Below are 288,358 nucleotides of genomic sequence, written 5' to 3' on the forward strand. Positions count from 1 at the left end.
AATTACATAAAATATCTTGCATAAAAACATAAAAAAAACTCCAGATCTCACATGCTAACACACAAACAATGTGACTGTCTTGGCTGCCATCTTGGAAAGTGTCCACTTATCATGGACACTTCACCAACTGGGGTAGCGGCCAATCTGTGATGGCTTGAACTTTCCCCTGGTCCACCTGGATCCCTTCAGGGCTGATGACACAGCTGAGGAACTGCACGGTGGAACGGTGGAACACGCACTTTTCTAACTTCAGGAAGAGGTGGTGCTTTTTGAGTAGTCCAAGGACCTGTGTCACGTGGTAGCGATATTCAGTCAGGTTCCGGGAGAATATCAGAATATCATCTACATAGATGATGATGTAGTGATGGAGAAACTCCCGGAACACCTCATTCATGAAACCTTGGAAAACTGACAGTGAGTTTGCTAGCCCATACGGCTTGACCCGGGACTCGTAGTGGCCAGATGGATATTGCATTGGAAGAGCACTATACTTCACCCGCCCATGCCCTAGCAGTCTTCCCTGTGTGGTCTTGACTCAGAGCTCTCGAGTTTGGCATCTACGGAGCAGATTAAGGCAATTTAGGAGAGCTTGGGAGATGAAATTTCCTGAGGAGCCAGAGTTGATGAGTGTGGACACTGAAACAGAACGATCTGCGATCAGAGGTTGCATTGGTAACAGTGACAGAATAGAAATATCAGGGTCTAATGGAATGGTACTCACCACAGGAGATGGGGGTTGAACAGGGCACACCTTGATGTATAACACAATACAGGCAAAGTCCAGCCGCAAGGCAGCGAGCCGTTCCTTGCGTGCAAAAACTACAAAGTCTACCACATCCAGTTCTCAAATGTCTTGTGAACAAATGTTCTTTATGTGTTTTATGGGCTTAGTTCGGTGACTTAAAATTTTGTAGTTTTTCACTAATGTTATTTTCTCAAATATACAAACATGTACATTTATGTTTCTTTCATATTATTGAAGCCCAGTTTGTGCTGATTAGTGTAATCAGATTGTAACCCCAGAGGGATAATAGTGAGATTGGGACCCTAAAATAAAGTGTGACTACACTTAAATATTAAATATGCAGTGACAACTGCAAGTAAACAATTTGTAGTGTAAAAACTGTCTCTGTTCTGTCTCATTTTTTAATTGCTTTTTGGTGACCCTGTGGTAGTGAAATTAAATGCTTCACCTTGGATCCTTGTTTCACCCACATTGCTTATTGTATTAGCCAACTCTGGGACATTGATTATTATATTAGTATATTGATTAATATATTACTTCTTTATCTTGTGTTTATTGTGCTTGTTTGACCCTGTCACTCCCAGCATGCTAAAGGAGATATTTATCACAGCTGAGTGACTTGAATCACAAAGTTGTTATGTGGTTATGTGGTCCTCAATGGTGCAGAACTTAGTCTGGACAACGTGCGATAGTTGATTATTCTGGCATTTTACAGCACGCTTTGTGTGTGCATGTGTTTGTGTGGATGGATGGGTGATTGAGAGTGTGTTTGTGTGTACCGAGTGTGTATTTTTCTTGGCTGTTTTCCCCACCTTTGTGATAAAGCAAGTAACCTCTTCCTCCCACTTTGTTACATGTTTTTGGTCTTTTAAGCGCCATTGCCAAAACGGCTGAATAAATATTATTATACTTTTATAAGTTTTATGTTTTGTCTTTTGTGTTTCTTCTCTAGTGTGGCATCTCTCAATGTGTCTGGAAATAATCTGTTCTGCTTGCATTTGTAGGTTTTTGTGGTTTTACAGTACATGGCAAAAGTGGAATTTTTACTTTGGAACATACCAATTCGTTTTATTTGTGAAAACTTGTGAAAAATAAGTTTGCTAAATTGTATTGGAATAAAAGCCCTCTGAAGTTTACTAAGAGAAGTCTTTGACTATTTCTTAACACATTTAAGTGCACTTTATAATAATGTCAGATTAAAAGGTTTACTTTTAAGTTTTGTTTTAATACAAATTGTTTTAAAAATATTTTATTGTGTTTCAAAAGACTTATGTTGATGTGTTGACTAACATACTGTAATGTAATGTAATTCATTATAATTTGACCTAAGTTTAATTTAAAGGACATTTTAGGTACCATATGCTTGTCATTACATTCAGCAGTACAAAAGACAATAAAAAAGTGATACTGAAATTGCATGTAAGTCCTACTTAAAGTGCGTAAAAAAGCACTCCTGGGTTTCATGTCAAGTCAAGTTGAGCTATATTGTCATTCTGCTACATGTGTGGACATACAGTGGAACTCACAGGACCATGGTGCTACATAAATACAGGCATACAACAATTAAGTCAAACAGTATAAACCTATACACAACTAAATTATTGACAGATTTTGACTATTCATCTACTATATATAAATGCTTTCCTATGCATAAAAAAACTCTCTCAAAATACGAATGCTTCACAAGTTGTTGTCATGATACAGAGCCCCTCCCCTCGATATCTATGGAAGCATATGGGTAGCATTATTCAATTTGGAATGTAATATGCAAAATGACAATGCAATATGTAAAATGACAATGCATTTCTGTATTTACATTTACATTTTCCAATACATTTGTGGAACGTTTGGTGCAAAATGACAATGAAAATTAAATAACATAATTTTCATTTGCCATTTCATACACCATTTTTAATATGTAAAATGAATACTAATTTAAACGCTTTATAAGTTGCAAAATTAAAATGAAAATGTATTACAGAAATGATTAGATATGTCTAACAAGTTCAAGCAAAAACTGTGGCAAAATGATCATTTAAATGCTATTTTTCTTAAATGCATTAACACTCACAGTCAAGACACTTACGATTGCATTTTCATTCAATGTCCCGCAATGAATGTAGCAAAATTCAATGTGCACATTGAAAATGCATTCCGAGCTGATCACGTGTCCGCCCCCTCCCGACACGTCAATCACTGCGTGAACAAGGCGGGGCTTGCAGAAGGTCACAGACTCAAATCTCAAGAAGAGGATTCAAGCGAGAGAACATGGACAAGACAGTTGGTCCGTGTACATTTTGATAATTTCGGTTTATGACTTCAATATTTCATTCGCACTTGTGGGCGGAGCAGAAACGCTGCTTTCATCTGATTGGTCGAATCGCTCAACCTTCAGCTCGGTCTTTTCATTCTTTCAGGCAGAATAAGAGTCAGTGTGAGTGAAGCACTGTAATGTCTTAAACTACACTCACTGTTAATTAGCATAATATTCTAATCAGATGTAGCTGGGCACATAATTCGTGCTGCTGAGACCTGCAAGAGACCCCGTTAAATTATTTCTAGGTTGTATACTGTATTGTATAAATATTGTCCCACTGATAAAAACAGTGCAAATAGTTCTGTCTCCTTGGATAACAGTGAAGTAGAAATAAATATAGTTACATTTATGAAATAAAATTAAATAGGATTTTTTGGGAAGGTAAGTCTGGCCAGTTATACAGCAACATGAGTCAGACGAGTCTGAAGATCTGAGCTGAATTTGGTGAAACATTAAAGTTCTAGTCTGTGTCAATTACTCTCATAATTAATAATAATAATAATGTTACCCGTATTTTTCGGTATAAGTTGCATCAGTCCAAAAATACGTCATGACGAGGAAAAAAAACATATATAAGTCGCATTTATTCAGAACCAAGAGAAAACATTACCGTCTACAGCCGCGAGAGGGCGCCCTGGGGTAGGCTACAGGAGCACTGAGCAGCACAGAGCTAATTTTACTATTTTTATTTAGAAATGTAACTATATTAATTTTACAATTATTTATTAATGTCACACACACATACCTAGTGCCTTATGACTTAAAATATGAGAGTGGTAAATGTTACAGACATGGAACTGTTCAGTCTATTATTGATTTTTATTTCCACTTCACTTTTATCCAAAGAGAGAGAACTATTTGCACTGTATTTATCAGTGGGACAATATTCATGCAATACAACCTAGAAATAATTTGCAGGTCTCAGCAGCACGAATTATGTGCCCAGCTACATCTGATTCAAATATTATGCTAATTAACAGTGAGCGGTGGTTTCAGACATTACAGTGCTTCACTCGCACTGACTCTTATTCTGCCAGAAAGAATGAAAAGACCGAGCTGAAGGTTGAGTGATTCGACCAATCAGATGAAAGCAGCGTTTCAGCTCCGCCCACAAGTGCGAATGAAATATTGAAGCCATTAAACCGAAATGATCAAAACGTACACGGACCAACTGTCTTGTCCATGTTCTCTCACTTGAATCCTCTTCTTGAGATTTGAGTCTGTGACCTTCTGCAAGCCCCGCCTTGTTGACGCAGTGATTGACGTGTCGGGAGGGTGCGGAGACGTGATCGGCTCGGAATGCATTTTCAATGTGCACATTGAATTTTGCTACATTCATTGCGGGACATTGAATGAAAATGCAATCGTAAGTGTCTTGACTGTGAGTGTTAATGCATTTAAGAAAAATAGCATTTAAATGATCATTTTGCCACAATTTTTAGCTTGAACATGTTATACATATCTAATAATTTCTGTAATACATTTTAATTTTAATTTTGCAACTTATAAAGCATTACAATTAGCATTCATTTTACATATTAAAACTGGTGTATGGAATGGCAAATGAAAATTATGTTATTTAATTTTCATTTTCATTTTGCACCAAACATTGCACAAATGTATTGGAAAATGTAAATGTAAATACAGAAATGCATTGTCATTTTACATATTGCATTGTCATTTTGAATATTACATCCCAAATTGAATAATGCTACTCATATGCTTCCATAGATATCACTGTATCTCGCGGGATCCTCACCCTCTCCGCCATGTTGGCAGGAGTCCGACGGCAGAACGTGTTTGTTTACGTGTGTTGTTAGCTCGGTAGTAGAGGAGGTTGTCGCACTTCCGCACTGTTTTACCATGCCTGGAAGTCACTGCTGCGTTAACAACTGCTCCAGTACTTCACACGATAGATATGGAAAACATAGGAACAACGGAATACAGTTTTTTAGGTTACCGAAATGGACACAGCATCAGGGAAAGCAAGTCTCTGACCTGACCAGGAGACGCCGGATTGCTTGGTTGGCTGCAATAAGAAGAAAGGACTTTACTTTCGATTTCACCCCCCAGTCGATGAGAGTGTGTTCTCTGCATTTTCACTCGGGTACGTTCTCTAAAGTCTTTATGTTGTTGTCTCTTAAAGCTACGAAGTGTAGGTTACCTAATGTTGTTGCAAACCCTGGAGTGCACCTGAAGTTGCCGCCTAACTAACTATCTAACAAACTGTTGCCTCTTCGTAAATGCTCAATGGCCAACCATGAATGTTAACTACAAAAAAAAAAAAAAAAAAAAAAATTGTGATTCTGCTCATGACGTTATGCTACCTTGGTAGAATATGGTCGCTGTAGTGCGTTTGTCTCTGTCCTTGTGTTCACTACACTAGTGGTTCCCAACCTTTTTTGTCTTGTGTACCCCCTGAGCCCTTTTGTCATACCATGAGTAGCGTTACACTCTCAGGCTTTATCTTTATTTTGCATGTGTTCTGCGATGGATTTGCCAGTGTAAAGCATTGATTACATAGATTTTTTTTAATAATAAATTTTTTTAATAATAAATTATTCTGTTTAATTTTTATTCTGTTGTAGGTAAACCATTATATGAGATGACAAAAAAATAGTTGAGATTCTGTTCATGACACTATGCTACCTTGTTGCCAGTTTAAAACAATGATTACATAGATTTTTCATAATCTAATTATTCTGTTGTAGGTAAACCATCATATCAGATGTTGGAGAACCACCCTGACTGGACACCATCCCTGCGGTTAGGCCACAATGACGTTAAAGAAACAGATGTAGCGAGATATCAGCGGCAAGTAAAGCGCAGGACCCAGCATCTGGAGCGGCCGCCACCGCCTGCCCAGGACCAGCAGTCACCACCGCCAGTCCAGGACCACAAGCAGTCGCTACCGCAGGCTCATTACCACCAGCAGTCGCTACCGCCAGCCCATTACCAGCGGTCACCACCGCCAGCCCAGGACCACCAGCAGTTGCCATCGCCAGCCCAGTACCAGCGGTCGCCATCGCCAGCCCAGTACCAGCAGCAGCCACCACTCCCAGCCCAGTACCAGCAGCAGCCACCACTCCCAGCCCAGGACCAGCAGCCACCACCGCCAGCTCGGGACATGGAATGTGGACTCTGCATATGTAGAAGAGATGTTATTAACAATCTTTTGGAAGAAAACAGAGCGCTGAAGCAGGAGCTTGATGAGTACCGGATAAATGAGAACCTTCTGAGTGGTAATGATAACACAGTGAAGTATTACACGGGGCTTCCAAACTTTGCATTGTTCCAGACACTTCTACTCAACCTCACTCCATATCTGTCTCAAGGTGGGATGAAGGCGCTCTCACCCTTCCAGCTTGTCCTATTGACTTTAATGCGCCTCAGACTAGACCTTCCAATACAGCACCTCAGCTATCTGTTTAGAGTACATAAGACAACAGTCGCCGATGCCTTTCACCATACCCTTGGAGTGATGTACGCACAGCTGTGTCCATTGGTGCACTGGCCAAGCAGGGAATGCTTATTGACCAGTATGCCACACCAGTTTGTGGAGTCATTTGGGAAAAATGTGGCTGCCATTGTGGACTGCTTCGAGGTGTTCATAGAGAAACCCTCAAATGTATTGGCCAGGGCACAGACTTTCTCTCAACACAAACAAGCATACACCATGAAATACCTAATTGTGATCATGCCCCAGGGAGTCATTTCCTTCATAACGAAAGGGTGGGGTGGGCGCACAAGTGACAAGCATATAACGGAGCAAAGTGGTTTCCTGAACAAACTGTTACCAGGTGACATTGTGCTGGCAAATAGGGGCTTTAATATAAGAGAAAGTGTGGGCATGATGTGTGCTGAAGTGAAAATACCTACAGTCTCAAATGGTCATGCAGAGCTGGAGGTGAAAGATGTGGAGGAGCCAAGGGCCATAGCACATCTCAGAATTCACGTTGAGAGGGTGATTGCTGTTGTGCACAACAAATTCAAATTTTTACACTCAACTGTACCTGTACACATGCTTGTCAAATGTGAGGGTGAAAACCTAACGTCTTTAGATAAGATTGTCACTGTTTGCTGTGCCTTAATGAACATGTGCAAAAGTGTTGTTTGAGGGCCTTGTTCATTACTTTTTAATTTCTTTGAAATAAATGCTTGAAACAACTTGTTACAGCTTAACAATATTTATTGAGAACTGAATAAATATATATATATATATATGAACATAAACATATATTTGTGGGGGGGGTGGGGGGGGGGGGTGTAATCTCTTGTAAGTGTTAACAGTCCAAAAGAACGTGTGTATTTAAAGTATAAATATTTCCAGCATGTAAACATGGACAACATAAGTAATAATAATAATAAAATAATAATACTGTTATTAGTGCAAAAGAACAAAAAACATACAAAAAAGAAAACACTATTCAGCACAAAGGGCAAAACCGTGGCGTGTCAGCGGAGGGTCTGTAGATAGCCAAGAAGATGGCCAAGTCCTGCACCCAGACACAGCAGAAAGCCTCGTAACTTTCCAAAGACTTGTGGCTTTTAAACTCCTGCATTCTGTAGTAACTTACACCAAAAACAAGATAATTCACAATGTCCATATATGTGCGTGGAGGTAAATGGTCCAGGTCTCTGTGCCATTCCGCTACATTCAATTCAAAGTTTATTTATATTTGTAATACTCTTTTTAGTATGCTAAATTCCCAATCTTTTTCACCACGATTGTCTCACTTATATAGTTACAAATGTATTTTACCAAAAAAAAAAAAAAAAACGTTTTGACCGTCTGACCTCTAAAAAAATAAAATACATAACACATTTTTACCATGGGAAAAGATTTATATTGCTTTCTCTAGCATAGATTTATTAAGTGTTTTAATACTGCTTTGTGGCAAATGTGTCCCTTGAGGCTCAGCGTATTAAGATGTACTACAGTATGTGTTTAGCTTCCTGTATTTGACCCTTCTTGTCATTTCTGTTTCCTCTCAGTTTGAGACTTTGAACATATAGTAAGCCCTTGCGACTGTAGTTTACCTCACAGTCTGAATATGTTGAGCTTTTTCTGTCATAACACAAGTCATTATTCTCTCTCTAAACACTCTTCCCATGGATCACATTTACTCTAAATGAAGAAAAACTACATTAATTCAGCTTCCCGTTGCAGCTGAAACTCTCAGCACTGTGGTCGATGAGTGTTATACCAAGGTCCACTAAAATACAGTGCATTTTATATCTGAACAATCAAGCTATGATTACCAGATATTTTCTGAAAAGTCACATTTCTTGTCAGGGTCAGAGTAAGGAACAGCTTCTTCATCGATATCTCTGCTTTTTATTTCAGGCAGTGATGTATGAAAATGAAGTATGACAGGTTTTTTTTCAGATTTACCTGACATCATGAGTGGGACTTCTGAATTCCACTGACTCTTCACATTTGACTCCAGCCATTTTACAATGGCTTCCTACAGTGCCCGTTCAGTCTGTCTGTATATGTGTGTGTGTGTAAGTCAGGAGGGCTACTTCTTTGCTGATTAGAGCTGTTCATACAGAACCCCTCACATCCTGTTAGCAAATGCACACACAACAGGACACACCAAATACTTGCCATCGATTACTGAAAGTCTCACTCACTCTTTTTTGAGCATAGATTTTAATCAGTATTACAGAATCTATTTTGAAATGGTGTCTTGAGTTAGACTAGGTTTTAAAAGTTTTTATAGATTCATATATTAAACAGCACTAACAGCTACATAAATGGAGCCGTGTTTTTTTTTTCAAGTTTGCAATGACAGAATTTATTATTTAATATTAACTTATTTCATTTAGTTCAATAATAACAAATTATAGGAACAGTTTAAAATAATAGATACATTTACACTCAATTTAAACAAAAAGAATATCTATACATTTTTCCAAGACATTGTTAGATGCCAGTGTTTCTTATATCTATGCAAAGATTTGATTAAAATTAAATTATCATCTTAATTTAAGCGATGAAGGATTTGAAAGTCTGACTGTAATCAGTCTTGAGTACTACCCTATGGATAACCCTGATTGCTTTAAATGTTTGAAAAATAATTAACAGTTAAAATATTAGAAAAGTAATCATATGTAATCAGTTACATTATACTTTAATAAAGTAATTGAAATAGTTACACTTCTTATTACATTTAAAATTTGGTAACATTTCCAAAGTCACCCAACACTGGTTACTTTGGAGAAAGGGAATCATTCAGTATGAGCCACTTCACTAGAAAGATTCCAGATTATAATTATCTATCTTTTCCAGTTTCTGTTGTTGTTTAGTACATGATTATTATGACTAACTAACTCACACTTTTTCTTGTTTTGTTTTGATGGGTTTCCATAGAGTAATCAAGCCTTATACAAGTTCTCAGTATTGTAATGCATAAAATATGATTTGAGTCGCTGCCAGACAATTGCAAATGCAATTGCCAAATCAGCGCTTATTTGCTGAGAATCCTGCGCAAGTGAAGGACTTTTGGAGGCTTCTTGCAGTGCTATTGTCATAATTAGTGTCAATCCACTTGTGGTCAGGCTTCAGATGTTGTTTTGTATGCCTTAACCGCATTCAGAGAGCACTGAATTAAGGACTGCTGTGGAAAATAACCTCATTAAGCTCCAATGAAATAAGCAAAATCCAGTTATGCCTGTAGGTCAGAGGCTCTGGTGGACAGGAATGGAAATCCCCTTTTTGAGTGAACAGCCAAGTATAGAAAAGTTGTCAATCATCTAGACATTTAGTTGTTGTACCTCTGGGACTAAGTGTTCAGTGGCTACAGAATCTGTTTATCTAATGTTTTTGAAGGAATAGATGACTCTTAAGTCCCAGTGTGGTAGTTTGGATTAGGGTGTGTGTTGGAAAGGTTAAAAAGACTCTCCTACACACAAAGGCAAGCCAAGAGGAACTTTAGGGGGTCTGGGACACTGGAGCTGCACAATACTAACCCGTCACGGCTCATTTGTCTTCTCAGTTTAATCATATTAATGACATCCTGCACCAAATATGACAACCTGCAGCTTTTATTAGGGTTACGAGTGAGGTCTTGATATCTTCATGCCCATATTAACAAAGAAGTGCAAATATCCTAGCGTGACTTGCACATAAAACAAATCCTTATCCCACGGTGCATTTGAGCAGATAGATGTGGTTTATTTGTGCATCATTGATGGAGTACTGGTGTTGGCTTAAAATTCTGCTGTGCAAGACTTTGGCTCATGATGAAGTGTCTTGTGGGTTAATTCACATGCGAATCCTCCACACATTAAAGCTGAACCTCCGCCCTGTTCCTCCAACAATATACTATACCTCTCCTGAGTGCATCCACACACCCTGTCATGTCAGTCAATCATCACCACACCCAGACCTCCCAAATGCAATAATGACCTCATTAAAACATTTGATCTGGGTTTCCTCTTTCCTGCTTAGACAGAATGAATGGGACCTCAGACCTGGAAGAGCAGAAATCTGCATGCGATTTGCGCATAAACACCCACTGATTTGCTTACAGGAATAAGTGTTATAAATGGATTTAAGCATTTGACTTTACAGTTACTAGGGGTTTCTAAATGGTGTGCACTTTTTCAGCTGTTTTTGTCCATATACTGAAAGTCAGTAGGGTTTAAAACAAGACTGGAACCCATAGATCTTCATTGTAGATAAAAGACTTTTCTCTAAACATTTTCTTTTGTGTTCCACAGAAGAAAGGAAGTCATATTGGACTGGAATTTGATGGTGAGTAAATAAGGATAGAATTAGAACTATCAGTTTATTTCTTGTTTTGATTAATAGTATAGTTTAAAAGAAGTGCGCTTAAATGTGCACATGTAGTGTACTTCAGAAAAGTGTATTCTTAAAGATCTGTAATTGCAAAGAATGGTCACTTAAGTGTACACTTTCACATGAATGTGTTTTAAAGTATTCTTAATGAATTAATAGTTTTGCTTTAAAGTACATATAAAATCAATAAGAAACAGAGAATAACACAATATAAGTAATTATGGAGTTACATATAAACAATTATTAAGTCCTACTTGAGTGGTCAAAAAAGCAGTAAAGCACATATAATATAATTTGAAACTATAATGTTTTTATTTTTTTTATTGCAATTAACATGCTGTTATGTTCTGAAAATACTACATTTAGTTCACACCTAAGCATATTATTTTAAGTGTATACAAGGGTAAAACTGCTAATAAAAACATTAAATATACTCTACACTATGACCTAGTTTTTCCCCACTATGTAAAACGTGTCTTCAATCATATATTGCAAAAAAAAAAAAAAAGCCAGGGGAGTTGTGTCAGGTGACAATGATTTATTGTTGCTTAACCATTTATGGTTGCTTACTGTATTGTATTACACACAGTAAATTACAGAATGTAAAACATTGCATTTGGCATTAGCAAATCCTTATACAGCAATTGATTTAAGAGTAAGTTTATTGGAATAATTTTACACAAATGTTGATATTTTACACATAAATGCAACATACAAAACATTGTAACTCATCCAGGAGTAATCCTAAGTAACCATGACTATAATATTAAATATCTGAGGATTTTTTTTTATATATTTTTTTACGTTTTATAATAGGAATATTGTAACAACTTATTCTTGGAATTATTTACAATGAGAATGAAATACTTTACAAAATGAATAGCTAAAATAATGAAATGAAATAATGTACATTAAGAGATAGCCTAATATTTAGCAGGTTTTGTAAGAATAAACATTACTACATAACACTGTGCAAAATCATTTAGGATACAATTTATGTTTGTTCAAGATCCTTAACTGTACCATTGTTTTTTTTTTTTTTTTTTTTTTACTGTGCTAAACATTGGGGCCTGATTATGAGCTACATAAAAATGAGACATGCATTGCCTTAAAGTCCTCAAACTGCTGAGGGTAAAAATATATTCTCAAATCATGTGGACTCGTTTTTAGGGAAGCTTATTTCTGTCATGCAATAAAAATATAAAAGATAAATGCGACCTTTCATTTTTTATTTATTTATTTTTGCAGTACTGTCTTTACTCAGAATTCTGAGTTTATATCTTGTGCTTATGACTTCTTTCTTGGAATTCCATGTTTCTTTCTAGCAAACTTTGAGTTTAACTTGGAATTCTGAGTTTATATCTTACAATTCTGTCTTTTTTCCATAGTATTCTAGACTTTTTTTTAAGATGCCTGACCACACGCACATGCACAGTTTTGAGAAAAAAGTAAATCGTGTGATGTAAACTCAAACTGAGTAAATGATCACATTAAACTTTTTAATATTTTTTTTCTGCTTCCATAGTTTAACACTTCATGTTAAATCACCATACCAATAAAGAAAGCAATGTGCTCCCATAAATGGTGTATTTCCCTATGCAATCAGATTTTAGACAGAACTTCACTGGCCCACAAAGTGAATATTGTAGGTCAGCTGATGCCCATTGTCCCAGGCATACAGCACCTTATCTTTGGGACTGTAGTCCACTTGGGTCACAAAAGCATACTCGTTAGTGAACGGCAAACGTGGAGCGGCCTCTGTGTTTGTGTGCGTATCGTAGGCATACGAAATCTCACCCTCTTTCTGGTTGTAGACGTCAACGGCGTACAGCACTCCACACACGATGAAGCAGTTTCCGTACGAGTTGCGCTTCAGCCCAGTCCTCCATGTCGTCTCCTTCTTCATGGACAGGTCGCTTGGGTCCAGCTTGCTGATGACGATGACTTCGTGTTGCGAGTAGTCATAATCCAACGCTGGGTAGATCACCCAGAGACCGCTCTCGTCTACGGCAAAATCGATGTCTGAATGTCCTCGCCATTTCCAGGGTGTGTTGTCCTCATAGACAGCGTCATGAAGCTGAGTCCAAGCTGCCACGAAGCGCATGCGCAAGTCATATTTGATGATGTTTTTGGTGAAGGCTCTGTTGTAATAGAAGGCACCATTGTAGACCACATGGCCGGTTCCTATCCAGTTGTAGGGAAGCTTGTAGAGGTTACTCCAGCGACCTTTCATTGAGGAAGATGTTCAAAAGATCTTGATTATGATTCAGTGTGTACTGATACATTATGCATGTATAATTTATATTAGCTAATAGCTACACAGTCCATCCTGGCCATGCAGCAATATTCTCAACTCCATAGTGGGAGGAACTGACCAAAAATGAATTGTGTTCACTGATAGCATTTTTTGTTGGCTATCTGCAACACCTGATTCACGAAAGAAATTATGCAAATTATTAATAAAATATTCTCTGAATGCCATTTTTGCAGTGCAATTCTCCATCTTGCAGGTTAATTTCGAATGCTGGGTTTGATTATAGCACTTTTACATTAGCAGTATAGCATTAATTTAAATCAAAAACATTAAATATTTTAACTACTCATGGTACAGCCTTGAAGTGGTTGGTGCATGGTTAGTAAACAAGAACCATAAAAGTGGCAGAAATCTTTAGTAAATTTGGCCCTCTTTGTTTTGCTCTTTTTACCTTGTTTGAAATTCTCCAGGTTGCGGAACTCCACCAGGTTATTGCCGTAGTAATAGTTTGTAACGTAGATCTTGTTGTCTTTGGCCACTGGGTCCTTCATCCAGGCTCCTTCATTCCGTCCATAGCTGTGATGCTTCTCTGGCATCTCCACTGACGCCAATGTGCCCTCACAGTCTAAAGATTTACCTATTCAAAGAAATAAATATGGGCACACATATACCACGAATAAAATATGGAAATAAAAAATAAACTGTTTGAATAGATAAATACATATATAAAAAATACCTTTTAAATGTTTGGGTCAGTAAGACGTTTTAATGTTTTTGAAAGAAGACTCTAATGTTCACCAAGGCTACATTTATTTACCGTAATCATACATACAGCAAAAAAGTAATACTGTGAAATCTTTATTACAATTTAAAATAACTGTTTTCTATTTTAATATATTGTAATTTATTTCTCTGATGCTAAGCTGATTTTGTTTATTTATTTATTTTTTTCCAGTAAAGGACTGACAAAGCATCACAAAGGAGGAAACCCAGTCTCTGGTGAATCCATGAGTTCTAGACTTAAGGCAGTCATTGCCTGCAAAGGATTCTCTCAAAATATACATAAAAAATACATATTTATTTGTCCAAATACATTTGAACCCCTTAAAATTGGGGGACTGTTTATAAAAATGTTTGTAATTCCTAAGCATTTGATATTTTTGTTCAACCCCTTGAATTAAAGCTTAAAGTCTGCACTTCAATTTCATTGATTGTTTTATTTTTATCATTTTGTTCTGGTGGCATACAGAGCCGAAATGATAAAAAATTTGTCAGTGTCCAAATATATATGGACCTGACTGCACACACACATATATAAAATAAATAAATAAATCATACCCGCTTTGTGCAAGTGTGTATTTCCTCCACTGCCTACTGGTTTCTCTGGTGCTGCTGTGGACAAGGTTGAATTCATGATGGGCACTTCACTGGTGGTTGCTAGTGTGGTGCTTGTTGTTGTCACAGAGACAAGCGTAGTGGTTGTTATTGGCAGTATAGTTGATGTTATTTCAGACTCTTCCAAAACTAGCTTGGAGCCTCTTTTGTCCTCGGTTAGGTGGCCAGTGTGGGTTTTGGCAGAGTTCTCTGAAAAGAGCATAAGGAGAAAGCCAGGGAGGGTTTGAAAGGCAGATTACAATTCTTGGCCTGAAGTTTCACCCCGAGCATTTCAGATTCCTCACATCAAAAGAATTAATAATGAGATGTTTCACTCGAAGAAACTTCCTGCATTGTAACCCAGTCTCTGCCTGCAACGCTTGGAATCGACATTCCTACACTGAGCCCATTTCATCTCATGCCATATACAACAGATCTCCGTAAAACAATGTCAGCGGAGAGACCCTAATCTGAGCCTTCTCTTCCTGCACTGTGGGAGCGTCTGGAACATTAAACCTGGACATGAGCACAGGACATAAGTATATCAGATATTCCTACACACTCCATCACTGCTATCTGTCATTGAAGGACACAGGGCCAGTACTGTAATAGTTTTGGACACCTCAGCAAACTTATGATTATTTTCTCTTCCCTGCATGTCACTGTTTTATATTTGGTTCTGGAAAGCAATGGGAATGATTTCATCCCAGAGGAAAGCTCTTGCTGATATTGTTGATGAAATAAGAAATACAGAGCAGCATTTTGCTAAAATAACTCAAGTTATTGCCTCTCAGGAGATGCATTTATTACCCAAGAAGAAATTATGGGTCCACTATACTGTAGATTTCAGGTCCAGATTCATGAGAAGGGAACCACCTTTTCCTAACCACGGGTTATTCTGGTGTTTACAATTAAGGATTTTAATGAGAAATAAAATATAAGAGGGAAAGGATTGCAGAGGAATTTTATTGTCGGATATGTTGGAGATCCAGTCGAGAGGCTCTTGAAATATAAACTATAAAACGCTTCTCTTGACTTTCTGCTCTTGTACCTCCTGTACCTCATAAGGGGCACTGGAACATTTTAAAGCCTGAGCTTTTTAACAAATTTTAACAATTTTTGACAAATTTTAAACTATTATTTGGTGATGGTGATTTCCAAAAAATGCTGCCACAATAACGCATGTTGCTAAATTCTGGAATACACTACATGACTTTTGCCCAGATTTGTGCCCCGATTTACAGGCTACTGTAGACAAGTTGACGACCTGAGTTCAATTCCTGTCTCAAGGTCCTTTGCGGATTCCACTCCCCTCTCTCCATCCAGTGCTTTCCTGTCTGTGCTCTACCGTCCTGTCCATTAATGGCATAAAAAGCCTAAATTCAACTTTAAAGAAATCTGGTCAGATTTGAAAAGTTGTGTAGTGTATTCCAGCTTTAAGGTATTTTGCTAAAGTATTCTTGGTGGTTGCTTGGGTATTCTGGGGCCAGTTGTGTAAACTTTGTGTAACTTAATTTACTATGTTAAGACAGTGAATGAAGTACGAGTCTAATCAACTAGCAGTTCGCCAAGGGCTAATCAGTCTTATGCTTTAGATTCTACTTGGACTCATAATCATACCATCATACACTACGTGATTTGCTATATGTATTCTGTCAAATCAATCTATAGATTGGCTCTGACTTTCAGCAACTAGTGTCGACTTCTCCAGAATGTCAGTTGGAACAAAAACTGGGCAAAAGTTTGTTAATGTGTTCTGAATAGTTGCCTCAAGTCTCTATGATGTTCAAGAATATAGAAGTGTTTCACCCATTTTATCACCCAGAATAAATGCAATTGCTTTTGGCCCTACACGGAGGTGGTTTTCAGAAAGCATTAATTGAACACAGATGTGATGTGCACGGTCTCCATACCTCTCTCTCCTCTCCCTGCTGAATGTGACTCAGAGTCATCTGTCTTGGATGCTTTGTAGTATGTGATCCCCCTGATGACTCCTGTCTGGTGCACTAAGGGCTTGGTTTTGCTGGTAGGGTCTGGCCTCACAGGTTTTGATGCTTTGGCAGGAGCCTCTTTCTTGGGCTTGACGGGTTTCTCTTTTGGCTGTTTGGGTGGAGGTTTGACAGCTGCGGGTTTCTTGTTGGGTGGTTTTATGACCTCCTTGGACTTTTTACTCTCCGTGCCCTGGGATCATACAGTTTTAATTTACAAGGCTGGTTTTGTACATTTGTGTGTGTGCCATTGTGGCAGAGAGAGTGTGTGTTACCTGTGCTTTACTGTCAGAGGTTGCATCTTTTTGCAGCAGCTGTAGTCCCAGGCTGGAGATCTCTTTCTTGATGCTCACCATGATGTCAGAGTAGTTCTCGTAGCGCTTCAACTGATTGGACAGATTTACTACGCTGTCCCTCACAAACTCATTCTCCCTGGTAAGGTTTGTCTTTATGGTCTATGAAGAGATTGTCAGAATAGTATCATACTTCTGTCAGCTGAAGCTTAACTGATGTTTCACATTCAAATCTGATCAGTCAGATGGTTACCTCTTCTAGTGTGTTCATCTGAGTCACAACCTTGTTCATGTAGGCATGGACTTTCATCAGATCCATACTGTACAATGTTCCTTCCAGCAGATCCACCATGGAATGGAGCTGGACACAAACACAGAAAAATAAAGAATGATTCTTTGAGCCAGTGTGATATTTGATATGAAAACACACTGCATTTATGCTTCAAGGAATATTAATTGGGATGGCTTTTGGATATTGCACCTGAATTTCACTTTGGATAAAAGGATTGGAGTGTTTTCTTGCCATCAGAGTGTATAGGATGAACACTAGATATTCTTTGATACTCTATCTTTAGCTGACGTGTGTATGTTTCGGGTTAGGCTCAGTGGACAGCATCTAATGCATGCAGCTGATTACCACAGAAAATAAGTTTGACCTTTTGGGTTTGGAAAAATAAACAAAAAAATTGTGTCAGAGTTTTTTAGCTCTTGTTGGGCAAAATGATTTTCTGTTGTAATCGACCGCATCTGTTCCATGCTTTCCATTATGATAAAATCATTTTTATTCTCAGTAGATTCTCAAGTTTGGCAACTTTTGATAAACACTGTAGAAATTCAGGCCTGAACATCCAAAAAATTTCAAAGTACAATCTAAACATCTTTAAAAATGCCAAATTAAGAAAAAAACTTTTCATTCAACTCTGAGCATCTTAAAAGTGGCAAATTAAAACATTAACATCTTTAAAAAATAATAATAATAATCCAGACCATATTAATATCTCAACATGTCAAAGTATGGCCTAAGCATCTCATAAAATGACAAATTAAATCCTTAAAGTATTAAAAAGTAAGTCACGGAAATGTCAAAAGTCTGAAGCCTGGAAAAATTCCATAAAAGGGATAATTCACGCAAAAATTAAAACTAACCCATGATTTACTCACCCTCAAGCCAGGAGTATATGACTTTCAGATTAACACAGAGTTATATAAAAAAAAATGTCCTGGCTTTATAATGGCAGTGAATGGCTGTTGATATTCAGTAGTCCAATAAAACTCCAATAAAGTGCATCCATCCATCATTAAAAAAAGTGCTCCACAGGTAAAAGTAAAATGGTTCTAGTGAGACTATTTCCTACGTCATCCGCTGGAACGCCACTCTCTCGTGAACATGCATACGTCAGTCAGTGGAAGCTACAGATTAAGTTTTATAAAGTTTTAAACATTTATATTTTTCTTACACAAATACATCAAGCCCTTATGATGGATAGATACACTTTATTGGACTTCTCTTGGACTATTGAATATACACTGCCATTATAAAGCTTGGAGGAGCCACAACATTTTTAAAATATCTTAAATGAGATTGTATTCATCTGAAAGAAGAAAGTCATATAGACCTAAGATAGCTTGAAGGTGAGTAAATCATTTTGAGGGGAACTATCCCTTTAAATATGCCAAATTCAGGTCTGAATGAATATTTTGTAAAATTTTAAAGTAAGTACAACCTAAGGCCTGAACCTCTTATAAATTTGTGTTACACCACAACAGCTTGAGACTGTGTATAGTAACATGTCAAAGTGAATTTTCCAAATCCACTTGTACTGTTGTTGGAAGTAGCTTTTTCAATAAAGTAGTTTTGTTAAATAAAATTAAAATTCATGAAATGGTGATGGCCAACCTCAAAATGTAAACTAAATAAGGACTGCTTTATGTTAAATTTATTTAAATAATTTAGCAATTTTTGTAATGGTTTTACTAATGTGTGTCTAAATACTTTTTAAATAAATACTTTTTGGTCTACTACAATAACTACAACTAGCTGTAGTTATACATTTTACAGATTTGTTGATGTGCCAGTATCCAAAATCCCTATTTTAGTGCTTTTATAAAAAGTTCAGGACCTCGATTTATATTCTATTGGTGTCACTAAAGCATGAAAAAAATGCTTTAGTGAAAATGCTCAAAATCCCAGGATCCTGACCTGGGAAAAATGTTGATTTTTACCTTAAGTAGTTCAGGAGCTTGTTTCCTGAGTTTTTCCGTTCTCCATTCATTCTCACATGGGTTGAGTGAGGAGGGAGGAGCCGTGCAGGAACATTTACAGTCGGAGCCTGAGCTGACCGTCTCCACCGTGTAAAAATCATCCACTCGCAAGCTTCCGTCACGGAGCCTGGTGCAAGCCTCAATGCTCAAGGGCCGCATCACACACTTACAGCGGCAGTCTGAACCCTCAGATATCATCCTGACTGGCTCCGGCTCACCGAAAATCTGACAGAGAATTATTGAAATAAGTTTCTTATGTTCACCAAGGTATTGATTTAATAAGAAACTAAAACAGTAAAAAACAGTAGTGTTGTAAAATATTATTACAATTTAAAATAACTGTTTTCCTATTGTAACACTTAAAAAAAATTCAATTTATTCCTGTGATGACAAAATTGATCCCCCCACCCCCCAGAATTTTCACATTTAGGATTTAATGATGAATAAAAATATCAAAAGAACAACATTTATTTGATGTTTTGAAATCTTTTGTAACTATGTAAGAGACTTTTTACTGTCACCTTTGATTAATATATAAATATTTCATTTGTATTATATATATGAATTATATTATACTATTATACTAGTTATATGAAGTATAATATACTATATGGATTAATTCTTATCATAACCAGTCTGTACATCAAGATCAAACTAAATCCTTCAAGTGCCAGTGGAATGACATGTGGTGCAATTGGGAACAAAACAAGAGTTTAATCCTTTCATGTCCCTCTTAAATCATCGGTTTAAAGCTTTTCTGCACTTTAGTATATGATCAAGCGAAAAGCTGCTAATTTACGTGGAAGAGTGTAACTGTCTTTGCCTGTCGGCTTGAGCCATGATGCTCTGGAAGTGATCAGCCGTTACACTGTGGCCCATGAGGAACCCACTGCAGTGAAACTTTACCAGGTCCTGTAACATCTGTCCACAATTTGAACTCCCTACCTTTACACACATACTTTTACTTGATGGATCTATGCCATTTTACATCCATTTCAAATCTTATCTCTAGTTCCAAGTTACACAACACACATAAAAATCTATCTAGTATCTGCATTTTATGAATCAAGACCACTACCTTTGGAGAAGACACAGAAAAATACTTTTTTTGTTTTCTCTCTCTCTCTCTCTCTCTCTCACGCACGCATCTGTTGTCAGTTAGCGCTAACTTTTACCATGGCACTGGCTTTGAAGACAGCCTGGGGCTTGAGATTCCCATAAATTCAGCCCAGTGATGGGACCTGAGTGGATTTGCGCCTTCTCTCATAAACAACTTGTTTTTAAACCACATCCTGCAGCACCTCGCAGTTTGACTGAACATCTCTCATTTCTCAATAAGAGCCTCACATGACATCAGTGGGTTACATGTGAATATCATTTATAGAACATGTACTTGCGCCATAAAGCTATAATTGGACAGATATGAGGCTTCATAAAAGCCAGGTGTTGTTGAATATGGAGGATGACCATATATGGTGCCGCGCTCTCCAAGAAGTCAGCCACATGTTCTTCAAAAAGCTGCTTTCGTAATACCTACCTGACACTGACTAATAAATCCAGCTTCATGAACAGTAGCAGTAAAAGCGAAAAGACTATGTGGAGCCACAGGGGCAGAACACACAGAACGGACGATACGCAATGATGTCATACAATTGAAAAAGTAGTAGTAAATGATGCACAGATGTGCTGTTTTTTTCTCGTACTGCCAAAACAATTTACTGCTGTCGAGTATGTAGTGAAGACAGAAGCGTAGGAACAATCTGAAAAGTTACAAGACATTATTTGCTTGGCTCATGAATATGAATTAGCTCTATTGACAGAAGCTTTTTTTTTTTTTAAGACACAGTACACCCCAATATTATTAATTCTGTCATTATTTATTCACACTCCTGTTGTTGTAAAACTTTATGACTTTCTTTAGTCTGTGGAACAAAATTAGATATTCTCAATGTTTCATCAGTTTTTGAAAGTCAATTGGGACCGAAATTGGTTTGGAATGACATGAGGCAGAGTAAACCACTACAATCTCAAGGATGGCTTCGGTGTATTTACTTTCCTTTCTGATAAGCATTAATACAATAAAGACAGTATGACCCTGCATACAAGTTGAAACACTATGTCCTACTGTATTTGATTGACATGTGGCTCTGCCTCCATCTAACAGTGGCCCTTTTGCTCTCTGACTGTTTGCCCAAAGAGCTCAGGCCTGTCATCTGTCTGTACTGAGATTTAGAGGTCTCTATTAATGCCCAGCCACGGCACATGTGGAACTGTTTATAACTTCATTATAAGATCCGCTCCGTCTTTGAGACATCCATTTGTCTGATCTCGAAACTGCCACATGGTTGGGTACAGTGAGTCTAAAGGCTCCCCAGGGTAAAGGGACCTTTTGGGTTTTTTCCACTCTCTAAACACTAAACAGCAAATAAAGACACTACAGTGCTTTCCTAAACATCTGTTTGTTGTTATGTGCTGCAAGATTGTCCTGAACCATAAGGTCATCATGAGTAAAGGTTGCTAATGAGGTGATTTGATGTTTTTTTTTATTTTTTATGTTGTCTCATAAGAATCCCTGGAAGAAATTCTAACATACATTTCAAAATCTTGTACATTAAATATGTACTTTATTAGTAATTATCAAATTAATGAAAAGATATCTGGAGTAAAATGGTAAATTATGCTTGTTAAAGGACCCCCCACGCCCCAGATAAAAATGGCATCCAAAAAAAAAAAAAAAGAACCAAAACACCACCAAAAACACTGAAAGGAGGAATAATAAAGAATACCCACTAAAAGGTAAGTAAATTAAAAGTAAAAAAGGTGGTAAATCATTTGCTGATATTGTTATTCTGTGCGTAATACAATAAAATAGAATTGCATTTAATTTTTAATTTATTTATAATTGAATAAAATAATAAATGCTATATTAACAGCATAAGATGACAGATTTTCAATTCTCACATGAAACCATATATATATATATATATATATATATATATATATATATATATATATATATATACCGGTATATGTGTTTAGAGTTAACAGAAACGTAATTAAGTAGCTGTAAGTAGCTTATAAACTGAAACCATCTGCCAAATGAATAAATGTAGTTCTCAATCTCAACTTTACACTCAATCCAGTTAAAATGCAAAGGCAAACCAGTTAATTAACTGACTGTTCAGATTGAAAATCTTAATAACATGGCTTAAAGTCCAAGTCCTTCTGAAGAATTTAATCATAGTTCCATGACAACCACACAATAACTCACACGGGGTGCCACACAAAACCTGAGTGACAGTCAGCTTGAAGAGGAAGGATTTAATAAAGCTCTGCTGTTCTTTTGTGTAAGCTCAGACTGATAGGGGGCATTAAAAAGATTTAGTCTGACAGTAATTTGCCCAAATTCTCAAAAACACATTTCATCCTCTGTTGAAATTACCCCAGAGTGGCTTCCATTTTTCAAGCGAGTTAATTTGGTGAAAAGTCCTGTAACACTTATTCAAACATATTCACAAACACACTCAGCGTCTAAAGCATAGTGGCTTTGACAATAAGGGCCCTTGTTAACCATAATGAAAGAGTTTGTTATGGTCATTTTGGTGTGTGTGCATCAAGCATCAAGGCATATTCCGTTCTTTGTATGCTCTCTATAAGATATATAATATAAGCTATAAAGTCCTAAATACTCTCTAATATGTATTATATCTATATATTGGCACCATTCATTGAGAGAGAGTCTTTAGTAAAGTTCATCTCAATGCAAAATGGACCACAAGATTAACTGGGCTGAATGAAGGATGTCATATAGATTTGGATATAACTCTATAAATGGCGTTCCAACAGTTGCAGGTCATGCAAACAAACATCTGTTATCTAAACCTGCTACTTGAACATTTGGTCTGAATGTAGTGTACCTCACAACTGACCAAACAGGGAATGGGCTGCTATATCCTGAGATAAGATCGATGTTTTTCCAAAAATACTTGACAGGAACAGTTGTCAACATTGGCTGCTTTCCCGAAAAGCCTCCTAGCCCAATACCTCATGTCTGCTGAAGCAGTTCAGGTTATGAGTCTGATCTCTCTTTCAGTGAGGTGTTGTCAATGGCTGGCTCATCCTCTTCCTTTAATCTAAGGCTTTGAAACAACACTAAAGCAAGTTTATGGCTAGTATTCAAGATGATCCCACACTAAAAGAAACATGTGAAACTGTCTAGAGCATTCTGAGATTGCAAAGATCCATCTCTTTGATGTGCACCAGAGTCACGGTTCATATCAAGTGTGCCTTCATTATTCCGCTAAACATGAATTTTTTTTTTTTTTAAATCCAGGGTCAGTTTTTGGTCCATAGGCTACTCAAGGAGGTCTGTGGATTGGTGTATAAAATTTCAAACTATGGATCAATCAATCAATCTGTAAAAAAATTATAAAATAATATTTCAAATAACTGCTTTCTGTTTGAATATATTTTAAAATGTAATTTATTCCTGTTAATTACTATTATTATTACTAGTATTATTACTCCAGACTTCATGTCATCCTTCAGAAATCATTCTTTATACTGATTTGTTGCTCAATAATTTTTATTATCAATGTTCAAAACCATTTTCCCGGTTAAATTATTTTATTTTTTTGGAAACTGTGATATGTTTCCCCCCAAAAGTTTTTTTTTTTTTTTTTTGCATTATGACTTTACTACAATGGAATGCATGATTTCTTTGATTTTTCATACACATTATATCTATATATTTGCACCATTCAGTGAGGGAGAGTCTTTAGTAAAGTTCAGTCTTAATGCAAAATGGACCACAAATACATAGAATTGTTTGGGGTTATTCCCAGGGTCAGAAAAGACTGACAGAGACAAAATAACAGATCTAGATCTGAAGACACAGTTAGACTCTCCAGCAGGACACACACAGACAGACACATGTCATTAGGACAGACGTGTCAATTAGGCCCAAACTAGCTTAGTGAGCACTTGTTGATTTTGGGGACACACAGCTACATTCCAGCTGAGCCTGTTTATGTGTCAGAGCTCTCTCAACCCAGCTAAGAGATGTGAGACGTTCTGGCTGAAGAAGTCAAACAGATGGTTCACGTTCAACAGAATCAAACAAGCTTTATTTACATCACACTGATAATAATGATAGAAGTCTTTAAGAAATGTTTAAAACTTTAGCATGTTTATATTCTCTTGTGAAAAGGAAGTACACTTTAAAGCATTCTTTTAAAGAGATGCGTACAATGGAAATAATACTTAAAAGAATATGTATATGCAATTTAAGACTTGAGTAAACTTGAGTGCTTTTTGATCAACTTAAGTAGGACTTAAGTACATTTAATATGCAATTAATATAATTATATTATCTTTGAAATACAGTTAAAATGTATAGTTGACTAAGCATTTATGGTACACTAAAATATAATATATAACATATAAAACAATTTCTAGGGAAAATTGTATGTCCTATATATTTGCAAATGCACATTTGTAAAGTTACAGTGTAGTACATTTAAAATATATTAACTTTAAATGTAATATCAAATAACACACTACAGTTCAAATTATAATCAAGTATTTACATGTGTTTTAATCTTTTAGTCAATGCATCAAAATAAGTCTACTTCTTTACAACTCGAGAAAAGATTATTAAAACACATTATTACAGTGGACAGGTGCACTGACTAACTGGAGAACGATTGAGACACACCCATAGTTCATAAATCTAACTGGATGCTATTTATAGTTGCCAGACAGCTTGTGACACTAATATAGATTGTATAATGGCTTTGGACATGGCTTGCTCAATCAGAATTTAGCATCAAAACTCATTCTATAGCTAAAAAGGAGTTAAAAATGTAAAGAAATTAAACTAATTTGATGATTTAACATTATAATTTATTTGAAAATGAATGCCGAGAAGCCAAATGTTTAACGCAAAGCTGCTTCAAATAGTTCATGCTGGCAAATAAACATTAACCAAACATCATCTGTTGTGGCAGGCCACGAGTTATTATAGTGCTTGATGGACAGTAGCTGCCAAAAGAAGGGCCATTAAAAGTCCAGATTTTGCTCACCACACACCCAGTGTATTTCCTGTTCATTCAAAGATCAGGTCTTATGTAAAGGTCTATATAAAAGAAGACTGGCATTGTTGCAGCATTCTGCGGTTCACTGTCTGGTCTGGATTAAAATATGACAGCCCTTCAGCTGTGATGGCCATCATTACCGTGATTAAATGGGACGCAGATGTTCCCGGTTACTCCTGGTTTAAATCTTGTGGTAGAAGTGTTACGACACTTTTATAAACGGGAACTGCCTCAATCTTTGATTGGCATTGTGTGAGGTTATGTCCCATGAACTAAAACCAATAGTGTTTGTAATGAACAAAACACAGCGGCTGACTTTTCTATGCTACTATTCCCTTTAAGCATCAACCCTATCATTCCATCATATATATATAATATCTTTAAATATCTATAATCATTAATATTTTGTGATATTTGGTGAATATCATAAATGTGTTTTTATTTGTAAATATTTCTATCTATCTATCTATCTATCTATGTATATATAGGCATTTATTTATATATATTAATATATTTAAATATATCATTAAATTATTCAGTTATTATTAATTTTTTATTAAAATAATGATTAAGATTTGTATACTCTGCTGTTTTAGTATATTTTCATATACAGTTATAGTTTTTCTAAATATTATTTCATTTTATTTCAGACAGTATTAATTTTAATTTTAGCAATTTCATTATCTGCTTTTGTCACTTTTATTGGATTTTTTTTAAAATATTTTGATTTAGCTTGAATTTCAGTTTTAGTAATTTTTGCACTTCTATTAAAATTGGTTTTTAAGTTTTGGCTTTTCATCAAATTTATATTTATATAATAATAATATAAATATATAAAATATAAAAATATAACCAAATCAAGTCAACATCTAACACATACCACACATGATTTTAATGCACCAAATGCTGATTTTAATGCACTTCACCTTCTTTTAATGCACCACCTTAGTTAAGGCATACATACTAATAGTAACTGTACAGTGAATGAGAAGAAAGGGAAAGAAAAGGGCAAAAAAAGAAAGAGAAAAGAAAAAGGAAAAAAGAAAAAAGAGGGGAAAAGAAAAAAAAAAAAATTGCACACTGACACAGAAACTAGGAGAGGTGTGGTATGTGGTGGGTGTGTGTCACACGTGTGTGTATTGTTATTGTTGTTATTATTATTATTATTATTATTATTATCATTATTACTACAATAATTATTATTGATATCACTGTCGCCGTCAACGCAAAGTGTTATAAACGCAAAGTGTTATTATCGTTAGCATTACTATTATATATATATATATATATATATATATATATATATATATATATATATATATATATATATTTTTTTTTTTTTTTTATTATTTATTATTACTATTGTTGTTATTATTATTATTACTATTACTGTTGTTGTTGTTGTTATTATATTATCATTGATATAACTATTGCAATTGTACTTTCAATACAAAATATTAGCATCATCGCCATATTTAGTATTACTATTATTACTGTTATTACTGTTGCTATTATTATTGATATAAATGTTATTATTATTATTATTATTGTTATTATTGATTTTATCAATATCAACATCATCACTTTTTTTTTTGTTAGTATGAGTACCAATACTGTTATTTTATTATCACTATTATCAATGTTATATATTATTATTATTATTGATATTACTATTGCCGTCAACACAACTTATCACCATCCGTAGTATCATTAATTTATTATTACTGTCATTGTTATTACTGATATTACTGTTACCGTCACCACTAAATAGTATTATCATTATTATACATGCTATTACTAGTTAAATACTATTTAATACTTCTACATATTACTATTATTTGTCGTTGCTGTTTTTTTTTCCATTGTTGTTATTATTACTGCTGTTTTATTGTTGTTTTTGTGTTCTGTTGTTGTGTTATGTGTTTACCTTATGTATAATAAAAAAATACAAATAATTATATTTATATATTAATTTTAACTTATATTATTATTATTATTAATTTCATATTTTATGTTTAATTTTATCTTTGAATTTTTTTTTATAGTTTATTTTTTATTTATTGTAAGTTAACAATAACACTGTATACACATGTATTCAAGTGTAAAAAAAAAAAATATGCGTTTTACTTCGATTTTTACATCCTGTCAGGTATTATATCAAAAACATTATAATAATAATAAAAACAACTCTACTAGATGGCAAATGAGCGCCTAAATAACAAATAAATTTGTCACACTGGTTTGTGATTTTTAAGGTTTCACTCAGTTTTCAGTTAATTATCCCACATTAATAACAGGTTTTGTTATCACAGCCCTGTCTGTGCGGTTTTAACCTCCTGACCTCTTCACACATTTAACCAACAACAAAGACATTAAAAAATATTCACAACATTATACCATTAGTTAGGGTTACTGAGTAGGTGACTATCATTTACAGAGTCAAGACCTCTCTCTCTCTCTCTCTCTCTCACACGCACACACACACACACACACACACACACACACATAAGAGGGTAGGGCATGTTTCTGTGGGACTGACAGGGCTGCTCTTAAGTGCTACAGCTGTGTAAGCAGACATATATTGTTTTTAACCCCAGCAGAACTCGACTCCAATTACCATACTAGGCATTGTGCCCAAAACACACTGACACACCCAATCAGGGTCAGTTTAGAAACAAATGTCTTGGTTTTCTGAGGAAATGACGGTGGTTCTGTCTGTCCAAAAACTTTATTGAAGGACATCTGTCTCTGGTTGTATCAGCTGCACTGTTAACACAGCTGAGGTTTTGATAAACTCAATCATCTGAGTCCAAAACAAGGTCAGACAGAACAAAATCAACAGTGTGTTCGGGCTACTTCACAATTCAGGTGTTTTATGGTGTCTTGTAGGGCTGCAACTAACGATTATTTTGATAATCGATTAATCTGTCGATTATTTTTACGATTAATCGATTAATCGGTTTATGTACTTATATTTTAGTTTTTTCCATTTTTTCCCCAAGTAAATTATAATAAATGGTCTTTATCATTCAGCATAGATTTAAGAGATTGTAACCATTTTGCACTGTCATATCCTCATCAAAAATATACCTGGAGTTGTTTTATTGTGTTAGTAATCCTTTGTCGAACTCTTCTGCAATCAGAACACTGACCCATACTCTAGCAAATTTCACAAGGAGATTTCAAATAATGTTTTCACCATGGCAGTCCTTAGAGCTCCTAAAGTAGTTTAACATCCCGAACGAAGCTTATTAAGGAATCTTTCCGAACATATTTTCACGAAAAATAAGGATAAAAAAGAATAAAATTGCAGTGCATTGTATTTTATTATTTACTGGGAAACAGCTTTATAGCTTTTGCTGTGAAATTGTAAACAATCCTTCAAAAAAAGTGCCAATGGCATGAAACCTGAATGGAACTCACAATTTAAAGTAAAATCCATCAGAAGGTTGTCCAGAAAAAAAATAGGACACACACAAAAAACCTGCTGTGTGAAAAAGAGCAGTGAATACTTAGAAAATAAGTGCATTTCAAATATCTACATTTACCTCTCTCATTCAGTCATAATTAGGCTGCACGACTGAATTTTGAACTGGTAAACGACAAACTGATCACAGAACATGTTTGTAAAGCTTTAAATGTTAACTGTTAAAAAGCAATGTTATCAGCTTTTACGACTAAACATTTGCAAACAACATTGTACTGGAGAATCTGCACAAATGAAAGTCTTAGGGGCCGTTCACAAATCGCGCCTAAAAACGCTAGGCGCGCCACTTTCTCCTCCTTTCCAAAGCGCTCGGGCAGAAGCGCCCCTGAGGCGTCTGCCTTTGCTAAGCAACCATGACGTGCTCTCTCCTTGAAGAAGCGGAAATTTCAGCAAAGGATAAATGGATTTGCAGCTCAAAAAATCGCTTGCAGTAGCTCTGCTACTAAATTTATTTCAAAATGGAAATCCATATACAACTATGATCAGCTGTTCCTTTCATCTTGACTGAGCTTTTAACGTTGTTACGGGAAAGGATGAAGCTGATTGGTTAGTTCTTGTCACATGACCCGCGGTGCGGTTGCGGCATTCGGAAAAGTTTAAATGTTTTTAACTCGATGCGGTGCGGTGTTGGAAATAACGAACTTGAGAGCGCAAAAGACGCGATATGTGAACGTCCCCTTAAACAGTGCAGTAGTGCAGAGTTTACAGGTTACTCTACTTTTTTAAAGGCTCAATGTAAAGTACTCCCACATCACGCTGAATGACATGGCTGCAGAGACGCTGTTCGGGAAGCACGTGACATAAAACAAGGCCAGCTATTGGCTATTCGCTACTTCTCCTGTTGTACTGGCTGAGTAAAACCTCCGGTGGCTCATTACTGCCACACTTTGGTCACCGCAGATTTGAAATATGCACGAAATGAGCCGCTTACGGCAAATAAAAGTTATTTAGCAACGAATCGATGACTAAATTAGTTGACAACTATTTTAATAATCGATTTTAATCGATTAAATCGATTCGTTGTTTCAGCTCTAGTGTCTTGTGCATGTAAACTATTAAAACATGCTGCTTAGCATTGTGGCCAGTTATCACAGTGTTAGCCCAAAAAGCAGGACTGGAATTACAGTAAGGTCAGGGGTCTAAAATGCCAATTAAATTTTATTGCCATGCCACCACAAGGATTAAAGATTGGAATGTTCTGGTAGTGCCAAGAGTCATTTAGGCCAGCACATATGTGCCAAAATATGTATATAACTGATTTGTTAAGTGTTGTTTGACTTATTCTAATTGTGTTGTTTGACTTATTCTGATTGATCTGTCTGTGAAACCAAGTGTGAAAACCCCCATTCTCCCCTATGAGCTTTTCTGTCCAGTTGCACACCTCTCATACTCTGTTCTGGAATGCTATGAACATGTACAAGTCTGCTGTTGGACTAAATATCAGCACTCATGAAAAGGAATTTGACCAATCAAATTCAAGGACCATAATAAACTGTTGTATTGTCACTATGTAATGTCTATAAGTTGTTTTGTTGTATTTTATTTATATCTTGGTTTTATCACCAAGGTTGCTTTTATTTGATCAAAAAACAGTACGTGACATTGTTTATTTAAAACTACTTTTTTTGGTTTCTATGTTTACAATTTTTTTTTTAATGTAATTCCTGAAACAGGCAGAGCTCAGTGTCAGATCAATCCTGAAAACATATGTTTTCTGTTTGTTTTATCAGGATACTTTGATAGAGGTCAGTCACTGCATTTATTTAAAATAGATGTTTGTAACATTATAAATATATTTACTGTCATTTATTCATCGGTTTAATGCGTACTTGCCTAAGAAATGTGTAAAAAAAAAAAAATAATAATAAATAAATAAATCAAACATTTTGAACGGAAGTGTACAATGATTTAATACAAGTTTCGTGTTCCCAGATCCTTTATTAAAACAGATTAATATTATACATTTGACCTCGTGGAATTTCACGTGTCATTGACGCTGATTACAGGATACGTCATTTCACAATCCCCAGATGAACTTCATTTTAAAATCTCACGAATTCTGCAAATACAGACACTCCCATTCATTGCTATTACAAAATCAAGAAAATGCTGTCTGCTCTTAACTATTTGGCCGCGGATTTAAGTCCAGTCTTCAACTCTGCCAAAAACACCATGCGCAACACATGGCAAGCCAATGCTAAAGATAAATGAATATAGTTCAGATGATAAATGCACTTGTCATTTAGGTTATTGCAACGAGATCGAACCAAACCGAATGAAATTATACACTAATGATAATGTGTTGGTAGTCTATTGCAAAACTGCATTTAGCATTCCAAGCTGTGCGTAAAATGTGGAGAGTTGTTCAAATTAAAAGGAAATACACATGAAACGAGTCTTACCTTGCTCATAGCTCTTGCATCTCTTGCCAAAAGCAGCACATAAGTTATAATACTTGCGTAGATCCACATTTTTCATGAATTAACCCAAGTCACTTTTATTTGCACAGCTTCCACCTGATGATATGATTCGGCGTATCTGAAAGCACCTGTATCCTCAGCCTGGAATTATGAGTCTAGGTCCACAAGAACACAGGTTTACGGCTTCATGATTACAGGTCGGTGCCATGCAGAGTTGTGTATGTTGTGACGCGCAGCTCCAGCTTTCCTCGGCGCAGATCTGTGATGAACACGCGCACGCACGCACACACACACCCACCAGCACATCTCCGACACTCTCCGTCTGCGCCAATACGAGGCGGGGAGCCGCTGGCCTGGCTGCACTTCTGTGCCACAACGACATTTATATATATTATGCGTCTGTGCAACGCTCCAAGAACATTTAAAAGTGACCGCTGACCAGTAATTATATTTCTATATTAAAAAGTTATGCGTAAGCTATTTCGTGGTAAACAGCCTAGATAACATCAAAAGGAGATCAAAAGTTATTATTATTACTAATGATCGTATTGGTGGTATTAATGTTAGAAATATTAGTGTATAACATATTAACTCTATGGTTTATATGTTCAGTGACAAATAATGGGCAACCTTCAGGTAAAGGTTTCGCTGTTGTATAGCGCCCTCTTTCGGTTTCAGGCTCATGATTATACAGCTGTGACCGAGAAGCCTCTCGCTGCAACCTGGAGAGACCGGAATGGTCCTGTGTTTTATGGGAATAAATTAAATTAATGGGATAGTTCAGCCAAAAATGAAAATGTGTTTTTTTTTTTAATAGAAGACAAAAACTCATACAGAGTTGGAACAATTTGTAAATAATGCTAATAATGATTTTTTTTCTTCTTTTTTGATTGTATAGCTTGTATTGTAAAGAAATGTTTCAACTAGGGGGAAAAAGTACACACACATTTTCAAGTAATTAATGGCTAATGTCTTGAAAAAATAAACGTGTTGAATTGCAATAACTGTAAAAAGTACATTGCACTAACAGTGCTAATAAAATGTTTAAAATGTGATGGTATATACAATATGGGTAAGAAAAAAAATCTGAACTACATTTATACAAAAATTTTATATATCTTTTTTAGCAAAATAATTATTCCTAAATTAATTATACATTTCTGCAGGTTTTTAATTAATTATTTACATGTTAAATTTAATAAAACAAGAAAATTTAAACCAGAATAAATAGGATGTCTAATAACAAATACTGTTAGTGCTGTAAATAACTCACTGATCTATTATATAAAATAACTAACAACATTTTAAAAACAATAGTCCTTGAAACCTTCCCTTTCACACAACGCTCAATATTCTTCTGTTTCTATTGTAGTGGTGTTCAGAAGAACGATTTTGCCACTGTGAATATAGTGGTACTGGTTAAAATGTGTTATTAAAGTAATTAAACAAATACATTAGTGATTTTTTATGCAAGCTGTTACCCCGCCCCCTTTGGCCACGAAGACTATTATTGGCCAAAAGAAACCCGGAAGTAAAGCATAGTGTTTTCAAAGCTAGTAATGCACGTGTTGGAAATATGGTCCGATTCAAGTCGAGGTAATGATGGAAAAGAGTTATTTTGCGCTTTTTAAAACTTATAAACAGTTCTAACCTCTCGTTATTCTGTGACCTGTCCAGGTATTTGCTGTGTGAGGTTTGCGTCCCTGATCGGAGCAATCTTCAGCTGTTGGAGGACAGAACCATCTACAACACACTCCGAGCAGCCGTGAACCGAGCGCACGGCGACTACGGATCAGCGCTCTTCAACATAGGGGTGATAGGTGAACACTGTGCTTGTTATTATTTTCTGCCTATTAAGATCTCAACCAGATAAGAAATAATCAGACTGCTGCTCGCTTTACGTTACCGTTGTTTTGATGCGGTGCAAACTACGTTTATAGAGCTCACTTCAATGCTTCATTACAGAAAGATACAATCTTGTCAAATCTCTTGTAGTGAAATACCTGAATGCTCACACTGGAGTGGTCCTGATACGCAGCAGGAAAAAACACTATCGACTCATCTGGTCTGCCCTTTCTTTCATCACCTGCCTCGAGAACAGAGGCCAGAAGGTGCAGTGCTTTCTCAACTGCTTACATGTCGGAGGTAAGAGAGCTTCTGTCTAGTTCAGCATCCATCTGACACCAAACTCCACACCATGTGCTCTTACAGCAGTCCATGATCTCTTCCACAGGTACGATTCGAACATGTCAGAAGTTCCTTGTTAAATATAACAGACAACAGCTCCACAGAATGCTGCCAGACTGCAAGACGGATGGTAAGTTAAGTTCTTTCTGTTATATTACAGTCTATCCTTAATTATATACGGAAACTCTTAAAGGTCATGCATTACTATTATTATTTTTCTTTCTGATCTTGACCAAAAAATAAAAATCTTATTACATATGATGTTTTCAGCAAAATAGATTTTTTTTTTCTCACACTGCCAGCTTTTGCCAGGGAGTCAAACCCAATTCCTGGAGGGCAACAGCCCTGCAGAGTTTAGCTCCAATCCTAATTAAACACACCTGATTCAGATAATCTGGTCCTTCGGTTTTATTTGAAAAATACATGGTTTGTGTGTTGGAGTAGTGTTGGAACTATAGACTTTATGAAAACATGGACTGAGTGTCCATGATGTCACCCGTAGTTTTTTCAGAAAGAGCCTTTTTGAAGCTCATAGTGGGCGGGGCCAGCTGTCACTATCTTGGTAACATGGCACTCCTGGGGTCTGTACCATGAAGCTTGATTAGCTGGCCATCCAGGTAAATTTCAGGTTAGTTTGCACCAATCTTGGGTTTTAGGTACCACGTAAGTGGCTTGGCTATTAGGGGCATTCATTGCCATAGTAACTTACACTCCACGGCTAACCTGCTCTGGGGCAGGTTATGTTCTGGGTTAGAGATCTCAAACTGAAGTTGGACTAATCAGATGCGAGAGAAGTGACACATGTCTGACACAAAGTCACTCCAGTTTATCCTGCTCCAAATTAAAGGTCAGTAATGCTAAAAAAAAAGTTATTTTATGATTTATGTAATTATTGTGATTCATATTATTATTATTATTATTATTATTTCTCTTCTACACACAAGCAATTTTAGTTTAACAGATATTATAAATTGTTTATTTTACATTAATATTAATGTATACAGATCATGTAATATAAATAAGCTGTAGTATCAATAGATTGCACTATTTAAAAAAAAAAAAAAATCTGACCTTATGTTCGAGTCTCTATCACTATATATTTTCAAATGTATATATTTATCACTATATATTTTTCAAACTAACTTAAGTTTGTCACTGCACTGATAGAGCAAGATCATTTATTTTATTTGTCCTCCTTCATTTTTCATATGACGTTTAAATTTGTCATATTCTTTAATCTCTTAACCTTTAGCGAAACCTTTAACCTTAAGTTTTGAATCTCGCTGGGTCTCTCGCGAGAAGTAAATCAAACTTGCTTTGTGTTGCAAGGCTCGTGATTGGCTGTTCGCAAGTGATGTCACACATTCACGTGAACGCGCTCCACAAACTGAGGATCAAAGCCTGAGTTGACAAAGAAAGTTGATGAACATCATCATGGTACCAATAAAGCAGGATTGGAGTGGTTTGGTTTTATCTACTCAAAACTTATCCTGTAACTCTGAAGTTGTTCAGCTACCATCATGGTACAGGCCCCTGGATAATTGAAAATGGACAAAAAAGCAGGAGCTGGTTGCTGAAACCAGGCCCACCTAGCTTGACAGTGGTGACAACAGCGGTAATCCACCTGTCACTCAAGTGGCCACGCCCTTAACTATGCAGAACTTTAAGGCTTAATATAATTTCAACTAACGACTTGTATAAAAAAAATCACCTCCCCCCCCCCAAAAAAATAAGCTACATAGACCAAAACCACTTTTTGATTCTTCCTATTCTTAAGTCATGCAGTGTAACCTCCCGTCGCCAGCCAATCCATCGGGCAATATGAACACAGCAGCAACTGAATGCTACCTCAGATAGTTGTGCAGTGTGAAAACAACAGTGATCCGACAACTTTCACAAATCGTGCAGTGTGAACTTGGCATAAGATTCAGAACTCTGAAACAGAAGAAAAATAACTGTTTTTGCTCAGATAAAAAAATAATCCATGTATATATCTATCTATCTGCAATAAGTATTATTATACATTTTAGTTTTTTTTGTTTATTATATTATAATTCATTTTAATTGTAGTCATGAGAAAACCATTATTTTATGTTGACATCACAAGAAAAACTTTAAGTCTAGAGATCATGAGAAAATTAAGCACCGATCATGGAAAAACAATTTATGTCGAGATTGCAAGAAAATTAAGGTTGAGAACACAAAAAAAGACTTGAGATCACAAGAATAAAACTATTTTGTTGTAGGCCATGAGAAAACGGCTTTCTATGTTAAGATATGAGAAAGTTAGGTCGAGATCACAGTAAACAACTATTTTGTTATGTTGAAGTGAAGAGGAAAACTTTGTTGCGATCACAAGAAAATAACAAATAAAGAAAAAATATATAATGCATGGTCTTTAAGGGCTTCCATAATTTTAAGCACAATTCACCAATAAATCTATTTATTTTGAAAAAGAGCGTCCCCAGTTGGCAAGCCATGCATATCTGGAAATGCAATACTATAAACATGTACAGGTTTCTTTCTTCTGCTGAATAAATTCAGGTTTGGAATAATTTGAGGCTGAGTAAATCATAACAGAATGTTCATTTTGAACTATTCTTTTAATCCACCAATCTGACAACCACTGATGTAGATGTTTCCCATACTGTATACACACTTTCTCTTTGTTTCCTGTCCACAACACAGCCGAGAAACAAGAGGTTAGGAGAGCGATCCTGAGCTGTTCCCTGAGTAATGTCAGAGAGGAGGAAGCTGGTGAAGATGGGAGCGATGATGATGATGGTGATAAAGAGACATAAATCCCCTCAAAGAAAATACTTTAGACGAGTAGTTTAACCATGCAGTAATCTGGGAGATACTGATATTTAATGTACTGATATTAAAGGGTTCATGTGGAGCCTTAAAATTTTTTATATCACAAGACACATTTGTGTATTTTGTTTTGTGCAGTATATCATTCACATTACTGATATTACTGTATCAACTCTGGCCATGTGCTGAGTACGTCACGTGTATATGCATTTTCTCCTGTATTCATTAAAATATTTACTTCTGCTTCTGTTTATGTCTGTAGACGTCTCTTTCGAATAAACCAAATATGAACAACAATAAACGCGGCGATGGCAGAAACATACTTTTTATCTGTCAATAAAAAGTATGAGAGTGTGAGATTACACATACATTACACCACATCTTGCAGTCAACTGCACCAATCAGAATGGCTGAATCCGCGCATGCGCACAACGTCAACCTGCGATACTTATAACCCTCATCCGGGTGTTTACGGTTCCCGATTGGCGACCCGTCGCCATATATCTGACGTTGTTTAGCTGAACTAAAATTTGGGTTAAAACCCATTTATTCATTCATCCGTTTTCCTCTTTTGGAGAGCGGTTAACGCCTTGTGGGGCGCAACACTTCCCACGCCAAGGAAAAACGACGCTTTTCAAGGGGCGAGGCCCCGCATTTTGGGCACTCGTTTTTTTGTGTTAGCTGTGTTTTTACTGAGACATTTGGATTGTGTCTCTGTTTTTCTCTTGGTTTGTTTGTAGTCAAGATGTCGCCGTAATGGGGTCTCCGTGTTTGACAGAAATGATTAAGGGCCTTCGTCGCCTGACCCGCATTCTCAACGACCCGTTGTTCTCCCCGTTTACCCCGTTTAATGCTAGAGAGCTCGGAGGCTCTCTCTCCGCGGTTCGGCCTCAATATGGAGAAAAACCCAAACGCCAACAACAGCAGCAGTACGAAGATCCCGCCCCGCTCCAGCTCTACAGGCCCGACTCCTGCAGACTCTAAAGCCAAAACAGGTAGAGAACCGGCGTCCAATACACTCTTATCGTAGTCAACTTTGCGGGGAAAGTGTGTGTTTGGGGCTCACGGCATGCTGTTGTTTGTCTGCCGAGATGACGTAGCCATGGCCAGCGATTGGCTCGTTTCCTGAATAAACAAGAGAGGAAACCTCAATAAACAGCATCAGTCAAGATTGACCGTGCCAGAAATGAACTTCTGTTAAGAGGCGGTATTTTCTCTGAAATGTTTTTTTAGGGGTGTCTTATTTTTTTTTTCTTATTAAACAAATCAAACCAATAATAAACTAAACGACCTGTAAAATAATATATAAATAAGTTTATTAATTATAAATAAATGTATTGAATTACATGCATATAAATTAAGGAGATACAATTAAGTTTGTTTTAAGGAAATGTAATATTAGTACTTTAAGGATTTTAGTTTATGATATTTATTTTTATACATTTAAACAGAGTGACACACACGTACACTGGCTATGTTATCAGAAAATTTGTTATGACACCGATGAACACCAGAATAAATATGCAAAAAACATACAGTCTGAAAGCTGTAAATTCTTGGAAGAAAGGCAGAACCGTTTTCATTGATATTAAATCATCTAATGAGTATTATTAAATGTAATTTAATACCAGGATCACAAATGATAAGTAACTGGAATCGAATGACATTCTTAATTTCTTCATGATAAAATGTGCATGCAAAGTGAATAAAAAAAACATTTTAAATGTAAGCATTTAATATTCATTAAACTTGTAGCCTTTCATGGGTTTTTGCACGTTTTGTAACTGTGTGTTTGTTATTAAATGGCATTCAAAAATACTAATTATGGAATTTAATGTATTTTTAAACCAGCTTGTTCTGACTGGGTTTAGACATCAGCCTATGTTTATGTAATTTATTCTGGTGTCAGTCTAAGCTCTAAGTGCATATGTCCTCCCAATGTAAACTAAACATGGGTGGTGTGTGTGTGTGTCACCCTCTTATAATCAAAACTGAATTCCCATAAACTAACCTAACAAACTAATAGAATTCCTCTGAATTTCCTGCTCTACCCAAGGGGCAAACTTATATTTGGGTTTAATGTCCCCTCCTCTTAGTAGCAGATCAGATGCATGAGAATCATAGTCAGGATCTATTCTTGTCTGCCATGTGACCACAAGAAAAGCTTCAGTGGTGTATTGCCCTTTAGCTTATAGCTTATTAAAAGCCTCCAGCATATCACAATGAAATCACTGTGGATAAGAACTAAAACGGTGTCATATAGGTTTTATAGGTTTTTGATGTGGGCTTTGGAACTGTATGGGATGGCGGTCTCTGCTGACGGATGATAAGCTTTGTGTGTTTACACCCCTCTGCTATTAACACGTGGTCTTCTCTGAAACAAAAAGAGCAGCAGGTGACTGGGTTGATTAGTTAAGACCGTGAATGTTGTCAAAAATAATGAAAAATCACATCGAGTTTCATTCTACAATAACTCCGCTCACTGAGGGCAAATGCACTTAAAGTTTACATTTAGCCATTTAGCAGACACTTTAATCCAAAGCAATTTACAAATGAGGACAATGGAAGCAATAAAAAAAAAGTTCTCAATATTGCATTCAAGAAAATGTAAAAAGTTTCTGAAGTTGCTGGGACAGCCCCTTGTCTAATAAATGTTATGCTAAAAGTAATATATTGATGTTTTTTGACATTTCTAACAACATCCCCCTGTTCTTTCAGATGGTAAGAATAATGGTGGCTCAAAGCGCTATAGTCGCAAGCGTGAGCCCACTTTTGCCAAGGCTGAGAGCTTTCCCGGCCCACGCCGCTCCCAGCCAATTAAAAGCAAGAATTTTGACAAGAGACCCCCTCAGAGAGGTGGCAGAGGGGGGCAACAGTATGGACTCGCTGGTGGTGGGAGAAGAGAAGAGGTGCGTTTAAATAAAACTTTGGATTATGATTCACTTTCATGAACGGCTGTTTTTATGCTTCCTTATTATTAATTAACTACTATAATGCCTGTAATGCAAAGTAAACAAACAAACCTGTTCTTATATGGGTTAACCAGGGTTAACTGTTGGATTCTGTCATTAGGTAGCAGAGAACCGCCGGGCAGAGTTTAGCCCGGCTCAGTTTGCTGGACCCAAAAAGATAAGTTTGAACCACCTGCTCAACTTCACGTTTGAGCCACGAGGAGGCCATTTTGGCTCTGGAGCTGATGGCCACTATTGCTGGGGTCGCCGCAACAAGTGGGGTCACAAACACAAGCCCTTCAACAAGGAGCTTTTCCTGCAGGCTAAGTGAGTACAGTAGAATATGTTGCATACATTTATATGAATTGATATAAAATCATGTGCAACAATACTCTGTGTACTGTAGTGTTATCATAAGCTGATAAAATGAGAAAAATGCTAAGCGGATGAGTGCATTGTCCCTTTCTCCACCAGTTGCCAGTTTGTGGTAATTGATTATCAAGACTATCAAGCCCACTTCACTGATCCGGACACTTTGGTGGACTGGGACTGTGTGCAGCAAGTGGTCAGACGTCACACTTCCTTGTACATCCTGTTAGTGCCTTTTCTACAAATCTCAGCATGTCCATCATGCCGTATTTTTTTTTTTTTTTTTTACTCTGTCCACACAGCGCATCTACAGTCACGAGGTGCCGTCTTGTCCGATCTGCCTGTATCCCCCTGTGGCTGCCCACATCACGCGCTGCGGCCACATCTACTGTTGGCCATGCATGCTGCACTACCTCTCTCTGAGCGAGAAGAGTTGGTCCAAGTGCCCCATTTGCTATGAGGCCGTGCACAGCGCTGATCTCAAGAGGTTCGTACAGAAAACACAGGTTTATAATACTTGATTAGTTTTTTTTTTTTAAATCGGTGTTAATGTCATGATGCAGAAATCTGTTATTTTATTTAAATCAACCCCTGGTATATAGAAGTGACATAATTCAGTCAAGACATTGCCGTTTGTTCACCGTTGTCACTGAAGCCTGTCTTGTCATCTTTTAGTGTGGTTGCAATGGAGACGCGTCAGTACGTGACTGGTAACGTCATCACAATGCGTCTGATGCGAAGAGAGAAAGGATCGCTGGTGGCTCTTCCAAGCTGTCAGTGGGTGAAGGTGGAAGAGCCCATTCATTTTGGAGGTGAGACATTTTGCTGTTCGTGTGAGCCTTTATGGTGTTTGTTTGACTGGGTCTTATTTGACACTTTCCTTCATGTGTTGCAGATGGGCATTTGTGTGCATACTCTAAGCTGCTGTTGGCGTCTCAGGAGCAGGTTTTGGGTTTGCTGGCTGAAGAGAGGGTGGCTCTCCAAACCCAGCTCAGCCAAGAGAAAGACGACCCACAGGCCTGTTTCATACAGAGCGCCCTGCTGCAGCTGCAGGTACACATGCATTCACACTGGCATATGAATGTTGGGTTGGAAAAGCTGCCTTGACTCTAGTTACAAACCACTTAAACTTGAAACAAGCTAAACAAGTTATGCTGCTGTTTAGAAAAAGTGGTTTGTATAGGTTGCTTATAGTTTGGACATTGACAATGAGGTGGAAAAAAAAAAACCACTGAATTTTGTAACTCATTATTCATTGTATACCGGTAATTTGTTACAGGAAAACACTGAGCACCAAACTTCATCATTTAGATGCAACTGGCTTCTGTTTCGTGAACGGTTTTATGAAACAAAACAAACAATGACAGTGACATTAAAAATAGCTGAAAAAATTACCGTAAAACCTATGTGACTTTGGATTGCATTGCATAACTTTCTGAGATTACTTTGGTTACCTTAAAACTACACAAAAGTAAATGAAAACATAGTTGTATAAGTTACTTAAAAAGCTTAAACTACATTTAAAGCTATTTCAATAACTTTTGCATCTCGTACCTCGTCAATGAATAATCTATAACGTATAAATGATGAGAATTTAGGTTGACAGCTTGAACTACTGACTTTAATGTTTTATAAACATTGTCTGCTTTGTAAACTATTTTATAAATCTGAAAATATATAACGTTACATACGTTAATAAAGGCTGAGTTTTTTTCTGGAAGTGCTACATGACACGGAAAAAGCATTGAGCTATGTTACACTTAAGTTTTTTTTTGTGTGTGTGGTTTTTTTTCCCTAACACTGCACACAAACACATAACCCTCACATTGTATCTCTGACTCTGAACGAACAGGAGCGTGAGGAGCGTCTTTTGAAGGAAGGCTGTAAAAATGCTGGTTCTGTTGATTGGGCAGACATGAGAAAACTGTCTCTATCTGAGCACTCCTCTCCAGAGGTGACCGTGGTCAAGAACCTCACAAACTCAAAGGTTGGTGGAGGCAGTGCTCCTTTCTTTTAGCATAATACTAAGATTTAATCCAGTGCTGTGTTGCAAGTTTATAGATTTCAATTTTATGAGTGACACAAATGGTGTGTGAGCTTGTGATCAGGTCACCTGATTGAGTGAACAAGATGTAGTGAATTATTCCACTGCAGTACACGTCATTTATCTCCAGAAAATTTTTTTTTTTTTTTTTCTTGTAGAGACTCTTTAAAGTGTTGTATTTTAAACCTTCTCTTTTCTTCACCTCCGATTCAAATTATTTACTTTACTATGGGAATGTTTGCAATGTAGAGAAACGGCATGGACCAGATACTTTTACTTTATTTATCTGCAAAATGAATGAAAACTAACTTTTATGTAAATGTTAATAAATTTCAGTAAATCACTGTACATTTCTGGTAACAAAAGCTCAATGTATGACTTATGTCTTCTAACACAGCCCGTCCTGCAGTATGCTTCGGCGTTTGATGATGAGCTTCAGAAGTCTCATGAGGAGCCTGTGGAAGAGATGGCCGCTCCGAGTGCTCCTGAGGTGGCCGAAGAGATGCCTGAAAGAGCTGTGGAGGACAAACTGCTAGAAGCGACCCCTCAGACAAGTCAGGCCGCTCATCATGGCCCATATTACTACTTCTATCAAGGTGTGTGTGTTTGTTAGTCTATTTGTAATGATGGTTAAGGTTAATTTTCTGGCTATATTTTACAAAGTATAAGCAGTTGAAATGGATACTAAATATGACACTTATTTCTCTCTTTTGTATCTGTAGCTGAGGATGGTCAGCAGATGTTTCTGCACCCAGTGAACGTGCGCTGTCTGCTGAGAGAGTACGGGAGCCTGGAGAACAGCCCTCAGTCTATCACCGCTACTGTGGTGGAGATTGATGGACAGACTGTCACCGAGGTACACGCTCGTCTCCTAATTCTCACATTCATGTCACAGAATTGCAGTAGCTGTTGTCAGGATACAGGATGGAATACTAGTTAACTGCTTACTGAATACTTTATACTGGAGTGTGAAAGAGCAGTGTGGTATGATGCTGTAATGCCTAGTGTCTGAAGCCACAGCACCACTGAAGCATTACAGATAAATGCACTTTTTGCTGGTGTGCATTTATAACCGTCTCACTGGATCGGGTTTTGAACTGCTTCTGTAATGCTTAGTGCCTACTGTGAAACTAATTGACAAATTTAATTGGCAGGATATTCGCCGTCGACATCGTTACCTCTCTCACCTGCCACTCACCTGTGAGTTCAGTCTGTGTGAGCTCAAACTTGAGCCACCCATTCTCTCAAAAGAGACCATGGACAGCTTTGCAGGTACATGAACATAAACGATGCACTATTCCACTCCATAATGAAACCCACAGAGATGAACAAAAGACAGGGGTTGAAAAGGTCATCTGCAGAAAGATTTTCCATATTTCAGTGTTTTTGAAAAGTTGCTTATGTTTACAAAGGCTGTATTTAATTGATCAAAAAGACAATAAAAGCTGTGATATTGTAAAATGTTATTATGTGCACATGACAATATAAATGTTAATATAAATGATTAATATAAATGTTATTAATATTAGACTTCAACATCCACCTAGATAAACCTCAGGCTGCAGACTTCCACACTCTGCTTGCCTCTTTTGATCTCGAGAGTGTTAACTACAGCTACTCACAAATCAGGCAACTAACTGGACCTTATTTACACACGACACCGCTCCTCTGATCATGTGCTGGTTACTCCACTGCACACCTCGAATCACTTCCTCCTCACTCTTAACCTCAACATGGTTCCTAAAACACATACCCCTCCACATGTCATCTTTTAACATGACTTACTCTCACTCTCACCCTCCTGGCTATCTGCTATGGTTTCATCTTCGCTTCCTCCCTCTAAATGGTTATCATCTATTGATGCTAACAGTGCTACTGATACTTTCTGTACTTTCTTGTTTGGACACTGTTTGCCCCTTGTCTTCCAGGCCAGCCCGTAACACCCCTTCTGCCCCTTGACTGTCTGATGTTCTCTACGAACATTGTTCTAAGCTCAGGGCTGCTGAAAGGGTATAGCGCAAATCAAAAACCCCTACTGACCTTGATGAGTATCAGTAACTCCTCTCTTGAATTCGGTGACACTGACTCGTCATCTCCGCAGTAGTGATGTATGTTTCATATGGAATGCATAATCTGACAATATTTGTTTTTAATTCAAGGCATTGATGTTTGCCTATAAAAATCCCCCACTGGATCTGCACCCCTTTATCTAAATTCATTACTTCAGACTTCTGTGCCCTCTAGAAGCTTGCAAGTGAACATGGCTTTATTGTGCCATCCCAAATAGGCACAAATCACTTTTAAATTAAATGTTCCCTCGTGAGTGCTTAGCAGTTTTCAAGAATCAGCTAAAAACACATCTCTTCCATCTTTATTTGACACTCTAACTCTAGCACTTTCTATTCTAATTCTGTTCTAACAATTGTTTATCTTATCTTTTTTGTATTCTATCTGGTTTTTATTTATTTTATTATACAATTAACAAAAGCAAAAAAGCTTTCTTGAAGTATATATGAATCAAGTATGTTTGATGTTTGCGGTTTTATTACTTTAACTTTGAGACAAAAAATGGAAAAAATTTATTGGTAAATGATTGTATTAGTTCACACACTTTTTTTATTATATTTGTCACTTTCTGACAGATGACTTGGAGAAACGGAAGCGCCTGAGACAGAAGAAAGCAAGGGATGAAAAGAGGAGGGAGAAGAGGATTGAAATTGAGGAAAACAGGAAACATGGGAAATGTGAGAATTTAATTCCAGTTTTTCTGGGAATAAAGGGCATACACTTTCATGAAAGTAGACCAAATGTCTGATTGTAGAACATTTCTCTTTATTCAGGGCGGTGTAATTGATTTGCCTGGGTGTGATTTATTGAGTTTATCTTTGTGTCTTCAGATCCAGAGGTGCACATTGGGCTGGAGAACCTCCAGCATTTTCCTGCCTTTGGATCTCCGCCTCAGAGCGGCTCACAGGTGCAGCTCCCAGAGTTCCTGCTGGGACCTCCGTCTCCTCTGAGCGGCAGCCCTTCAGCAGGTAACACTCACCCTCTCTTGCCCTGGCCTTCAGTGGTTAGTCTCCTGTGCTTAATGCCTGTTTTTATTCCAGATGATGTGATGTTTCCTAATCTGAGTGAGCACAGTCCGTCTCTGAGCGTAGCCAGTGTGGAAGAGGACTCTCACTGCATGTCCTTCGCTCAGGTTTACTCCGACTGCCTAAAGCACTTGGTTTCATGGTTATAACAACAAAATAGTCAACTTTGTAGCCATAGAAACGGAAACAAATTTTAAATAGAATAATTAAAACAAAGGCATATTAAGGGTTAAATGTACCATATTAATGTTGTCCAGATGCTGAAAGATGGGAAAGCCCGTGTGGATGCCGGGCCTAAAACAACCCCAAATAAAGGTAAGCATCCTGTCATCAGTTGGCTTAACTGTTGGCTCACTGGCTACACTGATTCCTAATATTGTTATTTAGGAGTGATTTTTAGTGATTTGTATTTTTTTTTCCCTCCACAGCTGACATGTTCCTGGCCCCTCCTCAGGCAGACAGTGATGGAGAGAGTGACGGATCTGATCGGGTCCCAGTACCCAGTTTCCAAAACTCCTTCAGTCAGGCCTTTGAACAGGCTTTATCACAGCTGGACCAGGGAAGTCAAACTCCAGCCAAGGCTTTACCCATCCCTGGTGAGAGAAAGATTCATATAATCATTGATCATTCACCCAAAAATTAAGAGTTAAATTAAAAATTGAGTCTTTTACTCACAAAACCTGTATGCATTTCTTTCTTCTGTTGAACACTAAACATATATTGAAGAATTTAGGGAACAAAACACTTAATGGTCCCCATTTACCCCCCCCCCCCTTCCCCCCCATATGGTGGGATCCATCAGCTTATTATTTTTTATTATAAAATTAACACTGAAACAGGGTATAAATAAAAGCTGATTATTTTTTTATCACTTTTTTTTTGTTTCCCATGATGTTTGTTACCCATGTGACCGTTCTTCTCTCTATTTTATAGATGAGAAAGGGGGTAAGAAGAAGAAGAAAAAGCAGAAGCTTTTGTTCAGCACCTCTATGGTTCACACCAAGTAAACGCTGAAGCCCACCCTTCACTCCTGTTTCTGCCTTATTCCTCCCATATGCTTCGGTATCATTTGGTCCCTCAAAAGCAGTTTCCCTCCTTTTTCCTTGCCCCTGTTGAATGAGACCCTCTCCAGATGTTGACTAACTCGCAGGAAGTGCAGCAGCTCAGTGATTGTACAAACCATAGACTCCGTATTATATTGTCCAGTGTTTCTTACAGAAGGGAAATGTGCTGAAATGAAAGCGCTCTACATCAGGTACATTTGACATGGCACTCTAGTTAAGAGCTGATGCTCCATTATTATCCAAAAACAGGGTGGAAAAAAAGACATGGTTCTTGGTTATAGGTTGCAGTTATATATTTTGGGGGGTCCTGTGATAGCAGTCAGCCAGCTGCAGAGATGCCTCTCCATCATATCTAACACATTTGTACTTCAACCAGGGTGCTTAAAAATAAATAAACTAACATTTAGTATTGCTAACAGCAGACAAAATGCACAAAGTGAAGAACTTGTGGTGCGGATTATATGCATTTGAGTTCTTCTTCCTGTCAGGCACGTAGATGCAGAACTATACTGATTGTAACACATTCTTGCTTGTTTGTTTAAATGCCACCAAAGGTTTTTTTTCAGTCTGTATTCAACTTTTATCAGCTGTTATCATCTGTCCTACCTAAGAACTGCCTTCCACAATCAGACACATTAATAATGCGTAAAAAGAAATCCTTGTTCTGCTGGAAGAATTAAGTGGATCTTTTAAGCACTTGACTCTGTTAGAAGCTCCAACTCTTAGACAGGATTCAGAGCTGCTCATGTTCAATAGTGTTCAGATGTTAGAGGCGTCAGAGACCAGCGACTCCACTGCTTGCTACATTTTCAGTGAAGAAAATATGTAAAGACAGAAAGGCTATATAAAACGTAGAGGGTTTAATTTTTCTCTTTATTTTGTTTTTTGTTCTGATAAAACCTGTGATACAGAACCTGCATATAGACTAAATTGAATGAATAAAGGATTATTATGCACTGGCATTCTGTTGGTCTTATTTAGAACCAATTTTATTGAATATTGTAAAGACCATTCACATTTTTGTGAACTTTTACATAGAAATATATAATATTTTGATTTTCTGATTGTAATCTCACAGATTGCTTTGCAATAAAATGTTAAGTACAGGTTGATCTTGATTTGGGTGTTTTCATAGTTTGGATGATCCCTGTGTTTGCAATTGTTTTGTGGTGTTTGAGCAAAATGTTTTATAGGACAATAATTTATAGTTGCTTAATGCTGATTTTGCACATGTACATACAACATAAAAATAAAAAAGCTATTGTAGGTTTTCCATGGCTAATCAGCCTAAATAATTGTAAAATAATTATGTAATTGGCCGCCCATTTACAAGAAATTGCATTTAAAGACATATGGTCATTCTCATTCATCTCAGTGGCTCAATCTAAAAAATTCTCATCCCTGCCAAAAATTTAAAATATTAAATTATGAATTCTTCAATCCAGATTTGTTTTTGTACTCTTCAGTTCATCCTCGGTTTAAGTGCTATACAAAACCTAACTCAAACATTTAAAATGTACAGACGTTTGAAACTGATTCATGTTTTAAAATTGAGTTAAAATGGTAAATCAATACATTTTATTGAAATGTATTGAATTTTATAACTTACATTTGATTATCTAAAATGTATTATAAAAAATAAAGCATTTTAGATCAACATTTTGAAAGTAATTTTCAATAAATACTTTTTTTTTTCTGTCCTTTTGTCAATGAAAAATTATGGCATTTCATAAACATTCACGCATTCTATTCAGTATTTACAGAGAAATTTTTCTTAGGGTCAATGATCAGCTGGTCTTCCAGTTGATAAAGAAAACATTGTTTTTTTGCCAAAATGCTTTTATTCATTTTTCATTACGCTTTTCTACAAAATGGGCAGTTATACAATATGTTGTATTCTCACAGTTGCAATTCAATATCAATCACTGGCTCAACTTCCCCAGCTCCTCTTTCATGTCTGATCGACTGAGAAACTGTAAGGTTACTTTGGTTTGGTTAATTCACTATATTAAATTCACTCATTAAATGCTAATCGGAAACGGAAAACCTGCACAGTACTAAAAAAAATGGGAATTGATGGTTTTGCAATTTGAATAAGAGGAGCGTAGAGGTTTTTAAGGACGTGAAGAAATGCATTTATGTAAATATGGAGCAGCAACAAAATTATAAAATGGACAGTTAATCATGGAAGGATGAAAGGAGCAAAGGTCATGATTTATCCCAGTTTTACATGAACACATACAGTGTCAGATGGAGCAGATATGAAAGCCATTAACAGATAAATGGCACAAGACGGAAATAACTGAAATAATGAAACATCAGAAAAATCCTTGGACGTGTATTTAAAGCTCCAGGTACTTGGTCGCCATGGCAAGAATTGGGGTGCCTGTTGGGACACCAGGGAAAGGGCCGCTGGATCCAGCAATGTCGATGTGGGAGTAAGGCAGAGGTTTGTCCGAGTCCATTCCATGCTGTGGGACAAACATGAAGATGGTAAATATGTATGTATTTTTTACAAAAAAAATTATTCTTAAACTAATAATACACCCAGTTTGTGTTTGTCTACCTTATCCAGTCCAGAAGCCATGATGAGGAAGGCAGCGGGTGTCTGGTGTCCACGTGGTGTGGCGGATGAGGGCAGGTTATTGGACTGCAGGATTTCCTCATACTCAGACTTCCCTTTGTGGAACTCGTAATCCTCCCGACGAATGGTGGACACCTCGAACAGATCTCCCAGCACCTCTCCCGCTGCCACACAAACAGATTTCACACAAATTAAGCTACGTTTATGGAAGCAAAAACAAATGCTTCTTAGCTCTTCTTACCTTTCTGCCACTGCAGAGCGTTTCCTGAGTGGTGAGCAGCACCGTTATCCATTATGATCTACAGGGACAGATAATAATTATACGTTTAATTTATGCAGCGCCTTTCCTAAGCTCAAGGACGCCTCACAATGACAATAGCACATAAACAATAATTTTGTACATAATCACTTAGGTGGACAACTGACCAAGTCCAAGACACGTGCGATTGCAGTTTCGTATCATAATAGTAGTGGAAAAAATCACATACTAACAGAGAACCATAACAGTTTAAGAAGAAACACATTATGACCTGTAGTATTGGTTTTACGCATACTTTAGTTTAGATTAAAATTCATGCAGTACGGTTATTGTCTTAAGAGACAGGGGCAATGAGTTCCAAAGTTTAGGCGCTGTAACAGAAAGATCTGCCCCCCATATGTGGTATGCGAAATCTCGGTATACAAAGTAGTTCACCTCCAGATGATCGAAGGGGTCGAGAGGGAATGTAAGGAGAAAGTAAATTAGAGAGATAAGAAGGAACAAGAACATAAAACTTAAAGGTAAGCAGAAGAATATTATAAATAATATGAGAGGACACAGGTAGCCAGTGGAGGTTATATAGAATAGGAGTGATATGAGCAGACCGAGGCGAGATGTGATAAATGCATGTACTAATGATTCAGCATCTTTTGGGCTGATGAAGGAATGGAGTTTGGCAATATGGCAAAGTTGAAAAAATGCAGCTTAAGAGAGTCTACTAATTTTAGCACCTACAGTAGGTTTAATGAAGAGTCGAGAATGATACCAAAGTTTATAGCCAGGTCTTTTACTCATTGATGCATGATGCTAAAGATGTAGTCTGGTGAATAGATTCAAGTCAGCAAACTGTATATCTGAATATCGTCGGCATAGAAATGGTACTGAAAACCATGGCAGGGAATAATTTGTCCGAGGGGCATAATGTAAATAAAAAAAATAACGGCCCGATAACTGAGCCCTGTTGAACACCCTGTTTGAGTAAGACAGTGGGAGATTTATATCTTTATATTTTATCTGTCAAATAGGAGGGAAACCAGAATAATGTAGCTCCTGAGATGCAAATCCCTGAGAGGCGCATGAGTAATAACTTATGACAGTCTCAAAAGCTGAGCTGAGATTGAGTAATAAGAGAAAGGAAAGATTGCCTGAATAACCAGAAAGTAGGAGGCCATTAATAACTCTTACTAAAACTGTTGCAGTACTGTTAAACCTGACTGAAATATATCAAAGTGATCATTGATATGAAGATGGAGATGGTCATATCTGAAATGTTTAAAGTACCACCGAAGTGTAACAGTGTCTCAGAAGATATGCAGGAGTATGTTGTTGAAGTACTCACAGAGTAATGTGGTCCCATGGCTCTGACAGCATGTCCTGTCAGAGTGGCTATAGTGAAGAGATGAGGAGACACTTCCTCCAATGCCTAGAGAAACACACATGAGCTCTAGATCACCAAAAAGGATAATGTTATATTTAAACTAATAACTTGTTTTTCATTCCTGTAGCAGATCTAGACAGGTGGAGCTGGGGGAGGTAGAGGGTTTTAGAGGAACTCTGATAGCACACTACAGGGCCAGGGCAAGCAGACTATTTAAAGGTTGAGCAAGCAATCTCACTAGTCTGAAGATAGCAGGTTGCGTGTAATGGACCTAATAGCCAGCATTATCTGAAATTTCATGACTGAAATGAATAATATATAAATCAACTAAAATTGCAAAAAAAAATTAATTAATTGAAACAAAGATCAAATTAAATATACATGTTCGATAAAGCAACACAAATTAATAACTGAAAAATAACAGATAAAAATAAAAGCAAATCAAATCAAGTTGATTATTATCAATCCTATTATTAACATATCGACTGTTTATTAGTACTTATAATGCATTTATTCTACATCCCTAATCCTACCCAATATCTAAACTTAACAACTACCTTACTAACTATTATTAAGCAGCAAATTAGAGTTTGAGGCAAAAGTCACAGTTAATGGTTTGTTAATAGTGAGAATTGGACTTTAAAATAAAGTGTGACCATATATATGAAGATGTGCTGTTAGGTCCAACATAACAAGCATCTATGCAAAGCCAACATTATATTTCTACTCATACTTACTTTACTTAAGTATTGAAATGTGCTGCTCAAACTCAGAAGGTCTTTTAAAATGATATGCTGAGGTGCTACACACAAACAAACGAAATATTCCTTCATTTCAATATTTTGGCATCTTAGTTTCTTTTTTGGGGGGGGGGGGGGGGGGGCGACCAGCACGAGACACTACTAACTCGTCCGCTACATAGCAATCTGCCCCCAAAAACATAAAAATTAAAAAGTGACCCATATTTAGCAACAGACACCCAAACTGGTCACCATCTGCACACAAAACTGCTTACCAGATCCGACACTGTTTCGCACCATTGCCATTGCACCCACAACCTTCAGGTGTTTGGGCTTCAGCTTGGCTAAGATCTAAAAAAAATATATACAAATACACACATTGACATTAGACTCTTATATTCTCATCAGTAAAAAAAAAGCAGGTGCAAATGCGATCAGTACCTGGAAGAAGCCAGCAACCGCCGCAGATCCACATTTATCCCTGTGCATTCCAGCCATGATTCCTCCGGCCTTGATGTCAGCTCCACCGGTGTCATACGTGATGCCCTGCCACAACATACAATGTTCATATGTACTGGAAACTCTTCAATCCCTGGTGTCCAAGTATAGGTAACCTGAAACCCACCTTGCCAACAACCATCACGGTCTGTTGAATTGGTCCTTCTCCGCAGTAGAGCAGCTTGATCACTCGGGCCTGGTGGCGCGGCACAGCTAAGGCACAAACATAATGGATTAGCTATTTTATTTGCAATATATATTATTCATTTCTGTTTTAGGAAAAGTGACAGGACTGAAAATAAGTTTAGTGTTTGAAATAAAATGTCTTACTGTTAGCACAGCGGTTGACCGCAGCCAAACAGGGATACTCCTTCTCCAGAGTATTCAAATGACTCACTACCGTCACCTAGCAAAGACATGGAGATGAATGAAGCATCTCAATACTTAGTGTGATGAGGTACAGCTTTAAATGCTCACGTAGAGACTCACCGTTACAGGAGTATCCTTGAAAACTGCTTGCACATACTCAGCTACCCGAGGGGCAGCCATCCGCTCCGGGTCAGAGCCACCGATGTCACGATAGACAAACCTGCAGCATTCACAAATGATCCCTTTAACGGTTATTTGTACACAATGGATCATAGCAGACACCTGGTTAATCCAAAATCTTTGACCACATGAAATTGCAGACAGACTCATACCTGCCGCTCTCCAGAGCAGTGGCCAGCTCAGTAATGGCTTCTCCCTGCGTCCGATTCTTCGCCCAGACGCCCAGCACAGCCACCTTATGAGGGGACAACTTGTGCTCCCTCACCTCTAAAGGCTGATGACACAGAAAAATAACTAGGTTACGTGTGTGTGTGTGTGTTAATAAAAAAAAAAAAAAATATATATATATATATATATATATATATATATATATATATATATTCTTAATTTAATTCTTGGTTTAAAATAACACCACCTTGAAATCTTTTTTTGTTTTGTTTTTAAATGGAATGAAGTATATATTTGTGCAGGTCAATGATTAATCACATCTAAAACGAAAAAAAAAAAAAATAGTGTACATAATATATGTGTGTGTATGTAACAATGTGTTTTAGGTAACAATAACAGCTATATATAGAGATAGATAGATAGATAGATAGATAGATAGATAGATAGATATGGATTTTTTACAGAAACCGAACTGATAATATGTAATCATTTGGATGAATAAAAGTGAAAATAAAAAATGTACATTACAAAATAAAATATAAAACATTTCTCACTGAGTAGAGAACATGCAGGGCTCCTAGAACAGCCACCAAGGTGCTCTTTGCATAGCTACTGTGTGGAGGACAAACCAGCAGAGGGCGCTTCATGCCAGCTTTCAGAGCCCTATAACAAAAAACAATTATACAAATATTCAGATCAACATAATAAAACCTCTAAATGAGGAAAAAGTCATCTTTAAAGACTGAAATGTGTCCTAGAAGAACGTGAAGAAAAGAAAAGATAATGTTGTTTTGCCAGGATGCACATTAATCTTTATATATCACACACATCATGTTTGCAGAAGCACCTCTTAATGCCATTAGTAGCAGCATCACTGAAGCGCCGGACATCATCATAGTCCCGATTCACCGGACCGGTGCAGGCAAACACCAGTCTGTTTCCAGAGAGACCAGGAACCTTGACCACCACGACCTCTTCACCAGCACAACAGTCCACCTGAATGTGAACGAAGACAGGTGTGTGAAAGAAATCCATATCAGCAGCCGGGCTGGTCAGGTGTGTGTGGTGCTGAACTCACTGCCGGGCTGGTCAGGTGTGTGTGGTGCTGAACTCACTGCACTGTAGTCCTGTAATGGTGCTTTCAAACACTCCAGCTCGTCAGGAAGCTGCTCATAACTTTGGCATATCAAGATTATGCCATCAAAACTGTAGAAGAGAAGGTCAAACTAAATAACAATATACACTTTTGCTCTAATATACAAACTGCAGAAAAGCCGCAGTAAATCCAAACAGTACTGTAGTGCTTAAAAAAAACAAAAACTATTCACATAATACACATATAAGTACATATATGTACACACAGTACATAATACTAAAATAACACATCCACGGGCAGTTTTTTTATTTTATGCAAATAATTAATTAAATGTATTTATGCTTAAAACAGGAAGAATTTGTATAAATGTATGTAAACTGTAAGCAAACTTATGTAATTTTACTGGAATATTGGAACAAAAATTCAGATCTAATTGTGTAGTTCAGTTTACACGAGGCCACGCTTGAGAAATAAACTATACTTTGACACATAATTTATCAGAAAGCAGACTAAAGTCTAAAGTCTATGTGTTGTTGATTGTAAAGCAGGTCATTCAGGTAACAGAAGAGATGACTGGTTCATTAATAGTCCCTGTTCCTGTGATGATAACATAACATGCTTGAGAGCAGCCATGCACGAGTGAAGCACACAGAGTTCAGAGTTTGAGACGGAGATCTACTAACTTCTGGTCCTTGCAGTCAGTGGTGCACTGGAGAGGCTGGACAATGCAATGAAGCAAAGACAGAGAGGAGATTATTATTATAATTCCACAACATGTGGTACCCAATGAAACATCTAGAAATACAGTTTCTTGTTGCTGACATGGCAAACTGAAATCCTTCTCATATTTAAAATATTTATTTGTCGTTGTCATATCAGCAAAGAGGAACTGTTTTGCTGAAACTGTTATTTAATTGTGCTTCATGAACTAAGTACTCTGGAATGGGGTAGTATTGATAATAATAATAATAATAATAATAATAATAATAATAATAATAATAATAAAGCAATTTAACTTTGAGGTTTCATTCTGCTTTCTAAACAACGATAAGAAATCACGAGAATTCTCACATACGATTTGTATAACGTTAATCGTAGGAAGAAACAGATTAAAAAACACATTTTCAAAGGACAACATTATCGATTTAATTATCTTACTACTTGGCCACTACTGCATAATCTAGCTTTTAGCAATTATTACTTAAAATTAATGCAGTCAAACACAGACTTAATGCCGTGAGCGCAGAAAATTCAATATAATCACATAAAACAGCACTAATAATAATAAAACATATTTGAAACTTCGCAAATTCCGAATAATCCTCCTACCTTATAGACATCCTCACGTTACCTTCTGTCGTCTTGCAGCAGCAGAACTGAAGCCTTGATGTCAGCTGACAGAGTTCAAAGACACATCACATGACGACAGGAGTCACGTGATTAACGAAACTTTAGTTTTTTTCTTTTCTTTTCGATCTATTTCAAATGAGCAATTTTTTAAACGTATTTCAATATTTTAACTCACGCGTGTATTTCCTCCACGTCTTTGTCAACAAACATCCCTTAAACTACAAAATAAATCCGGAAGTCACAGAGATGAAAAGTCCGAATCATTTCTGCGAATCGGTTCTTTTGAACAGTCATTACAAACCGGCTCAAAAAAACAATTTCTTTTGTCGCCCCACCAGGCACTTATACCACACACAAGACTGTTTATTACGTTTATATTAGGTTTTATAAATGTAAAAAAAAAAAAACGAACCTATGTGTATATTTTCTTTTTATTTCTTGATAATACAATTAATTTACATCACCCAGCTTTAAAGCTATGCATTGTAACTAAATTTGTTTTGTATGCCATTTAATTAAAGGTCGTAAATTACAATTTTTTTATTGTTTTAATTAAACAATATTTCTGAACACTTCATCACAAATTATCACAGCATAGATAGTAAAAGTTAAATCCTCATGAATCCGTGAACAGGTTCAACTGCAAATAAAAAGATCCGATTCAAAAGAAGAAACTACGTCAGGTCACATGACAGCGACGACGGAGTGCGCGAGCTGTCTCGTATCGAAGTACAAAGATTGTGTCATTTTACTCGGAAAACAGTGAGATGTTGAAACGTGTAACACGTTAAACCTCAGACAGATCATTTTTGTAATCTTTATTTGATTTTATTGTACTGTGCATTATCAAACCTGCTGTTTTTTGCATCAAGATCAGGTAAGTTAGGACTGTCACATGAGAAACTGAAAGGAGGGGAAGTAACCTCTTATCTTCACTGCCTTGCATGAGATCTTATTTCTAGCGATAAACATGTCGTCTTAATCCATCAATAATTAGATTTTTCCTTAAATTAAGTTAAATAATTAAAAAAAAAAAAACCCTGGTGAATCTGGGTTTGGCCTGCTTTGAAGCCTTAATCTAAAATAATGCTGTCTTCAGGTGCAATCATGTCAGAAACACACGGAAAGAGCCCAGCTTAAGAAATAAAATCAAGACAATTATTAATATCTGTCACAGGGTTTGTGTCACAGAAAACAAACAATGAATGTCCAGTGATTACCAATAGTTTTTTAATGCAAAACATAGAGGTAGAGATTTGTGTAAAAATATTTTAATTATAGTCAAATTGAATTAGCTTTTACATATTTCATCGTTTATTATTTTAATAATAATTCTTTTTTGTTTCAATTATTTATTTTTTGGCTTAGATTTATTGTGTTTAACAATGATAATGCCTGTGTGTTGTTTAAAGAGGTTTAAGTTTAAAAGTTAAAAACTATGAGGGACCAAAACTCGGAAATTAATAAAATAAATAAATGCAATAATAGGGAAATGATAAAAGGAATAAAAAACTTGATACATCAAATCTAGTTTATTGTTAATAAAATTGAATCTAGAATGTATTCATTAGCATTTTTCCTTTATTATTTTCTATTACTTTCTAGTTTTTATTTTTACATTTATTTAAAAAAATATATATTTTTATTTTATTTACCCATTCAATCAATTATTTAATTATATATATATATATATATATATATATGCAGGTTTGGTCCTCCATTAAAAATAAAGTTGTCTATAAGGTGTATTGTACATCACACCTTTCAAAATACAGTATGCAATTTCAATACAGCAAAATTAAAATAACTTAAACAATCATTCGATATAATTCACTACAGACTTGCTAATTTCTATATAGAGATTGTTGATGTATTATATTATTAATATTATAGATGAGAGTTTCCACAAGATTTTCAAATCAACACCCCCTTCCAGTGTCACGATTCAGCAACACATGTATCATCTCTCTGATTTTCTCTTTTAAATATGACTTCACTCTGTGCTTGGAATTTGCAAAAATGATATTTCCGACTCTTCTTGAAGGGCATGTCATTTCACTATCGGCTTGCACCTATTGGTCTGTTTGTCCATTTCTGTCTTTCACTGCTGCATGTCTTTTCTTCTGTCTTTCTGTCTGTCCGTCTCTCTTTTCCTGTTTTGTAATAGATGAGATTTCTGGGTATCTCTCAGCTCAATGGCGTATTCTCTGCAGGCACCACAAGCTCCGCTACTATGAGACTCGTCCAGTTCTGCCACAGAGGAGGCGAGGGGGGCGTCAGAGTCGGGGTGGAGCAGGCAGAAGGTCAGGGGGTCATTGATCTGAAAGCCTTCGACCCCTCCATGCCTTCCACTATGAGACAGTTCCTAGAAATGGGGCAAAAGGGAATGGACTGTGCTAAGAGGTGTTAAGAGTGCACACTGTAACACAAACTTATCAAAGAGAGCACACTGGCATTATAAAGATTCAAGGCCGACATACATATTATTAGTTAATTATTTAGGCATTCAAGAGTTGATGTCAAAGATACATTATGGGTAGAATGTGTTATGTTGTTAAAAACAGCATTTATTCATCTTTCTCAGGGCTTTGTCTAGCGGTCAGCATGTGCTGGAGCGGTCAGATATCAGGCTGCTGTCACCAGTGACCGGCCCAGAGAAGGTGGTGTGTGTTGGTATGAATTATAAAGACCACTGCCTAGAGCAAAATGCCCCCATTCCTGAAGAGCCCATCATATTCAGCAAGTTCCCCTCCACCATCACAGGCCCTTCAGATGATATCCTTCTACCAGAAGAGAGTCAGGTGAGTTTCTAACTGACAGCTGGTCATCCAGCAATGACTCTCCATAATACAGAATAACTACCCTATGAGACCCACTCTCCTAGTGCCTGCTGGAATATTGAAAATGGAATAAATGAACTCCATATCTTAACATTGGTTTGGCTACAGGAAGTGGATTGGGAGGTGGAACTTGCCTTTGTGATTGGACGGAAAGGGAAGCACATTAAGGTAGTAAAAGAGTAATTTATATATCCATCTGTTGAAAATCAAAATATTCTCTTAATTGATTGATAAGATTTACCATATTATTAGACATTACGTGTGTAATATCTGCAGCAAAAGCAGGACGATCATATTTAATCATGTGAATGAGATTAGACTCAAAATATGCAACACATTTAACCCTATAAAGCCTGCTCTACAATTTATACACACATTTCTAAGGCCTCTAAATTATTAACATGATCAAAACTTGAAAATCTATTGCCGTGGTCGTGGTCAAAAGTTTTGAGAATTACATAAATATTGGAAATTGGAAAAGTTGCTGCTTAAGTTTTTATAATAGCAATTTGCATATACTCCAGAATGTTATGAAGAGTGATCAGATGAATTGCATAGTCCTTCTTTGCCATGAAAATTAACTTAATCCCAAAAAAACCTTTCCACTGCATTTCATTGCTGTCATTAAAGGACCTGCTGAGATCATTTCAGTAATCGTCTTGTTAACTCAGGTGAGAATGTTGACGAGAACAAGGCCGGAGATTATTATGTCAGGCTGATTGGGTTAGAATGGCAGACTCGACATGTTAAAAGGAGGGTGATGCTTGAAATCATTGTTCTTCCATTGTTAACCATGGTGACCTGCAAAGAAATGCTTGCAGCCATCATTGCGTTGCATAAAAATGGCTTCACAGGCAAGGATATTGTGCTTACTAAGATTGCACCTAAATCAACAATTTATAGGATCATCAAGAACTTCAAGGAAAGAGGTTCAATTCTTGTAAAGAAGGCTTCAGGGCGTCCAAGAAAGTCCAGCAAGAGCCAGGATCGTCTCCTAAAGAGGAGCTGTGGGATCGGAGTGCCACCAGTGCAGAGCTTGCTCAGGAATGGCAGCAGGCAGGTGTGAGCGCATCTGCACGCACAGTGAGGCCAATACTTTTGGAAGATGGCCTGGTGTCAAGAAGGGCAGCAAAGAAGCCACTTCTCTCCAAAAAAAACATCAGGGACAGATTGATCTTCTGCAGAAAGTATAGTGAATGGACTGCTGAGGACTGGGGCAAAGTCATATTCTCCGATGAAGCCCCTTTCCGATTGTTTGGGGCATTGGGTCCGGAGAAGAAAAGGCGAGCGCTGCCATCAGTCCTGTGTCATGCCAACAGTAAAGCATCCTGACACCATTCATGTGTGGGGTTGCTTCTCATCCAAGGGAGTGGGCTCACTCACAATTCTGCCCAAAAACACAGCCATGAATAAAGAATGGTACCAAAACACCCTCCAACAGCAACTTCTTCCAACAATCCAACAACAGTTTGGAGAAGAACAATGCATTTTCCAGCACGATGGAGCACCGTGCCATAAGGCAAAAGTGATAACTAAGTGGCTCGGGGACCAGAATGTTGAAATTTTGGGTCCATGTCCTGGAAACTCCCCAGATCTTAATCCCATTGAGAACTTGTGGTCAATCCTCAAGAGGCGGGTGGACAAACAAAAACCCACTAATTCTGACAAACTCCAAGAAGTGATTATGAAAGAATGTGTTTCTATCAGTCAGGATTTGGCCCAGAAGTTGATTGAGAGCATGCCTAGTCGAGTTGCAGAGGTCCTGAAAAAGAAGGGCCAACACTGCAAATACGGACTCTTTGCATAAATGTCATGTAATTGTCGATAAAAGCCTTTGAAACGTATAAAGTGCTTGTAATTATATTTCAGTACATCACAGAAACAACTGAAACAAAGATCTAAAAGCAGTTTAGCCGCAAACTTTTTGAAAACTAATATTTATGTAATTCTCAAAACTTTTGGCCACGACTGTATATATGCATTTATGAAATGCAATATAAATATAGGCATCTGCACCAAATTGCATATTGTTGCTCAGTTTGGGCCTCTAAATAAAACGTGTGGTGGTATTTGAGCTCCATATTCTCCTTTATCATATTATATGAGCCATAAAGGCCTAAAATCAACCTTTTTTGATTGTTGTTTGAAGGTTCAGTAAGCTGCTCCATTTCAAACGATTTTTCTGACTGTAACTTCATATGCCAGTTTGAGTCAACAAAGACTTGCATATAATTCAGAGTCCCCTTGCATATAATCCCCAGAGAGCCATTTCCACACAACCCTGAACCTGATTTATGTCAACTACATTTTTCTGTTTGTCTTAGGAAGACGAGGCCCTTTCCTATGTTGCAGGTTTCACTGTAGCAAATGACGTGAGTGCTCGTGATTGGCAGATGAAGCGCAATGGAAAGCAGTGGCTGCTGGGAAAAACATTTGACACATTTTGTCCACTCGGGCCAGCACTGGTTACCACTGCAGCACTCAAGGGTAACGTGGACAATACAAAAAGATGAAAAAATAAGACAGATGTTGTATTTGATAATTAATATTTCTAATATTCAAACAGATGTTCATAACCTGGGAATCCACTGTCTGGTGAATGGGGCCACAGTTCAGGACAGTAACACCAATCAAATGATCTTTCGAACCGAGAAGCTGGTCGCCTGGGTTTCACAGTAAGCAAACTCACTGGTTTTATTTAGAAAATAATTATGCTCTTCAAGACTGCATTGATTTGAGTACAGCAAAAGTACAGTAGAAATTTTTTTAATATTTTACTATCTAAAATAGTTCTCTATTTGTATATATTTAAAATGTAATTTATTCCTGTGATTTTTAAAGCTGAATTTTCAGCATCATTACTCCAGTCACACGATCCCTGCAGGAATCATTCTGATGTGCTGATTTGTTGCTGAAAAAACATTTATTATTATTATTTGTCAAAAACAGCAGAGTATAATTTTTCCAGGTTTTTTTTTTTTTTCTTTTTTGATGAATAGAAAGCTCAGGAGAACATTTATCTGAAATTGATTTTTAATTTTTTTTGGTAACATTATAAATGTCTTTATCATCAAATGATATTTTTGATGATACATTTTTGCTAAATGAAAGTAATAATTTCTAGAATTCTTTCTATTCATCAGAGAATCCTCAAATAAAGTACTCAACTGTTTTAAATATTTATAATAATAATAATGTTTCTTAAGCAGCAATTCAAGCATATCAGAATGATTTCTGAAGGATCACTGAGGACTGGAGTAATGATGCTGAAAATACAGCTTTGAAATCACAGGAATAAATTACATTTTAAAATATATTCAAATAGAAAGCAGGTATTTTAAATATAAAAAAATATTCCACAATATTACTTTATTTATTTCAATTATTGCTGTATTTTGGATCAAATAAATGCAGGCTTGGTGAGCAGAAGAAACGTCTTTAAAAAACATTAAAAAATCTTACCATTTAAAAACTTGTAATGCATGTAATATGTATTAAATTTGATACATTTGTTTCTCAAATTGGGGTTTTTGTGCAGGTTTGTGACTCTTTGTCCTGGTGATGTGTTTTTGACTGGGACGCCTCCAGGTGTGGGGGTGTTCAGAAATCCACCTGTGTATTTAAAGGTGAGCTCTTCTATAGGAAAATCAATGTAGATTTCAACATGGCTGGGTTAGCGTGACAACCCACAATCACTGCACCTAGCAGACTGTTAACACCCGCTTAAAGCCTTTCCTCAAACCTGTGTTTTGATCAGCAGATGAAGTCTGGCTGATTCCCTTCTGTTCAAACAGTCAGAACAGTGTCACTGACAGAACAACTGAAACACAGAACAACACATGACCAGCTAGAATGCTCTTACTGACGCCGTTGTGATGTCAGTTTTCACACGAAACTGAAGTTTCAAAAGAAAAGAGGCTCATTTAACAGCCCCTGGCTTCAATATTTAAGCTTTCTAACTGGCATCAACAGGACTGACAGCAATTCATGCTGATTTACAGATGGAATCACAGGGCCGAACAAATCAGTGCAAAGATGCATGTGTGTGTATAAAAACATAATTCTTCATTCAGTCAGACAGCAATCTTCATTCAGCAGCTGCAACACCACGTCATTTACACCAAATATGAGCTTGTTAGATAATAACTGACATGAATCCTGGGTGATTATAAATGCAATTTACAAACAATAAAAGTGTTAGTTCCTTGGATTTTGACACTTATGAGTGGCTAAAAATATGTACTATCACATTTAAATTGATCTAGTCTGCCGAGATTTTCACACAAACATGTAAGCATGACTTTAAAATGTTTGAGGATCCGTTAACAGAAACTCCACTTCCTCAAATATGATATTAATGTATAACATGTATATTAAAACGGTGTCCCAGTAGATGTTATTGGTTAATGAAGGTCAGTGTATTGTTTTAATGTGTTTCAGAGGGGAGATGTTGTGGAGTGTCAGATTGACGAGATCGGGTCGATACGGAACACAGTCGTGTAACACGAAGATCCTACATTGATTGAAGTGCCACTACTGCATTTATAATTATTTCATATCGACATCATAAAACATGGATTGTTTTTTAACTGAAGAAAATAAAAGAAACATTATGCTCTGGGCCAATTTGAAAAGAAAAAGCTGCCTTTTATTCTCATTACTGTTTTTTACCATTTGGTTTCAAACTGGGGTTTTCATGCCCAGGGTTCCAGTAGAGGGCATTACTGACCTGTTTATGGTAGCTTTCGTTATTTCTTGTCCTTTTTATCTATTCTCAGCTTCAGATAAATAGGTTTGGTTCCCAGGAACGAATGTATTTTTGTGCTAAATTACATTGTCATTCAAAATAAGGCGACTATTCAATAAGCAGGATTCGGATTCTTGCATTTGGAAAAATTCAAATTAATAAAAATTAAAAAACTTTTTTTATTTAAGTTGGTCAAAAGGTATGAGCAGAAATTTTAGCATTTTTTCAAAGTATCTTAAAGTTTTGATGAAAACAACTAGCAACTGATGTTTTCTAGCATACTGTGACATGTATACGTATGTGACGGATCCATTGGAAAACTAACGGAAGCTAAACTTTCAGTCAAATGCGAGAAAAGTGCAGGGTGTAAGCAGACTAAATGATTGGAGAAATCTGGCGTATATAAAAGAAAAGATGGATGAATTGGTCACAACAAGATCTTTAAGATGCGTTCACAAAATAGATAGGGCGAATTTCCATGTCATGTCAAACTTAAAACGAAGTGATTTTTAAAGGAAAGTGTTAAGTGAAACCTTGAGTGCAGCGGCCAACTGTTATTTCTCAGCACATCTTGTTTCTTGTTAATCACCCCATTCTTTTCCCATCTCCAGCTTTCACGCTCATCTAGCCTGTGTGTCGATTGTCTGGGTGTCTCTAGAGAGCTTATTCAGCACTTTTCTGCTACAAGCAGCAGCCGTCCGTTACGCTTTGTGTTTCAGATGAACACACAAGGCCACTCACTCAAGAATGATGGTTGTGTGTAAATGCACATTTACTCAGGAACTCTTCTCATGTTGCATGATTGGGTGTTTATATATGGGACTGTCAAGAGATGGGTATATATAGAGCTTGAGTCATTTCCAGGGAGTGATAGTGCAGTGCCTGTCTCTAGCATCAGTCATGATTATTACCCATCATTACTCCATTTAGAGAAATCCTCCAGAAACTCAGCTGGACCACTGATTCTTGAGACAGAGGAACTGTTTTGGATTGAGGTTATCATTTAAATTTTGGGTTAACATTTTTCTTTTATTTTCCTGGATATGTTGAATGACTAAATGTCAACATATAATTTTTTTTTTTTTTAAACTAAGGACAAGGCCAAAAGCAAGGCCTCCTTTGTTCCATGTCTTAAGGATCAGTTGAATGGTACTTTGGTGTTCAGTGTTTGTGCTAATGGAAGCAGAATATGCAAAGTAAGGAAATGTATGTGATAATTCATCTTAATGTTTTAGGTCACTGGTTCTCAACCGGTGGGGCACGCTGGATAGGAGGGAAAAAAAAAAACTTTTTTTTACAGTCTATGCAGTAGACTGAAGGAACTCTTTAGCTCCTGCCCTCTTTCGTCATTCTGAGGCACTCTTTCGGATGATTTGAGGCTATGTTTATCAAACATTGAGCCAAGAATTGAGGATCTTTGCAAGGCAAAGCAGGCTCAGATCTCACATAAACATCACCTACCTGCAAGCTTCTGTAAAAAATGCAGATGATGCCTACTACTAGGCCTAGTAATAATAATAATAAAGCATAAATTAATATCAGAGGTCTGGTGCAGTTCCCAATTATAGCAATAGCCTAGTAATGATAATAGGCCTGTTGATAATAATAATAATAATAATAACAACAATAAAGCATGTAACCTCATATAATTATATAGCAATAGCTTAGTAATGATGATAGGCCTACAACTACTCATAATAATAATGCCTTCTATGATCTATCTGGTGTGTGTGTGGAGGGGGGGGGGGGTAACTGCAATGAACCAGCTTTGGGGGGACCCAGCTTCCAAAGAACCCCTGTTTTAGGTAATGCAGAATGTTTGCATTCATATGCTGTGCAGTGTAGCTAAACTATAAATCAAATCATGACAGAAACACTGCAACTGGGTCAGTTATCAGAAACTTGTGTACTGAACCAAGTCCATTACATTTTCATTACAGTTAAACAAAAGAATAATAAACAAAACAATCAAAAAAAAAAAAAAACCTTTTAGCAGCAATTTATCTGCTCTTTATAAACAGAGTACATTATCTAACCATCTGAATAGTCATCATCCAACCAATAACCAAACCAATTCTGGGCTCTCAACAACAAAACCTAACAAAAAAAGCAACCTCTGCATCACATAGATTACAAAAAGCAAGTGCTCTCAGCAAAACAGATGTATAAACACAGAAAAGCATTCATAATTAATGATTTACACAACACTGAAGAACTGAAGAGGAATTTCAGAAGTGCTTACGGTTATCATTCCCAGCTGAGACTGACTTCTCTTCAAAACATGTAATTTTCTCTTTCAGTTACACATGAACTGTTTGAAAAGCTGCAAGAGTTTCTCTTTGTGAGCACACTGAGAGAAGAGAAAACCGATATACACATCTTCTCTCCGCCCGTCCTCAATCAACACCTAAAAGCACAGGAACAGAGAAATGTTGTTTAGTCTCCAGAGGCCAAATTATTTATACTTTATTACAACACCTGCTACATATTGTTACACTTTACTGTCCTCCCTTTATCTGGCCTTGCACTTTTATTTACAGCTTCTATATATAATAATAAAACAGGATGTACAGAATCACTTACCCCAAGATCAATGAAGGTACGAAGCACCATTCTCAACAAGTCGATAGATGAGCTCTCTACAGAAGATTCACAGAAACACATCAAATATACATTTACATTTAGTCATTTAGCAGACACTTTTATCCAAAGCGACTTACAAAAGAGGACAAAGAAGCAATATACAAGGCTTCTGTACTGAAGTATTATTTAATAATGCTGGAACACAATTTGGTGTGCAGCAACTCTCTTATAAAAAAATCAATGCTCTAGTCTTCAGCAGAGTAAGATTACTCAGTAACACAGATATTGTAATAATACAATAAATACAATAATAAATTAATGATAAAGCATCAGCAGCTGAAGTGAGACTGTCAGCATCTATGTTGGCCGTTTAATGGTTAAAACGACTTCATGTTTGCTCAAAACCTTAACGTTGCCATCCGATTCACATATTCATGAACATATGTGAGTATACACTGTCAGTGTTTAATGGAATCTGTTTAATGAAGACATGAAAGATTATAATTGTTTTTGAGTTGTTAGCTAAAGCACATCGTGTTTGTCTATATTTGTGGTTTAGAAGAACCTCAGATGGCATTTCATGGCCAATTAATGGAGATTAACTTTCTAATTCTTAAGGTTTCAAATATTTTTCTTACCCCTGTATGTCAAAATAATATTTTTAAAGAAATTTGTAATTATTTAGTTGCTTTCCAATAGGTTTATTCAATTCAATGTTCCCAGTCAATTGGATTTACATACTCATTACCATAAACCTTTACAATCAGGACGTATTCAGTGAATGCTATGTCTGCGTGCTATGCGTGTCCTCATCTTATCCTACCACCTCCCCAGCACCACCTGTCTATATCTGCTACGGGGATCTTCCTCTCTCTAGATGTAAATCTGCCAATCTATCGAGACAAAACCTATGCACATTCTATTTACATTAATGAATGCTTTACAATCTATCCTAAGAGTTGTCATGGCTGAAATAAATATATGCGCATTCGTACAATGTAAAGAATATGTAAGCATAAGCATTAGGGCAATAATTTTTTAATCCAACTGAGAAAATTCAAGCATTAACATGGTTAAATATTTCCTGTTGACTGTGGTCTACATGCCATCCCTTTCAACCTGGTCAAAGTTTTATTCAAATGGAGCTCAATAAGATCAATAACTTCAGTCCGACTGAGCCGTTAATCCAGTTACTAGATTATCTGTATACATATAAAAGTAGCTACTGGGGATCTGTTTAGTGATCCGATCACAAGGTGGTAACATGTCTCAAATGCATTTTCTGTGACCATTTCTGAAAGGATTTCTAGGTAGGGATGGAAATAAAAAAAACAAGCAAAAAAAAAACATTCAATTATTTCTGTTACTACATATTCATTGCATAATCTGTTATTTCCATTTAAGGAAAAGCATATTTTGATTATGCACTGGTGAATTGTGACACAATGACATAAAACGTGAAACCCTTACAGTGAAAGCTGACTCTGTTGATGAAATAGTTTTTGCATAGAAAACAAAACAGCATCTGCTTCAATGGTGTATAACAACCACTTCCCTTAAAGAGTGCCAACTAGCAAAAGCAAAGAGAAAAACATCTTTACTTGATTCAGTTTTAAGGTCAAGAGGCATTCTTGGGGGACTGGATGTACTCATCTGCCAACTGCCTGTCAGGTTTTTGTCTGATCTGTTTTTATTGCCTATGCTGACCACTTGTGATTGGATCAGTCAAGATGGATGTTCTCCGTTTAAAACGGATCTCAATGTGGATCTAAGATGTAAACTCTTGGAAAATCCTTCAGCCTTAAGGTGGTGAGCGGATAATGAAAAATGTGTTTTTATGTCCTACCGTAATGTGTTTTATCCAGTTGAGCTCGGTTCTTCAAATGTGCATGTAGTTGGCTCAAACAGTCTCTCTCTAGCATAAACAATTTTTTAGGTTATAAACACTTAGTTGTTCACACCCGGTGTGAATAGTGACAGCAATGCTGCCAAAGCACACTTACTCATCACACATGGCAACAGCATTGTTTGGCCAGAGGTCAGAGTTTGTGTGTGTGTGCTAACCTCTGATAGGTGAGGGGAGGTAATGGAGGCTTTCTAGAGCCCAGCACAGAGCTCTCAGCCGGACACTCGGTAAACTACAGAGAAAGAACAGCAGCTCCGGGCACTGAGACGGCTGACTCAACTAGAAAGTAGAGAGAGAGAAAAAAGACAGCGGAAGGTTAGAGGACAGTGGGAAAGTGCAAAGGTTATTATTAGTAAGGTAACAGATGTTGTTTGGGCATATTCACAGACTTCAATTATTCTATTCAATCAGCAAATGTTCCTCAAAAATAACATTTAACATTTTTCTAAGAAACATTTTGTTGGTTTGATTGCTTCAGTTGTCATCATTTGTAAAATACTAAGCAGCATAACTGTTTTCAACAGTGATAATATAATTGTGTCTAGAGCAGAAAAGAGCAGCATATCAGAATTATTTCTGAAGGATCATGTGACTGGAGTAATGATGCTGAAAATTCAGCTTTGCATTACAGGAATACATTTTAATTATACTAAAATATAAAACATTTATTGTACATTTTAATATTTTACAACATTCTGATTTTGATCAAATGAATGCAGGCTTGGTGAGCATAAACACTGACCAAAAACATAAAATAATCTTACCGACCCCAATGTTTGGAATGGTATACATTTAGTCATTATGCTACAGCACTGATTGGCTGTTGAACGTTCAGAGGTGTGCAATTATTTTCAGGGAATCACACAGTGAAATGCAGATCTCTACTGCATTACATGTCTATATCATTTCGCCAAACAATTTCAGTTAAGTTCTTACAGCCTTATGGCAGCAAATACCAGAACCCACAACAACACTGACCAAGCAAATAAATACAGCAAACAACCAGATAAAAATAGTTAATAATTTCCATTTTTATGCCACAAAATTACATTTTATTACTCTTTCTTATGCTCACTCTCCAATACAAATGCACACACACAACAGTAAGGACACACAGAAACATACACGTGTTGTCAGCGCTGCTCTGACCATTTTATCAGTGAAATAGTTTACCAACTTCAAAGCTACATATTACATGATTCTCTGTTCTTAATATGTATTATTTTCAGGTTTCTATAACATCTATTATTTGTTTAATTTATAATTATTTATATTTTACATACATATAATACAAATATAAAATGTATACATCAACAAATAAATTAATTGTAATAAAGTGTTCAAACCTAAAGAAAAAAAAGCCATTCTACGTGTTTGCTTGAGGTTCTGATGCCAGGGAAGACAATCCACAGCAGCTTCTCTTCTGCAAACTCACACCATTGACATTCCCTTCCTGTTCTCTTTGTGCTGAATTCATCTCACAGATACTGAAATACTGCGCAACATGCAGACAGACACCAGAATTCAAGTGCAGCATCTCTGAACTGTCTGTCTTAATTTTAAGCCTTTTTTTCTGTCAGTGTCTGAGGTTTACATGTTAGTGTTTGTGTGCGTTTCTCCAAAGTGTACAAAAAGATTTCAAGTGCTCTTAATATATGATTATAAAATCCAAAATAATCTGAATGTATAAACAAAAGTTTCTGAATGATAACTTTCTATATTTTATTAAAGCTGTCTGTGGGTTTGTGTACCTTATAAGAGCGTGCGTCTGGTTCCTCACAGTCTGAATCGCTGCTCTGGTCAGGATTGTCTGAAACAGCTCATGATAACACACCATGCCTCTAGATGAAGTCACAAACTGGTATATCCTTCTGAACCTATGTACACACACAGACAACAAGTTCACATCACTAAAGGCGCATACAAATAAGCTGCAAAGTGATCAGTTTAGGGTTGAAATGACCTTGTTTAACCACAGACAAACAAAAATCGCTTTCACGTCTGCGGGTGTTTGTGAATCAGTCATCTGAAAACTGTGGTGGCACTTGAAAATAAATGGGCACAGACCAAACGGTCAGCATGTCACAGATTAGATTGAGTCAGAGAGTTTGCTAGATGTCTGGCGAGTGGAGTGAAAACTATTTTTGGCCATGTCTCTGTGAATTCTTGACATTGAAAACTTAAGAAAATCTACATTTGTGAGGGTGTGATACTGTATATTGTCCAGGCTAAAAAAAAGTGTCTCTGCGTTTATATACCTATCTCGAGTTTTTATTCATATCTCTATTTTATGATTACTGGTATCATATGATAAGTGTGCTGCTTTGGCCGAGTGGCACAGAAGTTGTAGTTTCCCTTGTGTCTGTGCCAAAAAACTACCAACAGTCTTATCAATGAGGCTAAAAATAATCATTGTCTGACATTTTATGTCATGCTCTATTTCAGTTTGTAATCATATAAAACCCGGTCCTTTAAATTATTTTTCTTTTTTTTTCACCCATTTTTTCACTTTTATTAATTTCTAATACCATATTTTAAAGACTGAGTATAAAAAAAATAAAAAAATAATTTAAAAATAAATATAAAATATACTTCTTGATGTTGTATTTTTAGTTTTATGAAATGTCCTATATAGGTTTTTACCATATTTAGTCATCTAGTTCCTCTTCAGGAACTCGAGCTGCGTCGAGAACGTTTGGGGAACGCGTCCAGCGTGATGTCTCTGAATAATGTGTATAATCAGTCCAAAGGAAGGGCGAGATGTCATAGGCGGGTGACGTCAGAGACCAGGAAGCATAAAAGCATGAGCGGCGAAGCCGGAAATCAGCCTTGTGTCTTCAGCAAGCGCTCTGTGTGTGTGTGTCAGTCGCTATCTGTTTGTGAGTCTTATTTAGTGTCGTTTGTCCACTGATAAACTCCATTGTCAAAGCTTCAATCAAGAGAAGTTTTGGGCGAGAGCAGGCAGCGTTCAGGCTGTGTGTTTTCCCTGCCAAAAAAAAAAAAAAGGTAGGGACACACGCAGCTCGTGTGTTGTCTGCTTGAGAGTGAAGCGAGCAGTGTCAGCTCTCGAGGGAGTTGACGGCTGCGATGCGAGCCTTTGCTTTACTCTCAGAAGGCTCTCTTTGAGGAGAGAGCTTTCACTGGCATTTCTCGCGGTGCCAGCCCCGCTTCTGTCGAGGAAAAAACGGAGCGGTGGTTGTGCTCGCGGGATTCGCTTTCGGATCTGCTGGAAGGAATGTAAGACGGGCAGCAAGTCCCTATCTTCTTTCTTAGCCACCAGATTGTGGTCACGCTGGGGCACGGCGGCGACCGCGTTCGCAGGAATCGCACATGATCTGGCGAACGGGTTGGAGACGGCTCGTCCTATCTCCACCCGTGTTCACTAGATCTAGAGCTCGGTCTCGAGGCTTGAAAACCCTTGCTGTGGTTTCTTCGTCCTCGGAGGCAGAGCTCGCTGCAGCATTCATCTTTCTCTGAAGAGATTGATGTTGTCTTTGTGACTGAGTAGCATATATATATATATAAAAAATAGACATGCACGCTGCGAGGCAATGCGTGTACTACATTGTACTACATCCTTATGTGAGTTTTTTTTCTACACCAGACCGTGTTGACTCGTCTGGTTGTTGACTACTATATATTAATATTTATCTGACTATGTGAAGTTAGATGTGCAGGGGCTCTAGGGATGTAATTTCTTATGTGAGAACACGTGTGTACCGCTCTTCCTCTGAGGAGGTTGAGGCGGTCAGGGGCTGCTGGGCGGAGCAGTCCCAACCATGTTCCAGCCCCTCGTGCCGGGGGTGTCACTTTTGTACTCCACAGACGCTAGAGTCAGAGTGGCGCTCCCAGGCCGAAGGCTTCTAGTGGAAAGCAGTTATACGGACCGTTGTTTTCGCTGGATAGCCTTCATCATAACATCCTGACGCGTAAGGCCTAGGACGTTTAGAGGGCCAGCTTCCTCTGGGGAAGAGTGGTGTACACCGCATTACATGGTGCCCGTGTCTCCTCAGTGCCCTCAGGAGATCGATCTGCCAACCCTGCCGGTGTTCCAGGGCGCAGCGGTCTCCAGCGAGCGCTTCTCTCAGTTACCGCCCGGAAACGTAGCGGTGCTGAGAAGCTCGCTACCTCTACGGAGGTCTCTAGAGCAGCTAGTATGGTCGTCCCCTGCCGGTCCGCCGCTTCAGGGCACCCAGCTAGTGACTCTAGGCACACCAGAGGCCAGTCTCGTGAGACTGGTTCCCTTAGGAGGTCACATGGCGGTGTGGGAGCCCCTGCCAAGTGTACTTCACGGGGTCCTGCCCCGAGCAGGCTCTGGTCTAGTCTTCCTAGCAGACGATGTGGGCCTGAGGACCGTCGTTTTTAGGAGACTTCAGCTACGAGAGTCCTGATGCTGCGGCTCAGGACCTCGGAGGGCAGGCCCCTCTGGGGAAGAGCGGCATACACCGCATTACACGGTGCACGTCTCTCCTCAGTGCCCTCAGGAGATCGATCTGCCAACCCTGCCGGTGTTCCAGGGCACAGCGGTCTCCAGCTAGCGCTTCTCTCAGTTACTGCCCGGAAACGTAGCGGTGCTAAGAGGCTCGCGACCTCCTGGGAGGTTTCCAGAGCAGCTAGTTTGGCTGTCTCAGTGGGTCCTGCACACTGTAGTGAGAGGCCACAGAATCCAGTTCTTGTGGGCCCCAAGCAGGCTCTGGTAATGGAACAGAAGTAGACTCTCTCTGAGGATGGAGACCATCGATGTGGTCCCTCCTTGGGTTGCAGAGTCCGGGTTCTACAGCCGGTACTTCACTGTTCCAAGGAAGGATGAGGTGCTGTGTCCTTTTCTAGATCTGTGCTTTTTGAACCTCTCAGTCAGGGGACTGAAGTTTAGCACGCCTGCACAGGCCAAGTCCGAGGACTGGTGTGTCACGATCTATCAAAAGATGCACTTATCTCCATCCTTCTTCATCGGAAGTTCCTGAGGTTTGCTTTTGGGGGCAAAAGCCTACCTATACGGATCTTCCACTGGCCTTGCACTCTCACCCCACACTTTCACGACTCATTGACGATTGGTTGATATCAGCTCAATCTGAGCAGATGACGGTTCTGCACCGAGATGTCGTTCTCGCTCAAATGAAAGAGCTGGGGTTAAGACTTAACGCCAAGAAAAGTATGCTTTCTTCAGTTCAGAGAACCACTTATCTGGGCATGGTGTGGGATTCGACCACGATGCAGGCACGTATGTCACCTGCTCGGATCGAGTCGATCCTCACTGCAGTCGCGAGAGTGAGAGAAGGCCGGTCACTCACTGTCAAGCAGTCACGGAGATTGCTGGGTCTGATGGCAGCTGCGTCCAACATGAATAGTATTGGCCTGCTGTACATGAGACCCCTACAGAGGTGGCTCAAGACCAAGGGGTTCTCCCTGAGGGGAAACCCACTTCGCATGCTAAAGGTCACGCGGCGCTGCCTACGTGCCTTGGATATGTGGAGGAAGCCTTGGTTCTTGTCTCAGGGCCCGGTGCTGGGAGCTCCTTGTCGCCGCGGGATGCTAGCGACAGACGCATCCCTCACCGGCTGGGGTGCAGTCATGAGTGGCCACCCTGCCCGCGGTCTGTGGAGTGGTCGCCATCTGACATGGCACATCAACTGCCTGGAGATGCTGGCGGTGCTTCGTGCACTTCGTTATTTTCTCCCAGACCTAAGAGGTCGCCATGAGTTGGTGCGCACCGACAACACAGCAGTGGTCTCTTACATCAACCACCAAGGAGGTCTGCACTCACGCTGTTTATACAACTAGCGTACCAGATCCTTGTGTGGGCCCAGGACGAATTCCTCTCGCTCAGAGCAGTTCACATTCCTGGGCATCTTAATATGGGAGCAGATATCCTGTTGAGGCAGGGGCCAAGGCCCGGGGAATGGCGGTTTCACACCGAGGTGATGAAGCAGACTTGGAGAGTTTGGCCAGACTCGGGTGGATCTGTTTGCGACTCGAGACACATCGCACTGTCCCCTCTGGCTTCCTCTGACTCATCCAGCTCCACTTGGGCTGGACGCCATGGTACAGACGTGGCCGAGGCTTCATCTGTAAATTTTTTCCCCTGATTGCTCTGCTCTCTGAAGTTCTGGAGAGAGTGCGCCGGGACGGAGTCCGGCTGCTGTTAGTAGCCCTGTTCTGGCCGGGCCGGGAATGGTTCCTGGGCCTGATTTCTCTTTTTGACGGCACTCCATGGGAGGTTCCCGTCAGGAGAGATCTCCTCTCACAGGCGGAGGGTGCGCCCCCACATGGAGCTTAGAGGCTGTAGGTGTGGTCTCTGAGGAGGCACAACTCTTAGCTTCCTGTCTCTCAACCGATGTTGTAAGACCGTTCTCCAATCCAGAGCTCCCTCAATGAGGAAACTTTATGCCTTGAAGTGGAAGCTTTTCACTTCTTGGTGCGGAGACCGCCAGCTCGACCCAGTTAACTGCCCGGATGGTACAGTGCTAGAGTTCCTGCAGGCTCTCCGCAGGGTTGACCCACTCCACCCTGAAGGTCTACGTGGCGGCCATGGTGGCCTACCGCACCCCTCTCAGTGGCCAGTCAGTGAGCAGAAACCCTTTATTATGTTATATGTTTCCTCCATGGTGCGCTGAGGCTGAGGCCTCTGGCCAGAAGAAGCTTGTGCTAAGCGGTGATCAGGATGCTATCCTAAGCCTCGAGTCCTCTGATCTCCCCTCTCCTGGGGGTCAAGATTCACTCCTTCTGAAGTTTGGCCATTGGACGGGTTGTCCCCGATTTCTGTCAGGCTCCTTCTCCTTGTCTTGCTTTAGCTGTGCTCTTCCTCACTAGGCATAGATTTGCCGCTCATGCTTTTATGCTTCCTGGTCTCTGACGTCACCCGCCTATGACGTCTCGCCCTTCCTTTGGACTGATTATACACATTATTCAGAGACGTCATGCTGGACGTGTTCCCCAAACGTTCTCGACGCAGTGTCTCGTTCCTTCGAGGAACCAGGGTTACATACGTAACCTTAGACGTTTTTTGTTGAGTAAAATTTTAGTAGACTAAAAGTCTGTGGATTTCATTCTATTAAAACAGTCACATTTTAGTCCTGTGATGAATGTCCTTTTTAGGTTTTATCACATTTAGTCATCTTATCCTGTTTCATCTTATCAAGTTTTAGTTGACTAAAAGTCTCTGAATTTCAGTCTATATTTAGTCTATAAAAACTAGTGTTGTCAAACAATTAATCACATCCAAAATAAACGTTTTTGTTTATATATGTGTTGAGACCAGAGGCGTCATGCCCATTCGAAGTGAGGGGGCACGTGCCCCCTCAGATTTCTGAGCCAAGTGGATTTTAAATGCAGCTTCCAAACGACAACAACAAAAAAAGAATTGCAGAATATAATTTTTTTATATATTTGATACAATCACAGCGGTGAGATTAGATCGTTCAGTGCACAGCATCAGCTGCTAAATTCAAATCTGCATTCGCTGGCTGGCGCTGAGCCAGAGACAGACGCGTTCGTACAACGCTTCATGATAACCAATCAGAAACTATTCTGTTGCGCTTATGGATGCAATGGCCAATCAGAGACGTCCAGAAGAGTAATCACTGAAATGCAGTGTTTTGTTTACTTGCTTGCTGACTGAATTATTTAGCGAATTCTCTCATCAGAAACAACAAAAAGTGCAGATGTGCGTACGTACGAATGTAAGTAAGATATTCGTTTCATAATGTAAAGTGCTTCAGTGATTTTAATGGGAGTTTAAAGTGCCTGAAAAATTTACATTAATTTTTTTTTAATGTTTTGTGGCATTATATGGCACTTAAGTAAAAAGTCGGGTTTTTATGTGTAGTTAATAGATTACACTACATTTCCATATATTGATCAAATAACAATCTATAAAGGTGCAAAACGCGTTTACCTACACATATTTGAGAAACGAGATATTTCCTGATATATTAAGCATGTTTGGAATTGTTTTGAATAAAAGGGGGGGGGGGGGGGAACATAAGCCTATATCAGTTATACAGTGCTTTCGTAGAATGACTTATACAATGCCCTCCCCCAAATGTGCCCCCTCAAAAATCATGAATGCATGACGCCCCTGGTTGAGACAAATATATTATGTTTATATATTAAATATATTTATATGTAATATAAAATATAAGACTATGAATATATAAATGTATAAACTTAAATATTTTTAAAGGGGGCATAACACACATACTTTCATCCAATCTCAGGTTAATCTTGAGTACCTATCGAGTAGTATTCCATCCTTCAAATCTCCAAAAAGTCTTTAGTTTTATTATATTTATAAAAGAAAGATAAAGCTTTACGATTCTCTCCAGAAAAAGCAGAGCTCCTGGAGGGGTGCCGTGGGCAGAGCTAAAGAGTGATGAGCACAGACATTTGATGCCATTTAGTAATACATTTATTTTAAATACCCTGTAGTATATGATAACTACTCTATTTTCTAGAATATTAGGATCAGCCACTTAAAAAACAGTGATTTTGAAAATGCTACATTTGTGAGGACGCATGTGTTTATTTGTTTGTTAACACAGGTGTCTTACCTCCTCCGTAACAAGAACCCCGCAGCGCAACATGCTGTCCACCACATCAAGAGCAAAGCCATGAGCGGTTTGACACGACTAAGAGAAAGAGACAGACATATGGACCGACAGACAGATATGAGCAGGTAGACAGGAGAGATAATTAATTGTGTAGTGTTTTTGTTCTTCTTGTTGACATTTCATAGGCTTTACAAGTGTTTATGCAAGTGTAAAATGTGCCAGCAATAATTACACATGCTATTCCCAGCAATGTAGAACCCTTGAACGGGAAACTAGACATCATGAGAGAATAATAAAGGGAACAGATGGGCAGCAACTGATCGATTGGAAGCATGAGAGAGAAATTGGAGAAAGTATGAAAAATAAATGAGTTTTTTACTGACTGACGGACAAACAAGCAATTGTATGAATCACTACTAGCATCATCGTGATTATAGACGTCATAAGTAAGATTTCCTTGTGTGTGTTTGAGTGAGACTCACTGGCATGAAGCAGGGTGACAGTAGATGTGTGAGTCGGAGGCTTTTCTCCGTCAGCTCCTCCTTGGCCCAGAACAACATCAAACTCCATGTCTCCACCACCTCCACAGCCTACAACCTCACTCAGCATGGCTGAGACAACACACACACACACACACACACACACACACACACACACACACACACACACACACACACACACCTTCAGGATTAGCAGGGTGCAAACATGACTCAACCAAAACACATCAACACCCTGAAGTGCAGGCCCATTCAAGGCAGGCACATGCCCCCTCAGATTATTGAGCCAAGTGCAGTGTTTGATTAAAAAAAAAGTTACTTTTATCTTGTATCATTAAAGGAAAAGTTCCACAATTATTGTTGTTAAAATAAGTGTTTAGAACAATCGCTTATTGATGTAAATTTGGTTGAGTCAAATCAATCCTAATCTTCTGCAGATCTTTAAACTGAAAATTTGTCAAATTTTATTAGAAAAGGTATTACGATTGACTGGCTACTATTAATTAATTAATTTAATTAATTTATTATTTAATTAATTTATGAATTATTTATTAATTATTATTTTGGAAAGAAATCAATTTTAACACGAAAGAAACATCTATCTATCTTTTAAAAAAAAAAATTAAAATATGGTTTCCGCAAAAAAATATTAAGCAGCACAATGTTTTCATCTGTGAAAATTGTAAGAAATGTTTCTTGAGCAGAAAATCTGCATATTAGAATGATTTCTAATTATGTGATGCTGAAGACTAGAGTAATGATGCTGAAAATTCAGCTTGCATCACAGGAATAATTTACAGTTCATTGTAATTGCAATAATATTTAAGAAAAGTTATTATATATTATACAAAAAAATTGATGTAAAAAGTATTATTTTTACTGTTTTTGTTACTATATTACTGTATTTTAATGAAATAAATGCAGCCTTGGTGAGCATGAAAGACTTTCAAAAATATTCAAACATCTTTCTTACTCTAAACTTTTCAAAAGAAGTACACCGTGTATATACAAATTCATTTTTATTTTCTCAATACCCAGGTCCTTTAAAACTCTTTTGACACACAGGTCTCCTAACCAAATTTCAGCTTGGCACAGCAGTTAATTTTACATTCAAAATGCACTAAAACTAGCAGAAAATTTCATACATGTCTCGAATCAACTCGTTCTTCCATAACACTAGCAAAGACTTTCAAACTAATTTTGTCACTCATAAAACACTTACCTAAAACAACTACAACAGGTAGCATTATGTAATGTTTGCTTTTGTAAAATTTCTTTACAAAACAAGATCAACACTATTGCTTATAATTCACTGGAGTATGTTACATAGTTCATGTTTGCATTACAGTGCAAAATTATTCCTACTTTAAGTTTCCCCTTCTGTATAGATGGTAATGAATTCGAAAAACGAACATGTGTAGGTTTTCAACTATATCAAATTGCTTTGTTTTTAAATTCAGAATATATTTCAATATGGTATTACTGAAGAAATTAGTATTTGTATTATTCTTATTGTTGACTTTATTCAACAATTTCTTCTCTTTTGTGTCAGTCTTTGGCCAGATTCACGAGAATATCATGATGCACAATATTTTTATTTGTGTTCTGAAGATGAACAAAGGTCTTGCAGGTTTGAAACGACATGAGGGTGAGTAATTAATGACAGAATTTTTATTTTTGGGTGAACTATCCCTTTAATATTAGGTCACGATTTTACCCTGCTTGTAAACCAAAAATGCAGCAATAGACTAACATGCCTTAAACATAATAAAATGAACTACCAAGTTTTCTTTTTCTTTAGTCATCATGTCTCAGTTTGCCAGTGTATACCAAATGAGCCAGAACTCCCACTGATGCCCCCTCAAAAAAGACTGGTGCATGACGCCTGCCAACAGCAAGTTTCCTTGCTTCACCCAATCTTCAACACACTCTGCCCACCTCCTACAGGCTCATGTATGAAGACATGAGTGAGCAAATCACAGTGGTGGCTCAGTATGAGCAGAGAATCTGGATCGGGCCGGGGTGCGATGATGGGTTCTCCTGTGGGCGGAGCTGCAGCCAGGAGCAGATACGGGTGGAGCGTGATTGCGTGATGCACCAGCCCGAACAGAGAGCCACCGTAACCAACGTCCGTGTTTCTAAACAACACCTCCTCCAACAGCCAACAGATGTCCCTGTCATCCCAATCATTAGCAACGTCATTAAAGCATAACCATGTTTGATGCTAGTATGAATCATCTACAACCAGTGGAGGATTAATAAACCAATTCATGTTCTATTACAAAAGAGGTGGTGGTGGATGAGGAGATACCCCCTGACAATGTAAGCGCTTTGAGTGCCTAGAAAAGCGCTATATAAATGTAATGAATTATTATTATTATTAGATCCAGTCATTTTTATTGGTCAATAGATTAAATTATTTTAATTTTAACATAGTGGTCAATATACAGTTTATTTAGGCTTTTATTAATACACAGTGTAGAATTACTTTAATCCAACATTGTTTAATACATAAAGCACATGAACATTTGGGTTGAAATAAGTTTTAAAGCTGCAGTGCATAAATTTTGCCTTTGCACCATCTCTGTTTGAAACCTGCGATTTAGGGTATTTAGGGAATTATTTTCGTCACAGATTCTAGACTACATCTTGGGAATATGACACAAGTCCTTTCAGGCAAGTCATGCCACTCGGCCGCCATCTTGGCAACGCCTCGGGGAAGCTATTTCAGAATAACAAGACCAGGCTCCTATCTAAATGATTGGGCAGAGAGTCAGAACTGCACTTTCACTGGTCACCGGGACATAAAAACTGCATGTATAGAGCAGTAAAATATGATAAAAGTCGCTGAAAAAGTTTGATGACTTTGCCCCAAAATAAGGTTTAAATCGCCTTTTCCCCCACAGGTTATACTTTTACTACGCATGCGCAAGGGTTCACGACACCAACTTCATTTACATCTCTATCCAGAATGCCAGTGTCTTTTACTTAGAATGGTAACATATTTGTGGTCGATAGAAAATGCTTTAACTGGTAGTGCGCTGCCTTCGCGTTGTTATCACCCTCTTCTATGTGGATTCCATCTGATCTTGCACACACCACAACTCGCTGTCGCCAAATCGTCTCCACTGTCGCAAAACCTCAACTGTGCGCATGCGTCAATGGAACCAGACGATAGGCTTAAATGTTTCCCGGCTTGACTTTTAAAAGCAGATGATTGGCTTTTCAGTGGGAGGGGTGGGACATGTGCATACAACAGCCATTTTTGCTGTTACGGGTTTTCCTTATATAATTTTATTGAGGATTAAGGAAGTGGCATGTCTCTTATAAATTGTCTCTGATATGACCCAAATAAGAATTTTCACCGGATATTGTCATCTTAACAAGAAAGTAACAAGTCTGCTATTTTTCCCCTTACCATACTGTGATGTCATGTGTCCTGGCGTGACAAAACAAAAACAATAAAACACATTATAAAGGAGTCAATTGTTGCATCCAGTGGGTACATTATTACTGACTATAATGACTTACACTGTCTTTTTACGCATTAAAACCATGTCTGCATATGTGATCGGAGAAACAACAAACAACTGCTACACTACACTGCTCAAAACTAGCGTTTGAATAATCAGTGGCAAATTCTTTAAATATGTAAATGTACTTACAGACTGTGAGTCAGAAGCACCAGACTGTCCTTGCAAAGTTGGAACTGCCACACTTTATAGAAACATACACCAACATTGTAGGCTACTCTCAAAGGAAACAGTCCTCATCCTCCATAAATTGCGTGGCACACATCTGAATATCTGAGTTGAACAGTTCTGGAACAGTGTTGTAAATACAACTTAACCACTGATTTCTAGTTATTTCCTCTTTTGGAAGGCCAAACAAAGTAGTTTCGCTTTCACAACGAAACACACAGCTACTCCACAACATGGAGCCGGCGGCATCAGCGAGAATTAAAGTGATGCCTTATTTCTTTGAATGAACATTTAGGCAGCGTTATGCAAATCTTCCCACATCATGATGTAGACATGTGGGGGCATGTTAGAATGAGCCATTTAGGTAGGAGTGGTTGACTCTAAACTTTTATAAAGAATCTCTCTCTGGATTTGAGATTTTAGTAAGGGTGTGACGAGATCTCGTGGCACAATTCGTCTCGCGAAAATGTGACGATATCCTTGCCCAGACCTTTCAAATATATTTGCATGACACTGGCCTTTTCACCAGTGGTGGTAAGATATTTTATATTCTCATCAGGCAAGTGGACGCATGATAAGCAGGAAAATTACGTAGTGTAGTCTTTATCCAGTCATAAAAACATAATTCACAGTTTAATGCAGAATGTCATGGAATTTGTCAAACTTTGAATTAATCAGGAGTAGGTCATTACACTTAAATAAAATCACGATATGTACATAATCTGCCACAAAGGTCTATTTAAAATATGAATCCTGCATATTCTGCTTGTCTCTGTTAATGAATGTTAATTAATTTTAATAGTAAATCCCCTTTATTTGCCAATAAATAAAGTTTTCTTAATTTTTAATAATTAAAAGACAAATGAAATGTTTTATCCCTTCATTTGATAACCACACAACCTTAAATACCCAACACAGAGTCAAAAAGAATAATAAAAATAATTCAACCTACTTTAAGAAAAAATGAAATTGATAAATGACATTGTTTATACATTCAAATAATTAGACATGCTAAAAGAAATGTAAAAAAAATAAAATAAAATGGATTTCATAGAGCCCTTACTATCCCTCAGCCTTGCTCTAAAAATCTTTTTTCGTCCTCGTGAACCCAGTCTCGTGGGATAAGTGTCTCGTCACACCCCTAGACCTTAGTCTTTGCACTTTACAGATCTTCTGTATGCACCAACAGCTTGTTACACTCCAAAGAGAAAGGAAAATTTTAATCGCATCATATGACCCCTTTAATTTGTGTTCCGAAGATGAACAAAGCATTTTACAGGTTTGGAACGACATTGGGGGTAAGTGATTAATGACAAAATTTTAATTTTTATGGTGGAAGTAACCCTTTAAGTCTAACGATTGCTTAGCTCATATCACATCAAATCATGCAAATTATTATTATTGCTATGCTTTGTTCTCAAAATGTCAATGTTAACAACATTAGCATTGTGTGACAGTGTATGTAGTGTGTATTACATGTACATTTCGGTTTCTGTACAGTCTAATTTCTAATCGTCATACTATTCGACACATGAAAACACTTGTAATTTGCAAAAATGCACCTAAAGGACCCTCAGACTGTGAGAAACAATATTCTCTGGTCTGATGATCCTTTATTCCAAGCATTGTGTTTGAAGGAAACCAGCTCTGCTTATCACTTGCAGAGTAATATGTGAAAAGTAAAGTGTGCTGGCAGCAGCCTCATGCTGTGGTGATAAGCACATGTGTTTTTCAGCGGTAGGGTCTGAGTGAGGGACTCGTCAGAGTAGAAGAAAAGCTCAATGCACCAAAATATTTAGACAGCCTTAATGAACACCCAGTCCAGGCCATTCAGAAGCTCAGACTGGGCAGAAAGTTAACCTTCCAGCAGGACAATGACCCTAAACACACAGCAAGAGTGGCTTATAGACAACTCTATGAATGTCATTGAGTGGCCCAGACCCAGCCTGGACTTGACCCAATCAAATATTTCTGGTGAAACCTGTATGCAATTTTTTTATTTTTAATATTGTGACATCTGTTTTATATTAATATGTGATTTAAAGCCCAAAAGGAGCTAAAAAATAAACAAACCTTGCAATGCTTGTGTAGCAGCAAACAGGACACCAGACTGGTAGACATGATGGTCATACTTGTAGTTGAAGCTAAAATGAAACACATGTTCCTGGGACAACATCTTTGTTGACCCTGGAACAACATTGTGATTAACCAATCAGATTTGAAGAACAAGTTTATAGATTTTGTGAAGTTTACACTTAAATTAACTGTTAGGTGCTTGTACATCAGTGTAATTCATCTATCATTTCCTCTGATTTTAAGGATCACTCATGGTTAAGGTTAGGTTTAGGTGTAGGGATATGGTCAAGACTAAATTTTTTGAGTAAAATGTTGTTCCAGGGTCAACAAAATATTTTGACCTAGGAACACATCTAACTCAGCAATATCAGGACGTGCCCTCACACACACACAAAGCTTAGCCTTATATATAAAGTAACGATTTTTCAAGGGGTCATATGATGTTATTTCAAGTTTTTCTTTCTCTTTGGAGAGTTAAAAGCTGTTTGTGAATAGACAAGATTCATAAAGTTGCAAAGACTAAAGTCTCAAACCCAAAGAGATATTCTTTATAAAATTTAAGACTTGTCCACGCCCTCCTAAAATGCCTCGTTCTAACAGGCCCCCACATAATTTTTTAATTTACAGAGGTACAGGTGCATCAAATTAGAATGTCGTGAAAGTTCATTTATTTCAGTAAAGTTTATTTGTGTTACTAAAATTCAAATTGTGAAACTTATATTGTATTAAATAAATGCACACATACTGTAGTAGTTTAAGTCTTTGGTTCTTTTAATTGTGATGATTTTGACTCACATTTAACAAAAACCCACCAATTCACTATCTCAACAAATTAGAATACTTCATAAAACCAATAAAAAAAACATATTTAGTGAATTGCTGGCCTTCTGAAAAGTATGTTAATTTACTGTACATGTACTCAATACTTAGTAGGGGCTCATTTTGCTTTAATTACTGCCTCAATTCAGCGTGGCATGGAGTGGATCAGTTTGTGGCACTGCTGAGGTGGTATGAAAGCCCAGGTTTCTTTGACAGTGGCCTTCAGCTCATCTGCATTTTTTGTTCTTTTGTTTCTTTGGTCTTTTGTTTTCCTCTTGACAATACCCCATAGATTCTGTATGGGGTTCAGGTCTGGTGAGTTTGCTGGCCAGTCAAGCAAACAAACACCATTGTCATTTAACCAACTTTTGGTGCTTTTGGCAGTGTGTGCCGATACCAAATCGTGCTGGAAAATGAAATCTAGCATCTTCAAAAAGCTGGTCAGCAGAAGGAAGCATGAAGTGCTCCAATTGTTTTTGGTAAACGGGTGCAGTGACTTTCAAAAAACACAGTGGACCAACACCAGCAGATGACATTGCACCCCAAATCATCACAGACTGTGTAAACTTAACACTGGACTTCAAGCAACTTGGGCTATGAGCTTCTCCACGCTTCCTCCAGACTCTAGGACCTTGGTTTCCAAATTAAATACAAAACTTGCTCTCATCTGAAAAGAGGACTTTGGACCACTGGGCAACAGTCCAGTTCTTCTTCTCCTTAGCCCAGGTAAGACGCCTCTGATGTTGTCTGTGATTCAGCAAATTCCTTAACACGTATGTTTGTGGTGGCTCTTGATGCCTTGACCCCAGCCTCAGTCCATTCCTTGTGAAGTTCACTCAAATTCTTGAATCAATTTTGCTTGACAATCGTAATAAAGGCTGCGGTTCTCTTGGTTGGTTGTGCATCTTTTTCTTCCACACTTTTTCCTTCCACTCAACCTTCTGTTAACATGCTTAGATACAGCACTCTGTGTGTTGATTAGCTAATTGGCATGTCACCATATTCTAATTTGTTGAGAATTGGTGGGTTTTTGTTAAATGTAAGCCAAAATCATCACAATTAAAAGTACTAAAGACTTAAACTACTTCTAGTAGGGTACTAATTGATTCAATACACAAGTTCTCACAACTTTTTTCATGTCATTCTGTACGTTCTGTACATGATGTCATACTTCTTTGTGTGTGAAGACGCTGTGAATAAATGTTCTGAAGTGAGGTAAACTTCAACATATTTCCCCTGCTCAGGGAGTAGGGAGCAATGAACACTATGTAGGGACTATGTCAATGGGAACACAGTTCATGCACGCAGCTCACTTCTAACGATCTGATTATCTTAATTAGGTGTGTTAAAAAAGAGAGACGTTCAAAATATACAGAGCTGGGGGAAGCGAGGACTGGAATTGAGAAACGCTAGTTTAGAGTAGAGCTTGTTGTTTGTCATTTCTCTAATCACAAATTCAGACATGGTTTTATGTTTACATGGCGCGATGCAACGCAATGCATAAAAACACAGTATAAGTCATTATAATCCGTAATTATGTCCCCACTGTATGCAACAAATGGCTCATTTGTAATGGGTTTTTATGTTTTTGTCTTGGCTTGCCAGTGCTCTGACAGGGACACACATCACAGTATGGTGAGGGCTGTAACATTCTGTCACACGCTTGAGGTATTCGTCCAATCACAAAGCACTGGATAGCTGGCCAATCAGAGCACACCTTGCATTTCTGACCAATGAGCTTTGTAAAAAACTATGTGTTTCAGAAAGGCGGGGCATAGAGGAGAAACAATAATGTACAGTATGTGGAAAATAATGTTCCCTTTCGAGGGAACTTCGAACTGCGTCCTCTAGGGGCCGCTTTGGGGAACACCTCATCGTGACCCGTGTCTGAAGCATACATTGAAAAAACACCAACTTGTTGGCCGGCGACAGGCGTGGAACAGAATGAGCTCGTGAGAATACAGGTGGATCTGTCTGAATGGTTTAAAGAGGGACTTTCCCTTTCGCACTCATAAAAAAAAAAGAAAAGAAAGAAGGGCAGCGGACGAGAGAGAGCCTCGGGAGGATGATGTTATATCTTTAACACTTTCCGATACTGAGGTTAGTGCTCTGCTGGGTTTTTTACCCAGGAAAAGCAGGAGATATTTGAGGATGGTGAAAAAGCTGAGGCTGAGCCTTGTCATTTCTCCTGCCCTGCGTATGTAGAGCTGTTGGAGGTTATTGAGCGAAAATTACCTTTTGACCATAACCCTAAAGCTCAGGTGAGCCTTTTATTTCTGCATGATCTCCATACAGAGATTAAAAAGAAATGAAAGATGCCGTTTTCTTCTCAAATCAATCGGTTTCGCCATGAAAGTAATCTGCTGACATTGAGGTGATGCGCGAAAGAGCAAAAATTGTTATAAATAATTTATAAATAATTTTTATCTGTGAAAATTTTTTTTGTCTGCAGGGGAAACATTCTCTCTTAATCTCCCTCCTTGCCATTTAGGCCCCTTCAGAAAATCATCTGGCAAGGCATGCGCAGTAGCAGGAGATCTGCTAAGAGACCTGGATAGAGGCAGGGGCCTTTTTCTGATCAGGTAGCTGAGCTGAGCTGAGCTGCGCCGCACCACTGATCTCTCTCCGTGCTACCAAGCAGGCCACCTCTGCCATGGGCAGGACTATGGCGGCCATGGTGGCAGTGGAGAGACATCTGTGGATGAACCTGGCAGACATCGGGAGGAAAGAAAATGCTTTCTTCTCGATGCTCAGGTTTAGACTTCTGAGCTTTTCTGTATTTCCGTTGAGACGGCGATTTGAGAAGTTCAGGTAGACGAAGGCGCACTCTGCTGCTTTCAGATCCTTCGTTCCACGAAGGTCCAGGTCTGAGCCCGAACAACATAGGGGTCCTGGCCTGTCCCGATCTGAGGATCAAAGACAGGCACAGAAGGCTAGTGTCGCAACTCGCGCTCCTCCCCCACCTGCGGGCAGGGGTTAGAGGAATCGTAGGTCAAGAGGAGGTAAGCAGAACCTAAGGGGTATGATCTAGACGAGGCAACGTTCTCGTCCAAATCAGAGTGATACCGAGGTATCTACTCGTTCCCTTTGGGGATTTTTAACCCTCTGGAGTCTAAGAGGTTATCAGGAAAAAATAGCCTCATAACGCGTATATGCGTTAATCGACTTCAGAGGCTTAACTTCTGCTTTTATCCTCCCCTTCCTAATTCCCCTGTAACCACCAGCTCTCCACCTGATTGAGGTTAGGTGGAAACCTCTCGCATAACAGTCTCCTATGCTGGACCTATAATGTTTTTATGGTTCTATGTTCATAGCAACCACCTGACTGATGGTCCAGACTAAAAGGAGGCGCTCCTTGAGCGAGGCTCCAGCGCAGGAGGGTGGGTGAGTAAATGTAACCCTCTCTGTATATACTTATGTGTATTTAATTGCTGGTGGTTACGTGTCTACTAATAAACTCTGTGAGTTTCCTTTTGCAGTGCTCAGTTACAGTGTTTACTAAACACTCGCCAGCACCAGCCATCCGGCTTCATGTTTCGGTATTAGGTGGCGGAGATCACAGGTTTCTGAGGGAGCCTCCTTGATCATCAGGCCTGGCACAGCACTGCAGGGAATTTCATGGATGTCCGGCCAGGTCACCCCGAGGGGTCTCCTGGCCGCTTAGGGGTGCTGTCGCATCTAGCGGGAAGTGGAGGTGGCAGTTACAGAAGTCTTCTTGTATATGCTGCCTCAGGTGATGCTCCCCTCGCCCGAGGTTTGTAAATTTGAGCTTGCCTCTCCCGTGAGATTCAGCACCTCTGCGATGCTTAGGAACCTTTTAGTACACATGCTAAGCTTTGTGTACTTTCTCAAAACCACATGGTGGTCAGTGTGCACGTGAACACTTTGCGCACTTTCTAAAAATCCACAAGTGGTAAGTTTGCACTCAAGACTCTGCAAACTTTCTGAAATCTTGTACGATAAGGGTTACGCGCTCCGCTTCGTTCCCTTTCTTGAGATGATTAGACCTTGGTTTCTTGGGCTCCATTCAGCCAGTGTGTATTTGTTTATACACCTCAAGCATCGCTTCCCTCACCATGAGGGGCTATTTGGGTGATTCTCGTGGTAACTTAGCAGCGCTCCGCTTTTTCCAAAAAAAAAAAAGGGTCGCCTATGAGCGCTCTACTCGGAGCTCGGAGTTCTCCTCTCATATGAGACTGAGTTCTCTGTTTTTTCCCCAGAGCGGTCCAGTATTGTTTCCATAGATCGAGTTGATGACTCTCAATCATACTGTTTTGAGATGCAACATTCCATCTATGAGCTGCTCTATCAGAGTGCCACTAGAGCCCCTCCTTAGAACAGTATTTGAAAATCCATGCTATGGTAAGTGTGCACATAAAGTCTTTGCACACTTTCTGAAATCCACACTGTGGTAAGTTCGCACGCTAGTATTCTGCGTTCTTTCTAAAATCCTATATGGTGAGGGCTTTGCGCGGTTGCTTCGTGCCCTTTCCTGAGTTGGTAAAAGCCCTGTTAGTCTTGGGGCCACTCCACCTATGTATCCTCGGATACCTATCTAAACAGGGTGTTGCTACTAGAGAACTGTCGAGACAGCTCTTTCAGCAAGCTTATGCGTAAGCTAGCGGTAGCCCCTGTGTGACAGGCAAGACTTGGTAGAAATACTAGGTTCTTAGCCGTATCCCTTTAAAGGAATATTTCCTGATTCCAAGCCTTCAGCTCTACCCTGGGCCGAGGCCCTAACAATTAAGTTGGGTATGTAGCTTAGGCCTTTTGGCCGTAAGGGGTACTGTCACAGACAGCCATCTAACGTCCCAGGGGCAACTCCCATGGAAATGGTAGAGTTGGTACTTAGTGCTTGCCATGATTCTGGCCTGCACTCCCCTCAGCATGGCGGCGTGGGTATACTGTTCCCCAAAGCGGCCCCTAGAGGACGTAGTTCGAAGTTCCCTCGAAAGGGAACTGTCTCAGGTTACGTATGTAACCATAGTTCCCTGAGTAGGGAACGAGACACTGCATCCTCTAGCTCCCTGCCATGCTTCGGACGCAAGCTTCAGATGAAGAAAATAGTGACGTGCTCTCCCGGTGCTTATTTATAGTCGCGCCGGTAGTGACGTCGGAGGCTGTCGCCGGCCAACAAGTTGGTGTTTTTGCAAGTTATGCTTCAGACACGGGTCACGATGAGGTGTTCCCCAAAGCGGCCCCTAGAGGACGCAGTGTCTCGTTCCCTACTTAGGGAACTATGTTTACATACGTAATCTGAGACATTTTTTTTTGAAGGAACATTAAACCACAAACACATTTCATTACACCAAATACACAAAATAATGTTCTTTTTAGCAACATCATATGACCCCTTTAAAGTGCAAGAGTTTGATCTTTGGGAGCTAGCGTGTGTCGAACTGACTCACAGTACATCAAATGAAGAGTCAATGCGATAGTCTGCTGTCTATCAGCAGGAGACAGTTCATGCATGACAGCAGGAGGAAGGAGCCAGGAAACATCCTTCTGGCTGAAGATAGAATCTATCCTCAATAAAAGAAAATTACATTTCATTTTATTACAATATATTTTGTCCTATATATATATATATATACACACATACATATATATATATATATATATATATATATATACACACACACACACACATATAGGGGTTTCATTCCCTGAAACAGCCCCACTGCTTTGATCTCAGCATTAAATTTACATTACAGTCCTCTGCAAACCTTCTGTGACCGTGTAACCTGACAGTTCATTGTTCTCGCTCCCTAACGTGTACAACAAAAGGCTTCACAACAATACATTATTACCAGCTGTCAAAATGCAAATGCCGAGCCCGCAGGGCTGAATCTTCATGATAAGACCTCCCACTGTGGATTTGCCACTCTAAAACATATAAACCCCCCTAGGCTCTCGGAAGAGTCTGAACAGCGGATGAGAAGCTCTTGGTAGATTTTCCTGGATATTCCAGCTTATTATGAGTCAGAGTTGGAATAACTGACTACTCCCGAGAGCCTGAGTTGCTTAAAATGAGTGCACTGCAGAAACGTTTTATGCATGTGGGTCTGGAAGTCTGATTCAGCAGACTGGAGTCTCAGTTAGACAGGAAGTTGAACAGGCTGAAGTGGACTGAAAGGCATCATCCATCATTCTCAAACAGCATCCTTCAGTAACTGTTTATTCTTCCGGTTGTTTTTCTTGTTTTTTAGTCTTTGCTTAATTTGGCATGTCAGAAAAAAACCCAAAGGTGAAGAAGAATTGGAGGTCCAAACCTCCAGGGACCTTTATGACTGACAAGAAAATCTGCAATCAAGGGTGCAGGAAGAATTAATGGTTTGAAGCGAAATGTGTGAACTCTTTCGTCTTTGATCAAATGGGACAAAGATGCTATGAGGGCAAATAAGAAGAGATGGATGGAGAGTGGAATGCTGCAGATAAGATACATGACCAGAGGGATTGAAGAGACCTGTCGTGCAGTATGGCGGTCAACAGCAGGTCCTGTAGGAGGCGCCCTCCATCCACACGACACTTTCCACTCTCGCACATTTCCTGAGAGAGAGAGAGAAAGAGAGAGTGTAAAACTTTTTAACAGTGCTCATACATAAGCTTAAAAAAACAGAGATGTTGCATTATGGAGGTGGTTCTCCGCTGGTTTTGATTCAAGACTTTTGGACTAAAATTGAAGATTTTGGACATCAAATGGCAGTAGATTTATTTACTAGTCAACTAATTTACACTTAAAAATTTCACATGAAATTGACTAATATTACCACAAAAAAGATAGATTGGTTTTCTCAACAAAGAATTAGATAGTTAAGTAACAGAATTTTGAATCTGTGGTTTAGGCCTTGCAGTGTTAGTAGCTGTCATTTACATTGTAATTCAGTATCAAACAAACTATTATAGAAAGCAGAATGTCTCACTTGGATGGATGGATAACTTTAGTATCTTTAATAAACCATCAATAAAGAGAAAAGCCATGATTCTACAGCATTAAATCAGTATAATATCTAGGGAACTGACTATGCCAGTAATAAGTTTTCTTTTACATATTGTTTGCATATTTATTCTATTGCTTGTAATTTTTTTCCTGATTCTTTATTTCATCACTTCCTGTTCACTTGTTTTAAACAGATACTTGAGAAAATGAAGAAATGTTTACTTGCATTACCATTCAGAAGTTCAGGGTCTGTAAATTTTTTTAGTGTTACTGAAATAAGTCTTTTATTCTCAGCAAGGCTCAATTTATTTGATCAAAATACAGTAATATTGTAAGCTATTAATACAATGAAAACATTTTTTTTCCTATCAGTATATTTTAAAATGTAATTTATTCCTGTAATGCAAAGCTGAATTGTCAGCATCATTACTACATTGTTTCATGTAGTTTATTAATAATTATATTGATTTTTGACTTTTTAAAGTAACAGCATATATATATATATATATATATATATATATATATATATATATATATATATATATATATATATATATAATTTTTTTTTTAAGAAATTCAAGGTATTGATATCAACTACTCAAACTTTGGTTTTGCAAAAACCCAAATATTACCAAACACTGGATCAATCTGGAAGTTGATGAATTATTCTACTCCTTTTAATGTTTATTAGCCAATTGGTTTCACTATACTTACTCTATGCATAACTACATTGCATGATGCATTGTATTATTTGCATTTATTATTCCCCTGCTATCTGTGACCCTATCAGAACAGTCCGGCTGCCCAACTGCTGAGAACTGCTGTGTTAAGGGTCTGCATTTGTATAGAACTATATATTTTTTTTGTGTGTGTGTATGGATGAGCGAGTGTGTGAGTCATACCTTCAGAGAGAAAGCCTGAGCAAAATAGATCCTAAAACTTCCTCTGTGATCACCCTTCAACAGGGAGATGGCAAACCGCAGAGCAGACATCAGGCCGGCCTCCAAACCACACAAACAAATGAAAAAACACTCACTTAAACGCTGCCACTCACACAAGCCGATCAAATGACTTGGATCTAATTCGAGAGATCTAATGGTGAAGAGCCATTAGAAGAGAAATTAGTGGCTGTAACCACTATAATAACTGGCGCCTATTTGAGATGGAGCACGCAATAATATAGATTTCCCTTTATCTCTCTCCGAGTCGACACATTCTAGTCTGTACATATTATTATACAAGCTGCATATTAAAAATCATCAAATCACAATGAAAAAACACACCATCTGATTTTAATGATCTGAATATTGCTGCTTATTACCAACTCAGGAATTATAAATACAAAACTACACAAGTGCAATTCCTATGTAAGGCTTCTGAGTGGTTTATTGCACACTGCTGTATGGTTGCTAGGGTGTTCTAGGCTGTTGCTATGGTGTTCCTTAATGACCTTCACATGGCTGGACACCCACACACTGTTCTTTACCCGACTCAAAAGCTTGCTTTGGGTGGCTGCCAGGTGTTGCCATGCTGTTGCTAGGGTGTTCTGGGTGGTTTCTATGGTTGGTGGATTCTAAGACAATGCTAGGTGGTTGCTAAGAAACTGGTCTTCGGTTGGTTGCTGTGGTGTTCTGTGAGGTTGCCAGGACAATGCTGGGTATTTGGTAGGACATTGCTAGGCGGTGGTCGCTAGGGTGATGGCTAAAGTGTTCTGTGAGAATGCTAGGATTTCTAGGATGTTACTAGGACACTGATAGGTGGTTGCTGTGGTGTTCTGTGTGGTTGTTAGGACAATGCTGGATGTTTGGGAGAGGACACTGTTAGGTGGACGCTAGATGGTTGCTGTGAGGTTGCTAGGATAATTTTGCTTTTTAGGATGTTGCTAAGTGGTTGCTAGAGTATTTTGGCTGTTTGCTAAAAAGTTCTGGGTGGTTGTTTGCAACGTGGTCACTAGGCTGTTCTGGGCAGTTGCTAGGATAATGTTGCTTTCTAGAACATTGCTAGGTGGTCGCTAGGGTATTCTGTGTGGTTGTTAGGATAATGTTGCTTTCTAGAACATTGCTAGGTGGTCACTAGGGTGTTATGTGTGGTTGCTAATGTGTTCTGGGTGATTGCTGGGGTGTTGTGTGTGGTTGCTAAAATAACGTTGTGTTGTTCGCTAGGATGTTGCTAGGTGGTCAATAGGGTGGATCACTTTTGGATGGGTGACAAGATAATGCTAGGTAGTCGTTACAGTGCTCTGGGTGGTTACTAGGATAATGCAAGGTTGTTGCTAACAGATTAATAGCCACATGCGCTAATGGTGATGGTCTGATAGAGGTTCATTATGGAATGGAGTGTGTTGTTAATACTAAGGTTGATACCTGTGGATGTGTAAAATAGCATGGCAGGCAATCGTAGGAAATGCCCACTGGCACGACGCTAACATCAGGCACTAGACCGTCACTGATGGCCTGATGTACACGTGCTAGCCACTGCCCGCTGTGACCTCCGGACGCACAGATGCCCACACTGACTGCGGCCCCCTCTTGTAACAGCTCGCCAATAAACTGTGGAGTGGAACAAAAGAGGAGAAATTATGGATAAAAAAGTTTGTTAGAGAACTGAGAGGCTGGACAATTTAAGATGAGGTAGAGATTAACTGCAATATCTGCAAAATCAGTCCAATAAAAATCTAACTGAAAGCCTGTATGTTCAAAGCAAGCATCTGTGTGTGAGAAGAGAGAAATAAAATGTACTATATTAAGACGAAGAAGTGGCAAGCTAAGACATCTATAGAATCAAATGAGATTTTCTCATGCTTGAACAAAGCATTATGACTAGTGTTGTCAAAAGACTCGGTACTTCGGTACCAAGTCGGTACTAAAAAATAAAAATGTCAGGGTACCAGGTTTCTTTAAGTACCGGTGGTACCGAGTACCTTCTACCGAGTGCCTCAGACCACATCACTGTCATGCTAATGCCTGCATACAGACAGCTCATTAAAGCCGCCAAACCAGTTCAAAAACAGATTCAAGTGTGGCCGGAAGGATCGTCAGGGGCTCTTCAAGACTGCTTTGACACAATTTACTGGAATATTTTTAAGCAGGCTTCCACATACAATAACACCACTGACCTCCAGGAGTACTCAGAGACTGTCACTGCCTACATCAACAAGTGTATTGATGATGTAACGGTCACAAAAACTATCACTGTCCGGGCCAACCAGAAGCCGTGGATGACAGGGGAGGTCTACAGACTCCTGAAGATGCGAAACGCTGCCTTCAGAACTGGAGATGAGGTGGGCCTGAGAACAGCCAGGGCCAACCTGTCCCGCGGCATCAGAGAGGCTAAGAGACAGCTCTCCAGGAGGATAGTCCATCAATTCAGTGACAGCAGAGACACTCAGAGCCTGTGGCAGGGGATACAGACCATTATGGACTACAAGCCCCCACCACGGACCTGTGACAGCAACATCTCTCTGCTGAACGAGCTGAACACCTTCTTCACTCGCTTTGAGCAACAAAACAGCACCACTGCACAGAAGACTCCACCTCCTTCCCGACGACCATGTGATGACACTGACCCCAGACAGCGTGGATCAATGCACGCAAAGCTCCGGGTCCTGGCAACATCAAACTACCACCATCATTCCAGTCCCGAAGAAGCCATCTCCATCCTGCTTCAATGACTACCGTCCTGTTGCACTTACTCCCATCCTCATGAAGTGCTTTGAACGGCTAGTCATGCACAACATCAAGTCACCCCCCCCCCCCCCCTTCCTGGACCCCTTCCAGTTTGCATATCGGTCCAACCGGTCGACCGATGATGCCATTGCCACTGCCGTCCACTCAGCACTCACACATCTGGACAAAAACGACTCATACGTCAGAATGCTGTTCATAGACTTCAGTTCAGCATTCAACACAATCATCCCTCAACAGCTCATTTACAAACTGATCCAGCTGGGGCTCAACACTTCGCTGTGCAACTGGCTGTTGGACTTTCTGACTGGAAGACCTCAGGCAGTACGGGTCGGCAGCAACACATCCAGCACCATCACACTGAACACTGGGGCCCCCCAAGGATGTGTGCTGAGTGTTATGTGTGCAAGGATCAGACTGAACTGAAAGTCATTATTAAAACATGCTTGTGTGTTTTCAAACCATTTTATTTTAATATTATTTATATAATATAAAATTATTAATTTTTAATTAGCTTTTATTTTTATATTTTTCACTTTAATTACAGTGTGGTATTGTGGTATTAGATATTAGTTTGTGTTTGTCATGATTAGTTTTCGATTCTTTATTTATTGCAAATTTTGCAATTTAGTAACAGCTTCATTTCAATTAATGAACAGGATGCTGGTCCTTGTGTGCTTCGAATCTGTATTAAGTGAAACACCATACGAGTGTGAGGGAAAGAGTCCATGATGAATTTTTGGTCATACTCTTGTTCAGCTATTATTCATTTATACTAAATAGTTAGCTTTTTTGTTGTTTTTGTTGTCTCTGTAATAATAAATAAATTGACTGAATTGACAGCCAATAGACTATTAAAAGGATAGTTCAACAAAAAAATTTAATTTTGTCATTATTTACTCATCTTCACATTGATAACCTTTAATACACACATGAAAATATTTTTAATGAAAGCAAAATCTGATGTCCAAATGTGCTTAACGCACAAGAAACAATGAGATGGGAAGTACAGCTGAGCTTCTGTTTTCCATATTCGATGTGCTCTATGTATGTGCGTTGATAAATGTATACATGTAAATAAAAGCCTAAATTAAGCAATCAGAATTCTTAATCGGATTAAACTGTTTAAATCATATGGATTACTTTTACAATAAACTTATGACCTTTTAGAAGTATCAAAGTTGTGGTTTAAAAGACTTTGAATGGCGAGTTTTTTTGAATATCTCTCATTTAAATTCTTAAAGTCTTGGAACGAGATGAGGGTGAGTAATTAAAGGGGTGGTTCGGGATTTTTGACATCGGACCTCATTTTTAGGTCAGCCTGGTTGTTATTCATCAGTGGAGACATTTTTTTTTTAAATTATCCAGTCCTTATATTTGGATAGTTGGCCGATGCTAGGCTAGCGCGAGTCAATGGGTATATGTTAGCCAGCCATTAAAAACCGTTTTACCCACTCCACAGTGCACCAAACGCAAATCAATTATAACACTAGACTATCGATGCAAATGTCCGTTGAGAGAATAATGTTAGAAATCAAACTTACCTTTCATCTCAATGATCCTAAAGGAACTAGTTTCTCAGCCGCTGCGGAATTTTACTTTGCTCCGGTTAGTAATGCGGCAAAAAGTAAACACAGAACAGAAGCGCACTACAGTCGTTACATACATCCAGCTAACCTTAGCTAGCATTCCTCAGCGATATCAAAGTCCTAGTCCTTTTAAACTGTCTCTGGCGATATTCAAACAAATTAGATGCAAAATGGTGATTACGTGTTCCTTTAGAAATTGTAAAAATAAACCCAAAAAATGGTCAACAAGAAGTTTCCACAGATTTCCAATAACAGATCGAGAAAGAAACCAACTCTGGCTTCTTGCAGCTGGCTTGGACTACGAGACACCGGCAGAGACGATAAAAAAGATGCTCATTTGCAGCGATCATTTTGGTCAAGAAGATTTCGTAAAACAAACAAGAAAAACTGGTAAAACGTTTCTGACAAGTAATGCTGTTCCAACCGTATTTCCAGAGGCACCAACAACAACTACAAATGAACAGGTAATAACTTTTTTAGGCTACTATAACTATCTAATGAAGCTAGTCCTTTTCGAATCTGACAGAATTAAAACAACAAAATTATTTCAGATAACGTTAGCTGCTACATTTCAATGAATTGTGGAGATTGACAGTTTCAATAACGGTATATGTATAGTTATGAGGTAATTTAATTCATTTATTCAGCTTACAATCTAATTGATTATCCTTACCAATGTGGACATTATCGCATTGTCTTTTTCCACTATAAATAAACATGGTTACATAATTATCTATAATTTACTGTGAAGCTGCTTTGTGGCAATCTGTATTGTGAAAAGCACTATAACGTTATAAATAAACGTGACTTGACTAACGTTAGTTATATATGTACAGTTATTGTAAAAAATGAATCAGCAGTCTGTAAAACGTTATGTAAGCAACTTGTCTTTACAAGCTAATATAGTTATTTATTTGTTTTTATGTTGTGTATACCAATACAATATATTTATATATGCTATTGTTTTTGTTATTTGCCAAGGAAATACATGATTTGTACACTGTACCTCAGTCCACCCCTAAAAAGGACTCCTCTAGACCAGGATCATCCAAGGAGTCAACTGAGTGTTCTGGTGCAGTGAAGTTGTTCATCAGTACTCCAAAACAGGCAGCGCCACGGCCTCGGAAACCGCGTTCTTCATCAGGGTTCTATTCTGCCTTCCGTCCTCTCCGAAATTTGAGCCAAATTGAGGTATTTGTGTGAATTTATAGGAGTGTGTCATTCATATTTTAATCTTTGTTAATAAAATTTTTATAATAACATTTATTTATATTGTATAGAATAACCAATAGTGCAGGATCAGCACAAGTAAGAGATTGAACTTGAGTTGAGAGTTGTATGACATGTATGACATGACATGTATGTCTTCCATTAAATATCTTTACATACTTGGATTACACTGATGATAACAAGGATTATACGCTATTATAAAAGGACAGTGCATTTACTTTCAATATGGTATTTAACATTTAGTTTTCAGAACAGTGTTAGAAAAATAATAATTTTCACTTAGTTTCAATACAGTCTCTATGCTCTCAGGTTGACCAGCAATAGACATTTGTTGTCCACTGCCATATTGAAACAGTTGATATGCTTGCATAATTATTATTTTTTTGTTTGTTTATAAAGGAAAACACAGCTAAATCTGAAAATGACAACTCACTGGACCTGAGTGTGAGCTCAGTTGAAGCCCCATCATTTCACCCAATTGACAGCTCCTTTGTTCCACTGAGCAGCTCCACTAGCTCCTCCAAGTCCGACAGATCCTCCGCGGCAGGAGCCAAAAACTGGTCAGAAAAAAAATGGATTGTCAACGAGTCAAGGCTAATGCAGCTCTTCACAACATGCCACCAGTGTGGTGTTTTAATTGAAGAGGAAGACAAGAAAGTGACCACTGCTGGGACGCGCATACACATCAAGTGGAGCTGTTTGAAAGGACATTCAGGGGAATGGGAGTCATGTCCTCAACTGTGTGGAATGCCAGAAAACAACCTGCTGGTGGCCTCATCCATCCTGTTCACAGGCTCAACTTACACAGAAATCTTTGATTGGGCTGAGCTACTGAATCTCCAAATTCCTAAGAAGACAACATTTTACTCCCTGCAGTCCACCTACCTCATACCAGTGATTGAGTATGCATACCAAGACCATCACAAAGAGTTAATGAGGAATCTACAACTACAGACAATTGGTGGTGGTATTTCAATTTGCGGTGATGGTCATTCAGATTCGCCAGGATTTAGTGCCAAGTACACTACATACAGTTTCATGAGTGATGAAACAAAGGAAATCATCATGGTTGAGTTAGTTCAGGTAAATACCCTTCAATGTATACAATGCTTGTACTCTAATACTGTTGTATCCATTTATACTTATTGTCATTATAAAGGTAACAGAGGCAACCAGTTCACCAGCCATGGAGACACTGGGGTTTCGGAGGTGTCTGGAGCGTTTGCTTCAGGCAGGAGTTGTTGTGGATACCATCACCACAGACCGCTCTCCTTCTATCAGGAAGCTTATGAAGGAGACCTACTCTGACATCCAGCATCAATTTGATCCATGGCATGTAGCAAAAGGTAAGCTTTTTACTAATTTCAATCAGACTATGTAGAAGCACCCACCCACTCCTCTATTATTTCTTCCCTCATTGAACTTTTTATTTATTAGGACTGAAGAAGAAGTTGACTGTGGCTGCTAAAAATAAGAAAAACAATGAGCTGCTGCCTTGGATAAAGGCAATTAATAATCATTTTTTGTGGTGTTGCCAGTCATGTGGTGGTGATGCCGAGGTAAGTTGATGAGATGTGTTTCTTGATTTTTGTACTAAGCAAATAATGTTTTTTGTTGTTGTCCTGAAACGCATCATTTGGTTCAGGATTTGAAACGCCGCTGGACATCCCTTCTGCATCACATTTGTGGCATCCATCGGTGGGAGGAAGACGGACAGGAGAGGACTTGCTACCACCAAGACCTCACTGAAGAGCAGCAGAGAAGAAAGAAATGGCTGCAAAAAGACTCTGCTGCATTCAAGACACTGTCAGACCACGTCCTGAACAAGAACCTTTTGAAAGACCTCAAACACATGACTCCATTCAAACATACAGGTACCGTACGTATGCTGCTACCATGTAGTCGATCGTTTACACTCCTTGTATATTGCACTAAAATATATATATTTTTTATGAATTTAACAAAAAATAACATGCTGCCATCAGTGCTGTAGATATTTTGAGAACATTCACAAGGTACTAACAATATAATAAAAACGGCAGGAGACCTGGAAGTTTACCACAGTGCAATGCTGAAGTACACTCAGAAGAGGCTACACTTCAGCTACAACTCTATGAAGGCACGTACCCTACTCTCTGTGATGGACCACAACGAGAATGTTGGCCGTCAGCAAGCAATAACCTCTGATGGTAATCCTATACATAATGCATAACTGCACAAATCTAATCCATCAGTAATTGATTATGTAACAAATAGTTTGTAAATTTGGTATGTTAATATTTAGGCCTGTCACAATAGCTATTTGTTGATGTGCGATATATGATATCCCTGAAAAATTTTTGGATAAATAATATTATTGCCATTTTGATAACATTTTATGCTGCATAATAATCATCATGCAAACTTAATGTGCTATTTATTGCGTCATCAATAATTATTGAAGTCATTTACATATATTGTTGTGTGATAATACTATATATTGATGATTGCGACAGTCCTATTTATATTACTGTTTGTTTTTACAATTACTCCTTCAAGGAACTCCAAGTTACGATTTGGTATTTCCAAAACAAACAAAAAGATGGATAGCCAGGAAGAGATATGAGACAACCAGGCAGACATTCAGGAAGGATCTTGTGGAGCGGGTCCTGGAAAGGCATCTTGATCCTACTGTGAAGTTTGCAGATCCTAATTCTTCTATAAAGCAACCAGCTACTATATCAAAAAACATAGCCGACACTCCAAGACCGGACAAAGATGAGATTATTTCACAGCATGTCTCCCGATTTTCAAATACAATCAGTAAATAAAGGCCTAACTGTTACGTTAGTGTGGTGCAAAATACTGTTCAATCATTTGTAAAAAGTCAAAAGTTAATCATCAAATGTTTTTATTAAACCATTGTTGTTATTATAATTATATTACTAGCAACATTACAACACTTTATCTATATCCACTTTTATGTGTAATTTTTTCAATTACAAATTACAATTAGAGAAAGTAACATAAAAAAGTATTGTTTCATCTGTAACAAAAATAGTGTATGCATGTGTTAATTGTGTTTGAAATAAAATATTTGAATTATTGCAAAGATGTGGTGCAGTGGAAAATGTTTTCAAGATTCTACAGTGTTTAGAACAATCGCAGAGCATCTTGTGCTTCCCTAAATCCTATATATTGCCCGGTTTCTGAAGGGTATTTGTTTCTGATGCTTGTCACTATACAGGATGGAAGAACACGACGGTTTCCTCTTCCCAGCTGTGTTCCTTTCAACCCCCACTCCAGAACAATTCTGTAAGCCACCAATCTGTACTGCCTAATTTAATAAGTTAGAAAAAAATCAGGGGTTAGTGTGTTTTGAGTTTTTACACATATAAAAATGTACAATAATTAAGAAGTAGACAAGTAATTATATTGTTTGGACTGAATACATTTCATTTACATCATTGACAAGTGGCCGTTGAGTCCAGCCGGTCCGGATGTTTTTTTCCAATTTATTTTATCAAATGAAAAAAACGTTTCCAGTACTCCTCGAGTCAGAAGGGGTGGGAAGTCAGGGTGCTCTGTTATACAGATTGGTCTGTCTCGGGCGGCGCTTTGACCAGACACATCTAAGTTTTGAAAACTAGTAACCAGCTCAAGTTCTGTTAACTGTGGGATAACTAAGTCCCACTCCCTGCAGCAGAAACACTCGTCTTCTGTCGGCATTAGCATACACTTTCTGCACTGGCACCACCAGTCTCCTGATGTTCGATCACGGTTCCCCATCGAGGGAGAGACGATGCGTCGATAACGCTTTGGGAACGCATTCTGCGTGAGTGCGTCTGAAGCATCCATGTCAACTAGTCCAGTGCTTCTCAATCTTTTTTCAATAACGTACCCCCTATCAAATTTTTTCTCAGCCAAGTGCCCCCTGACCGGCCCCAATTATTTGAGATGAAAAAAAAAGCTATGACTACGATGTAGTGATGTGCCATCATTATGAGATTTATTAAACAATGTAAATAATAAAACATTTGCAATAAACATTTGCAATAATTAACAATGTATATTTACTGATAACGCAGTTATCCCCCTTGACTGGCCCCAAACATGTTTGATAAAAGAAACCTATATAAATAATATATATATATATATACACACTGTATATATATATATATATATATATATATATATATATATATGTGTGTGTGTGTGTGTGTGTGTGTATGTATATATGATGTGTTTAACATTTTAGCTCAAAAACACTTGTAACAATAAACAACAAACTAAGTTGTACTTTTAATTTTCTTTACTGTTAACGCAGTTTAAGTATACCCCTTGACTGGCCCCAAACATGTTTGATAAAAGAAACCTATATAAATAATATATATACACTGTGTGTATATATATATATATATATATATATATATATATATACGTGTGTGTGTGTGTGTGTGTGTATGTATATATGATGTGTATAACATTTTAGCTCAAAAACACTTGTAACAATAAACAACAAACTAAGTTACACTTATAATTTAGTGCGAAACATGTGCTTGTGCTTCACTGAGGATCTTGTTCATTCTCGGTGGTAGGGAGGAAACAGCAGTGATCAGACTCTTTTCCAGGCCCAGTCTGTTTCTCTGCTTTGTTTTGATCACGGTCATTGCAGAAAATGAGGCCTCACACAAATATGTGGATCCAAAGGGCAGTAGCTGCTGCAAAGCTTTTTCTCCCAGCTCAGGGTACTCCTTTTTTACACACACCCAAAACTGTGTTACAGTGGAGTTTTCATATTTCATCCGTAGGCCATAGTCAGATGACACATCCAAGAGTTTTTCCTGGTGACAGAGAGGGAGCTTGTTTCGGCTTTCTTCTGACAAAAGAAATGGGTTTCTCACCCAACTGAGCTGTGCAGATTTCTCCTCCATATCAGGAAAGTATGAGTTAAAACTCACAATCAGGTTGGCCAAATGTTCCTCTATGATGGACTTCACTGGTGCTCTCTCCACATCTTCCCTGGAGAGGAAAGCATCCACCTGAGAAAAGCAGGTGAGATCCCCCTGTACACATGCCCGTTTCCACAACTCTGCTTTCTTCAGAAAACCACCCACCTTATCATACAGGTTCAGAACGTGGGTGTCCTTGCCCTGAAGACACACATTCAGCTCATTCAATTTACTGAATATATCTGCCAGATAGCACAGCTTTGCAAGCCAATCTTTATCTTCAAACAGGGTGGCATATGGAGATCTTTGCTCTGACAAAAAGGTGTGCACCTCCACCCGTAGTTCCAGCAGCCTGCTCAGTATTCTCCCTCGAGATAGCCAGCGCACTTCTGTGTGTAGCAGCAGTTGCGTGTGTTCTGCTCCCATGTCCTCACAAAGGCGGTGAAACAGTCGTGCATTGAGTGGCCTTGACTTAATAAAGTTAATCACTTTAATGCTGTCATTCAAAACGTCATGCAAAACAGGACTTATATTTTTGGATGCCAGTGCTTCCCTGTGTATGATACAGTGATTCCACTGCACTTCTGGATGTTTACTTCTAATACGCGTCATGAGCCCTTTAACACGGCCTGTGATTGACGCGGCTCCGTCAGTGCATACACTCTTGCAGTTTCTCCAGTCCAGCTCGTTTTCAATGAAGAAATTATCCACAACATTAAAAAGGTCCTCTCCCGTTGTTTTCCCCTCTAAGCTCTTGCAGAAAAGTACATTTTCATAAATGTTGTCAATATCCACATACCTCACAAACGCAATGAGCTGTGCCTTGCCACTGACATCGGTCGACTCATCAAGCTGGAGTGAAAATGCTTCGCCAAGTTTTCCCACAACTTGTTCAACAATATCCGCTCCCATTCTATCTATTCTGCGGGAAACGGTGTCATTAGACAAAGGCACCGTTTTTAATTTAGCCGCGGCATTTTTGTCCAGCATTGTCTCAGTTAATACAACGGCGGCTGGGAGTAACAGGTCCTCAGCGATCGTGAACGGCTTTTTTGCTTTAGCCACGAGCAGTGACACCGCATATGACGCCTGAAGTGCTTTGGCTGATGTTGTGGAGATTTTTCGCATTGTTTCCTGCGATGATCTAAACTCAGCAAGTTTTCTCTTGAAAAAATCAGGTGGCTTTCCAACATGACACTGATGTTTGGTGTTGAGATGTCTCTGCAGGTGCGCCGGTTTCATCGAGCTGTTTGCTAGTTTCTCCCCACAGAAAAAACACAATGCTTGGGGAGGGTTGCCGTTTGTTGCCGTGAATCCCATCAAAACATACCCCTCCTGATATTGACGGTATTTTGTTGGCTCCAATTTGGCTTTCTTTTTTTCTTCATCCTCCCTGTTCTCCGCTGTAGTAGTGCTACGTTTTAACCAGGATTTCATTTATGTCTGTTTATTTAGCAGCTAAGCAACTGATTTCCCGCTCGGCGTGATTAAAAAATTCTTCTTCTCTGATTTAATGTTAGGTATTTACAATCACATTTAAAATAGAAATATTTTATTTAAAGATGTGGTTAACATTTTATTAAACTTATTTTCGTAATCATGGATGATTTTGTATCTTTTAAATTAATTTATTAAAATTTATTAATTTAATTTTTTATTTTATTTTTTATAAATCTCACGTACCCCCTACAGTACCGCAACGTACCCCTGGGGGTACGCGTACCCCCATTTGAGAATCACTGAACTAGTCCAATGGCGAGAGTGAGCGTCAGGAGTGACGTCACGACCAGGAATTGATAAAAACCCCAACCGGAGAAACCGGTGTTAGCTTTCTGTGCCTCAGCAAGCGATCTGTGTCAAACCTGTCTGTCATATTTACTGTTGTCTTGTTCAAAGTTTATATATCATGGCGAAGCAACTATTCAAACCGTGTGCTTCTCCCTGCCCGCGTTATTTAACGGGTGGGGATACACACAAGCTTTGTGTAGTTTGTTTTGGAGTGGAGCATGCGGTATCAGCCTTCGAGGAGACTGATTGCCCGCATTGTGAGAAGCTTTCGCTTCGCATGCTCCGCTCCCGCTTGTCACTCTTTGATTAGAAGAGCGGCGAGCCTCGCGCTCCTCAGGGTGCAGGACCCGCTTCTGCCGAGGCAGAACGGAGAATGCATTCCTGGGGTTCGCAAATGGATCTCTCAGCGGGGTTGGAGACGGGTCCGAGGGATCTTTCTCCTCCCTTACCTGGGAGATCCATAGCTCAAACTCCGGTGTCGGAAGCCCGCCCCGCGGCTTCTTCCGCCCGGGGGGAGAGCTCAATGCTTCGTTGCTCTAGCTCCGAGGAGTTAGATGTAACGGGCAGTGAAGGTGATAGTGATGGGAAGTTCGGATCATTTTACCGACTCGGACTTTTGAGTCTCGTTCAGCAAAATGAACGAATCTTTTTTTCGAGTCATTTCGTTCATTTCGTTCATTTTAGCAAAATGTAATGAAAATGTTATGTGTTACTTCCCCAACACATCTAATACTTACGCAAACGTTGATCCCACTAAAAACAATACAAAACTAAAATGCTATAAGATACAGAAAAAAATTCCTTCTTTACCTGGGTCTTCAGTCTGTGATTAGCTCACCTGACCTCTTATCTGACAAGAGTCCTCGGGTTTAAGTCATTCCTTAGTCACGTGACAGCCACATACGCAAAACTAACGCAGTCTTGAGCCGGAAAGAGAATTGATTAGTTCATCTCATGAGTCTTTCGGGTCTCGGGTCGAGTTTGACTCGTTCCTTAATCACGTGACAGCCCCATACGCATAACTAACGCAGTCTTGAGCCGGAAAGAGAATTGATTAGTTCATCTCATGAGTCTTTCGGGTCTCGGGTCGAGTTTGACTCGTTCCTTAATCACGTGACAGACCCATACGCTATTTCTGACATTTCTGTCACTGTGTTTTTGTTACTGTTTGTTGAGGATCTGTGGTTTGTTATTATTTTATAAATAAATAAAACCCTGTTATAAATAAAATATTGATTAATTTGTCTTTTTGACTGTCTATCGGTAAATAAACACTAGGCTATATAATAATATAATAATTCAAGCTTACAATAAAAAGTAATTATACTAGTTTGTTCATTTTTACTCCAATTTTGAGTTTGCTAGTATAATAATTGCTTTTCCTAGGCAGACTTGACATATTGGTGTAATATATGTATAAGAAGATTGCTCAAAAAAGGACATAATGACATATACATTAAAAGCAAATAAAATTTTGAATTTGAATTATTAATGTTAGTTTAAAACATTAAGGTTATGATAACTTCAGCTTTAACAGTTTTAACCCAGCTCAGAGTGAGGAGGATACTTCAGATCCTGGTGCTACTGCCAGTGCAGGGGCCATGTTTTGGGAAGACTTTGACGAGAGGGTAGCAAGCTTGAGGCCTTCTGCTACCTCTTCTAAGACCTCAGATGCTATAAAGGTGCAGGCCTACCTTGCAGAGCCACTCTTACCCCGCACATCAGACCCTCTGGCCTGGTGGAGGAGATGTTCACCAGTATACAAAAGCCTTTCTGAAGTCACAAAGACAAGACTTTGCATTGTGGCCACATCTGTGCCATCTGAAAGAATTTTTTCCAAAACTGGGCAGATTATCTCAGATAGAAGAAACAGACTCAGCCCATCCAAGGTCAGGGAGCTTGTTTTTTTTAATGCAAACATGCCTTAAAGCAAGTCCTAAAAATATAGCCACAGTGTGTTATTTATTTTAAAGCTTATTTATTTTTATTTATTTAGAAAAAGACTAGCTTGTTGTGCAATATTTTTGTTGTTGTTGTGATTTTAAAGGTAATTTGTTATTGTTATAAGGCTCCGTAGCTTTAGTATCTCTTCATTTTCATTTATTTTTATTTAAATGGTTTAAAATTATTTGGGGAATAGTTATACTCTTTGATATAAAGTTTTTATTTTGGCACAAAAGTGTTATTTATTTTAAAATGTATTCATTTTAAATTATTATATAAAAAAAGCAAAGCTTGTTGTGCAAGTGGGAAGTCGTGGCCTGGTGGTTAGAGAATCGGACTCCCAATCGAAAGGTTGTGAGTTTGAGTCCTGGGCCGGCAGGAATTGTGGATGGGGGGAGTGCATGTACAGTTCTCTCTCCACCCTCAATACCACGACTTAGGTGCCCTTGAGCAAGGCACTGTTCCCTGGGCGCCGCAGCATAAATGGCTGCCCACTGCTCTGGGTGTGTGTTCACAGTGTGTGTGTGTGTTCACTGCTCTGTGTGTGTGCACTTCGGATGGGTTAAATGCAGAGCACAAATTCTGAGTATGGGTCACCATACTTGGCCGAATGTCACTTCACTTTCGCAATATTTCGTTTTTTTCTTTTTTTATATTGTACTTTTAAAGTTCATTTGTTAAGGTTATTAGACCCTGTGGCTTTATTATCTTTTAATTTTATCTTTATTATACTTTTTTATTATTTTGATTTATTTTGGAATAGTTGTCCTCTTTGTTACAAAGCTTTAATGGCACAAAAATAAACAATAAACAACAATTCAAAAGTATGTACACAGTGTTTTTTAATGTTTATAAAGTGTCATATGTTACAAAAGTATGGTTTATACAGACAATCTGATTTAATAATTACTCTAGCCAATGTTGTCACATCACGGGACAAAAGAACGAACAACCCGAAGAACCGAAAGATTAACTAATCAATTCTCTCTCCGACTCAATACTTGCATTCTTTTACTGTCTATGGTTTTAGCGTATGGGGCTGTCACGTGATTAAGGAATGACTCGACCCGACCCGAAGACTCATGAGATGAACTAATCAATTCTCTTTCCGGCTCATATTGCATTGGTTTTAGCGTATGTGGCTGTCACGTGATTAAGGAACGAGTCAAAAACCCGAAAGACCCGAACTATGAACTAATCAATTCTCTTTCCGGCTCAGACTGCATTGGGTTAGCGTATGGGGCTGTCACGTGATTAAGGAACGAGTCAAAAACCCGATAGACCCGAACTATGAACTAATCAATTCTCTTTCCGGCTCAAGACTCCATTGACTGACAGGTGAATCACTACTACTAGAACAGAACCTATAGAATAATGCGCATGCGCGACTGAACGAATCACTCCCCGAGACGACTCGTTCTTCCCGAGTCACATTAAAGATTCGTTCAAAATGAACGAATCGTTCAAGAACGACACATCACTAGAAGGTGACACAATCAGGGGGGAAGAGGATTCGCCATCTCTTTCCCCAGCATATGAGGAGTTGGTTGATGTATTAACACGAGCTGTAGATAAGTTACATATATCTTGGCCATCTGATAAACAGAGCGCTCGTCCTAAAAGCAAATTAGACGAGCGTTTTCTGTCTTCTAAAACATCTCCTACATCACGGGGTCTCCCTTTTTTCCCTGATCTTCACAGTGAGCTGTCTAGATCGTGGAATAAGCCATATTCATCACGTCTTTTCAGCCCTCAAGTGCGCATTTATTCTGATATAAGAGGGCTGAAAGAAAATGGTTATGAAGCGATGCCCCGGGCGGAACAGACGCTCGCGAGCTATCTTTCCCCTGGTTCAGCGTCATCTATTAAGAACCCGACTTTGCCCACAAAGCCTTTAAAGATCACGTCTAATTTAGTGAGTAAAGCTTACACAGCAGCAGGTCAGGCTGGAGCTTGCCTTCACTCGATGGCTTTGCTTCAGGCTTATCAGGCTGAGCTGTTGGGGGAGTTAAATAACAGTGAGGGAGTCAGTCGTGACGAAATTCGCGAACTTCGTCGGGCTACGGATTTATCTCTCAGGGCGACTAAAGAAACAGCACGTGCTATTGGTAGATCTATGGCTGCTTTGGTTTCTACAGAAAGACACCTTTGGCTGCTTTGGTTTCTACAGAAAGACACCTTTGGCTTAATCTTTCAGATATTAAAGATAAAGATAGATCTTTTCTTTTAGACGCTCCCATTTCTCATGAAGGTCTGTTTGGTGATGCTGTGAATGAAGTGGTTGAAAGATTTCAAGAAAATAAAAAGCAATCTGAAGCTTTTAAAAGTTTTCTCCCTCGCCGATCTAATCCTGATGCTGCTGGGCGTGCAAGGCAGCCCCACCCTTCATGCTCCTCATATCGTGTTTTTCAAAAAGAGAGTGTTGCGTCTCGTGCTCCTCCTAAAAAATCACGGGGACCGAGCCAGCACTCACAGCCAAAGCAATCTAAGCAGAAGCCGGATCTGAGGACCGTTCTTCTCGCTAAGAAATCTTCGGCTCAGAAGAAAAGGTCCTGACGCCAAATGGGTCAGACCTGTGAGGGCAGCCCCAACCGAGACGGTGCGGTGTACACCTCAGTATACGGTGCCCGTCCGGTCTCGGTACTCTCACAGGGCCGTCCTGCCAACCCCGCCACCCTTGGTGCCTCGGGGCGCAGCGGTCTCCAGCGGGTCTCTGGCGCTGTGTCTCTCAGACGCTGCGTCGGGCTCGCTCCCTCTGAGGGGGGTTCAAGAGCAGTTAGCTCCGGTGGTTCCTGCGTTTCGGCTTCAGGTCCCCGCACTAGCTGTTCAAATTACACCAGAGGCCAGCCTCGAGAGGCTGGTTCCCTTAGTAGAATGTCTGACAGAATGGAGAAGTCTGCCGAATATATCTCAATGGGTCCTGCAGATAGTAGAGAAGGGTTACAGAATCCAGTTCGGTTCTCGTCCCCCTCGCTACAACGGGGTGTTGCTCACAGTAGTGCATCCCGAGCAGGCTCTGGTCATGGAGCAAGAAGTGAAATCTCTTTTAGCGAAAAATGCTATAGAGCAGGTGTATCCTCCCGACAGGGCATCGGGTTTTTACAGCCGTTATTTCATTGTTCCAAAAAAGGATGGAGGGCTGCGTCCCATTTTAGATCTTCGTCTGTTGAATCGTACAGTTCAGAAATTAAAATTCAAGATGCTGACACTCAAACAGATCGTGACTCAAATCAGATCCGAGGACTGGTTCGTCACGATAGACCTAAAAGATGCGTACTTCCATATCTCCATCCTCCCTCAGCACAGGAAGTTCCTAAGGTTTTCTTTCGGGGGCGAAGAATACCAGTATCGGGTACTTCCCTTCGGTCTAGCTCTCTCACCCCGCACATTCACGAAATGCGTAGATGCAGCTCTGGCCCCGCTCAGGCTGCAGGGCATACGTATTCTGAATTACTTGGACGACTGGTTGATTTTAGCGGAATCAGAACAGTTGGCGGTTTGGCATCGAGATGTCGTCCTCGCTCATATGCAGAAGTTGGGTTTGAGGCTCAATACCAAGAAGAGTGTGCTATCTCCATTACAGAGGACCACTTTTCTTGGGGTGGTATGGGATTCGGTCACGATGCGAGCCGCTCTTTCGCCCGCTCGTGTAGCCAACATCCTCACAGCCACATCAGAGCTAAAGCTAGGCCAGTCACGCACTGTAAAACAGTTCGAGAGATTGTTGGGTCTCATGGCAGCAGCGTCCAATGTGATCCCCTTTGGCCTGCTGGGCATGAGACCTTTACAGTGGTGGCTAAGGACCAGAGGGTTCTCGCCGAGGGGAAACCCACTTCGTACGATCAAGATCACGCGGCGGTGTCTCTGCGCCTTGGTCATATGGAGAGAACACTGGTTCCTGTCTCAGGGTCCGGTATTGGGAGCTCTTTGTCATTGGGTTGCCATCTCGACAGATGCTTCCCTTACCGGCTGGGGAGCGGTAATGGAAGGCCGCTCAGCTCAGGGTCTGTGGGAGAGCTATCATCACTCTTGGCACATCAACTGCCTGGAGATGATGGCGGTCTTCAAAGCTTTGAGGCACTTCCTGCCAGACCTGAGGGACCATCATGTGCTGGTCCGCACAGACAATACATCGGTGGTCTCTTACATCAACCGTCAGGGGGGTCTGCGCTCGCGCCCACTCTGCAAATTAGCGCACCAGATCCTCCTGTGGTCCCTGGGGAAATTACGCTCTCTGAGGGCAATGTATATACCAGGGACTCAGAATATTGGAGCAGACACCCTGTCGAGGCAGGTGCTGAGGTCAGGGGAATGGAGGCTTCACCCCGAGGTGGTGGAGCTCATATGGGAATCTTATGACCAAGCAGAAGTGGATCTGTTTGCGTCTCAGTACACGACGCACTGTCCACTATGGTTCTCCCTTACTCATCCAGCCCCCCTGGGGTTGGACGCTATGGTACAGACGTGGCCGAGGCTACGTCTGTACGCCTTTCCCCCTGTTGCTCTGCTCCCAGGAGTTCTGGAGAGAGTCCGCCAGGACGGAGTAAGTCTACTTCTCGTAGCTCCACACTGGCCGAGCCGAATCTGGTTTGCGGACCTGATTCATCTCCTCGACGGTCCTCCCTTGGAGATCCCAATCAGGAAAGACCTTCTATCTCAGGCCGGGGGCACTATATTTCATCCCCAGCCAGAGATTTGGAAGCTTTGGGTGTGGCCTCTGAGGGGGCGCAACTCATAGAGAGTGGTCTCTCAACTGAGGTTGTGGAGACCATTCTTAGCTCCAGAGCTCCAGCTACGAGGAAACTTTATAGACTCAAATGGAATGTTTTTTCTTCTTGGTGTTACCAACATCAGTGTGACCCCGTCCACTGCTCTGTTGGCTCAGTTCTTGAGTTTTTACAGGACCGCTTCACTTCTGGTCTATGTCCATCCACCTTAAAAGTTTACGTGGCGGCCATTTCGGCTTTCCACGCCCCAGTGGGTGGTGCATCTCTGGGTCGTGACCCTCTTATCTCTCGTTTCCTTCGTGGCACCTTGAGGCTGAGACCTGCAACTCGTACTAGAGTGCCGGCCTGGGACCTGGCTATAGTTTTAGAAGGCCTTTCTAGGGCTCCTTTTGAACCCCTAGATTCTGTCTCTGAGAAGTTTCCTTCGTTTAAGACTACCTTTCTCCTTGCTATTTCGTCCCTAAAAAGAGTCGGAGACCTTCAGGCTCTCTCGGTTTCTCCCACCTGCCTTGAATTTGCACCTGGGATGGTCAAAGCATTTCTCTACCCTAAGCAGGGATACGTCCCTAAGGTACCGACCATTGTTCCGAGACCTATTGTTCTGCAGGCTTTCCCTCCCCCGTTTGCATCATCGGACCAGGAAAAGTCTAACCTCTTGTGCCCGGTGCGAGCATTGGACACTTATGTTCATCGGACTTCTTCTTTTCGGAAATCCGATCAGCTGTTTGTTTGTTTCGGGTCACCTAAGATAGGTCTTCCTGCCACTAAACAGACACTTAGTAAGTGGATAGTTGGGGCTATCCTTCTTGCCTATGAGTCTTCTGACCTACCGTGCCCTTTGGGGGTCAGAGCTCATTCTACTAGGAGTATGGCGGCCTCTAGAGCCTTATTATCTGGGGCCTCTCTTCAGGATGTTTGCGATGTGGCAGGCTGGTCCTCGCCACTCACATTTGTCAGGTTTTATAGCCTAGACCTGGACGCTACTCCCGGGTCTCAGGTTTTTCATTCTTGAGCCGTTGGTTTTTTCTGGCTGACACTCAGGCACTTGTTATATGGCGGTTTGGGTATTCTCGTTCCCAAAGCGTTATCAACACATCGTCTCTCCCTCGATGGGGAACGTCTCGGTTACGTCTGTAACCTCGGTTCCCCGAGAAGGGAACGAGACGATGCGTCTCCCTGCCATACTTCTTTCATTCCTGTGATCGACTTGCTTCGGCACTGTTGAAGCTAACACCGGTTGCTCCGGTTGGGGTTTTTATCAATTCCTGGTCGTGACGTCACTCCTGACGCTCACTCTCGCCATTGGACTAGTTGACATGGATGCTTCAGACGCACTCACGCAGAATGCGTTCCCAAAGCGTTATCGACGCATCGTCTCGTTCCCTTCTCGGGGAACCGAGGTTACAGACGTAACCGAGACGTTTTCTATGGCTGCACTAGTGGCTACTGCCTGTACAGACATCGTTTCTCTTTCTGCCCTTTTATTATCCATCTCAATTAATTCCTCGTCTGTGTATTCCGGCTCAAACCTGTAACGTTGAATACACATTCATCGTCTTCATCCTCTTCAAAGTCTGACACTTTGTCATCATGGCTTTCAGACGTCGCCATAGTCTTTATAGATAACGTTACTCTGCTTATGTGATGTTAGTGATAATCAGTGTGCCAGCGGCAGGTAAATACATTTGCGTCATGTGTGGACCGGCTCACTCGGTTGCCTAGGTAATCAATATCACTCCGCTGCTGCTGTCAACAAGGCTTATGATTACAGGGAACAAATTATAACTAATGCAATGTGATGAAAGGTAAGTTTGATTTCTAACATTATTCTATCAACGGACATTTGCATCGATAGTCTAGTGTTATAATTGATTTGCGTTTGGTGCACTGTGGAGCGGGTAAAACGGTTTTTAATGACTGGCTAACATATACCCATTGACTCGCGCTAGCCTAGCATCGGCTATCTATCCAAATATAAAGACTGGATAATTAAAAAAAAAAAAAATGTCTCCACTGATGAATAACAACCAGGCTGACTTAAAAATGAGGTCCGATGTCAAAAATCCCGAACCACCCCTTTAATGACTTTTGATGAATTATTATTTTTGGGTGAACTATCCCTTTAACAGTCCCTGCTCAACGGTCTGTTTCAAATATGAAAAAGAACAGCATCAATGCTCTGCAAAAACTTCTCCTTTTGTCATTCATGCAAGAAAGTATGTCATATGAGTTTTATTATATAAGAGTGCATAAATTACAAACTTGTAATTTTGATTGAACTATCTCTTTAAACGCTCTCTCTCTGTGACACGCACACTGAGCCAGATCTTTCCCAAATCCATCTTGAGAAGCCTGATAAGCTAATATGCTATTCCAGGCATGACAGATTATTTCCTCTGTTCATTTACTCTAGTCAGAAGCCGTACATATGCACATATCTAATCAAAGCCCTTCATATTAATACTAATATCAGCTCTTCTTGCAATCAAGATCCTAATGCCGATTATGCCAAATCCTCTGACAGTCACAACGTCCAAATTCTTGTAAATATTTCTTGTAAATGGCTAATAAAACATTCCTTCAAGAAACTCAGATAACAGTGTGATTCTGACAGTAAATCTGGAGGCTGAGGAGATTTATTATCCACCTCCAGGCATCAGTGAGGCAGAGAAATGGGTTCAGCGACACATGCAACCTCCCAATGAAACATCTGCAGTCCGCAGGTGCCCCATCGTCATGGGAACTGCTGCGCCCATCAAGGGCAGGTTACTAATGCAGCCTCACCTGCCCCGAAAACGCGGGTGACTGTCTGTCTCGAGACTAAATCTGGTATCAATGTGATTCAAAAGCAGTGTGTCTGCACAAATGTCTTAAGTATGGTCCAGCAGCTCAGCGCCTGAAGCGACAGTCTGTTTCACTAGTCTTATCATATGCTGAATCTTGGCAATTCAAGCAGAACAGCACACTCAGCCTTTGTGGGGGCTTACAGAGGTCATGACTGGAGAATAGAGGCTGTCCATCTCAGTGTCTCGCTCTGAGCCACTGCCTTCTGGGAGCAAGACGACACCCAGCCTCTGAAGGATGGACCTGAGAATACAAAACGCCCTCAATTAACAGTGACTAATGGGACATTCCTTTAGGTTATACATCCAACAAATAACAACATAGAGGAGACTTAAATGGGCCATATACTGCACTATAGCACTTTTATTTCTTCCCTGATGTCTATTTAGAGACAAGGTCAGAATTTTACAGGGTGTGTCTCAATCTGTCCCTTAGTTCAGTAGTAAGTGCACTGCCCAGGGATTCAGCCATTTCTGGTACAATTTACTATCAAAATAAGTCCAGAACTGTTTTTTTTTCTTGCAGAGAAATTATCAGAGTGGACTTTAAAAAAACCTGCAAGGCTACTGACTATATTCACTTTCTGGAAGTGTCATCATCATAAAGTATTTTAAGTCACAGGACGAGCAAGCCTTTTATGTTTCTAATTACACTATCGTTCAAACCTTTGCGGTCAACATGGAGTAAAAACTGTAATATTGTGAAATATTAATGTAATTTGAAATAACTGTTTTCTATTTGAATATATTTTAAAATGTAATAGTCCTGTCATGCCAAGCTTGAATTTTCAGCTTTGTTATTCCAGTCTTTAATGTCACATGATACAGTACTTCAGAAATCATTCTAATATGCTGATTTGCTGCTCAGGAAATGTTGAAATTAGTGATGATGCTTAACTTTTTTTTTTTTTTGATAAATTGAAAGTTAAAAAGAATAGGAGGAATAAGTGACATTATTAATGTCTTTATTGCCAACTTTTTTGTATATTACATCCATAATAAAGAAAAATATTAATTTCTTTCTTTCATACTTCCGAAATATATTTTTCATCTATGTTAGGGAATTAATCCTGCAACATAAAATATTTGTTAAAATCCTGATGGAACAGTTTAAACACCCCCCACCAACATTATTTATTAGTTAATTTATGTATGTTATGCAATATTGCACTGACATACTAATGTTTATCTTTTTGTTTAATGCCTGATTTCCATTATGCATGTATATTTTTTGCTTTGTTTAATATAAAAAAGGCAAGGCAAACACATAATTCATAATGGCACTTTATGAGATACTTTCTAACAGCTACAACGAAAGTGTCATACAGCGGTGTTGATAAATACCAGCTACGTTTTAATGCACAACCCTCATAAATGTGTCGCCGGCTGATCGCGGGTAATTGAGTCTGCTGTTTAGTGGATAATGCCTTTTTGCTAGTGCCTGAAATTGTATTTACAATGCACTGATTCATCTACATAGCAGGACCATTTATCACTATTCTGCTCCTGTATGGTTTAGACTTACTCCAGCATAATTCACACTGTCAAAAGGTGGGTAAGTAAGTTGACCCTGTGAAAAGTTCAAATTAATATTTCTGGTTCCTTAATTTCATTAGCGACTATTTTAATACTTTGAAAAAGTGATTAGATTAGAGTAAAATAAATAAATACATATTAATAATAATATATTTATCTCTTCTTTGAAAAGTAAACTCTTATTTTGTCTAGTGTATTCATGGTACAATTGAAAATTGGGCAAAAACACTGCTAATTTGGTTTCAGAAAATTAAGGAACTTTGAATTAAGCTAATGTACACTATAAATTTTGTATTCATATGTGCACCATATCCAGTGACAAATTAATGAAGCATTGCACTATAAGTTTGATGCATATCATAAATACATTAACAATTACTGACAGTATCTGTATAAACAGCTATTAAGTAATTATTGATGTAGTCTTGTAAACAAAGCAAAAACCTCCCTGCGGCCTGGAGTCTAAGTCTTCCGTTACCTGCAGGAGGAAACTATTTACCCCCACCAATCCCTCGCTGCAGTCGACTGCCGTTTCCAGCAAACCGTGTCATGATTCTTGAAGAATTGTACATTTCATTACTTACCAAACCATTATGCCCTGTTAAATGTATACAGGTGCTTCTGTTGGCTGGAAAAGTTGACACTTTAGAAACTGCTGTGTTAGCACCAAACTAGTATAAAACTAATGAACAAGACCTTTCTTTTTTAGCAAAACCAATTCTACTGAAACAAACAGAGCTGTGATGTTAATTTACACTGATAGAGGACAGGAAATGATGTGAACTATGGGGTTATGTACTAAGAAGGTTTCTAAACAAACTAGACTTCTGTGGGCGCTACATAGTGAATGTGTGTGTGTGTGTATATATATATATATATATATACCTTAGCCAGGTTTGTCAGACATGGGCTGGGTAAATGCTGTAGGGAACTCTCAAGTGCTGGCAGAAAAGTGTCAGACAAATGAGAGCTTGATCAATGCTGCTCTGCTGAACACACACATAAACCAGTAGATATTTCTGCAATACAGACAAAATGAGAGGATACTTCAGCACAGTCAGAAATATAGTTCTGTGGTAAGTGCATACTTGAAAATGAATGTTGAAAAGTGTTGGTCACCTAACAGTTGCTGGTAGCCATTGACATGGAAGTCTGTTTGGAACAACTGGGGGTGAGTAAATGATGATAGAATTTTCATTTTTGGGTGAAATATCAGTGACAGCAGGAGGTGGTGTCTATATTGCCTACCATTTCTATGGTTTAAAGGGGTCATGGACTTCCTTTATTTTTCATTTTATACTGTTTTAAGGTCCACTTATAATATAACCAAGACTTTTACATAAAACAAACTCACAGCTATTTTCTTTCCTGTGTTAACCCTCTCATCAGAATGCTCCGTTTGAATAGGTGTGGCAGATTGTAGACTCGGAAGTAAGTTCTCACTAATATGACTGTTTAGTTGTGTAGGTGTGTTTGACAGCCTGCATCCTTCAAGGATGGATGCTGCTGTGATTTAGGTTAAAAACGCATAAATACTTGATACATATTAAATGATCTGTCAAAACAAAGCAATAGTGACCACATACTAAAAACAGTTACTGGTGCAACATTGGATCCAATATAGTCACACAGCATCGTATTTTAGTTTCAATCGTTCAGAAAATTCCATGTCAAATTTGGTCTTGTTTGGAAACGAATCTGCAGTAAAATGAAATAAACAATTGCCAAGTTCTTAATGATGCGGTCTGGAACCTCATTAAAAATAAAGTTTATCATTTGGTTTCTGTGAAAACCTGCATTTTCCTCTCTTGTTGCAGTGATGTAGAAGCAGCCATTTATCTCCTGAGGAGGCTGTGTTTAGCCACATTATTATATCACAGTGGTACATTCCACAAACTGTAATTTTGGCAGATTGGCCTCAATATAACCCGTTTTAAGGCTAACTAGAAAGAATGACAGATTTCTAAAACTTATAGAATGTTTTTGTATTACAATGACCTCTTATATAGATCGAGGTAATTTTGGTTTCTCAGTTCATGACCTCTTTAAAGTGAGCAAAAAGTCAGAGCTGTACACAACAAGTGCTCAGGGACGTTTATGGTATTTCGGCACTATATATTTTTTACTATAGCCAAACATGATTCATTATTTTACTCTGGGTACATTGTTTCTTTCCCCTGATAAATTGGGGAATATGTGGCCTAATGGTTAGAGCTTCGGACTTGTACTTCAAAGGTTACGAATTCAAGTCTCGGCAGGGATTATAGGTGAGGGGGTGAGGGGGGGGTGAATGTACAGCGCTCTCTCCACCCTCAATACCATGACTGAGGTGCCCTTGTGCACCGAACCCCCAACAGCTCCCCGGGCACCGCAGCAAGAAATGCCTGCCCACTGCTGTGTGTGTGTGTTTCCTGTTGTTTGTGTGCACTTTGGATTTGGATTAAGTACAGAGCACCAATTCTGAGATTGAGTCACTGTACTTGGCTGTATGTCATGAATACATGTCATGTATAAATGTACTGTAGAGCTCTTGCTGTAGAAATATATTATTTTTGTCTATAAAAGTAACCATCTACACTTATGAGATCAGCCCAAAAACATCTTTAAATTTAAGTAAATAGCAATGATACTTTATTATTTTTTTACTGGAAAACAAGTAACCAATGTTGATAAACATTTAGTCATAAAACTCTAGATGGCACAGGCTGATGGTTGTTAATGTAACTGATGCTATTCAGAGAGTTAAATGACTTGGCACAAGCTGATTGGTTCATGCTGCATATACAACCAATGAGCTTACTGCCTTGCATTTATATAGCTGGCTAGCATTCACTAGAGATTCCTGGAGCACACTTTTCAACCCTTCTCCTTCCCCAGCTCCACATGTATAGATCTGCTACAGGTTATTTTATATGCTATTTATTCAGCAGCAGTATGTCTTAAATACAAACAGCACTGTATCACTGAATGCATTGGCAGTAGCAAGTTCCTTTACTTGCTTGCAGCAGTAGCAATAATCTGCAACTACAGCAATAACCAACAGCAGCAGCAACGTATCAGATTTATTAATATCCATCACCATGCTAAAAACTTACGAGAGCTGTCATGATTGAAATAGGATTTTTGCATTATGCATTCTGAATTCTTTCAAATTGTTAGACTGAGTTGTGCAAAAATATTTCTGTGCCACTCAAGTGGGCGGTGAGTATCTGATCTGCTGGTGAGCTCAGTATTTTTAGGAGTGACGCACATGGACTGAGGCCAAAGAGATGATTTCTGGTGGTGTTGCAGGATGGATGTTTAATTGGTTATAAAATCAGACAGCAGATGATGTCTAATCGGTTCTGTGATGTTTTGTTTCATATTGCACTTGCACCAATTGGATGGTACAAAAAAAGCTTTTCAAGGTGTGCTTTTACATGCATATAAAGAGTTATGTGTGACCAAAAGCCTGAGGTGGACAACTGTACTGCAATAAAAATAAATGTGTAAACAGGATAAATGGAACAATAGGTTGAGAGAAGGAGAAAGAAAGTCACACACAAAAAAATAAAAATACATAAAAAAACTGATATAGAGAGCAGCCTTAAGCTTCAAATATTTAAATAATAATATCATGTAGCAAAATCAAGAATAACTGAGTTTGGTTCAGAAAAGGTGTGTGTTTGTGTGTGTGGGGGGGGGGGGGGGGGGGTGGGAGGGGGGGTGCGATGGTGGGGTGGGCTTAAATAAATAAACAAAAAAATGTGAAACTTGAAGAAAATTTGTGGTGAAAGAAGAAAAGCAGTAAAGGCTAATGAGTTTTAGGAAGAATGAAAGCATGCAATGGATGAATCACAGGATGCCTACAGCGAGGAAAACAGGTTACATAAGAGAATGGGGTGAAAGTATAGAGCCTGGATGTGTGGTTACCAGTTGTGTGGTGCAATGTAAAGCTGCCATCTGGTTGAGGTTGACCTGTACACTGCAAAAGATCAAGCTGAAAAACCTAAGCAGCATCCCGCTCACCAGCCTGAAAGAGAGTTCAGTGAGAAATCAGTTGAAAAAGTTAAAATATCTATATGCAGATGCACAGCTGACATGATGTGGCAAGCTGCACTGATTTTCTGCCCTTCATAAGCGCTCTGTAATTATCTAGTGCACTTATGCAGCTTTCGTGACCTCATATGAACTTAACCTCAAACAAACTGCAAAAAAGAAGTTAAATGGTGACAAACTCTTGTGGCACTGACCATCTGCACTCGTTTGTACACGCTTTCTTATTTGATTAGTGAGCAAGAAATGCATGAGGTGAAATATTTATTCATTTGACATTTCAATGAACTTCAATTTCAGGTTTAAATTGGATTTTAAATCTCAGAATTTCAATGTGGGTTATTTTTTAGACCTAAAGAAGTGTGACTATTTAAAACTTCTGTTACACTTGGAATGCTGAACATTCTATTATTAAAGTTTACAAAAATCCACCTCAAACATTTTAGAATGAACAGGGGATTTGCTTTCAGAATAAGAATTGTGTTCAGACCCGAGTAGCCAGATGAAGATGAAGGTCTGTGTTATGGTCAAAAGTCTGCCTAAATGACTTCTGACTTCAGGCATCACCTGCTCCATCGCCTTGGTCTCATCTGGGGAACATGCCGTCATCAAAGCCTGCCTCACTCTGGGTAAAAACCCACAGAGTAACAGGAAAATAGACCACAAAGGGGATACTGTGTGATGAATCACATAAACACCATGCAAACACACCAAAACCGCTTATGCCTCCAGATTGAAAAACACACCAATGCTGTTTAGGACTATAAAAGTAAATCTTAATTGTTAGGGCCCAGATTGAGTTAGATGAATGGACGGAGGGTGTTGGAACAGGGTTGAACCAAGGTGAAAAGCAAAGAGAAAAGCATAATGTGGCATACAGAACTTGATGGCTAAATTAAAATGAATGTCATTCCAGTAGTGGTGGGTCACAATTGGCTAACAGTGCTCTGCTGACCTGTTTTTGAATGCAATAACGTTGCAAAATAATGTTTGTGAAATCCTAACAAGAAAAGTAGGCTAATGTTGTGTTTAAATGAGTTGCAGCTTGTTTCAGCAACTTATAAAAACCTAGCATTCAAATGCATGAGTAATACGTTGTTTATATTTGAATTTAAATATGTCTATATTGTGATGAAAGAGTATCACAATACAGAAAAAGCTTTTTGAATTTTTTTTTTTTTTTACATGATTTGATATCAAAATAATGGACATATGTTGTGTTTTGTGGCTTAAACAGCCGCGGATCAGTAGCGGACTGCAAACGCGTCCTGTGTGAAAGCACAATGAGTCCGTGCTGCTTCAGCACCACATACGTAACGCACACAGACTGCATACGCACTACAGACGATTATATGTGAAAAAGGCGTGACGTGGCACTGGCGCGCTGCTGAGGCCACGGCCACCCCTGTATAAACTTTGGCCACCCCTGTGGCCACCCCTAGGATTATTTGCAGTGGGTACTATTAATTTAAATGCAGAATGTAAATTCACAATAGTTTAGGAAGTGAAAAAAAGTACAGCAGCTGCTGCAGCCACAGTTTTGCTTCTCTGAGCAACATTAAAGTGTTTCGTTCCTGAATGAATCAACCGTTTAAATGATTCGGTTCAATCGCAATGACTCACTTATTAACAGTGACTCGCTGCCACCTACTGGCGGTTTTAATTTAACATTTTATGGAACCTTTTCATTTTTTAAATAATTTCAAACATCAGTTTTCAATGTTTTATCTTTAAAATATCAAAACAGTATTTATTCATTTGTAACTGCAAGTTAAAGTATTCCATGTTCCACGGAGCTGCATTAAACAGTGTGTAAAAACATCTGAATGGCACTTCAGATGCAGCTTCTGTTTTATCTGCATTGCAAAGATCAATTTTGTTGATACTGATTGCATTTGCTTAGTAACAGCCCAAATGCAAGTATTTGACCTAAAATATGGTGCACACTTTTAGAAACAATGTTGTAAAGGTAAAAAAAAAAAAAAAAATCAGGTGTCAGCACAATTAAAAATAAAATATCAGCACAATAACACTCAGCAAAATAGTGTAATTATCGTTATCGATAAAATCCTAGAACTCACAGATATAACTTTTTGTCTATATTGCAAACCCTTATTTTTTTTTTTCTTTATTTTAATGTGCCACCCCAAAATTTACTGTGGCCTCATTTGGCCACCCCTGTTAACATTTTCTGGGGGCGCCACTGGCTGCTGCTACTGTAGGTGACATAGAGGGAGACCGCCGACAGACCAGGATCTTGTCTTCACGACAACAATATCTATACTTCATGTTGAGCATAAATATAAAGCCTACTGATAAAGGACACCGTCAACAGTATTGACGGCAAAATAGACTATGTTTGACAGGTGCAATATGCCAGTGTGTCACCGGCCTAAGGTTTTCAAAAGGCATCACTCGAGTGTGAACATCACTACAACTAGGAAAAAACAATTGTAATTCAAACGCAGCTCCCGTCTGCATTTAAACAGACCTTTGCTCTTAACTCCGATCGGTCCAACGCAATAACGAAATCTGAGCAGGTCTAAAAACTGAAACTGTTGATGCTGCACTTTACACTTTGGAAAAGTTATATATATTTTTTTGAATATGAGCAGGCATACAAGCTGGGATTGGTAATGCTGCACTGTAATCATAGTTATTTATTTATATTTTTAATTATATTTTATTATATGATATTGGTTTGAGACAGAGTATTTTATTTAGTGGAGAATTTTGCAGCAGTATTTTATTTCTTATTCTTTTTTTATTTTATTGTAAATTATATATTATTATTTATTTTATTTAAAAAAAGTAATTTAAAAAATTGTAAACAAATTGTTAAAAAAAGTTTATAGTAATAAACAATCTGCAGTTTAATGTTTTCACTTCTTTCCCTTACTGTACTGAAAATGAACCGAACTGTGACTTTAAAACCGAGTCACGTACCGAACCGTGATTTTTGCGTACCGTTACACCCTTAATATATATATATATATATATATATATATATATATATATATATATATATATATATATATATATATAAACCGTGTTCTGGTCAGAATTGAAAAAAAATTAGGTTTGCACATCTCTGCATGCAACCTAATGTAATGTCAGATTAAGTGGCTCCCAATCTTTTATATTAACAGAGAAGAGAGGAATCTGAATTTAATCTCAATGGGAGCCTCAGGAGTGTGCCTTTCAATCCTCAAATGGATCTCTCTCTGCTCTCACGTGGCATGTCAACTAATCAGTGAAGAGTGCTCAAGCGAACTGCACCTCTCACTGCTGTGGACTCTGTGCCATCTGTCTCCAGCAGGGCTGGGGTGAACTTCACAACCCCATACAAACAGCAAACAGCACACCCTCCTTACTAACCAGCCACGGTACCTGAAAACACACACACACACACACACACACACACACACACACACACACACACACACACAGACACACACACACACACACACACACACACACACACACACAATACACTTATGTACGCCTACTACTCTCTTTTACCCAATTAGCAAAATAAAAAGGAGCCCTTGTGTAAATAGATATTGTCTCACTCACCTTGGGACAATGAAAACAATCGCTGACCAATCAGCAATAGGTGAATACATCATATTCTCAGCATAATCAGGCTCCAAAATGTTAATTAGCTCAGCCAACGAAAGAGCAGGCTCTGATCTGGGACTATTAATTCAAGCCGAATTAAACGCTTCTGCAGGATTTGCAGCGCTTGGCTTCTGACACTTTCTAAAGTGGAAGGTGATTGAAAAGATAAACCGGGTGCTCACAGGGTCTGGTTCTCTGTGTTTTGATGCAGGAGAGACAAATCCCATTTATTTGCTTTAACAAAGTGTTTTCTTGGAAGTAAGAAACTTTTCTTTATGAGAGCCCTGCTTATTTTCAAAGAAACAAGGACTGCATCACCACACATCAGAATCTATCAGCGGCAGCCAGAAGAGTGCCTGTAAATTATTATTCTGTTAGTGTCTAGTCAGAATTACAGAAGTCAATCCTAAACTCAAAATGGATGGCAATAATCACAATAACATTTTGCATAGAAACATGAATAAATTGGATTCACATTTAGAGAAAACCAAAATTAAACCAAAACAAATTAACCGAAATTTTATGAAAAAAGGGGCAGCACATGCAAAGAATGCAATGACTGTGGCAACTTCAATATATGAAAGGATACTATAGCAAAGTTACTGCTTTCCTTATTTAAAGAGATTTTTTTCATGAATATATGGTTGGCCTGAAGAATGAAAGCTGTACCATACACTTGAAAAAAATTATGAGCAATATCACCGCTTATCGACACCAGGGATGTGACAATATACTTAGCTCACGAGATGAGACACTTGGTTCACTAGAACGAGACAATACTTTAATACTATTTTTAATTATTTGTCTTTTAATTACAAAAAGTAAAACATTTTATTTTAAATATTTATTTTAAAATATATGTACTAATCTAAGGCTGTAACTAATGATTATTTTGGTAATCAAGTAATCTACTGATTATTTTGTGGAAACCAGGCTTTTTATATGTGACTATTTATATATAAACTAATGATGAAGCAATAATAATTGGCTCAAAAAAAATTCAAAATAAAACAAAAGTTTTTACATGGTTTTATTGAAAAACACTGTTAAAATAAACAATGTAATATGCCTACACATAATATGAACATAACCAATTTAAGTACATTATGTATTACAACAAATTATAACGCCATTGACGCCCTCTGCATATATAAAGATATAGAAGAAACAGTCAAGCAACAGAGAAGGACAGCAGCTTGTGAGTGTTTTGTGTCGTTTTCTCATTAGACTACTGTGTGATCGTCATTGCTAGGAAAGTTTTTGGTTTAAATTGTTTGTGTCTTACCCTGGTAAATACGTGCTGAAAGTGGTGCTTGGTTTTGCGTTTGCCTATCGCGGGACTGCCCAGTTTCGATCTGCTAAATAGTGAGGCGTGGCCAGCTGACTTCAATCACAGGTAATAAGTCAAATACAAAAGCGTTAGGTTTCACCGCGGCAGCCCTCATGTGATCCCTCCTCGTGTGAAGACGGATGAGTGTAAAGACAATCGACTCTACCTGCGTGACTCCACCGAGCAAGGACACCGACAGGGCACTTGAGTATTGCTTTTCTCCTCTTTCTTTACTTTTTGTATACCTTGTATACTTGTATACCAGTTAACAAAGCAGACTTCATTTCTTCTATTGCAACTCATTCCGGTCTCAACATCATGGCACTGACTGAGACTTGGATCAAACCTGAAGATACTGCCACCCCTGCAGCCCTCTCCATTAATTTCACTTGTTCCCACACTCCTCGTACCACTGGGAGGGGTGGAGGTAAGGGTCTCCTTATATCAAAAGAATGGAAATTTGATCTTCAGCCATCACCTACAGGTACTGGTTCATTTGAATCACATGCCATTACAGTAACCCACCCTGTTAAAATCCACTTTGTGGTCATTTATCGTCCCCCAGGTCAATTGGGAAACTTCTTGGAGAAGTTGGATGTGCTACTATCAAACTTTGCTGAAGATGGTACTCCTCTGGTACTGCTTGGTGACTTCAACATCCACCTAGATAAGCCCCAGGCTGCTGACTTCAAAACTCTGCTCACCTCATTTGATCTCAAGCTAGTGTCTACTACAGCGACTCACAAATCAGGCAACCAACTGGACCTCATCTACACGCGCTGTTGCTCTGTGGACAACTCTTCAGTTGCTCCACTGCACACCTCATACCACTTCCTAATTACTGCTAACCTAGCACTTACTCCTGAAGTGCCTCACACTTCAACGCAGGTCACCTTTCGACGGAACCTACGCTCACTCTCTCAATCTCGCCCATCTTCTGTGGTTTCATCCTCACTTCCTGCACTCTCTCAGTTTTCAGCTCTGGACACGAACAGCGCTACGGACACTCTTTGCTCCACTTTAACATCTTGCTTGGACAACTTTTGCCCACTATTGTCTAGACCAGCACGCACCGCCCCATCTGCCCCCTGGCTGTCCAAGGTTCTCCGTGAACATCGCTCTAAACTCAGGGCTGCAGAGAGGAAATGGCAGAAATCAAGAAACTCTACCGACCTCAGTGTGTATCAGTCTCTCCTCTGTTCCTTCTCTGCAAATGTCTTCACGGCTAAAACATCCTACTACCACAACAAAATTAACCACTGTTGTGACGCTCGAACACTCTTCAAGACTTTCTCTTCTCTTCTTAATCCGCCGCCACCACCTCCTCCATCGACTCTTACAGCGGACGACTTTGCAGCTTTCTTCACAAATAAGACAAGATCCATCAGTGACCAATTCTCCACACCGCAGACTGAGGACAACTTCACAATGACCGACGCACACTCTTTCTCCTCCTTCTCCCCACTCTCAGAGATGGACGTCTCCAAACTTCTCCTGTCCAATCATCCTACTACTTGTCCACTTGATCCGATCCCCACTCACCTCCTTCAAGCGATCTCTTCTTCAGTCATACCTTCGCTTACTCACATTATCAACTCCTCTCTTCACTCTGGAACATTTCCCTCAGCATTCAAGCAGGCTCGGGTAAGCCCACTGCTTAAATCCAACCATCTCTAAATCCAGCGCTTCTTGAAAACTATAGACCGGTATCCCTTCTTCCATTCATTGCAAAGACACTTGAGCGAGCTGTGTTCAACCAGCTTTCTATGTTCCTTGTACAGAACAACCTCCTGGACAGCAACCAATCTGGCTTCAAAAGTGGCCACTCAACTGAGACTGCTCTGCTCTCGGTTACTGAAGCCCTGCGACTAGCAAGAGCAGCTTCAAAATCCTCGGTACTCATCTTACTGGACCTGTCTGCTGTTTTGGCACTGTTAATCACCAGATTTTCCTGTCCACCCTCAGAAAGATGGGCATCACTGGAACTGCACTCCTGGGGGTTAAGTCCTACCTCTCTGATAGATCCTTCAGTGTGTCTTGGAAGGGGTGATGTTTCAAAGTCACACCACCTTGCTACTGGGGTTCCTCAAGGCTCAGTACTTGGACCACTTCTCTTCTCCATCTACATAACATCATTAGGATCTGTCATTCAGAAGCATGGCTTTTCTTATCACTGCTACGCTGATGACACCCAACTCTACTTCTCATTCCAGCCAGATGACCCGACGGTAGCTGCTCGCATTTCAGCCTGTCTGAGTGACATTTCTAGCTGGATGAATGACCATCACCTTCAGCTTAACCTTACGAAGACAGAACTCCTGGTGATTCCAGCTAACCCATTGCTTCATCACAACTTCTCTATACAGCTGGGCTCATCAACCATTACTCCTTCGAGGACAGCCAGAAACCTAGGAGTTGTGATGGATCATCAGTTAAGCTTCACAGACCACATTGCTACAATGACCCGGTACTGCAGGTTTGCCTTATACAACATAATGCAGCAGCGAGGGTTGTCTTCAATGAGCCAAAAAAAGCTCACGTTACAAGACGACCACTGGCACGGCACCAACTTACCTAAACACACTGGTTAAATCTTATGTGCCCTCCAGAAGTTTGCGCTCTGCAAGTGAACGACGCCTTGTGGTGCCATCCCAAAGAAGTTAAAAATCACTCTCACAGACCTTTTCCTGGACTGTGCCCAGCTGGTGGAATGACCTCCCAATCTCAATTCGTACAGCTGAGTCTTTACTCATTTTCAAGAAACATCTAAAGACTCATCTTTTTCGCCTGCACTTAACCAACTAACACTAGCACTTTTCCTTTTTTTGTCTTTTCATTTATAAAAAAAATAAAATAAAAAATAAATAAAAACCTGGCTATGCGTTCTATACTAGACTAATTGAGAGTTGTCATGGCACTTGTATACTGTAGTTGTTCTCTTGTTGACCTGACTGCTTCTATTGTTCTCATTTGTAAGTTGCTTTGCATAAAAGCGTCTGCTAAATGATTAAATGTAAATGTATATATATTAACTTTTTCAATGTTTGACTTTACAGCGCGATTAAACATTTAAATCCATTCGATTTTTATTAGGGATGCACCGGTTGACCGGCCATAAATTGGAACCGGATGGTTTTTGCTTAAAATATGCGATCGGCAATCGGCAGGTTTTTGGTCTTTTTTCAGCCGATTTTTCTGGAAGTGCGCCCACGTGCACAGACTACATTGTTATCATTTGCTATGCCATTTGTGTGGAAGTATTTCGAAATCTGTGCGCAGGACATGGGTAGCCGATCAGTACTGGAAGTGCAAAGCTTCATGTCTGAGGCACAGATAGCAGGAAGCGAACAGCCTGGTGTACTGGCGTACAAAATAAGAGTCCCTTTCCTGCGCGAGCGTACTGTCCCTGTCCACGCCCTGCACAAGTGGAGACAGTGAAGCGATGTTCAGCTCAACTTCTCACTGTCACGAACCGGTGATACAAGGATTCATGGAGAGAGAACCAATTGAGAGTACATCTTTATTTGAGGGGTAATCCAAAAAGCATAAACAGTCCAGGCAGGGGTCAATACCAAACACAATCAAAACATGAAAACAAGGCAAGGCCAAGACTGATTGACGGACATGAATTCACACAAGGACTCCGTGACACATACTGAGACAGACCAGGTTAAATACACAAGGAGAGACAAACGCTAATGGGAAACTGACAGAGTGTGATGATTGGTAATTAGTGACAGCTGGGTGCAATAATTAAGCAGGGACGTGAGGAATGTGATTAATGAAGTTACAGACACCGTGGGAAAGGAGGACATCTAGTGGAAACCCAGGGAACACAACCCAGACACTGTGACACTCACGTGTTGGATGAGAAATGAAACAGACTAATTTGTGACAAAACTGAAAGTTTTTTTTTTTTTTTGGTAAAGTAGAACTTGCATAAACGTTTGAAAAGCCAGAAGTAAACATCAATTCTGTATAGGATGATTATTTTTATTTTACCTTAAAATTAAATCGACTGAATTTGATTTTAAAATCACCTGCTGTAGCACACTGAAAAAAAGTTTCATTCATCCAATTAAAAAAATTTAGGGTAATGATTCACATTTATATTTTTTAACTTGAGACAACAGTTATTTATTTTTCATTGTCTCAAGTAAAAAATATAGATGTGAATCATTACCTTAATTATTATTATTTTTTAATTGGATGAGTGAAACTTTGCATCTATGTTTTTTTCGCATCAACATTATTTGATTTTAACATTTTGGAAAAATGTATTTATATAGCATACTTTTATCTAGTCTCACTGGTAAAGACCTTGTTTTAAATTTAAAACCAAATTTAAAAACTAAAATACAGGCTACTTACTGTGCAGTTATACTCCCGTTGATTTCAGATGGTTACGGTTATTGTTTTCAATTGCCAAAAGCCAGTTTTGAGCAACATCTATTTCAGACTCTCCAAGATCGCGCAAATACGTTTACAAGCATTACCCTTTCCATGTATAATATTGTATGCTAAATTAATAATTAATTTAACCGCTGTTTAAATCATACCTGCTTCGAAATTAATGCTGTTAATGAAATCATTGACACATTTGCACTTAGCGCTGAATAACGAATGGAAACACTATAAGAAAAATATATAAAAAATGAATAACTGTACAAGACAAATAAACGTATACAAAGCATACATCTGTCTTCAGATTTCAGAACAAGCACTTTGTTATTTGTTATATATGTGTTGAGGTCGTGTCCGTCTGATGATCATGTTCATGATGCTGCTACGTAGGGGAGAGCGGGGGCGAAAGTAATGTGGGACGAAAGTAACAAAACGATTTTCTCCGAGCCTCTTTCTGCATTTGCATTCCCAGCTATGACAGCATATTCAGCATGCAATCCTTGATGGAGCTGAGAAATATCACGTGATTTCCTCATCGTTTCCCAAAGTTAGGTCCGTAAAACTGTTTTCGAGTACAAAAAGTAAATTATTGAAGCGGTAATTTTTTTAAATTAGTCGTGTTGTTTTTCTTGTTTCATGTGTCACAGTAATGATCAATCTACAGGTTTTTTAGTGCTTTAACACATCCTAAAGTTTGCATTTTCAGTTTTTTTTAGTATAAAATTAAATTGAGTTTAAATGTCAGGAGTTCCTGTTGGGACGAAAGTAACAATTGTTACTTTTGTCCCGCTACAGTGACAAAAAGTATTTATTTTGTTCCAGTGCATGCTATATTGTGACTTTCTGCATCTTGCATCATTTCTTACAAATGTTTATGTCATATTATACCAAAAAAACATGTCTGAGTGAGGGTCAGAAAGACAGACAGAGGTCTGGTTTTATCCAAATGTTTTTGAGAGGGCGTTTCTGGACATAGAGGAACATCTGGGCTCCTACCTTGCATTTATATTTAGGTTTTAGCCATATCTTAGCCTTTACACCTCCACCTATTAATTTGCAGTGTTTCCAGATGTTTTAATGCACATTTTCAATTTATGCATAAAAACAACTGGATGGAAACATAAATAGGCCTACTGTTACATTATGTTTACAGTGTTTTTTTATTATGCTAATGTAATTACATTTTTATATTGTACATTCTGTTGATTTTTTTTTAAAAATAAAAATACATTGAAATTGACAATAAAAAAAATACAGTCAGGTTTTGAGACATCTGATGAGACTTAAATTTAAAGTGAAAATATGAAGATGTAATTTAATATTTTTTTTGCAAAGATAAAGGACAAAATATGCTTGCAGTTACATATTAACAAGGCCACAATCAGGTATACTTAAGAAAAATAAAATAAGAGTAACAGAAAAAAATCTAGCTTATATTGTTGTGTTACTTTCGTCCCAACCGATGGGGTCGAAAGTAACAATGTGCAACTTATGTTCAAAGTGAAATTATACTGAAGTCTTTCTGCATTTCTACAAAATACCACCTGGTATTGATAGACCACACTTCTGAGTTACTGGCCACAGCAGAAATATATCTCTGTCTACAACATGATCTTTTAAAATGATGTTTTTCTGAAAAATGGTACTTTCGCCCCTGCTCTCCTCTACTGTAATGAACATAGCTTTTTAATAAGTAGGGGAAATTCCCGACATTTAAAAAAAATAACCGTTTACATGCCTAGGGTGTTTGCATTGTAAGAATGTACAGGGATACTTCAGATTTAAAAACATTGTTATGTGATGTTTTCTCATTAAAATCATAAAATTTCATATTAATTCAATAGAATGTTTACGCACACTAGGGATTACCAATATGGCGGCATGGCAGCTTCACTTTCATGATGTCATGAGCAATCCAGTTCTCGATTATAGATCAGTGGTGTGTAATAAATTTTTGGCAAGCGTAAAACAGACTAAAGCCCTGCATTTCAGCCCGAGCTCGACGGGCCCCGACTTATTTATGCCCCTAGGGCCGGGCTTTTTTGGGTTATCCTTCTATTTATATTTTTAGACATTAATAAAAAAAATGAGAAGTTGACGTCGACGATAGAAAAACAAACATAGACATTTCATAACCTCATAACTTTCATAATCTGATAATTCAACCCGTTATAATTATACTGACATGACAGTCTCACGCACGCTTTTCCGTCAGCGCGACCCACGATTATACTTCACTTATATCCACTTATTGTAGTAGTAGCTATTATAGGCCTCTAAATTAATGTATTCATCATAGCCTAGTTGGCCAACTAATAATTCTAACATGATGATTCATGCAGCGGCGAGCATTTCTGTGTCTGCACCTGTTGTTGCGGGCCACACAGGAAAGAAGAGAGCGCTGGCCGAGTTTGAAAACATTGTGGAGCAGGACGAGGATGACGACGGTGAAGTACAGCAATACATGCGCCTCAATCACAACATGGAAGGTGATGGACGAGATGTGCTGCTATGGTGGAAACAGCACGAGACCCTGCTACCGCAACTGTCAAGACTGGCTCGCTCTGTGTTTAGTGTCCCGCCAGCAGCAGCAGCGAACGTGTCTTCAGCGCAGCGGGAAGAGTGATGGAAGAGAGGAGGACTCGGTTAAAACCTTCAACTCTGGATGCTATTCTTTTTCTCCACGGTGCTCTGTAAGAGACTGTTCTAACTTTTCATTTGACTGGACTTTTTTTTTCGTTTAACTGTTGGAAACGAATGGAAAAAAGAATGGACATGTTCTGTGGTGCATTTTTGAGGTAAGATAACCTGCAAGTTATCAATTTTATTAATTTAATTTGTTTAGATTGTAGCTATTTCTCATTTCGTTTGCGAGCGCTGTTGCGAGCCTGCCTCAGTATTTCAATTTTTTTTTATTTTACTCACTGTGGTTTAATAAATAAACATATGTTAAACTAACTGTCTGTGTGATATGCTTGAAGTGTTTTATATCTATGGATTTTATTGTAGCCAAGTAAAGTATTAGCGTTAATTTGAGAGGCTTAATTGATTAAATATGTTTTAGGCTACTCGCTGTCGGCTCGGCTGATTAACGTAAATCTTCATTAAAAAAAAATGCTCCAAACATTTTTCTAAATTAACTTGATAAAGAAATGAAAAGAAACATAACACAAAACTGACCACTTTTTTAATTGTTGCAAATAGGGCAAGCTTCTGCTGTGTAATAAAATAAATAAATAAAAACATGGGCTCGTGTCGGACTCGGGCTGATAATTCTGATGAGCTGTCGGACACGGGTCGGGCTAGGGCCTGAGCGTCTCGGGCCAGGGCCGGGCTCGGGCCTAGATTTGAGGCCCGTGCAGGGCTCTAAAACAGACGGACGCGGACGGCAGTCAGTCTTTGGCAGACACCAACATGGTGCCGGAGAAGTTTTAGCCCTGTATATCATATCACATTTTGCAAACAGTTTTAGAGACTGTAATTGAACACAATCTCCTGAATACTCTCAAGCATTAGGAAATCCAATTTATCTTGATAAATCTTAATTTTGTGTATTTTTTGTAAGGAAGGGTGTATTCAGTTGCTGCTGTTCTTCACTGTTTTCTAATTGGTTTAGTATATACTGTATTTTGGTGTAAATTATTGAAGAAATCTGAAAAAGTCTTTTGAAAAAGTCTACAAAATTAGTGATCAATGTTTCAGTGATGTCACCATAACCGATATCAATATATTGTATTGTGATAGATAGATAGACATACTGATCATAATAATTTATGATGTTAGTCATACACTAAATTCCAAAAGTTTAGTGTTGGGAAGTTTTTTTGTTTGTTTGTTTTATGTTTCTTGAAAGAATCGTCTTACCAAGGCTGCATTTATTTAATCAAAATTCATTAAAAACAGTAATAATGTCACACGTGTTGGTTTGTCAATTGAAGCGCACGACGAAGGATATATCAAAATAGTTTTTTAAATTATCCACAGAAGAGAAAGGGCACAGTCAAACAAATCCAAATCTTCAAACATTAGTAGCGGACAAAACAAAAATAAAGAACACAGATTTTTAAATACTGGGAATGTAATCAGTGGGAAACAGAAACAGGTGTGGGGCTAATTAATTAACTAAACAAGAAAAGGAGCAAATAAGGAAAGAATAGAAATCCATAACTGTGACAAATAAGGTGTCATATTGCAAATATCGCCTTCTATTTGAACATTTTTTTTTTAATGTTATTTATTCCTGTAATGCAAAGCTGAATTTTCAGCATCATTACTCCATTTTTCTGTTTCACACAATTCTTCAAGAAATCATTCTAGTATGCTGATTTAGTGCTAAAAAAGTATATTATTATTATTATTATTATTATTATTATTATTAATCAATGTTGAAAACATTGATGCATACAAAGTTCAAAAGAACAGCATTCATTTGTAGAACTCTTACATGGCATCAATGAAGTTAGTTACTTTTTCTTAGTAGCTTGTAGTGAAGCCAAGTACTTTATCAAAACAGTAGTTTGCCTGTAGCTGAACTAGACGTGTGCTGGTATTCGGTTATGCGATATATCACGGTAATGAATATGCACGATATTGTTATTGTAGGCACTTCTAAATACCGCAAATAATTGTATTACAAATTACTCTAAATTTGGAATGCATTTTAAGAATACTATTCCCATCAACTGTTCAAAATGCACAACAGCTGTATGCAGCTTGAAAGATTCTGTTGTAAACATGCACGTAAGAGAAGCACATGGAGGAACACATGAGGGACATGCTGAATGAAAGCACATTCACTCTCTGACAGCAGATGGCGCTAAACTGCAGAAAATGTCCTTACCCTGGAAACCCCTTAAATAAACCAGCTGGACTACTTTCTGAAACATATTTAAATAATTTTAAATAGCCATTCAGATTTGTGTATTTGCTATGATGTTCAACACAGTGCCAAATACTTAAGTATTAAGAGTTATTTTAATCTGGACTACAACGTGCCATAGATATAGTTTGAAAATGTTTTGATTTTTTAATCACACTTTACATCAGGCCTTCATTTTTAACATTAGTTAATTCATTGGTTAACATAAACTGCCAATGACAAATTCTTCTGAACATTCATTAATCTTAGGTATTCCAATATTTAATAACACGTTGTTAAAATGGTAAGTTGCAACTGTATTATTTAATGAGCTAACATGAACTATGACTTGTATTAACTTCTGTAGCTAATGTAAGTAAGTAAGTAAAATGTATTTATATAGCGCTTTTCACAGATAAAAATCATAAAGTGCTTCACAATAAGGTGTAATACAATAACAATATAAAAAAAAAACAAAAAAAACAGGAAACACAACAAACAACCATAAAAAAACCCCTCAACTAACCAAAAGCCTGCTTGAAGAGAAGAGTCTTCAGTTGTTTTTTAAAAGAATCAACAGAGTTTGCACAACGCAAAGAAAGAGGCAAAGCTTTCCACAGCCTAGGAGCGACTGCCTGGGATGACTGGTCCCCTCTAGTTTTAAAATGAGTACGGGGAACGACTAATAGCCTTTGGTCAAATGACCTGAGACTCCGGGTAGGAGTATGAAGCTGTATCAGGTCAGTGATGTATGTGGGGGCTTGGCCATGCAAGGCTCTAAAAGTAAGGACCAGGATTTTTAAATGAATTCTATACTGGACTGGTAACCAGTGAAGTGCTACTAAAGCCGGTGTGATGTGTTCTCTTTTCTTAATGTGAGTTAAAAGCCTTGCAGCAGAGTTCTGAACAGCCTGGAGACGATAAAGCTCCTTCTTATTCAAACAGGTAAAAAGGCTGTTACAGTAGTCTAATCGAGAGGAGATGAATGCATGAATGATCATCTCCAACTCACCCTTGGTCACAAATGATCGTAATTTGGAAATGTTTCTCAGTTGAAAGAAACAGTTTCTAACTAATTGTTTAGAATGCAGCTCCAAGGTCATAGCTGACTCGAAAACAACCCCTAAGCTCCTGAGGCTCGGTTGGACAGACGAGCCCAAATCACCAGTATGTTTTATTATCTTAGGGATTTTACTTTCAGGGGCAATAATTAGTGTTTCTGTTTTGTCAGAATTCAGGAGCAAACAGTTCTCACATAACCACTGTTTGATACTAGTCAGGCAGTTGGTTAAAGAAGACAATTTAAAGAACTCAGTTTCCTTAAAGGAACAATACAGTTGAATGTCATCCGCATACAGATGGCAAGATATGTCAATAAACTGACTAATTATCTGACCAAGAGGAAATATGTACAAGAGGAACAAAATAGGTCCCAAGACAGAACCCTGGGGAACCCCACACGACAACTCAGCAGTTGACATAATCTGATTCACATAAACACTAAAGCTTCTACCAGTCAGGTAGGATGAAAACCATTTTAAAACTGATCCAGACATACCAGCCAGATCACGAAGTCTATTGATCATAATACTATGATCAATGGTGTCAAAATCTGATGAGAGGTCCAATAAAACTAGCACTGTATATTCTTTCGAGTCAGCTGACATCATAATATCACTCGAGACTTTAAGTAATGCCGTTTCTGTGGAATGTTTTTTTCGAAAACCAGACTGCAATTTGTCAAATAACTCATGTTTCTCTAGAAAAAGAGTGAGTTTCTCTGCTACAACCTTTTCTAGAATTTTTGACATGGAATGGAAGTTTAGATATTGGCCTATAGCTTATAGGTTGTAGCGGATCCAGATTAGTTTTTTTAAGTACAGGCGTTACAACAGCATGTTTAAAAAAACTAGGAACAACACCAGTTAAAAGTGAAGAATTTATCATCTCAACAATAGAGGGGCCAATGGAGTCAAATACTTGTACAAATAGCACAGTAGGGACAACATCCATAGGACAAAATGATGATTTCATAAAATGTAGCAGAGAGCTGATGTCATGTAATGTCACGGGTGTAAAGGTGGAGCAACAATGAGCAGGAGACAGTTCACAGGCAAAGTTCTGGGCCAATGATGGAACAATGTTTGCCCTAGCATCACTGATCTTATTAACAAAAAAGTGAAGGAATTCATTACAGTCAGATTTAGTTAACATATTTGTTTGAGGGCTAGTTGGAGAAACTATTTTATTGATAGTGTCAAATAAAATTCAGGGATTTCGCTTATTCGATGATATAAGCTGAGAAAAGAAGTTATTTCTTGCATTTTTCAGCATCTCATTCAAGGTAACCCTTAGGTCTTTAAGGTGGAGCCTATGAACCTCGAGCTTAGATGATTTCCAAAGACGCTCAACTTTTCTACAATTTCTCCTAAAACTTTGGATAGCTTCATCAATCCAAGGACAGGGTTTTTATGAGACACAGTGTTTGATTTAACTGGTGCTACTTTATCTAGAATTGATAAACACTGACCATTAAAGGACTGGATAAACTCATCAACATCAGTGCATCCCATCAGAGAACCTGAGTCAAACAAGGCAGAGAACCTCTCGTCAGTGTCATGATTAATAATCCGCCTTTGTGTCATAATTCTCTGGGGTGGAGGATCTTGAGGAAAGTTGATATTAAAAAACACACAGCTATGGTCAATCACATGTACATCTTCCACACGTGTATTTACTATATCTAGACCAAGAGAAAAACAAGGTCCAGTGTGTGACCCTTAATGTGCGTGGGTCCAGTAACATGCTGAATGAAATTAAAAGAATCTGTAATAGAAAGAAGATTAGCAGCTGAGTTGCATGTAAAATCATCAATGTGCAGGTTAAAGTCCCCAATAATTAAAACCTTCTCAAGTTTGATGATAGATGATAAAAAGTCAGTAAAGTCAGTAAGAAAGTTGCCTGGCGGGCCAGGAGGACGGTAAATTAACACACTATAAAAAACATTAAAAGAGCCTACTTTGAGCATCTGTGATTCAAAAGAGGAAAAACTTTCAGAGTTTATCACTCTACAAATGAAACTGTCACGTTGCACTACAGCAAGCTCACCACCACGACGTGCCATTCGGGGCATCCCAGTAACAGAGCAGCCAACAGGACAGAGCTCGTTTAAGTGAATAAACTAATTTTCCCTTTGCCACGTTTCCGTAAGGAACATAAAATCAATATTATTGTTAACAAAAAGCTTGTTAAGAATAAATGATTTGTTAGAAATGGAACGAGCATTGAGCAAGGCAAAGTGGAGTAATGTAACGTTTGGCAGACCGGCATCAACAACAGCTGATTGTGACGGAATTGACCGTAAACGGCTGACGCAGTCACGAGATCTCCAGTTACCGCGACTGGTCTGTTGCTGGTCAGACAGCAAAGTAGACATCGGTAATGGTAGGTCCACAATCATATCAACAGGTTGCTGATACAAAAGCGGTTCACATCCAACCGGTAGAAGCATCCCGGGGCGTTGCAGCTGTGGAGCATTTTCATCTACATTTAGGAGGGAAATCGGCCGCAACCACCGCAATCGTTCTCCACGATAGAGCCAGGGCACCCCCGTCCAGGATTGTCGCCTTCTCTTGACTTGAGCGCCAGCTCTGCAGCCCCTTCTCTTCGGTCTCTTCTTAGGATTCCCAGGATCTCTGGTTGTAAACAGGAGCCGGTACTCAGGTGACGAGGGACGACGCACGAGCGGGGGTGGAAAAGTTTGTCTGAAACTTTCCCAGTTTTCAAAGAGACTTTCCATAGACACTCTGATGTCCAACAACGAGCGTCGATCATAAGTCCGAGCAGCAGAGACACAATAATCAGACGATAGGGCTGATATGGCTACATATAGGGTGAGTACAAACGTAAAAAGTTGACACAAAAACGATGCAACAACGGCCAAGCCAAACACAGGCGCCATGTTGGAGAACTGACTCACCAAGAAATCTGCTGAAATGTAGCTATTGTGCATGTAAATGGTTAACTAATGAGATTGTAAAGTGATACATATGGGTCTTTATAGTTCTTTTGCACTTTAATCTGTGCAAAACTTTTAACTTTATATATATATATATATATTTTTTTTTAAGGTTCAGTTATTTTTATCCCTAAGCTGAACTACTTTAAATGACTAGCTTCAAAGTATTTTCCCGGCACTGGTATGTGTGTTCATGGTCCATGCGACTCAAAAAGAGAGTACCCTTTCACAAAAGGGTAGAGGGGTTGTGGAAACCACACTCGATTATGGGTCTGCGATGTAAAAACTGAAGAGAAAGTTATTCTAGGGCTCTTTATTTTATGACTGAAGTGCATGTGCCAGGCATGCGAGTCAGAAACGCAAACAGTAATTACACTCGAGCAGTTTGAAGCCGGAGTTGAGAGATGCATTGTTATTTTAATGGACCGGATGGGGAGGGCTTGAGTCGAGTGAAGGATGTGCACTTACCCGGTGTGTGTCTCGTTCACACATGTCAGGTTCTGAAAGCCCAGAGGAGGAGTGTTACGCAGCAACTTCAGACCCTGAGAGTGGCAAGAGGATATTTGATCAAACTTGATGGAGAGCGCACTAACCAGCCTCAATCACAGTTCAGAGAGTCTGTTCTGCTGTCCTATATAGACTGAGATAATGACACACTTTAGGAAGGCCTTTTAGTGTTCAAAATAGCACCCTATTAGTTCCACTATAAATCACAGCCTGAAAGGTGCTCAAGAAATGTATCTAAATAAAAATAAAATATTTCTCAAAATATGTTGACATGCAACTTAGTAAAAAAAAAAAAAAGCTAGTTTATGACTTTATTTTTGCCTCTTTTTACTTGTCAGAGATCGAGAAGGATATGTTACAGTCCAGATATAAAGATCAATCAATTGCTTATTTAAAATACATTATAATTAAAATAAACAAATGCTGGTTGTGTAACGTAAAGCAGACTTTTAATATAAGTGACAGGGTTAGTTTACGTGAACTATCGTACAATTAGTATTTTAAGCATCTGTATCAGCTTCCAGCAACTCATCACTATAAAAGTGTCTAGAACAGATGTTTTTGAGAGGCTGTGAATATGAGTTGGGAGTGGAGTAATATGCATTTTTTTGTGCTGCCATTTAGGTCAACCATAGCTAACATGATCACAGCCCTCGCAGCATCAGCCCTCTTCAAAGCTCTCAAACAAACTAATTAAGATTAATTTCATTTTTAACAAACTTTTTCAAAAAAATAACTTTAGCATATTATCTTTTCTGTGTAGCAGCATACAAACTACTTTAAATTAAAGGTTTAGTTCCTCAAAAGTGTATTTTAATTTTTTTTTATAAACCAAAATGTAAGTCACTATTTGCTGTAAAAATATGTTTGTTTTTGGAAATTAACTAAGGGTTGCACTACTGTTCAAAAGTTTGTCAGGAAGTTCGTTCTTTGATTTTTATGAATATAATTAATATTTCGAATAAATGCGGTTCTTTAGAACTTTCTATTTATAAAAGAATTCTAGTCACAAAAGCATAAATGTTTCCAATGTTCTTGAGCAGCAAATCAGAATGTTAGAATGTTTTCTGAAGAATCATGTGAGACTGAAGACTAAAGCAATGATGCTGAAAATTCAGCTTCCCTAGTGAAAAATAAAAAATATATTAAAATATGTTTGAAATACATTTATTTCATACTAATTATACTTCAAACGCATTTTCAAATTTATGTACTTAATAAAAACACCCTGCAATTGTACTTTTGGTATAATAAACTTGGATATTTAAAGTCTGCTAAATTGGAACAACTAATTTTGCACTTAATGCACTTTAAATGTGTGGAAGTACTGCTTAAGTCCTGCTAAATATATACTGAAGTATATTTGATTGTGGTTAAGTGAAATTATTGCAAGTATTTAAGCCTTAATATTAATAAATGTGTATTGTGCACAAATGATACTCCAAATAAAGTTTAATCATAATTTTTTATATCAGTAAGTCTCAAGCGATATTCCACTAAATATGTTAATAGTTTGAAGTATACACTCTAAAAAATAAAGATGCTTGATGATGCCATAGAGGAACATTTTGTCTGAATGGTTCCATAAAGAACATTTAACATCCGAAGAACCTTTCTGTTTCACAATAGGTTCTTCAGATTATAATAAGGTAAGAAAGAGATGGTTCTTTAAAGAACCTTTGACTGAATGGTTCTCTGTGGAACCAAAAGTTGTTCTTCTATAGCATATTTATCAAGAACCTTTTAGGCACCTTTACTTTTAAGAATGTACGTAGTATGAAATAAATGCATTTTACATATATCCATTTTTACTATGGTTTGCATCACAACAATAAAAAAAATGTTATTCACAATATTACTGGTTTACTGTATTTTAGCTAAGATAAGACTTTTTAAAAGAAATGTAAAAAATGACTGACCCCAAACTTTTGAACAGTAGTTTATATTTCAGTATGGCGACTGAAAAAGTATTAATGTTTCCACTGCAGAAAAAAAAGTTAAATTACAACTTTAGATCTCCCAATTGCAACTTCTTTTCTCACTTTTCTCTTTTTTTATACTTTGAAGAAGAAGGTATCCACAGAAAAGAGTTAAATTACTACTTCCCGCTAAAAAAATCATCTCATTCTGCGCTCCACAAAACAACATCACTTAGAGTAAATAACTATTCCTTTAAAGGCACTGACTGTTAATAACTACCTGTGTCAAAAACCTAGGAGGGCAAATGCAGACTTCTCAAAAAGTATAGTGGTAGCTATGCCCCTGGTTCTCTTCGTTTTATTTGTGATAGCTGTTAAATAAAATCCATGCATGCATTTTAAATGAATTTTAATAAAAACACCAAACGGCTCAAATATGATTTATCTGGCTGGCTGGCTGAGCTGAGATGGTTGAGATTAATAGATTCGCTCAGGAGGGGTTTGATCCAATAACCCTCTGATTACTGCTCTATTAGCCCTGCTCTCCCAGCTCTCAGAACGATGTGTCCACTGGGACCAGTGCTGCTGGAAACAAGCTTAGTCATCTGCAGTTTTCTAAAAAGCTCTTCATAGCACGGGGGGATCTATGCTCTTGAGTGTTCATTATTTTTCTCTCCACTCCTAATCCCTTTTTTCGTGCTATTCCTACCCTAAGTAACATGTTCGCTTGCGCTCTGAAATCCCTTTGATCGTCCCTCATGATATGGGTTTGTGACAGCAGCGTCTGAGGTTTTCAGGTGAGCCTAAATCTGTGCTATTCCCACCTGCCTCTGGCTGTTTGTCCTTTTATTATCTTCAAATAATCCTTTCATCCCCCTGTTTTTTCACCAGACTCTCTGGGGTGCACTGGTGACAGCACTGTCCAACCAGCGGCCTGAACCTGCCCAGGAAAGGAGCCGCGCTTTTTCAACTTCCTCTTGATTTTCACACCCCACGACAGCTACCATAGAAGAAACACACACAAGAACATATGAAAGGGATTGCTGGGACACAAAGAAAGGAATAAACCAACCAGCGTAGGGAGTGTTAAATCCGTCAGCACTTTTTCCACATACTTCAAGCTGAGATAAGAAACAATGCTCTAGCCAATAGCGTGGCTCTTATTCTCAACGCCAGAATGCGACATGTTCCAATTTTATTGCTTCTATCATCGCTCCATTAGTTTCACATTTTCCAACATCAAAGCAGGACAGATCAATGTTTGAATGCAAACTACACAGGGAGGGGAGGAATGTGAAGGTAATTCATGAGTGGTTACTATTGTACTACAAAGGTGTCCCAATTAAATCACAATCAATTCGGCCTTTGTGACAGAATGGCGTCCCCTGAAAGATTTCTACTGAAGATGACATCCATTTAAATTGATACTAATCATAACATTGTAGCACAGACGGATAAGAGACATGGCTGGAGACAGTAGGACTGATTTATCATCATTCAGAGCCGTCTCAACAACAGTCTCTAATCATCATCTGTGTGGGAAATATCACTTACAGCAATCAATTATTAAATAAGACCGCATAATGGATAGGGGCTCCAGTACCCAGGAATACTTTTAATCTCCCTTTCAACAGAAAATTATTTCTGCTGGTAATGTTTCATTAGCTCGGGCTCACAGACACCCGGTGTCTGTCTATGGAGTAATACATGTACGAGAATATAGTCTGATGTCCAGAGGAGCTGCATTAGGCTGTAATGTTTTTTATTAAAATTCGCTACACCTCATATTTCAGATCAGATAAGAATCAAATGCTTTGGTTTTAGGAGTAAATGAAAATTATTTAAAAAATAATAAAAACTTTATGATAAAACAATTATGCATAAAACCATTCAAAGTTACTCACTAAATATTTAAATGATTAAAGAAAAAAAAGTTTGTACTGAGATGCATTAACAAATATCTAATTTCACTTTAAACCATTTTTCACATCACACCTTTTTCAACCATCTATGAAGGTGGTTTGGCATTTTTCCCTGTTGTGAACAAGGCCTAACTGTAGAATTCCAAGCAGGCACCACTGGGAGTACTTAATCATGTTCTACGGGGACCTTCTGCCACATCTTTGGCTAAAGGTGAAGCATATAATTTTTCAATTTGAACTTTTTCTGACTGGCGATGGAGCAAATATATGTACATAAAAAGCATTTTCCATTAATTCCCTAGACACATAATAAAATGAAAATATTTTGTCTCTTCTAATAATAGCATAAGTGATTTTTAATTTCACAGATCTAGTGTTTTTTGCAAGGAAAGCATCTTTGAATTGAACTAAAATCAAAATCGCAATATGGCTTACTGTGCTTATCAAATTGCTAAAGGCTGTGATTTAATTAAATAAGCACATAGTCTAACGTGCTGAAGGATTCAGAGCGATGTGTGGCATGCAAGCAGCTCATGAGCCAATGTTTTTATTGTATCTTGTTCACAGTAAATCTTTCCACTCTCCCATGGGCTGCGAGTTCAACATGCATTTGGCAACACAATATGTGTCAGTTAGGTTTAATTTTCACATTCTCATTTTTTTTTTTTTTTGTGGATAAGTGATACCAGCTATTAACATAACTATTATTATCAGAGGATAAAAGAGCAGGTTCTGTGCATTGGTTGTTAAGAATTTAAGGTGTATTCAAAAATGGAGGCAGATGAATGTGGGTTCGCAGTCGATTGTAAGATCAGCACAGGGTTTAAAAGGACTAAATGATCGGAGTAGTCCTGCATGCTTCACCATAGAGAAATCTGCTTTCCAGTTATGACATCTTGATTAAACGTGACAAGGTCAAGAAGAAAGAAACGCAGAGATAAAACGTGAAATAGAAACGTGATGACTTTTATGGTCTCGCTGCAGTTTCTGCCAAAAAAAAAAAGCAAGTGAAGAAATTAAACCCAAAATAATTTAAAAATGTAGAGAAATAAAAAAAAAATTGAAATTCATTTTTTTTTTAATTTAATTTACACTGTAGTATTGTATTTCAATAGTACAATTAATTATCAGTATCATCATCATTATTATTATTCAAGAGAATAATTATTTGTAGAGAACACAACACCTTTATGTTCCTCTTTATTATATCAGGATGAAAATAACTATATTTTATGTTTTATGTCAGTAATGGTCCAAGTGCTGAACAGGGACAAATAAATAAATTTAAAATGGGAACACTACCCTAACAAATCAATTTGTACAAAAAGTCTGCGTGGTTCGGCACCTGCGTGCATTACCTAGAATTGTTATGGCTCTGTGCAGAAAATGTTCTCTCCAACCTAAGACAGGAAAACACGAAAGTTGCTCAAAAATCTAAGTGCATCTCTGAGTATTTCAATAATTTGGCTGAGCCACCATCTGGTTATTACTTCATGGTACAAAGCAACAACTCCATCAAATCTATGAGTTTTCAACCTCATTCCTGACCAGGTGAGTACACCTATGTCTTGCATCAATTCAATATATTGTGGACTCCTAGGGTGAAATTAGGTTTTAGTTGCCACTAAACAAAACCACAAGAGAGGCAGATGGAGAGTTAACCAAACAGAGGCTTTTATTCAGCCAAGAAATATTGAGGGTCCAAAAAGAAATCTAAATGGAAACTTAAGTTCTTCCCAGTCTGGGGTATCTTCGTTGTTGGTGTTCACTATGTCCGTTCCACACAGGGCCACCTTAAAATGGGAGACAGAGCATAGAAAAGGCAGGTCAGTAAGCAACATGTGGCAAAATTCACCCGCTTTGCTCTTCAGCCAGTTGTCGTTGGTTACTCTTTCGCTTGTCTAGACCATCCAGAGGCTTTAGCACCTTCTCCTCGGGCCGCACTCTCAAACTGAAGCAGAGATCCTACCTTTATGATGACCTCCATTAGGTCATCATTGACTGCAGCTGTGGGTGGTTCCATGTCTGGAGGGTGAGTAGGTGGAAGTACTCATGATTGATGACTTTTCCTAGCCTGTTCCTCTGGTTTGGGGTTTCTCCTTCCCACATTGGCTTGCCACATACATATATATATATATGTATATACATATATATATATATATATATATATATATATATATATATATATATATATATATATATATATATATAACAAGCTTGCAAAAGGTAAGCATGTGTGTGTGAGCGTTTTGACCGTGTGTGCATTCATTAACAGAAGCCCGAGTTACCTTATGCTTACCTGGTGCTGTGCTTTGAATCTGATTATGATAATCACCATCATTAAAAACACAGATAACATTTTTCAATCTGATACACCAACGCTAATGAACCAGTCAAAAACGGAATACATTTGAGGTCATTTTCATCAGCGTTTGATGGGACGCAGCTTCTGTGGGAATTTATCAAAGAGCTTTCTGACTTTGTTCACACCGCATCCAGTTTCAGCTTGTTTTTCAAACAATTTGCAAGTGTTGAAATCTGATCTTTATGTTCAGACAGTGGCGTCACCATCTACTGCGGTTGCCATAGTAATGACAAGGCCAGGACGAACTACTTTGAAATTTAATATGACCGTTCGCCAATTTTTGTCCCATTTCGTGTTCATTTATTGCGGTTCACTAAACTACTAATAAGATTTGAACTGGACGAAGAAAAAGATTTGTTCTGCCTACCTGAACAAAGCTTTTGTCATCTTCAATGTTCTTTTCTAGTCAACAATTGAGAATCAGCAAAGACGTATGTCACATTCTTACATTTCCCACTTTATTACACAGTAGCTCATAATTTGTGTAATGAATCCAACCTGCCCTGGAAAAATAGGACTACTAGATGATCAAAGACATAATCAAGAACTCTCAAGTGGACAGACTCTGAGGTAATCTACATACAAGTACTGTTCAGGTGAACTGAAAGTCAGCAGCTTTTAGGGGGTAAACAAACACTGCCAACAACAGCTAGGAGAAGATGGGATGGCATTTAGACTAATCGTCTGCAGCTGGTCTGAGTTATGAATTCAATGATGTTCTAGAAAGTAGGTGGATTTGATTTTAACAATGTGGTCTGAGAAAGTCTGGTGATCATCAATCATAACTCAAAGGTTTCTGGCTGTTTTTGAAGTAGTTATGGTTCATGTGCCTAACTTGATGGTGAAATTGTGATGAAACGATGGGTTTGCTGGAATCACAAGCAGTTCTGTCTTGGCAAGGTTGAGTTGAAGGTGATGGTCCTTCATCCAGCAAGAAATGTCTGTTAGACAAGCTGAGATGTGAGTAGATACCGTCGGTTCATCAGGTTGGAATGTGAGTATGAATTGCCATGTTTCTACATGTTGATACAAAATGAAAGATGCACATGATGCAACAAGAAGCAATGCACATCTTTAAATGAGAAAGAAAAATTGAAGCTGATCAGCTGTGGTCACAGCTTCATGAAATGTATGCTTTTGTGTTCCTCGGCAAAAAACCACCACAGCATATGGGTTTGAAATGAAAAGGGAGAATAAATAATAACAATTATCACTTCTAGACAACATCTTTGATCTGAAAAAGATGATAGTTTAACATCAGTTACACTGTTGTATAGTATTGATGACAACTATTCCTGACCAAACATAAAACACAGCAGGAACATTAATACTGAATTTAAGAGTGTACATTTCTTTTTATTTATGCAGCAGCATTTTTTCATGACAGTGTATCCTTCAAGAAAATTGAGGGAACACATGTTAAAAGTTTCCAAGCTGTATAATTGTGTGTCTTTCACTGCATCTGCATTAATATTGAAAGCTAATGAGCTTCCCCTATCCAATAATAACAGTACAAGCAAGCCTAAAATCGTATTCTTTCCAGCACCCTCAAAAACTTCATTATCCATATCTCTCTCTAAAGCTGAGTGTGTCCTGGCAGAATATTCTGGCTCTCACACTGTTCATCAAACTTTGCCCCTGTAGCTACAATTATTTCATGTCCGGCCATCTCCATATCTCTAGTTAGTCCTGTTTTCATTTCTTATGCCTTTTCTCCACATTTGCCTCAGCATTACAGAAATAAACACAACTATGCATGTTTAATTATGTGCATTATTATCTTATGAAATGTGCCAGAAAATATTTCTGAACTACTCAAACCTGTATGATTATTATTCTGTGGAACACAAAAGAAGATACTTTGAGAAGTGTTTCCATACAACGGAAGTCACTGGTCACCAGAGCAGTCTGGTTCTCAACATTCTTCAAAATATCTTCTGAAATTGCATGTGGGTGAGTAGACCTAAATAATGACAGATTTTTCCTTTTTTTGGTGAACAATCCCTTTAAAATCAATATGTTTATAGCTAGCTAGCAACCTGAATAATAACAAATCCACTTTAATGGCAAAAACATTTGAAGATAACTATCACCCCAATGAGTACTAAAGTTTGTTACGATCAAAGCAACAGAAGAGCACTCATTAAGTATGTTTAAAGGACCTTGCATCTGCATACTAAAGTGTGTTTCTGGCCTCGTTTCTTTTGCATTATTAAATTTTCATTCAAATCTGAGCCAAAGTGGGGAACAACAATGCCAAAAGCTCTGGCAGAAAATGGAGAGGGTACCTTCAGGTATCTGACTTTTAAATGCATTGATATGTTCAAAAAATTTGGTGAGCCATTGCTGTTATGCAGTACCTTTTGAACTTAATGACTCAGTAAAACTTTACTTTCATGAATATGGACATTTGCTTGTGTTTTTCATATTCCATTTAATTAGTAGCACTCATTTCACTTCTAATGAGCACTCTGTATGCAGCACAAATACATTTACTAAGTAGTTTTGTTTCATGATTCAATATTCTAAATCATTCCTTGGGGAATTTGCAAACTGTATGAATATGTCTGTCATCACCTTTATCTGCTAATACTTGCAAACACTAGGCATTTTCCTAATTCTTTCTCAACACACTCCGGTTGTTCTGATAATGGATCTTTACAATGTCACTCAGCTCCTCTTGGCAATAGAGTGGTGCAGGTATGATGTAGTGTGGGTACGGAAAGTATTCAGACCCCCTTAATTTTTTTACTCTGTTATATTGCAGCCATTTGCTAAAATCATTTAAGTTCATTTTTTTACTCATTAATGTACACACAGCACCTCATATTGACAGAAAAACACAGAATTGTTGACATTTTTGCAGATTTATTAAAAAAGAAAAACTGAAATATCACATAGTCCTAAGTATTCAGACCCTTTGCTGTGACACTCATATTTAACTCAGGTGCTGTCCTTTTCTTCTGATCATCCTTGAGATGGTTTTGCACCTTCATTTGAGTCCAGCTGTGTTTGATTATACTGATTGGACTTGATTAGGTAAAGCCACACACCTGTCTATATAAGACCTTACAGCTCACAGTGCATGTCAGAGCAAATAAGAATCATGAGGTTAAGGGAACTGCCTGAAGAGCTCAGAGACAGAATTGTGGCAAGGCACAGATCTGGCCAAGGTTACTTGGCTGGGCTACACTTAAGATTCCTAAGAGCACAGTGGCCTCCATAATCCTTTGTTGTAGAAAGTCAACCATCACTGCAGCCCTCCACCAGTCGGGGCTTTATGGCATTAATCAGTGCAAGATAGAACTTTCTGGCCTTTATTCTAAGCGGTATGTGTGGAGAAAACCAGGCACTGCTCATCACCTGTCCAATACAGTCCCATCATGCTGTGGGGGTGTTTTCCAGCTGCAGGGACAAGACGACTAATTGAAATCAAGGGAAAGATGAATGTAGCCAAGTACAGGGATACCCTGGACGAAAACCTTCTCCAGAGTGCTCAGGACCTCAGACTGGGCCGAAGGTTCACCTTCCAACAAGACAATGACCCTAAGCACACAGCTAAAATAAATGAAGGAGTGGCTTCACAACAACTCTGTGACTGTTCTTGAATGGCTCAGCCAGAGCCCTGACTTAAACCCAATTGAGCATCTCTGGAGAGACCTGAAAATGGCTGTCCACCAACGTTTACCATACAACCTGACAGAACTGGAGAGGATCTGCAAGGAGGAATGGTAGAGGATCCCCAAATCCAGTTGTGAAAAACTTGTTGCATCTTTCCCAAAAAGACTCATGGCTGTTTTAGATCAAAGGGTGCTTCTACTAAATACTGAAAAAAGGGTCTGAATACGAAGGACCATGTGATATTTCAGTTTTTCCTTTTTAATGTGCAAAAATTTCAACAATTCTGTGATTTTGTGTCAATATGGGGTGCTGTGTGTACATTGAGGACAAAAATTAACTTTGATTTTATCAAATGGCTGCAATGTAACAAATAGTGAAAAATTTAAGGGGGTCTGAATACTTTCCGTTCCCTCTGTATATTTCTAAGTAACAAAGGCTTGGGATGTTAGTTTGTGCAGTTTATGTTGTAGAACAAAACGTAAATGTATTGTCATGTTATGTTTACCAATGGCTTCACTTTACTCATAAATTGAAACCCCCTCGTAGGAAAATCTTAAAGAAACCAGTAGTGAATTAGTCGTCTGGGTTCTGATGTCATGCACAACTCTATAGTGGAATCCAGCAGCTATTTAAAAAAAAAAAGTTCTTTAATTTTAATAAAAAACTATAGAAATTATAAAAGTATACAAATAGAGTATTGGAAATTTGTATATGATAGAAAATGAGCAAACAGTTTGGTCAAAAGCACAAAGGCAGTGCTATACAACTTTAAAGTTAAATAAAATATAAAATTATGAGACTTAACTTTGGCCTCATTCAAATGTTTAGCAAATACAGAGTCAGAAATAGACGTTGAAATTTGTTGCTGCATCTGATGTTTCTGAAATGTAAATTACTCATATCATGAAGTATAAATATCTACTATACTGAAAATGATATTGGTTTTCTTTACCATCGTTGGTATTGTGAGCTGCATTTTGGGAACCTTGTGTCTCTATCTGTCTCTTGGGTGCATTCTGGGAAACTTTGTAAGATCATGTGAACTTTGAACTGTAACAGTAACTGTGCATGATGTTTCACAAAAACACAAGTACAAGGACCCACATGAGATACTCCTGACTCTAAATAAAGCTATATCAAACGATCAAGTGTGTTGGATTTAAATGAGTTATTTATATGTATAAAGTTAGTTCTACTGATTTTTTTTAACTATCACAGATTGGTTTTAAGTAAAAAAAACACTGCACAAAATAACTTTAGAGACTTTATTATTGTGCTATATTTTCCTACTAATATCTTTCTTGGGGGATACCCTGTCATAATTTACTCATGTTCCAGATTCTTTTTACTTTCTTTTTCCCATGAAACACAAAAGATGACATTCTCAGTCACTGTTCACTTTCATCACAATCTTTCCCTCAAACATGAACAGTGAATAGTGACGAGAAGAAGCCCCACAGAAGACAGTCAATACAGGTTTCAAAAACATGAGGGGAAGCAAATGATGACAGAAAGACAAACTGGCTACATGACTGTCTGTCAGAAAATGACAGAAATATGTAACTGGGGGAATGGCATCAATAGAAATAAAACAGGCACAGTTAACGAGATGATGATTTTCACCAAAAAAAAATAAATATATATATAGGCTATATATGTATATATAAATTAATATATATATACATATATATAAAGAGAAATAAGACATGAAAACGTACTTCATGAGAATAATGACCCGTGTGTTTTTATCTTACCACACAAGTGCCTCTTGACTCACCAAACCCGCATCACTCACGAGACTGAGAAAATATTTGCAGATTCAGGAGTAAGCTAAGAGAAAAATAATCACTTCCCAATCGACCCAGGATGATTTGATCATTTAAAAAGGCCTCAGCATTAATATGGAAAGTACATTAGTCAGTATAAAACAAGGTTAGATCGGTCGGTGCATGCTAAAGTCGCCATATTCAGCACAACCGACCTATATTTCACCATATCCATATTAAACTACTATATAAATCAATACTTTGATCAAGTAAAGAAAGAATGAGTAACGTGTCCGACTCACCTGCAGCGATTAAAGTTGCCGTTACTTGTGCGCTCATCTTTTCATCGCCCCCTACACTACAGGTGAGGAAATGACACTTTAAGATTCATTTGCATTCACGTTTGCCTTCAAAGAACAGATCCATTTATTTTATTTTATTATTTTTTAAAGAGATTTCTTATGCTCACCAAGGCTGCATTTATTTGATCAAAAATACAGTAAAACTATATTAAAATTGTAAAACACTGATTTTGTGAATTAGTATTACAATTTAAAATGTTTATAACGAATTTGAATAATTTCTGAAGGCTCATGTGACACTAAAGACAGGAGTAATGATGCTGAAAATTCAGCTTTGCTTTTAAATTGTAATAATATTTAATAATACTACTGTATTTTTGATCAGATAAGTCTTGTTGAGCACAAGAGACTTTATAAATTATATATTATATTATATTATATTATATTATATTATATTATATTATATTATATGGTTGAGTTATAGGATAAAGATCTATTATTTAATTTTTTCAACCCCGAAAACATTTTCCATCCCTGCTGTATTGTCTTCTTTTTCATTCTTTTAAGATTTTATTATTATTATTAATTTATTTTTGAATTTTTTGATATGTCCTGCCTCTTGTCTTGTTTATCTTAACAGGATTACGCTGGTTCTGATATCCGCATGTTAAATAAGTCATCGTGTGTGCCTACCCACCTTTCCAGGAAATTGTAAAAAGTTCCCTGTTTGATCAAAGGACATCTTGAAGCCCAGGTCTCCATCTTGTAACCTTTGTTCTGGGTTGGAAATGTTTGCAAGGTTACCATCACTTCATCTCACAACAAAAAATCATTTTGAAAGGTTTTATATGTATGATTTCACGTCACAGAGCCACTCATACAGAAATCACCCCATCTTTTTCTTCTTTTTGATACAGTGCCATCCTTTGGCATAAGATAATGTCACCTGATACATAAAAGGCCAGCTGCCTAGGTAATAAGAGATGCTTGCTGATTGCATTAGCAAACACTGTTTCATTTCAGTCCAAAAGCACAAACTCAATCACAGTGGATTTATTGTTACAGGCAAAACATGAATAAGTTGATATAATAAGGGATTAGACCCGATGATTTTTCTAAAAGATTTTAAGTGCTTACAATTTCCTGACATAACATAACTGAAAAAGGATTTACAAGAATCGTACAGATTTGACAAGAATCCTGGCAATTATAAAACAAAGACATACAACAAAGGGGTTACATAAAGCATTTCTGTTGTTTTTAATAAAATTTAATAGTGATGAATAAAAAAAAAGAAAAACACTTTCAGCAGATAAACGTATTGAAAATATCTTCATACTCATTTTCTTCCATCAGACAGCTAAACCTTACCTAGCCATTTGCTTTGAATGGTGATTATAGGGCAAAAGGTATTTTTGGTTCAAAGGACAAAGTCACTACAAAGTATCGACTGAAGAGGCCTTGAAATAGCTGAAGTGTTGTGAGTAACGCTGTGTAAGTGTCTGTAGCCCACATATTTATATAGGTGCCACAGGGATCATATGTTGTTGCTAAAAAGAACATTATTTTGTGTATTTGGTGTAAGTTTTTATGCAGTTTAAGGTTAAAAAAAACAATTATTTTCCACATAATGTACATTATTGTTGTTGCCCCTGAAACACATAGTTTTTTACAAAGCTCATCGGTCTGAAAAGCAAGGTGTGCTCTGATTGGCCAGCTATCCAGTGCATTGTGATTGGCCGAATACCTCAAGCGTTTGATGAAAATGTTACGCCCCTTAACATACTGTAATTCCATGTCCTAGCGTGACGAGACAAAACCAATAAAAGCCAATTACAAACAAGGCATTTGTTGCATGCAGTGGAGACGTAATTACTGATTATACTCACTTATACTGACTTTTTACACGTTGCGTATCGCGCCGCATAAACATAAAACCATGTCTGCATTTGTGATCGGAGAGACAAAAAGCAACAAGCGCTACATTGCTCAAAACTTGCGTTTGAATCATCATTGGCAAATTATTTAAATATAAAAAACATACAGTAATTTCATGTGAGTCAGCAGCTCTAGACGGTCTCTGCAAAGTTGGAACTGCCACACTTTATAGAAACAGACTTTTCTGGAACATCGTTGTAAATACAACTTAACCCCTAACTTTTGTCCAACACAACGAAACACACAGCATCTCAACATGGTGGTGACGGCAACAGAGAGAATGAAAGTTACGCATCCTTTCTTTGTGTGAAAATTTGGGCAGCGTTATGCAAATCTTCCCACATCGTGATGTAGAGATGTGGGGGCGTGTTAGAACAAGCCATTATAGGGGGGCACAGTTGACACTTAGCTTTTATAAAGAATATCTCTTTGGATTTGAGACTGTAGTCTTTGCAACTTTACAGATCTTCTTTATGCATCAAGAGCTTGTAACACTCCAAAGAGAACGGAAAACTTGAAATCGTATCATATGACCCCTTTAACATTCACTGGGAAAGGAAATTGTCAAACATTGTCCAAGAGGTTTATTTTTGACACACTGCAAGTACTTGTACCTCTTGCGCATCATAGGATGTGTGTTTACCGCACTGTTGCATGTGTATGTGTATGTGCAGCATGTAGGTGTAAAAGTGGGTGCTTACAAATGAGATATGAGACATGTACTCTGTTGAAAATAACGTTCTCTATTTTGTCTCTTTCCTGTTTGTTTTCTCCTCACCTTTAGACCTCTTAGTGATTTTTGCTTTTTATGTATAGAAAAGCACTTTGTATTCAGCAGTTGTTCCAACCTCTCCAAAAACATGCACCATCACCCACATTCGTAAATATACACTTTCAGAAAAAAAAGAAAAAAGTTTTTCACTGTTAGTTTAGTTCTAGGTGCTCTTGAATATGTTATGGCAACTTATTTATTTTATTTAATTATTAATAATATACCATGCCCACATAGTTTTTCTGATAGAAAATAATAAGAAAAAAAGGGGGTGGGGGTAAAATATTTATATACTGCACAGTCAAAGAAAAAAAACATTATAAATGAATGAAAACTATGAACTACAAGTATAGCTTCTTATAATTGAAACATTATATTTAAGTTGTGAGGTACACTACTGTAGTTATTTCAAATAATTGATGTAATTTTCTAAATAAATTAGAAAAATGTACACATTTAAAAAATAATAATAATAAAAAAATAACACATTATTTATACTGAAAAACACACCATTATTCATGCTACAAAATTATTTATTACAACCTCAAATATACATTTTTCAATACTTCCTCAGAACTTTAAAGAAACAGTTAAACTGAAAATATAGCCTATATTTTGTCATCATTTGCTCAACCTTGATGTTGTCCAAAACTAGCTGACATTGTCCATTCTGTAAAAACACAAAAAGAAGAAATGTCTCAGTATTTTTGTCAGTCAATGAGTCAATGATAACCAGAAGAAAGAGAATCATACAGGATAAAGGCCGTTCACACCAAGAATGATAACAGTTAAGATAAAGATATTAGCGTCCACACTAGCAGACTATGTTTATTCTGAGCGCACTTTTGACTGTTGCTTTAAATTCTCAAGCTTGTTATAGCAGGATGGATTCTGATTGGGTGTTAATGTTTCTATTGTTCATCAGCTGAAAAAAAATGTTTTTAAAAAAGTGATTCCAGCTATATTGTTTTCTCTGTGCCTTTATTGTTATAGTTGTGGTGTGGACTCTGCTATTCTTTAATATTCAGAATGGTTTTTAGAACTATATCTTAATCGTTATCTTTACTGTCCTTGGTGTGAACAGGCCTTTAAAAAGACAAAAGGGTGAGTACATTTTTACATTTTTGGATGAACGATCTCTTTAAATAACATCCATCAACCCAAATAGCAAATGTTTTCTGGCCCAGATCCGTGCCACATTCACTTCCCTCGGCCCAAGTGCCGTACTGGATTAAAGATAAGGGCCACACATGGGCCATAATCGGTGTTACAATTTATTCAGTTACTGAAATATTTGGTGGCGCTTACGTGAATATTCATCAGGATACCCCATCGTGGGTGGGGCCATTAAGCACTGGCGAGTGGAACAGAAATTATTAGCGTGAGTGCCTTGGATCGCATTATGTCTTGTGCATTATTTCAAGCAGGTATAAAGTTGAATGAAGTTAAGCTTAAACTAATCCTGTAATTGTTCGCATTTTGTAAATAATTAATCGTTTCTGTTTCTCCCAGATTTCTTATTGCCATTCTATGACAGTAGAACTATGTGTTCCTCATGAATGACTGAGATTATTGACTTTGAAATTTTTTTTTTTTTTTTTTTTTTTAAAGTATTTTTATTAAGATTTTACATTTTACAAAAAAGAAAACAAAATACATTAAGATGTATACAACTCAATGAATGATGATATTAGCAGAAACAACATGTATAATTATTAATATCATCCACTATTAATAATGACAATATATATAATGATAAAAAAAATAAATAAATAAATAAATAATAAAAAAATAATAAAATAATAATAATAAGGCAATCAGGGCGTATATCGTTTCAGTAAGAGAACAAGCAAGAATTCAGTAGAGGGCAGAACAGACAGCATACAATGTCCTACATTACTGGTCAGATTTAGCGTTAAGTTGGGCAAGATGATCCAGAAATGGTTGCCATATATTGTAAAATTTATCAAGGTTACCAATAACACCATACCGCACTCTCTCCATGTGGAGCACTCCAGTGAGGCAAGCCAACCAGGTCTTAAACTGAGGAACAGTATCCAATTTCCAGAGTCTTAGAATGATGCTTTTAGCAATAATCATTCCATAAATAATAGTGCTTTGTACGGAGACAGTATGGACTGACAAAGAAACAGAATATCCAAATAATGCAATCTCTGGATCAGGGTTAAACACAAAACCATACATGTCAGAGAACCACTTAAAAATGCTACACCAAAACTCGTAAAGCTTCGGGCATGTCCAAAAGAGATGGGTAAGAGTGCCCTCTGCAGATTTACACCGGTCACATGTAGGAGAAACAGTGGGAAAAATTCTATGTAATTTCGATTTTGAATAGTGCAATATATGCATCACCTTAAATTGAATTAACTGATGTCTGGAATTAATAGAACAAGACCGGACCCTGCTAAGGCTCTCCTCCCACTCTTCAGCTCCAATTTGTATACCCAATTCCTCCTCCCAAGCATTTTTTAAAGAGCGTGTAGAATAACTCATTTCTTCAGAAAACACAGAAACAAAATCTGAAATCAAATGTTTGAAATCAGGGGAGCTCAACAGCAGATTGACTTTGAGATTTTGAAATTATAATGTTTCATTCTGTTTTGACTTTACATTTCAAAGATTATATTTAAACAATACTAAACTTCATTTAACATTTATGTGATCATTTAACCATTACCATGAAATGTTGTATTTATCTTGTTAATCATGGGTCACATAATATGCTGCCAGATCTTAGCCTTGTGTGGGCCACATGACCACTGGACTGATCTGGGCCACACTCCTCTCACCAACAATTGGCCCTCAGATTGTTTGTCATGATCCATGCCGTGCCATCATTGCCACACATGCCAGAGGTGGGTAGAGTACCCAAAAACTGTACTCAAGTAAAAGTAAAAGTACTTCTAGAAATATTTACTCAAGTAAAAGTAAAAGTGCTAGTCTTGAATAGTTACTTGAGTAAGAGTAAAAGAGTATCGGATAAAAAATCTACTCAAGTAGTTAGTTACTAGTTACTTTGGGTCATATATACTGAGCCTATTTTTATTTAGATATATAGATAAAATGTATGTAATGTTTGTGTGCGTGTATAAATGTATATATTTCATCAGCCTTTACTCCAATTTATGTAATTTATTATAAAACCCTGTCTGTTTACTTAAGTAACAGATATAGGTGTCATGCCATAACATATTTTTAATACGACTGACTTTATATTAAATGTGAATTTAACATTGAAAGTTAATTTGATATAAATATTGCTAATCTTTCATTGTTCAGAAAGAGAGCAAATAACATTTACATTATTAAAGATAATTTTCACTGACAGTCTAGATTTCAATCACTCTCAGAAACTCCCATTAAAATCACTGAAACTGTTAACACTGTGAAATCAATATCTTAATTAAAGATTCGTACACACATCTGCACTTTGTTGTTTCTGACGAGAGAATTCGCCAGAAAGAGGTATTCAGTCAGTGAGCGAGTGAAGGAAGCACCGGCATTTTAGCGATGACTCATCTGAACGCCTCTGATTGGCCAATGCTTTAATAAGCTCAAAAGAATCATGTGTGATTGGTTATAATGCGCAGCGCTGTATAAACGCATCTATCTCTGGCTAAGCGCCAGCAAGCGATCACAGATCTGAATTTAGCAGCTGAAGACGTACTAGCACCGGTGTGATTGTATTAAAATTAATACAATCTTAATCGGCTTTTTTTTTGTCTTTTGGAAGCTGCATTCAACTTGACTCCCCTCTGTTATAAGCCACACACGTACAACACACTAATGTCACAGTGGTATCGTGTACTGTAATCGAATGTAGCCCAAGTTATTACCTGTTAAACAGTAGACAGCACACGCAGTGTTAATCTAATAAGGATCTCCATCGCAAGCAAATAATAGCCTTTGCAGATTTGCTTTCAATTCAGTGCAGTTCCATAGCCACGTTTTCAACGCTGCTGCTGATGTTAAACGTTACAACTCTGAGTGAACCACTTCAGACGCTCAGCGCGTGCGGTAGGGAGCTGAACGACTCATTCAAACTGATTCATGAACCAATTCACTCGTTTGCCAATTGGTTTGATCAAGCCTTTGAACAGAATTGACTCAAAAGAATGAATCATTCGCGAATGGGCATCGCTCATTGCCCAGAGAAAAGTAGACGGCGCGTTTGGAATAAACTGAAGCATTTATAACATTTATTGCATTAAGATAAAGTAACGAGAGGAGCGTTGCCCACAGTAACGAAGTAAAAGTACAGATTTTTCCCCAAAAATTTACTCAAGTAAGAGTATAAAGTACCCATCTTTAAATATACTCCGAAAAGTATTAGTTACCCCAAAAAATTACTCAAGTAAATGTAACGAAGTAAATGTAACTCGTTACTACCCACATACCTCTGCACATGGCCCATCTCTGGCTGAAAGGGTATGCCGTTGCTTGACAGGAGCCTTTATTTTGTCCAAAATGACCTGTTGCACAAAAACAAGGAACTAAAGACTGTGGGCAGCCTTGTAAATTAATTTCCAATACAGTCTGATGAAAGACTCACAGTAAGACTAATAAAAGGCTAATCTTAAGTCTGCTGAAAGTTATGGATGTGTTTCTGAAACAGAGTCTAATGAGTGTGGGCTTGTCTTGTAATTGAGACAGAATCACATGCAATTCCTAATACTGAAAAGAATAAGCTCCCTGATCGAATCCAAGTGAGAATAAATATTGAGTAATGCACTGGCAAACGTAGTGCAGTACCCACACAATCAGTGATACAGGTATGCAAGTCTACATACTACTCAGCACACATCAATAGGTTAAAGCAGTACTCTTGGCATCCCAGGGTACTCAGAAACCCTATTAGTATCGAACAAGTTTCACTCAAATATGTGGGGGACAAAAGCATGATAAACAGAGTCTGTGGATGTTTGTGAGAAGATAAGAGTTCCTGACACCACTAATACCAAATCAGCAAACTAATCCAGCCTCAGCTCATCATTATCCAGTCAACTGTTTCCTAAACCACAATTCCTGTGAGCGCTGATGAACCATTGTGAATCGGAAATTGATTGGGATTTGGAATCATTGGCATGGGAGGTGGGTTGCTAATTGTATACTATGGTAATTAATGTGGGAAAGCGAGGTTGCGAGAAGCCCTGTAACTGGAGGATTGCTAAAGGGACACTGTAAGAGGATCTAATTACTGCAGATGACATGAGGGGATAATGACCAGTGGGTTACTGATTTTACTCCGCGTGTGTATCAGAATGTAATGAATGGCTGTACAGTAGTGTTTTCAGAGATCTTGATGTCTCCTGGTGTATATAATCATGCTGTTAAACAAACTTCCTCTCAGGGTCAAAAAACAGCAGCTTTGTTTTGAAACATGGTCAGTGCTTAATGATGGGTTGAGCAAGTTTCCTGTGTTCATGCAAAAACTAGTCATCGCCAAAGATGGATGATAATCTTAAATTTATTCATAAATATCAGTCAATCCTATAATGATATTCAGAGATAATTAATTTAATAAAATGTATTATTATTTATAAATTAATCATATTTTATAAAAATTAAAATTAATTATAATTTATAAAATAAAATTAAAGTTAATTATATTAATAAACCTTTTTTGTTAAGGTAAATGAAATGACAGAAAATAATAATTAAAAATATGAAATGATAAAAAATGAACAAATTAAAATGAACACATTTTTTTATTTAAAAATCATACACAATTTATATATTTTTTAATAATTATAATATTAATTCTAAATAAATATAAATCTACTACAAACAAATGCAAAAATATAAATATAAAATAATTATCAAGATTATTAACACATATTTAATTTTAATACAATACAATAGAATAAAAATAACAGTATAATAAAATAAGAGTTCATTCAATTAGTTATTGAATTAAATATAAGAAAATACAATTAAATGAATGCATTAAATACATACAAAATATTTTTTGTTTATATTTTATGAACAAAAACAGTTTTTGTTTAGTTAAAAACAAACCATTTAAATCTTTAAAATCTTTCAAATTCACATTTTGGGTTGACACAGCATTTGTGTGAATATTGTGGTGAACAGGTGATCTATCAGATGAACAGATGAAAAATCCATCAGATTTGAAACTAGCATCAGTGTAGAATGTTATGATCTTTCTTATCTTGACGATGTATAATCGTTCATTTTCATCACTTGAGTTTAGGGGGTGCTGTACGTGAACTACATATAAATCTGTGCCAGAGTAATTATGCAGAAAGCTATGCATATTTCCATAGAATCAAAATGCCCATCTTTCACCTAATTGTCCACATTCCTCACCCATGCAGTTTTATCTGTTTTTGCTCATTATTGCTTATGTTTTCAATCATTATTGCTTATGATAAAAGAGTTTCTGAATAAATATCTTTCAGCTTTAAATAGAGCCATTTAAATCCATTTCACAGATTTCACAGTCAGGACAGAAAATGAAAAATGCATGGATTGATGTACTGTTGGGAAGTGAATAGTGAAATATTTCGGAAAAAATAAAATGTTAATTTATGCATAATGCATTTAATATATATCCTCACAGGTGAGGTAACACAAAGTAGAGTGGCCAAAATTTGTTTAAATATTCAAGAAGACAAAGTGAATATCCATGAATCTTCAAGCACACTAAGCTATGCATATTACATACTGCAGACACAGTAGAATAATTCATAATTTATAATTTTTATTTGTAACTTTTTTTTCTATTTTCTTTTTTTGCTTTAGAAATGTGCTGATACATGTGTTTCTTCTCCACTAAAATGCACTAAATAGTTTTGGTTAAGCTCATTTGCCCTTCTTGCATGCATGTTTATCTTCAGACATATAATCACATATATGAGAAGACCTAAGATCAGGCACAAAAAGTCAGATCTCAGATGTGATTTACTTCAGTCTTTGTTAAAAAAAAAAAAAACTTTGAGTGGACACTGACTGGGAGTAACTTTTTGATCATCTGAGGAGTCCAAGTTCAAGAGTTCATGTGTTCTAGAGTTCATCAGCAGTATATGAAGTAGTATTCAGAAGGAAATCTCGACCTCTGATGGTACAAAGGCATGACAGGAAGAATGTATATAGAGTGGGAGAGAGCGAAAGAGGGAAAAGGGATAAAACAAGGGGATTACAAATCATCAGGGCAGACAGTTAAAGGAATTAATACAGCAGCAATCAAAAGTGTGAGGTGAAATCAGGATATTTAGATGAAGGAGGTCACCAGGCTTAAGGTGTTTACTGTGATTCACATCAGATGGAAGAAAACATTGCAACATAGTTGCAAGCAACATTGTGCAAGGAGGGCTTAGAAACAGATCAGCTATGGTATGGATCTCAGGCAATGCTTCAACTGTTTGGGGTCAGTAAGATTTTATTTATTTATTATATTAACATTAATTAAAGGGATAGTCCCCCCCCCCCCCCCCCAAAAAAAAATATATATTTATCTGCTTACCCCCAGGGCATCCAAGATGGAGGTGACTTTGTTTCTTCAGTAGAACACAAACCAAGATTTTTAATACAAACCATTGCAGTCTGTCAGTCATATAATGGAATTGAAGGGGAATCACGGCTTTGAGAGTAAAAAAAAAACATACACAAAGATTCGCTTTGTTACCACTTTTTTTAAACATCTGCATTCTTCTGGAAATCATGTTGTGGAATCAGAATCAGAACCGTTTAATTCATATTTATTAAAAGAAAACAAACCAGAGAACTAGAAAGTCACAGGAGCACCGAAAGATTTCCTTTTAGATTCCTAAAACCAGAAAAACACAAACAAAACATGGAATTAATCCTAGTAAAGTTATGGTTTGATATAATGGGGAAAGATAGTACAATTAATGATTTAACACTCTAAAAAATGCTGGGTTGTTTTCTCAACCCAAATGCTGGGTTGAGGCCGCTGCGTAGGACTTTGGGTTGAAAATTGGTCTCGATTTTAACCCAGCAGCGCTGGGTTGGGAATGCGGACAGGAAGGAGAGCACGCACGTCACGTTAAGATCATACGTCTCCAGTGCGAGCAGCCACCATTTCTCAGCGTGAAAGATGCGAGAAGCGAGTGAAAGACATTATGGTAAGTAAAGATTCAAAATGAAAAGTTATCGTTTATTGTTTACCTGGTTGTATAAAAGGCGGAAATAAAGGAGCTTAAAGTTATATAGAAAAATACAAGGACGCGGTTTTCGCCTCAGACACGGAGGTCTTAACGGCCTCATTTAACGTTACTGAACGGTAGAGGTACTTTTAATGTAACGTCCGTGAATGTCTTATGTCATATTTACATAAGATTTTATATTATCTGCACTTTTTGAGGTGTTAATAGACGGTTACGGTTATGGTTGCACTCATGTTATTTTGTTATCTTTTTTTTCATGGTTAAACTGAATGTATGTTAGTGTCCTACAGGAAACGGCATTGTGTAGTAAAGACTAGAATAATTGTTTTGAGGCTGTTGAAGTGGTAATTGTTAAAAGTATGTTTTGCATGTAATATTTCATACTTGTCAAGCTCGTGTCTTCACTGTGTCAGTGCCGAGAGTTAAAGACACAGAAGCTGTTTGTGTGAGAGTCATCGACTGTCTGAGGAGGAGGAGGGGGTGTTCTCAGCTTCTTCTGAATAGAGGGACAGAGGGGTTTAAGGCGAGTAAACTTGAGAATTCTATCAAGTTATCTTTTCTTTTACTAAGAATTAAATAATCTTTTTTTTGTAGATGTTGAAATCCAGAGACAAGATAACTTCATTCTTTTGAGACTGACGTGAGTTATTTTTTTTTAGAAAATTAATGTTTCTTTTGTTTCCTCCGTTTACTTCACATTTTGATGCAACAACAGTGTGATTATATGCTCATATTTTATTGAAACCATTGATGTCCATTTTTTCTTTGCAGAACTCAAACTAACTAGAGTTAAAGGTACAGGTTGTAGGACCTGCCACGAGAGGGCGCACTACCAAAACAATAACAATCTCGTGGTTTGATGACACTAAGAAGGAGCGTGGAATGATGGGATTTGTTGTCTTCTACCCAACCGCTGACAACCATAAATCAGACGGAAAGATAAATCATGGATTTAATGGATTTTCAAACGTGAGTTCAACGATGTGTGTGAGTAGATTACATACAAAGTCAATGCAAAGACGCGATCAGACAATGGATCAGACGCGATGCCCCGCGTTGGGCGTGTATGCCCCATAGCATACGTTTTCTGTAAAGATAAGAATCAAAACAACTTACCTGTTGAGTAAAACACAAGTGAGATCGGCATCTCTTTCTAGTTGAAGTTTGACGCGAAGCTCTCTCCATCTAGAAAATGCAACAAAGATATTGATCCTCACTCTTTCTCTCCTCTTGTCCAAAACTCTTCTTGGTTCGTTTGGTTGGCCCGTACGCTTACGTTTACATGAGCTGTCCTTGTCGACAGAACCAGCGGCAGATGGTAAACAGTAATTATGTTCCATAAATAAGTAACATAATCCACCATAAAACGTGCAAGAAGAAGTAAATAAGGAACTGCTTGAAGCAAGCTAGTGGTTTGCTGGACGCTAGACACTACCTCCGCATTTGTCCTCGACACTGTTGTCATGTGGTTTCTACGTCAGTAAAGGCGGAAACAAAGGGTAACTAACGTCATTGACAGGCGACTGCACTTCCCCATGTCTCTGTTTAGACTGGGAATTGTCTCATGATTTACAAGTAGTTGAAAACATTATAGATATTGTTAGTAATCAGCTGGACAAAATATATAACACTAGCCTAGTGGGTTTTTTGGATATTTTACTGCAAATATCTTACAAGTTGTACCTTTAAGGACACAGAAGTCTGCTTGTGTGAGGAGGAGACGGTTTCCTCAGCTTCTTTGGAAGAGAGAGAAAGATAGTTTAAGGCAAGTAAACTTCATAATTTCATTTTATCAGTTGTTGTTTATTTTTACTAAGAGTAAAATAATGTTTGTTTTTTATTTTTGTAGATGTTAAAAGCCAGAGACATGGGAGAGCATCATTCTTTTGATATTATTAAGTTATATTATTAAGTTATTTTTAGAAAATAAATATTTCTGTTGTCTCCTGCCTGTTTACTTCACATTTTGATGCAACAACAGTGTGATTAGGTGCTCATTTCATTATAACCATTGATGTCTGTGTTTTTCATTGCAGAACTCAAACCATCTTTGGAGTTGGTCTTGGTCTTCCTTCTTAAAGGTAAAGTTCACACAAAAAATCATTTAATTGCCCTCATGTCATTCCAAACCTATAAGACTTTTGTCTTTCTTTACAACACAAATTAATATATTTTTAATTTTATCATAATATTGTTAATCCATTTAGAGTCTAGATAATCAGTATTTTCAAGCCTCATAAATACAGAGTTATTGTAGAAGTAATTCATTCCGATATTTAGATATGAATAAATCTTAAATTATATGATAGCAGACATGTATGTTCAAAATAAAATATTGGTCTCCCAGAGTAGCAATGGAGGACACAAATTAAGAGAATATTAAATATATTTATTTGAATTCCAAACAGTCTGTATGGGTCTGGAACAACATGGGAGAGTAAATTACAACCATTTTCATTTTTTTGGTAAACTAAGCGTTTGAAGAGCAGCCCTCAATGTACATGAACATTTGTGAATGTCATGTCTGTTTTAATGTTTCAGTAAAGTAGCTTTCTGAAAGCAATATTTATTCAAACAATATGACATGCCCTCACACTAGTGCTGCCATTATAACCTTCTGGAGCTCTGTGATAGACAGAGACATTAAACAACCACACAAAGTGTTGAAACTTTAAAACCGATTATTTACCTATCCTTACGTATGTGAATACACCTCTATCTGAAAATGGATAGTTTAATTAAATGTTCCCTTTCATAGGTCACTTCGATGCTGCGGTGACGTCACCACGTATGGGAACACCTTCGGTGTGACGAATGTCTGAAGCCCTATACCATCCCGCCAATCTTATTGGCCAAATAGCGCCTGGCACCGCCCAGCATGCGTAAGCATATATATACCTGGTGCCGCGCGCCATTTACCTCAGATTTCATTCCTTCAGTACGAAGCGAATCTTCTGTGCCCTATTATCTCGCGTTCTCAGCGATCATCTACGAGCAGTATACTCCTCTCCGCGGACGCGATGAGTCAACGAAAGGTAGGAGCCGTATGATGGGTTATCACGAGGAGGCACTTATGAGAGGTTCGTTGCAGCCTCTCTACAGGTTCTCTCCTTGATAGCCTATGGCTACAGTAAAATATGCATACACTTCCCCTGTGCACTAACGCCATTAGGAAGTATCCGCGCTCTGGAGTGTATTTCTTAAGTCGCCTCGCGTCTAACCCCCACCGTTTCGCTTCTGCGGTCGCCGAGGCCCCGCACGAGGTGTTGGTTAGGGGCGATATGTGCGGCTTGAATCTGAATACAGTGATGCACTGGAGTTCCATGTGCTCGCTCTCCCCCACTCGAGCGCGTTAATCAACAGTTTTGCTCTTCAAATGGTGGATTACGGCTCACACAGCCACCGCGTTTTCGCTAGCGGCTTGGCCCGATGTTATCTTGTTGGATTGAATCCTGCCGTGGATACGCTTCAGGATTATATACAACGAAACGCAGCGAGTTTGACGCACACGCTTTTCTTCATGTTAATATGCCAGGGACTATGCCCTTCACTGAGAGCGCTGTTAGACTGCTAATGCACATCTACCCTCTCACTGCAGTCCCCATACTCTAACTTTGACTGTCTCGCAGCAAGGGCACCTCGAGCGTCATTGAACTGAGCTATCATTCGCGCGCCCCCTCAGACACTCTGCACAATCCAGTCTTCAGAGTTTGAGGGACGGCACGGAGGCTGGCAAAGATGGCCAGCGTATGACGGTTCACACAGCCGCCGCGTTCTCGCTAGCGCGTGGCCCGATGTTTATCTTGTTGGATTAAATCCTGCCGTGGATACGCTTCAGGATTATACACAACGAAACGCAGCGAATGTGACGCATGCGTTTTTCCTTCATGTTTGCTTAGGACTGTGCCTGCCTCCAGAGAGTGCTGTTGGACTGCTAATGCACATGTAAGCCTCTCACTGCAGTTTCCACACTCTAACATTTGACTGTCTCGCAGCAAAGGCTCCTCGAGCGTCATTTAACTGAGCTATCATTCGCGCGCCCCCTCAGACACTCTGCACAATCCAGTCTTCAGAGTTTGAGGGACGGCGCGGAGGCTGGCAAAGATGGCCAGTGTATGACGGTTCACACAGCCGCCGCGTTCTCGCTAGCGGCGTGGCCCGATGTTCATCTTGTTGGATTAAATCCTGCCGTGGATACGCTTCAGGATTATACACAACGAAACGCAGCGAATGTGACGCATGCGTTTTTCCTTCATGTTTGCTTAGGACTGTGCCCGCCTCCAGAGAGCGCTGTTGGACTGCTAATACACATCTTAGCCTCTCACTGCAGTTTCCACACTCTAACATTTGACTGTCTCGCAGCAAAGGCTCCTCGAGCGTCATTTAACTGAGCTATCATTCGCGCGCCCCCTCAGACACTCTGCATTATCCAGTCTTCAGAGTTTGAGGGATGGCGCGGAGGCTGGCAAAGATGGCCAGTGTATGACGGTTCACACAGCCGCCGCATTCTCGCTAGCGGCGTGGCCCGATGTTCATCTTGTTGGATTAAATCCTGCCCTGGATACGCTTCAGGATTATACACAACGAAACGCAGCGAGTTTGATGCATGCGTTTCCTTCATGTTCTCTAACATTGACTGTCTCGCAGCAAAGGCACCTCGAGCGTCATTGAACGGAGCTATCATTCGTGCGCCCCCTCAGACACTCTGCACAATCCAGCCTTCAGAGTTTGAGGGACGGCGCGGAGTCTGGCAAAGATGGCCAGTGTATGACGGCTCGCACAGCTGCCGCGTTCTCGCTAGCAGCGTGGCCCAATGTTTATCTTGTTGGATTAAATCCTGCCGTGGATACGCTTCAGGATTATACACAACGAAACGCAGCGAGTTTGATGCATGCGTTTTCCTTCATGTTCTCTAACATTGACTGTCTCGCAGCAAAGGCACCTCGAGCGTCATTGAACTGAGCTCTCATTCGCGCGCCCCCTCAGACACTCTGCACAATCCAGCCTTCAGAGTTTGAGGGACGGCGCGGAGGCTGGCAAAGATGGCCAGTGTATGACGGTTCACACAGCTGCCGCGTTCTCGCTAGCAGCGTGGCCCAATGTTTATCTTTTTGGATTAAATCCTGCCGTGGATACGCTTCAGGATTATACACAACGAAACGCAGCGAGTTTGACGCATGCGTTTTCCTTAATGCTTGCCAGGGACTGTGCCCTCCAACAGAGAGTGCTGTTGGATTGCTATGCACATCTAACCCTCTCACTGCAGTCCCCACATTCTACATTGTTTGCCTCGCAGCAAACGGTGCTTCGAGCAGCATTGGATTGAGCTGTAATGCCAAACGTTCCCTCAGACACTCTGCGCAATCCAGCTTTCAGAATTCGAGGGGCGATTCAAGGGTCCTGCACAGACGACCCATTTATGACGGCTCGCACAGCCGCCGTTTTTCGCTAGCGGCAAAGCCCGATGTTCAATCTGTTGGCCTAATTCCTGCCGTGGGCACGTTTCAGGATTATACACAACGAGACGCAACGGCTCTTATACATACACTTCCCCTGTGCACGAACGCCACGAGCTTTTCGTGCCCGGATATTTTAACATGTATGACAGCGTTGCAGGAAGCGGAAATTTTGAGACCGCTAGTATGGTCTCGGCCATGTGTGAACGCTTGCCCGACATTTCTCTATGGGTGTTACGCACGATTTGTCATGGATACACCATTCAGTTTCAATAAGGCCCGCCTCCTTTCCGCAGAATTCTTTCCACGGTGGCGAAGCCGATGGAAATAGCGGTGCTGCGACAGGAGATGTCAACTCTGCTGAGCAAAGGGGCTATAGAGGAAGTACACCCCTCTCAGATGGAGGCGGGGGTTTTTACAGCCGTCATTTTGTGGTAAAAAAAAAAAAAAAACCACTGACGGATTACGACCCATTCTGGGTTTACACCATCTGAATCTTGCACTCAGGAAGTTCCTCAGATTCGCTTTAGAGAGCAAAGCATATCAGTATTTCTCAAAATGCATGGATGGATCTCTGGCCCCGTTGCGGCACCAGGGCGTTCGTGTTTGAACTATTTTAGGCGATTAGCTGGTGTTTAGCGCAATCGCAGACTCAAGCACACTCTCATGGGGATCTTGTGCTGAATCATTTAACAGCCTGGGCTTACGTATGGAATGTTTCACCCCGTTGTCTCCGCATCGGACGATTCCGGTGACACGGCGATGTGTGATGTCGCTTAAAAATATGTATGTCAACCGAATTCTCCTGACTGAATTCTCCTGACCGGAGTCCGGCTGGGGATTTGCGCTTCCCGAGAGACTGTCACGACGGATGCGTCTTTGACCGACTGGGGAGCTGTTTGTCAAGGGAGTTGGCACATAAACAGGTTGAAATTACTGGCTGTTTTTCTGGCTCTCCAGTATTTCTCGAATCTGCTGATCGGCCGTCTTGTGCTGCTCAGATCAGACAACACAGCGGTTGTGTCATACCCGAATCATCAGAGAGGATTATTCTCTCGCCCCCTGTGCAGGCTGGCGAAACATGTTCTTTGTTTTCAGAACTAAATTCTATCGATCCGAGCTGTTCATGTCCCCGGACGTTGGACTTTGGAGCGAATTTGCTATCCAGGCAGACTCTGGAGCAAGCGGAGTGGGGATTGCACCCCCAATCGGTGAGTCTCCTATGGCAGATTTTCGGGGAAGCGAAGTGGAATTGTTTGCGTCAAACACGACTGCGCATTACCCGCTTTGGTTCTCCCTATGCCCTCCAGCACCCCTGGGCTTGGATGCATTAGCCCACAACTGGCCCAGGACCAGTTTGTATGCGTTTTCCCCCAATCTGTCTGATTTCGGCGATATTACGCAGAATACGGGTGGACAGGGTGGAACAGCTGCTGCTGGTGGCTCCGCGGTGGCACACACACAGCCGTGGTTTGTGGATCTGATCAATCTGTTAGCGGGCTCTCCATGGGAGATTCCCCTCAGACAGGATTTATTATCACAAGCACAGGGACTGATTTGGCACCCGAGGCCAGATCTATGGAATCTGCGGGCGTGGCCTCTGAGCAGAGTGAGTTCATATGTCCCGGTCTTTCTGCTGAAACTACCGAGACTATACTGAATTCTAGAGCAGCTTCTACGAGACGCTTATATGCTTTCAAGTGGAGACTGTTTACGGCCTGGTGTGAAACTCATAATATGGATCCAGTTTACTGCCCAGTGGCGTCAGTACTGGAGTTCCTTCAGGAACGTTTTTTGGATGGAGTGACACCAGCTACCCTAAGGTTTACGTGGCAGCCATTCAGCTTACCACGAATATATAAATGGTGCCTCAGTGGGCCGTCATCCACTGTTTCTCCTTCATACAGGGTGCGCGACGGCTGAGGCCTTTCCGCCCCGTGCGGGTCCCTTCATGGGTTTTTCCATTGTGTTGCATGGTTTATCAGGGCATCTGTTTGAGCCCTTGGAATTGTTCCGGATAAATCCTGACTTTTATAGCACAGACTCTGTGGAAGTGTTGTTGCGACCAAGGCCTAATTATGTCCCTAGGTCGCATCTATCCCTTTCGCTTTCAGCAGGTGGTCCTGGAGGCTTTTTCTCCTGCTGCGGCGGAGTCTGGGGATCTAAGTCTTTGCCCTGTGAGAGCGTTAAAGACTTATGTGGATCGTACTGCCCCATGGCGTGAGTCTGACCAGCTGTTTGTCTGTTTTGGACATAAGAATAAGGCCATGCAGTTACGAAACAGCGCATGTCCCATTGGCTGGTGCAGGCTATTTCCTTGGCCTATGAGGCGCGCGGGCTCGCTTCGCCCTTAGGAGTAAAAGGTCATTCCACGAGAGCAGTGGCTTCTTCTCAAGCCTTTCTCAGTGGATCTTCTATGGATGATATCTGTGCTGCGGCAGGCTGGCCCTCACCGAGCACTTTTATCAGGTCTTACAGTCTGGATGTGAGGATGGCTTCTGGCTCCCGGGTTCTCTCCGCTTGACCAGATGCTTCCTTGGATCCAAGCTATCAGGTACGTCAGGCGTGATGGTATAGCGTTCCCATACGTGGTGACGTCACCGCAGCATCGAAGTGACCTATGAAAGGGAACATCTCGGTTACGTATGTAACCTTGGTTCCCTGAATAGGGAACGAGATGCTGCGGTTCTGGCCGTGCCGTACCTTGATAGCTTTCTTCTTCGTCATGAAATCTGAGGTAAATGGCGCGCGGCACCAGGTATATATATGCTTACGCATGCTGGGCGGTGCCAGGCGCTATTTGGCCAATAAGATTGGCGGGATGGTATAGGGCTTCAGACATTCGTCACACCGAAGGTGTTCCCATACGTGGTGACGTCACCGCAGCATCTCGTTCCCTATTCAGGGAACCAAGGTTACATACGTAACCGAGATGTTTTCTTTTTTCAAATGTGTTTCTCTTTTTAGGCCACTGATGAAGAGCAGGTGGGGACTGGATGAATGCTGGTCAGAGAGGAGAATGTCCTTTCCCCTTAACTGATGCAGCAGTGGTTTTAATGGAGGATGCTGCCCTGGATGATGTAGAAGATGTCACATACTGTGCTGATTGAGCTTCTTCATGACTACATCAGTTACGCTAAAGAGATCATGAAAGTTGACATTGATGATCTGTATTCATGAATTATGAAACAAACTGTTAGTGTATAATTTGTAAAAAACAATGTTAAATGCTTGTTCTGTGTTTAGTATAAGACTTTACACTGTCATTCATACACATACTCACATTCTTTCACACACACACGTCTGTTAAATGATATAATATCAATGTTAATGTTGTGGTTTATTTGTGTACTGTCATGCCAGAATAGTTGGTAAAGAACCTAACTAATTGTACATTTATTGTATAATAGTGTTTTCGTATATGTTTTTATACCATATACAAAATGAAACAGTCCAATTTGATATTAAGTTATATTCAACAATTCTTCAATGCTTTATTTATAAACTCTGTAGCTGTTAATGCCATCCTTTTCTGCATTTCTTCTTACATGTTACTTTTTGACTTTTCTCTTGTTTTGAATAAATATTTTCCTTTTGATAATTATTATTTGTGTGTAAAAGTGATTTTTAAAATGAACAAGATTTGTAGGTTTAATGCCTAGCTCAATTTTGGTTAATTTTAGCCTGGCAATGCAATGTTTCCCACAACCTTACACTCAATTGGTGGCGGCACTCCGAAAGTTTATTTCCTGCCAGCAGGACGCGCTAAGAGCGGGAGAGAGGTATAGGTTTCTCTGGTGACGGCTGCAAAGCAGCTGAAATCGAACATTTTCTAATACAGTAGGTTTCCTTCTGCAATACAGTGATAAAAAACACCCGCTCTGGTTTTTGAAACCCTGCAATGTAGTAATTTAAACCATAAAAAAGTAAACGTAATGGGTTAAACGTAATACCCAACTGGTTGGGTTAAAATAACCCAGCGTTGGGTTTGTCCCTAACGCTGGGTTGCCAAAATAACCCAAATTGGGTTGTTTTCAACCCAGCAGTTTTTAGAGTGAATTTTCTAAATAAACCAACATCAAAGGGGCAGAGAATGTGTACAAGTTTGTAAATGATTTTCAAAATATGTTTTCTATTCAATGAAGATGAAGAGTCATGGGATATATGACCTGTTCAGGAAGAATCTGGAAGGTCAAAGCAAATAAGGTCATAATGTGAAATGCCTCTAACCAGGGCAGATGTGGGAAATTACCGGTTCGAAATAAACATTTTATGGATGGGTGGCAGTGTAAGGGCACTTGTCTCCTTGACTCAGGGCACAAGACATTCCCAGGTGATGACCCAGGCTCACTAAACTACACACAAAATAATACACAACATTCCTCACCTCAGCTCCTCTGAAGAAGCCACTGATTCATAGGTTTAATCTATATATTAAAGTAATGGCTGCAATTAAAACTGACTCACTGGATGGCATCACATGCTTTCCTTGGTGTCTTCTTTATGTAGAAAGATTCAAATGTAATCAAGAAAAGAGCCTGCGGTCAAAGACACAACACATAAAAGTCATTTCAAACCTCTATTCTTTGTGTACAATCTTTAATATCAGCACACACACTTCAATCACACAATGTCCAGACAACATAGCCACCACTGTAATAAATGAATCTCATGAGCTCTGTTGATGCAAATCTTACACATAACTGTCCAGCAGACAAGGTTGAAATATTATGGAAAGTGGAAGATTTGGTTGACCCAGGTCTTGTGATGGCTCTATAAAACAAGGAAGGGTTGATAATCCTCTAATACAATCAGCTCGGCAGCAGACATGTGAATCCTATCTACTGTGGACACAAACATTAAACACTGAAACAAAACAAGAGATACAAATATTTCTCTTCATTCCCAGAGAGAGCAAAAGAGAGCCTGATATCAGGAGTTTAAGAAGTTCACCTATAAAGGTCTGAGATGTGACATTAATTATCTGAAAAAAAAAAGAACAAGAAATGAGCAGATTGCATAAAAAAAAAAAGGTTGATTTAAGGTAAGCATGCAGCTGCAAAGCATTCTTAAAGTACTTCGGTAGTTGGACCATGTTTTGTTCATCAAAAACTAGTTCAAAATGACTCATTTAAATTAAATAAACCTTCCTCATCCAGAACAACTGAATAGCCATTATTTGTTGTAAACAGGAGATTGAATGACCTAAGAGCTGTTCACTTAAGAATAATCAAATAATCATGCTAATAATCAACTACTTAATAGTGAGAATTGGTTCCTATACTAAAATGTTACAGAAATATTAATTCTGAGTCTTTTTCATTTTAAAATTCATCTTTATTTTAGTTGCTTGTACATTTATTTGTAATTACTTGTGAACTTTTATATTCATTTCTGAGTAAAATATTTAAGTCCAGTAAATTCAAGACTAATTAACTCAGAACTAAAAAAATCTTAGGTACAATTACTTCATAATATTTAAGTTAATTAACTAGCCAAGCATGGTATTTGATACTGAGTAAGCTAACTCATTCAATTCGTCTTTAGTTGACCTCAAAGGTACCAGATCTTATGAGGAGGTGCTGTTTTTTGCATGAATTTGACACAATTTGCAAAAAAAGCGTAAAATAGGCAAGTTTTAAATCACCATGAAAGAGTGATGAATTTACCTCACATTTACCTCACACCAACTGACACTGAGTATTTACAGGAATTTTTCCCTTTCTAGCTTACAGTTGAAATTCTTTCTCCATTTCCAGTTTAACATTAGCCATTTGTTGTAAAATAAAAATTTACAAATTCCAATACTGGGGCTCTGTGATGTTTCATTACTTTGTTTCATTCTGACCAGCTTGGCATGGCAACAGCTTAACCAATGATGTGAGTTTGGGGTGGGGCTACTTGTCTTTCTGACCAATGACAAGCAGGGAGAATGTTGTTAGGAAACCTATTCAAAAACAATCATTATTTGCTTTGTTAAAACAGAAATTACACCCTTAATCTTTAACGATTGCAGTATGTGGAGTTCTTTCATCATTATAGCTAATTAAGGAGTCTGATCAGGACTTTATTACCTCAGGTATGTAACATTAATCATGCACCACAGTTGTGAGACTAATAACATATTTTTTTATAAAATACATATATGAACTCATATAAAATTCATGAGTTTAGAAGAAAGCATTACCTAAATGCTAAACGTCTTAGTGGAATGGATGCATGAGAAGCCAAACTTGCTTCTTTTCTTGAACAAAGGCTTTCAGGTGTAAAATAGATCAAATTCTCCGGAGAGCCGCATATTGATGAGAAGCAGAGCAGGGAGTGAGAGAGAGAATAAGAAGCAGAGTGAGAAAATCACTGCTGCACTTTTATGTGCTCATTACAGTAGCTTTTCAAGGTTAGTCTAATGTCTAATGATTTTTGTTGACCATACTAACATATATCTGTATAATATGAATCAATGAATCAAACACATATTTCAAGTGACCAATGTATATACTCTAGCAAGTGCTATACTTTGTGAAACGTTAGACGCAAACAGAAAAGGCCAGTCAAAGTGCAACAGCCAAAATGTCCAGAACAATTGGGAGAATTGTCTGAACATAACACCATCACACATTTCTAATTTTTTGATCTAGAGGTGCAGCGAATGCATCACAGGCGTACACAATAATTTAGTCAAAACTGCTCACCAACAACACTGACATGCATTCAAGCCCTTTCATGGCCTTCATCTAGTTAAACCACTGCAGTTAATGTAGTGTGAAGCTGTAAACATGTGAAACAAATGGGAAGTAAATACTGGTGCTAAGCCAAACTCGACAATTTTATCCACTGCAGATCACTATCTTCTGGGTTTACCCTGCCGAAAAGACTGTCTTTACCAGAATTTCCATGCCAGTTCGGTGCTGGACAAAAATAGCTAGTTAACTGTCAGACTCAGTTCCATGTCTTGTGTTGTGTTTTCCTCCCCCACGTTCTCCAGTTTGATTATTATGGCCATATTTGGTTTATCATGTTCCTGTCCCTGTTTCGTCCTATAGTTTCCAGCTGTGTTTAACTAGTTACTGTATATTTAAAGTGTGTTCTTCCCCTCGTTTCCCGTCCGCTGTTAAATGTCATATCATGCCTTGTGTTTCCCGTGTTCCCAGCTTTGTGTTTATTAAATGCTTTGGATTTTGCTTTACTCATCGTCTCATCGCTCCTTCGTTCCCGTGCTCCCTGTGTGAATCGTGACACTAACTGACCAGGGCTGCGTTTCCCAAAAGCATCATAAGCCTCAGTTAATCGTAGCTCCACTGGTTGCAATGGGTCTACGATGTACTTAGGCTTACTCTGATTTTGGGAAACGCAGTCCAGACCAGCTCTACAATTATGAGTAATATATGAATTTGAATAGTGTATCTGAAATTGGTTTTACTTGTTTTTCAGTTGTTTTCATGAAATTTTAGAGGGGAGGGGGGATTTGATACTTAAATGAAACATATCTTGGAATTTTAATGTCCTCTTGCAATCAGTGATTTATTTTATCTTATTTTTATACTTATTTTATTTCAGTTAGTTACCAAGGAAACATTTCTAATTTCTATTTACATTTTAAGCTGAAGTTGGAGTTTTTAAACTAATATTTGTAATTTTACTTTAGGATTTATTTCAATTATTAAATACTTAAAATAAAATTATTTTATTTTCAGTTAACAATATCACTGCTTTATAAAAGGGCAACTCCTAAGCAAAAATTAAATAAATAAAATATTCAATAATTATATAGTTTCTTTAAATATATATATTTTTAATATTAAATTCAACGTTTTATTGTCTCTATTTCATTTCACATTGATTCAATTATTATTATTTGTAAATACATTATAATTGGCCCGACTGCCAAAACTCAATTTAATACAGTGAGGGATGATGGCTACCTTCTAAATCTCCATCAGAGACCCCTGGTCTATATCCATTTAACTTAATAAAACTTAACTTAATAAAACCAACAACAACAACAACTTGATTTATCAGTGAATATCAGCTATAAGAAAAACTATACAGTATTTGTATTTTTGTATTTCATTCAGTACTAAGGAGAAGTCGTGGCCTAATGGTTAGAGATTCAGACTCGTAGTCCAAGGGTGGTAAGTGCGAGTCTCAGGCCGGCAGGAATTGTATGTACAGCACTCTCTCCCACCTTCAATACCACGACTTAGGCGCCCTTGAGCAAGGCATAGAACCCCCAACTGCTCCCTGGGCACCGCAGCATAAATGGCTGCCCACTGCTCCGGGTGTGTGTGTGTGTGCACTTTGGATGGGTTAAATGCAGAGCATGAATTCCGAGTATGGGTCACCATACTTGGCTGTATGTCATGTCACTTTCAGAATGTTGAATGTTGCAGTTAAATCCCTCTGTGAGCTACTAAAAATCTTGTTCTATTTACAGTATGGAGTGAATTCAATCCAGTTAGAAGAGGACTGTATTTATATCCAGCTGAAAACACCATAGCTACCATGCTGTGATAATGACTGAAATTAATGCAAGCCTGCTATTAATATCCAGGCTTTCCTGCTACGATCTTCGCTAAAAGAGTTGCAGTACTGATAGAATCAGCTATATAGTGCTTAACATGCTAGAACTCCCACAGCCCCTTTATAGCCCGAAAGACATAATCACGAGGATCTTGGGGGGAAATCCATTTTTTTCTGCAGCATTTTTGAATAGTGCTGACTGGACTGAAAGAAATTGAGCCATGTTTCATTCCTGAATATCCTAAACATGCAATAAAGCTCATCCGCACCGCAAGAGAGAAAACTGTAGAGTTTGCAGTTCCATTCCTCAGGGATGGAGCTTCTCCCCAGCTTCCTGTGACAGTGCTTCTGATCACAAAGCTGTTAATTATCTGCCATTAGCCAATACTGGATAGAAAGGGGAATGATGAATGTGAATGGGAGAGTTCCTCTTTTGTAGGAACACCCACAAATGCCTTTATACAAAAGATTACTTAATTAAACCTGGATACCATGAAAAAGACTGATGATTGGTACAATAAATAGCACTGTTGTAGGCTATGTATAGCTGATATAGAGACAAAGAAGGGAGGTAAATAAAGGCATTTTGTAGTAATAATCAATAAATGTTGAAATGGTTTATTTTACTCTCATCTTAGCTTTAAAAACATAATAATATTTTATAATGGATATTTATTGCTGAATATTTAAAGTCTAGGTCCGGAACAATGGTAAAAAAAATATAAAGCATTTAAAAATGACAAAAATAAAGGTCAAGAGTTTTATGTGAACATGTTTAATGTTCTAATGTGAACTTCAAATTACAACAAGAAAAATGTCAAAAATAAAAATCATACATATATGATACATAAACTTCTGTGATGGAGATTCCTAGTCAAGGCACTTAAATACCAGGCATCAAAATTCATTGTTGTTTAACAAACACAACAGGAGCCACTTAAGCAGTGCTTAAGACATGAGGCAAATCTTTGCCCTCATAAAGAAATAATATTCACTTCACCACAACCTGCATGATCTAGAGCCTATAGCAGGCATACATTCATGCCTGACATCCTGTAGCTCAACCAATGACTGCTCTTTACTTAAGATTCCTGAGGGACTCCTTTTACGACCAAGCATTGTCTGAATCATTGAGCCAAAACATTTGATCTCAAGACTGCATTACGCCCTTTGCTGATAGACATTTGATAATGGTCTTTCCAGAGGTCTGGACAGTCTCTAGTCTCCCTTTGAATTGGTCTGAGTGACAACAGAGAAATACTCACGAGAAAAGAGCTCAGCCTCTCAGCAGCAGTCAATGGTTTGAAACCGATAATTATCAGTCATTTTGGAATGGCATTATGTAGTTCAGTTTATAATGATAAGTATCATTAAGAATGGTTTATATAAAACTGAGATGGCCTGGGAAATATAAGCTGTTAAAAAAGCACAACAAGCCTCCATTCTGAAATAGATTTTGGGAGGCTGAAGGTATACAGTATCCAAGGACAAATGAAAACTTACTTGGTAGTTTTCCATTATTACCTTTGATAAGCCAGAAATACCTAAAAGCAGCAGGGAATGCAGGGATCCTACCGTGTATGCTACATAAAAACATCAAACCTAAATGGATTTAACCTGTATTGTACCTGCCTTTGGAACTGAACCGTGTGCATGTACGAAATAAAATAAAATTGATCCAATAAGAATGGTTGAGAGCAACTATAACACTTAAAAAAAGCACTATTCACTTTAACTTAACTATTCACTTTTAAAATAAATAAATAAATAAATAAAAAATTACTGGATGATTTTTTCTTTTTTTTTTTTGCTTTTCTGAACACAAAACAATCCAATCTCGATTAAAACAATTGACAGTAACAGGACTGACTCAATATAACACTTAATAATGACTGTCATAGATATTACAGTATGACGTGAAAAAATAAAATAAAATAAAAATAACAAATGACCCTCCCACCCCTCCCCAAAAATAAAATAAAATACACAAATAAAAATCTAATTAAATATATACATATTTAGGGTTTAGACACATGAGATATCCTAGACTTTACGTACACACTTAAGGAGACAAAGAATGTTTGACGATATATTTATGTCTTTATACCATTTTCTCAATCAATGCAAGAAAAGAACCCCATATTTTCATATACAGATCAAGGCGTCCTGAGACTCTAAATATCACACGTTCATAGATAGCAATATTGCACATGAGTTCCAGCCATTCATCAAACGAAGAGGGCGTAACAGATTTTCAATTTCTCAGAATGATTCTACATCCGGACACCATAGCTAGACGACACAATTTCTTTTGTTGCCAGGAGAGGCCCATATCTTATGGGAAAATACCCAACATACAGAGACCAGGATTTTTGTGTAATGTTAGGCTGAAGATGTTATTAACGAGATGTACAATCTTTTCCCATAGTTCTTTAACCTTATCACATTCATACAACATATGAACCATAGTACCAGTATCGGCATTACATCGCCAGCACAGGTCATCATTTCTTAGTTTAAGTCTAGCCATCCTGGTTGGAGTCCAGTAACACCTGTTAAAAATTTTATAACTTATCAGTTCAGACTGAATTTCACGGACACAAGTATGCCATTTAGATACAACCTGCTTCCACCTTTCATCCTTAATTGTTTCCCCCAGATCTCTTTCCCATGCAATTTTAAGTCCACTTAAATTAGGTGCATTAGCATCTCTAATTAAGGCATAGAAATCTGAACAACCTCCTTTTTTATGACTAATTGCAACAAAGGCGCGTTGTGTATCTGTTGGTGGGTCAGGGGCGTTTCTAATAGTCACAAGGAGACAATGTCTTATTTGCAGGTATTTCCAAAAGTCATTGTTAGGCAGGTTATACTTTTGTTTCAAATGATTAAATGATACCACAGGTTCTCCTTGACTCCTTCATAAAGATTGTCCAAGAACCAAATCCCTTTATTGGCCCACTGTGTCCAGTAGATGGCTTCTTATCTATTTGTAATTTAGTATTATACCAGATCAAGGCTTTAGATGTTAGCCATGGTGTTTGTTTAAAGTAGGGGCCACATTAGGCGCCATATTAATTTTAGTCCACTGCAAAAGTGAAAACGACCAATGATACCAATCAACTCTGGGCAGAGAGAGCCCACCCGAGCTTTTAGCAGAATATAATTTGGTACGATTAAAAAGGGGTTTCTTCCCTTGCCAAATAAAAGTTTCAACATTTTTATTGTATTCCTTCAGAAGTGGTATTGGCAATGCAAGGGGGAGCATAAGTAGTTAATTTTGGGAACAATTATCATTTTAACAAGATTAATTCGACTCAAAATAGAAATTGTAAGTTTGCTCCATTACTGGATGATTTTAACTTTTTATTATATGGTGCATATTCTTTTAGCTGTCAAGAATGAGCTTTATTAGGACATGTTTATTAGGATTATATTTGGTCAATTTAGTTTATGAAATGAAAAAAAAAGTAAATACAATTCACTCAATGAAATAATGTTTGTTACATATTTTAAAGGGGTGGCTGAATGCTATTTCATTTTTTACGTTAGTGTGTAATGTTGCTGTTTGATCTTTAACAATATCTGCAAAGTTATGAAGCTGAAAGTTCAATGAAAATGGAGATATTTTCTTTTTAAAATTCTGGCATTTTAATGCCTACAAAAATGGCTGGTAGGGACTACAACAAGTTACTTCCTGGGTTTGTGATGTCACAAACCCTGATAAACTCCAACCTTGGGAAAAGGCAGCAAAGGGAGCGAGGCCATGCTGTGCTGCTTTAGAGGAGAGGAAGAGAAAACTAGAGGTGCACGTAAAAATCTATATGAATTGCGATTCTGTCTTCTAACGATTCTAAAGGATTCACAAGTTTCAAAATCAATGTTCTAAAGGAATGGTTCTTAATACTATTCCTCACATACCCCTGCTTTGCATCTCTCTCTCTCTCTCTCTCTCTCTATCTCTCTCTCTCTCTCTCTCTCTCTCGGACCCCTTCAGCTCCAATAACTGTTCCAATTATACACTTATTTTCACATAGCTATGAGAAAGGTTAAATATGGACGCTCGTGCAGTTGCCATATGCTGTATTAAAGCTTTAATCAGAATAAAACCGTATATTAAACAACGCAGCACTGGATGAGCAAATGAGAACTGCATAGGGCTAAAACTAGCAAAAACATTTGCACCGTGCCTTGTGCAACATTTCACCGGATGTATGATAGGGCCCCTAAAATGCTTTATATTCATGTATCTTTTGCTGTTTATTACAAGTTTACTTATTAATAAGGTGATTATTGTAATTCAAAGTGTAAGTTCAGTTTATTGCAGCAATTATTCAGTTAATAAAACAAAGTAATTTAGAACCTAAATAAAATGTTCCTTTCACATACTAAAATTCTTATACATCATTCAGTTGAAAAATGTTTTGTATGTTTTAATAAAAAGCTATAAAAGCTTATAAATTGCTCACTTAATCTTTAATGTTTACTAGCAATGCATTTAAATTCCAAAGCTGTAAATAAGGATTACTGGTATAATCCACATTATCCTTATGCTGTGGTTGTATACTTGTTTACAATGGAGCCATATATCAACCTTTTCATTAACCTCTTATAAACTGAGGTTCTTGAGAGACTTTAAATAAGCTTGGGCATGTTAGGGATGAAAATGAGGAGCATTAATCAGGAGGAGACAGGATACAGGAAGAAAGATGGTGGCATATTAGTGCATACAGCTGAAGTGCTGAGAATCATATTAAACAGCAGAGAAGATGCCAGTTTAGCTAACATTATTTGCAGCTAAGTTTCACATCAAAGATCTCCTCTTTTGATTAACCTCAAATTTCATCAACTTCAACCTGTTGGGAATGCAGCGTCAAAACATTGCCACTGGCTGTTGGATTATGAGCATCTATTATTGCCTTTCTGCTCATGAATATCCAATGCAATATGATGGGGGGAAAAACCCTAAATGAAGAAATTTCATGGTCTTCTCAGCCAGTCTCTCCCTGCATGGGACCACAAGAGGGGATTTCTCTTGTGCTTTGCTGTTTGTCTGTGATTACTGTCTTGCAGGTGGTCAGCCATTCAGTGCGCAGAGATGGCTGGGAGGCTAATTGTTTTCCTTGGCCCCCTGATGACCAGCCAGTGTGTTTCCTTCTGCATTTGCATTTCTTTTTGTTTAAGCCCTGAATCCTCTTCATTCCAGAGAAGCAAGCACTGTGTTAGAAAACTGAATCTGTTCAGCCAGATGAGATAGTTCATATAAGATAAAAGGTTGAATGAAGAAATTGAAGTCTTGTGGTCTTTGAATGGGTTGGACACCCCCGACTGTCATATTTTGCTCACCTTCATGTCCATGCATGTTTGTTTGTTTGTTTTTTTGGGTTGGGGTTGGGGTTGTAGAATGTTCACACTGCTCTTTTCCATTCAATGAAAATGAATGGTGACCAGTGGCTATCAAACTCCAAAATGTTATGACTAGGCTATCATTGTTTCAAAATTCTTATGTAGTAGTTTCAGAAGTAGAAAATTGATTCCATATTTGTTTTACATCCATTTTAAAATATTTTCTGTTTCAATATATGAATATAGTGCAAAACATTTACCTAAACATAAAAGGAATTATATTTGTTTTGCTTGAATGTTCAGTTTCTGGAGTTTTTTTTTTTTTTAACCAAAGAGATTTAAAACAGTTTGTTTAGTTTCCCTTCAGGCATCTTTAAGATAAAGATGTTTGAATCTGTTTAAGACTTTCAGCCAAAGAAAATACATGCACAAGGGGGAGGCTATTAACTGTGATTTGAGCTACAACTAATTTCCAGCAGCTAAATAGTCAAACATCAGTCATGACCTATATCATAGCAGTGGGTATGTCTTACAACATGCTTTAACAGAAAATGAACAAAGAACAAATACTGTTTACACTCTGTTTATGTGCTTCTTGATTTGTTTTTCCAGTTATTTTTACTTTTCTTTTAACCACTTCTCTTTCAAGTGCTTAAAGGGAAATAAACTTTTTAATGACATTGTATATATATATATATATATATATGTGTGTGTGTGTGTGTGTGTGTGTGTGAAAAAAGGATAAGAAGCTTTGAAATACTTGTGAAGTTACCTCAGTATTGTAAATATCACTCTGAGAGAACGTCAAGTCTCCGCATATTGATATTTTTTATTTCTGCAGGAGGTTCAGTTGGTAAACATTAAGATAGTTGTATTAAAAGATTTGTGTCAAAAGTGATTCATTCTGTGTCATGTATGAGTAATTTTAACTATGTAACCTGAGCCTGAGCTTTATTTTGACTTCAATATCATCAAGCTTTTGTTATTTGCTTGCCATGCTACACATTTAACATTTTCAGCTACACAGTTTTTAGTGCTATTGAATACATTTATTGTCTCAATTAAAGTGACAGAACAAAACACTTGATAAATTAATATCTGTTTAAAAACACCAATAAAACCTATAAAACGTACAGAAAAATTGCGTAATAAATAAAAAATAAAAACAAAACAGTGAGAAACAGCATTTGAATAAATCATGGTAAGGTACTGGTTTGGTTATTATATTACTTTATTCCTAGAAAAAGTAAAAATGTAAAAATAATGTATTTCACTTAAATAAATTGGACTTCCTAGTGCAGGGTTCCTCAAATCTTGTCCTGGAGGGCCAATCTGCCACAGAGTTTAGCTCCAACCCTGATCAAACTCCACTTACCTGTGATTTTTTAATGATCCTGAAGACATTGATTTGCATGTTAAGTGTGTTTGATTTAGGGTTAGAGCTAAACTCTGTAGGCAAGTGGATATTGTGGGCCAGATTTGAGGATCTCTGTCCTAGTGCTTCCTATAAGAGAGTAGACGCAATAAAATACAATTACAAACAAAACTTTGATGCCATCAAATTGCTAATCCAGTGATTAGTTTTTCAGAGATTTTCACTACTTTTATTTACTGTAGGTACTCTCCAGCAATGCACATGTAATGTCTTTTATACCAGACCATCAGTCCATGTCAGAGTCAGCAGCTCACCTCTCAGGTCAAGAGCTGACAAAGGTGAATGTGAGACAGCAGGTGAGGATCAGCACATTGGATTCTTTAAGAAACCCAGGGGAGAAGCTGCTTGATCAACCACTGTAGTTCTGATGTGTGCGTGACCAAGAGCAGCAGATCAGAGAGTCTATGAGGTTTGAATATCATAGTGTTTGTTTTGTGTGACAACAGTCATGACTCACAATCCTTTAGAATCTCTCCTGTTTAACCCTTGTGAGCGGCACATCTTTAATTCTGCCTTCCTCAAAAGTCTCAGAGTGCACACTTCATCCATCTGTCCATCTGCTTTACCCAACATTTTCTCTGCCAGCTTTTTTTCATCGCTCCACTTTTATCACCAACACATTGTCCACATAATCATTCTCTCTCTCTCTCTCTCTCTCTCTCTCTCTCACCATATGTCCTTGCTGTAAAAATCCAGATTTCAGAACATGGTAGCTGGTTGAAGCTGGCACCATTTAGCTATTCCAAGCTGGTTATTGGCTGGTCCAAGCTGATAGAACAAAAGCTATTGGACCAGCTATAGCTTGAATGCTAGCTGTTTTTGGAACATGGTAGTTCTCTATAGATACTTCACTCGTACTGCTTTGAGAAAAAAAATCCTAGTTTTTAGCGGCTCCCCTGCAGGCCACTTATGGTCACGGTGGGTGTGTTTCATGCCTGAGCACCACCTACGCTGAAGCAGCACTCATTGATACGGAATGTCCTCACTGCGAATATATGAGTCTCACCTCTCTGTGCTTGCGGAAAGCTTTCTTTTCAGAGAGCGACTCTGCCTCTCAGGAGCCTGTGATGAAAAAGCAGGCAGAACCTGATTTTACCAAGTGAGACATGTTCCTGAGACAACATCTTTGTTGTCCCTGGAACAACATTGTGATTAACCAATCAGATTTGAAGAACCAGTTTATAGATTTTGTGAAGTTTATGCTTAAAATCACTGTTTGGTGCTTGTACATCAGTGTCATTAATCTATCATTTCCTCTGATTTTAGGGATTACTCATGGTTAAAGGGGTGGTTCGGGATTTTTGACATCGGACCTCTTTTTTAAGTCAGCCTGGTTGTTATTCATTAGTGGAGACATTTAAAAAAAAAAATTATCCAGTCTTTATATTTGGATAGATAGCCGATGCTAGGCTATCGCGAGTCAATGGGTATATGTTAGCCAGCCATTAAAAACCGTTTTACCCGCTCCACAGTGCACCAAACGCAAATCAATTATAACACTAGACTATCGATGCAAATGTCCGTTGATAGAATAATGTTAGAAATCAAACTTATCTTTCATCACATTGCATTAGTTATAATTTGTTCCCTGTAATCATAAGCCTTGTCGACAGCAGCAGCGGAGTGATATTGATTACCTAGGCAACAGAGTGAGCCGGTCCACACATGACGCAAGTGTATTTACCTGCCGCTGGCACACTGATTATCACTAACATCACATAAGTAGAGCAAAGTAGAGCCGGAGCAAAGTAAAATTCCGCAGCGGCTGAGAAACTAGTTCCTTTAGGATCATTGAGATGAAAGGTAAGTTTGATTTCTAACATTATTCTCTCAACGGACATTTGCATCGATAGTCTAGTGTTATAATTGATTTGCGTTTGGTGCACTGTGGAGTGGGTAAAACGGTTTTTAATGGCTGGCTAACATATACCCATTGACTCGCGCTAGCCTAGCATCGGCCAACTATCCAAATATAAGGACTGGATAATTTAAAAAAAAAAATGTCTCCACTGATGAATAACAACCAGGCTGACCTAAAAATGAGGTCCGATGTCAAAAATCCCGAACCACCCCTTTAAGGTTAGGTTTAGGTGTAGGGATATGTTCAAAAATACATTTTTGGAGTAAAATGTTGTTCCAGGGTCAACAAAATATGTTGACCCTGGAACACATCTTACTCAGCAAAATCAGGACGTGCAAAAAGCAGCAGGGCAGAGGAACTTGGTGCTCGGTGATGGGTGAGCCCACACCGGCTGAGTCCCCATGTGCCTCACTCTCTCCACTTAGAGAGGTTTCAACTGTCCACCTCCCTACCTGCAAGCGATCTGGTTTCGTCTAGGGGAAGCGAGTGTGATGCCATGGACGACAGCATGTCATTGGAGGCTTCAGATGCGGATGAGCTGTCAGGCTCGTATGTTGACCCCAGCATCCTGGGCATGGATGACAAACTATTCTGCATTCTGTCTCCAGCTGTGGAGGAGCTGGGTTTGGATGGTCTCCACCAGAGGAGTCCACCCACAGCTGCTTGAATGATTGGTTCTTGCTGGGGTGCAGTCAGGCCCCTCGACATTGAGCTTCACCATTCTTTCCGGAGGTCCACGACAAGATCACCAGGATCACCAAGATCACCATCACCTCTGCGCTTCTTGAGAGTCAGGCTGGGTTATGATGATTATAAAACAAAGTTATACACTCAAATTTGCTTGAAGATCCCCGTTTCAGCAGCGTGGTCTCCACCTAGGTTTGGAGTGAGGATGCACACATCAGGTTAAACAAAGGAGCACTGGTCGGAAGCCTTCTACATGGGTTGGGGAGTGCAAGGTTCTGTTGGTGGCCCCGCTCTGGAGGAACCAGCATTGGCTTGCAGAGCTGTACCAGCTGCTCTCGGCAGCCCCATGGCCCATTACCCTGAGACAGGATCTCCTCTCTCAGGGAAACAGAACAATATGAACCTCAAAGCCCAAGCTGTGGGCTCTGCACATTTGGCCTCTCATTGGGAGCTTGCAAACCTCCTCGAGAACATGCTAAACTCAATCTTACAGGCTACAGCACCGTCTACAAGACACCTCTACGCCCTAAAATGGTCTTTCTTCTCTGCCTGGTGTGCAGCCCTCAGTGCAGACCCAATCTCCTGCGAGATCTCCTTCCTTCCTGCAAGAGCTGTTGGACAAGGACCATTCCCAATCGACGCTCAAGGTCTATGTATCAGCCATAGTAGCCTCTCACGCTCCTATAGCTGACCAGTCGTTGGGCAGAAACAACTTAGTTGTTAATTTTTTTGAAGGGGCCTAGAAGGCTCAACCCGCCTTGCCACATCACTGTCCCTACATGAGGTCTGCCCTCTGTGTTGAGGGCTCTGAAGAGCCCTCCATTTGTGCCGCTTCAGTCCAGTACAGACCTTCGTTCCCTGATGCTTAATACTGTTATGCTACTAGCGTTAGCATCAGTAAAGCGTATGGGAGATCTATCTAGGCACTATCGGTGAGCCCCGCCTGCCTCAAATTCAGGCCCAACGACTCTTAGGTCATCATGAAACCAAGGCATGGTTTCGTAAGTCTTTGTTGAGCATGCCGCCCCATTCAGGCATTTGGATCAGCTATCTGTATGCTTCGTTGGGTACACTAAGGATTCTCCAGCTATGAAGCAGAGACTTTCCTAAAGAATACTTGATGCTATTATGCTAGCATACTCTTCTTTGGGCCTTCAATACCCCATGGGAGTAAAAGCCCACTCAATTAGAGGCGTTAACTCTTCCTGGGCCTGGTCTAGCAGTGTGTTCATTGCAAAAATTTGTGCTCCGCTGCCGAGCCATTGGTTCGTTTTTTATTCACTGCACGAACCAATGGTCGTGCAGTTACACTGCATTATTGAAAGGCTTCTGTCATCGGAGAAAAAGGAGTTTTGCCCAAAGCATCTAAGCAGATGCAATATGAGTGAATTTTCTCAGGGAACCAGCTAATCAGCCATATTGGACTAGCATCATACCAACTACCAGTTTGTCAAGTTTTGTGTGTTTTTACATTTGAGCTAGTTTATAGCTGGTCACAATGTCTATTGGTTGGTTTTAGCCAGTGAAAGCTGGTAGATAATATTGGACCAGCACCAAACCAGCTACCTGCTGCATGGTTAAACTTGCTAGTTAGTGCAAGAAGGTAGACTACCTTGGGCCTTTAACTAAGTAGCTACCAGTTGCTGTAGATATTCTAGCTTCAAGTGGTCCAGCTGGTTTTAAGAACGTAATAATATCTTGTTTCTTGTTTTTTGGTGGTTAAGATGGCCATTGGTTGGTATAAGATTATTATTTGTTTGTGTAGGCAGGTTATTAGATGGTTGTTAGTTGGTGGTAGACCCTTTTGGACCAGTAACAAACTGGCTACTAGTTGGTTATATCAGTTTAAAATTGTCCAGCCGGTTTTTGAAACATGAAACATGGTGCCTGGTCAGGCAGTTTGTAATGACCATTTTGGACCAACTAATGATCAGATCGAACCAGCTAATGAACTGCTTAGACCAGCAAGAAACCAGCTGCCATGTTCCAAAACAAAGCTAGCAGCGTAAGATGGATGGTCCAACAGGGGTTACATGAATCCTTATCCAATCACAGCCCCTTTAAAGAAACACTCAATTACTCAGTGGCATGTGCTTGTTTTTAGTGCACTGTGTGAATTTGTTGTTGTTGGTACATCAATCTTATTATCAGTCCTCCAGTGTTGATGTCTTCATTCACTTTATAAAAACCTGTTTCAACACTATAACCCTCTTTCACTGGATGTACTCACTGCTTTTCATTTAGTTTAACTTTGAGATAAAGAGGTCTTTGCGGTTGAAGCTTGCAGCAAGCTGTGGAGTGCCATTCTAATGGGCTACACAACACACTGATGTTTCCTGAAGTTTATCAAGTCTTATAGTGCATATCTGTTTTGCTGTTTCCTTTAAGGTTAAGCTCACTGTGTACAGTATGACTCCATGTTTATTAGCTTAGTTTCTTAACAGTAAAAAAATAAAAATAAATAAATAAATAAACTGTTAGGCGCAGAAGTTTTGCTTCTGAAACATTGATTTAAAAGTTAACCTAAACAGGGTTCCACTTCCACTTTTTGTATTAGTCACTGACTGATCTCATGCTACATCTCAAACCTACCTGAGTCAAGGTCCAGATCAATGAATAAAATATGGTGAGGTGTTGGATTTCACCTGTTTTCCTCCACTTTTTTTATTTATTCCTGGCCGGTTGCCCGAAACTGTGAACTAAGTGTCAAAACATCTCCGCTGTGAACCTTGAGGCTTCTACAGAAATATTTCTGCATTGCAATTTCATCACTACAGCTTACTGCATGTAGTTCCTTCACTGTTTGGCTGTTTGAAGCAATTCAAATTGTTAGAGCACAATCCCATAAAACTGCCAGTGGGAGGAGAAAAATCTTTGGTGGTTTACTGACAATGCACATATGTGACACTGGACCACAAAACCTCATAAGTAAGTATGTAGCATGGGTATATAAGTCATAAGTAGCATGGGTATATTTGTAGTTATAGCCAAAAATACATTGTATGGGTTATAGATTTTTACTTTTATAGAAGTAAAGATCATATTCCATGAAAATATTTTGTAAATTTCATACCGCAAATATATCAAAACTTAATTTTTGATTAGTTACTACTACTACTTTTGATTAGTTACCACTTTCACTTTCATTTTCACTTTCATTAAGACAATTTTAAAGCCTATTTTTCTCAATATTTAGATTTTTCTAAACCCTCAGATTCCAGATTTTCAAAAAGTTGTATCTCTACCAAATATTTTCCTAAACATCAATGAAGATCATATTTATTTAACTTTCAGATGATGTATAAATCTAAAAAAAATAAAATAAAATAATAATAATAATAATAATAATAATAATATATATATATATATATATATATATATGTGTGTGTGTGTGTGTGTGTGTGTGTGTGTGTGTGTGTGTGTGTGTGTGATCCATGGCCACATTTTAAAGAACACAAGAGCAGCACAAATCTACCAAGAGCAGCACAAATTACCGCCTGTTTACGACAAGACATTTTTGGGGGGCATTAAATAACGGTGCAAATACCAGTAATTTGACAAGAGCAAACATTAGTAAACCACATTGCATGATTCATTTTAATACTCTCCTCCCATAACTTTTGCATCTTAAAGGGAAACTCCTAAAAATGCATATTCAAAAAGTTCAGGCAGTGCCCAAGCATTTTCAGCACAAATTATTCACTGTGCATCTTCAGTAAATCCTAACATTACTGTCAGTAAATCTGGCCCATTGACATTAAAAGATGACATAGTTCTTTAAAACCATATGAAACAAAGATTATATTTATATTAACTTGTTACATGTGTGTTTAACTTATTCAAATAGATTTTTTGGGAAAAGTTTGCCGTTTCTTTAGCTGGTCCAGGTGGTTGACTAGTACAATTACTGTAGGTTACTGTAAACTGACTTTAATTAGCTAATAACCATGCAATACCATATTCAACAGCTATCACTTTAAGCTGTGATTTTCAGTAGAGAAGTGAAGTCCTTTGGACTATTGGTTTAATTGTTTTGTGCTTTGATGAGACAGTACAGGAGGGCAGCTGTTTGGAGTTCGATGAAGTGAGAGATATTATCATCATTTCCCCAGTATAATACTGCTAAAACGGTAGTCAGCTGCTTGTTTGCTAACTTGAGAATTCGGAAGTAGGACAAACAAATTTGAGTGAATGAAAGCGTTTATGTTAAGAGAGAGTAAATCATGCTCCTCCATCGTGACTATTATCCTTTATCAGTATCTCCTGTGCTCATACTTATCTCTATTTTTCAACACAAAGCCATATTAACACACTAGACATTTACCCGTGGGCACGGGGAGTGGCTCAGGTATGTTAAATCTAACGTTACTAGCCAATTTTCATTGGCGTTTTCTCTTAAACTCAGAGATGATTGGCCTCCCAAGTGAGACCCCATATGTTGTTCGACATAAATCGTAGTGACCGACAGATAGGGAACCTACATTACATCTTAATAACTTATGTCATTTCATAATTATACTTTTAAATATTGTTTGTCAAATGTTAAGTGATCTTTTATTTCATTTCTGAAAGGTTTTTAAAAATATACTTTTAAGATGTGAATTATATTACAAGTGTATTATATTTAAATGCATTTTAGTTTTTTCACAAAGGGATGTAAGCAAACTTTCTTCAAAAGTCAAAGTTCTGTCTTTTGAGTCAATATTTTCCTTGACTGTGGAGGACAGTTGGAAAGAATCCTAGTGAGCTGGTTACGTCTTATAAACCTGTTAATGGCTGTTTTTCAGTTAGCTAACGCAGGGCGTAAGATAGTGTTTCATTGCTCAGACATTTGAATGTTATTCTTTTACCATAAGCTAAAGTCTGTTATCATGCACATTACCTTTTATATATAAAACAGCCTGTATAACAGCCTGAGTTCTGTGTACTTGTGTACAGCATGCTTCTAGCCTTATAACAGGAAGAAGGAGTGTGCAAATGTGGGAATGTGTGGGTGGATGTTGAATGTTAGACACAAAAGCTTCCTGAATCTTCCCATCTTCAATAGAAGCTAATATGTCAGCACTAATACTCATTTCAGTGTTTCAATAGGACAACTCGTATGAAGCTTTGTGTTTTTGTATAATTAACTCGATGACAGTTTGTAATATGAAAATTCTACAAAGGGCTGGCACTGATAATGTTAGTCTTTACAAAGAGAGGTTTTCGCATTTTTGTTTTCTTTGCTGAATAAATGGGAATGTGTCATAATGGGGATAATGGACTTTGATGAAAGGATTAAGCACCTTTTCAATAAGCACCTATATCCCACACGTTCATTAGCACATTGTGTGAAATAATTTTCCAAAAGCCCCACAACAAAGGTGTCTGTTTAAAGCATTTGGTGGAACAAACATAATCCAAGAGCACTGTTGATGACGTGTCGCTGTTGTCAAAGGATGAGAGAGGGACAAATGAGTGGAGAAGGGATAGAGAGGGGCCTGCAACAATAAGCTTCAATGTAATTACGTAATTTCACCTATGAGAGTGTGATTTAAAACTGTCTCACACTACGGTGGCCTTTAACTCAGAGAGAACATTGCCATCCTCTTTTCCCCTCTTGGGACTAGCTATTAGAAAAAGAGCTAAATGAAAGACTGTTGTTCTGTTATTGAAAGCATTCTTATAATGTCTGGCATTCGCGCATACAACGGCTGTAATACTAAATGAACGCTGTGAATCAAATATTTGTCATCTGCTGCAGCATTTTAATTGTTTTTATAATGAGAGCTGAGTGATGATAAATGTATTTATCTCAGCGCATGCTTTAGCAGTTCAGAAGAAACATTACGTAATTGGACACAAATAAGCAAAAATGAAATGTGTCTTATAATTAAAACATTTCCCAGAAGCTCTTTCGGAACCAGTCAGTTTGACATGTTTAATTAAGCACTTATTCGGATTAACTGCCAGATACAATATTCTGAGCATTCATAAATTTGTTTAGAAACAAGATGAAAAATTTCATTTGAGTGTCATTGTATGGACCATCCTGTCCAGACCGTTCTCATCCCAAGGCGTCATATACTGACACTCTTGACATTTCGTCAACATCCTACGCACATGGCACCCTCTAGCGTCAATATTAGAAGCAGATAAAAATGGGCCAGAAGGCGCCTCCTAGCGGTCTAACCCTAACCCTAACCCTAACCCTAACCTTAACCCATAATCTGTGTCTCATATTGACGCTAGAGGGTGCCATGTGCGTAGGATGTTGACGAAATGTCAAGAGTGTCAGTATATGACGCCTTGGGATGAGAATGCGTTATCCTGTCTCATACGCATATGGAATATTAAAATGCCTGCTCATAAAGCACCTTTGAGTGCTCTTTCATCATTGTAATGGAGGACAGATCAAAGACAAAAAACAACTTACTTTCACAATAAATGTACTTTTTTACTTTATAGAGAAAGGATATAGGGTGAACAGCAAGGGAACAGGAAATAAGATGAGCTCAAAAGTAAAGCTCAGATGACCCAAAAAGGCGCATTTTAGAAACATTCTTGATATGCCTGGCTCAGAATGTCTTATTTTAAAAATTTTTGAATCTGATGCCTCATTTTCCAAGGCATTATGGGATCGCAAGCAACTTCAACTTTTTAGTTCAACGGTTCTCAGCCAGGATGCCGGGGCCTAATAGAGGGGCCTCAGCAAACTTCCAAGGGGCCCACTGGATGACTAAAGGCCCAACCCACGTTAAGGACAATACCTGTAAAAATATAACCAAAGAGTTATAATAATACAGTAGCTTGTTCAAAGAGAATACAGAAATCCATACCACATCTAAAAGAGTAATGACACAAAGGAACACTATCTTTGGAATCATTTCCAGAATGATTTTTCTTTCCCCAGTTGACAGCCAGTCAGAATCCATCTGGCTTTAAAGAGCTTGAACATTTAACATGAACGGAAGCTTGCAGTTATAAAATCAGAATGATATTGTGCATTGTTGTGTACAATAATATAGTTGTTGTTATAGTTCTTGTTCTTGGTGGCGATGGGCTTTTACAGTGAAGTTTCAGAAGTGACGACTGCTTTCTTTAAATTTATTAAATATAGGAGTGAATCCCCTAAATCAGTGGTTCCCAACCTTTTTCAACTCGCAGCCCACACAACCAAACACATATGTTTGCGCGGCCCACTGCAAAAAAATTAACTGACCCCGCTATTGTTGGGTTAATAACTTAGTACTCAGAAACGTCCCTAGGTTATGAATGTAACCCTAGTTCCTCGAAGGAGCGAGCCGCTGCGTTGAACGCTTTTGGGGGAACGCCTTTGGCAAGAACAACTCTGAATATTGTGTGCAATCAGTCCAACGGAAGAGCATGACGTCACAGGCGGGGTGACGTAGCGACCAGGAAGCTATAAAAGCACGTGCCACGCAGCTGGCTACAGCTTCGAGTAGGGAAGCAAGCGCCGGCAGGGGTGCCGGGAGTATGGCTCTGCGACGCAGCGCCTCGTTCATTCGAGGAACTAGGGTTACATTCGTAACCTAGGGTCGTTCCTCTTCAGGAACTCGAGCTGCGTCGAGCGCTTTTGGGGAACGATGTGCCAACGCTGCCAGACTACCAAACCCCTGCCTAGTGTGTATCCAAAGAGCACAGCTAAGGCAAGAGGACAGAAGAGCCAGGAGCGGCTCGCATATCAAGATTGTAAAATCTGGCAAATGTAGAGGGCGTGGACCATCCCGCAGCGTTGCAGATGTCCAAGAGGGACACACCTGCTAGAAAGGCCTTAGAGGCAGCCATACCCCGCGTAGAGTGAGCCTTGGCTCCCAAAGGAAGGAGAGGATGAGTATCGACTATCCAACGGCTAAGGGTCTGCTTAGAGGCAGGGGAACCCTTTTTAGGAGGACCGTAGCAAACAAGCAATCATCACGTGGCATCGCCACGTGACCTTGATAGTTTGGAATGGATATCCTCATGTAGGGGCCTCATGTGCAGGAGGCTAAAAGGGATCACGTTGGACGCAGTTGCCATTAGCCCTAACAGTCTCTGAAACTGCTTGACAGTGAGTGACTGGCCTTCTCTGACTCTCTTGACTAAGGAAAGGATTGACTCGATCTGAGCAGGAGACATACTTGCCTGCATCGTGATCGAATCCCATAGTACGCCTAGGGGTACCAGAGCCGCATCTACACATTTCGTGAACGTGCAGGGTGAGAGTGCAAGGCCGAAGGGAAGTACTCGATATTGGTAGGCTTTGCCCCCAAAAGCGAACCTCAGAAACTTCCTGTGTTGTGGAAGGATGGATATGTGGAAGTATGCATCTTTGAGATCTATTGTGACAAACCAGTCCTTGGATCTGATTTGAGCTGCAACCTGTTTGACAGTGAGCATTTTGAACTTCCGTGACATTACTGAGAGGTTTAATTGACGTAAGTCTAAGATCGGACGCAAACCTCCATCCTTCTTTGGAACTATGAAATACCGGCTGTAAAACCCGGATTCCCTGTCTAGAGGAGGGACCACCTCGATGGCCTCCTTCCTTAATAGGGTATTCACTTCTTGTTCCATCACCAGAGCCTGCTGGGGGCCGACGACTGTCGGTGTAACCCCATTGAACTTCGGCGGTGGACGGCCGAACTGAATACAATAGCCTCTTTCTACTGTGCGCAGGACCCATTGAGATACATTTGGCAGTATTTTCCACACTGCTAAATAATGTACTAAGGGAATCAGTCTCTCGAGTGTAAGAGGCCCCCGAAGGGGTGGCGAGTTTTCCAGCTCCGCTACGCTCGCGGGCGGAGATAACTGGGAGTGACACTCGCGGGAGACCGCTGCACCCTGAAACACTGGCAGGGTTGGCAGACCGGCCTCCAGAGGGCACTGGGGTGAGACGGGCACCGTATAATGAGGTGGACACCGCTCTACCCCAGTAGGGGCTACCCTCATATCTCATATGGGTATCTCCCGCCCAGATAACCCACGAGAGCGACGAGGGAGAAAACTCTGGAACGCCGCCGCCTGTTTGCGTGCCTCCTGGAACCTGTCGACGACGGTATTGACTGTGTCGCCGAACAGGCCCGAGGCTCGAAGCGGGGCGTCCAGGAGGCAGACCCTGTCACGCTCTCTTATCTGAGACAGGGTCAGCCCTAAATACCTCTCCGCGGCCACCAAGGCTTCCATAGACCGCCCAATCGCGCGAGCGGTCTCTTTGGTGGCACGGAGGGAGAGATCAGCGGTCCGTCTAAGCTCTGCAATATCGTCGGACTTGATCCCCTCTCCCTCGTCTACATCTCTCAGCAGGTCAGCCTGATATGCTTGGAGGCCATAGTGTGAAGGCACGCCCCCACCTGACCTGCTGCCACATAGCCCTTGCCCATTAACGTAGATGTTGTCTTTGACGGTTTTGTGGGCAAGGCCGGAGCCTTCGAAAATGACGCCAAACCGGGTGACAGATAGCTCGCAAGCGTCTGCTCAACCCGGGGTATCGCTCTGTACCCCCGCTCATCGAGCCCCGCGACATTGCCGTAATACTGAGAGTCGGGGCCGAAGAGACGGGTCGAATAGGGTTGTTTCCACGACCTCGCTATTTCTTCATGGAGGTCGGGAAAAAAGGGAAGGTTCCGGGCTGGAGGTGGCTGTCTCGGCCGCAGAAACTACTCTTCTAATTTACTTTTTTTGCGTTTCATATTTTTTTTCTGCAGGCCACTCGATTTTTAATTTATCAACTGCACAAGTAACCACCTCCAACAGCTCCTCATACTGGGGCGATAGGGGTGGCGAATCCCTACTAACAGTCTCAACATCCACCTCATAAGATGAAGAGAGGTGGAGTGTCGACACCTCGCCCTGGGGAGAAGAAACCGACGAGTGTGCTTCCGAACCCAGGGTTTGGGCGCCGGATCTGGCAGATGAGGAAGGAGATAAGGACTGGCCCGTCTCCATACCCTCCGCCAGATCCACCTGCGAACCCCACGAGTGCAGCAGCCGCTCTGCCTCGGCAGAAGCGGGGCCAGCACCGTGGGGAACGCTGGCGAAGGCTCCCTCCTCGAAGAGAGCCCTCCGGGATCGAAGCGTCCGCATCGGCAATCGTTCACTCCCTCGAGAGCCAACTCAGCGTGCTTCGACCCCAGGCAAACCACGCATAAATCATGTGTATCCCTAGCCGTGATGTAGCGTTGGCAGGGAGGAACACACAATTTATAGTGTGATTTGGTTTCGCCCATCAAATGTCTGGTCTTAGCTTTGCTCTTAGGCATTATGTTGCTTTATTGAGACAGACAACACTAAATAAGACTTACAAGACAGACTTTTGAACATGCACACACAGAGCGCTTGCTGAAAGACGCGAAGCTGAAGCCAGCTGCGTGGCACGTGCTTTTATAGCTTCCTGGTCGCTACGTCACCCCGCCTGTGACGTCACGCTCTTCCGTTGGATTGATTGCACACAATATTCAGAGTTGTTCTTGCCAAAGGCGTTCTCCCAAAAGCGCTCGACGTAGCTCGAGTTCCTGAAGAGGAACTAGATTGTTTACTGTCTTTATTGAATGAACTAGGGCTGTGCGATATGAAAAAAAAAAAAACTATCGCGATTTCTTTGATCAATTTTGCGATTTCGATTTTAATAATGATTTGGACACACACAGATATGCTTTACAGTCATAAATGCATTCAGGATGAATTTGAAACATATTTCCAAAAGAAAACCAATTAGAGCTTTTATCAAAAAGTTGTAATGTCTTTAGAACAGACATAAGTCAAAATAATCACTATAGTAAAGGTGTAACAAAATTTATAGACTTATGGCCAAAAAATATATAATTAAATAAATACCGTGTCCAGGGACTTTTTTTTATTATTTTTTGCCTTGCATTGTTCATAGAGCTCAGTAATTGTAGCAGTGCCTCAGGTGTTGAAATAGATTTGTTATACATTATACAGGTTCACACGTACTCCGTTTGAGTATACAGTATGTGTATGCGGTGCAGAAGCATCAGTGAGAGCGCGTTATTGTAACATGAAAATGCTCGAGTGCGAATCTCTCTGATCGCACACAGACGTCCTTTGCTCTGTCACAAAACCAGAGGTGCTTGCTCAGATACACATTGCTCTCGCCCGTAGAGAGTGCACACTTAAAACTGTCTCCTCTCACTTAAACTACGTCCTGTGCACTCACAAATCTCTCTATGCTCATGTGCTAGATTTTAATTATTTTCGCACGTTTTTATTTCTAGCCCACAGGTTGAAAACCAAAATTATCATTTTGTGTTTTTACAGAACAGGGTTCGCCCCTGAAATTTCAATGATTGACAATATAGTAATCATATCAAGGATCAGGCCTTTTGTGTGTTTGGTTTCTGTTAATATTTTTGACTTTGTAGTTAAACTAATGTTTATTTTATTATTAGTATTTATTTATTTGTTAAAATAATCTCACTTTAATCTAATTGAATATCAAGATGGACACTTAAATTGAGTGTTGCATTGGACAGCTTTGAGTCAAATTGCTTGAGAAGCACTGGTCTAACTCCACAAAAACAGACACTAAACTACAGAGTTTCTGAATCATACAACATTTATAACTGAAGTGTGCTCATTGTTTATTCTGTTTTTATTCTTGAATTCTACGCTGTTTGTTATGAATGTACATCATATTTTAATAAAAGCACTACACAGTTGTGTAGGTTTAATATCGATATGGGGAAATGCATCCCCCCTGAATCCCAAACAGCCATAAGAACAACGACAAAAAAGCACTGCACCTGATTTTAAAGAGGCAACTGAACAGGTATGTTTAAGCGAGCCTTGAAGCTGTTCAGCAGTGGTGCAGTCACAGTGGAGTACACAATACACTGCATCAACTCTGTAATTTTGTTTTTAAACTTTGCACTGTTACTAGAACATTTTAAGCTCTGGATTTCATGTTTAATAACTACTAATGTCAGTAACATTAGTGTTGATATTCCAAATCTCTGGCACGACGTGAAATAAATAGAGGTCTGTTTACACAAGAGCTCGACCCTGAAAGCTTCAGTCAAAATGTCAATACGTTTTATGTATGTATGCTGAGTACGGCTATGTAAAAATGTGGTTGTTTAGATTGGTGTTGTTTCGCTTGATGCATGTTGCTAATGGGCCCTGGTGAATAGGTGAACACGATAAAACTACATGCGGAGTGAACATATCCTGTACTCTGCGATGCACATCAACCTCTTTTGTCTGTTGATGCGTGCATTTGAAAGTGCTAAAAGCAATTAATGCAGAATGTGCACACATTTCCTTCCATATACTGTATAGCGTTTTCATGAAAACTCTTTATGAAATAAGCACTCTTTGATTTTCTCTTTATTTTTCAATCATTGTACTATAGTTAAATATAATTATACTATATTTATGTAAGACATACAGGTGCTGGTCATAAAATTAGAATATCATCAAAAAGTTCATTCAAAAAGTGAAACTTGTATATTATATTCATTCATTACACACAGACTGATATATTTCAAATTTTATTTCTTTTAATTTTGATGATTATAACGGACAACTAAGGAAAATCCCAAATTAGTATCTCAGAAAATTTTAATATTGTGAAAAGGTTCAATATTGTTTCAGTTTTTGAATGGTGAAATAAATCAACGTTTTGATGATATTCTAATTATATGACCAGCACCTGTAAATTGTTTTTGTAGTAACATGCAAAAATAAGTTAATCAGAAAAAGTTTGTCAGCTGTCTAGCTCAAATTTAACCAGAAACCAAGGTTTCCTGCAGAACTATCTGTTGACTTGTCAGTTCTGCAAAATATGTTGTGAATTTTTATCTATTAATTAATTTATTTATTTAGTCACCTTTATTTATATAGCACTTTTAACAATACAGATTGTGTCAAAGCAACTGAACAGCAATAAATAATTTATTTATTTATTTTTGGTCCATTCAGGTTTGCTGACATGTCTTTGGAGTATTTGTTTAAGAGCAATCTGGCTAAAATTAGCACAATTAGATTAATGGTTCTCAACCACAGGGCCTCAGCAAACTTACAATGATTTAAATGAATTAAGATGAGATAAAATAAGCTTTCAATTAAGCTAAAACAACTAAAATTAGAATATTTCTAATTATTGTTTCTCATTCACCCTTTTCCCAAGGTCTTTAGAAATCGTGGAATGTGGTAGTGAATTGTGCAGGCATTGTACTGTACATAATCAGCCCATTGTGGTGTGTAGGAATCTATAGAGAACAGTTAAAGCAATGCATATTCATGTACATACAATGCAATTTGGAAATTCTGGTCAGGATGTGAGGACTTGGTCAACTAACACTAGGTCAATAAAATCAAAAAGGTTGAGAACCACTGTATTAGATGGTTTCAGGCTTCTGTTTAGGTCTATGGATGTAAAATTTTGCGCTTAGGTGAAACAGTAAATATGAGATTCCATTTTCAATTTGTGCCTGTATGGAAACCCTCAGCTGCAGTGAGAGGCTCTTACAGCACAACACACACTCAACCACGGGCCTGATGTATGGCTGTAATAGACTGGTGGGCAGTTCACTTTATGATGCTGTGTCCTCTCCTCTTCTCATTTGGCGTTTTTGTGTGGGCTTTTGCCAACCTTAGAGTGAGTGGATGCTCATTTTCAGAGTGCATTTGCAGGAAATTTATTTTTTGTTGAGAGCTGGTTTCTGATGTGTGATTCTTGTACAACACCTTTTCTGAACTCTACTGAATCTACTCTGCCTTATGGTTTAAACAATTGTGTGTTGTTATTGTTTTAGCGAGTGTTTGTTAAAGTGCAGGCTTTAGGTGTCTCTGTAAAGAAAATTTAAATATTTCCTATTGGTTTGTTTCAGATTAGTGTTTTGTGTGTTATTGAACGAGAAGTGTGTGTGTGTGTGTGTGTGTGTGTGTGTGTGTGTGTGTGTGTGTGTGTGTGTGTGTTTTAATGCATGAAAGTGATCTGCTTTTTGGGCCTCTCTCCCAGCATGTGTGCTGCGCTGATAATGAAAGCATACTTTACTATGCCAGTACTAAATGATGGAATGCTAATTGTCACAGCATGCTATGGCATACTCCAGACTAGACCCAGACTGACAGAATTACTCAGCTCTCTGTGTTAGGATGTCTCTTCTGATATGGCTATATGGAAATGGATGAAAATGACAGTGCCGGAAGTGACATTTTTGGAATAAAATGCCAGACTCCTTTGTCTTGCTAAGTCTAACACTAAGCATTTTATATATCCTAAATATCCTTTGAATAATGAATCAACTAACTAACTAACTAACCAACTAACTAAATAAATAAAAATTGCAACAAAATGAAATAATACAATTGTGCACACAATATTCTGTCCATAAGGGATATTTACTTTGGTTTTGCTTTGTTTCCTTAACAGATTACTATTTCACCACAAGTTTTGCAATGCATTAACATTGGCAGCCCTAATATCCTGTACAATGTATAGATAATCAGAGGTGTCAAGTAACGAAGTACAAATGCTTCGCTACATTACTTGTTTTGGGGTATCTATACTTTACTTGAGTAATTATTTTTCAGTCGACTTTTTACTTCTAATCCTTACATTTTCACGCAAGTATATCTGTACTTTCTACTACTTACATTTTAAAAATAGCTTTGTTACTGCTATTTCATTTCGGCTTGTTTTCATTCCGGCTTGTCATTTAAAAAAAAAAAAACCTATTCAGATAAATCCAAGTATAATCCGGATGGAGTGAATTTGATTGTGGTTGGATGAGAAGTATAAACAAATACCATTCCGACACCCTATTGGTTTGTACGCGATCCATCGCACCTGCACATGACACAAATCACATCACAGTCCAGCCAGGACATAGCCAGTGTTGGGTTCGTTTATCAAAAAATATATTTCTTAAAAGTAGGGTTGGGTATGGAACTGGTATGCACCGAACCGAATAAGAGGAAGCAAATTTCGGTGCCTTTTAAATGCCTGAGCGATCGATTGAAATGTGTCCTGGTTCTCCGAGATGTACACAAGAAGCACAGGCATTGCTAGGCTTTTTTAGCGGGGCTGTAGCATTTAGCTGCATAAACTGTACACAAATTTGCGATCTCCTGAGAGTCAGTCCCCTTAAATTTCATACGGAACCGGCGTCACACCGGTCTCCTCTCCGTCTTTCAGCGCGCTCTTCAATCCGCAGACAGCGAGCGGACTCAAACACAAACAGAGGACACAAGATATGTGTTTATCGACAGATTGTTAGAATATCTGTATCTGTGCAGTTCTTTGTCATTAATACAGTTTACAAAAGGTCACGAGGGAGCAGTCGGTTTCTCATCTACTGTAAAGTTTTCGCTTGTCACACCACAGCTGTTTCCTCCAGCGAAAATCTAGCCCTTAACACATATGAACGAACACATACTTTAATTACACTTAATTTAATCATACATACTTTATACATACAGCTACTGTGCAAAAGTCTTAGGCACGTTAGTATTTTCACTTAAAAGAATAGTGTTCGGCCAGTTTATTATTAATTTATATATTTTGCTGTAGTGTGTCAGTATAAAATATCAGTTTACATTTCCATTCATTTTGCCATTGTCAGACTGCCTGTGCATTCAAAATCGCACTAGATTATTATTAAAATTAATGGCAAACTGATATTTCCAACTGACACACTACAGCAAAAGATATAAATAACTATAAATTGATGGTATGAAACCACTGTCCCTCTAAGCTTCCTTGGAAACATTTGTTCATTTAATCGCTGTTTACTGTTTATACAATCATGCAAAAATGCTGCATCTGTTCTTTTGGCAGAGTTTAGACTTCATTTCTCCTTTCTGCCATTTCCTATAATAGTGACTCACACTCCTTTTCTAATGCAGCTGATTTATTTTATCATAAAAATGTACAGCTACATTATAAATTTATACTGTCTGCAAAATAAATAATTGATAGTCTCTGGGAAAAGGTGTAGTGCCTTTACACCTGTAGGATGACTTTTAATCTTTTCACCTTGCCATCTTTCCTAATTGATAGTAAGGTCCAGACCTTTAGCAGATAATGAGCATGAGCATGTCAGGCTAACAGTAGTTTTTTTTTTTTTTACCTCAGTGTTGTTTGTAACATGTGTTAATTAAAGATATTATAGAATACACTTTTTGACTACACAAAACTGTCATTGGGGGAGATACCCTTTTCAAAAGGGATTAATATTTGAATTTTAGGTACTGATATTTAGCATTTGGGGTAAATAAGGTACAAAGTGTAATACATATGGACTTTTGTTGTGTTTTCTTCCCTCATGTGTTCAGTGTGACCTAATTTCTGTCTCCCCTTTGATTTTGTCATTTGATTCACCTGTGTCTCACTAATTTTCCTCATTTGCCTCACTATTTAAAGGGATAGTTCACCCCAAAATTAAAATTATTCCATAAATTACTCACCTTGAAGTCATCCTAGGTGTATATGACTTTCTTCTTTGATACGAATTCAGTTATTTAAAAAATTGTCTTTGATCTTTCAAGCTGTTTGATGTCTCTGTTGCTGTTTGAACACCGACTCAGTGGGTGTTGCACTGCATCGGTTCATGAGAAGTTTAATAAAAAGCGCATCCATTCCTGTAAAGTATGTTCTAAGTGTGTCACTTGTGATTTACCCTGTGTATATTAGACACCGTAACTGTGACACGAATAGGCCTATGTTTATTTAACCTTTTGTACCTTTTAATGCTGGGCACACACCAAAAGATAATCAGGGTGATTTTGGGCCGATTTCCCCCCTTCCGACAATCCTAGCTATATCCCGATTATCTTGATGGTTGATGGATCAAACGTTCATGTCCTGATAATAAAGAGGGCTCTGCTTTTTCCTACCAGCCTTTGCCATTTCATTTATGTCCATTTTTTGTCAGTATCATTAACCTTACTGGTATCACATGCCAGTTCACCATCTGGAGACACACACAAACGCACACACACACACACACACACACACACACACACACACACACACACACACACACACTCACACAGAGCCATGTGGTAAGTACTTGATGACTATGGAAGTGAGTATTGTTGGTGATTATTATTTTATTTGTTAATTATTTAGATTATTTGTTTTCTTTATTCTTTTATTTAGTTAGTTAGTGTTTTGTCAGTTTGTAGTAGTTATTTTATTTCAGCTTACGGGAATATTTTTCAATCAATATTTATTTCTTTATTTATTGTATTTGTTTAGTGCCTGATAATAATCTTGAATTTAATCAGACCTCTTTCTTTCACAGACACAAAACAATTTCAGTGCCATCTCCACCACATTTGGTGTCTCCATTGAGGACATTGTTTTTCATATTGGTAATTACACTTCTGAGAACACACTCAACTCCAGGGAGCCTGTGAAAATTAGCAATAGCCACAGCTCATGTAAAATTGAAAAGAAACATCAAATGTGATTAGAGACAAAGGGACATTTTGTTTTATTTGTTAAAAAGTCGCTTTGAAACTGAGTTGAGTTTGAGTTGAGTTTGAGTGTTCGTGGAAAGCATCTGAGCGTATGGATCCACAGGCTTCCTTGCATTTGGAGTTTTTTCATTCTACTTCACCCAAACTTTTATGAGTGATACTCTTTAATATATATATTTTAAGACACATAATAGAAACAACTAAAAAAGTGCCCATCAAGGTGCAAGTAAATACTCAAATGGACTGTCAAAAACGTCAGTGTACAGATTCTGTGTCCTAAACTACAAAGTGTTCTTGGCAGTGCAATTAAAAAGTAGAGTATTCATCAACATCAATGTCACATATCAGATTTGTTGAATTCATGACCTTTTTATAGTCATTTTATAAAACATGAGGTTGAGCAGTGTCGGTTTCTTAATGTGTGTGTTTGTGTATTGAAACATAGCTGCCCCCACACAATTGCATGCTCCCTGACTGATTTCAGAGTTCTCTCTCGGTAGATGAAGATTGACAGGCGCAGCAGCAGCGATCAACACTTCAGGCTCGGAGTCTAGCAGGAGCGAGGAAGGCGGTTGATGTGCTGGATAATCAGTGCAGGAGTCAAATTAAACCATAACAGGATAAGCCAAATACAGTCACTGAAGAGAGAGGTAAATGAACTACAAATGAACTAAAACACTGTATCAGTGATTTCTACATAAATATTGAGCAGCACAACTGTTTTCAACATTAACATAACAATAAGAAATGTTTCTTCAGTATCAAATCTGCATATTAGAATGATTTGATACTGATTAGATCATGTGATACTGAGGACTGGAGTAATGATGCTGAAAATTCAGCTTTGCATCACAGGAATAAATTGTATTTTAAAATCTATTTAAAATATATATATATATTTTAACTGTATTTTTGATCAAATAAATGCATCTAGTTCCACTCTTCTTTTGTTAATAAGCCATGAGATATGATTGTACAGTTTGATGCAAAAGTTCCTTGCAGACTTTAAAGACTGCATTTGGATTTACTTGTCATGTCTAGATTTGAGTTATTTCTAAATGAGCTATTAAAGAGCCTTCTTCATCATGTGTTGTTTTGTAAATGTGTTGTGTTGATGTTAATTATTATTCCTTAATCTCAAAAAAGTGCTGGAATATACTGTAATGCCAGAATATACACCAATACAACACTTTGTTCATACCATTGCTAAAAAGAAAATATACTTTGTACTTTCAAAAAATATATAGATATTTAAAAAAAAAATCCTTGTCCTGTTACATTAATTGTTTTGTTATAGCTGCAGTTTTTACTGTAGAATTTCTGTTTTCTTTATTTTACCATTGAAATTATATTTAAAAAAATAATTAATTAAATGCTTTGAGGAAGGCATCAGCCAAATGTGACGCTAACAATGGAGGACAGGAGGCAGATGCAAGTAAAGGTAGTTTATTGACAGGAGTTGTGATGGATGAATGCTGGTGAGTGACGCAGGAACCACGATGGCAGCACAGACAGGTGGGTAGGTGATTTGAGTGCGTTGGTAGAGATGACGGTGGTGGTAGATCGGTGATCCGTGGTGATAATCCGTGAGTGAATGTGATAATCCAAAGTAGACCGAACAGGAAACAGGGCAAGGACAGGAACACAGGAGCACGAACAGACATCAACACATGGACCTCAAACAACGATCTGACAAACAGGAGACGAAAGACAGGGCGTTATATAGGCGGTTGGAATGAGATGCACCTGCCGCTGATCAGGCGATCAGTGGCCACACCCACATGAACCAATCAACATGACATAACATGACTACAGCTGGAGACGGTGCGTTCACGAACCGTGACAGTACCCCTCCTCCTAAGGACGCCTCCTGGCGTCCCCAGAATCTCTTACCTGTCGATTGTAATCATCGATAAGGGAGTGATCCAGGATGTCCCTGGCAGGTACCCAACTTCTCTCCTCCGGACCGTAACCCTCCCAGTCCACCAAGTACTGAAATCCGCGTCCCCTCCTTCTAGAGTCCAGAATACGATTTACCAAATAGGTGGTCTCCCCATCTACGAGACGCGGCGGGGGAGGGACCGGGGTAGGCGGATTAATGGGAGAATGAAATACGGGCTTAATTTTGGACACATGAAAGGCGGGATGAATTCTCCTGTACGTAGGAGGGAGTTTAAGGCGGACTGCCACCGGACTAATGATTTTGGTGACAGTAAACGGGCCAATAAATTTGGGAGCCAATTTATTAGATACGGACCGGAGAGGAATATTCTTGGTTGAAAGCCACACCTTTTGACCCACGACGTATACGGGAGGCCTAGACCGGTGGCGATCGGCCTTGGCCTTGGTGCGCGCCCCCGCTTGGAGTAGAGTCTCACGGGCTCTGGTCCAAGTGCGGTGGCACCTCTGGACGAAGGCGTGAGCGGAGGGGACCGCAACTTCGGATTCCATACTGGGAAAAATAGGTGGCTGGTAACCTACACTACACTCAAAAGGAGATAGGCCCGTAGCTGATACTGGTAAGGTATTGTGGGCGTACTCCACCATAGACAATTGTTGGCTCCAGGAGGAAGGATTCTTGGAGACCAAACATCGCAACACCCTTTCCAAATCTTGGTTGGCTCTCTCGGTTTGACCATTGCTCTGGGGGTGAAACCCTGAGGACAGACTTACAGTCGCTCCCAGTAGTCTACAGAATTCTTGCCAAAATTTAGCCACAAATTGGGGTCCCCTGTCGGAAACCACGTCTATCGGGAGGCCATGTAAACGAAAGACGTGGTCTACGACGGTCAACGCTGTCTCCTTGGCTGAGGGTAATTTGGGCAAGGGAATAAAGTGGGCCGCCTTCGAGAACCGGTCCACCACGGTTAAAACTACCGTGTTTCCCTGGGAGGGTGGGAGGGCGGTAATAAAATCTAGAGCGATGTGGGACCAGGGTCTCGAAGGAACCGGCAGCGGTTGGAGTAACCCATCAGGGGGCCGATTGGAAGTCTTACCAGTGGCACAAACCGAGCAAGCCAAAACAAAACTGTGAATGTCGCGAGCCATAAGTGGCCACCAGAATCGTTGCTTGACTAAAAATCTAGTACGGTTAACCCCTGGATGGCAAGCTACATTCGAGCAATGTCCCCACTGGATAACGTTGGACCTTAATCCCTCCGGCACAAATAAACGGTTCGGTGGGCACCCGGGCGGAGGCGTTACCCCTTCTAAGGCCGTTCTGACCTTCGATTCGATCTCCCATGTGAGAGTGGAGACCACTAATGTCTCAGGAAAAATACACTCGGGAGTGGACGGGCGTTCGGAATGATCAAAAATACGCGACAAAGAATCGGGTTTGATATTTTTGGAACCCGGGCGGTACGAGATAGTAAAGTCAAAACGTCCGAAAAAAAGTGCCCACCGAGCCTGCCTGGAGTTCAACCTCTTGGCGGTGCTAATGTACTCTAAATTCTTGTGGTCAGTCCATACTATAAAAGGAACCCCCGATCCCTCTAACCAGTGTCGCCATTCCTCTAATGCCATCTTAACTGCCAACAATTCTCGGTTACCAATATCATAATTTCGTTCTGCCGGAGATAAACGATATGAAAAATACGCGCAAGGGTGGACCTTGTCGTCTAAGGGAGAACGTTGAGATAACACCGCTCCTACCCCCACCTCTGATGCGTCGACCTCCACCACGAACTGACGTGTAGGGTCAGGGGTAATCAGAATAGGGGCTGAAATGAAACGGCTCTTCAGTTTGGCAAACACAGCCTCAGCTGTGTCCGACCACCTGAACGCAGTCTTGGCGGAGGTCAAGGCGGTCAGAGGTGCGGCTAGTTGGCTGAAGTTGCGAATAAAACGCCGGTAGAAGTTAGCGAACCCCAGAAACCTCTGTAGGGCCTTACGGGAATCTGGGCTTGGCCATTCTACCACAGCCTTAACCTTCTCGGGATCCATGCGTATTCCCTCAGTCCACACGATATACCCCAAAAATGGAATTGACTGTGCATGAAATTCGCATTTCTCCGCCTTGACAAAAAGCCCATTCTCTAGCAACCTCTGAAGCACTCGTTGGACGTGCTGCACATGTTCCTGGAGAGAAGAAGAAAAAATCAATATGTCGTCCAGGTAGACATAAATGAACTGATCGATCATATCTCGCAGCACGTCGTTGACAAGTGCCTGGAAGACCGCTGGGGAGTTGGAGAGCCCAAAGGGCATAACCAAGTATTCAAAGTGCCCTCTGGGGGTGTTAAAAGCGGTCTTCCATTCATCCCCCTCCCTGATCCGAACCAAATGATACGCATTGCGTAAGTCCAGTTTTGTGAAAATTGACGCTCCCTGCAACCTCTCGAAGGCCGAAGACATCAACGGCAAAGGATAAGTATTCTTTACCGTGATTTTGTTCAGTCCCCGGTAATCAATACAAGGTCGCAGAGATCCGTCCTTCTTTCCCACAAAAAAGAACCCCGCCCCCGCAGGAGAAGAGGAAGGGCGGATGAATTTAGAAGCTAGAGAATCAGAAATATATTTCTCCATAGCCTCCCTCTCTGGAACAGAAAGTGAATAGAGTTTGCCCTTAGGCGGAGACTTACCTGATAGTAAATCTATGGCACAGTCGTAAGGACGATGCGGAGGAAGAGAAGCAGCCCGAGACTTACTGAACACTTCCTTCAGATGGAGGTACGTTAGACAAATCCACCGCCTCTTCCTGCAACACAGACACAGACACAGACGGACAGGCAGACACTAGACAAGACTCATGACATCTTTTACACCAAGACAAAACGGAGTTAGAGAGCCAGTCAATGCTAGGGTTGTGGAGGAGGAGCCAAGGGTGTCCGAGGACAATGGGTGCCAGGGGAGAGTCAAGGATGTGAAAAGAGATGGTCTCAGAGTGATTGCCAGAGGTGATGAGTGTAATGTCTTCAGTGATGTATGATATGGTGGGAAGTTGCTGACCAGTGAGGGCGTGAACCGTGATGTGGTGCGGAAGAGGTCTGAGGGGAATGTGGAGCTTGTGGGCTAATGTGCTGTCCATGAAGTTACCCTCAGCCCCGGAATCCAGTAGTGCCTGACAGTGATGTGTCTGTGCTGACCACCGCAGCCATACCGGGAGGAGCGTAGAAGATGATGGTGATGATGATGATGATGATGATGAGGTCTTCTCGGCGGAGATCCCACCCGATAGTAGCCTCATGTGTACTACCGGGCCTGGCCCTTTTACCGGACAGGCGTGGGCTCGATGTCCGGCTCCCCCGCAGTAAAGGCAAAGGCCCAGGGACCTCCGCCTCTCCTTCTCCTCCCGGGAAAGCCGAGCTCGCCCTACCTGCATGGGCTCGTGATCGTAGACGGGGCTGGCCACGTCCCCGCCGCTGAACCGCACGTCTGCCGGTCCCCTGGATGGGGTGTTGAGTAGCCCCCTCCTCTCCATCCGTGCCAGACGTGCATCGACCCGAAGGGCCAGCTCAATAAGTCCATTGAACGACGGGGGAAGGTCCAGGGCGTAGATCTCCCTCTGGACGCGGTCAGCCAGCCCATGCAGGAACATGTCCCACTGCGCCTCCTCGTTCCAATGGCACTCCGCCGCCAGGGTCCGGAACTCGATGGAATAGTCCGAGACGGATCTCTCGTGCTGGCGTAACTCCGCCAGCCTCCTGGCCGCCTCCCGTCCTGCGGCGGCCCGATCAAAGACCCGTCTCATCTCGGCGGAGAGCGCCTGGAACGAGGCGCAGCAAGGGTCCTGGTTCTCCCACACCGCTGTTCCCCACAATGCCGCCCTCCCAGAGAGCAGGGTCAGAACGAAGGCCACCTTGGCTCTCTCACTGGCGAAGGTTCTAGGCTGGAGGGCAAAATGCATATCACAATGGTTAAGGAAAGCTCTACAATATTCGGGCTCACCCGAGTACGCTTCCGGAATCGGGAGGCGTGGTTCCGGCTGGGAGGGGACCTCTGATGGGGCTGGTGGAGCAGGCGGTGTGAGTGGCGCAGTGGGAGCTCGTAATAGCTGGAACTGTTGGGTGAGCTCGGACACCTGCGTCACTAAAGCCTGAACCGCGCGACCAGTGTCGTTAAGAGTCCGCTCCTGGGAGTCCATCCTCCGAACACTGGCGCTGAGGAAAACTTCGAGGGAGGAAGGTTGATTACTCGCTGCCTCCATGTGGGTCAGATCGTTCTGTGACGCTAACAATGGAGGACAGGAGGCAGATGCAAGTAAAGGTAGTTTATTGACAGGAGTTGTGATGGATGAATGCTGGTGAGTGACGCAGGAACCACGATGGCAGCACAGACAGGTGGGTAGGTGATTTGAGTGCGTTGGTAGAGATGACGGTGGTGGTAGATCGGTGATCCGTGGTGATAATCCGTGAGTGAATGTGATAATCCAAAGTAGACCGAACAGGAAACAGGGCAAGGACAGGAACACAGGAGCACGAACAGACATCAACACATGGACCTCAAACAACGATCTGACAAACAGGAGACGAAAGACAGGGCGTTATATAGGCGGTTGGAATGAGATGCACCTGCCGCTGATCAGGCGATCAGTGGCCACACCCACATGAACCAATCAACATGACATAACATGACTACAGCTGGAGACGGTGCGTTCACGAACCGTGACACCAAAAGGTTATCATGGACTAATAGCTTATCTAAACTAAGCTACGCTTAATGACCACTCACAAATCATCTCTAAAGTGTTTCATCATTTATATGTTATGCAGTTATACTTATATCAGTGGTCATTTGCAGCTGGTGAAATGAGCTGCCAGCTTCTCTCAATTCAGCATTATGAATAAATGGACATGCCCTTTTCCATTAGGGTCCTTATCAATGATTTCCAACCCAGAACGCATGAACAGATGAATTAACACAGCATTCTGAACAACCTGTCTGCAATTAACTTCTCATTCGCTAAAATCCAGCATTAGAAAGCCACATCATTTCTAAACCTAAAAGTAAACAGCAAAATATCAGCAAAATGTTGAATTTATTTACCTAAAATGACTCTGTATTGCTGAAAACACAAAAAAATTGGCTGTTTTTTCTTTGAGTCATCACTTTCCACCTTTATCTAGTCATTCTTTTCCATCACTGCTTGCAGAATAAACTAAAATAAAAAATAAAAAGGGCTGGATGTTGTATTCTCATACTTTTGTTTAAGACCCAAACACCATCCCCCAAGATGAACCATTGCCTTTTACGTTGTATTGTGTAAGAAGGTGTTTTTTATTGTTCTAATGTTTGTTCTTCCAGTAGTGCTAACGGTACTGTTTTGTTTGGGTAAAAGGAAGGGTGCTAGTGTAACTCTGCTGAAGGCAAAGGTGATAAAACAGTGATTGAGATTCTGCAATAAAACCATCGCTGCAGAAACAGTGAGATTCAATTCCACTGCTTTTATAAACCTATACATCTCCACAGAGGGGGCGAGTGTGGAAAATGTGTGAAACAGAAAAACAGAATGATCAGCACACAAACTTCAGCAACTTGTACTTTGCCATTTTCGTACACAATCATTAAAACGCAATTTGGCATTTTATGTTATCAGTTAATAATAGGTTCTTGGTTTTATTTTTCAGAACATCATGTGATGAAGAGAAAGAGAAAGCACACCTAAAAGGACATGCATTTGCTTAACTCCCACGATACTAGAGAAACAAAGAAATAACAAGATTTCTTATTCATTTGAGAGCTGAATGGTACAGAAGGTTAATCTAATGCCATTAAGACATTTACTCAGTCTGAATTTAAGAGCATTTGAAATGTTTTGGTCTGCAGGTTATTTAGGATTTCAAAAACAGGCTATTTTGTGCTTGAATATTAATGTTGCCATACTGAGCAAAACTGAAGTTTAACCAATAATATGTTCCTTACATTACTGTTGCTACAGTGTAAAATATGTATATGTGTACACTATGCAGATTCTGTGTTCATAGGATATCTGAATTACTATATTTTCCTAAAATATGCTGTATACAACCAAACACTTAAAATACAATGAGATACAATAAATGTGACCTCTCCTTTTAGGTGAAATAAATAAAATGCAAGCAATCTGATTTTATTTCTGTTTTTTTTTTTTTTTGGATTGGATTTCATAACATAGATAATAACTCACATGATAACTCAGCATATTATTGCTAATAAACGCTGAATAAAATTAAGAAATCCATATAAAGTAGTTTTCCAAAAATAACTTTTGTGCTTTTACAACTTTATCATAAACATTTATTTAAAATAAATAAATAAAAAAAATAAAAATGAAGAAATACAATGATGAGTAATGATGACAAATAATAATTAATATTAATTGATAGCAAATAAATAATAGTATTAATTGATAGCAAATAATTAATATAATTAATCTCATACATCTTCTATATGCATTAACTCAAGGTCTAACTATAGATTTTTATATGGCACACATAGGGGATTTGCACTCAGAGTTGAGATGACCATGCTGATGCAAACACTGCTCTCTGACGCCCTCTGATTCGCACTCGCTTAAAAACCTTCTGCTGCCAGGCCATTTCATTCTCATCCGCTCTCTGTAATACAAATGAGTCTCTTCACACACATATGCACACGCACACACCAGTGCAACAAAATACACCGAACCTCCATTATTGATAACACTGCTAAGCACCTACTCTGACTGTCTTTCTCTCATCCCAAAAGACAATTTTATTGTTCAGAAGTTGCTTTTTGAATAGCTTATGAGACTTAAGGTTTTCTGTTTTGCTTCAACGGTAGAGTTTCTTACTTTTCTTTGTAGAAGTTTCTTGGAAAATCTTAGCAAAGTTTGTGAAATCTCTTCTGAAATTCTAGAGGAGACACAAGTGAGATTATTAGGGTCTTTTTCTCAGATGAAAAGTCAGAGAGACTTAAGAAAAACCACATCCCTTTCCTGTTTTCTAGCACTTATCTTGTGAAAGTTAATTGGGTTACATACTTTACCAGTGTTATGTTGTAATAAAGTTGAAATACTGGATATCACTCACACAGACAGAAGTGTGTTCTGTCTAGTGTTGGGTGAATATATCTCAGAGCATGTTGCTACATTTTCAATAGTGTGACAGTAGCTCAGACTTTGTAGGAATTCGAATTGATTTAAGTAAATTGGTTTGTCCATTCATCGATTCCATGAATCGCTGCTTGGCATCAGTGGGCAGTTTGCCTAAGCTGCATCTTAAAGGAACAGTCCAATGTTTTTTTTTTTTTTTAAATAGGCTCATATTCCAACTCCCCTAGAGTTAAACAGTTGAGTTTTACAGTTTTTGAATCTACTCAGTCGATCTCCTGGTCTGGCGGTAGCACTTTTAGCTTAGCTTAGCATAGATCATTGAATCTGATTAGACCCTGATTAGTTACCATCTCGCTCAAAAGTTGACCAAAGAGTTTCTATATTTTTCCTATTTAAAACTTGACTCTTCTGTAGTTACATCATGTACTAAGACCGGCGGAAAATGAAATGTTTTTCTAGGCTTATATAGCTAGGAACTATACTCTCCTTTGCTGCCGTGGTGATATTACACAGCATCTGAAAGTAGTCCCCAGCAACTCTGCTATTGCTATAACTAGACAAACTAGCTGGGGACAATTTTACAATATATTTACACATTTGAAAGACACTTGTATTCAAAGAAACCTTTAAAAACATTGAAAGCTTGCATTTTATATTTGTTTTATTTTGCTCACACATATTCCATTTAAAATGGTAAACAATAGTTTATAATCTACTAAAAATGAATGAATGATTTTTTTTTGGAGAAATAAACTGAATCAGATAGGTTCAATTTGACCCCGACTAAAATGATTATACACATTTTGTTTTATAGCCTAATACTTTCTAAGTTACATACTGTCTACTGTAGAGCACCGTCCAGATCGTCATGTTTGCATTGCAATTAGTTTAAGTGTCTATTTTCTGGATCTGGGTGTTATGAAAAATTATTTGCTCTGCATCACAAAACCCAACAGCATACAGCGGTACAAGTGATACTACAATGCCTGTTCTGAGAGGCCAACTCTCTTTTTTATAGAGGATGTGAGGGCAGAAGCGCTTGAAGCGCTACCTGTTGCATTTAAACCAGTAAAATTAAAATTAAACAAAATACATAATGAAGGTGCACCAGGAAGCACAATAAGGTATTTGGCAAGTCCAAATAAATGCAGAGAAGTATTGAGAAAAAATAATAAACCACAACCACAGACATCTCCATCCGGCCTGGATTAGATTCCTCACAGGAGATAGCCAGAAAAAACAGTAGGTAATTTGCTCGGTTGTGTGAGAAAAACACAAAGAACGTCTGCGTAACACAAATTTACCTGAGAGGAAACTAGTCGGGTTCAGGAGGAAAAATTGAGGCATTAGAGAGATCTCATTTGTGAATTTCTTTTCTACAGGTTATGCTTCTCTCTCTTTCTCCCTCTGGCCTGGCTGAGGTGAATGTTTCTTCACCCACCACCCAGGAATATAGAATCGCTCTGGGAAGGAAAAAAGAAGAGACCTCTGTCACCTGCTCGAGGCACTGCTTCACTAGCCTCACTGTAAGAGTGGACATTAATTGTGATTGAAAATGACATTCCCCTCTCACACAAACTCATATCCCCAAACACGGATCTACACAGTCAGTAAATCTTCATTTGGTCACTGTGCGGGAGACTGTGGAGGTTCATAATGTTGAAAGAGAGATCCTTCTATTTCATTTCTCGTTTTTTCCTTGGCCCACTTTCTAAGCCCCGTAAGGGCACTGCCTGTGAAACCTTATCTTCTTTTTTTCCAGTCAATTCACCTTCTTTATGTGCATCTGGGACGAAAGAATATGTTTAAATTTTAATTTATAATTTGAGCATTGTCATTATTCTTGCAAATCACATTCCTAAATCTCTTCAAAATGACATGCTTAAAATTGGACAAGGAAAATTCTCCAATCCACTTCACCCAGATGGATCGTTAAGTGCAGGTTTGCGTGAACTTTGTGTACCACAGAGACAGCTTTGATGGTTAAAAGGTGCAGGTGGTGGCAAAGGCTCTGCTTCAATTTGAGATGACCTTCTCCAAGTTGTCAGTGCCGAGCTGAAATGTCTCAAATGATCAATATAGAGAATTATTCTCTTCTTTCTTTTTATATTCCTTCCATCTATTCCCTATATTCAAAGTCTATGATTTGTTCACCCCTTCACCCAATGTACTCGTTGTTCTTGCCATTTTCCACACCATTAGTTGAGAAAAGATTTGTTTTCGATTAATCAAAGTTGAGACTACAGAACTAGCTTAACTCTGCTGTAAAAGTTGAGACATTTTGGTTTGTCTAAGGTCATCATGATGGTAAAAGTTTTGTTAAAAGATGGTTACTGTGTCCCTATCAGAATTCACTTGTGGACAGTTGTTTTTCTTTCCTTGTTACTATATTTAAGCACATTTTTCAAGTATCTGTACTTTATCAGACTACTTTATTTTGGAAACTTTTATGTCTGTCGAAAAACAACAGGAAACCCACACACCAAGCAAGTACAAGGTCAGAGATTCATTGAGAAACTTTTGATATTTCCATATTAAGTGACAACAAAGTACAAAAATGCACAAAAAATCTAAAACTCATTCTTGGAATATATTAAGTGCTTATACATTTTCAGTAAAATTAAATATAGGTATACATAAGCATACTTCGACATACTCATTTGAATAAATCTGTACACACTTAAAACCATGATGCCCTACTTTGTACTGATGTTGTACTTCAAACTGAAGACATTTGCTTTGAAAGCTCTGAGACACAATAGACACATGTCCAATACATAAACAAGCTGATTTTTTTTTCTAATCAACCAGTTGCATCAGTTTGCAAGTCGCATTGAGACAAGAGTCTCCAGTTGAATAGTTCTTGTGAATCAACTTAAAATGTGGTAAGAGCTTCAGTGTGTGTGTGACGGACGATGCAAAAAGTTACTAATGTCAAATTTTAGTATCAATTATTTGGTCACACTTTATTTTAAGGTTCAATTCTCGCTATTAACAAACCATTAACTATGATTTCTGTAAACCATAAACTCCATAAACTAGTTTGATGCTTATTAATAGTTAGGTAGTTGTTAAGTTTAAGTATTGAGAGGATTAAGGTTGTGGAATATCATGCGGAATATGTGCTTTATAACTACTAATAAACAGCCAATACTGTAATAATATGGCATGATAATAAGCAACTAGTTAATAGTGAGAATTGGTCCCTATGTTAAAGTGTTACCGATTATTGTGAAAAAAAATCTTATGACTGTCAGGTATTTAACTGTAAAGCTGCACTGTTAAAAATATTCCGTAAAAAATACGATAAAAAAACGGCAGCTGTGGTTGCCAGAATTATAGCGTAAAAAATACGGTAAAACCGTTTTTGGTTTAACGGTTTTATACTGTAAAAAATAAAGTTACACTGTTGTAGGTTTAACGGTTTTACTTTATATTTACAGTTTAATACCATAATTTAACTGATTTAATATTAATATACAAACTTACTGAAGCACTGAAATCTGTTTTGTACCTTTGTATTACACTGGTAACCACCAAAAGCAGGTGGTGATGAGAGAGTCACGTGGTGAAACAAAGCCAATCACAAGCAGCTTTTAAATAATAAGATACATAGAAGGTGCACGGTGTGATTCACACAAGCACTAAACACCATCATGGTGAGACTCATTAAACTGAAATATGCAATAAACATTAATTTAACAACATTTTATGTAACATACAAACCTAATAAACATAACAGATGAGAAAAAATTGAGAAGAAACATAGTTATTTCAAAGAAAAAACATGAAATTCAAACAAAATTTGAAATGCAACGCAGAGAATTCTGGGAACGTAAGTTTGAAGGTTTTTCCCTGTAAAGTTTACAGGAAATTACCGTTAACCACTAAACAGGTTTGTACTGTAGCATTTTCACAGTTTTTTACTGTTAAAATCACAGTTATTTTTTACAGTGTGGACTTGCATGCAAAGTCTTACAATTTCTCCCATTCATTTATACATATATGTCCCGTTCCTCCACCTGTAGTGTCTCTGATTTCAGTTCAACTTCCAAATACTGCTCAGCTTCAAGGTTTAACTTCTATAAATATGACAAATAAACACTTGTAAATATATTACAGTGGCTGAATGCATAAAGATAATTATGTGGCATTTTCTTTTGACCGAAATTAATGCGATTGGGAGAGAGGATTGTTATGCTGTTATTTCATGTTATGATCTGCGATTCGAGTAGCATTAGCGCAAATGCAAAAGAAATGAGATCATCAATCAAGGCCAGATTAGCCTCCTGTGGAGAGAATGCAGAGACTTCAGAAAACAAATAAAGAGAGAAACAAATAAACAGACAAATAAAAAGATAATCGACTAGATGAATGGGTCGGCAAGAGGAAACGGAAAGAAATTGAAGTTGAGTGACAAAAACAATAGACGAGGGGAGAAATGTGTTTTTGGGCGAAGGGTAATTTGATGTGTGAGAGAGAGATATGGGAAACTGATGGAGAAGCTATGAGTTAAGAAAACATGTGGGTTTGGACTGGGGAAAGAACAAATAAACATGGGCAAAAAGGGGGGGGGGGCGTATAAATGAAAAGACTTGCATTGTATACAGCTCACAAAAGAGTGACACAAGAAGATACGAATAAGCAAAGCAAGGGGGAAAACAGCATGTTGAATACCTAAATCATACTAAGGTGAATGCTTTCACATTTGTTTGATGTCAGCCAAAGAAAAGGTGGTTTCAAAACATACAGGCCATTACACAGTAGTCAAGTCTCTGCTCTGGAGACATGCATTACAAATGAAATCTGTTTCAGTTGCCCGCCCTTCACAACACCACTGACAGATAATGTGTTCAGAACGGACAGTCTCTATTCTCCAGCTCACTGTTGCTTTTGAATCACCAAATAATGGGCTCTGTGCAAAAAACTTTTGTAATTAGTTGTGCTTGCTTAGGCAAGAGTCCAAGCGGACCTCATAAAATATATATATACATTTCAATATGTACATTTCGAGGAAGCTTCAAAGTGAAATGTTCAGTGAGTAGTGGTAAAACACAGGGTTCAGTACATTACCTTTTTGTTAAGAAGAACATTTTTGTTCCGTTGACATATGTATTGCTGTGTTTTTATTACATTGCTTCAGGTAGGTGTTGCCAGAGTTGATCTTCCCTATACACTAAATACGTGAACTAAGTAAGGCCCCTAAAACACTAGGGGCCCTCCACTCTAATATGATTTTAATAATGATTTTTTGAATAATTATTCATTTTAATGCGGTGCACTGTTGCCCTCTCTAAGTAAAAATCAGAAAAATCATATAACATGAATGCCATACGGTCTTGCTCGAGACTAAAAAAAAACAAGTTGAAAGCAGGCCGAGCCGCGGAAGAGACACTGTGTCTCAAGCGCTTTCCGTAAGTGCAATTCGAGATGTGCAAATGTGTTTCATTCATTCGTTCTTAACCACTCATACACCACTCCACTGCAAGTATTTACTATATGTTTTTTACCCAATAAGTCATTAAAAAAAGTGTCATACCAACATTGTATTTTGTGAGTGAGGACATTACATTGTAAAAAATTACATTGAAAAAAAAAGAAAAATAAATGCTGAAATCTATTCACAAAGTTTGTAATTAAGTAAGTTTATAATAACGTTTATATACTGGAAAATGACAAAATTTTCTGAAAATGAAAAAGCTTTCCAAACCAAACTTCTTTGAGATTGTTTTCACGCTTCATCAGTTCAAACCACTCCAACTGAACTGGAATATATCATTTTACCAAGCATGGTGAAATGACTTGCCTCAGAAGTTTGTGTGGGAGCTTTATGAGAAATCTGGAGCATGAGACTGATTAGGCTATTATATTATGATTGTAGACAGATCGTAAAATGTTCTGTTCTGTCTTCAATAGGCCTCTGTCATTCAGAGAAGTATTGTATCAGAGCTGGTACAGGCGCTCTCTCTCCATTTCTGTTTCTCACTACAGCTCTCCATCCTCCATAGTAAATAGGTTATTTTCCTGAGAGCGGCATTCACTTCGTCCTTCTTATGCTCTTCTTTTCTTCCCAGTGTCTCACATCGTTTATGGGTTCTTTCACCCCCTCTATCGCTCTCTATCTCTCCTCTTATTCATAGCCTTGAGTGTGTTATCGCTCTCACTCTCTCTCACTCTTTTTGTCCCTCTGTAGTGTGAAAGGCCTGAAAGGTTAACAGCAGCCCATTAGGAGGTAATGAGACTCCTTATGTAAGACACAAATTCACATACTGGCTTGATGGTGTGAGGCTGTTAATAGATGTTTGCCTCTGATCTGTTTAATTTCCTTTTAATTCTTGTATTTGTCTTTTATTTAATAGCTTTTATTTAAACTTTTATTGTTTTCTTTTTTTCTTTTTTGAGCCTCATTAACTGACTCAGTATTGGGGATACGCTCACAAAAAATAAAAAAATAAAAATAATGCACTTATTGCTTTTTCTAATGCAATAACATTACATGTTTGAAGACATCTTTACTCCGCTATGGTAAGGCTGCTCTGTGACTGCTTAAAATTCTGTAAAGATGGATAAAAGCCAGATTAAATTAAGACAGTTCTGTCCCACTTCAGTCCCTAATATAAGAACATACAGTGTAAATGCACTTATGCCACCTCTGAGCTGCTTTAAACAGTATGAATGCCACTTCAGAAGTGCTTCTGTGCCACCTTTCCAGTGTAAATTTGACAAGAGATTTCAAACAAATAGTGTGAATTAATTTACTTTGTAAGATTATTCACTGACAAATACAAATGTGTACATATATGTCAAGAGAGTGTAGTTTGTGCTTGAAAGCATGATGAAGCTTTCTTTCAGTCCATGTCTTGGTTTCTTTTGTGAAAAAAGTGTGCTTTATTGTACTGAATGTGCACTTGGTTATCTTAAAAGTAAAACAGTTCTTGCAGATAATATTGTATTGATGAAGTAAAAAGGCCACTTGAGTGTATTTAAGGACACTTTCATTACTATAATTCTATTACACAACTATAAATGCCAAATTAAGTTTAATATAATTTTAAAAGTTTAATTTTAAAGTACATTTTAAATAATTATGTTTCAATTATATTTTCTTTAACAACATACATTTATATTGATGTGTTTACTTACATACTAAAGCGCATGTAAAGTACTTATAGTGTGTTATTCAATATTTCATTTAAAGTTAAAATATTTTTTTAATTCACTAAACTGTAGCTTCATAATTACAAATGTGTAATTACATATATACAAATATATAAAAATATTATATATATAAATATGACATACATGAGAAAAAACTTATTTTTGTTCAAGTTAGTAATAGCAAGTATATTTTAGTTTTCAATAATAGCTTGACAGGTTATAATTTAACCTGATTTCATCACAAGTAATTATGAAGTTACATACAGTATAAGGATACAATTACAGTACTTAAGTGGGTGTTAAAAACCCTTTAAAGTTTAGCTAGTTGTATTTTATGTACATTTAAACTATATATTTATTTGCAAATATGTCTGAAAACTTTACATTCAGTTCGTACTTAAGTATATTATTTTTATAAATACTTTTTTAAAAGCTATAAAGTTCTTTTTAAATGAGGGTTATGTTTGAAAAAAAAAAAATCCAAGTGCTTCAGGGGAATCCAGTAAATATCTAGTCAAGAACAACTGGATTCCATTGATGCACTTTTTTCATTTATCAGCAGTTTTGACCATTTAAAACATTAATCTGAGAGTGGGCTGAAAGAAAAATTCACAATAAATAAATAAATAAATAACACAATCGGTGGATTTGCTCTGATTTGAAGATCTCGGGATGTGGGATAGACTCTGCAGTTATCAAAATCAGCAAGTCTTGTTTTCTGTTGCTTGTGCATAGTGTTAATTTTGTCACCTATTTTTAATTTAGTCTTACTCTCTTGTGACAAATGTCCTTTTAGTTTAGTTTAGTTTTAGTCATATTTAGTCTTTCACATATCTTTTTTTGTTAATCAAGTTTTAGTCAACTAAAAGTCTCGTCATTTTAGTCTAGTTTTAGTCAAAAGAAAACTCAAGGTATCTTAGTCAAGTTTTAATCAACTAAAAAGTCTTTTAATTTTAGTTGTTTTAGTCAAAAATTTTTAGCCTTTTTTGTTTAAATACATTATTACTGAGATTATTACTGATAAACATTTCAGTAAAAAAAGTGTTTCACATATCTCAAACATTGGTTAAATGTCATAAATACCTGACAAAAAAACACTTGTTGAATGGTTTTGGTTGAATGCAAATGTTAAACGTGTCTGGTTTTCAATTTCTGATTTAGGAGACACATACACAAATGATTGACCTGATCACATTTTTTTTACTTTATTGATGCTTTTAATTGTAATGCAAAGACTGGTCATAAGCTGTCATGTACAATAAAAGAGTCAGCGTTTTTGGACAGTGGTGCAGTCTTGTCATCGTCTCATCTTAGTCATGAAAAAAAAGATTGTTGACGAACATATTTCGTCTCGTCTGACGAAATTAACACTACTTGTGCATTAGATTTAAATACACTAATAAATATACATGCAGCAATAAAACACCTTAGCATATATACAGTATGTTATTGCTTGCAAACTATATGGGATAAACACTAGTTCATGGCACCTAATCTATTTAAATATATTAAATATATATTATCAAGCACTTCTTCAAGTGAGATTGAAATGTGGATTGTGTAGACTTTTAAACAAAAAGGTTTTTTTTTTCCAAATATGAATGGAAGTTTGAAATGACATGAGTGTAAGTAAATTATTTAATTTCAAAATTATTTTTTGGGGGGTGAACTACACCTTTAATATTTATAATAAATAAATAAATAAAATCCAAAAATAAATAACACAATTAGTTCATTTTATTTTAATATTTTAACGATGTATGCTGTGAAAGTGGTGAAAAGCTTGGTGCATCTCAATAAATTAGAATGTTGTGGAAAAGTTCCTTTATTTCAGTAATTGAACTCAAATTGTTAAACTCGTGTATTAAATAAATTCAATGCACACAGACTGAAGTAGTTTAAGTCTTTGATTATTTTAATTGTGATGATTTTGGCTCAAATTTAACAAAAACCCACCATTTCATTATCTCAACAAATTAGAATACTTCATAAGACCAATAAAAAAAAAACATTTTTAGAAAATTCTTGGCCTTCTGGAAAGTATGTTCATTTACTGTACATGTACTCAATATTTGGTAGGGGCTCCTTTTGCTTTAATTACTGCCTCAGTTCATCGCGGCATGGAGGTGATCAGTGTGTTGCACTGCTGAGGTGGTATGGAAGCCCAAGTTTTTTTGACAGTGGCCTTCAGCTCATCTGCATTTTTTGGTCTCTTGTTTCTCATCTTCCTCTTGACAATACCCCATAGATTCTCTATGGGGTTCAGGTCTGGTGAGTTTGCTGGCCAGTCAAACACATCAGCACCATGGTCATTTAACCAACTTTTGGTGCTTTTGGCAGTGTGGGCAGGTGCCAAATCCTGCTGGAAAATGAAATTAGCATCTTCTAAAAGCTGGTCAGCAGTAGGAAGCACGAAGTGCTCCAAAATTTCTTGGTAAATGGGTGCAGTGACTTTGGTTTTCAAAAAACACAGTGGACCAATGCCTGCAGATGACATTGCACCCCAAATCATCACAGACAGTGGAAACTTAACACAGGACTTCAAGCAACTTGGGCTAAGAGCTTCTCCACCCTTGCTCCAAACTTTAGGACCTTGGTTTCCAAATGAAATACAAAACTTGCTCTCATCTGAAAAGAGGACTTTGGACCACTGGGCAACACTGGGCTACTTCTCCTTAGCCCAGGTAAGTCGCCTCTGATGTTGTCTGTGGTTCAGTAAATTCCTTGACACGTCTGTGTGTGGTGGCTCTTGATGCCTTGACCCCAGCCTCAGTCCATTCCTTGTGGAGTTCACTCAAATTCTTGAATCAATTTTGCTTGACAATCCTCTTAAGGCTGCGGTGCTCTCGGTTGGTTGTGCATCTTTTTCTTCCACACTTTTTCCTTCCACTCAACTTCCTGTTAACATGCTTGGATACAGCACTCTGTGAACAGCCAGCTTCTTTGGCAATGAATGTTTGTGGCTTACCCTCCTTGTGAAGGGTGTCAGTGATTGTCTTCTGGACAACTGTAAGATCAGCAGTCTTCCCCATGATTGTGTAGCCTAGTGAACCAAACTGAGAGACCATTTTAAAGGCTCAGGAAACCTTTACAGGTGTTTTGAGTTGATTAGCTGATTGGCATGTAACCATATTTTCATTTGTTGAAATAGTGAGGGTTTTTGTTAAATGTGAGCCAAAATCATCACAATTAACAGAACCAAAGACTGAACTTCTTCAGTCTGTGTGCACTGAATTTAATACACAAGTTTCACAATTTGATTTGAATTACTGAAATAAATTAACTTTTCCACAACATTCTAATTTATTGAAATGAATCTGCATGTTTTTAGGTGGTTTTGGAAATAAAATAAATATTTTGGGCTAGAATTAAACCAGTTAAACATTTTTTTTTCAGTGTAACATTAATTTTAAAAGTAATATTCTCAACACACTGTCAATTAAATTCAGGTTCACTGTTGCATATTCTAACACCTTCGTGACCATTCAGAATGAATGATATATCATTTGGATATAATTTAATAATAATAAAGAATAGTAGATATAGGAGATATTGTATCAATACATAATCACATATTATATATTTGCGAATGGCTTTTAGTGTCTTTGTTGGACCTTTTTGGAAATTTTCCCATTCTTTCCACTTGTCAAACTTAGAGGAATAAGATAACAGTAACCACAATGGAAAATATTTGATATTTTTATTATGTGACTTAAGCAAATATCACAAACCTGTCAATGACAACAGAATCTTTGGAATGATAAGTCTATTTGTACAGTGGCGTAAGCTAACTTTAGTTTAAGCATAAGTTATTTTGATGGGGATGTTTACAAGATGAATTGCTGCAGGGTCAAGTCAGCTTTGCCCTGTGAGACACTGTAAATTGGGGATGACATTTATGGTTAAGTATGGCACATAGACTGTGTTACCCTGCCATGAAATGATCTAAAGACCCAGGAAGTGAGCAGCCAGCTTACCCTGAATAATGACAGACAACCGTCTGTGTGTATGTGTGTGATTGAAGACTGGCAACTGATGGTTTATACAATAATTAAGTGTGTTTATTCCAAGGCCAGTGCCCATTTAAAGTGTCAGCATGGCACTCTGTAAAATGCAGCTGGCAGAGGAAGAGAGAAGGCACCATGCCATCATCCATCTCTGAAGGAGGAAAAGAGAGCAGGAGGGAGGGCTGGGATATTGTGAAAATAGATGCAATGTTGGCCGAGAGAGAGAGATGCACCAATATTAGTCACCACTGCTCTATAGCAGATGACACACAATGCATATGATGATCTTGTTTGAAATGTGTTTTATTTTCTTTAACCTGAATGTAGAAATGTAGTTTTTCTGTAGGGCAGTTTTATAACAAATGTTTTATTTGAGAAATGAGGATTTAAAGCCTAAAAATAATGCTTAAAATAATAAAGGTTTTCACAGCAATGCCATTGAAGAACCATTTTTGGTTCACCATAGAACATTTCAGTGAACAATTCAAAAGACCCATTCTGTCTCAGCATGAAATACGTTTTAATAATCTAAAGAACATTTTTCTCTGTATAGTGGTGGCCACGGACTGAAGGTCCAAACCAGGGACGTGCACAGACATTTTGAGGGGCAGGGGCTCAAGTGAAATAAAGGGCACTTCTCATAATTAGGTTTTTTTTTTTTTTTAAACAAAAAAGTATATATATATATATATATTAATGCAACTCTGACTTCCTTTTAAAAAAAATAATTAAAAAAGTTAATTAATTTTATCTTCCTCAAACTCACGCAATTGTTTCATTTTCAAAAGATGTCTACAAAATAATCAGTTCACAGAAACCATGGTCTCCTTAGTATTCACTAGGTTTATAGAGCAGCAAAGGAAACCATTCCACAATATGCATGTTTTGAAAACATTTTCTATGCTACTAGTTTCAAGTATATATGAAGAGTTCAGATGCAAAAGCCTCTAAGTGCCATCTGAAATTTTCTTATGAGCTTTTTTTTTCAAGTTCGTATTTAAGTTCAGTAATTTAACTTAAATGACAATTAATAGGTAATTTTCATTGCCAGTAATGTGAAATAAGTGAACATAAACATACAAGCTTGATAAAAATGATCATTATTGAAGGAAATTTCAGATGGCACTTAGAGGATTTTCATCTGAACTCTTCATATTTAGAATAACCTAAATAACTGCATCAAACAGAGGGGCGTGTTTTACTAATAATTTGTTTATTTTTGCACAAGGCACTACATCGTTTTAATTATTTTGGTGTTATCAGAATACATAACACTTTAAAATTAAACTTACCAAAATAATTGAGTAAAAATTCAATAAAAGCCAATGTCATGTATGTATTTGTGGTGGTATGGAATACTATTTTATAAAGGTTTCGAGGAAATAAAAAAAGTTAAATTACTTAAATAGTTAATTTATAAATATTGTTATTTTTAAAGTTTAATGTTAACTTATTTCTACTCAGTTTTATTTATTAATGTACCAGATGCAGTTACTCCGATTTACTACATTTTTTAGAGTGTATCCTCCATCTGTTTGCATTTGTAGATTTCTTCTAAATTAACCAATTTAGATTTCTACATTTCAGGGGGAAAGACTCTTGATGTAAGTCAATAACTGGGGACGTTATGTATGCAAATTAGGCGTCAACTAGTTAAAATGCGCACATTTGCATCTAATTGACAGGGAAATACAGGTAAATAGGATAAACAAAATAACTAAAGCATATCACCTGGTGGTGATATATGCTTATTTTATTAACTTATTTTATTACATGGCTTGGTTGAATTCCAATGTAGAATGCGGTCTGTTATAACCAACAGACCGCTGTGCGGAGTATAACAGACTGTTGTCATGACAATCGGGTTTAACAATCAGGGGAGGGAGAGGGAGCGCTTCAGAACTCCTGACCTGATATTTAGATACTATATTTCAATAAATATATTTGTTTGACAGGGAAGCTGTGTGCAAACAGAAATATATATTATTTTTCAAAAATAAAAAAAAAGCATCCCAGAAAAAAGGGCACTTTCTCTCCAGGAATAAAAAGGGCAGGTGCTCAAGCCCCCTTTCATGTCTATGTGTGCACGTGCCTGGTCCAAACTACAGTTTCAGTGCAGCTTCAAGGATCTCTACATCATCCCATCTGATGAATGGCTTATCTATGTTTATCTATAACCTTTCCAGCATTACTGTGTAATGCATGAAGTTTCGTTTCACTATACAAAACCCTTATTCATTGGCTGGGATCTTGTGATGCTCTCTGATGCTCATTGAAACTGCAATTTGAACCTTCAACACATTGATCCCCACTGAGTCCACTATATGGAGAAAAATAAGGGTTTCCTCAAAAAAAAAAAATGTCCTTATGACTGAAGAAAGAAAGACATGACCATCTTGTAGGACATGGGGGTGAGTAAATTACCAGGAAAAATGTATTCTTGAACTAAATCATATCATATTAAGGTTCTTCATGAAACTATATCAATAAGCAACCTCTATTTTTTATTATTTTTTTTATTATTTATGAAGACATATCTGTAATTCAATTTAATTAGTTTATTGTGATTATATAAGCCTATATAATTTAATTAGTTGAAGTGAACCTACATTATTTTATTTTTCTATTTAAATAGCCTTGTCTCCTTCCAGTTCATTAAATTGTGTAATTTCAGAACTGAATATATGCTAAATGCTACTATTCCCCTTTAGATGTTATTGCCTGTTGCCTGGAAATAATTTCTGAATAAGATATAAACCATCATGAGACAGACTTCCTAAACAGCTGTATCTTACCTTTTAATGTTCAAAACACCATTATTTGTTTAACGTCAGCAAACTATCAAACCTTTTTAATCATATGCTTTAAAAAAAATTGTTCCTTATTTGATCGAATTGTCCTAAAGAACCGGTTAACTTGAGCATCTGCTCCGTTGCCCTTTAAGTGCCCTTTTGTGAATGCCTGCCCACGCCCAATCATAATATTAGTACAATTTATTAATAATAATTTAGCAGTAAATAAAATGACGACCTTTCACCTGACGACGACGACCTCATCCGAGCAGGACGATTCCTCACGCCACACACGCATTTTTTAATTGCTAGAGGATATTTTCAACACCGTGGCAGCTGGTAAGTGGTGTTTCATTCTCAGTGAAGTGATTTTGATGTTTATTTACTTATTATTATTTTACAAGAATGATGTGATGTGAGAACATGCAGATATATTGTTTATATTGCTTTGTGTAGCCTGTAGTGTAGAAGTAATGCTAGCGTGCTGTTTGAGGGAGAAAAGTTTCACAGGCATCGAGGGGTCTGGTCTTTTTTATGTTATTTGACTAAACTATTATTATATTACAGTACTTATTTATTTTTTAACACGTAGAGTGCCTTAAAAATAATTATCACAACACCGGTAAGACTTATTCAGATTTTATCATTATAAAAATAAAAACAATTCAGAAATGAATTAAAATATAATTATATTTTAAATGTGACGCAAATATTTTTTTTTTCTACAATAGCAACGGTGTTTACAACAGCAAGACCACTTTAGCCTGTAAACTCAATAATATCTTTCTGGAAATAAATGTAAAAATATCAATGTCAATAAAAAATGCATAATATACCTGACATCAAAGTGCAGTGTGAAGGAAATGAATAAAAAATGTAGCCTGTCATTTGTTTACATTGCAAAGGTGTTCAATTTTAGATAACTATAACAGTAATAATAATATTAATCACTATATTCCAGTGTATCAGTTTTTTTATGTTTTGTATCAATATTTAAGGTAGACTTATTGATTAGGTGCAAGAGTAGTAGTGATGGTTAAAATAATAGATTAATGCTCAAATAGTAAATTGAGCCTTGTTCCTAGATGGACAGAGAGTGGAAAGTAATAGATCAAATGAGGAGATGGAGAAAGAGGAAGAAAAAGAGGGAAATGTAGAGGCACAAGTGACAGAAAGAGAGCAGGTAACAGCAAGTCAGGAGACAGAGGCTGGTGAGAAAGAGGAAAATGTAGAGGCATGAGTGTTTCCTATAGTTTTTACTATAACCGCTGTTCTTAATTATTCTGCAGAAAAGCCATCAGGTTGGGACAATTTAAGACATTTCAGTTTCTAATCCCACAGCTATTATTATTTTAAATTTAAAATTGTCTTCTCTATTGTTTCTTTTTCAAAACTGCATCAAAGCACTTGCTGCTGTATCAATACATAATCATCCATATCGAAACGTGAATCAGCAAGGAATGCATCACAATATATGGCTGTATTGATATTTTGAACAGGTCATTTAAAGCCTTGTTCCATGTGCCCCTTTTATACTTTGAGCACCTGCCCCTCCAAAGGTCTCTGTACGGCCCTGTTCAAAGGGAGTGTCAGCCACGTTAAAAAAGTTAACCGCTTAAGTCATTTGTGGATTAATGCTTATTGGAGATGCGAACCGTTTCAAACAATTCAGTTTGATTTGGTGAACTGGTTCAAGAAGATCCGGTTACATCGAATGATTCGTTCGTGAACCGGATAGATAATTTATTGTCCCTTAACGGGAAATTTGTTCTCACAGATTATCATACAGCACAGTGATTATCATCACAAACTGCAGTGTTTTGAAATCTCACACAACAGACACAGAAGAGAAGACAATGCTGAATAAAGTCGTAGTTTTTGCTATTTTTGGACCAAAATGTATTTTCGATGCAGTAATATGCAGTTATAAGCCGTGTCCACTGTATTTTTTGTTGGTTTTCATGAGACCCCCCTTGAAATGACCAGGACCCCCCATTACCCCCCCAATCAAAATTGTCTGGAGCCGCCACTGCTGTAGGTACTCGTTGGCCCTGACAGGCAGTGCTTATGTGGCCTTTGGAGAAGCTGCCTCCACACTACACATTATGGCTTTGTTGCAGATTCATCAGGCCAAGGCACTGAATACTAAGATGGCGGCATGACAGCAGCTCGCAGCGGCCGCTTTAGATCCAAAAGGTGCCATTTCTATGGAAAGCGGAACAACCAATGTTCATATATATCATTGACAGACCCTACTCAAATACAGAAATAATCCTAAAACTGCACTATGAAATGACCTGCTGAAGAACCTACGCGGTCTTGGCTTACTATGGAGATCAGGCCCTCAATCCCCGGCATCGCCTGATGCCAGGAACCGGGGAAGGGGATATTGTAAGTGGTGCGAGAGGAAGCATAAGCGTGGGAAGAGAGCGGGAGTCCGCACTAGGCTAAAAACAAACCCTAGCCAGCCAGCTCTCCCATCTGTCATGCTCTCCAATGTCTGCTCCCTGGACAATAAATTGGACTACATTCAGCTTCAACTAGCTACATGGAGGGAATTTAGAGACTGTTGCATCTTTGTTTACACAGAGGCGTGGCTCAATAACAGAATTCTGGACGCCGCCATTCAACTAGATGGGGTCGCTGTGTTTCGTGCCAACAGAGACAAAGACTTGTGTGGTAAGGCTCGTGGCTGAGGCTTATGTGTTTACAACACAAAATGGTGCAAAACTCTGCACTGGTCTCTAGATACTGCTCATCACTAGTGGAGTTTGTGTCTGTTAAATGCAGACCTTTTTATTTATCATGGGAATTCACAACAGTGTTTGTAGTCAAAGTGTACATTACTCATAGTGCTAGTGCTAAAGCTAACGAAGCACTCTGTGAATTGTATGGGGCTATCAGTGGACTACAAAATACACACCCTGACAGACTGTTTGTCACAGGAGATTTCAATCATGTGAATCTCAAAACCGTACTCCCTAAATTTGATCAGTATGTGGACTTTGCAATGAGAGGGACAAACAAGCTGGATCTTGTTTACACAAACATTCCCGGCTGATTCCAGCCCACTCATCAGACGCAACAGACCGGTTCTGAAGCAGATTAGAACCTTGCCGACAGGAGCCATTTCTGCTCTCCAGGGTGAGGGTTAGGGTGGCACATATTCAGAGAGGCTGCAACAACTACAGTAGCACCTCCATAAACTTTGAGGAATATATGGCATCAGTGACCAGCTACATCAGCAAATGCATTGATGATGTCACAGACTCCAAGACAATCATTGCACACTCCAACCAGAAGCCATGGATGACTGCAGATTTGCATGCACTGCTTAAGTCCCATGACTCTGCCTTCAGAGCGGGGGATAAGACAGCACTAAGAGAAGCAAGGGCCAAACTGTCTCGGGCAATCAGAGAAGCAAAGCATGCACACTCTCACAGAATCCACAAACAGTTCAGGGACAGCAACGACACTTGGAGCAAACTAAAGGCCAACACCACCTGCTTTTAACAGTGATGCCTCCCTCCCAGATGCATTTAATGACTTCTATGCACATTTTGAGGCACAGAATGACACCATTGTGAGGAAGTTCATCCCCCCTCCCTATGATCAGATACTGTGTTTATTCACAGATGATGTGAGAAAGACTCTAAGCCTAGTTAATCCACGAAAAGCTGAGGGACCAGACAACATTCCAGGCAAAGTGCTCAAAGGACGTGCAGACCAGCTGGCTGATGTCTTCACTGACATCTTTAACACATCCATGCACAGTACCATTGTCCTTGCATGTCTCAAGTCTACTACCAACGTCCCTGTGCCGAAGAATTCCACACTGTCCAGCCTCAACGACTCTCGACCCGTTGCACTCACACCCATCATCATGAAGTGCTTTGAGAGGCTTGTGATGAAGCACATCAAGAACCTGCTACCCCCACACTGGACCCACTACAGTTTGCATACCACCCAAAATGCTCAACAGATGATGCCATCACAACCACCCTACATCTAGCTCTCACTCACCTGGATAAAAAAGACCAATATGTCAGAATGCTGTTCATAGACTACAGCTCAGCATTCAATACAATCATTCTTCAGACCTTCATTGAAAAGTTGAGCCTGTTGGGACTGAACATCTCCATCTGTAACTGATCCCTGGACTTCCTGTCAGAGAGACCTCAGACAGTCCGGAATTGGCAACAGCTTCTCCAGCACCACCAAACTAAGCACTGGAGCTCCTCAATGCTGCGTGCTTAGTCCATTGCTGTTCACAATGCCAATAAAGTTTTCTAGTCTATGCAAAAGAATGTTGTGGTCAATAGTGTTGAACACAGCACTAAGATCTAACAACAGTAATAGAGAGATGCAACCACACTTAGATGAAATGAGCAAGTATTTTGTAACTCTAAGGAGAGCAGTCTCAGTACTATGATACGGTCTAAATCCTGACTGGAAATCCTCACAGATACCCTTTTTCTCTAAGAAGGAATATAATTGTGAGGATGCTACCTTTTCTAGTACCTTGGACAGAAAAGGGAGATTCAAGGTGTAATTCTGTAATTAACTAGTTATGTGGGGTCAAGTTGTGTTTGATGAGAGGCTTAATAACAGCCAGTTTGAAGGTTTTGGGGACATATCCTAATGACAATGATGAATTTATAATAGTCAGAAGAGGATCTATGACTTCTGGAAGCACCTCTTTTAGGAGCTTAGATGGAATAGGGTCTAACATACATGTTGTTGGTTTAGATGATTTAATAATTTATACAATTCTTCCTCTCCTATAGTAGAGAATGAGAGGAACTGTTCTTAAGGGGAGCTATAGTGCACTGTCTGATGTGATACTGTAGCTGACGGCTGCATGATTACAATTTTATCTCTAATAGTATCGATCTTAGAAGTCAAGTAGTTCAGCAGGCATTACTGCTGTGCTGTTGGGAAATGTAAACACTTGTTGATGCTTTATTTTTCATTAATTTAGCCACTCTATTGAATAAATACATGGGGCTATGTTTGATGTCTTTTTAAATAGATGAAAAGTAATCAGATCTAGCAGTTTTTAATGCTTTTCTGTTGGATAGGTTACTTTCACACCAAGCAATGCGAAATACCTCTCCATTTTCCGTGCTGCTCTCTTTAGGGTGCGAGTGTGCTCATTATACCACAGTGTCAGACTATTTCCCTTAATGTTCCTTAAGTGTAAAGGAGCAACTGAATTTAAAATGCTAGAAAAGAGAGAGTCCATAGTTTCTGTTACATCATAAAGTTGTTTTGAGGTTTTGGATATGCTAAGGAATTGGGATACATCAGGAAGATTACTTACAAAGCAGTCTTTTGTGGTACAAGTGATGGTTCTACCATACTTGTAACAAGAAGTAGAATTTACAGTTTTAGCTATATGAAGTTTGCACAAAACTAAATAATGATCTGAGATATTGCTTGGCTGCATAATTTCAACACTATCAACATCAATTCCATGTGACAGTATTAATTCTAGAGTATGATTTTGACAATGCATAGGTCCTGATACGTGAAAAGACACAGTCTCTATAGTGTGATATCTAGGTGAAAGAGTCTCTATGTGCTGAGAATTAACTGACTTCTGTGGCATGAGGTGGCTAGGTGAAAAATCGGTTTAGCCAGTCTGTCTGCCTCCTGACCTGGGCCCCAGTTAGTCAAGTACAAATTCTAAGACTATATTCTATATTTCTAGGGAGAAGAGTGGCACCACCCAAGGAGGGATGAAGACCATCTCTTTTCAACAGGTCAGGTCTGCCCCAAAAGCTTGTCCAATTGTCTGTGAAACCTCTTATTCTGCGGGCACCACTTTGACATCCAGCCATTGAATGATGGCAATCTGCTATGTATCTCATCACCACGGTAAGCAGGGAGGGGACCAGAGCATATTACAGTGTCTAACATCATGCTTGCATGTTCACACACCTCTTTAATGTTATTTTTTACTGATCTTCAACTGGTGAAGTCGAACATCGTTAGCGCCGGTGTGAATAACAATCTCACTGTATTTACATTTAGCTTTAGCCAGCACTTTTAAATTTGGCAAGATGTCAGGCGCTCTGGCTCCCGGTAAACATTGGACTATAGTGACTGGTGTCTCTATTTCCACGTTCCGTACAATAAAATCACCAATAACTAAAGCACTTTCATCAGGTTTCTCAGTGGGTAATTCACTGAGTGGAGAGAACATGTTTAAAGTTTTGACCAGAACAGAAGAGCAGTGTCTTGAACCGCGACTATGCCACATCACAGTCACCCAGTTGCCCTACTGCAGTGGCTCTGTTACCAGAACTGAACAAGGTACAGGACTACCTGATCTAGTCACATCCAAAGCCATTTCTAGATCCATCACATTCTTACTGTCCTCAATAAAAATTTGGATGCGTGTCTCTAATTCTAATTCTAGAGTCTCTTCATTCTTCAGTCAGCCTAACTATTTCCCTGCATTTATCACATGTGAATCCCTCGTCGTCGACAGAGAGAGATAAACTAAACATGTGGCAAGTGGTGCAAATAACAATGGCAAGAGAAGCCATTACTCACCATGATTGATGAAAGATTTTTACCACAGTTGTTTGATGAACTTGTGAAAAAACGGAGCGAGAGAGAGAGGAGAGGAGAATAGAAAAAAAGAAAACAGCGATAGGCAGGAATGGAAGTTCAATAACTAGCTAATGAATGCTAACACACTGCAGGTGTGCTGCACTCGTGGATTTAGAATAAAAAGTGAACAATCAAATTAATCAAATTAGATTGATAGATAATATCAGAAATATGGTGAGAAGTAAGTTATATTTAAATATACTTTAAACATCGGAGAGTGTTAGTAATATTCTACAGAAAAACAAAGCTACATGGAGCTACGATCACAAACCAGCAGCACGGCAAACAGGAAGCAGGAATAACACTGTCCTACAGCGACACCCGGAGGTCAATCTGAGGTGAGGCATGCACACACACACACTTTATGTAGTCTGTACTTTGTTTTATGTTCAACTTTTACTCTCTTCTACTTTCCAGTTTTAGTGTTATGTTTGATTATTTAAAGGGTTAGTACACCGAAAAATAAAAATGATGTCATTAATGACCCGGAAGAGAAGACAATGCTAAATAAAGTCATCATTTTTGTTATTTTTGGACTGAAATGTATTTTCAATGCTTCAACAAATTCTAACTGTCCCTCTGATGTCACATGGACTACTTAGATGATGTTTTTATTACCTTTCTGGACATGAACAGTATACTGTACATACATTTTCAATGGAGGGTCAGAAAGCGGACTAAATCTAAAATATATTAAACTGTGTTCCGAAGATGAACGGAGGTCTTACGAGTTTTGAACGACATGAGGGTGAGTCATTAATAATTTTAATTTTTCAGTGAACTAACCCTTTAAGATAATTTAATTATTTATAGTCTTTGCACAGTACAATGTGAGTTTTGTAGCTAATGATGTCTTGTGTAGCACCACAGCCCTGAAGAAATGCTGTTTCGTTTCACTGTGTACAAGCTGTAAAGAGCTGAAATGATAATAAAGCCTCTCTGACTCTCTGACTCTGAATCTGAAGGACCTGCAATAGGGTGGACATGACCTAGAAGTTCTTAAAGAACTTTGCACAGCTACTGACCTAGCGCAATGGATGATGCAGTCTCTGGGCCGTGTCTGGCTGTGTCTGGCCAACATGAGGGAGACTGATAAGATGCAGTTCCTTAATGACCATGTCGCCAAGACCGACCTCTTTCACCCAGCAGTTCCCTGGACAGAAGCAGACAGAGGCCATCAAACACATCCTTCTGGCAGCAGCACCTCAGTCTGCTCATCAGTCTGCCCACTCCCACTCCAGCGCAGCAAGTGCAGCAGCCTCCATCAAGCTGATACATCATTGGTTCCTTTGGTGCCACTCATATGGTATCTGGGAGCCTGGCTAGTGCTCCCCAGACCGTCTCGTTGGCTCCTTCAAACCATCAGACTTGGCTATGTGATTCAGTTCACCTGGCATCTTCCCAAGTTCGGAGGCATCCAATTCACTTCACCTGCATGCATTTTCGGTCGACGTTTCAAGCCTAGAATTTGGGTCAGCTGACTCCAAGGAAATCCTGAGGCTTCGGGCTGGCTATGTGCCCAAGGTACCCACCACTCCCTTCAGGGATCAGATGGTGAGACTGCAAGCACTGCACCCGGAGGAGGCTGACCCAGCCCTAGCTTTGCTTTGTACCGTCTGAGCCTTGAGATGCTACCTAGACTGGACACAAAGCTTCAGGACCTCAGACCCATTCTTTGTCTGCCACAGAAGCCAGCAGAAGGGGAATGCTGTCTCTAAGCAGAGGATGGCCCACTGGATAGTGGGTGGCATCACCCTGGTTTATCAGGCGCAGGGTGTGGCCTGCCCATTCAGGTTGTGAGCTTTCTCAACTAGAAGTGTTGCATCCTCCTGGGTGCTGGCTCATGGTGCCTCGCTAACAGTTATTTGTAGAGCTGTGGGCTGGGTGACCCCCAACACATTTACTAGATTCTATAGCCTTCATGTGGAGCCAGTATTCTCCTGTGTTCTTACATTCAAAAAGGTAGAAGCACTGAGAGGCTCTGCTTGGTGTGGACTTGCTATGACTGCTCCAGAGTGTCCGTACAGTAGACCCTTTCGAGCTTCTCCAAGCCTTCAGCAGCCAGACGTGGCAGAACGTCCGGTGCCAGGCCCTCACTTGATTAATCTGTGAGAACAGGTAGAGGGCTGGGTTCCATATGTTGAGACCTAAGTGGATCCCATATGTGTAAAGTCCACGGTATAGCCTCAGAGCCCATGTTTCCCCGGCAGACTTCCAGTAGCGTTACAATCACCTTGAATCTTCCATATGCACCTAAACGGTTGTTCATATGTGTAAGTGCTTCCGAAACCTCCTTCAGGGATGAAAGTGACCGACTGAAAGGGAACGTCTCGTTTACATATTGTAACCCTGTTCCCTGAAAGGAGGGAACGGAGACGTCACGTCCTATCGTCAAGGATGCTGTGCCATCACTGAGCGGCCGGGTCACCAGCTCACCTCCTCAATATGCGGTGCATCTGCTGCCTATTTATACTCACGCTGCGATCAGCGGCAGCTGGATGCAATAATCTTATTTCAATACTGGCTCATTTAGTTCACTCAAAGTAGATCGGTCTCTCTAGCGAGAGATTCCCAATTCGTCGGTCACCGATGTGATGTCTCTGTTCACATGGAACAAGGGTTACAATACGTAACCGAGACGTTTTCTCTCTGGTCCAGCTTCATTAATGCATTTGAGAAATAATGACACAGCCAATATTTTGCTGTTGGTGAAATAATAGGGCTTATCGGGGCAATTGTAACAAACCAATTGTAATGTTGTATATTTCTTCAGTCACAAACAATTTATGATTATCAGTAAAGCTACAGTATCTCTCTGCCTGAGAAAACCAAGATTTGTTATTTCAAAAGAGTGTGAAAGTATTCTTCTTCTTCTTACAGATTTATTTTTATTTTGATGTCTAAAGAGTTGGTGCTTATAATTCCAATGTATTTTATTTCTAGGTTGTCAGTTGAAAATTCAACATGATTTTTTGTACAACAAAGTTGATTATACTTAAAAAGTTCAAGCAGCAAATGAACTGATCCATACACAATTCAAGGCCATTGTAAAAAAAAAGTTATGAAATATATTTATATATTTAAAAGGAATATTGAATTGACATCTTTAACAGTGTGGTTCACAGTTTTTTTTCTAGACTTGATTGTGTTTATGGGGTGCAGTCTAACATGTGTTAATGCTAAGTTAACAAAATGCATAGTTTTTCACATAATTTACCATTATCCCACACTGCTCTTTCACTTCTCTGAGAAACGCTATGATCATTTTCTGCTTTTATGAAGCCCCTCAGAAATAGGCAATGGGCACTGATTGGTTAGCTAGCCCAGTGTGTTGTGATAGGCTAAACCGCCTCTAGTGCATGTCTAAACGTCCCGCCCCTCACCTCAGCAGCATGTGCTCCAGTTGTATTGTAAACAACGGCATAGTCTACAATGCGTGTTCACTTTGCTTATTACACACAGGAATGCATAGCAGCACACAAACATTTTTAAATATGAAACATAAACATAAAAGATTAAAATTATTATTATCGTGTAGGCGACATGAATATAAAAATGCCTACTTGTCATAGCCTGAATAGGCTAGTCATTGCATGTATCAGAATTATACTATTGCTCAAGCATTAGCAGCTCCATTTCATCTCTGGAGACGCATTCTGTCTTTGTGCTTGTAAATTTCGCCATGTAAATAGCAAATCCACCATGGCATGAGCACAACTGTCTCTTAAAGGGAATGGGAAATGAGACTCTGGTTGGTTTATTGCACGATACGCCCAAAAAAACACCCATTTCTCATTAAGAGAATAGGGACAACCCATTTAGACCATGCGCCCGGGAACGCTGACCATTTTTCCGCCATTAAACTAGCGAAAGTGGATTTGGACACGCCCTGATTGCACCTGTGCCGTGCTCTTTAGACCATGCACTTAGATCGTTAAATTAGGGCCCTAGGATTGTACCCTTTAATTCCAAAAACACTCGAAGTGGCTTTATTAAAAACAAGCCTAAAGACATTCATAATCAGCAGACATGAATGCTAAAAGCATCAGTTTTACAGGGCAAAAGAATACAACACTTCTGTCATAGGTGGCTTACTTCAAGTTTCTAGACATAATGTACTGCTCTAATTAGAAACAGACTAAACGGTTTGGATTAAAGTTTGCATTAAATTTAAAGTTTATCCTATCTATTTTTATTTAAAATGCATGTGATACATAGATCTTCTCATGAAAAAAATTACCCATGCATATTTGTATTTATTTATTTTTTATTTATTTATTTATTTATTTTGTTTCGACTTTGCCAGGTTTATTTCAAATTTCAATGCAATCTTTAGGTGAAATGAAACTGGATGGCACAATACGGAAGAAAATATTTCCTTTTCATCATGACTTTAATGTTTTTTTGATCACAGCATATAACAATATAATATTATTGCAGTTATCACTATGTCAGACAGCTCAATTTCGTATTTTCAGCGGATTTCTAATATGTAATACTTTTTTTATATTGTTCTAAATTTTGTTTTGTATGCAGTAATTTTTCTCCCTCAAAACCAATTAAGTGCAGATCCCACTCATTCTTCCAACCTCAGTATTGTTGTTTACACATTTGTAATCACGTTCAGACACATCAATGATTTTTATGAACTCTGAACTGAATTAATTCAAGTCTTAATTTATTTTTACAGGTGATGTATTGAGTTAACCAATGAAAGGGGGGTATGATTTAAACTTATAAATATTTTGAAAAACCAAACCATAACAAATATCACACATTTTGTACACACAGATGGTATGCCCAAAATTGCATATTCTCTGAGTAGGTACTTCTTTTGATTTAGTATTACTTTGCAACCATTAAAAAGTACATTCTATGACTGTGTGTAATCCAAATGTAATATACTGCATGCCTTATGGGATATTAGTCCAATGTCCAAAGTGTCATGCATCCAAAGTGTCCATTGAATGTACACTTCATCACCCAGATCGTTTTATGAACTTGAACATACTACTCGGACATAGGGTTTTCACCTATTATATGTATATAGAGAGTAGTATGTATATTTGGATGCAGCCAAAACAATAATTTAGCTAGAAGATTTAATTCAGTCCCACACTTCAATTCAGTCACTCACGAAACGCTGGAGCATGTAGATGGCCGCTGAGAGCTAAATCCTGGAAGCAGTCCAAAGTGCAGGCTGTTAACATGAAATCATTGATGATGCTAATGCTAATATAATTTTAACCACTTAGTTTCTCTGGTTACTGTAATGTATGATTGTACTTCAAAAACATAAACAAGCTTTTGTTCAATCAAGTCATTTTGATGGAGCACAAGAGTAGATCAAACGCAGCTTTATATGAAATATGAGCAGTGAGCTATATTAAGTTAATTACTTTTGTGGCCATAAAACATGGCAGCCTCTATGTATAAATATCCCACTGTGTGCATGAAAATCCCATTGGGAGTTTAATGCAGCGTATTCTCACAATCACTGAAGTCAGTCTTACAAAAGATATATGAATGATGTTGCTATTGAAACCTAAAATATTATGAGCGCTGGCTTTCTGCCATTTAGCGAAGCAGAGTTGCGTACACCACAATGATTAAGGAAAAGGATAAGGTGAAATATGATAAGACAGTATATTATAGGAAAATGTAAGTTGACAGGATGGTAGAAAATGTGGTGTTGTGTACCCATGCTGTTTTAAAGGATCACTGCTGGCATATAGCAATGTTATTATGGAATTATGGAGAAACATTACCTCCTGGCTGTGACAGTTGGGTTAATATTGCATGATCACACACTCTGAGGGAATGGAATATGAAGAGCCCTCTGTCAGACCTTGAGCTGTGGACTTGCGTCATAGACAGACATATTTTACTTATGGTGCCAGTGTAGTGAGTGACCCTTGACCTGGAAATGTTGCCACATTGTGCAATAGTCCAAGAGCAAGCAACGGGAGGCTTGTTCTTGATGTTTGGAATGGAGTACAAACCTAGTACTGTCTACTATTTTTGTTAAAAACAGTGAAAATGCTGTCATATTTACCATTGCTCAGTGAAGTTTTGCAGGTGAAATCAAGTAGTTAATAAGAATAATTGCATAATCAAGAGTTTTGCATTATGGTGAAAAAGTTATCCATGTACAATAGATTTTGCTTGGCTTTAAAGTGAATTCTATGTAAAAGTGCTTCATGCATTGCTAGGCAATTAACAATTGCAGGCAACATTATGCTAATGTGACCCCACCTTTAAGAGATAGTTTACCCAAATGAAAATTCTGTAATGAATTACTCACATTCATGTCATTCCAAACTCATAAGACATTTGTTCATCTTCAGAAAACAAATTAAGATATTTTTGATTAAATTATTTTGAGAGCTTTCTGATCCTCTATAGACATCAGTAGGGGCAACATTAAAATAGTCCCATATGAGTGGTGCCAATCATATTGAACGATACAGTGAATACATTAAATATGCTCTTTTAAATATTATTTACAAAGTAGTTCTGTCAAACAATTGACCTTGATTAATCACATCCTAAATGAAAGTTTTTGTTTACATAATAAATGTGTATGTGCATGTGTACTGTACATTTATTATGTATATAATACACACATATATACTCACATGCAGGTCTTAAAGTCTCAATAATGAACTGTTAAGCTGAATCGGGTTTGGAGACACACAGTGCTGGGCTGCACCAGGACAGTTTTGAAAACCATTTCAGAGACATGTTCTTAAATGTGACTCATAATGCATGCATGCACAGTTTTAAGGCAGATTGAATCACCTTTTTGGTAACTTCATGACTTAACTGACCACGACACGGCATGCATGTATTTTGTTTAGTGCTTTGATATGCAAAAATACAGGCTACAAAATGCGCTGGCGCCTACATATGTGCGTGCAATTAAAGAGCAGGCTCTACAAGCACAGTTATCGTTTCCGCGCTCGTTTGACTGCTGAAGCGAAGTAGGAGAGCGCATCTGAATGTGCGTTTGATGAGATCGTAAAGACGTTCTGCTGCTGAAAAAATGCACTTCTTGCCAAGAAAGAGAGAGAGAGAGAGAGAGAGAGAGAGCAGTTGTGAGTGGTGGCTAACCCTGGCTTTAATTGTGTTAAATATATTTAAAGCGCTTAACTTCATTCCAAAATGCAAACTTTCTTATATTCTAGATTCTTTTTTTTTTTTTTTTTTTTTTTTTTTATTCAATTTTGAAAGTAACAATGACAATTTACATCAAACATAAGACAAACATACATTGGGGAAAACGTATAACAGATCTTACATTAGAAAGAATAAGAGTTAAATTCTACAAATAATTTTTTTCAACAAAAGAGATGTTTTTATGCATTTCTTATTTCTAGTGATTGAATTCAATGAGTCATGGAATATTTTAAGATCTTTACAAAAAAAATTAAAGGAGGGTGTTATAGACATTACTTTAGCTTTATGTATATGAAACTTCCCAAGAAGAATTATTAACTTTAATGTGTTATCAATTATATTTGAACCAGTATTACAGTCCAAGAAGAAGATCATAGCCTCATCTATTCTGATTATTTTGTAGAATGTATCAAAAACCATCATAGATACCTGCTTCCAAAAGTCTTCAGAGTGTTTACATTTATAAAATAAGTGTATAAGCGTTTCAGATTCAAGATTACAAAAACAACATTGTGGCGAGAAGTCTTTTATAAATTTACTAAGAAATACATTACACGGATAATACCTGTGTAATATTTTAAAATGAGTTTCCTTAACCTTATTTGGCAGTAAAAATGCATTACTTGCTGACCAGATTATCTCAATTGAAGGTATAGAAGAAAAATGTTGTTTCCATTTCAGAATTGTTTTAGGGTAACAGCTGATATCTTGATTAAGACACTTTCTGATGTAAGAGTTATTACACTTCATATCCAAAATATGAACACCCCCAATAACAAGTTTAGGGGTTTGCCGTAACACTGGGTTGTAGCTGAGATGCGCTTTCACAAGCTGAAGCAATTTAATGGAGATGTTTTTAACAACCACATTGTAATCTCTGCATGTAGATTCAACCCCTGAGAGAGCAAGAAATTGTTGATAAGTATATATCTCACCATTACAATTTAGTAAGTCAGAAATAAAAATAATTCCTTTATCAAACCATTCTTTTTTATATATACTTTTCCTTTTAGATAATATATGTTGGTTATTCCATATTATACACTTGTGAGGGGAGAAATTGTGTTTAAAGGCTATTTTCCATGCATCTAGTGATTGCTTGTGAAAATTAGATAATTTGATGGGAAGTTTACTACATTTGAAGTCACATGATAATAAAAAGTTTAACCCACCACACTTTTCAAAAAACAAATTGGGGATATAAAACCATATAGAATCATTATGGGCCAAGCAATGTTTCAACCAATTGATTTTAAAAATGGTATTAAGAGTACTGAAATCAAGAACATTAAGCCCACCCTCTGAAAGAGTTCTGATAATCGTTTTTCTTTTTATATATTCAGTCTTATTTTTCCAAATGAATTTAAATATGGCCCTATCAATATCGGAGCACATTTTAGAATTTACGTACAATGAGAGAGCCGGGTATACCAGCCTCGAAATTCCCTCAGCCTTGGAAAGCAGAACACGTCCATGGATAGACAGGTTTCTCTGAGACCAGCAATTAAAAACCATCTTTGCTTTATGTAAACACGTAGAAAAATTATTTTCAAGTCTTTCATGTGGACATTTATTGATTATAATGCCAAGGTACCTAACCTTTTCTTTTACCTTAATTCCACATATGTCTGGGATAGCAGAAGGGTGAATTGTCATAATCTCAGATTTATTCTGATTAACAGAAAGGCCAGAGGCATGTGAAAAAAGTTTTAAAGCCTCTAATATAATGGGGACTTGACTTTTATCCTTCAGGAAGATGCATTTATCATCTGCCAGTTGACTGGTTAAAATAGTGCGGTCTGCTATTTGGATGCCTTCAATTTTCGAACAATTCACTACATAAAGATTAAGAAGCTCTGCAACCAACAGAAACAAAAAAGGAGAAATAGGGCAGCCTTGCCTGATGCCTCTCTCAATGACAAACCGTGGTGAAGTCCCACTAGACAAGGATACATTACTATTGATGTCTTTATACAGAGTCTGTACAGTTTTCACAAATTTTGGACCAAAGCCAAATCGTCTTAAGGCATCATACATAAAGGCATGCTCTACTGTATCAAATGCCTTGTAGAAATCTAAGAACAAGATTAGTGCATCATCATTAACCAACTCAGAGTAATCTAAAAGATCCAAAACAAGACGAATATTATTTGAAATGTGTCGACCTTTCATGAAGCCAGATTGTGTGAGAGAGATAACTTCTTCTAAGCAGGGTTTTAATCTCCTAGCATATACTGCAGCTAATATTTTGTAATCAGAATTAAGCAATGTTATAGGGCGCCAATTATCTAAAAAATTTTTGTCTTTATTTGGTTTAGGAATTAACGTAATAAGACCTTGCTTCATCGATGCAGATAATTCCCCTCGATCTAAACATTCTTTGAAAAAGTCTAAGATTATATCTTTTATATCACTCCAAAATGATCGATAAAATTCAAACGGTAACCCATCAGGGCCCGGACTCTTATTAAATGGGGTCTTTGTAATTAGAATGTCCAGTTCTTCCATAGTTATTTCTCCCTCACAAACAGCATGACTATCTTCACTTATAGCTGGAATAAAAGGATCCACATTCAAGAAAAATGTATTAGAAAATTCAGAATGAAAGGAAGAAGTATACAGTCGTTGATAAAAGTCAGATACAAATTTTGAAATCTTGCCTTCCTCAGAAGTGAGATTACCATTAATATTAAGGGTTGTAATCCTTTTTAATTCACCTCTTCTTTTTTCTAAATTAAAAAAATATGTAGAATTCTTTTCTCCAAATTCAAGCCATTTTGCCCTTGATCTGATGAATGCACCTTTGGCCTTTTCTGCATAAAGAACATCAAGGTCTTCCTTCAATAAATACAACTTCTCCTTGTCTTGTTCACTGGGAGATGGCATACATAAAATATTATTAATTTCTTTTATGATCGCAGAGCTTCTTGACTCCTTTGCCTTAGAAATTTGTTTACCAAACTTTATAGAGAATTTTCGGGACTCATATTTAAAAAATTCCCACTTTGCAATAGCAGAATCTGAATTAACTTTACATTTTTCAATAATATTTTTAATACCTGAACAATATGTAGGAAGTTGCAAAAACGAAGTATTCATCTTCCAGTATCCTGGTCGTCTCTGAGAACTGTTACGAAGCTCAGATATTTCAAGATCGATACAGGCATGGTCAGTTAGAGGGGCAGGAGAAATAGTACAAGAGCTATTAAAAGAAACTAGCCGGTCAGATATAAGCCAAAGGTCTATTCTAGATTTTTGAGACATGTCTGCTTTAAACCATGTAAACGACGAGATACTGTTTCCATGGACGTGTCTGTAAGCATCCAACAAGGAAAGGCTGCTACAAAAATCACTTATAACTAAATTAAGGTGATTAACATTAAGTCTTGGAGGGAATCTATCTAAATGCAGATCAGGGGCTTCATTAAAATCCCCTCCCACAATGAATGCTGCTGAAGGAAATTTCAAATTTAAAGCAAGTAATTTTGTAGATAAAGATTGGAAAAGAATATGATTTAAGTTAGAACTGTTAAAGCCATATACATTACATAAAATAATAACAGCTTCTCCAGACTGAACAACAGCTATTATCCATCTGCCCTCTAAAGAGAAGTGTGACTCAAGAATTTTACCACTAAAATTATGGTTAAATAAAATTACAACTCCCCCTGAGTGAGTAGACCCATGTGAAAATAAAGTTTTACCTCCCCACTGTGCTGACCAAAAAGACTCATCATTAACACTAGAATGAGTTTCTTGTAGAAAATAAACATCTCTTCTTTTAGAATTACAAAATAAAAATAAAGCTTTTCGTTTAGTAAGATCGCGAATCCCCCGAACATTAAGAGAGAAACAAGAAAAGTTAAATGACATTTGTACAGAAAACAAACACACACAAAAAAAGAGAACAATCTGCCCTAGAGGGCAAAAAAGTTAACTATGCGAGAAGGAACAAAGTGCAAAACTTATCTCTTTAACCTTCCATATCAAGCATCAATGGATTAGAGAATATCCAAACCTATAAAACTAATCAGGCCAACATTCAAAAAGAAATGCTATGAGAAAAAAAAAAGGACACCATCTTAGCAAGAGTTTACTTTAAAGTCATACTTGTAACTAAGATTCAATGTCACTTTTTTGGCCAAAAAAGGATAGAGGCGTTAATATGATTCACATATTATCCGCTGTAATCTTCTTTCCATCAATAATGGCAGCCGAACCCTTGAATCCAGCTCGTTTTCCATCTTTCCTGGCTTGACTTACCAGCGGCCACAGTTTATTCCGTGCGTCCCTCGCCCGTTGTGTCAGATCTTCTGTTATTTTGATGCCTTTCTGTTTGAGGACTTCAGAGTTTTTCGCGTCCATCCATATGCGATCCCGATGAGTGCGTGACAAAAACTGCACAATAATCCGCCGTGGGCTCGCGCCTCCCGCTTTCGGCCCGATTCTGTGTGCAACATCAATGGAAGTCTGAAGAACGTCTCTCAATCCCGGCGAGATTTGAGAAAAAATATCCATTGCGATCATTTTCACGTTTTCTCCCGTCTCCTCCGGAATACCAGACATTTTCAAATTCCACCTTCTTTTATATGCCTCCAGTTCGTCAACTTTTTCCCACAGTTGGTTGTTTTCATTGATCACGGCCGCTACTTGAACACCTAGTTCGTTAGTTTTAGTTACAGCCCTCTCCGTTTTGACGGTCACTGAATCAACTTTGGTGGCGCGTTGAGATATCAGGTTCGAATTGGATGCAACAGACCTTTCAATGTCCAGTAACTTCTCCATGAAATCATCTTGCTTTTTTCCCAGCCTCTCAATCGCCTTCAGTATATCATTTAGTATATCCGTATTTAAGGGCTCGGATACCTGCCGTCGTATCTTCGGAAGAGGGCTGTTGATCGGGGTGTCTGAAGATAAACAATCCATGTTTAAATCCTCTTCGACGTCGGGAGTGGGTTTAGCATAACCATGCACACGCTTCACACTCTCCGCCATTCCTTCCATTTGTCTCAGGTTATGTTTCGGCAGCGCGAGTTTCAATCAACGCACTCTGCAAGCCGCGACAGACGTTCAATTCTAACAGTCCCAAAAGGCAAATATTCTCAATTCCAGTTTAAAAACGTTGTAGAGTCATTCAAAACATAAAGTCACTTGTAGAATTAACGCAAAAAATCAAGGAAGGAAAAAAAAAAGATTAAGTTCTGCACAAAAGTTTATGCGAGACAGAAACGGTTTAGCTACACAGACGCCATCTTGGCGCAGACTTATATTCTAGATTCACTGCACACAAACTGAAATATTTCAAGAGTTTTTTGTTTTAATTCTGATGGTTATGACCTACAGCTTAGGAAAAATAAAAATTCAGTATCTCATAAAATTTGAATATTTTCTCAAAGTAATAATAATAATAAAAAAATAAATTCAATCCAATCAAAAAAAAAATAATAATATTTACAAAACAGAAATGTTCAAGATCTCCAAAGCAGGTTTAATTATGCACTCAATTCTTCACTCAATTCTCATCAGCCTGAGGCACTGTTGTGGCTTGCCCTCCTTCTGGAGGGTGTTGATTATTGTCTTCTGGACAACTGTCAAGTCAGTAGTCTTTCCCATAATTGTGGTTGCATAGTATACTCAAAATTAATCAAACTTATCAAGCTCAAAATGGAATAATCAAATTTTTTGAGATACTGAATTTTTTATTTTTCCTAAGCTGACATCAAGTTGTAACCATCAGAATAAAAAATAATAATAATAATAATAATAAAAAACATGTGAATACATGTTAATATTTACAAATTATTAAAAAATAATATAATTTAATATTATAAAAAATATAAATGTATATGTGTGTATTTATATGTATACATAATAAATATACACACATATATTATATAAACTAAAACATTTATTTTGGATGTGATTAATCACCATTTGACGGCATTAATACAAAGGCATATCTTTTGGTAGTCTGATCTATGGGTTATAATTTGTTTAGTTTTTTTATCACAATAACAATATCACAAATTAGCTATTTTGGGTGGAAATACAGTTGTTATGGTGCCAAAATTATAGATACCAAATTTTCATAATAATATGTTTTACACAAAATAAGCCTAGCTAATGTAATTTTTAATATAAGTATAAAAATTATCAAGATTACTGTTAAAAAGTAAAGAGTAATAAAATAAAATAAAAAATAATACAGAGACTGACTAAAGTAAACAAATGTAAAATAAAACTGCACTATCTGTATGAAATAAATATTCAATGAGTTTTATTAAAGCTACAACAGTTATTCGGTAAAAAACAGTGAGTGATTATCTCTTTTGTTTGTTTGATTGATTAACAATGACACAGATGACAACAGGTATATTACGCTGCTGTCAATTTAAGACCTAAAGCACAGATCTAATGCCTACAGATCTACTGAGATAAATCCAATTTCTTCCCAGATTTTTGTATCCAGTTAACTTTAACTTTACATGACATAACTTTGTGTCTATTCGACAGCAATAAAGCATGAAAAAGAACTCAATTCAGTAGTGATGGATGGCATTCTGTGCACATAGAAACCGTTTGTCAGAGCAGAATGCAAGAACTTTAACCACAAATGAGACGATAATCCAAAATGTATAATGACCATCAAACTTCAGATTTATCTATGTTTGATCGAACGAGTCAGATTACAAAAATAGCAGCTATGATACAGATATTCTATCAACCCTCTATGGCAGTTGAATCGCCATTGGCTAGTAATTTTTTTAGTTTACTCGCCAGACTGAGATATATATATATATATATATATATATATATATATATATATATATATATACACACACATGCATATTGTAAAATGACACAGTTTTTTTATATCTGAAAGTACACTCTTAACATCAGTCAGTCAACCATTATAATAATTAAGTATTATTTAATAATAGAACTTTAGTAATTAGAATTAGAACTTGATAAACATGTTTGAATGCATATTAGTCATTTTAACTGAACTGGTGTTGCTTTTTTTGGTCATTCAGTGTTTCTGTAAAAAAAATATTGGGAAAAAACTAACAACCCAGACAGCAAGAAGTTTCGGCCCAGAACCGGCCCACATCTGGCCCGCGTGATATTCATGCGGGCCAAATGTGGGCCAGATCTGGGACGAAAATGCTTGCTGTCTGGGAAAAATACTGATAAGATAATCTACTAATAAGAACAATATAAAACACACCAAGGATTAATTCATGAATATTAATCAGGTTGTGTGTGTTCGGTCGAAGTGATTTGCTGAAATCAATACAGGGATGATAATAGGTAGGCGCCAGCCAATGATTGCCGTTTTCGCATTAGCTCTGCCCACTACCGGAGAAACCTGCAGTTCTTAAGCTGAAGAATTCCAAAAGAATGCCGTTATTTTGACAGGAAAATACATCAAAGAATATCGTTTACATGTAGCGTGTCAATTGTGACTCTTCTCTCTCTCTCTGCGTGTTTGTCTGAGACAAAGCGACGGCGAAATGTGCGCCTTTACAGTAGAGTTTTCGGTATGTCAAATACAGGCGCGTTGCACATCCATTCTTAAAAAAACTGAAAAATATCCCACATTTTTTTATTTATTGGCCTTTGGCTAATATTAAACATCATTTAGTCGCCCAGGTAAAGATTTAGTCGCATATGCGAGTGATTTACTTGCAGTGTAGATGGTTGTCTATAAAGAAAATTTGCGTACTTTACAGTTTACTTAATATATACTGCATAAGTAGTATGTTTTCCATACATGGCCCCTGATTTATCTTAAAGGCAGAACTTTTGTCCAGAAATGATTGATGTTTATGGAGCATGGAAGTGTTGCTGTCATCTGTTTTTGTGGACTTTCAATATCTTTGAACTATTTTATGCTTTTTTATATGTTGACCATTTATACACCCCTGTCATGTGCTATTAGCACTTAATTTAAAGTCTTTCTCAAAAATGTCAACTCCGAAAGAGAAGAATTTACCATCCTTGATGTGTAAAATGATTTACAGGCAGAGCGTTTCTGATTAGTTATTAAATATAAATTCAAGTTGAGTCTCATACTTACATAAAAAATACAAAATTACAGTACTTTTAAAATAATCAGTACTGTTGGTTTGTAGCATGATGAAAGAGAAAGATAGACTCTAAAAAAATGAATGCAACTGGTTGTTTGAAGTCAACATGTTTTTCATACATTCTGACAAAATCAAAAACCAAAATGTCTCATACAGACACATATATGGAGGATGATTATGAGCAATTTCGGACCGCAATTATTACCAAAGGCAAGCAGTTTTTTACTAGACAAATAAGATCCCAGACATGACAACCTAATCACTGGCAGGTCAATCTAGACTTAGAATAGAACTACAAACAAGACCAAAATAAAGTCTAGCGGGTAATATTGGAACTAAATGACGTGGAGTTTTGCCTAATCACTTTCACTTTTCTCCTCTATACATCAAGGGCTACAGGATAAACAGAGGTAGTGCTATAAGGCATTGCTCTGTGGGTTTCATCACCAGTGGATGTGAGCAATAGCAGGCACATCCATGTCACATGTACAAGCCTTTTTCTTTTGATTTCTGCCTACAGATCAGAGACAGTGAGCTGCTGTTTTCACTTCAAGAGGGTTAAAAACACTTACTCATCCAGCCTTTTATGTTGTTGTTTTTTTTCAGTAATTTGAAGCAGGTAATTGTGTTCAATGTATGGAATTATGCATTAAGAACCTTTAGTCAGTAAATTACACTTTCAAGCAGGTACAAGCACCTGTTGAAAATTTCCTTTGAATTACATATAGATTCTTCAGTTTTCTCACAGAAACTCAATAAGACAGAAAGCTTTACACTGCTAAGGACTGAGTCCAAGTTTGCTTATTGGTTTTGCACCAATGCAAGCTTCATTCTGGGAAAATATGAATTAAACTACAATAAGGACACAAAGAAAGAAAAGAGATCTTGAATTGCTTTCTTCTTCTTTTTTTAAAGCTTATCCATTTTTGGTTGAATCAAATTATACTATTGTTCCGATTCAGCAAACTAGCTGATTTAGAGGAAAGTAAAGAGCACTAAAGACTAGAATACTAAACTTTCCAAAAGAGAGAGAAAAGAGCAATTTTACGACTGGACAATCTCGCTATACTAATTCTATTTACAACGATTTTGCATTTACACTCAAACAATTTAATGCTGAATTTAATTAAAGTGTCTAAGTTGTTCGAAACCCCTGAGCTGAGCAAAATAAATGTAAATTCAAACCCATTTTATAGATGGAATTGCTAGAGATTGGCAGAAGTTTAGTGCAGAAGATCTGAATATTCATTTAGTCAGACATTTAGTATATTTGGTAAAAAAAATTTTTTTCGAAACACACATCGAGAATATTAATCAACTATTAATGTAATACAATAAATATATCATCAACCTTTGACAGGAATCAAGAGGTCTAAAGAAGCATGTGTTGTTAACTCAAGAAAAGAAAAAGGTTAAGTATATATGCTCAGTGATTAATTTACCATTTAACGTCCAACAAAAGTTATGAAAACTTTCAGGTCTAGACTGTACTTCACTGTCAATGTATAGGGGGTGACCTCTGAGCATATCACCAAACATAACAACAGAGAAAGTTACTTCTCAAACACTGCAGCCTTCTTAAACATCATGCTGGTGCTCCTTATAAAATGAACAGTAACCTTGACAAAACCTGCGAGGAAACCCAGAGTTAAACAGTTTAGCAGGTTTTGAGGGGGTTGAAATCTGATCGAAACTCTTGAGAGTGAAGACACTAGCTGAAAGTTTGAAATGGATTACTCTAGCACTTCAATTAACTTTACTTACAGTATTTTGTACGGATGATAAATGTTTCTCAGTTGGTGGGTGATGAAGTGCTTGGAGCTCTTTTTTTAGGATTTTTGGAAATGCAATGGAATACAGAAAGAAGATCTTTGCTGTGGGAGTAATGAAATGAAAAGAGAGGAGGAAGAGGAGGAAGTAGCACCTGAGGGTAGTGCTTTTCTTCTAATGGCTTCTCTGAATAATCCTGAGCTAAACCATCAGTTAGAAGCATCTGAGAAAACGATAATGAGTGATATATATGTGTTATCTTTTCTAAAAACCATTCCACAAATCATGTGTTTTATTTCACTGTATGACCACCGTAACATAATTGAAACTGAAAGTGGCATATCAACATGGGCTGAGCCATAGCGTGATAAAATAGTCACCAAAATGTCGACAAGACAATGTTATTTTAGTATTTTTATATGCTTTCATTGTTATTTACTTTTATTGGTGATAATTAATTTGATGTTATTTATTAATCTCGTTCATATTTTGAATTTGATTTTATATTTATATTGGTTTTAATTTTGGTATGTTTTATTTATTTATATTTCATTTACCTCTATTTTTATTTTAGTTTCAGTAATTTCTGTATTTCAACAGACATATTTCAGTTAGTTTCCAGTGTAACTAATTTATAATTCTCATTTTCATTTTATCTAGCTACGTTTTGCATCTAATATTTTATTTTATTTTGTTGTTTATCTTATGCTTAATTTTAATTTCTGAAAAAAACATTTTAATAGCTTTACTTTTAACAAAAATACTGCAGTGATACTTACATGATGTTTACATACATAATACATTAATATTAATCTCTTTATATCTCAAGTGATCCATTTAACACTTATATATTTTTTATATTTTTAGTTTTATTTCAGTTTATATATATATATATATATATAATTACTTTTTTTACATGGCATATTAAAGATATCTTTCACCTCTCACCTCTCATCAAGAGCCTGAATGAATTCTGAACTAATGACCCTTTTTTATTTCCTGGGATGACATGGATCAAAACCAGCAATCAATATTTTTTCTATAATATAATAATTCCTCACAGATAATTTCAGGTTCTCTGCTATCGTTTTATGTCATGTCATAAATATAGCAGCAGTGAGTAAAAGGTCCTTTTACTAAAACAAAAGATGAATACAGACAAGTACTTTATCCTCTGAAGAGCTTATATAACGTTGTGTTATTTAAAGTTCTCATTCTGAATTGGCCATCTGCTAATGCCGTCTCCTGTTGATGAACGGCTACATGGTGTCTTCCACAAAGTAAAAAATGTATATTTTTAACTAAAAGTTATTTCACTGTACTGCATAACTCCCACAATCTTTCCCCTCTCTCTCAACTCACATTATCGGCCACTCTCATCATTTAAAATAACATTTCCTGCTAATTTAATCACTCTCAGAGATTAAGGGTTTACATTTGCTCTTCCATATGGCCCATACAAGTTCAAGAGTTCAATCATAATGTAGCTGAAAATGTGTTATTTTTCTCCTTTGATGTTTGTGTATTATTTTGGCTAATTTATGCTGCTTCCAGTTTCCGATAAGGGTATAGCCATCACATTGGGAGTGAGAACAAAGGTTAAGAATTAAATTTCAGCTTCATTTAAGTAAATTCAAGAAATGACTTTCAGGTACTTTATACATCACTGGATTTGAGGTGAATGTGTAGCTGTCAGTCACTGCACTGGTGTGGATATTCACTGTACTCAGTAATCACAGATTCTAGACTACAGTATGTTTTGGAAATTATGGCCCAAATAATAATTTTCACCATATACTGTATTGCCATGCTTTGTTCTGACCAACTGAGGAAAAAAGCATTACAATAAACTGAGCTATCAATGGGGATTTAATCTAACAATCGATTAACACATCAAACCCTGAAAATTATTATTATTGTTATACTTTATTCTCAAATTATTTATGTTAACAAAATCAGCATTGCATGACTATGAGTATAGTGTGTATTAGCATGTAAATTTGCATTTCTGCACAGTCTAATCTCTAATTGTCACATCATTCAAATTTCATATTAAGAAATTCTTTTAACCCAAAAAGCAAACTATGCTCCCATCGCACTGGCTTCTGTCAGAAGCACATTTAAAACTGTAATATAATTAAATTTAATTCACATGTTTCATATAATCCTTCTGGATTACAATCCACCATCAAAATGATTTTTGGACATTTAATTATTACAGCTGCTGTGAGAATAGGCTATAATTAAATGTTCTGCCACCTGCAGGATCCTCATATGGCGATAGCCAAGTAGCCGGAACAACTTCTTTATGTTTACAGACGTGACATAAGGACGCAGTGCCATGCTCGAATTTCCTGCGAAAACCTACCCGAACCACTCAAATTAGAAATGCTGTGAATTGGGCTAAAGTAAGGTGATAGTTTCGAACACTGGCTGGTTATGTACAGTACTTGCTCAAATATTGATTTTGGATCATTTTTAACCAAAAAATGCTACGGTCTGCAGCTTTAAGTAAAAAGTGATGTGGCATACAGCCAAGTGGTGACCCATACTCAGAAAGAAAAAATTAGACAGAGACAAGGAATACATTTTTTTCCTTGTATGCAGAATCAGTTTCACCCTTCAGAATGGTAGATGAATGAAATAAAATGTGGTCATGTTGGTTAGGAACATTTGATGAATGCTTGTGTCGTGACATTTCAAAATTGGGCAACTGTTGACAATTTTTGTTATTCATGTCCCTCATAAACAAACAAAATTTGATGTGTAAAATCATCAAAAACTGTACAACAAAATAGATAACTGGTTTGCCAGGGTATTACCATAAATCCTTCTGCCGTGAAGTCAGTAATCAAATCAATTCTTTCCTCAGATATAACATTTGTAATGCAAATGTGATTGGTATTGCTTATCCCTGAGCAGAATAAAAGCAGATGGGGAAGACCTCATGGGAGGAATAAACGCATTAAAAATACTTACAATTTTTCAGCATTGTAACACATTTATGAATTTCGCCACCCCGTACGAACAGAACATACACAGAGTTTCTGCTTTTTTTACAAATTTTTTTACAAAATGCTGCATTCAGATATATTATTAGTTGAATTTACTCATTGGTTTTTGGTTATATTATCTCAATTATACAGAGTAAAGTGATTAATTTAAGCCATATCCGTTCTCTATAAATGAATGGTGTTTAGCACAGAGAGCTAATTGGAAATAAACGCTTTATTCACGGTCTCAAGATGCCCAGTTTCACGCTCTCTTTCGCACCACTTATTGAAAATGAATTGTGACCTCACTGTACTTTCCCACCCCCTCTCACTTTGGCTGCTATCTGTCAGCAGCACAAAAATAGGATAACATGTCTGTCCATAAAAAAAAAAAATCTCTTTAGAAACTAAAAATGCTGTACAGGTCATGTTTATAAGTGACAAAATATAAATGTACTGTAGCTCAACTCCTGCACTGAGAGAGGGCTCAACAGACAGTGTGAGCATTTCACTCGCACCAAAATATGTGTTAATTGGACATTTTTTTTTTTTTTTTTTGGAGCATGTGTGCCAAAAATAAATCCAACGTGGGTCCTTAAAAAAAAAAATTCCCCCTATATATACAGTATATATACAGTATATATATATATATATATATATATATATATATATATATATATATATATATATATATGTGTGTGTGTGTGTATTTTTCGGACTATAAGTCGCACCTGAGTATAAGTCGCATCAGTCCAAAAATACGTCATGATGTGGAAAAAACATATATATAAGTCGCACTACACTATAAGTCGCATGTACTGTACTGTATTTAGACTTATAGTATATATATATATATATATATATATATATATATTAACTTAAATAAAATAACAAATGTCTTAATGATCATTTTAACAGGTGTTAAATTCGGGGATAGAAAAAACATTCGTGATACTGCTTAATGTTCAATGCTTCAAGAACAAAACACAGCGCAGGTTCACAATACTGCATAAGAATACTGCAAATGTATGCCCAGAAATGGCTTATGATCTGCTTTTGATAAATTATTTACTTTATGATTTACTTCATATTTATATTTTGAGACATTGTTTACTTTATGGCAAATAAAAGTCCTGGTGACCATAACGTTATTTAACACATATTATTTGACAAATATATTTAGTAAATGTCTATAATATAAAAGATAAATATATATGATAATATAAAAATAATATTTATTAAAGGTGTCATGAATTGTTATCAATATTTTTACATTAAAAAAAATAATAATTTTGAAGTAATGGGTTATTTTCTGTCCTGTTTTTGACCCCCACTCATCAGAACGAAGGGCCAGATTGTAGACTCTAAAGTAAACACCCACTGGTATGATTGGCTAACAGCTAAAAAATCCACAATAAAATTAAGTGAACAAAGGACAAAAGTTCTTACTGGCACGATCTGGATCTTCATTAAAGGGGTGGTTTACTGTTTTTTTTTTTTTTTCTAGGCTTGATCATGTTGATGCTTTATTTTTGTTTTTTAAAAACACATATTTTTTCACATAATTTACCTTTATTGCACACCGATCAGTCTCTTCACTGACAAACTCCTCGATTTATTTCCTGTTATTATGAAGCCCCTCCCTCAGAAATACGCGATGGGCTTCGATTGGTCAGCTGGCTCAGTGTATTGTGATTCAACGCCTCAAGCGCATCTGAACATCCAGCCTCTTCTCAAGCTCAGAATGTACTCCGGTTGTATTGTTAACAATGATGTCCTCTATATTGCTTATCAATTTGAGCCTGATTGAGATGCAGAGAATATTAATGAAGACAATCGCACAGAACCTGTGCAAGCACGGCTCTTAATGGTATGTTTGTTTGTTGTTATCTCATACTTTTAGATACGCTGTTGTTTGTAAATGCTACTGCTTCTGTTAGCTTTTAATATTCGGTTTTATTCTGATTAAAACTTTAACACAGCACAGCAACCAAACGTGCATCCATGTATAATGCTCCTCATTTCTTTGTGAAAACAAGTGTATAAATGTAACAGTTTGTTGGAGCTGATCTGAAGATCTGAATGAGTGAGTAAGAGAGAGAAAGAGAGAGAGAGAGAGAGATACAGAGCAGGGCGACGTGAGGAACAGGACTGAGAACTGCTTTAGAGCATTGGTTTTGAAACTTGTGAATCCATTAGAATTGTTAGAAGACAGAATCGCGATTCATATATGCACAGATTTTTACGTGCACCTCTAGTTTTCTTTTCCTCTTCTCTAAACTAAAGCTGCACAACATGGCCTCGGCCCCTGTGTTGCGTATTATACACTCATTGCTTTGTGAAAATAAGTGTATAAATGTAACAGTTTGTTGGAGCTGATCTGAAGATCTGAATGAGAGAGTGAGAGAGAGAGAGAGAGAGAGAGAGATACAGAGCAGGGCGACATGAGGAACAGGACTGAGAACTGCTTTAGAGCATTGGTTTTGAAACTTGTGAATCCATTAGAATTGTTAGAAGACAGAATCGCGATTCATATATGCACAGATTTTTACGTGCACCCCTAGTTTTCTTTTCCTCTTCTCTAAACTAAAGCTGCACAACATGGCCTCGGCCCCTTTGTTGCGTGTTCCTGGGGGCGGGGTTTATCTGGGTTCGTGATGAAACAGACCTGGGAAGAAGCTCATTGTAGTCTCTTACCAGCCATTTTTGTAGACATAAAACTGACACAATTTCAAAAGACGATATCTCAGTTTGCATTGAACTTTCAACGCTGCAACTTTTCAGATATTGTTTATGCTCAAACAACAACATTACAAAGTAACAAACTTTAAAAAAGTGAAATTGCAATCAACAACCCCTTTAACAATAAAGTTTACCAGCTCTTTCCTAACGTTGGGATCAAAACGAAGGCAACGCAATGACAAAAACGACAACTTGGCACTTCACTGCTTGTTGTCTTCTGAACCATCTTTATCTTTGGTTTCTGCATAGACCTGTGCATTCGCTTCTCTCGCAAACATTACATGCGCGAATCAGTGGGTGGGGGTAAACAGGCAATCATGTTGAGCTTCTTCTGTGGAGGTGGTGTTTATTCACACTATTACATCATAGAGTAGTCAATTTCACAAGCTGTCATTTTGGCAGATTGGCTTCAAGATAAGCTGTTTTGAGACTTACGAGAAAGTTCAGAAAGTTTCAGAAAGAGTTCTGAAACTTACAGAATGTTTTTATAGTACAATAACCTCTTATATCTGAAAAGATAAAATGATGTTTTGTTTCTCAGTTCATTACCCAAATAATTGGATAATATAGTATAAAATAGTATAATAAATGTCTTATATGCCTATAAATAATAACATAAATACAATTAATTAAATACAATTTAAAAACCTAGTCTATTTTTGTGTTCTAATGAACTAAATAATTTTGTTTGTAAATGTCTCTTTCCCTTTACTGAGGACTGGTCTGTGGTCCCTATTACGGAACAAAATTATTAAAAATGGTAAATGATGTTTATGTGAAAATGTAACAATGTAAATAGGTTTTCTGTTAGGGGTAGGTTCAGAGTTAGGGTTGGATTAGGGGATATAAAATACAGTTTGGTCAATATAAAAGTAAAAGAAGGCTATGGAAAGTCCCCACAATTCACAGAAACAAACATTTGTGTATTTGTATGTGTGTGTGCGTGTGTGTTTGTTTTAATGCACTTTTTCAGTTTAGGAACACTTTACAAAAAATAAGCGTCAAGTCCTGTGACTGTCACATTTATGTCCTGTTCTGGGATTTTATTTATGTATTTCAGCTTCCTTTGGTTCCTGTGTTCCTCTTTGTTTATCTGTTTAGTTCCTGTTTCCTGGGTTGTCTTAGGCCCTGTCCCAAATGGCACTCTAAACCATCCCAGTCCACACTTTTATAATGTAATGCCGCTTTTACTGTTGGGTAGAAGTCTGCTGTGAAGCTCACTTCAGTGAGGACTCAGCAGAAGTACACACTGAGGATGCGAGCACCCTTCTGAAAGCTAAAATGATGAATGGGACACCCTACAGACTCATGGACTTAATGGACACACTGTAAGTCTGTGCGGCCACAAGTGAACATGAAGTGTGCCATTTTGGACAGAGCCTTTGTTCCCTTTCAGTCGGTCACTTTCGACGCCACGTCGGTGACCGACGAATATGGGATATCGCTTTGATAGACCAATCTACTTCGAGTGTAAACTAAACGAGCCAATGCACATTGGCATGCAATTATTGCATCCAGCTGCCGCTGATCACTGCGTGAGTATAAGAAGGCAGCAGGTGCAATGCATACCAGCTTTTTGCTTCAGAGCCGAGCGTTAGTATCGCTCAACTGTGTCTGCTGTGAACTACGAGTTCAGCATGTTCTCTGAAGCTTCGTGTGTTGGCAAGACAGCGCTTCAGCGGCGTCCGTTCCTGTGTTGAGTGGATTGCACACTTCAAGCTGCACTACCCCTGTCGTGTTGCAAGCGGCCAATTCCCCTGTGCGCCTCAGAACTAAAAGAGCATTCCCTAAAGAGCAAATTTCTCTAATAGAGCTTCTCGGGTGCGTCTTTGTAAAGACAACGGATCGTCCTTATAAGGATGCCGTTTCACCCGTGCGTTTCTGGGTGTGGTCGTTACCTGGCAACGGGTGATGGTCACGATCGCTGCCTCACGTATCTGTGCGTTGAGCACGCTGAGGTGGCTTTCGTGGATGAGTCATGTTCTCACTGCGGGAATATGACCATGGATGTCGATCTCAGCATCGGAGGGAGAGCTGTCGGATGACGATTTGGCTGCGCTGCCACCCTCTGGGACAGTGGCAAAGCCTTAGTCGGATGCCGAAGTGGCAGCTATGCTTTCCCCGTCCGCCGAGAGGGTAGGGCTCGAGTGGAATCCCCCACCGCGTCCTGAATCCTCGCGGCTGGATGATTGGTTTCTCGGGGTGAGCCGCAGTGCCCCAGCCTGCTCGTCGCCGAGGGCAGCCCCGTGCATCCGCCCCCGCTCACGCGCCGCATCTGCAGCAGCCTTCAAGTGGTGCCGTGGAGCTGGGCGCAGGCAGGCTGCCCCTCCTGTCCTTGGCGGTGAGCAGAAGAGCAAGAGGCCCCGGGACGGGTGACCCAGAGAGAGGTAGCTGCTTTCTGGGGGATGGTGAAGGCACCTCTCCCTCCTCTGGAGGAGGGCCAGGCAGAGTTGGGTCCCTGTGTTCCACTTCGCTGCCCCACTGCGGGTACAAATTTCTCTGTATACTCCTAAATGGATGCTATATGTGTATTTGCCTCCGAGACCTCCTTCGGGAAGGATGGGGCTTCCGCAGCGTCCCGGTTCCAAACGGACCGGGTACGTTTTCCCAGTGTTATCCAGTCTCACCCAGTGAGGTAGTGCTTTGACAACGGTGAGTGGAGCTACTTGTTCTGAACCCCGGCCTACACCTAATAGAGGCGCAGGTGGCTTGCACAGGGCACTGGAAGGGGCAGCACCCATGGCGCTTTGATAGGGATCCCATATTTGTTGGTCACCGACGTGGCGTCGAGAGTGACCGACTGAAAGGGAACGTCTCGGTTACGTATGGTAACCCTCGTTCCCTGAAGGAGGGAACGGAGATGCCACGTGCCGTCGCCATGGTTGCTTTACCGCCGCTAAGCTGCCAGGTCCCTGGCTCGGCTCCTCAGCGAAAAACTGGTATGCATTGCACCTGCTGACTTCTTATACTCACGCAGTGATCAGCGGCAGCTGGATGCAATAATTGCATGCCAATGTGCATTGGCTCGTTTAGTTTACACTCGAAGTACATTGGTCTATCGAAGCTATATCCCATATTCGTCGGTCACCGACGTGGCGTCTCCGTTCCCTCCTTCAGGGAACGAGGGTTACCATACGTAACCGAGACGTTTCTGATTATGTCCCTGTTTGCCGCATTGGTTATTTAAGATTTGCACTGCAAAATTTGGTTTAGTTATTTCTCTTTTCTGAGTTAGTTTGTGATACTGCATTTTCTACTGTGCCTGCCAGTGTGCTTTTGGTTTTGTTTAAATAAATGTTATATGTCCAGCCTCAACCCTCTTCCTTGCCTGCAACCACTGTTGATAGTGATATACAGTTTCTTTTGTACTTAGTAAAAAAAAAAAAAACACCTGGGTCATTCAGGATTTGAGACACTCATTAGCAATGTTTATACCACTAAATTATTTTTTTAATCTTCACTATGTGGGGAAATTGTTGCATAATTGTGTCATACAATTCATACAAAAACTTGTTTCTAAATCAGTATTTTTTTTCCTATAAAATATAAAAACAATGGGAAACGAATTTCCATGAGTAGCAAAATCAAGACTACTGTTATAAATCTTAATAAAAAATTACATTTCACTTCACTTAGCTGACGCTTTTATCCAAAGCGACTTACAATTGCCACATATGTCAGAGGTCGCACACCTCTGGAGCAACTAGGGGTTAAGTGTCTTGCTCAGGGACACATTGGTGTCTCACAGTGGATTCGAACCCGGGTCTCTCACACCAAAGACATGTGTCTTATCCACTGCGCTAGCACCACCCCATTAATGTATAACTTCAAATAAAATTGAAGTTATACAAATAAATGTATAACTTCAAATAAAAATTAGGAAATGTACGGTTTTTATATCTTCAAAACAGCAAAGTGTGAGACCCCAAACAAGCCTGTAAGAAGAACCACCTAATTAAAAACTGACCATTTTAAACATCTATCCATGTGGTTGCTTCTCTGAATAATAAGCTCCTTTAACTCCAGTGCTCTCCTGCCTCTCAAAGCCAGCGCAGCATGTTGACCGACGTATTATCTGGTTAGTGCAGGCCCCACAATGCTTAGCCAGGTTAAACAGATTAACAAGTTAAACACAGACTGTACAAACACACGCTCCATCCCATTCTTTTTAGCCTTTTTTACCCATTCACGCTCATGCCAAGATACAGAATGGGAAAACCGTAATCCTCAATTGAAGAATCACAAACACACATGTGCATAGCATCTCAGTGTGTGACATTTACTGGCCATGACTGTTTTCCCTGCTATACCATGAAGGACACACAGGGCCCATCAAATTGATTGGACAGCTTTACGAGGGTCGCATAGAGTTAGAGGCAGTTGTAAATAACCTGAAGATAAAACCCCTGGAGTCTCAGAATCCTTTTCCCAAACAAACCCAGCATGAAGAGGCTCTATCCACTCATGCTGCACTGCATAAAATGTAATGGAAGATTTATGTTATGCCTTTGTTGTCTCATTTAGATCAAAATAGACATGAGATGAAAACATCTAATATGAAGATGTGACGCCGCGTGAATGTTTAACACGTTTAAATGGCTTTTTGTGGCAACATAGTGCAGCTGGTGGCCTCCATGTGTCCATTTATATTAATTTACTATCATATCTAAAGATTAAAGGGAGGATTGGGGTTTTGAAGTTCTGTAATGGGACGCCTGTGATAAATAGTCCTAAACAAGACCTGTCTGTGACACAATATCTCATAAAGTATGATCTAAGAGGCAGACCAGTGATCAACTAAATACTGAGCGAAGTACATAGGCTTAAAAATGTAATCATTTTATTATAATGTCATTATAATAAAAAACATATTTATGGAATAATTTTATACTGATTAAAAAAAAACAATTGTCCCCCACACTAAAAAAAAAAAGGTGTGGAAATATTTTTTACAATGCATTAATTTTCTGCAGAAAATGTATGCATTGTGTTGCTTTTAAAGGAAAGAAAATTATTTTAGCAGTAATTTAACAGATTATTATTATTATTATTTCCTTAGAAATGCGCATGTGTTTTTTGTTCAGATAGATGCCACTTGAATGATGTCATTTTGTATTACATCTTGAATGATTGGCAATTATTACAGCTATTGGCAAGACTAGAGCCTAAAAAGGGCCAAAAACCAAAGCAAAGCATGACAGATATCCTTCTGCCTGAGCAAAATATCAGCCCCAGATTGCAGTCGTGCATAACATTAAACAAAATACCCACTGCGGAAATAATCAACACATACACAATCGAAAAACAAAGCAACAGTGCCCAAATACAAGAGCCTGTTACATGCTACAATTACACATGGGAACTACAAACACTTTCTCTATCTTTCTACTACCATATTGTAGTTGATAAGCCAATCAGAAGCCAGAGTTCCTGGTTGTGAGCTTTGATGGATGGCCATTAGTAACATGCCAGGACCATCATGGGGGGAACTGCTCTGATTAATGTTCAGGACTTAAGAATGTAAACAAAAATGCACTAAAAAAACTAAACAATTCAAAAACATATTGAGGCACACATTGAAGAAATATGCATGTATTTGAATGGCATCACAGCACATTAGCGCAAGGTCTGACCAGGGGAAGGGACGTCTTCGCTTCAGTGATATTTATAAAGGGACTGAGTCCCATTTGCATACACACATGGGTTTTTGTTGAAGACACATTGACAAAACAGGAAAGCACAAAACATATTGCTATTTGTGCAGTGACTCATCCATCAATGCATGGAGGAACGCTAATGTTTGCCGTCCAGTATAATTATTAATTTCTCAAAATCCATGTCTTCATACACATGAACAAAAGCACGTACGCTTGTAATTTCACTAATGCTCGTGATAATGAACTGAAAATTTCATTCTTTTCCAAAAACAGGGTCGACACACCTGAGGCAAAGCCATGTTTGCTGTGTTGTAATGTAATAATTTTATGATCCAGCGACCATACATCAGGTTTGCTTTCCTGCCTTCATCAAACTTTCAGGTCTCTGAAAAAAACAAAAAAAAAAACAAATGTAATTTTTCTTGTGTGGGTCAGTTTTTGGTCCAAGAATCAACACTCGCCAAGAGCCAAATGTGAGTAAAAAGTGCAAAAGTAGCCATATGGTTGGGAGCTGCAACATATTATATCAAATTATATAACGATAATCAGACTCCTGCTGATATAAGTGACATGAATGATTCAAATTAAAAACATACAAAATGTCACAACTATTACTTCGCCTAAGAACTTTAAACATTTAAGTGGAAAATTAACTTGTTTGTCTAAATTGTTTATTTTGTCAGGTTCTGACACTTGTGAAACATTCCTCATTAAGAAAATGCAAAGTGTATTATGCACTATTAATAAATATATAAATACATTTAAAACATGTAAACTTGTGAAAAAGCTATTCCCTTTCAAGGGAACTTCGAACTGCGTCCTCTGAGGGGACACTATGGGGAACACCTCGTCGTGACCCGTGTCTGAAGCATACTTTGAAAAACGCCAACGTGTTGGCCGGCGACAGCCTCTGACGTCACTACCAGCGCGACTATAAATACGCGCCCGTAGGACCCGTCAACATCTTCTTCGTCTTCAGTTGACTGTTTTGTTTGAAGCGTGCATCTGAGAAACGACCAAAACGGTAAGAGCGATCTATTACTGTTTTCATCATGGCTTCCACTAGCAAGGCGTTTAGACAGTGTGTGCATCCGTGTCAGCGTTATCTGACACCCGATGACACACACACTCTTTGCGTCTCTTGTTTGGGCGAAGAGCACGCGCGCGATGTCCTTGAGGGGGCGGTCTGCGTGCACTGCGAGCGTTTCTCTCTGAGAAAGCTCCACTCTCGTTTGTCTCTCTTTTCGAGGAAAGAGGGACAGCCATCTGGATCCCGCGGCTCAGGTCCCGCCGTTGCCGAGGCACGGAGGAGAATGAGCTCGTGGGGATCACAAATGGATCTCGCTGAGGAGTGTAGAGAGGGACCTTCCTTTTCACACACTCCGGCGGCGAACGAGAGCGAACTTCGGGAGGCAGATGTGGTATCATTAACCCATTCTGAAACTGAAGTTAGTGCTCTGCTGGGTTCTTCCCAGGAAGAGCAGGAGATGTCTGAGAGTGGTGAAGAAGCTGAGGCTGAGCCTTCTCAATCCTCCTGTCCCGCGTATGAGGAGCTGTTAGAGGTTATGGATCGCGCCACGGCAAAATTAGATTTGCCATGGAAGCGTGCCAGCAAGTTGGCGCCACGAGGTCGCCTCGCTGAGCGGTACTTGTCTGACCATAGCCCTCCAGCCCGGGTGAGCCTTCCATTCTTGCCTGACTTACATGCGGAAGTCGAAAAGGAATGGAAGAGGCCGTTTTCCTCTCGCATCCACCGGTTTCAGCATACGAGCTATGCTAATATCGAGGGCTTGCATGAGAACGGCTATGAGAGGATGCCCCCTGTAGAAGAGACGCTGGCTTGCTATCTCTCTGTGGGGCAAACGTCCTCTCTTAAATCTCCCGCTTTGCATCTAAGCCCCTCCAAGATACATCCCGCTTAAATGGCAGGTCATACGCGGCAGCTGGTCAGGCTGCGGCTTCACTGCACACGATGGCGGTGCTCCAGGCCTACCAGGCTGACCTGCTAAGGGCCTTTCACCTGACCAGGTAGCCGAGCTGCGCCGCACCACAGACCTCTCTCTCCGAGCTACCAAGCAGGCCGCCTCCGCCATGGGCAGGTCTATGGCGGCCATGGTGGTGACGGAGAGACATCTGTGGCTGAACCTGGCTGACATCGGGAAGGAAGAAAGGGGGTTTCTTCTCGATGCTCCGGACTCGCCTTCTGAGCTTTTTGGTACCTCCGTCGAGATGGTGGTCGGGAAGTTCAGGGAGGCAAGGGCGCGCTCAGCGGCCTTTAAATCCTTCATTCCACGAAGGTCCAGGTCCGAGCCCGAGCAACCCAGGGGTCCTGGCCCATCTCGATCTGAGGGTCGTAGAGGGGCGCAGAAGGCTAGTGTTGCGGCTCGCGCTCCTCCCCCGCCTAAGGGCAGGGGCAAGAGGAACCGCGGGTCACGGAGCGGTAAGCAGGGTCTGAGGGACGTGATTCGGACGAGGCAGCGTCCTCGCCCGGGTCAGAGTGGTAGGATGACCTAGTAGCTCCGTATGTTTTTAACCTCTGTTTTTAACCTCTGTGTTTTGTCCTCCCCTGCTTAATTCCCCTGTAGCCACTAGCTTTCCACCTGATCGAGGTTAGGTGGACGGTCTCTCACATAACAGTCTCCTTTCTGGACCTATGATGTTTTGGTTGGTTCTATGTTCATAGCAACCGCCTTACTGACGGTCCGGACCAGAAGGGGGCGCCCCGCAGCGGGACTCCAGTACAGGAGGGTGGGTGAGTACATAACCCTTGCTCTACCTGTTTATGGACGTTATGTTGCTGGTGGTTATATGTCTACTAACAATCTCCGTGAGTTTCCTTTACAGTAGCTAGGTGGCCAAAGAATTGGCATAGCACTGCAGGGAATTCCAGAGATGTCCGGCCAGGTCACCCTGAGGGGCCGCCTGGCGCATCCGGGGAGGTGGTGGTTACGGCAAGAAGCTCTGTATTTACTGCCTCAGGTGATGCTACCCTCGCCTAGAAAAGAGGGTTGGAGCTCACCGCTCCCATGCGATCCAGCGCCTCTGCGATGCTTGGGAACCTCTCTGTACACACGCTTGCCTGTGTACTTTCTCAAAGCCACATAGTGGTCAGTGTGCACGTTAACGCTTTGCGCACTGTCTGAAATCCACGTAAAGTGGTAAGTGTGCACGCAAGACTCTGCGCACTTTCTGAAATCCACGTAAAGTGGTAAGTGTGCACACAAGACTCTGCGCACTTTCTAAAATCCTGTATGGTAAGGGTTACGCGCTCCGCTTCGTTCCCTTTCTTGGGATGATTCGCCCCCGGTGTTCCTTGGGCTTCATCCAACCAGTGTGTATTTGTTATGCACCTCAAGCATCGCTTCCCTCAACATGAGGGGCTGGGTGGACTCCCACATATTGTGGTTATCAGGTGGTAGGCTTCATCAGGCCTCCCTGATGGTGAGCTCCCACATACGGTGGTTGCCAGGTAGTAGGCCTCACCAGGCCTCCCTGGAGATTTGGCTCCCACATACTGTGCGTCTCCACTAAATAGCATATTGTGGTCCTTTCAGATAGTAGGCTTCACCAGGTCTCTCTGAAGGTGAGCTCCCACGTTCTGTGGTCGCCAGGTAGTAGGCCTCACCAGGCCTCCCTGGAGATTTAGCTCCCACATACTATGCGTTTCCACGGGGTAGCATATTGTGGTTTTTTCGGATAGTAGGCTTCATCAGGTCTCTCTGAATACGAGCTCCCACTTACTGTGGTTGTCAGGTAGTAGGCCTCACCAGGCCTCCCTGGAGATTTAGCTCCCACATACTGTACGTCTCCTCTATATAGCATATTGTGGTTTTCAGATAGTAGGCTTCACCAGGTCTCTCTGAAGGTGAGCTCCCACGTTCGGTGGTCGCCAGGTAGTAGGCCTCACCAGGCCTCCCTGGAGATTTAGCTCCCACAGGCTATGCGTTTCCACGGAATAGCATATTGTGGCTTTTTCAGATAGCAGGCTTCACCAGGTCTCTCTGAAGACGAGCTCCCACATACTGTGGTTGCCAGGTAGTAGGCCTCACCAGGCCTCCCTGGAGATTTAGCTCCCACATATTGTGCGTTCCACTAAATAGCACATTGTGGTTTTCAGATAGTAGGCTTCATCTGGTCTCTCTGAAGAAGAGCTCCCACATACTGTGGTTGCCAGGTAGTAGGCCTCACCAGGCCTCCCTGGAGATTTAGCTCCCACATACTGAGCGCTTCCTAAAAAACGAGCTCCCGCGATTTGTGGTTGTCAGGTAGTAGGCCTCACCAGGCCTCCCTGGAGTCGAGTTCCATATTGCTTTCAGTTTCCACTGAGGTGGTTATCTGGTAACAGATAGTAGGCCTCTCTAGGCCTCTCTGTAGGTGAACTCCCACATATTGTGGTTATCAGGTAGCAGGCTTCACAGGCCTCTCTGAATGTGAGCTCCCACATACTGTGGTTGTCAGGTAACCTTTCAGTACACACGCTTGCCTGTGTACTTTCTCAAATCCACATGGTGGTCAGTGTGCACATTAACGCTTTGCGCACTGTCTGAAATCCACGTAAAGTGGTAAGTGCGCACGCAAGTCTCTGCGCACTTTCTGAAATCCACGTAAAGTGGTAAGTGTGCACGCAAGACTCTGCGCACTTTCTAAAATCCTGTATGGTAAGGGTTACGCGCTCCGCTTCGTTCCCTTTCTTGGGATGATTCGCCCCGGTGTTCCTTGGGCTTCATCCAACCGGTGTGTACTTTTTGTACACCCCAAGCCCCCTCAACTTGGGGGGGCTGTGTGGGCAATTCTCGGGTAGTACAGCAGCGCTCCCCTTTTCTGAAAGGGTCACCTATGAGCATGCTGCTCGGCGCTCGGAGTCTTCCTCTCTTGGGAGACTGATTCCCGGTTCTTCAGAGCGCTCCAGTACCACATACTGTTTGAGACGCTCTGTGAGAGCAGGCATCCTGCTGAGGCAGGGGCTGAGGCCTCCAATTGCTCTGCTCCCGGGCCACTCTTCTGCGAGCTGCTCTGACAGAGTTCCACGAGAGCCCCTCCTTAGAACAGTATTTGTAAATCCATGTTATGGTAAGTGTGCACAGGAGTCTTTGCGCACTTTCTGAAATCCACATTGTGGTAAGTTCGCACGCTAGTCTCTGCGTTCTTTCTAAAATCCCTAGATGGTAAGGGCTTCGCGCTGCTGCTTCGTGCCCTTTCTTGAGTTGGTTTAAGCCCCGTTCATCTTGGGCACCACTCCACCTAGGTATCCTCGGATACCTATCTAGAACAGGGCGCCGCTACTAGAGTGCTGTGGGGACAGCCCTTTCGGCAGGTTTTGCGAAAGCTAGCAGTAGCCCCTGTATGACAGGCAAAGACTTGGTAGAGGAAAGTGCCAGGCTTTTAGCCGTATCCCTTTAAAGGAATCTCTGTGATTCCAAGCCTTTAGCTCTACCCCGGGCCAGGGCCCTACAGGATAAGTTGGGTATGTAGCTTAGGCCTTGGGCCGTAAGGGATAATGTCATAAGGCAGCCGTCAGACCGTCCCAGGGGCGACTCCCGGTGAAGAGAAAAGCGGTAGAGTTGGTACTTAGTGTTTGCCATGATTCTGGTCTGCACTCCCCTCAGCATGGCGGCGTGGGTATACTGTTTCCCATAGTGTCCCCTCAGAGGACGCAGTTCGAAGTTCCCTTGAAAGGGAACGTCTCAGGTTACGAATGTAACCATGGTTCCCTGAGAGGGAACGAGACACTGCGTCCTCTAGCTCCCTGCCATGCTTCGGACGCAAGCTTCACGAAGAAGATATTGACGGGTCCTACGGGCGCGTATTTATAGTCGCGCTGGTAGTGACGTCAGAGGCTGTCGCCGGCCAACACGTTGGCGTTTTTCAAAGTATGCTTCAGACACGGGTCACAACGAGGTGTTCCCCATAGTGTCCCCTCAGAGGACGCAGTGTCTCGTTCCCTCTCAGGAAACCATGGTTACATTCGTAACCTGAGACGTTTCTTGGCTAGTGAGAAATATTTATGGAGTACATTTTGAACTCGTTCTTTAATGACAGTTGTGACAGAGCTTCTAATAAAAAATAAATAAATAAATGTAAATGTGTGTGAAGTTGTTATGGATCCTTACACACTTACTTTGCATATATCATTTTTCAGTTTAGTCTGTAATGACAGCAATCATTTCAGCAGCAGTGTTTCAGCATTGCCCTGTCTTGGCCTGATGAATAGTATCTTGTAAATGAGTAATGTGTATGAAATGCCTCCATACATCACATTGTCTTGTCATTCAGTGTTAAAAGGCAATCAGTAATGAACTGTGAGATGGCAAGACAAACTTTACACTCTCCAGAGAAGTCGCTGTGTTAATGTCATTCGCATAAACAGACATATCGTGTGTCTTGCTTATAGAAAAGGTCATTCAGCTTGTACGGTATATCCACATTCTGTCTTTATACTGAACATGATATCTGCGGTTTTATCATTTCAATCTTAAACTTACTTTTTGTGACTTTTTGCTTGTGCTGTTTGTTGTTCAAATAAATTTGATATTTTGTTGTGTAATGCAATGATGTTTATTTATCTTTAAGTGTGTCTTGAGTATCCGACTGTTTTGGAGGAACTGTACCTTGAATTATGTTCTTGTTTTATGAATAAATATAACAAATTAAGTGAAATTTATGCTTAGAACAAGAAAAAAAATCTATAATTTGTCAATGGAGTAAGAAAGATTTATTCAAGATTCACAACCATTCATGTTTTATCTTTTTAATAAATGTACATAAATGTACAGTTTTTTTATTTGATTCAAAATAAATACTGTTCATTTGAACTTTTTCAGAGAATCGTGAAAAAATCCCCCGTTTCATTACAAATATTAAGAAGCACAACTGTTAACAACATTGATAATACTAAGAGATGTTTCTTAAGCATCAAATCAGCTTATTAGAATGGTTTTTGAGGGATCACATGCCACTGAAGACTGGAGTATTGATGCTGATGAAATTCAGCTTTGCATTACATGAAAAAATTACATTTTAAAATATATTCAAAAGGAAAACAGTTATTTTAAATTGTAATCATATGAATTGACTCCAAACTTTTGAACAGTAGTGTATATTCTTCAACACCAATTATCTTACACACATTTATAAATTCCATGTGGTTTGGGAAGCAAAAGGCAATTCTGTCCTTAAAAAAACAACAACTTAGATTTATCAAAATCAAATCTAACTGGCATTTTAATTACACATCAAAACCCACAAGGGACACAAAGTTTAATTAAACTGACTACAATAGAGCTTTTATAGCTTGCACTTAACAGAGGAACTGATATACAACCTAGCGTGCCATTTTCAACATGAACAAATAACAAAAAGTGTAAATACATTCACTGATAACTACTTTTATTCTCTTCTTGTCAAATTTACCAGGAGAGTCTAAATGCAGAGAGTCCTATGTATATATGTATGTATGTGTGTGTGTTTGTAATATTCCCAGAAGTGCTCTGTGTTTATGCAATCATATCTCTACAAATGAAACTGGATTTACTGAACAACACAAAAGAGAGAGAGAGAGAGACCAAGAAATAACGGGTAAGAGTGCTACTAGATTTATAGACAAGAAGAGGCAGAAAATGAAACAGAGGAAGTCACTTGGAGAATGCGAGTGCTAATTACAGAAGTGGCTCTCTGGGACACAAAATATGACACAGGATAAAAGGGAGAGCATGACATATGGTTTAAAAGAGTGGAAAGAAAATAATAATAAGAAGAAAAAAAATCTATTAAAAAAATGCATTTATGGTGGAATGAAGCTAGCCAGGAGCCACTTAAGAGGCAGGTTTTTAATTTCCACACAAAGAAACGAACAGACACTTAGAGAGGCTCTTCACCATATGCTAATGAGCAGTGTGTTAGAAACAGGCTGTAGAGAAAACACAATCAAGCTCTAGGGACAGGAAGTACCACCACTGCCTGTTGCAAAAGTAATACTTTTTTAATTCCCACAAATAATTAAATTGCTATGTAAATGTAATGTTAATTCACAAGGTGTGTTCGAGTAAGCCTATATAATATTAATTTATAATCTTTCTTTAATATTTTACATAGATTTTACACATAGATAATGAGTAAACAATATAAATTTCCACATTGTTCATTTTGATGTGAGCATTTGTAAGTATTTGAAGTCCTTTGTGAAATTTGGGCAATATGGGCAAAAATGCATATTTCTGTATTTTTGGGCTAATTTGTGATATACGGTATATATCTTGGTATTTTTTATTTGTATTTGGATAAAAAATATATATATCCAAATGTATATTATATAAATATTTCACTTACCGCCCCAATTTTGTCCAACAAAACAATATATAATAAAAACTATGAAAACGTCTCAGGTTACTTATGCATCCATGTTTCCCTGAGTATGGGCAACGCCTCGTCGTGACCCGTGTCTGAAGCATACATTCAAAAACCCCAACAACACGTTGGCCGTCGGCAGCCCATGACGTCACTACCAGTGCGACTATAGTATAAATAGTTGCACAGAGAACATCCTCTTTTTCATCTGAAGCTTGCATCTGAAGTATGGCAGGAAACTTAGGGGACGCAGTGTCTCTTTCAAGGGAACTTCGAACTGCATCATCGAGAGGTCGCTAGGGGAACAGTATACCCATTCCACCATGCTGAGGGGAGTGCATGCCAGAAAACCATGGTGAGCACTAAGTACCAACTCTACCATTGCCATGGGAGTTGCCCCTGGGACATTAGATGACTGTCAGTGACATTATCTCCTATGGCAAAAGGCCTAGGCTACATACCCCAAACAACTTATCAGTTAGGGCCAGACTCCTGAGCCCGGGGTAGAGCTCAAGGCTTGGAATCAGGAATAGATTCCATTAAGGGGATATGACCAAGAGCCTAGCATCATACTAAGTCTTGGTCTTAAACACAGAGGCCACTTGCTCTACATGAGCTTGCTGAAGGAACTGTCTCAACAGACCCCTAGTAGTAACACCCTGTTAAAAGTAGGTGGAGTGGTGCCCAAGGTGGAACTGGGGCTGTAACCAACTCAAGAAAGGGCACTGTCAGGCACCCAGCAGTCAACAAAAATAGTAGGTCATAGAAAAAACGAGTTTCCCAAACAAACAATCTTTTAATGAATCAAAGAAAGCCTTAACAAGTTTAAAGTGAAGAAACCAAATTCAAAGAAATAAAAATAAACTGAATTAGGCTTATTAAAAAAAGGTCAAAAGAACAAAACTGAACTCAAGATAACTGAAGGCATGACAAACAAACTGAACTGACTTCACAAATGACACAATAGGAGCACATTTATTCAACTGGACAAGCCCATCTTATCTTGGAAAGAAACCTAAACCAAAATACAATTAAGGAAATGAAAAATTAGAAAGAAATGCCCACTTAAACAGCTCAATCTTCCCTACAATTCATTTGTCCATTGGTACTGGCCAGCGGAACTAAAGAGTGGTGCGAGCAGTACGCTGGTCCTTTAGATGGACAGACCCTGTGACGGAAGCTCGGAAACCTCCACTATTCTCCACACAGCCCACACCACTGTAACTTAAACTCAAAAGAAAACAATATTAACCAAAATATACAGCTCAGTGAACTAAATTGTGTGCACTCCAACTAGTTAACCTGTACAGTGTGTGTGTGTGTGTGTGTGTGCATATACTGTACATATGCACGTTACCGCTCACTGATGTGTGGCCGCATCTCGGGCCATCACAGGCACAAAGCTGATGCACTAGGCCCTTACCATAAAGGATTTTAGAAAAAATGCTAAGTACTAGCGTGCAAACTTACCAGAGTGTAGAGTTTAGAAAGTGTACAAAGACTTCATGTGCACACTTACTACAACATGGATTTTAACTCTGAAAGAGCAACCCATAGATGGAAATGGTGCATCCCAAAAACATTATGTTTGAGAAGTCATCAACTCGATCTATGGTATAATGCTGGAATGGCTAGCAGTAAATATCTAGCTGAGGGTGCAAACCAGCTCTCAATCGACAAGGGGGCTCGAGCATGACAGTTAAAAATCAGAAGGGTAAGCTTACTGCAGCTAGCCAAAAACTCCTAGTTCACCTGAGGCTTCCGGTTTCAGGTGCTCTGGAAAACAGAGAACTCAACTGACACATTAGAGGAGAACTCTGAATTCAGAAAAGGAGTAGCATGCTCATAGGCAACCCTGTGATAAAGGAGAGCACTGCTAATAGTACCACGAGAACACTTCAAGTGACACTAGCCTTCTGTGCCCGTCTCTGATCCTCAGACCAAGACGAGCCAAGACCCTTGTGTTGTTCAGGCTCAGACCTGGTCCTTCATGGAATGACGTTTTTTAAGGCCTTCGCCTTCGCCACTGAACTTCTCTGAACTTCTCAATCACCATCTTAATGGAGGTACCAAAAGTTCGGAAGGCGAAACTGGAGCATCAAGAATAAAGCCCCTCTATTTCTTCCTCTCTTCCCTCCACCCACAGATGTCTCTCCATTATTACCATAGCTACCATGGACCTGCCCATAGCAGAGGCGACCTGCTTAGTAGCATGGAGAGCGAGATCCGTGGTGCGGCGCAACTCAGCTACCTCATCGAAAGAAATGGCCCTCACCTTTATCAAGGTCTTTCAGCAGCTCAGCCTCATATGCGTGAAGCACCGCCATTGTGTGCAACGAAGCTGCAGCCTCACCTGCTGCTGTGTATGTCCTGCCATTCAAGCGAGATGTATCCCAAAGGGGCTATGATGGCATGGAGGGAGTCTAAAGAGTGTCACCCTTCTAGTGTCTCTTCTACAAGGGACATCTTCTCATAAACACTTTTTTGCTTTGCCTCAATGTTGGCATAACTGGTATGCTGGAATTGATGGATGCATGAAGAAAACGGCCTCTTCTATTCCTTCTCGATCTCTGTATGGAAATCAGGATCAAAAGGAAGGCTCACCTGAGCTGGAGGATTATGGCCAGAAACATTACTTTCGTGACCCACCCCCATGTCAAGCCTCGCCATGGCATGTTCCATAACTTCCAAAAGCTCATCATACGCATGGCAGGAGAATTGGGAAGGCTCAGCCACAGCTTCTTTGCTCTCCTCAGACATTTTCTGCTTTTCTTGGGCTAAACTCAGCAGAGCACTGGCCCCTGGATCCTCTGTGCCTCAGCAGTGGTGGGTCCGGAACCGCGGGGAGCAGATGACTGCTCCTCTTTTTTTCTAGAAAAGAGAGACAAACAAGAGAGGAGCTTTTTCATTGGAAAACGCTTGCAGTGAACACAGATTGCCCCCTCGAGGACATCGCGTGCGTGCTCTTCTCCCAAACAAAAGCTGCACAGATCATGTGTGGCATCAGGTGTCAGATAACGATGACATGGATGCACACATCCTCTAAACGCCTTTCTAGTGCTCGCCATAATGAAGGAATAAAGGTCACTTTTACCACAGAAATGCAAAATGCATTTATTGTGTTTCCTTCTTGAGCAGCGTTTCTCAATTGCAGTCCTCGCGCCCCACTGCTCTGCACATTTTGAACGTTTCTCTTAGAGCTTCAGACATTTGTTCTATTCGAACATAAATGCCCTGCGAAGTGGACATCACAGGATATTCAGCCATGATTCCAGTTCGAAGCGAACGTAGCTATATGTTCCAATCAAACTGCATTGAAGTGTGCAAGACGTGAATTTAAATTGTATCGATTTACAGAGGTATATGATGTCACAGTTGTCCATGTTTAAAGACGCTGCACAGCACAAATCAGTGAATGAATTGTTTCGATGTGAGGTAAACTTCAACAGATTTCCCCTGCTCAGAGAGTAGGGAGCAATGAACATTTGAAAAACAGTTCATGCACGGAGTTCATTTCTAACGAGCTGATTATCTGAATCAGGTGTGTTAACAAAGAGAAACGTGCAAAATATGCAGAGCAGTGGGGCGCGAGGACTGGAATTGAAAACCGCTGTTCTTGAGCATTAGTGAAAGATTTCACCTTCTTTATTAGTCCATCAGTTGTCCTCATTGGATCTCATAATCATACAATTTATTAAATGTGCAGAATGTTAGAAAATCAAAATACTGAAAAACCAAAGATCCACTTACATTTAGCAAATTCCCACTCTCAAAAATAAAGGTGATTAATGATACCACATAAGAACCTTTTTTTGTAAATTGTTTTATAAAGAACCTCTAACAGCTGAAGAACCTTTCTGTTTCACAAAAGAGAAACTCTCTCTTTAAAAGAAATTATTCTTTAAAGAATCTTTGACTAAATGGTTCTTTGTGGAACCAAAAATGGGTCTACTATAGCATCGTTGTGAAGAACCTTTTAACCTTTATTTTTAAGAGAGCGTTTTTAACCACAAATAAATAACGTTCAAAAGTTCAAAAAGCCAGTAAAATCTTCATCAATCAATCATAGGCTGTTTAAATTCTCATGAAAACCCCTCCATAATCCTCCATTTCCTGATTCCTGAACATTAATATTTTTACAAGCTAGATCATCCTGCCTAGGATGTTGTGATAGTCCCAAGAGGCATGGTCAGGGCTAGCTTTTCCACCACATATGCCTCGAAATTCTGCCCAGAACTCTTTATCTCTGTCTTTCTGAGCACAAGACATTTTCACGCATTTAGATCAGCCTCTCTCACACCTCCCACCAAACTACAGATGTGCTTAAAGATGGGACTTTTTGAGGTGATGTTTTTCTCTCCACTCAATACAGGTCAGTTTCTACAGAACTCTTCACATAAATCATTTTTAATCCACTCCAGTCAGCTCTTTCAGCCAGCCTTTGCTCTCTATTATTGCTCTTTTATTGATCCTCCCATGTTCACTACAAACACTTTTACCCATTTCGACCTGCACTTTATCTCAGACCAAAATAATGTCCCCGTTTTTGAATGTCTTCATTTCCTCTTCCTATTAACTTCAACAAACAGTAGTCACATTAATAATCCTTTATAATCCATTATACATAAAGGCTTTAAGTTAAGAAAAACAGACAATTTTGACAATTATTGTTTTGAATAGCTGGAAGATTCAGAATTAGTTCAGAATATCTTTCTTAATGTTCTACAGAATAAAGAAAGTTGAGAATTAATATTAATACCTTTATTTAACCAGGAAAAGACTCACTGAGATTAAAATCTCTTTTCCAGGAGTGTCCTGGCCAAGATAGGCAGCCGAGTTTGCATATACAAATAAACAGTATAGTTGCAACATACAGAATGAACAGAGAGTGAGCAAATAATGACAGTTTTCATTTGAGTCATGACCTATATTCAATTAAACCTCACTTAATCACATGCAACCCAGATATCCTCGTATTTATGCCTAACACTCCAGAAACCCCATTGTTCAAAACAATTACACTCTAGATTACTGATAGCTGACACCTGGTGCCGGGTTGTTGTTTTTTGTTTTTTTTGTAGGTAAGGGCTTTTAAACTCACTCCTTATTGTTACTGTATTGATAAGAGCTACTGGCTCTAATTGTTGCCCCATTCATGGTATACAATGCTGCTTGCAAGTTTGTGAACCCTTTAGAATTTTCTATATTTCTGCATAAATGTCAGACTTGTGTTCCCATTTTTGCTGTTTTTCTTCCCATGTGTTTCTTGTTTTCTCTCTTGTATCATTATGCCCTTATTTGGTCCTTCCTGTTTCCAATTTAATCCCAGGTGTTTCTCATCAACCCCTTGTCATGTCGTGTATTTAAAGTGTTTCCTTTTTCTGAGTTGGTTGTCTGGTATTGAATGTTCATGTCAACCTGTGCTGTATGAGTTAAAATGATCTCGACTGATGTACTCCTTGGTCTTGTTCCTCGCTCCACTCAGTAGGGCAACTGTGACAATAAATCTGACCCAAAACATAATCCGATTTTCACACAAGTCCTAATTGACAAAGATAACCCAGTCAAACAAATGAGAAAAAAATATTTTCTTTTTCATTCATTTAGTGAGAAATCCAGTGTTACATATCTTTTTGGTGCAAAAGCATGTGAATCTCTAGGATCAGCCATTAATTTGAGGAGTTGGGATGGAGGAGGGATGCCAAAAAACTGTCGTAGGACAGAGGTAGGAAAGCTGTATATATATATATATATATATACACACACACACGTGTTGTGCTAGTTAAGACAAGATGCACCTGTGCCAAATTGGTTGATTATCTGATTGTGCTCCTCCCGAACCTTGTTAATAAAACATAATTTCATGAGTTCACCCTTTCATCTAATCTGATAGCAAATAAAAAGCATATTTTGGCGTGCTGCCCTGGGGAAGAGCTCCGGGCCTGGAACATGGCCCAAAAGAAGCTTGAAGGCATGGGACAGCAGCCAGAAAGCTAAATTTTAGTTGCCCCCCAAAATATGTGTGCTGAAAAGAGAGAAGGCGCAGAGCAACAGGGAGAGCCTGGACTGGAAAGCCCTACATGCCACTATGAGAGGAGCACAATGCCAGATATCAGATGAGGGACTCTTGCTGCACCCGAAGGGAGCTGTGGCTCTGCTGCACCAGAAGGGAGAGTCCATCTTGCAGCTGAGTATGAGGCACGGTTTGATGCATCTGATGGAGGGCTCTCACTGCAACCGAGGGGGCCTGCAGCTTTGCTGCACCAGGAGGGAAAGCCCTGTCTGCCGCCGAGTACGCAGTGTAACTCAGAAGACTGACGGAGGGCTCACACTGCAATCGGAGGGAGCCGAGGATCTGCTGCATTGGAAGGGAGAGCCCAGTCAGATTCTGAACAGGAAAGGAGATTCGAGGCATGGTTTGACACGATGGATGGAGGGATCCTACTGTAACCGAAGGGAGCCAGTGGCTCTATTACACTGGGAGTGAGATCCCTGTCCGCCATTAAGCATGCAACATAACTCATACGGAAGGTTCACTCTGCGGCCGAAGCCCTTGTCCGATGTTGAATAAGCAAAGAGATGCGACTGATGGAGGGACTCACGCTGCATCCGAAGGAGCTGCGGCTCTGCTGCAGCAGAAGGGAGAGTCCCCCATTGCCGCTGGATATGAGGCTTATTTGACCCCTGCTGCTGCGACCCAAAGCTCGAGGAGATCCGGGTCTTGTGTGGGACGCTGGGGGTGACGAGCGGGGCAAGTTCGGGGCTTTTTTCTCGATCTATTGGCCAACTTGGATAATTTGCAGGATGAATAATAGATTGTACAGATCCGCGTTGTTTACCCTCCATGAGAATTGATTCATCTGAATAAATCAGTGTTTGCTTCAGGATTAAACACTATTGACTTTCCAATCTGATGATATATTTGCATGGCCAAATGATACAGGGATGTCAGGGAAGGTGGAGGTGAGGTTAAGCCTCGGCATTGTGGAGAGCGTGTGGCTGGTCGAGCAGAGCGGTGGCTGTGATGAAGCTTGGAGCTCGGCGGCAGTGTCTGGTGGAAAAGGAGTAAGCCTAGGGCTGGCAGGTTGTGACAGAGGATACAAAAAAAAAATGTAGTCTGTGATATTATGGCCAAAGGAGCAAAATCGAATGCTGAAAAACTGTCGTAGGACAGAGATAGGAAAGCTATATATATATATATATATATATATATATATATATATGCGGTTGTTCATCAGGCTAGAAAAGGTTACAAAAATAATCATCTTTAAAAGATCATCTTTAAAGAGTTTTGACTCCACAAATCCATAGTCAGACAGATTGTGTACAAATGGAGGAAATTCAAGACCACCATTACCCTCCCCAGGAGTGATTGACCAACAAAGATCATTTCAAAAGCAAGACATGTAATAGTCTACAAGGTTACAAAGGAACCCAGGGTAACTTCTAAGCAACTAAAGTCATTTCTCACATTGGCTAATGTTAAAGGGGTCATATGATGCGATTTCAACTTTTCTTTTCTCTTTGGAGTATTACAAGCTCTTGGTGCATAAAGAAGATCTGTAAAATTGCAAAGACTAAAGTCTCAAATCCAGAGAAATATTCTTTACCAAATTTTAGACTCTGCCACGCCCCATAAAATGGCTCGTTCAAACACACCCCACATGTCTACATCACTATGTGGAAATATTTGCATAATGCAGCCCAAATGTTCACGCAAAGAAAGAAGGCATGGTTTTAGTAACTGCAGTTAGTGTTGAAGCAGCCATGTCAGGGAGATGCTGTGTGTATCTAGGCGAATGCAAAAGCACTTTATTTGGCCTTCCAAAAGAAGATGCGTTTAAGAATCTTTAGGATTACTTGCAACAGAACAGCAACGCATTTTAAGGAGGACAATTTTGTGAACCTAGGAGAGGAGGTAATTTTGACTTTGCTACGACAATCTGGCACTTCTGAATCAGCTACTGTAAGTATGTTTTGTTATTAGTTTAAGTATTTGCTATTGAATGTTCAAATGCGGAGTTTTGCGCATTGTGTGTGTGTGTGTGTGTGTGTGTGTGAGAGAGAGAGAGAGAGAGAGAGAGAGAGAGACAGTCACATAGTGGAGTCCGCTGTCTTAACCATCTGTGGCTTGTGTACTCCAAACACATACGAGCTTCATCACTGTGTCTGTCACACCACTTTTTTCCCCTTTCAGACCTGAACTGATGGTAAAACTAAGGACATTATTAGCTGTCTTTACATTTATTTTGAAAGATGAAGCTTGTGATTATGGAAAGGGGCATTACATTTCCCGTCAAGTGCTTTCAGTGATCAATCAGAGTCAGTTGGCCAATCAGCGCAGACTGTGCTTGTCGGAAGGAGGGACTTTGTAAAAAAACAACATGTTTGAGAGAGGCGGGGCATAGAGAACCTACAATAATGTACAGTATTTGAAAAATGTTGTGTAAAAAATGTCAACATATTCTGTTACAACAAAAACACAAAATAATGATCATTAAAGTATCATATGACCCCTTTAATGTTCAAGAGTCCACCATCAGGAGAACACTGAACACCCACAGTGTGCATGGTCCATCCAAATAGAACATTGCTTCCAGTATGCAGTTTGCTAAAGTCTAAATGTTTCCATAAAAAACCTTTAACATCTGAAGAACCTTTCTGTTTCACAAAATTTTGTTGAGAAAGAAGGTTCTTCAGATTATAAAAAGGCAAGAAACGTCTAAGGTTACGTATGTAACCCTGGTTCTTCGAAGGAACGAGACGCTGCGTTGAGCACGTTTGGGGAACGTGTCCAGCGTGACGTCTCTGAATAATGTGTATAATCAGTCCAAAGGAAGGGCGAGACATCATAGGCGGGTGACGTCAGAGACCAGGAAGCATAAAGCATGAGCGGCGAAGCCAGAAATCAGCCTGAAAGGATGAAGCAAGCGCCAGCCAGAGATGCCGGAAGTGTGGCACTGCGACGCAGCGTCTCGTTCCTCTTCAGGAACTCGAGCTGCGTCGAGAAAGTTTGGGGAACGAGAATGCCCACGCCGCCAGACTTTCAAATCTCTGCCTAGTGTGGAAGAGCACAGCTAAAGCAAGAGAAGGAGCCTGACAGAATTCGGGGACAACCCGTCCAATGGCCAAACTTCAGAGGGAGTGAGTCTTGACCCCCAGGAGAGGGGAGATCAGAGGACTCGAGGCTTAGAATAACATCCTGATCACCGCTTAGCATAAGCTTCTTCTGGCCGGAGGCCTCAGCCTCAGCGAACCATGGAGGAAACATGTAACTAGAGGGTTTCTGCCCACTGACTGGCCCCTGAGAGGGGCGCGATAGGCCACCATGGCCGCCACGTAGACCTTCAGGGTGGAGTGGGTCAACCCTGCGGAGAGCCTGCAGGAACTCCAGCACTGTACCATATGTACAGTTAACTGGGTCGAGCTGGCGGTCTCCGCACCAAAAAGTGAAAAGCTTCCACTTCAAGGCATACAGTTTCCTCATTGAGGGAGCTCTGGGTGGAGAACGGTCTTACAACCTTGGTTGAGATCGGTTGATCCACCCGAGTCTGGCCAACATCTCTAACTATGCTTCATCACCTCAGTGTGAAGCCGCCATTCCCCGGGCCTTGGCCCCTGCCTCAACAGGATGTCTGCTCCCATATTAAGATGCCCAGGAATGTGAACTGCTCTGAGCGAGAGGAATTCGTCCTGGGCCCACACAAGGATCTGGTACGCTAGTTGTATAAACGGCGGGAGTGCAGACCTCCTTGGCGGTTGATGTAAGAGACCACCGCTGTGTTGTCGGTGCGCACCAACACATGGCGACCTCTTAGATCTGGGAGAAAATAACGAAGTGCACGAAGCACGGCCAGCATCTCCAGGCAGTTGATGTGCCATGTCAAATGGTGACCACTCCACAGACCGGGGACAAGGAGCTCCCAGCACCGGGCCCTGAGACAAGAACCAAGGCTTCCTCCACATATCCAAGGCACGTAGGCAGCACCGCGTGACCTTTAGCATGCGAAGTGGGTTTCCCTTCAGGGAGAACCCCTTGGTCTTGAGCCACCACTGTAGGGGTCTCATGTACAGCAGGCCAATAGTATTCACGTTGGACGCAGCTGCCATCAGACCCAGCAATTTCCATGACTGCTTGACAGTGAGTGACCGGCCTTCTCTCACTCTTGCGACTGCAGTGAGGATCGACTCGATCCGAGCAGGTGACATACGTGCCTGCATCATGGTCGAATCCCACACCATGCCCAGATAAGTGGTTCTCTGAACTGGAGAAAGCACACTTTTCTTGGTGTTAAGTCTTAACCCCAGCTCTTTCATGTGAGCGAGAACGACATTTCGGTGCAGAACCATCATCTGCTCAGATTGAGCTGATATCAACCAATCGTCAATGTGGTTGAGTCGTGAAAGTGTGGGGTGAGAGTGCAAGGCTAGAGGAAGATCCGTAATGGTAGGCTTTTGCCCCAAAAAGCAAACCTCAGGAACTTCCGATGAAGAAGGATGGAGATAAGTGCATCTTTTGATAGATCGTGACACACCAGTCCTCGGACTTGGCCTGTGCAGGCGCGCTAAACTTCAGTCCCCTGACTGAGAGGTTCAAAAAGCACAGACCTAGAAAAGGACACAACACCTCATCCTTCCTTGGAACAGTGAAGGAGCGGCTGTAGGACCGGACTCTGCAACCCAAGGAGGGACCACATCGATGGTCTCCGTCCTCAGAGAGAGTCTACTTCTGTTCCATTACCAGAGCCCCAATGTGCAGGACCCACTGAGACAGCCAAACTAGCTGCTCTGGAAACCTCCCAGGAGGTCACGAGCCTCTTAGCAACGCTACATTTCCGGGCAGTAAATGAAAGAAGCGCTCGCTGGAGACCGCTGTGCCCTGAAACACCGGCAGGGTTGGCAGATCGATCGCCTGAGTGAAAGTGAAAGTGAAGTGACATTCAGCCAAGTATGGTGACCCATACTCGGAATTTGTGCTCTGCGTTTAACCCATCCAAAGTGCACACACACAGAGCAGTGAACACACACACACACTGTGAGCACACACCTGGAGCAGTGGGCAGCCATTTATGCTGCGGCACCCGGGGAGCAGTTGGGGGTTCGATGCCTTGCTCGAGGGCACCTAAGTCATGTTATTGAAGGTGGAGAGAGAACTGTACATGCACTCCCCCCACCCACAATTCCTGCCGGCCCGGGACTCGAACTCACAACCTTTCGATTGGGAGTCCGACTCTCTAACCATTAGGCCACGACTTCCCCTTTTAGGGCACTGAGGAGAGACGGGCACCGTGTAATGCGGTGTATACCGCTCTTCCCCAGAGGGGCCTGCCCTCCGAGGTCCTGAGCCGCAGCATCAGGACTCTCGTAGCTGATGTCTCCTAAAAACGACGGTCCTCAGACCCACTTCGTCTGCTAGGAAGACTAGACCAGAGCCTGCTCGGGGCAGGACCCCGTGAAGTACACTTGGCAGGGGCTCCCACACTGCCATGTGACCTCCTAAGGAAACCAGTCTCGCGAGACTGGCCTCTGGTGTGCCTAGAGTCACTAGCTCGGTGTCCTGAAGCGGCGGACCAGCAGGGGACGACCATACTAGCTGCTCTAGAGACCTCCGTAGAGGTAGCGAGCCTCTCAGCACCGCTACGTTTCCGGGCGGTAACTGAGAGAAGCGCTCGCTGGAGACCACTGTGCCCTGGAACACCGGCAGGGTTGGCAGAGCGATCTCCTGAGGGCACTGAGGAGAGACGGGCACCGTGTAATGCGGTGTACACCACTCTTCCCCAGAGGGAGCTGGCCCTCAAAACGTCCTAGGCCTTACACGTCAGGACGTTATGATGAAGGCTATCCAGCGAAAACAACGGTCCGTAGAACTGCTTTCCACTAGAAGCCTTCGGCCTGGGAGCGCCACTCTGACTCTAGCGTCTGCGGAGTACAAAAGTGACACCCCCGGCACGAGGGGTTGGCACATGGTTGGGACTGCTCCGCCCAGCAGCCCCTGACCGCCTCAACCTCGTCAGAGGAAGAGCGGTACACAGGTGTTCTCACATAAGAAATTACATCCCTAGAGCCCCTGCACATCTAACTTCACATAGTCAGATAAATATTAATATATAGTAGTCAACAACCAGACGAGTCAACACGGTCTGGTGTAGAAAAAAACTCACATAAAGATGAAACAATGTAATACACGCGTTGCCTCGGCAGCGTGCATGTCTATTTTTTTATTTATTTATTTTTTATATATGCTACTCAGTCACACAGACAACATCAATCTCCTCAGAGAAAGATGAATGCTGCAGCGAGCTCTGCCTCCGTGGACGAAGAAACCACAGCACGGGTTTTCAAGCCTCGAGACCGAGCTCTAGATCTAGTGAACACGGGTGGAGATAGGACGAGCCGTCTCCAACCCGTTCGCCAGATCATGTGCGATTCATGCGAACGCGGTAGCCGCTATGCTCCAGCACGACCGCAACCGCAAGATCGCATGCACGGATACACTCCTCAGAGCGTGCCCGCCGAGAGAGCATGCCGCAGCAGCAGCGAGCTGTCTCAGAGGGCGAAAAAACCGCAGCGCTGGTTTCTAAGCCTCGAGAACGAGGTCTAGATCTAGTAAACATGGGTGGAGATAGGACAAGCCGTCTCCAACCCGTTCACCAGATCATGTGCGATTCCCGCTATCGCGGTCACCGCCATGCATCAGCCCCAGCGCGACCGCAAGATCGAATGCATGGACACACTCCTCGGTGCGTTCCCGGCGAGAGCGGAGTGCTTAACAGCGAGAAAAGCACAATCAGCCCCCCCACGAGCCGACTGCGCGAGCTCCACTCCTCATTAATGCTGCTTATTATAATATTAGGCATAATATGCGTGTGTAACTGGTGCTTGTGTGACTGGTGCTTGAACAACTGGCGAGCTCATCGACGCCTTTCCATATCAATCTCCTCTGAGAAAGACAGGCAGTGCGTCACGCCCTCTCATCGGGGAGAAAGTACCGCAAATGCAGGCTTCCGAACCCCCGAGAGCGGGCGCCGGACCTGGTGGCTAAGAAAGAGGATAGGGACTTGCTGCCTGTCTTACATTCCTTCCAGCAGATCCGAAAGCGAATCCCGCGAGCACATCTCCTCAAAGAGAGCCTTCTGAGAGTTGGCAGGGAAAACACACAGCCTGAACGCTGCCTGCTCTCGCACAAAACCTCTCTTGATTGAAGCTTTGACAATGGAGTTTATCAGTGGACAAACGACACTAAATAAGACTCACAAACAGATAGTGACTGACACACACACAAGGAGCGCTTGCTGAAGACACAAGGCTGATTTCCGGCTTCGCCGCTCATGCTTTATGCTTCCTGGTCTCTGACATCACCTGCCTATGACGTCTCGCCCTTCCTTTGGACTGATTATACACATTATTCAGAGACGTCACGCTGGACGCGTTCCCCAAATGTTCACGACGCAGCTCGAGTTCCTTAAGAGGAACAGAGAGTTCTTTAAAGAACCTTTGACTGAATGGTTCTTTGTGAAACAAAAAAATGGTTCTTCTATGGCAGAGGTGTCAGACTCAATTCCTGGAGGGCTGCAGCCTTGCAGAGTTTTGTTCTAACCCTGCTCCAACACACATACCATGTAGTTTTCAATTAAGCCTTAAAGACTTGATTACCGTAGTTGGATTAGGTGTGTTTAATTAGGGTTGAATCTAAACTCTGCAGGGCTCCAGCCCTCCAGGAACTTAGTTTGACACCCCTGTTCTGTGGCATCATTGTGAAGAACCTTTTAACCACCTTTATTTTTTTAAGAGTTCACTTATAATCACAAATAAATGAAGTGCAAGAAGCCAGTTGAATTTTCACCCTCCAATTAGAGCCTGTTTAAATTCTCCTGAAAAGCCATCCATAATCCTCAAGTCCCCAGAGGCATGGTCATGGCTAGCTTTTGCACCACATATGCCTCGAATTCTGCCCAGAACTCTTTATCTCAGTCTTTCTGAGCACAAGACATTTTTACTCATCTAGATCAGCCTCTCTCACACCTCCCGACTTGATTGCATTGAGGGGCAAATGGACAGGACCATGTACTGTAAAATCTTGAACAAGAACCTCCTTCCCTCAGCCAGAACACTGAAGATCGGTCATGGATAAGTCTTCAAGGATTACAATGACTCAAAACATATGGCTAACGCAAAAACAAAGGAGAGGAGAAGCACATGAAGGTCACGGAGTGGCCTAGCCAGTCTCCAGACCTCAATCCTATAGAAAATATGTGATGGGAGCTGATTTCAATGGGTCTATGATGTACTTAAGCGTACGATGCTTTTGGGAAACGCAACCCTGAAGTTAACAAATAAGCTATTCGAGTAGTACTCTCACTCTGACATTCTGGGTAATATATTAAGTGCCCATAAAAGTGTGATAAATGAAAAAGAATGTGCATACTACCAGAGGTGGAAAGTAACGAATTACATTTACTCGCGTTACTGTAATTGAGTAGCTTTTTTGTGTACTAATACTTTTTAAAGTAATTTTTTAAATCTGTAATTTTACTTTTACTTAAGTATATTTTGTTTGAAGTATTGTACTTCGCTACATTTTAAAACACATTAATTACGGAGTAAAAAAAATAAATAATAATAAATAAATAAATCGCTCCCTGGAAACTACGGCAGTAAATAATGGGGAGGAGGGCAAACTGGCGCTAAAATCACGAGAAAGATGCAGACGGTCAAAACAGGCGTTATTGGTGCAGACACCGCTGAAAACGAAACCCCGTCATATTCTGAAGTTAAACTCGAAGGAAATGAAGTGAACCCCTGGCCATATGTATGCATTTATAAAATGCATTTAGAATGATCACAAAATTTAAGATATAGGGTCAGAAAATTCACATATTTACATAATTTCATATATTAAATCAAAATCACACAAAGAATGCCATCTTTTCCTCCAAAAATCATCATGAATATATACATACATATATATAACAGTTCAGTAAACAAGTTAATTAAGAGATTTGCATTTTAGACACCATATTGCCTTTTTTAGCTCTATTTCTACAACAGAAAATAATTCCGGTTATGATTCTGTGATTTTTTTAAATAATAAATTTCTTATCATTTTAAATGAGTATTCAACATTTTATGTCTTGTATATCAAAACATTATTCATGCATTTGTAACTGCAGGTTAAATGCATTCTTGTCCTGCACTAAACAGTGTAATACATCTAAATGCCATTTCCAATGAATCTTCTGCATTTCCTCTGCATTAAAAGATGAGTTTGTTGATAATGATTAGCCTGGTAACAGCCCAAATGTTTTATTATTCTAAATAACTTATTCCTTTAATTAAAAACAACTAGTTTGAGATTAATAGACCTATCCCAGGGGTGTCAAACTCAGTTCCTGGAGGGCCATAGCCCTAACCCTGCTCCAGCACACATATCATGTAGTTTTCAAATAAACCTAAATCATTAGATTAGCTGGATCAGGTGTGTTTAATTAGGGTTATATCTAAACTGTGCAGGACTGTGGCCCTCCAGGAACTGAGTTTGACACTCTTGGCCTGTCCCATTTTGACTCCCTCCCACTGTTAAAATGTAACTAAGTAATTTTTACTCTGAGTAAAGTTTAAATGAGCTACTTTTTACTTTTACTTGAGTAGATTTTTAGACTGGTACTTTTACTTGTACTTAAGTAAAATTTCATTAATGTAATGGTACTTTTACTTGAGTAGAATATTTTTGTACTCTTTCCACCTCTGCATACTACTCACCAGGTGGTTGCACCCTCCATTCTTCTCAATGCAGATATTGAATTTAGGGCACTGTGGGTACAAAATCAAAACATAACGATATTAATATATTTACTATCAAATTAAATGTACATCTACGATATATTTAATGTGACCATCTTAAATGTATCTGTGTGTTATTCCTTACTTCTTTAGTGTGTGCACTGATGTAGTTGGCTGTCTCAGAGTCATCTGCACATTTGCTCAGCCATTTGCAGATGTTAGAACAATCGGTGGGTGCGTGGTACATCTGTCTGAGTAGTGTGTGCAAGTGTAATTGTGTGTAATACCAAGAGGCTGCATTGGACTCTACGAGCTTGAGGTTTCTGTAACTGTATAACTATCGGAAAGTCGGCACCAGGACTCAACTGCAGCTGGAAATGACTCTGGAGACACACAGATACATGAACAGGTTAAGAGCAATCACTGAGATTTTTGTTCTATAATGTGTCAAAATTGGAGTTGTTCTGCAGCCCAAATGTTCATGCAAAGAAAGAAGGCATGGTTTTAGTTACCGCAGTTAGTGTTGAAGCAGCCATGTCAGGGAGATGCTGTGTGTATCTAGGCGAAAGCAAAAGCACTTTATTTGGCCTTCCGAAAGAAGATGCGTTTAAGAATCTTTAGGATTACTTGCAACATAACAGCAACGCATTTAATAGAGGACAATTTCGTTAACCTAGGAGAGGAGGTCATTCTGACTTTGCTACAACAATCTGGCACTTCTGAATCAGCTACTATAAGTTTGTTTTGTTATTAGTTTAAGTTTTTGCTATTGAATGCTTAAATGCAATGTTTTGCGCATTGTGAGTGTGTGTGTGTGAGAGAGAGACGGTCACACAGTGGAGTCAGCTGTCTTAACCATCCGTGGCTTGTGTACTCCAAACACATACGAGCTTCATCACTGTGTCTGTCACACCACTTTTTTCCCCTTTCAGACTTGAACTGATGGTAAAACTAAGGACATTATTAGCTGTCTTTACATTTATTTTGAAAGATGAAGCTTGTGATTATGGAAAGGGGCATTACATTTCCCGTCAAGTGCTTTCAGAGATCGGCCAATCACAATGCACTGGGTCAGTTGGCCAATCAGCGCAGACTGTGCTTGTCGGAAGGAGGGACTTTGTAAAAAAACTATGCGTTTGAGAGAGGCGGGGCATAGAGAACCTACAATAATGTACAATATTTGAAAAATGTTATGTAAAAAATGTCAACATATTCTGTTACAACAAAAACACAAAATAATGATCATTAAAGTATCATATGACCCCTTTAATGTTCATGAATCCACCATCAGGAGAACACTGGACACCCACAGTGTGCATGGTCCATCCAAATAGAACATTGCTTCCAGTCTGCAGTTTGCTAAACATCATGCGGACAAGCCAGAGGGCTACTAGAGAAATGTTTTGTGGACAGATAAGACCAAAATAGAACATTTTGGTTTAAATGAGAAGCGTTATGTTTGAAGAAAAGAACACACTGTATTCCAGCATAAGAACCTCAGCCCATCTGTGAAACATGGTGGTGGTAGTATCGTGGTTTGGACCTGTTTTGCTGCATATGGACCAGGACAGCTTGTCATCATTGATGGAGCAATGCATTACAAGTTGAGGGGTGTAAACTTTTTGAACTGGATATGGATACTTATTTTGTCTTCTGGGACAGTATCTTACGTAGCTTCTAAAGGGCAATACTTAAAAATCATCCTGTTCATAAGTTTACACAAGCTCTAAATTTGTTGTATTTCCTTCTTAAGCATTAAAGTTTCCACATTCTATAGGAGTCCATCAGTTGTCCTCATTGGATCACATAATCAACTCAACAAATGTGCAGAAAATCTTAGAAAATCAAAGAATGTAAAACCAAAGATCCACTTACATTTTGCATATTCTCACTCTTAAAAATAAAGGTGCTTCACGATGCCATAGAATCATTTTTGTCTATATGTTTCCATAAAGAACATTTAACATCTGAAGAACCTTTCTGTTTCACAAAATTTTGTTGAGAAAGAAGGTTCTTCAGATTATAAAAAGGCAAGAAACAGAGAGTTCTTTAAAGAACCTTTGACTGAATGGTTCTTTGTGAAACAAAAAAATGGTTCTTCTATGGCAGGGGTGTCAGACTAAATTCCTGGAGGGGTGCAGCCTTGCAGAGTTTTGTTCTAACCCTGCTCCATCACACATACCATGTAGTTTTCAATTAACATCCTGCCTTGGATGTTGTGATAGTCCCCAGAGGCATGGTCAGGGCTAGCTTTTGCACCACATATGCGTCGAATTCTGCCCAGAACTCTTTATCTCAGTCTTTCTGAGCACAAGACATTTTTACGCATCTAGATCAGCCTCTCTCACACCTCCCACCAAACTACAGATGTGCTTAAAGATGGGACTTTTTGAGGGGATCTTTTTCTCTCAACTCAATACAGGTCAGTTTCTACAGAACTCTTCACAAAAAAGTCATTTTTAATCCACTCCAGTCAGCTCTTTCAGCCAGCCTTCGCTCTCTATATTCCTCTTTTATTGATCCTCCCATGTTCACTACACTTGCACTTTATCCCAGACCAACATAATGGCCCCATTTTTACAGAATCTCTTCATTTTCACACTTTCACTTCTACAAACAGTAGTCACATTTGACTTAAAGATTTATTTTATTGTCCAGAAAGCATGATTGCTTCTTGAAAAATATTCACACTGACAAATATATCCTTTTAGAAGCTAATTAACTGTTCTGACTGAATTGTCCTTTTTAACAATGTCACACAAAAAAACCTTTTAGTAGCTCTACATTTTTAAAATGAGAAGAAAAATACTTTCTGTCATTGTTTATTCACCCTCATGTCTTCCAAAGTCAAGTCACCTTTATAATTATAACACTTTATTACAATAGAGATTGTATCAAAGCAGTAGTATTAAACAGGAAAGTAATCAATGATACAATCTTGTGTATGCAAATACAAATTCTGCTGTAAAGCAGCTCAAATAAGAGACAATAGTTTCATTATTCCAAACCAGTACGATGGAAGATTTTTAAAAGATCGTTTGGTAACAATTTACTTAAAGCCATTATGCATAATGTATTATAAAAGTAGTTCAGTAGCATTATATATGCTTTGTAATGCTCCTTATAATGCACAGTACAATTGCATTAATAATTTTAACCACAGTTAAAACATTATAACACTTATTAATTCATTGTAAGACTATTCATTCTAAATTCAGTTATAATCAATTACCACAATATATAATGTATATTGCAACAATTATAATGCATTATATACTTTAATAATCCTTTATAATCCATTATACATTAAGGCTTTAGGTCAAGTTTTACAGCCAATTTTGCCATTATTGTTTTGAATAGCTGGAAGATAGTACAGAACATATTCTTTTATGTTCTACCAAAGAAAGAAAGTTGGGAATGAACAGAGAGTCCTCAAATTATGACACATATTCAATTAAACCTCACTTAATAACATGCAACCCAGATATCCTCATATTTATGCCAAACATTTCAGAAACCCCATCATTTCTACACAATTACATTCTAGATTAGTGACCGGAGTTGTTAGTATTTTTATTTTTTTTAGATAAAGGCTTTTAAACTCACTGTCACTGTATTGATTAGAGCTACTGGCTCTAATTGTTGCCCCATACACCGTATATCGATTGTCTTTTATGTTCACAGATATAACTGAAAAGAAAAAAGAAAACACAATACAGTGTGTGTGTATATTTATATGTTACTGTCCCATCTTTGCTGTTGTTAGATGCCTGAATGACAGCATGCCACACAGAAACTTTGACACTGCTGTAATTTATTGCACTGCAGCATGGGTGTTAATACCAGCAACTGCCAAGGCTCTCCCATACAGAGGTCAATCAGGATTTCACCTCATCAGCTCTCTCAGCAGTAAACATGTCTGCACCATTTCTCTGGAGGTCATTTCATCTCTCTCACTTGGAGATTGTGTCCAATTTCTTTAATTTTCAAATATGCCTATAAATCGGCATACAGAAACACACATACAGACACACAAATAAAGGCAGCATATTTCATTTCCATAGATCATGTTATGGAGTGATGCAGCTGTAGCTGTCAAATGTTGAGGTAACATCTACATCTAAACTAGAGGTTAATAGAAGGCTAGTCTCAAGTTTTTTAGGGACAACTTTATGGACAGCCCACAAGCTGTTTACATAGATATAGTAAGTGCAAGCTTAAATTACCAGTTTGGATCTGATTGGCTGGTGCTTTCTGGGTTGGGTGTAAAGTAGAATTTCATAATTGGGTCTTTTTCCTTTCATGAATATGAATTTGAAACAAGAGGCCACAAACCACATAATATTTAATTGGAATTTAAACTGAAATAATCAAAGGAAGAATTCAATGAATTGTAATTCCAAGAAAGTCACCAGTCAAAAAACAGAGGAATAAGTCCAACACAATCAGTTTTGTGCCTAAACATAATTACATCATTAGTTTTCAGCTAATTCTGGCTATTTATTCCCCAAGACATGTTTATCTAAGTTCAGTACTGTGAAAAAAATGTGCACATTCATTTTGAATTAAATATATACATATATATATATATATATATATATATATATATTCTGCATTTTTGAGAAAATAAATATATGTACACAAACAGTATGTTCCTTTTAGACATATTTTAAACATTAATAGTTTTCACATAACTTAATAATAATAAATGGAAATTATGTTTAGTAATTATATTTGGTAAGACTTAAACCCTTTATATATAATGCACTATAAAAGTAGTTTTAATGCATTAATAATGCACCTTATAATGCATAGTACAATCTCATGAATAATTGTAACCGCAGTTATAATACATTATAACACTTATTTATTCATATTTACACCTTTAGAAAATATAATGCATTAAAACACAAACAAACCTGGAAATATTTTAATACATTTTAACTTTGGTTACAGTTATTTATGAACAGACATAGTTTATTATGATGTACATTATGAATACCTTTATAAATGCATTAAACAGAAATTCTTTATGTATTGCCTTATATTTAATTGTAATTAATAAATATTGACATCAGAATTTGAATCTTGATTCATTTATTTATTTATTATTATTATTATTATTATTATTATTATTCAGTGTTTTGTAGCTTTCTATATACTTAATAGATTAAAATTGCTGGAAATATCTATTTTCCACCATTTATTTTTCATCAACCATTTTTTCCACCAACATAGATTTATTTAAATCTATTTTAAGATATTACATTTTAATCATAACTTTAACAATTAAAATTATAATATTGACTATGTCACTGATCCACCAATGAAGGTGAGGGTAATCCACAAAAATGTCTTTAATTATATTCCACAAGATACAGGAAAGGTAATAACTCCAGGTGACAGAAACATGTGACTCTAAACAATAACTGACCATATACTGAACAGAAAGGAGACTTCAATTAGGGCAGCTGATGAGGAGCAAACAGGTTATAGGAATTAAAGGGTTAGTTTAAAATTAAAATTATGATGTTGTAACATGAAATGTTTTACTTACCCTCGAAGCATCCTTGGTGTATATGACTTTCTTCTTTCAGACAAATCAAGTCGGAGTTGTCCTGGCTATTCCAAGCTTTATCCCTGCAGTCAGCGGGTGTTGCAGTTGAACAGTCCACAAGTCATCAAATAAAGCGTGTGCATTCATAATACAACATGCCTCACACAGCTCCAGGGGTGAATAAAGGGCTTTCTGTAGCGAATGCATGCGTTTTTTTGTAAGAAAAAAAATATCCATATTTCAAATTTAATAAACACTTTTCTCTCACTTCCATTATATATCATTCGCAGAAGCCATTCTGGCAGATGATACAGCACGTATCCACAGTGTGCGCACCTCTGAGATATCTCGCGAGTTTGTTTATAGGAGCAAAGGAAGCTAAGTTTACTTATACTTTAACAAAGGAAAACCAGTCTAATCTTGGTTTATATCGAAATCCTCAGACATTTTTCTTTACAAATTCTGGGTTTGTACTTCTAATCCGTGACCAGCGTTTTGTTCTCTCTCCGGATTCGCCACACAATAACCGACTAACCACACAATGCCGACGTCCTACATCATCCACCGGAATGGCTTCCTCATTCAACGGAAGTAAGATTTTTTTTTTTTTTTATTATTATTTGTACTTAAATATGGATATTTATTGTTTTATCATGGATGTGCACATTTTATTTGATTAACTTGTGGACTGTTCTACTGCAACACCCGCTGACTGCAATGATAGAGCTTGGAAGAGCAAGGGCAATTTTTTATATAACTCCAACTGGATTCGTCTGAAAGAAGAAAGTCATATACACCTAGGATGTCTTGAGGGTGAGTAAAACACAAGTTAATTTTCATTTTTGGGTGAACTAACCCTTTAACTAATAATGACTAATAAGCAAATGAACTAGAGAGCTTAAACCGAACAGGAACAAAACCTTAAGGGAAAACAGGAACAGGCAGACGTAACAAAAAGTCAACACTAAAGGACATAACCTTAAGAGTATTCCCCCTCCTCAGAGGGATGAATCAAGGAGGGCGGGAGGGGGTGTGGGAAAAGGATGAAGGGGCGGCAAAGGGCTGGTAGAAGGGCAGGCACTAAGATAGGTAGATGACCAAGGTGGCGTTTACGGAGGGAGGAGCCATTTTGTAGATGGGAGAAACCAGGGAAGAGCAGACAGAGGGAGGAGCCAGAAAGACGACAGGAGGGAGCTGGAGCAGGAGGAGCCAGACAGGACCCAGACCGCACCCTTGATGGTGGCCCTTATACACC

The 288,358-nt window shown here is 38.9% G+C and overlaps 6 protein-coding genes and 1 pseudogene across 9 annotated transcripts; 4 read left to right on the forward strand and 3 right to left on the reverse strand.

Moving 5' to 3' along the window:
- Positions 1 to 4,822: 4,822 nt before the first annotated feature.
- On the forward strand, positions 4,823 to 7,233 carry LOC132097125 (uncharacterized). Of its 3 annotated transcripts, XM_059502752.1 has the most exons (4): positions 4,823 to 5,169; positions 5,774 to 5,949; positions 5,980 to 6,004; positions 6,062 to 7,233. In XM_059502752.1, exons 1-4 carry the CDS (start codon positions 4,926 to 4,928, stop codon positions 7,177 to 7,179), a joined length of 1,563 nt encoding a protein of 520 aa, XP_059358735.1. In that variant the 5' UTR covers positions 4,823 to 4,925; the 3' UTR covers positions 7,180 to 7,233. The 3 variants fall into 3 exon arrangements, with proteins under 3 accessions (XP_059358735.1, XP_059358734.1, XP_059358733.1); XM_059502751.1 differs by having other exon boundaries at positions 5,980 to 7,233; XM_059502750.1 differs by having other exon boundaries at positions 5,774 to 7,233.
- Positions 7,234 to 12,367: 5,134 nt separating this feature from the next.
- LOC132097540 (olfactomedin-like protein 2A) lies at positions 12,368 to 31,328 on the reverse strand. The gene is made up of 8 exons (XM_059503325.1): positions 31,025 to 31,328; positions 19,002 to 19,265; positions 17,032 to 17,139; positions 16,761 to 16,940; positions 16,411 to 16,678; positions 14,462 to 14,707; positions 13,575 to 13,760; positions 12,368 to 13,095 (listed from the first exon to the last, which is right to left on the reverse strand). The coding sequence occupies exons 1-8, from the start codon at positions 31,091 to 31,093 to the stop codon at positions 12,491 to 12,493; spliced, it is 1,926 nt and encodes a 641-aa protein (XP_059359308.1). The 5' UTR covers positions 31,094 to 31,328; the 3' UTR covers positions 12,368 to 12,490.
- Positions 31,329 to 32,504: 1,176 nt separating this feature from the next.
- Positions 32,505 to 36,288, forward strand: pop5 (POP5 homolog, ribonuclease P/MRP subunit). The gene is made up of 5 exons (XM_059503321.1): positions 32,505 to 32,638; positions 32,720 to 32,862; positions 33,038 to 33,187; positions 33,276 to 33,359; positions 35,918 to 36,288. Exons 1-5 carry the CDS (start codon positions 32,619 to 32,621, stop codon positions 36,028 to 36,030), a joined length of 510 nt encoding a protein of 169 aa, XP_059359304.1. The 5' UTR covers positions 32,505 to 32,618; the 3' UTR covers positions 36,031 to 36,288.
- A 214-nt stretch (positions 36,289 to 36,502) lies between these two features.
- On the forward strand, positions 36,503 to 45,692 carry rnf10 (ring finger protein 10). The gene is made up of 17 exons (XM_059503320.1): positions 36,503 to 37,038; positions 38,762 to 38,952; positions 39,116 to 39,321; positions 39,469 to 39,559; positions 39,666 to 39,850; positions 40,039 to 40,175; positions 40,259 to 40,416; positions 41,216 to 41,350; positions 41,805 to 42,003; positions 42,130 to 42,263; positions 42,562 to 42,679; positions 44,050 to 44,151; positions 44,305 to 44,442; positions 44,515 to 44,606; positions 44,757 to 44,814; positions 44,928 to 45,095; positions 45,433 to 45,692. The coding sequence occupies exons 1-17, from the start codon at positions 36,894 to 36,896 to the stop codon at positions 45,504 to 45,506; spliced, it is 2,331 nt and encodes a 776-aa protein (XP_059359303.1). The 5' UTR covers positions 36,503 to 36,893; the 3' UTR covers positions 45,507 to 45,692.
- A 1,689-nt stretch (positions 45,693 to 47,381) lies between these two features.
- LOC132098254 (putative aminopeptidase W07G4.4) lies at positions 47,382 to 53,709 on the reverse strand. Its single transcript, XM_059504428.1, has 16 exons — positions 53,519 to 53,709; positions 52,855 to 52,945; positions 52,587 to 52,735; positions 52,294 to 52,402; positions 51,724 to 51,845; positions 51,512 to 51,611; positions 51,353 to 51,428; positions 51,150 to 51,235; positions 50,966 to 51,070; positions 50,800 to 50,875; positions 50,669 to 50,710; positions 50,522 to 50,586; positions 49,746 to 49,829; positions 48,389 to 48,446; positions 48,130 to 48,311; positions 47,382 to 48,034 (listed from the first exon to the last, which is right to left on the reverse strand). The coding sequence occupies exons 1-16, from the start codon at positions 53,707 to 53,709 to the stop codon at positions 47,906 to 47,908; spliced, it is 1,665 nt and encodes a 554-aa protein (XP_059360411.1). The 3' UTR covers positions 47,382 to 47,905.
- A 1,159-nt stretch (positions 53,710 to 54,868) lies between these two features.
- fahd2a (fumarylacetoacetate hydrolase domain containing 2A) lies at positions 54,869 to 61,665 on the forward strand. Of its 2 annotated transcripts, none has more exons than XM_059503322.1 (8): positions 54,869 to 55,062; positions 56,353 to 56,588; positions 56,770 to 56,986; positions 57,134 to 57,193; positions 59,350 to 59,512; positions 59,592 to 59,700; positions 60,564 to 60,651; positions 61,466 to 61,665. In XM_059503322.1, the coding sequence occupies exons 2-8, from the start codon at positions 56,353 to 56,355 to the stop codon at positions 61,526 to 61,528; spliced, it is 936 nt and encodes a 311-aa protein (XP_059359305.1). In that variant the 5' UTR covers positions 54,869 to 55,062; the 3' UTR covers positions 61,529 to 61,665. The 2 variants fall into 2 exon arrangements, with proteins under 2 accessions (XP_059359305.1, XP_059359306.1); XM_059503323.1 differs by having other exon boundaries at positions 56,399 to 56,588.
- A 2,403-nt stretch (positions 61,666 to 64,068) lies between these two features.
- LOC132098255 (glycerol-3-phosphate acyltransferase 2, mitochondrial-like) lies at positions 64,069 to 181,989 on the reverse strand (annotated as a pseudogene).
- Between the last annotated feature and the right edge of the window lie 106,369 nt (positions 181,990 to 288,358).

This window comes from Carassius carassius, chromosome 21 (genome assembly GCF_963082965.1).
Source record: "Carassius carassius chromosome 21, fCarCar2.1, whole genome shotgun sequence".
Classification (NCBI taxonomy): Eukaryota; Metazoa; Chordata; class Actinopteri; order Cypriniformes; family Cyprinidae; genus Carassius; species Carassius carassius.

Coding starts and splice junctions, on each gene's coding strand:
- LOC132097125 (XM_059502750.1), top strand. CDS start 4,926: ATGCCTGGAAGTCACTGCTGCGTTAACAACTGCTCCAGTACTTCACAC. Junction 5,170..5,773: donor TTCTCTGCATTTTCACTCGG/GTACGTTCTCTA, acceptor ATTCTGTTGTAG/GTAAACCATCATATCAGATG.
- LOC132097540 (XM_059503325.1), bottom strand. CDS start 31,093: ATGTGGATCTACGCAAGTATTATAACTTATGTGCTGCTTTTGGCAAGA. Junction 17,140..19,001: donor AAGCTCCTGAACTACTTAAG/GTAAAAATCAAC, acceptor GTTTGTGTCCAG/CTCCATTCCATGGTGGATCT. Junction 13,761..14,461: donor TACACACTTGCACAAAGCGG/GTATGATTTATT, acceptor TTCTTTGAATAG/GTAAATCTTTAGACTGTGAG.
- pop5 (XM_059503321.1), top strand. CDS start 32,619: ATGGTCCGATTCAAGTCGAG. Junction 32,639..32,719: donor ATGGTCCGATTCAAGTCGAG/GTAATGATGGAA, acceptor TGACCTGTCCAG/GTATTTGCTGTGTGAGGTTT. Junction 33,188..33,275: donor CAACTGCTTACATGTCGGAG/GTAAGAGAGCTT, acceptor TCTCTTCCACAG/GTACGATTCGAACATGTCAG.
- rnf10 (XM_059503320.1), top strand. CDS start 36,894: ATGCTAGAGAGCTCGGAGGCTCTCTCTCCGCGGTTCGGCCTCAATATG. Junction 40,417..41,215: donor GCGCCCTGCTGCAGCTGCAG/GTACACATGCAT, acceptor CTGAACGAACAG/GAGCGTGAGGAGCGTCTTTT. Junction 45,096..45,432: donor CAAGGCTTTACCCATCCCTG/GTGAGAGAAAGA, acceptor TCTATTTTATAG/ATGAGAAAGGGGGTAAGAAG.
- LOC132098254 (XM_059504428.1), bottom strand. CDS start 53,709: ATGACAACGACAAATAAATATTTTAAATATGAGAAGGATTTCAGTTTG. Junction 51,846..52,293: donor CCCTGCATGTTCTCTACTCA/GTGAGAAATGTT, acceptor CTGTGTCATCAG/CCTTTAGAGGTGAGGGAGCA. Junction 48,312..48,388: donor CGCTCTGCAGTGGCAGAAAG/GTAAGAAGAGCT, acceptor TTTGTGTGGCAG/CGGGAGAGGTGCTGGGAGAT.
- fahd2a (XM_059503322.1), top strand. CDS start 56,353: ATGAGATTTCTGGGTATCTCTCAGCTCAATGGCGTATTCTCTGCAGGC. Junction 59,701..60,563: donor CTGGTCGCCTGGGTTTCACA/GTAAGCAAACTC, acceptor GTTTTTGTGCAG/GTTTGTGACTCTTTGTCCTG. Junction 60,652..61,465: donor ATCCACCTGTGTATTTAAAG/GTGAGCTCTTCT, acceptor AATGTGTTTCAG/AGGGGAGATGTTGTGGAGTG.